This window comes from Vipera ursinii (assembly GCF_947247035.1).
Source record: "Vipera ursinii genome assembly, chromosome: 3".
Classification (NCBI taxonomy): Eukaryota; Metazoa; Chordata; class Lepidosauria; order Squamata; family Viperidae; genus Vipera; species Vipera ursinii.
Genome location: NC_139516.1, coordinates 4,485,217 through 4,719,008, shown reverse-complemented (window position 1 = coordinate 4,719,008; position 233,792 = coordinate 4,485,217). Strand labels below are relative to the sequence as shown.

Below are 233,792 nucleotides of genomic sequence, written 5' to 3'. Positions count from 1 at the left end.
GATAGATCGATAGATGATAGATAGGTAGATAGATAGAAAGAAATCGATAGATAGATAGAAAAAGATAGGTAGAAATATAGATAGAGACAGACAGACACAGACAGAAAGTGAGATAGATAGATAGAGATAGATAGATAGATAGATAGATAGATAGATAGATAGATAGATAGATAGATAGATAATAGAGGTAGATAAGAAATAGAATTATAGATAGATAGATAGATAGATAGATAGATAGATAGATAGATAGATAGATGATAGATAGATAGATAGATAGATAGATAGATAGATAGATAGTCACATAGATAGACAGAAAGAAATATAGATATAGATATAGATATAATAGATATACATAGATAGATAGATAGGATAGATAGATAGATAGATAGATAGATAGATAGATAGATAGATAGATAGATAGATAGACAGACAGACAGACAGACAGACAGACAGACAGATAAGGGGTCCTTGGTGTTCTCTGAGCTTCCTTGTTCTCTTGCAGACGGTTCATTGCTCAAGCCAGGTAACGTCAGCAGGGCTGGTAAGGAGTACTGGAATATGTTGTATAGATGCTCCGTGTGAGCAACTTTTGCGATTTTCTGACAAGCAATGGGGGAGCCAGATTCACTTAACAACCATGTTACTAACTTAACAACTACAGTGATTCACTTAACAACTGTGAGAAGAAAGGTCGCAACGTTCACTTAACAAAGGTCTCCCTTAGTGACAGAATTTTGTGCCCCATTGCGATCGTACATCGAGGCCCTTGACTTACAGCCATTCGTTTCGTGACCAAAGTTAAGTTAGCAACGCAGCCGTTAAGTGGATCTGGCTTATCCACTGACTGTGCTTGTCAGAAAGTCTCCTAAGGGGATCACATGACCCCAGGGACACTACAATCGCCATAAGTACATGCCAGTTGCCAAGCCTCTGAATTTTGATCACCTGACCGTGGGGATGCTGCACCGGTCAGGCGAAAACCAGTTTTATTTCCAGTGCCGTTGTAACTTTGAACAATCACGAAGCTAATGGACGTAAATGAAGGACTACCTGTACACAGGTGTCATGTCCCGTCCTCCTTCAGTGGCATCCTAGGAGCAGGAGGCAGGTGGCTTATTCAGCACCATGGAGAGTTCTGCCCGAAGCTTCCGATTCTCTGGTTGCCCCAAAATTCATCCTTTCCCAGCAAAGGTGTAGAGCCTTGAAGATCCAGGTGTCCAGCCAGGTATACCTGACCTCCTATTTATCCAGCATGGACATAACCTCTGCTTGCATTCACATCAGTATTCCTTAGAACAGAGGTCCCCAACCTTTGGGGCACCAGGGACCGCTTCCGTGGAGGGAGGTTTTTCCGCGGACCGGAGGTTGCGTGGTTTTGTGTGCTGTCTGCATCTCACAGATGGGGCTTTGCTTGTTTGTGTGGTCCAGTTGCTGGCGTGCCGCAGCCCGGTACCAGTCCACGGACCGGGGGGGTTGGGGACCCCTGCCTTAAAAGGTCTTCAAAACAGCTCATCCGATGGAAACTAACGAAGGAGAGAATCACCGTAGAATGAAAGCAAAGTTTCCTGACAGGGAGACCAATCTACCAGTGGAACAGCTTGCCTTTTAAGAAGAGATTGAATTGCCATTTGCCTGAAATGGTATAGTTTCTCCTGACTGAACCGGGGGTTGGACTAGAAGTCCTCCAGGGGCTCTTCCCAACTCTGTTACTCTGTTATTCTGATGTGTTTGCTGTTGCCAAGGTCAGGGGTCCCCAACCTGCGGCCAGGTAGTGGGCCATAGTCTTCTGCCCCCCCAGGCCAGGGGATAAGTTGGCCAGTGTGCACACATGTGCGTGCACATCCCCCCCATTTGTGCTAGCACCGTGGCCGCAGCTGCAGGGCACAAAAACAGGATGCCACTCAAAAATGAGGTGCAAAAATGGGCCACCACAGCATCTTGGGGTATAAAGATGACCCACTGCTAGGCCTTGGGGATGAAAATGGCATACCACCATGCCATGGGGTGTGAAAATGGGCCGTGCTGTGCCACGGGGTGTGTGTGTGAAAATGGAAGGCTGCTGCACCACAGGGCATGAAAATGGGGTGCCGCTGCACTGCAGGGCGCAAAAATGGACGCCGCCATATCACGGGGTGCAGAAATGGAGCACTGAGCCACGCAAAAACGGGGCAGGGCTAGCGAGTATCACGCAAGCACTAGCCCCACCCTGTTTGCGTATGTGCGTGCGTGCGTGTGAAATGCTTCCCCCTGCTTTTCGATCCGGTCCGCCAACTGAGAAAGTTTGGTGAGCTTTGGCCTAGGTCAGGGGTAGGCAACCTTGGCCCCTTCATGACTTGCGGACTTCAACTCCCAGAATTCCTGAGCCAGCATGGGGGAACTATGGCCCCCTCATGACTAGTGGACTTCAACTTCCAGAATTCCTGAGCCGGCATGGCTCAGCTTGGAAACCTCTCCCTTTCCCCTCAGCACGGCTGGCTGAGGAATTCTGGGAGTTGACGTCCGTGAGTCATAAAAGAGCCAAGGTTGCCTACCCCTGACCTATGTCATAGGTACAGATAGTTCTCAACTGAAGAACAGTTCATTTAGTGACAGTTCAAAGTTACAACGGCGGTGGAAATAAAAGTGACTTATGACTGGTCCTCGCACTTACGACCATCCTCCACCAGTCATGGGAACAAAATTCGGGCATTTGGCAACTGGCATGCATTACAATGTTTGTGGTATCCTGGGCTCATGCCATTTGTGACTTTTCCAGCCAGTTTCTGGCAAGCAAAGTCAGTGGGGGAAGTTGGATTCACTTAAGGACTGAGTGATTCACTTAACAACTGCCGGGGTTTGTTTAACAACCACGGGGAAAAAAAGGTTGTAAAACCAGGCATATCTCATTTATTAACCACCTTGCATCGCGATGGGGATTCTCGTCCCAACCGGGGTCGTAGCTCAAGTACTACCTGGAGTTGCAAATATATACAGATAGTCCTCGACTTACAACAGTTCATTTAGAGACAGTTTGAACTTACAACGGCACTGAAATAAGTGACTTAACAACAGTTTTTCACTCTTACAACAGCTGCGGCATCCCCCCCTTATGGTCACATGATCAAAATTCAGATGCTTGGCAACTGACTCGTATTTGTGACGGTCGCAGTGTCCCGAGGTCATGTGATTCCCTTTTGCGACCTTCTGACAAGCAAAGTCAATGGGGGAAGCCAGATTCACTTAACAACCGTGTTCCTAACTTAATAACTGCAGTGATTCCCTTAACGATAGTGGCAAGAAAGCTTGTAAAATGGGGCACTTAGCAAATGTCTCGCTTAGCAACGGAAATTTGGGGCTCAGTTGTAGTCATAAGTTGAGGACTACCTGGAATCCAGCACATCAAGCACCTAAGCAATGTAACCCAAGGTCAAAACCAAAGCAAAGTGTGCGCCTTGTCCAAAGACTTAAATCAGAATAGGGCTTGAAAGGGACCTTGAAGATCTTCTAGTCCAGCCCCCTGTTTAAGCAGGGGACCCAATGCCCTTTCAGGCAAGTGATTGTCCAGTCTTTTCTTAAAAACCGTCGAGTGATGAAGCACCCACAACTTCTGGAGGCAGGTGGTTCCACAGGTTAATTGTCCTCGCTGTTAGGAAGTTTCTCCTTAATTCCAGGTTGCTTCTCTCTTTGATTAGTTTCCATCCATTGTTTCTTGTCTTTGCCTTCAGGAGCTTTGGAGAATGGGTTGACCCCCTCTTCTTTGTGGCAGCCCCTCAAATACTGCAAGACTGCTATCATGTCCCCCCCCCTCCCCCAGTCCTTCTTTTCTCTAGACTGGCCATCCCCAAATCCTGCAGCCTTTCTTCCTATGTTTTAGTCTCCAGGCCTTGAATCCTCTTCGTTGCTCTTCTTTGAGCTTTTTATTTATTTATTTATTATGGGACTTATATGCCGCCCTACCTCCCAGAGGACTCAGGGCGGCTAACAACAATAAAAAACCAGCAATACAAAAGTTAAGAAAAATTTAAATAACAGCCCCAAATATTAAATTACACAGTTAAAATTAAAACTTTTAAAAACCCATCATCAATCCAGGTCACCCTGATGGAAAAAGAACGTCTTGAGGTCGCGGCGAAAGGAGCGCACTGGGCGATGGGAAGTCGTCCCCGGCAGCAGACGGTCCTGCAGATATCCCGGGCCTAGGCCACGTAGGGCTTTAAAGGTAAGTACCAGCACCTTAAATCTCGCCCGGAAGACAACTGGTAGCCAATGCAGCTCACACAGGAGGGGTGTAATATGGGAGTATCGGGGTGCTCCCATCACTACCCGCGCGGCCGCATTCTGCACCAGCTGGAGCCTCCGGGTGGTCTTCAAGGGCAGCCCCATGTAGAGAGCATTGCAGTAATCTATCCGAGAGGTAACGAGTGCATGAGTGACCGTACGTAGGGCATCTCGGTCCAGATAGGGGCGCAACTGGCGGACCAGGCTAAGCTGGGCAAATGCCCTCCTGGCCACGACTCCAATATGATCTTCAAAACTGAGTCGTGAATCCAGGAGGACGCCTAAGTTGCGCACCCTGTCAACGGGAGATAACACCTCTCCCCCCCATAACCAAAGATGGAACCTCTTGGACAAGATGTGGGGACTTTTCCCAAAGTCCCCACATCTTTTTTGTAAAGTGGTGACCAAAGCGGGGACGCAGCATTCCAGCCGTGGTCCCTGACCTGGTTCCACCCATTGTGTGAATGCCAGCCAGAGTTCCCACCCCCTCCTCCTGGGGAAAAAAAAAGCAGAGAGAAACTGCTCATTTTCCATGGGGGTGGGGTGGGGTGCAAGCTGAGGTCCCAGTTTCATTTCGGGTCTTAAAAGGATTTAAATAGCAAGGAGGAAATGAGATGGAATGCAGTTGACTCTGCCTTCCCCTTGTGCTCGGCTCTTGACCCCAGGACCCTGAGTCCCTCCCCACTGCTCTCAAGGTCAGGGAATGCCTTAGGAAAAATTGGGGTCTGCGAGTCTGCTGGCCCAAGAAAGGGATGGGACCAAAGGCTTGTTTTTATAACTCTGTGGGAGACTCCTTCATTCCTGTTAAATTTCAAGCTTCGGGCAGTTTTTAGCCTTTGCGGCTCTTTCCCTGCTGGGAACAATGGAATGAGCACCCCTCCACAGTTGTTGCTAATCCTGCTTGCGGACATTTAACTCTTTCGGGGGACTTCATCGGGAGCAAAAGATAACAGAAGAACAGAGTTGGAAGGGAGCTTGGAGGTCTTCTAGTCAACCCCACCCCACCCCTGCTCAAACTCTACCTTGTAGAGTGCAACGGATGGAAACTAGCCAAGGAGAGGAGCAACCTAGAACTAAGCAGAAACTTCCTGACAGTCGGAACAATTGACCAGTGGAACCACCTGCCTCCAGAAGCTGCGAATGCTCCAACACTGGAAGTTTTTAAGAAGAGACCGGACAGCCATTGGTCCGAAATGGTAGAGGGTTTCCTGCCTGAGCAGGGGGTTGGATTAGATGACCTCCAAGGTCCCTTCCAAATTTATTAATATTATTATTATTAAATGTCTCCCTTAGCAACAGAATTTTTGGAGTCAATTGTGGTCGTAGGTCGAGGACTACCTGTAACTCCAGCAAAACCCAAGTTTTAATACCCTTCCACCAGGCTATTATTATTATTATAAAACTTTTATTCATAAAACATGAAACTCAGTCAACTGAACACTCCAATCGACTTATTTATTTATTTATTTATTTATTTAATTTTATTTATTTAATTTTATTTATTTATTCATTTATTTATTTATTTGTTTGTTTGTTTATTTATGGGACTTACCGTATATGCCACCCTATCTCCCAAAGGACTCAGGGCGGCTCACAACAATAAAACAGCTATAAAAAAGACAGTAATACAAATATTAAAAAAGAATTAAATTACAAAGCCCCATAATTAATTACTAAAACCAATAAAATTAAAACAATATTAAAAAAAACCCATCCTCATGTCCAGGTCGGCCAGTTGGAAAAGATACATCTTTAGGTTGCGACGAAAGGACCAGAGATCTGGGGACATCCGAAGTTCTCAGGGGGAGCTGATTCCAAAGGGCAGGCGCCCCGAAAGAGAAGGCCCTCCCCCTGGGGGTCGCCAGCCGACACTGTCTAGCCGACGGCACCCTGAGGAGACCCTCTCTGTGTGAGCGCACAGGGCGGAGGGAAGTCATTCCTGGCAGCAGACGGTCCTGTAAGTATCCCGGATCTAAGCCATGCTGCCAGCATCCTAGTTATCAACCAGGTATCTCCTTAAAATGTAAGATGTTCCAAGTAGCACAGTTTTTTGTAGCTTTGCTACAATTGTCAATCGTGGTCATACGTCGAGGACTACCTGTAACTCCAGCAAAACCCGAGTTTTAATACCCTTCCACAAGGCTGCTGTTGTTGTTGTCATAGCTGTTGTTGTTGTTATTGTCAAAGGGGTTGCCCCAAAGAAGAGGGGGTCAATCTGTTCTCCAAGGCGCCCGAAGGCAGGACAAGAAGCAATGGATGGAAACTCATCAAGGAGAGAAACAACCTAGAACTAAGGAGAAATTCCCCGACATTGAGAACAATTGATCAGTGGAACCACACGCCTCCAGAACTTGTGGGTGCTCCATCACTGGAGATTTTTAAGAAGAGATTGGACAGTGTATTTGTCTGAAATGGTGCAGTAGGGTTTCCTGCCTGAGCAGGGGGTTGGACTAGAAGATCTCCAAGGTCCCTTCCAACTCTGTTATTCTGTTGAAGGGGAGCTGAAGTCCCCAGGCTGTGAAAGGGCCATAGCTGCTCACCCTGGATGTATACGGACATGAAAAGGATCCTTATGGCCAAGTTGGCAAAGGGTTTAAAAATGATTCAGCCTGGAATTCAAGATGAGTGTTGGGACTGCAGTGGGCGTAGAAGGGAGACGGATCCTTTGTCTCCCTTTTATGACGCTGGAAACAAAGGTCCCCTTCCATAATTGACTTTCTTCACCCCACAGGTGCCTGGGGGAATTTTCATTGAATGCTTATAGCAGCTGAGAGAACAATGATTTTCTTCAGGAATGGGAAATCAGAGATGGGAGAAATTCTCTCCCTCTTTCTCTCTTTTTCTTTCTCCCTTTATGTCTCTCTCTCTTTCTCTCTTTCTCTCTCTCTCTGTCTCTCTTTCTTTCTATTCTAGTCTGTATTTCTGTTCTGTTCTATTCTATTCTATTCTATTCTATTCTATTCTATTCTATTCTATTCTATTCTATTCTATTCTATTCTATTCTATTCTATTCTGTTCTATTTCTGTTCAACAATCCTATTCTGTTCTGTTCTACAATCTGTTTATTCTATTCTATTCTATTCTATTCTATTCTATTCTGTTCTGTTCTGTTCTGTTCTATTCTATTCTATTCTATTCTATTCTATTCTATTCTATTCTATTCTATTCTATTCTATTCTATTCTATTCTATTCTATTTCTGTTCAACAATCCTATTCTGTTCTGTTCTACAATCTGTTTATTCTATTCTATTCTATTCTATTCTATTCTATTCTATTCTATTCTATTCTATTCTATTCTATTCTATTCTATTCTATTCTATTCTATTCTATTCTATTCTATTCTATTCTGTACAATCTTACTAAAGCATTATAAAGTGGTGTTAACTCTTAGACCGCCTTCTCTTTTTCAGGATCCTGGATGAACTGGAAAAAATGCTGCTGCTGCTGCTGCTGCTACTGATGATGATGATGATGATGAGGAGGAGGAGGAGGAGGAGGAGGAGGATGTTTTGGGGACCAAGCCAGGCAACCTTCAAAACAGTTTTCTCAGTCTCAGAAATTTGCTGTTTGGGGAATTCTGGGACTTGAAGCCCACCCATCTTCAGGTTGCCAAGGTTGAGAAGCAGAGCTTTAAAGCAACTGCCTCTTTCCACAGGGTTGCAACACGGAAGCAATTTTCAAGCCCGCAGAGATGGGCTAGGTGTGCACGGCTTCCCAAGCCCCCCCCCCACCCATAATTTCCCTCTCATTAAACACCCCCCCTGTTCAAGCCTTAACCGGCCCCCAAACGCCCCTCTGCCAATGCGCCTCTCCCGTTCCCTGCGCCCACGGTTCCCTTTTATTTCCCCCCCCCGCTGCGCCTGTCCTCAGATTCCACCTGCAAGGCCAGTACCCCTTTTTCCAGAAGCGAAGGAAGTGCGTCGTTGTTGTGAGGACTACAACGGGGGACAGGCGGGGATTTTCCTGCTGTCTCTTTGATGGATGTGTGTTGGGGGGGTAAATCTCCTTGGCTCTGGCTAGGGTGCTGCGGTGGTGCGTGCACAAGCTTGAATTTCATCACAGATCCCGTGATGGGGATGTCCACAAAGGAAACAGATGCCCGATTCCCAAAGGCTGGCCGGCATCCGCCAGGTTTTTTCCATCTGGATGTCAGCCCTCCCCTTGCGATGCCCTTCCTTTCCCTCCCCTTTTCCCTTCTCCCACTCCTTACAGGAATCCCAAATGGGGGAGTCTAGATTTCCGGGGCAAAAGGGCCTGTGCCGCTACGCCCCCCCCTCCCACCCACCCCCACAGGACAAAGGAACAGGTCAGGAAAAGGGCTGGGGGTAGTTAGTTACCTCCAGCTGCAGAGGAAGTGAGTCAGAGGCGAGGTTTCACCTCCCACTGTAAGGACCGGGGATTATTTTTTGGGGTGGGGGTGTAGGGGGAGCCCGAAAAACTCTGCTTCCACTTTGGAAGACTGAAGCCCAACCTCTGGGGTTGAGCTGGTGAGAGGAGGCGAAGGAAAGGTCTCCTGGATGAGCACACGGGGCCCTGTTTCTCAAGCTTGGCAACTTGGAGAGCTGCGGCTTTCAACTCCCAGAATTTTAATAGCCAGCCAGCAAGTTGTTGAGATTGGGAAAGACGGCTTTGAAGGTTACCTGACTGCTGCGGCTCCTCTTCCTCCTCCTCCTCCTCCTCCTCCTCCTCCTCCTCCTCCTCCTCCTCCCCTGCAAACCCCGCTCTCTTTTAGCGCTGACGATGTTACCTAGTTGGGTCATGAAATGTCTGCAAGAAAACAAGCAAGTTCAGAGTGTAGAAGAACACAGTTCTCCAGCGGTGGCGAACCTATGGCACGGGTGACAGAGGCGGCACTCAGAGCCCTCTCTGTGGGCACGCGTGCCGTCGCCCTGGCCCCACCTCCCCCCGAGGCCCCCTCCTCACCAGTAGCCCCCCCGGAGGAGAGTTGTCTTTGGGCATGGCCCCCACGGAGCAGCGCAGCCAAGCACATGGCAGCTGGGCAGCGGGGACAACATTCCGCCCTCGCGCACCGTCATGAGGACCCAGATTGTTGGGGGCAATTAAGCTGACTTTGTAATAATGCCGCTTGGGGGGTGTGTGAAAGCCCTAATAAGCAGGCATATACATAGAATGAAGGCTACTGCTAAGCTTGTAAGCCGCCCTGAGTCTTCGGAGAAGGGCGGGATATAAATGGAATTAAAATAAAAAATATATAAATAAAAAATATGCAGATGATGCATTGGGGCATTGGGCGGAGAGCGTGGTCAACATGGCGCTGCAGGGCCACTTCGGTGAATTGGGGCGGGCTGTGGAGGTGGTGGGTGGTCCTGCGGGCGGGCGGGCGGAGCAGGGGATGGAGCAGGGGTGGGGCAGGGGACAGGACAGTTTTGGGGCACTTGGTCTCTAAAAGATTTGCCATCACTGTCTTTCTCCTCCTCCTCCTCCTCCTCCTCCTCCTCCTCCTCCTCCCCCTCCTCCTCCATCTTTTTCAGCTTATCCAGGCTCGGGGAAAAAAAGAAAAGGGGTTTTTGTGTAGACAGACCTCTTAAGTGACTAGGATCCTTACAAAAGTACATCTTTCATATGACCCACTTATTTATTTATTTGTTTACTTACTTATGTAATGTAAGGCATATTATACATGGACTTGCTATATGTGTGTGTGTGTGTGTTTGTGTGTGTGTCTCTGTGTGTGTGTGTGTGGCTGTGTGTGTGTCTGTGTGTGGCTTTGTGTGTGTGTGGCTGTGTGGCTGTGTGTCGCTGTGGCAGTGTGGCTGTGTGGCTGTGGCTGTGTGGCTGTGTGTGGCTGTGGCTCTGTGTGGCTGTGTGTGTGGCTGTGTGGCTGTGTGGCTGTGTATTAACATTTCACCTAGATTTTTTTTAAAAAGCACAATAAAATAGGAATGTTAAAAATATCCATATTCAGATACCTTGAGCCGTGGTGGAGCAGCAGTTAGAATGCAGCATTGCAGGCCGACTCTGCCCAAAGCCTAGAGTTCGATTCTCACCGGCTGAAGGCTGACTCAGCCTTCCATCCTTTCGAGATCGGTAAAATGAGGACCCGGGTTGTTGGGGGCAAGAGGCTGACACTGTGAACTGCTCGGAGAGGTCTGTCTGTCAGTGTGTCCAGAGATGGTTCCGACAGATGAAACTCTTCAAAAGAACTTCTAGGCATTGTTTACTAAGGATCTTTTATTTGACTAGCACAGGGGTAGGCAATCTTGGCTGTTTTATGACTCGTGGACTTCAACTCCCAGAATTCCTGAGCCAGCATGGGGGAACTATGCCCCCTTCACTTGTGGACTTCAACTCCCAGAATTCCTGAGCCAGCCACGCTGAGGGGAGAGGGAGAGGTTTCCAAGCTGAGCCATGCTGGCTCAGGAATTCTGGGAGTTGAAGTCCACGGGTCATTAAAGAGCCAAGGTTGCCTACCCCTGATCTAAACCAATGTCTAGGCCAGGGGTCTCCAACCTGGGTAACTTTAAGAGTTGTGGACTTCAACTCCCAGAATTCTGGGAGTTGAAGTCCACAAGTCTTAAACTTGCCAAGATTGGGGACCTCTCGTCTAGGCCGTCTAACCAGTGAAACGCAGCATCGTTTAGGTGAAAAAAAAATCAGATCCTGAAACCGTATAACCCTCATCTTACAGCCGGTCAGGATGTGATCTACAGTTTGACATGGGACTCCCCCCTCAGTCACACTGAGGGGAAGATACCCTGCCTCATTAATACAGTGAGTCCCGGCAGAAGCCATAGGAGGCATGAATTCTATTCCGGATTATCCATTGATGGTACAAAGCCTGGCAGCTTTTTTTTCTGGGGTCATTTACATGTCTTACCATATTTGGATGAGGCCCTTCACAAATGCATATTTGCCAATTCCTATTTGTTGAAGGAAAAGTCTTCATTAGGGTTCAGTCCAAGCCGGGAATAAACAACATGGCGACTGCTTTAAAAAGAAGGTTGCAGTGTATTGAAGAGGAGAGCCAGACAGGAAGATGGCTCTGGAAGAAATGAGAGCGAGCACATGTAGGGAGTGTGTTTTTATACCCTCTGGAGCCTTTTGTTTGGAGCTGTTCCTTTGGCATGAACTTTGACCTGCGTCTGAGAGTGACTTTCTGGTATTCTGATGGTGGTGGGTTAATCCTATTATGTCCCAAGGGTCATATCCTGCTTCCCTGAGGGTGTGGTTGATGACTGTTGGATTTTTGGTGTTGATTCTAGGGATCTTTCTTCCTAATCCCAGTTTCCTGACTCCAGTCTTTCCGACAAGATTATCACATCTGCATTTTGCAGACTTGGTTTCTGTTTGGGATAGAGAGATTTGGGGGCGGGGTTAGTTTCTGGTTTTAAAATCTTTTAGGGAAAGATATTCTGCCTTTTAAATATTTCCAAAAAATTTTCTTTCTGGGGGGGGGGGTGCTGACTTCTCACAAATGTCTTACCACGTCTGGATGAGGCCCTTCACAAGTGCATATTTGCCAATTCCTATTACATTGTATTGAAACTAAACATTAAGAAAACCAAGATCGTGGCATCCGGCCCTCTCAATTCCTGGCAAATAGCTGGGGAAGAAATGGAGGTAGTGACAGATTTTATTTTCCTGGGCTCCAAGATCACCGCAGACGGGGACTGCAGCCAAGAAATTAAAAGACGCTTGCTCCTGGGGAGGAAAGCCATGGCAAATCTAGACAGCACACTAAAAAGCAGAGACATCACCCTGACAACAAAAGTGCGTATAGTCAAGGCTATGGTCTTCCCAGTTGCAATGTATGGCTGTGAAAGTTGGACCATAAGAAAGGCTGAGCGCCAAAGAATGGAGGCCTTTGAACTGTGGTGCTGGAGAAGACTCCTGCGAGTCCCTTGGACTGCAAGGCGATCAAACCGGTCAGACCTAGAGGAGATCAACCCTGACTGCTCTTTAGAAGACCAGATCCTGAAGCTGAAACTCAAATACTTTGGCCACCTAATGAGAAGGAAGGACTCACTGGAGAAGAGCCTAACGCTGGGAAAGATGGAGGACAAGAGAAGAAGGGGACGACGGAGAACGAGGCGTCTGGATGGAGTCACTGAAGCAGTAGGCGTGAGCCTAAATGGACTCCAGAAGAGGGTAGAGGACAGGAAGGCCTGGAGGAACGTTGTCCATAGGGTCGCGATGGGTCGGACACGACTTTGCAACTAACAACAACAACAATTACATAGGAGATGGTCTGATGCCAGAGGTGACTGGGATCTACCCTTCAGTGCATTTGCAGCTGCCCGGGGTCGTGCATGCCTAAACCTGGGCCGCCCAAGCATAAAGCAGCCCAGCGGGTTGTCTGAATGCAGGAAAGTCCCCCCCCCTCCGAGAAGTCTAGACTTTTTAAATGTGCAGTTCTCCAATCAAGGCAATCAAGCTTCCTTTGCTGGACTCTTTGGCAAAGGAGGGTCCTGGATGGGCCTTTTCCCTGCCTGAGATCAGTTTGCGAGAGCACTTTGAAGTCTGGGCTGTTTTTGTGCCAAAAGAGGCAAAAAAAAGGGGGATGCCTTTGAAAATTCATAACCGTCATAAACATGAATCCAGTTGCCAAGTGTCTGAGTTTTGATCACGTGATCGTGAGGATGCTGCGAAGGTCATAACGGTGAAAAACAGTCCTAAGTCACATTTTTTTCACTGCCGCTTTGAACGGTCATTGAATGAACTGTTGTAAATCAAGGACTCCCTGTAAAGGCATGACTCCGTTTTATTCAATGGGGTGAAGATCCGATTGTACTTGCCATTGATAAGTGGATGGCCTACAGATGGAGAATTACATCTGAAGTAGGGGACCCATTGGCAGGAAGTCCTTGGCTTACGACTGTTTGTTTAGTGACTGAAGTTACCACGGCATTGGAAAAAGTGAGCTATGACTGGTCCTCGCACGTACGACTGTCACAGCACCCCCGATGTCATGTGATCCAGAAGCAACGGATGGAAACTAACCAAAGAGAGAAGCAACCTAGAACTGAGGAGAAACTTCCCGACAGTGAGAACAATTAACCAGTGGAACAACCTGCCTCCAGAAGCGGTGAATGCTCCAACACTGGAAGTCTTTAAGAAGAGACTGGGCAGAAGAGACCTGGTTGTTCCCCCATTGACTTTGCTTGTCAGAAGGTCGCAAAAGGAGGAATCACGTAACTCCGGGACGCTACAACCGTCATAAATATGAATCCGATTGCCAAGCCTTCTGAATTTTGATCCCGCGACCATGGGGGGGGATGCTGCAATGGTCGTCAGTGTAAAAGTGGTCATAAGTGGCTTTTTTTCCCAGTGGCGTCATTCTGAAGGGTCACTAAACAGGACTACCTGTGCTTAACCGCATGCAAGATGCTTGGCAGCTGCCTCTTTCGCTAAGATCTCCCCATCTTTATTATCCTTTTTTTTGCATCTGCCTTTTATTTAAAAAAAAAAGGGCCGCAGTGGCTCAGTGGGTTAGGACGCTGAGCTTGTCGATCAGAAGGTCGGCAGTTTGGCGGGTCGAATCCTGAGTCCCGCGTAACAGAGTGAGCGCCTGTTACTCGTCCCAGCTTCTGCCAACCTAGCAGTTCGAAAGCACGTAAAAATGCAAGTAGAAAAATATGGACCGCTCCGGTGGGAAGGTAACAGCGTTCCGTGCGCCTTTGGCGTCTAATCATGCCGGCCACATGACCACGGAGACGTCCTCGGACAAGCGCTAGCTCTTCAGCTTTGAAACGGAGATGAGCACCGGCCCCTAGAGTCGGAAACGACTAGCACGCATGTACGGGGGAACCTTTACCTTTACCTTTACCTTATTAAAAATACAAAACTAATTTCTAAAGGTTCCTGTTCTGTCTACAGCAAGGAGAGGAGCATATCTAGAGCATCAGAGAGGCCATGCAGTTCGTTCCCTGCCCTCCCACCCACCCATGTCTCCTCCTCCTACTTTTTGATTTATCAGGGTTAATTTAGAGAGAATTCCCCAGAGTGTTTTTTCCCCACAGCTCAGCAAATGCCTCCTTTCACATCGTGGGAAAAAAAGCAACAACCTGCAGTCAGCTTGTCGACTCCCACTATGCAAAGCATCCTGCTTCACCCACCCCACGCTGGGAGCCGGAAGGACAAGATCCCAGGGGCTGCTGCGGAGAGCTTGCTTTAAAAAGACTAAAAGGTAGTCCTCGAATTACGACCAACTCTCCATGCCTAAGCGAGACATCGGTTAAGTGAGTTTTTGCCCCGTTCGACAAACCCTTCTTACCACGGCTGTTAAGAGAATCGTTGCAATTCTTAAGTGAGCCACGCAGTTGTGAAGCGAATCTGGTTTTCCCATTGACTTTGCTCGTCAGAAGGTCGCAAAGCGAGATCGCGCGACTCCATCGTAAATACGAAACCAATTGCCAAGTGGTCGAATGTTGATCACGTGAGCTGCACGTAAGTGTGAAAAATGGTCACAAGTCACCGTTGTCACTTTGAACGGTGACTAAACGAACCGCTGTAAGTTCATATGCTCTGGGGACCTTATTGGTGCCCAACGTCCCTTCCATTTCAGACAACAGAACAGAAAAGAATAACAGAGTTGGAAGGGACCTCGGAGGTCTTCTAGTCCAACCCCCGGCTCAGGCAGGAAACCCAAGGATAGGCAACCTTGGGTCTTTTATGACTCGTGGACTTCAACTCCCAGAATTCCTGAGTCAGACAAATGGCTGATCAGGGTCACATGATCAAAATTCAGACGCTTGGCAACTGGTTCCTATTTACGATGGTCGCAGTGTCCATGGGTCATGTAATCCCCTTTTGTGATCTTGTGACATGCAGACTCCATGGGGAAGCCAGATTCCCTTAACAACTGTGTTATGAAACAACTGCAGGCGTTCACTTAAAAACTGTTGCAGGAAAGATTGCATAATGGGGCGAAACTCACTTAACAATTGTCTTGCTTAGCAATAGAAATATGGGGATTAAGTGTGGTCATAAATCGAGGACTACCTATATGGAGAGGACCTTTGGTTTTTCTGAGAAGGGCACCTGTGTCCTTTATTGTCAAGGTATTGATTTAAAACAGCTGACTAGCTTATATAATGTAAGATGTAAGATGTAATCTAATGATGGGAATGACTCAGCAGGGTCTGTGTCCCTTTAAGAGCCTTTGTATAAAGGGAAGGCTCTGCTGATGTGTTTCCTGCTGTAACTATGGTTTGTTGGATCCTGCTGTATTAGCACGTGTATGTATATTGTTCCTGGTATATGATACTGTAGATCAGACATGTCAAACCTGCGACATCACGTGATGTCACGCAACGTATCGGGACGGTTTTGCCATTGCCGGCAATGGGGTGGACGTGGGTTCTCGATGATGCGTTCGGCCCGCAGGCCGGCAGTTTGACAACCCTGCTGTAGATAGTGTAAGATAAACCACCATTTAATACAAACCACTGTTTACTGTGTTTACTCCTGGGTTATCTTAGTACATTAAGAGTGTGCAAGCTCTGACATTTATCCTTCTACATTTAGTCCCCGACCGATAAACATTCATTTAGTGACCATTTGAATTTACAATGGCACTGAAAAAGTGACTTCCGGTTGGTCCTTGCACTTACGACCGCCTCTGCGTCCCCACAGTCACATGATCAAAGTTTGGACACTTGGCAACCGGCACGTCCTCAACTTACCATTGTTCATTTACCGACCGTTCAAAGTTACAACAGCACTGAAAAAAGATGATTTATGACCGTTTTTCACCCTTACAACCATTGCAGCATCCCCAAGGTCAGGTGAACAAAATTCAGACACCCGGCAACAGACTCGCATTTACGACAGTTTCAGTGCCCTGAGGTCGAGTGATCCCCTTTGGCGACTTTCCGACGAGCAAAATCAAGGAGGAAAACAGAATCACTTCTTAACCAGCATGTCATTAATTTAACAGCTCCAGTGATTCACTTAACAACCGTGGCCAGAAAAGTCATAAAATGGGGTAAAACTCACCTAATGAATGTTTCCCTTAGCAGCAGAAATCTGGGGCTCAGCTGTGGTCGTAAGTCGAGGACTACCTGTATTGGTGAGATTTATAGGTCACTGGATTCCAAAAGGACTCTTGGGGGCTTTTCTGAAAATAGAAAATAACTTTTTAAAAAAGGAAATTCTGTTATCTCGGGATAACATAAAACACAGCTTCCAGGGGCTCCCCAAGCCCGCTTCCTCTCCAAGGTCTGGGAAAGCAGCCAAGATTTCCAGAATGCAGGTAGTCCTCGGCTTAAAACCATTCATTTAGTGACTATTCAAAGTTACAACGGCCCTGGAAAAAAAAGGACTTATGGCTGTTTTTCACATTTCTGAACCCTTGCAGCATCCCCACAGTCACACAATCAACATTCAGGCACTTGGCAACTGGCATGTATTTATGACAGTTGCACTGTCCCGGGATCATGTGATCGGCTGGGGGGGGCTGTCACATCATCAAATGGCCACAACACACTTAACGACGGTGTGGTCGTTAAGTTGAGGACTAAGTGTGCTTGGAGGTTGCTGAGGGCGTTTGACGAATCCTCCTTTAGAGCTGGTTTAGAAAAATGTTGGCCACATCATTCTGAGACCTCAGTCTAAGGCAGTGGGTGACAAACTGTGCCTTCTTTATGACCTGCGGACTTCAACTCCCAGAATTCTGGCTGGGTGGGAATCCCTGCTGGCTGAGGAATTCTGGGAGTTGAAGTCCACAAGTCATAAGAGGGCCAAGGTTGAAGACCCCTGGTCTAAGGCCTTGTTTCTCAAACTTAGCAACATTAAGGTGTCTTGGACCTGAACTTCCAGAATCCCCTCGTCAGCTTTCACTCCCAGAATCCCCCAGCCAATTCCGTGGAGAATTCTGGGAGTTGAAGTCCACACATCTTAAAGTTGAGTCAAGGTTGAAAGACGCTGGTTTTACAGAATAGAACACCAAGAATCCCTTTTTCTTTGCAAGTCAAATGGGATTTGAGGGAGGGATTGGAAACAGGCTGGACTGTTTTAAGGTCGCCCAACCCCTCCCCCTGTCCTCCCCCCTCCAATAATTTTTGACACAGGGGAACAAGCTTCCTCTCTTCCATTCAGAGAATGGGTGGGGTGCTCAGAGGACATCCTTCCTTTAGAGACCCCCCCTCCTGCAGCCAAGAATTGGATTCCAAGTGATAATCATTATATCCCTAAAGGTATTGTTTATTTTAAAATGCATGAATCATCTTTTTGTCTCAACAGCTCCCAAGGCAAAATGCAGGTGGAATAACTAAATAACACACACACACACACACACACACACACACACAGAGAGAGAGAGAGAGAGAGAGAGAGAGAGAGAGAGAGAGAGAGAGAGAGCGCTATGAATCTTGAAAACAGCCACATTAAATCACCGGGTCTTCCACTGGGGTTAATTTGGGCATCTCCTAGGAGTAATGGAGCAATTTGCAATTGCTTGTTTGTGAGTTTGAGGACCCAGGGTGCTCGTGTTAAAGCAACAGATTCTGTGTTATTTTTGTTTGGGGGTTATGCCATGTTGGTGTGAGGGTAACTACTTTATTGAAGAGCTGGAAGATTTTGTCAGACGGTTTACAAACCGCTGCAGGAAAGAGTAGAATCAGCTATAGAAGAGAGAAAAAAATCAAGAAGTAACAGTTGAATCCGTCAAATGTCACTTTTGCAGGCTCCCCTACAGCTAAGCAAAGATGGAGGTCAACCTGACCTTCTCAGCCTTATCTTGAGATGGGTCCTTGGTGCTCTCTGAGCTTGGTTGTTTTCTTGCAGACGTTTCATTACCAAACTCGGTAGCACCATCAGTGCTAGAAGGGGGTGGGGTTTGCTCTCTTCTTAATAGACAAGGAATTTGCCCTGTCAGTGCTGGTGGGGGTGTTGCGGTGACCCCCAGCTTCCAACTCCGCCTTTCCCTGTAGCTTCACCCATATGTGAAAGCTCATGGGGACAAAATCCAATCTCTCAGGGGCTGTCCCAAAGAAGAGGGAGTCAAGCTCTTCTCCAAAGCACCTGAAGGCAGGACAAGAAGCAATGGATGAAAACTCATCAAGGAGAGAAGCAACCTGGAACGAAGGAGCAATTTCCTGACAGCCAGGACAATTAACCAGTGGAACCACCTGCCTCCAGAAATGGTGAATGCTCCAACACTGGAAGTTTTTAAGAAGAGATCGGACAGCCATTTGTCTGAAATGGTATAGGGTTTCCTGATTGAGCAGGGGGTTGGACTAGATGACCTCCAAGGTCCCTTCCAACTGTATTATTATTATTATTATTATTATTATCATCATCATCATCATTATTATTATTATTATTATTATTATTATTATTATTATTATTATTATTATTATTAAAAGGGGTACAGCTGGGTTCCAACCTCGGGTGATGGAGCACCCACAACTTCTGGAACCAAATAGTTCCACTGACTGACTGTTCTCACGGCCAATGGGATTCACCAGGTATGTCAAGAAGCTCTCTCTTCTTTTGGCTGAACCCAAAGTGAGCAGGATCTGATCCAGTTCGTACTTGGGTGAGAGGCTATATGTGCAAACCCCAAAAGTTTTGTGTGAGATGGGACATCAAGCACATCCTAAAAAGAAGAAGTGAACCTAACCTAGAAGAAAAAGAGAAGACCATATCAGAAGATGCTTCCAGAAGAGAGGACCAACCTAGAACTAAGGAGAATTTCCCTGAGAGTGAGAACAATTAACCAGGGGAACAACCTGCCTCCAGAAGCGGTGAATGCTCCAACACTGGAAGCTTTTAAGAAGAGACCGTACAGCCATTTGTCTGAAATGGTATAGGGTTTCCTGCCTGAGCAGGGGGTTGGACTAGATGACCTCCAAGGTCCCTTCCAACATTTTTTTTAATCCCACTTATATCCCGCCCTTCTCCGAAGACTCAGGGCGGCTTACAATCTAAAGCACAAATCAATGTGCTTAGCAATAGCCTTCATTCTATGTATATGCCTGCTTATTAGGGCTTTCACCCCCCCCCAGCGGCATTATTACAAAGTCAGCTTATTGCCCCCCAAACAATCTGGGTCCTCATTTGACCTACCTTGGAAGGATGGAAGGCTGAGTCAACCTTGAGCCTGGTGGGACTCGAACCTGCACTAATTGCAGGCAGCTGGTGTTACTTAAGGAGGCATTAGCCCACTGCTCCACCAAGGCTCATTACTACTACTACTACTACTACTACTACTACTACTACTACTACTAGAGTTGTGGCCAGGGGGGCATTTGCCCAGGTTCGCCTGGTGCACCAGTTGCGCCCCTATCTGGACCGAGATGCCCTACGTACGGTCACTCATGCACTCGTTACCTCCCGTATAGATTACTGCAATGCTCTCTACATGGGGCTGCCCTTGAAGACCACCCGGAGGCTCCAGCTGGTGCAGAATGCGGCCGCGCGGGTAGTGATGGGAGCACCCCGATACTCCCATATTACACCCCTCCTGCGTGAGCTGCATTGGTTACCGGTTGTCTTCCGGGTGAGATTTAAGGTGCTGGTATTTACCTTTAAAGCCCTACATGGCTTAGGCCCGGGATATTCGCAGGACCATCTGCTGCCGGGAACGACCTCCCATCGCCCAGTACGCTCACACAGAGAGGGCCTCCTCAGGGTGCCGTCGGCCAGACAATGTCGGCTGGCAACCCCCAGGGGGAGGGCCTTCTCTGTGGGAGCGCCAGCCCTGTGGAACCAACTCCCCCTTGAGCTCCGGATGGCCCCGGATCTCCGGTCCTTTCGCCGCGGCCTTAAAACGTTCCTTTTTCATCAGGCTGACCTGGACTGACGACAGGGGTTTTTTTAATGTTTTTTTAAATTTTTAATTGTTTAGTTTAACTTATTTATTGGGGCTGTTTATTTAATTCCTTTTAACTTTTGCATTGTTGTTTTTATGGTTGTTAGCCGCCCTGAGTCCTTCGGGAGATAGGGCGGCATATAAGTCCCCAAAATAAATAAATAAATAAATAAATAAATAAATAAATAAATAATTTCATCATCATCATCATCAGTAGAACGGAAGCCCCCAGAAGTTGTGGGTGCTCCATCACTGGAAGTTTGGAACTATTCCATTTTTCTGTGTCAGGGATGGGCAACTCTGACCCCTTTCTGATCTGTGGACTTCAACTCCCAGAATTCCTGAGCCAGCGTGGCTGGCTCAGGAATTCTGGGACTTGAAGTTCACAGGTCGTAAAAGGGGCCGTGGTTGCCCATCCCCCCCCCCCCGCCGTTCTATGTGCTCTGAATGGTTTCTGTATCCCTTGCAAAGGAATTCTGCCAAGCTAATCCCATGGAATTTGGGGGCACTTAACATTTGCAAAGAACCAGCCCATCACGCCCAGCAGACGCTCAACTTGGTCATTGTTAACTGGGGTTAGTTTTAGCTGGATCATCCCAGGGTGCAGACCCAAACATGTTGACTTAACACAGCCTGGAATTGAGTCATTCTTCCTTTGCCAGAGTCTTCTTTCGGGAACACTCAGCAGACAGGAGACAGGAGCAAAGCCAGTGGGAGCTTTTGTTTGCACAGTTGTGCAAACACGGGGCGGCCGTTACTTCTGTCTTCTCCGCCGTCGCAAAGGAGGCGAAGGGGCTCCCACTTGGATCCTTGCTGAAGGAGTAACCCTGACTCTTTGCCAGACTGGGGTTGGGAGGAATAAGCAAGGGGCCAGAGAGGGGAGTTCCTAGAGAGGCCCTGTTTTCGGGGAAGGGGCTTCTGCAAGAGAATAGAATTAGAATTAGAACAGAATAGAGCTGGAAGGGACCTGGGAGGTCTTCTAGTCCAGCCCCCTGTGCAAGCAGGAGAACCTCTACCATCTCAGACAAGTGACTGTCTAGTCTCTTCTTAAAAACCTCCAATGATGGAGCGCCCACGATTTCTGGTGGCAAGCTGTTCCCCTGGTTGATTGCCCTCACTGTCAGAAAGTTTCTCCTTAATTCCAGGTTGCTTCTCTCTTTGATCAGCTTCCAACCATTGTTTCTCATCCTTCCCTCTGGTGCTTTGGTGAACAACCTGGCCCCCTCTGCCTTGTGGCAGCCCCTCAGATACTGGAACACTGCTATCATGTCTCCCCTATTTCTTTTCTTTAGACTAGCCAGATCCAGGTCCCGCCGCCGTCCTTCGACGTTTTAGTCTCCAGGCCTTGGATCATCTTAGTTGCTCTTCTCTGAATTTTTTTTTCCAAACTCTCAACGTCTTTTTTGTGATACGGTGACCAAAATTGGCTGCAGTATTTTCAGGTGTGGTCTTACTAGGGTTTTATAAAGCAGTACTAATATTTCACATGGTCTTGATTCTGTGCCTCTGTTTATACAACCCAGGATTGTATCAGCTGCTGCTGAACAAGGTTGGCTCACAGTCAAGTGTATTGTCCACTAGGACTCCACGAGAATCAATGGAGCCCCAGTAAGTTTGCACAGTACGGCGTGGAGTGCAACGTGTCTAGCTCCAAACAAAAACCAGCAGGGTTTCTCACAGGACATAATCAGAAAGTTGAGATATATTTATTTATTTAGGAAAATACTTTATTTATTTATTTATTTATTTATTTATTTATTTATTTATTTATTTATTTAATAAAATTTATAAGTAGTCCTCGACATGTGAACACCGTGGAGCCCAAAATTTCTGTGGCTAAGCGAGACAGTGGTCAGGTGAATTTTGCCCCACTTAACGACCTTTCTTGCCACCGTGGTGAAGTAAATCACTGCAGTTGTTAAGTCAGCAACACGGTTGTTTTAAGTAACATCTGGTTTCCCCATTGGCTTTGCCTGTCAGATGGTTGTGAAAAGATGATCACCTGATCCCGGGACACTGCGACTGTCATAAATATGAGCGTCAAGCAAGAACATCTAATGTTAGCAGCAGGGGGAGAGTGGGGGTGGTAATTACATTTTTGGCTTCGATTATATAAGTGCCGATATTATGCTAGTCCAGGGGTAGGCAACCTTGTCTCTTTTATGACTCATGGACTTCAACTCCCAGAATTCCTAAGCCAGCCACGCTGAGGGGAAAGGGAAAGGTTTCCAAGCTGAGCCCTGCTGGCTGAGGAATTCTGGGAGTTGAAGTCCATGAGTCATGAAGGGCCATAGTTCCCCCATGCTGGCTCAGGAATTCTGGGAGTCGAAGTCCACAAGTCATAAAAGAGCCAAGGTTGCCTACCCCTGTGCTAGTCAAATAAAAGATCCTTAGTAAACAACGCCTAGAAGTTCTTTTGAAGAGCTTCATCTGTCGGAACCATCTCTGGACACTGCAACCATCATAAATATAAGTCAGTTGCCAAGTGTCTGAATATTGTTAAAAATATCCATTTGATAATTCATAAGCTCTTTTGGGGCCCACAGAGGTTTTTAAGAAGGCAAAGGCATCCAGAGATGAGAAAACCTGGGTTAGAGAGTTCACACACTGTTCTGTACCAGCCTGCTACCGGCCCTGCAGAAAAGGCAGGGACAACCCCTTTTACAAGAAGGCAAGAGGCTGGAATTACGCCTGCCAAATTTATTGCTACAAAAACAAATAGAACAAGACACGAACCAAGAAACAGGAGCTTTTCAAGCGGTTGCCTTCAGCAAACCAGCCATCCCACGCATTCCCCCTTAAATACAGTTCAGGGCGTGGCTTCTCTCTGCCTCCTTCCGAGGAGCCCCATTGCCTTCCTCTGTTTACTCCTGATTGACTGCCTCCTGCGTCGGGCATCCTTGAACAGGGCCAGCTGTGGGTCATCTTCATCCACACTGTCAGGCTCACACAGCTGGGTCTGCGTCGTGACCAGATGAGAGGGGCCTGGCTGGGGGCTCTCATCAAGCTGTCCAACCTCCTCAGCAAGCTCTTCAACACCCCCCTCCTCCTCCTCCTCTGAGTCGTCCGACCCAACTGCCGAACCCACAGGCTGACCCTGAATCACAACACACATTCTGCATTCCTGGGACCTGGATGACTGTGTGTGTGTGAACAGGACCAAAAGACGCTGGCCCTAGCTTGCATTAACCACGCGGTCCGAAAAAAGCCATCTCTTGCATTCTGCTGAGAGGTTATGTTATTTGAGAAGCCCTGTTAAATCTGGGACCAAACGCAGATGCAAAATGCAGATACAGCATTCCTTTTTCCTGCCCGGCTGTTTGTGTGCATAACAATCTGCCAGAGTGAAAAACAGAGAACCTCAGAAAATGTCCAGAGGCGGCCGAAGTGAATTCCCTGGTTTTGAAGGCGGGGATTCTTACATTTTTGAATCCTCCTACCCCAGGAGATTCTGGCTGCCTTGGTCTGCCCTGCTCACTTGGGGGAACTGCAAGTCAGAAGCTGGGTTGCACCTGCTGTACCTGCCAAGGGATTGAATCCTGCTTGAAGCCCAGCTAAATAAATATAAATTTTTCTTCCAGCTGAAGGAGGAGGAGGAGGAGGAGGAGGAGGAGGAGGAGGAAATAATTTTGGAGGGTGGGAAGTACTGCATGCATGCCTGAAATCAAAGACCACTAAGGGCATTACAAGAATTCAGGAGGAGTATCAAAGACTATTTGGACTCATATGCAGTGTTTCTCAGGCTCAGCAACTTTAAGATATACGGGCTTCAACTCCCAGGATTCCTCCAGCTGGCCAGGCCTCTTGGCTAATTTAAAATGGGTGGACTTCAACTCCCAGAATTCCCACAGCCAGCTGGCTTTTCCTAATAACGTTGGCCATAAACCAACCAAACCATTGGGCTGGCGCATCTCCTAGCCTACAAAAGCAACCCCAGGTTACAAACTAACCAGATTTAGCATGCTGTATGAAGGCACTTAAAAGGGACGTGGTGGCTCAGTGGGTTAGGACGCTGAGCATGTCAATCAGAAGGTCGGGAGTTTGGCGGGTCGAATCCCGAGTGCCGCGTAACAGAGTTGAGCGCCTATTACTCGTCCCAGCTTCTGCCAACCTAGCAGTTCGAAAGCACGTAAAAATGCAAGTAGAAAAATAGGGACCACTCCGGTGGGAAGGTAACAGCGTTCTGTGCGCCTTTGGCGTCTAGTCATGCCGGTCACATGACCACAGAGACATTCTCGGACAAGCGCTGGCTCTTCGGCTTTGAAACGGAGATGAGCACCGGCCCCTAGAATCGGAAATGACTAGCACGCATGTGCGGGGGAACCTTTACCTTTACCTTTATGAAGGCACTTGCCAAAGTTGGTAATTTGGGTTTGCAACATCACCTCTGTAATGTCAACAGCTTTCTCTGAAGGAGCAAAGTTTCCCCCTCCTTTTGATTATTATGTTGTGATTCTAGAACACGGCTCTTCAAACTTGGCCCTGTTATGACGTGTGGACTTCAACTCCCAGAATTCCTCAGCCAGGCACACGTGCCTGGCTGAGGAATTCTGGGAGTTGAAGTCCGCACGTCATAAAAGGGTCAAGTTTGAAGAGCCCTGTTCTAGAAAGAGTGCAGAGTATCAGAAATGATTAGGGGACTGGGGGCTAAAACAAATGAGGAACGGTTGCAGGAATTGGGTATGTCCAGTTTAATGAAAAGAAGGCCAAGGAGTGACATAGTGGCTCTCTTCCAATATCTCAGGGGCTGCCCCCCAAAAAGAGGGAGTCAAGCTATTCTCCAAAGCATCAGAAGGCAGGAAAAGAAGCGACGGATGGAAACTAATCAAGGAGAGAAGCAACCTGGAACTAAGGAGACTTGGTTAGAACGACTTGCCTCCAGTAGTTGTGAATGCTCCCAACGCTGGAGGTTTTTCAGTTGAGATTGGACAACCACTTATCTGAAATGGTGTAGGGCTTCCTGCCTGAGCAGGGGGTTGGACTAGAAGACCTCCAAGGTCCCTTCCAACTCTGTTATTATTCTATTCTATTCTATTCTGTTCTATTCTGTTCTATTCTGTTCTGTTCTGTTAACTATAACTTAATGACCATTGCTGTGTCCCAAGGTCACGTGATCCCGTTTTGCAACCTTCTGACAAGTGAAGTCAATGAGGGAGCCAGACTCACTAACTTAACAACTGCAGTGATTCACTTAACAGCTGAGGCAAGAAAGGTCGCAAAATGGGGCAAAACTCACTTAACAAATGTCTCACTTAACAAGAGAAATTTTTGACTCAGTTGTGGTTGTAAGTCAAGGATGAGGACAATCGGGAACAACTCGCCTTCACAAATCGTGGGCGCTTCATCACTGGAGGCTTTTAAGAAGAGACTGGACAGTCACTTGTCTGAAATGGTATAGGTTCTCCTGCTTGAGCAGGGGGCTGGACTAGAAGACCTCCAAGGTCCCTTCTAGCTCTTCTCTTCTCTTCTCTTCTCTTTTAGTCCAGTCCAGTCCAGGCCATTTGTCTGAAATGATAGGGTCTCCTGTCTGAGCAGGGGGTTGGACTAGAAGACCTCCAAGGTCCCTTCTGACTCTGTCTTTCTCTTATTATCCAAGACCATCTTCTAATTAGTTGCTCTGACAAATGAGACCAAATAAGCAACTATAAGAGACCGAAAATGGTTTCTCACTGGTGCTGCAACACATCAACTACAGGCAGGCCCAGTAGGCATCATTTTATGTTCTAAATTATATACAGATAGTCCTCAACTTACAACCACAACTGAGCTAAAAAAAAAGATGTTGCTAAGTGAGACAATTGTTAAGTGGGTTAAGGCCCTTTTTATGACCTCTCTTGGCATGGTTGTTAAGTGTGTCACTGCAGTTGTTAAGTTAGTCGTTGGCTTTGCTTGTCGGAAGTCGCAACATGACTCTGGGACACTGCGATGGTCGTAAATGTGAGTCGGTTGCCAAACACTTGGATTTTGATCACATGACCCTGGGGATGCTGCAAAGGCTGTTGCTGTGAAAAACGGTCCTCAGTCCTTTTTCAGTGCCACTGTAACTTGGAACAGTCACTAAATGAACTGTTGTAAGCCGAGGACCACCTGTATACAGGACAGGTAGTCCTTCACTTAGAACTTTAACGGAGCCCAGGATTATTCTTGTAGATTATGCTGGTCATTAACGTGACTGACCTGTTTTTATGTGATTTTTTGTGGGAGCCGTCCAGCGAACGTGGCAGTCACACAAAGCAAGTGCCATGGCCGTTGAACAAGCACGGCAGTCATTATGTGAAACCCGCTGTTCATAACAGTTGCTTCTGTTAGAGAACCAGAAGCAACTACCAGGTTACAGTAACAAAAGTTGCAAATCATGACTAGGGGACACTGTGAATAGGTGTAAATGTTAAAACTGCCAGATCTGGAACCCCAAAGTACCAATGTTCTCATTTAGCCACCATTTGCAGTCATCTGGATTTTTGCAACCTGAATCTGGCAGCCCCAGGTTGTGTGCAATGTGGCTCTCCCACAATTTGAGAAACACAATGCACGAGGAGGACTGCTTTTTAATCGTTTTTTCATTGAGTCACTTACTCCTTCCCAGTAATAAAACAGTGCAAGCAACGCATGACTGCATGTCTTCCTAGCGGATCTCTGCTTGTGCCAATGCACTACTAGCACATTAACTAGACTTTACCAAATTAATCCAGTTAAGTAGCTCAAACATACACCGGAGCAACCCATGGGGCAACACAAGGTGCAGGAGAATCTATATACCATCTCAGACAAGTGACTGTCCAGTCTCTTCTTAAAAGCCTCCAGTGATGGAGCACCCAAGAATAATGGAATACAATAGATTATAGAATAGTGAATAAGAACAGAATATAGAATAGAATAGAATAGAAGAGAAGAGAAGAGAAGAGAAGAGAAGAGAAGAGAAGAGAAGAGAAGAGAAGAGAAAAGAGAAGAGAAGAGAAGAGAGGGGACCTTGGAGGTCTTCTAGTCCAGCCCCTTGCTTAAGCAGGAGAACCTCTACCATTTCAGATAAGTGACTGTCCAGTCTCTTCTTAAAAACCTCCAGTGATGGACTGCCCACGATTTGTGAAGGCGAGTTGTTCCCGATTGTCCTCATCCTCAACTTACAACCAGAATTGAGTCCAAAATTTCCCTTGTTAAGTGAGACATTTGTTAAGTGAGTTTTGCCCCATTTTGCGACCTTTCTTGCCTCAGTTGTTAAGTGAATCACTGCAGTTGTTAAGTTAGTGAGTCTGGCTCCCTCATTGACTTCGCTTGTCAGGTGGTTGCAAAACGGGGTCACGTGACCTTGGGACACAGCAACGGTCGTTAAGTATGTGAATTTTGATCACATGATCGTGGGGATGGCTGCAAAGGTCACAAGCGTGAAAAACGGTCCTTACGTGCCTTTTTCCAGTGCCGTTGTAACTTTGGTCACGAAACGAACTGTGGTTAGTGGAGGACTACCTGTATGTTTGCAAACACACCCTGAACCATCATTTGCCTAGCTTCCTATGGGCGCAGCCTGTTGTGTGAACCTAGCTCTATAGCCTGCCCTGTTGTTCTGGAAAGTACTGCATCCAAGGCTGCTAAAAAACATAACGTCTCCTTCAAGTCAACCTTACCTCTTGGTGACTTCAGTAACCACATTTTTTTTTCTCCAAAGCACCTGAAAGCAGGACAAGAAGCAACGGATGGAAACTAGTCAAGGAGAGAAGCAACCTGGAACTAAGGAGAAATTTCCTGACAATTAGAACAATTAACCAGTGGAAAAACCTGCCTCCAGAAGCGGTGAATGCTCCAACACTGGAAGTTTTTAAGAAGAGACTGGACAGCCGTTTGCATGAAATGGTGTAAGGTCTCTTCCTTAAGTAGGCGGCTGGATTAGAAGACCTGTGAGGGTCTTTCCAGCTATGTTATTCTGTTTATTCTGAAGTGATAGAGCTGCAAAAGAATCTAGACATCCGTCTGTATGTGGAGGCAAAGGGAGATCATCTAGAAGCGGTATAAGGTTTCCTGCCTGAACAGGGGGTTGGACTAGATGACCTCCAAGGTCCCTTCCAACTTTATATTATTATTATTATTATTATTATTATTATTATTATTATTATTATTATTATTATTATTATTATTATTATTATTATCATCATCATTATTATTAGCTGCTGTGCGGGTCTGCCTCCTTGGGGGTCCTGAGCGCCAGGAACGCCCGTGGGAACCTTCCTGCCTCTGGAATGCACCGGCTTCTGGGTTTTATTTCCCGAAAGGAGCAGCACCTTGGGGGCCGAAGGCAGCGCACCCGCGCGTGTGAACCTTCCCCGTCCGCGGAGCGCGGCTCCCTCCCGCCGCTGCCCCTTCCTTCCAGGGCAGGAAAGGCCCTGACCGTTGCCAGGACAACGGAAACCTCCGCTCGCCCTTGGCAACAATCCTGCCAAGGGCTGCTCTCTCTCCCTCTCTCTCTATCCCATCATGCACAGCGCCCTACAGGTCCGGCCGCTTGACAGTTGCGCTCCTACCTCGCGCTCTCCCTCTCTCTCTCTCTCCGGGGGAGGCGGGGGGAGAAAGAGACGCGCGAGGCTCCAAAGGGGGCGTGGCTTAAGGAGACAGGGGGGACCTCTCTACCCAATCGGGGACGACATCGCCTGCTCTTTTTTTAAAAAAAAAAAAAAGGCCCGGCCGGGCCCCGCCTCCTCCTTTTCCTTTCCTTTGCCGGCTCTCCCCGGGCTCGAGCGTGGCCCCGCCCCCCTCTCCGGCCAAGTTGGGTGAAGAGGGGGAGGCGGCGGCAGGAGAGCGCGCGCGCCCCTCCCCCCCTGTCCTGGGGGGGCGGGGGGGGGCAAGAGAGGCAAAAGAAAAGAAAAGAAAAAAAGAGAGAGAGGAGGAGGCGGGAACGCGCTCCGGCGGGTTTCCCCCCCCCGCCCTCAGCGCGGCTCCCCTTTCCCCAGCCGCGTGAGGGGAGCGCGGCGAGAGCGAGTGGCCGCTGCCCCCCTCAGGTAAGCTGAGGCCGAAAGCCGCTCGCAACTTGGCAACTTCCCTGGCGGGAGGGAGGGAGGGAGGGGGCTCTCTGAGCGTGAGGGGAAGGGGGCGCCCTGCGGGGGAGGAGAGAGGAGGGAGGGAGGGGGTCCCTGCCCGGAGAAGTCGCCCCTTCAGTGCCCGCCAAAGGAGGAGGGGGCCCCTTCCCCTCCTTTGTCGCTCCCCCCGGCGGGGCTCAAGGTGAATCCCCCCTGCTGCCCCTCCCCCCCCAGCGCCCCCTGAGGCTGAGGTGAGGGACAAGCCTCTCCTGAAGGGAGGGGGGAGGGGGAGATGAGAGAGAGAGACGAGCCGCCCGCCCCTCCAAGCGCCCCTCAAGCTGAGTGGGAAGGGGGGGAGAGGCCACCTTGAGGGCTGTTCTGAGGGGAGATGGGAGGTGGAAGAGAGAGAAGACCCCCCCCCGCCAGCGCCCCCTGAAACTGGGGGGGGGAGTCCACCTTGCGTGCTGTTCTGAATGGAGACTGTGTGTTTGTGTGTGTGTGTGAGAGAGAGAGAGAGAGAGAGAGCAGATGCCCCCCAAGGGTTTAAGAAGCCACCTTGAGGGCTGTTCTGAAGGGAGACACTGTGTGTGTGTGAGAAAGTGTGTGTTTGTGTGTGTGTGAGAGAGAGAGAGCGCGAGAGCAGATGCCCCCCAAGGGTTTAAGAAGCCACCTTGAGGGCTGTTCTGAAGGGAGACACTGTGTGTGTGTGAGAAAGAGTGTGTGTTTGTGTGTGTGTGTGTGAGAGAGAGAGCGAGAGAGAGAGAGCAGATGCCCCCCAAGGGTTTAAGAAGCCACCTTGAGGGCTGTTCTGAAGGGAGACACTGTGTGTGTGTGAGAAAGAGTGTGTGTTTGTGTGTGTGTGTGTGAGAGAGAGAGAGAGAGCAAGAGCAGATGCCCCCCAAGGGTTTAAGAAGCCACCTTGAGGGCTGTTCTGAAGGGAGACACTGTGTGTGTGTGTGAGAAAGAGTGTGTGTTTGTGTGTGTGTGTGTGTGAGAGAGAGAGAGAGAGAGAGAGCAGATGCCCCCCAAGGGTTTAAGAAGCCACCTTGAGGGCTCTTCTGAAGGGAGACACTGTGTGTGTGTGTGAGAAAGAGTGTGTGTTTGTGTGTGTGTGAGAGAGAGCGAGAGCAGATGCCCCCCAAGGGTTTAAGAAGCCACCTTGAGGGCTGTTCTGAAGGGAGACACTGTGTGTGTGTGAGAAAGAGTGTGTGTTTGTGTGTGTGTGTGAGAGAGAGAGAGCGCGAGAGCAGATGCCCCCCAAGGGTTTAAGAAGCCACCTTGAGGGCTCTTCTGAAGGGAGACACTTTGTGTGTGTGTGTGTGTGTGTGAGAGAGAGAGAGAGAGAGAGAGAGAGAGAGAGAGAGAGCAGATGCCCCCCAAGGGTTTAAGAAGCCACCTTGAGGGCTGTTCTGAAGGGAGACACTGTGTGTGTGTGAGAAAGTGTGTGTTTGTGTGTGTGTGAGAGAGAGAGAGCGAGAGCAGATGCCCCCCAAGGGTTTAAGAAGCCACCTTGAGGGCTGTTCTGAAGGGAGACACTGTGTGTGTGTGAGAAAGAGTGTGTGTGAGAGAGAGAGAGCGAGAGCAGATGCCCCCCAAGGGTTTAAGAAGCCACCTTGAGGGCTGTTCTGAAGGGAGACACTGTGTGTGTGTGAGAAAGAGTGTGTGTTTGTGTGTGTGTGTGTGTGTGAGAGAGAGAGAGAGCAAGAGCAGATGCCCCCCAAGGGTTTAAGAAGCCACCTTGAGGGCTGTTCTGAAGGGAGACACTGTGTGTGTGTGTGAGAAAGAGTGTGTGTTTGTGTGTGTGTGTGTGTGAGAGAGAGAGAGAGCGAGAGCAGATGCCCCCCAAGGGTTTAAGAAGCCACCTTGAGGGCTGTTATTGGAATATCCTGAAGGTTGGTTGGGGGGGGCGAAATGAGACAGAGACAGCAGGTTAAATAACCCCCCCCTCTAGCAAATGGGGCAGGGGGCGTCTCTGCTCTCCTTTCGCCCCGGGACGCGCTGCCTTATTTGGGGCTGGGGTGGGGGGAGAGGGCTGAGGGCCGGCGGAGGCTGACTGGCAGGGGGTTAACCCCCCCTCCTGCTGCTCCCCTCTCCCTCCCCCCACCTCCAAAAGGGGAATTTTCCAGCTGGTAATTTCTGCTGCGTCAACACCCAGCTGGAGGGAGTGGAGAGGAGGGAGACAAGGGGGCATTTTTCACAGCAGAGCCACTTCGCCAAAGAAGACCAACCACCCCCGGGCTGGGATGAAAGAAAGAAAGATCTAATTTTATTTATTTATTTTTTTTTAAAAAAAAACTTTTTAAAAATTAAGCATCTGTGCAAGTTGGACCAAGAGTTACTTAAGAGAGAGAGAGAGAGAGAGAGAGGAAGGGATAGAGTGACACACCAAACTGCTTGGGAGGAAAGGGGGGAAAAAAGGAATGAGGTAATAATGTTGTTGAAACGTGTATATTTTCCCACTTTTTGCTTTCTCTTTCTGACTCTTTAAAGCCATGCCGGTTCTGTTTGGGGTTATTGTCTCTTTACCTAAAGCCAGGCACCAATCGCCTGGTCTTTGCCTCCATTTTAATTGCAGACGGGGAAACATTGAAAGTCACCCCCATACCTTGAAACCCAGAATGTGGTTTCCCTATAGCTATGGGAGTTGTTCAGATTGTTTTCGACAACTTAAGGGACCGGTTTGAAAATATATGCAGGTAAGGACCTTTTAACGGAAGGGCTGTCCTTAGAGAATGATGATTAGTAGAGGAAAGAAGTCACAGGCTTCTGAAAAGAAAAAAGAAAAAGGCAGTAATGGGGTTGAAGAGTTTTCAAAGCTAGCATTTTCTTTTTGTATGTGTAAATAGATAGGTTTGTTCATAGATGTAATCTAAGTAGCCTTTTATAGCAAAATCCCTGATGACAAATAAAGCATAATAAAGATTTCTTGTGGTATAAAACTGCGGAAGGTGTGTTAACTGGAATAAATTGAGTAACTGAATACTTAAGCAAAGTGATATATATATATATATATATATATATATATATATATATATATATATATATATATATATATATATATATATATAATAAAATTTAGGACAAGAAATGGGTACGCAAGAACAGTTTCATTCTTAATTGAGTTTTCTCCCTATCTTCAGTTTCTTGAATTTGTTTGACATGGAGTACTGAGAGGATTATCAGCTTTGTTTCATGATAGTATAAAAAGGATATAGCAAGTGGTGCTGTTGAAAGTACCTTTATTGAGCTGAAATGACTGTATGCATCATAAAGCAGATATCCATCCATCTATTGTATATATGTGTGTATTGCTTCTATTACAAGAGGCTTTGTCCAAAGAGAACTTTTGGTTTAAAATCAACTCTCAGAAAAGTTTTTTTCCAGGCGTGAAGTGCATAATATTAGGCAATTCCATTTTATTGATTGGCTGATTTGGAATGATTTTATAGCAGTTGAATAAGCTACTATTAGTCAAGTTCATTCTTGAAATCTATGTGATACATATGTACCTGTCTGGACTTTACAGTTTCAATACAGTAGAAGAAAATATATGTAGCTCAGGGTTGAACACGAAAGACTCCTCATTTACAGTTTTAATTTATGTAATGAACAATTATTGCTTAACTATATCATATAACAGATTGCATTCTGTAAAATACTTGTCTTGATTTAGAACTGGTGCTACATTTACTGTATCAACCTCACCACTAATTGTGGCTGTCATTTTACTCTGATGAAATACTAATTTTGCTGTTGGTAAATTAGATCACTGATTGAAATTTTGTTCTGATAGAATGGGTTTACTTCAGGTTGTGATATATTCTAAAAACTGATCCAATTCATTTATCTGTTTTTTCCCCCAAAGGGTAGCATTTACTAATTAGACAAACATTTTAATGACTGATGGGGAATATACAGGTCAGATCTTAAAATATAAGGGAAAAAACGAAATGGGCCATATTATCCCCACGGCCTGTATTTTTAGGGTACCTAGTTTTATACTAGTAATTAGTTTTTTTCCAGGTGATGTATCTAAAAGAGAAGCTTGAGTAATTTTATAATACAACCTTGGCATACTTTTCTGAGGGGAAGCTAGGATAGTACCTTACTAACTAAAAAGAAGATAGCATTGTTATGTGACAGCTGTACTCCATGAGGAAATTTCATTTTGTACCTTATGCGAACTCTTCCAATAGTGCCTCACTTTCTTGTGATGTTCTTATTAATAAAAAATGTACACATTTACATATTTATCTCATTCTAGTTTATGTAAAAGTATTTTTGGCTATATTTTTTAATTGGTTAAAATCTTTGAAAACCTTCGTCTGTCTATCCCTTTATCTCCTATTAGCACTCCTTTCTATTCATAATTCCCTGAATTACTAATTTATATATAAAAAACTATAATAGAATTAATAGACTATTTGATATATTCTCAAATTCCTGTAGTCGTGTACCAGTTGCTTAAAGGTTAAGTAGAGTTATTCTCATAAAATCTGTTAGTTCAACTGTTTTAGCTTTTTTTTTCCAAATAGTAACAGTGCAAATTACCGGTAAAAATTTAAAGCTAAACTTTCAAACTTACGTTGCAGTAGTACTAAAAGCCAACATTTTTAAGGTGCCATATTAATTATTCCACATTTGTTTTAAAAACAGATTTGTAAGAACTCTGTATAGACAATTAATTTTTATTTTAATAAAAGGGATTAAAATAGTTTTGCTTCCTACAGAAGTAATTGTATGCATATTTTGGAAAACAGTACTGTATTCAGAGATCTAGTCCCATAATCTGTTTTATGTGAACTTAGTCTTTGTATCTGCTAACCATGTTCCATGTCTTACATTATAAAAAGCAAGACAATGGGATCATATTGTATAGTTAAACTATAGACAGTGCATAAAAATATATGCACTATAATAAAATCAGGACAGATGGCAAAGCCAGAATGGACAGATATTATCTTAGTTAAAGAAAATAAAATATAAATAATTTTCTTAGAATGAAAACCAGGATCATAAAATAATAGAAAACATAAAGTAAATTAGAAATGATGGGAAATTTAGCATCACAATAGTTAAAAATGGATGTGGGACGTAGATACATATCTTGAAAGCCATATAGAAAAAATGAGAGTTTATCACAAATGAAGACTAAATATGAATAGACAATAAGCCAATACAAAAAAGAAAAACTGATGTGATATATGGCACAATAAAGCAACCACAGTACAATGTGGTTGTATTTCCACATACAATGGGGAAATAATCATTCTACTTTATTCTGCACTTCATATTTCGTATCTGAAATACTGGATCAAGATCTTCTAGGCGATTGTATTTTAACAGGAGGGTAGAAAAATGAATTCAGAGGAAGGCAGTCAAAATAGAAGTATACAAAGAAAGATATACTTTAATGTTATGGAAGGTTAAAGAACTGGGGGTACCATTAGGCTTCCTTAATACGTGTATCCTCCAGATGTGTGGATTTCCATTTCCAGAATTCTCCAGCCAGCGTGAACATTGGATAAAATTCTAGGAGGTGCCCACATAATAGAATCCCAGAATTTTAAGGGCTATCAAGTCCGGTTCTTCGCTCAGTACAGGTTAAGAGTTCATTTGCAGGGTTCCCAGTTATTTAAAGCAGCAGGCAGAATGGAGAATGGGAGATAATGGCTGTTTTCAAATACTAATGATTGTCACAAGGAAGTTAGATTTATTCTTTTCTACCTAGATCTAATAGGCTTAAATGAAGAGAAAGTAAATTTCATTGTGAGATATTAGAAAACATATCTGAATAGAAGCAATGGAGAATACAGCCATTTACTTAAGACGCCACTAGGATTTCTTTTGCTGAAGTTCTTCAGGAAGAGGGTTATATTTTGGGATTTTGTAGTAGGATATACTATTTATTTATTTATTTATTTATTTATTTATTTATTTATTTATTTGATTTGTATACTATATTTGTATACTAACTAGTCATATATGCACATATATTATAAAGTAATTCTTCAGGTATATATTTTTGTACAGGTAGTATGTAATATGATCCCAACTGACTCCCAACATTTCTATTGCTAAGCAAAACAGTTGTGAGTTTTACCCCAATTTATGATCTTGCCACAGTTACTATGTGAATCACTACAACTGTTAAGTTAGTTGTGTATGTATGTGTAGGGGTGTAGGTCTATACATGTTGTATATAGTATGTATATGTTATATATAGTATGGTTTGGTTTATGGTTTATTAAATTTTTATACCGCCCTTCTCCCGAAGGACTCAGGGCGGTGAACAGGGCATATCATAAAACTACAAAAATACAAAAGTTAAAAAAGAATTAAATTATTGCCCACAGTAAAAACAATAGAAAATATATATAAATATTAAAACCCTAAATAACTCCCCATCAGGCCAGGCCAGCTTGTTCAAATAAATGGGTCTTTAACCCGCGCCGGAAGGAGCGAAGATCCGGTGCCATCCGGAGCTCAACCGGCAGCTGATTCCACAAAGCCGGAGCGCCCACAGAGAAGGCCCTCCCCCTGGGGGCCACCAGCCGACATTCTCTGACTGGAGGCACCCTGAGGAGGCCCTCTCTGTGGGAATGCACAGGGCGGAGGGGGAGTCGACGCCAGCAGCAGGTGGTCCCCGAGGTATTCCGGTATGTTTAGGTGTGTGCCATGTATGTGTTCACTTTGAGAGCTGGCAACTAAATTTCATTTTTGATATGTGTCATTGTGCCTGCAGTAAAAAACAACAATAAAGGTTATCTTATCTTAACATGGTTGTTAAGTGAACCTGGCTTCCCCATTGACTTTGCTTGTCAGAAGGTTGCCACATGACCCCAAAGACGCTGCAATCATCCTAAATATGAGTCAGTTGTCAAGCGTCCAAGTTTTGATTACGTGACCATGTGGATGCTGCAATGGGTCGTAAGTGTGAAAAATGGTCATAAGTCACTTCAGTGCTGCTGTAACTCCGAACAGTAACTAAACGCATGCTCGTGAGTCGAGGACTATCGGTAGAACCAAACTGGCAGCAGCCATGTACTGTACATGAGGGATGTATTAGCCCCTTCTGAATTCTGACTATTTTCAGAAATACAAATGAATTTTTAAAAATTGAAATAGGTTTTTAACCTGGGAAACCATGGAAAGATGGAAGAATCTTGGAAGAATCTTATTTATTCTATAATACAGTATTGGTAAAAGTCATACATTACAGTAACCCTTTGTTATTTTGTAAATCTATTCACCGTCATTTAGCATTATAGGTGATCCAGGATGCTATGGTATCTTCCTACATCAGAAATTTAAAGATTTCTTGTTTATTACAAAGTGTTAATTCCAGCCATTATTTCAGATTCCACTTGAATAATATACAGTCAAACTGAACTTAAAAGGTTACTTACCATTGTCCTTGCTCTCTTCTCTTGCATCTTTAGTAGGAAAACAAAAGGAATCATGCACATTAGCTTTATTTCCTTTCATTATCTCATGTCTTTAATTTCTTTGGCATATTTCTTACTACCGGTACTTGTCTCTGCTTTGTATAATTTTCCCTGTTCCAAATGGAAATAGCTGACAGGTTTATTTGTATATGTGTTTATGAATCAACTGTCTAGGCCCAAAATTCTGACCCAGATGAAGAAAACTTGACAGATATTTTCAGACAAGACGAATATATTAAATGCAAGAAAGACAGGCTTGGACCCAACCACTTTCGGAAGGATAAACGAGATCTGATAGTAAATCTTCACTCGTGTGGAAAAATGGAATGAAAGAAGATTCAAGATAGACAAAAGAACATCCTTTGCACTACATATAGTCAGCATATGGAATTCCTTTCCCTGACATGTAGCAATGGCTACCAAGCTGGACAGCTTTAAAAAAAGGATTAAACAAATTAATGGAGGATAATACAATTAATGATGCTTGTATGCTTCTTTCAGATCTGAGGTAGCCTGCCTCTGACTGCCAGTCATTGGGGAACAATAACAGAGAAACACTGTTGCTTTCATGGCCTGTTTACAGTATGTATTCCCACAGGAACTATAGACACAGGATGTGCATTAGGCAGCTTTTTAGTCTGACCCAGCACAGTTGCCTTTAATACTACATTAACGAAGTAATGTTCATCTAAATTGAACCATATGTTTAAAAGGAAGCTATCACAAAATTAAGAGTAACGTACTCCTCAGGATTATTATGTTAATCTTGATTTGTGGAGGAGATGCATTCATGGTTCCCTTTGTATGAACGTGTACAACATATTTAAGCAAAGGCAAGCCATATCAACCAGAATTTCTCTAGTTTTACTTATGCCTTCCTGAGAGATCTGCATATACGTTGTCAAAGCAGTCTCTTGTATACCAAAATCACTGCATGTTTGCTCTAGTCTAGTAGAGATGTGTGAGATGATTCTGAAAGCTAATCAGACTTGCATTAGAATTCCAAAACGCAAGAACTTTCAAACCTGAGTTTGTGTGTTCTCTTAGCTTTCACGCAAAAGTTCAAAGTCATATAATCTTAAGAGGTTTTTTTTTAAAAAAAATGGCCCAAAGCATTTCCAATATAGGTAAAAGGATCAGGTTATCTGGGTAGTCATAAGAAGGGATGAGTTTGAAGTTCTAAGTCTGTTACAGATATCGTTTTTAGGTTGAGGTCTCCAGCCCATCACAAATGGCACTGGTCAAGGCTGCAGATGCAGTCCAATGGTCTAATGCAGGGGTGTCAAACTGCCGGCCTGCAGGCCGGACGCGTCATCCGGAAGCCACACCCACCCTATTGCTGGCAACGGCAAAACCGTCCCGATACGTTGCGTGACGTCACGTGACCTCGCGAGTTTGACGTGTGGTCTAAGGTGTTAACTCAAAGCAGCCTGTCACTTTTCCATCTCTGTTCTGTTTGACTGTCAGTGTTGACTTGAAGACCATATTACTATGTCAAGATGAGTATCATGATGTACAAGTCAGAATGGAAAAAGCCAGGCCAATTGAACCTCAGAGCTTGAAGATATTAAGTTTGCTGGATTAGTTACCGTAGTTAACACTTTACTGTGTTTAGCTAGGGGAAACTAGCCTGGTTATTCTTGTATATTTGATCTAAATTTGAAATTAGCAGTAATACTATGTGCTTTTCTGTCCAGGAGTCTTGCATAGCTACCCTTTTCTTGTCCAAAGTATTTGGATTATTGTATCCTGCTGCATGTGAGGCTGCATTTTAAAGGACCATTCAGAAACTACTAGTAGTCGCCATCTTACTTGAGCCCAAAATTTCTGTTGCTAAGTGAAATGTTTGTTAAGTGAGTATTGCCCCATTTTACGATCTTTCTTGCCACAGTGGTTAAGTGAATCACTGCAGTTGTAAAATTAGTAACATGGTTGTTAAGTGAATCTGGCTTCCCCATGGACTTTGCTTGTCAGAAGGTCGCAGAAGCTGGTCACATGACCCAGGAAATTGCGACTGTCATGTGAGTCAGTTGCCAACCATCTAAATTTTGGTCACATGACTACAAGGATCCTGCAGTGGTCATAAGTGTGAAAAACAGTCATAAGACACTTTGTAATGCTGTTGTAGTTTTGAACGGTCACAATAAACTGTTGTAAGTCGAAGATTATCTGTACAGCTGGTTCAGTGTGGGTCAGCCTAGTTAGTTATGGACACGGTAAGGTTTATCCAATAACTCTTCTGAAGGCCCTGCATTGATTGCTGGTTAACTTTCACATGCAATTGAAGATGTTGGTTATGGCCTTAAAGCCATATATGGCCTAGGGCAGCGATGGCGAATCTTTTAGAGGCTGAGTGCCCAAACTGCAACCCAAAACCCACTCATGTATCCTCGGGTGCCAGGTGGGCGTGGCCCATTGGGTGGGCGTGGCTGCGGTGGTAACGGCAGACTGAGTGGGACTAAAAAGTTCTATCAATCAATTCCAACTTTGTGAGATTTTTTTTTCCCCGCGAGAAGTTGAAATTGATTGAACCTTTTTTTTTTTTTTTGCCCTCAGCAGCAGAGGCCTAGGACTGGGGCAATGGCACATGTGCCCACAGAGAGGGCTCTGCGTGCCACAGGTTCGCCACCACGGGCCTAGGGTCTTGGTATCTCTGAGACAGCCTTTTGTGAGTGGAATCTGTCTACAGCAGACATGTCAAACACAAGGCCCGGGGGCCAGATCGGGCCCGCAAAGTGGTTTCATGTGGCCCGCGAAGCCATCCTGGAAGCAGTGAGGGAACGGCCCCAACTGCCTTGGCTCTGGCCCAGAGACCCTCCTTCTGCCAGAGACCCTCAGATCTGTCCCACTCCTGCCCGGGCCCCCATAGGCACCCTTGATGCGAAGGATGCAGAGCTGGCCATGCCCACCCAGTAGGCCATACGCACTCCAGCCACGCCCACCCAGTAGGCCATGCCCACCCTGGCCACACCCACCCGGCCCCCTGAGGGCAACTGCAATGCTGATGTGCCCCTCAATGAAATTGAGTTTGACACCCCTGGTCTACAGCATTTGGCAAGACCAGGGAAAGAAAGAATGTTAAGAGACCTTTGCTGAGATAAAGCCCACTTCAAGGCCCTGACTTAGGTTTTCTTATTACTTTGGAAAACCTTTCCATTGGAACTAGAGATTTCTCCCTTCCCTTTTAAGCTTTTGACAACCCTTGAAGATCTGGCTTTTCTGGAGGTCATTTGGCATATGACTAGAATACTGAACTATGCCTTTTCTTTTTTATTGGAACAAAGTATCTTAAATGTTTCCTGATCCTTGCTTCTCGTTACAGGTAGTCCTCGACTTACTACAGTTTGTTTAGTGACCGTTTAAAGTTACAACGGCACTGGAAAAGTGACAAGACTGTTTTTCACACCTACGGCTGTTATAGCATCCCCAACGGCCACATGGTCAAAATTCAGATGTTTGGCAACTGACTCATTTATGATGGCTGCAGTGTCCTGAGGATCATGTGATCTCCTTCTGACACCTTCTGATAAGCATAGTCAATGGAGACGCCAGATTCCCTTAAACAATCGTGTTACTAACTTAACCTGCAGTGTTTCACTTAACAGCTTTGGCAAGAAAGATTGTAGAATGGGGCAAAACTGACTTGACAAATGTCTCAGTAACAGAAATTTGGGGCTCAGTTGTGGTCTTAAGTCGAGGACTACCTTTATATGTATTGTTTTAATGTATAACTGCAAGCCTCTCAGAGACTTTTTTTCTCCCATGGCTTTGCCTTTCTATCTTTCTTAGATTTTGTCTCTTTTTAATATTTTTCTGCATGTTAGACTGCATGTTTGAGTAAAGGTAATGGTTCCCCCGCACATGCGTGCTAGTCGTTTCCAACTCTAGGGGCCGGTGCTCATCTCCGTTTCCAAGCCGAAGAGCCAGCGCTTGTCCGAGGACGTCTCCGTGGTCATGTGGCCGGCATGACTAGACGCCAAAGGAGCACGGAATGCTGTTACCTTCCCACCTAAGTGGTCCCTATTTTTCTACTTGCATTTTTACGTGCTTTCGAACTGCTAGGTTGGCAGAAGCTGGGACGAATAACGGGCACTCACTGTTACACGGCACTTGGGATTCGACCCGCCAAACTGCCGACCTTCTGATCGACAAGCTCAGTGTCCTAACCCACTGAGCCACCGCGTCCCTGCATGTTTGAGTAGCATAAGCAATAGCACACATGCTCATTGCTTGAGGGACATTTTTATTTCCCATATTCCAAGTCACCTAAACATTAGAATGCTAACTATATTGTGTATTATATTAACTTTATCTAATCAATATTGCACAAATAGTATATTGAGGCAATAAATGTATTAGGATTTGTAACAATAAAAGGGAATAAGGCATGGGATAAGGCTTGCTTTAAAATTGCTGGTTATCATCAAGGATGGTTCACCTGTGATTCTCATCTTGAAGATGTAAGTAAACTGAGGTTGAAGTGAATTTTTGTATAGCTCTGTCAGTACAGAGTTTGCTGATGTAGTCTAAAGACAGCTGCTTCCTTGAGAATTACTGCTATCCCTCTGGAAAAACAGAATCGGCATTTGTACACAATTTCAGCAATAGCTTGATTGTGATCTTTGCACACTATAAATTTTTCTTTTTAGAAGTTAAAGCTAATCACTCCTAATTACATCTGAAAGATTCATAGGTACAGAATGCTCGAGTAATTAATTATTTGAATACCTTATAACTCAGCTTTTAAACAACAAGAAGTTGATGAATTACCTCTCAGAGTTGAATGGAACCCAGGGTAGATGCTCCTTTGAAATGATTTTGCTAATCTAGAATGCTGATCATTACAGGGATTTTAGCAGATACACTAGTAGTTTTAGCCTTCTCCTCCCACCAATGACCCCCTGTGATGTTTGGCATTGATGCTCCTGTCTGGATTGAGAGAAAAATGTCCATTGGTGCCAACAGTGTCAATGTCTCTCTTTCTTCCCCACAGAGTGTGCAAACGTGGGAGTGCAAATACTTCTAAATGAATAATCAGAAGGAAGACATGGAGATTGCCTCCCATTATCATCATCTGCTTCAGGAACTCAATGAACAAAGGCAGCATGGTATCCTCTGCGATGTTTGCATTATAGTGGAGGGAAAGATTTTCAAGGCTCATAAAAATATTTTACTTGGGAGTAGTCGTTACTTCAAGACTCTATATTGTCAGGTGCAGAAGACCTCCGACCAAGCCACAGTCACTCATTTGGATATCGTAACGGCACAGGGCTTTAAAGCAATCATTGACTTCATGTACTCAGCACACCTTGCGTTGACCAGCAGGAATGTCATTGAGGTGATGTCAGCGGCCAGCTACCTTCAAATGACTGATATTGTGCAAGCTTGTCACACTTTCATAAAGGCTGCTCTTGACATAAGCATAAAGTCTGATGCATCGGACGATCTGATCGATTATGAATTTGGGGCTGCCTCTAGCAACAGTACGGATGCTCTGATTTCTGCGGTTGTAGCCGGTAGGAGCATATCTCCTTGGCTGGCTCGAAGGACGAGTCCAGCAAACTCTTCTGGAGATTCGGCTATTGCTAGCTGTCACGAAGGAGGAAGTACCTGTGGAAAAGAGGATCAAGAGCCAAAATCAGATAGTCACGATGACATTTCATCCCAGTCACTTTGGTCTGCTGATTTGGGCTATGGGACTTTGCGTGTCAAAGAAGAACAGATCTCTCCACCTCATTATGGAGGAAATGAATTGCGGTCTGCCAAAGATAGTGCAATGCAAAATGCTTTCTCAGAACAAGGAACCGCAGATGGGTGGCAGCCTACAGGGCGTAGGAAGAATAGAAAAAATAAGGATACTGTGCGCCATATCACACAACAATTGGGAGGTGACAGCGGGACAACTTCACCAGTGCCTCCCTTTCTAACTGCCCCTGGATGGCCATACAGTCATCAAGAAGCAAGTAAGAATGTTTAATTCCATTTCCGTGCAATTATATAATACTCATGAATAACTGTCTGGAATATATTAATTAAAAAAAAAACTAGAAGTGTTTAAACACTGTGGTTTTTATTAAAATATGTTATGTGTTTAACAAGTACACTCAAAGAAAAAGATAAATGTGAAAGAGAAAAAGATAGATAAAAGAAAATAACAGAAAACGTGGAAAGAAATACAAAAAAGTGGCTTCTGATCTTCCTCTCACATATATCATCTCTAAGATTATATCATTATTCCCCTTTTCTATAATCGTTCTAATAAGTCATAAAATCATTTTCCTTTTTTTTTTACACAAAAAGTCCATAAGGGGTTTCTAATCATTGAGGAATATCAATAATGACCTTTCTCCAGTCAAGTCTTGTCAATTTTGTCATCGAATTCTGTCAGTTTCACCAACCCATTTCCTCCATGATGGGTCGTCCTGGATCTTTCCATCTTTGTGCATAGAATAATCTCGTGGTAATCCTATATTGAAAAACTCTTCCATGATTCTTTTTTAACTGTACGGTATATCCATCAATCCTGAAAGGAAATGTTCTGGCTTCACTTGAATGTTAATATTTATTCCATATTCTCAGTATGGCATATGTAATAAAGTGGTTTTTAAAATCCACATTTAACTTTATTGTGCCGTAAGCCTCCATGCCATTAAAAGCTCAGTTCTTAATCTTCTAAGTCTAAAAGTCTTTTGTTTCTCAGCAACACTCATTCCTTCATCCAAACCAAACAACAAGCGGCAATATAAGATTTCAAATTCGGTAGACCAATTCTCGTCTTTCCTTTATTTTACTTATTTGTTTCTATCCCGCTTTTATTATTTTTACAAATAATTCAAGGTGGCAAACCTACTCAACGTACTTTTTCCTCCTCCTACTTTTCCCATGGGTTGGACAGAAAGTGCTTGGCTCAATGTCGCACAACTGGCTCTCATGGCAAAGGCAGGACAGCCGTGCTTGTGCTTTTTAGCCTGGTGCCTTAACCACTAGACCAGGGGTCCCCAACCTTGGCGATCTTAAGACTTGTGGACTATAATACTTCATTTTTAACTTGTTTAACTTGCTATATAAATTTAGATATATCTTTTTGCCGTTGCTTGAAAATACACCAATTGTCAAAAGAGATGCTGTCTGAAACAAAAACATCATTCTGTTCATTTTTAATCACAGAAATTTTCTTCAATAGTGTCCATTTTAATTTCTCCCATCTTAACAAGTCCTTCATTTGATTTCATGTCTTAGCCTAATTATGTATGGCCTTGCTTTCTGTGCCGCGGCCCTTGCCTTTTGAAATATGCTCTTCCAAGATGTGAGATGGGCCCTCAGAAATGGCTAAAGACCTGGCTCTGCCCTCTGGCTTGGTACTCACAGGGGCCATGGGGCTGCTTAATACTCTGAAGGCCCACCCACCTTTTAATTAAATTTTAATGTTCTGTTTTAACTATCTTTGCCTCTGTATTAATATTTTACTTGTACACCGCCCAGAAGTATTCTGTAAGGAACTGAGTGGTTTCTAAATTTAATATCATACAATTTATATTTATTACATTAATGTATCTGTAGTAAAATTACCAACACCACATATCTCATTATTAATCTTAAACTCTGCTAGCTTACCAAAGTCCTTTATTTTTTCCATTGATGTTTTTACTCCCTCTAACAGATCCTCCAAAACTTAGGACTAGCTCATCAGCAAATGCCTTTAATTTACAGGTTTCTTTTTTAATCTTTACTCCCACAATTTTCTCATCTTGTCCTGTTCAGTATGTGAACAAGAGTGGAAACAGCAGTAATCTTGTCTTGTCCCCTTTTCAATCTTACAAGGTTTTGTTAATTCTCCGTTAAAAATTATTGTGGTTCTCTGAGGTATAAATCAATTTTGACCATTAAATAAAATCATCTCCTGCGTTCATAACTTCCAGAATTCTAAACAAGAAAATCCAGTTCAAATTGTCTGTACAGCTTGCTTTTCGTTGTGCTGCTCCAAATGCTCCAGAATATCCAACACATTTGAAAGAGCCATTTTTTCTTTTAAAAATTTAAGTCACTGGGTTGTGGTCTGATAGTCTTTAATAATATTTCCATTTTCTGAACATTAGTAGTCAGAGTCTTTGAGATGCAAATCATATCTATTCTTGAAAAAGATCTATCTCTAATACACATGTCTCAGTAGCAAAGCAAATCTTGTTTTAACTTTTTCATATAATAATTTTTTCCTTCCATTTTCCATGTTAAGCATTTATAACCCATAATTAAACCAAGAATTTTGAAAAATCATTATCTGTAGCACCCAGTAAGATAGCATCTTCAGTATCCTGTTGTAGTATGTGTTTAGCCACATCTGTCCTCGTCACTTCCATTTGCATTTAGGAGGAACTTTTAGAATTGAAACACAGAATAATGTCAATTTTGCATTCCTCTAGCTGGGACCCAACATCAAATTGTACATTGTCAGCCATGGAAGCCTTGCATGCCTTGTAGGTCTGAGGCGACATGCAAGCGAAGGAAGATTATAGGTACAAAAAGCAAGGCTTTCTTCCAGCCAATGAAAATACAGTAATTTACTTAAGGAGCTTACATATAATATCATGCTTCAGGCCCCCTGATTGCAAAGTGCAAGTAGATAGGAATGTATGGATAGATAAGATGTTTTGGTTAATGTGTATTATATAGTTTTCTGATTTGTAGCTATTTAACCATGAAAACTATAACCAGGCGAATGACTGCAATTATTAATGAAAAATTAAGAAAAATAGAGCTCAAATTCAAAAATTCTTGAAAAGAGCACAATTCATTTCTGAAATGTGAAGACGGCCGTTCCCAGATCCAGGATCCCTTCCTGTCATCTGGATCCCAAGGGAATGGATATGGACATAACCTTGGCCCACGTTAAGTTTCAGTATTGGGAAAGAAAAAAATACCGATAGACAATCAGTTGTTTTATTTTATTTCTGTGTGCAATTTATATACTACTGCCTCAGCTCAAGGCAGTTTACAGACATTTCAGATATTTGGAAGTGACCCCATTTCTTTCTCCACACTAAGGCAGGGGGAAGGGGTGTGGCTTGGATACAGTCTTAACCCATTAAAAGGAAAATCCTCTATTTCAGACATGTCAAACACAAGGCCCGGGGGCCGGATCCGGCCCGCGAAGTGGTTTCATGTGGCCCGCGAAGCCATCCTGGAAACAGTGAGGGAACGGCCCCCACTGCCGTGGCCCTGGCCCAGAGACCCTCCTTCTGCCAGAGACCCTCAGATCTGTCCCACTCCTGCCCAGGCCCCCATAGGCACCCTTGATGCCAACGATGTAGAGCTGGCCACGCCCACCCAGTAGGCCATATGCACTCTAGCCACGCCCACCCAGTAGGCCACGCCCACCCAGGCCATACCCACCCGGCCCCTTGAGGGCAACCGCAATGCTGATGCGGCCCTCAATGAAATTGAGTTTGACACCCCTGCTCTATTTCATATTCAAACTGCCAGCCAAAGTTTTTCAATTCACACTCCAAAACAGCAGTAATATTAAGATACTTTGGACATAGGAAATCACGTATATAAACTGAGGAGCACCTCTGAAAATATTGCACTCTTTCCCGAAGACTACTTTTTCACATTATTAACATACGGTACTCATATCAGTTTCTACAACTTTGATGCATTTGAGAAGTGTGTCGGTTAAATGTTATATTCATATAACATCAAGAATAGGCTTGAAATGCATGTGTTACCAATATCAGGATTATTTTTGGCCTTTCAGACCACTTACCGTAAGTCATTCTTTCAATCTGAAGTCGGAGCAGATGAATGCAGTCTTTTTGGTAGCCGTCCAAAGGTGCATGTTGGCAGTAATAAACAACTTAGGTTTTAAATGATGAATGAGCCAGCACTTCTGACATAATGAAAACAATATCCTGGGCATTCACCATCTTGTAGTAAAGCTTTAAGTATATGATTTCATTTTAATAGCCCCATTTGTTCCAAATTTATTATCTAATTATGATGGAAATGTCAGTCTTTCATTACAGACCATTTCCTAGAGGAGGCTCCTTCAAATTGTTTTGGATAGGATCTATGCATACTATCAGGGGAGAAATTCTAGTTTTATACTTGGCCAAAGGAAGAATCTTATCAATATGGTATTGTTTTAAAATAAAAGAATTAATTCTTTCCTGCCATCATAACAAAGAGGAATGTTATGTCTGTCTTTTTCCACACAATTTCACTTTTCGTTAAAAAGTGACTATTTGAAGGCTCAAATACAGTAGTAATTTATTGTTGCTTCATTTAGCCTAAGATGTGGGTAAAGGTAATGCAAGGAATGTTTTTTATCATTTCGTATGCTGCCCTGTCCCTCAAGAAGAAAGAAAGAAAAAAGAAAAGGAAGGAAGGAAAAAAGAAAGAAAGAAAGAAAGAAAGAAAGAAAGAAAGAAAGATCTGCAACACTCTAGTTTTTTGGTATACAAATGTGCACTATGTGTGGCCAATGTTAAAAAAAAAAAGTATTTGGAAATGTAATTAATACTGCCCTGGACTATTATCCAGAATACACACCCATGGAGCATATAATTCAGTTTTTATGTTATCTTTATAGCTCCCTGTAGAGTTCTTGGTGCTCTGAGCTTGGTTGTTTGCTTTCTTTCTTTACCCAAATAGGTAACATTATTATTTGCTGATCACTGATGGCAGAAGCACTTGTTGGGGTGCCTCTAGAGCACGGGTATCAAACTCGCCACGTCACGTGACGTGTCGCGACGTATCGCAACTCTCTTTGCATTGCCGGCAATGGGATGGGCGCGGCTTGGGTATGATGAAACCGGCCCGCAGGCCGGCACTTTGACACCCCTGTTCTAGTGGATTACTTCTTTGTACTATCAATGAAAACTTTTTTGCATATTTATTTTATTTTCCTCTCTTTAATACATTTAATGTACCGTATTTTCCGGCGTATAAGACGACTGGGCGTATAAGACGACCCCATACATTTCCTGTTAAATTATAGGGTTTGGGCTATTTTCAGCACCCGGTGTATAAGATGACCCCTGACTTTTGAGAAGATTTTTATGGGTTAAAAAGTAGTCTTATACGCCAGAAAATACAGTATTTTCTGTGATTAGAAAAAAAATATGGAAGAGGTACTAGGAAGCAGCAGTACGACCAATCAGAGGCACTTTGATTTCCTTCCACCCTGCTCTTTTGCCAGGTTCTGTGAATGAGACAGAGCAGAACTACTGCAGAATAAAATCTGATCTAGTCCCAAATGTTGCTTGGATTTTACAGTCCTGTTCAGTTGAAATCAAGGTATTCTAAGGATCATCTTTGGAGGCCCTTAATTCAAGCAGGATCTTGATGAGGAAACTTCTGTCTGAGAATGACCTTTTTGATTTCCATCTCCTGTGAAGAAAATTTGGAGAGCAAGAAATCTGTGCTACATTAGAGGACATTTGGGAGAAAAAAAAGCTGATTCTGGCCAAATTTCATTTCTATTTTATCATTGCTAGTGCAATAGTATTTTATTAAATCGTATTGTGTATCTTCTGTGAACACAAAGCAGTGCTAAAAATATTTGCAACGTTTTCTTTCCTGGTTTTTTTTTTATCTACTTAGCACAATGTCAGTCCTTCATCAGCTTCTGGGCCGTACTATTGTGAAATTTTGTGCATGCACTATTTTTCCTCTGCTATATATTCTGTTGCGTCCTGTTGTATTAAGTTTAAGAACCAAACGTTCAGTGGGTTCAATGTAATAAAAGCAATGGTCATGGAAATATATAATCAATCACTGGAGATAATTTTATGACAAGAAGATGAACTTTCTTGAATTAAATATGTCAGGTTACAACAGTAAAAATAATGCACATTAGACAAAAATATTCTCAATAGAATAATTATTTATTTTATTTTAATTCCATTTATATCCCGCCCTTCTCCGAAGACTCAGGGCGGCTTACAAGCTTAGCAGTATTGACTATCTTTTCAATGAACGTGGAATAGTAACTACTGTAAGTTCAGATTCTGGTTCTTAGTTAACTTCTTTCATTGCTGACCACTGATGAAAAATAGCACTGTGTCTTAAGGACATCTAAACAACAGAGAGTTAGCTTTTAGCATACTGTGCAGTCAGGTTTAAGTCAGCTCTTTATCATGACAAAAATGAAATTTCACAAAGCTCTACCATGCTGGCTCAGGAATTCTGGGAATTGAAGTCCACAAGTCATAAAAAGAGCCAAGGTTGCCTACCCCCCTGACCAATGGCAGTCTACCTGCATCTCCATAGAAGCAGAATTCTGGGAATGACAGTACTGAGAATCACAAAGTGAATGATAGAAGATTTGGACCATCAATTATAAATTGTACAAGAACTGCTTCTTCAAAGTGATTGAATCAGCTGCCCAGTTTATTTACAGTTGGGTTTCCAGCTGGCTAGTTTAATTCAGTTCAGGTGGTAACACAAAATACAAAAACATAAAATAACCACATAAATCAAAATGTCAAACATTTCATGTAATTTTGAGCCTGTTTAAGTTTTTGTCATAAATAAAGATACATTCAGAAGCCACTTCAGATTGTTATCTTTGGGGGAGCAATCAATTGGAGCCTTGGTGGAGCAGTGGGCTAATGCCTCCTTAAGTAACACCAGCTGCCTGCAATTAGTGCAGGTTCGAGTCCCACCAGGCTCAAGGTTGACTCAGCCTTCCATCCTTCCGAGGTAGGTAAAATGAGGACCCAGATTGTTGGGGGCAATAAGCTGACTTTGTAATAATGCCGCTTGGGGTGTGTGTGAAAGCCCTAACAAGCAGGCATATACATAGAATGAAGGCTATTGCTAAGCTTGTAAGCCGCCCTGAGTCTTCGGAGCAGGGCGGGATATAAATGGAATTAAAATAAATAAATAAATAAATAAATAAATTGTTCACAGAATGATGGATAAGTTTTCAGATACCTCAGAGAAACACATTAAGGAGAACAGTAGAATAAGAGAGAGAGAAAAAAAAATGAACCTGACAGAGTACAGGAAGTATGCGTTACACTTACTAACTGAACAATATTGTACATAAATCTGCTGCCGTAATTTCCCCAGTCCCTCCTAACATTCTGATTAACCAACTGACCCAGAATAGGGGGAAAAAGAGGAAGCAGTTCTCAGAGAATGCTTATCTGTTTCTTTTTACTTTGTTGTTAGTGTCCAGTTACAAATTTTCTTTAAAATTGTGTCTCTTAATTTCTAATTGGACATTGACTAATATTAGATTTTAAGATGATAATAAATGTATTTAAAACCATTTTAAACTAACTGCAGTACATCAGCAAAAAAGGGGGGAATGTGATGAGTAGAAAAAGAAATCAGGGAATCAAAAAACCTGGGCAAGATTATTTTACTTTATTAAAATTCTATGCTACCCTTTTGCTAGGTGATATATATCTAAAAACACGAAGAAATAAAACTTCCATTTCTTAAAAATCAACGTCTCTCCAAAAAGCATCCCACCTCTCCACCATTAAAAACAACATTACAACATAACCGGAAAAGGCCAGGCAGTCACCCTTGTACTTGTCTGCTCAAGAAGACGTTTCTTCATATTTATTTATTATTTATTTTATTAATTTAATTTGTATACCGCCCTTCTCCCGAAGGACTCAGGGCGGTGAACAGGGCAATACATAAAAACAAGATACAAAAATTTAAAATTATTAAAAAGTAATTAAACAGTGCCCGTAATAAATTAATACAGATTAACAGTTAAAATCCATTTATAAAATCCAACCCCGTCCCATCAGGCCAGGCCAGCTTGTTCAAAGAGATGGATTTTAAGATCGTGCCGGAAGGAGCGAAGGTCGGGCGCCATCCGGAGCTCGACCGGAAGATGGTTCCAAAGATCCGGCACACCCACAGAGAAGGCCCTCCCCCTGGGGGCCACCAGTCGGCATTCTTTGACCGGTGGCACCCTGAGGAGGCCCTCTCTGTGGGAGCGTACTGGGCGAAGGGAAGTTGACGCCGGCCGCAGGTGCTCCCCAAGGTATTCCGGACCCATGCCATGTAGGGCTTTGTAGGTCATTACTAACACCTTGAACCTCACCCGGAAGACAACTGGAAGAACAAAGGGAACAAACACATATAAAATCAGGGAAACCACAGAGAAAGCCAGCCTTCTACCTTACATCCTCCTCCACCTCTTTTGTTGGGGTAACCTGATCTAGGTGACTATGGGAACTGAAAGGGCCTGGCAGGGTAGGTTGAGTAAGGTACACTGACCTTCCACCGAGAGCAGGGTTGGAGAAGGCATGTGAGTTGTACGATGGATAATTTGATGGAGGTTGTGGAATTGTGCTACCAGGTGCAGCTGGAGGGGATTAGAAGAGGAATAGCTGAGAATAGGCAGCATGTACAAGAAATGTTGCCCAGAGCAGCCACTAACTTTCAGCAAAATAAATAGAGGTAGCCCTGAGTAATTGTACAGCAATAATTGGTGGACTATAATATTCGGGTTTCATGGAACAATTACAGGATAAGTAAAGCAATGAGGCTGTGGGAATAGCTCTATTTTAAGGCTTCATTATGAAAGGGTTAGGTCAAGTTATTTTTAAAAAGAAGCTAAGAGATTGCTTAGAGCTCAGACTTTTGTTTGACTACACCCTGGTTTTAAAAGGGCTCCACCCCAGCCCCACTTTTATCTATGTGTCTATTTCCCTTCCCCACCCTGTATTCCATTTTCCTCAAACTCAAAATCTTCTATTGCATCTACTCCTCCCCATAAGAGCAGTCTTTCCTGCAATAATGTATTTAACTCTCTATATTGGAGTTTACTTCCTTTCTATTTTTGAATGCTTTTCTTGTTCGCTTTAAAGATTTGCTTAATTAGAGACTACTATTCACTAATCTATTTATGCTGCCCTTTAAAATAAATTGCTACTATCCTTTCTAATTGTGGCAACCCAGCTGCTTTTCTTAACTATAGCTTGTCCTAATTATTGACTTTTATGTCAAATTTTGAAATTTCACGTTCGTCTCTATTCTCTTAGGTGTCTTCATACTTACAATGGCATATTGTTCACATTACTTTAAATTACTTGACCACACCTGTAGGCCTCATGCAGATATTAAATAGCTCTGGCGACAAAATAGTGCTTTATTGGTCTCCACAGTGCTCTTACCAGAAAGATAAAGAAATTGATATGAAACCGTATTGTAGTCATCTTTCTTTTCCAAGAGATCCTGCAATTATGCCATCACTGGTGTTTCAATCTTATCCAGAAAGGGATTCTACCAAGGGATTCAGGCAACAGTTTTCAAGAACCTGTGGATCCAGGAATATACTTTTTTCAGGAATAGCTCCACAGTTGATTTGATGCATTATCCCAGAGGTCCCCAACCTTTTGAGCATCAGTTACATGGAGAGATGTTTTTCCACCGACCGGATGGGGGTCGTTTTGTGTGCTGCCTGCATCCCGTGGATGGAGCTTTGCTTGCTTGTGCGGACCGGTTGCTGGTATGCTGCGGTCCGGTACCGGTCCACGGATTGGGGGGTTGGGGACCCCTGCATTATCCATTCCAGGGGCCCAGTTGGTCCATGCCTGTGGCTCGTTGTAATAAGCTATGATGTGCATTAGTAAAGAGATTCTAAGATGGGCTGCATTTCTGCAAGAGGTCCTGAGGTTGATTCCCTTAATCTCTGTAGCAGAACACTAATGTTGTGAAATCAAACTTTACCAGCAAATGATCTTATCTAATCATGTGATTTCAACCCTTCCAATCATCAAATCATGTGTCACACAATGGGGTATAAGATGAAGATCAAGAGGGTATAAGATGAAATCAACAGAATGTCTTACCCTGCGTGTGGCCACCGATGCAGTAAAAAGCCGGGTGGTTGCCATGGAATCCATAAAATCCCCAAATGGATTATTCAAGATAGCATAAATGTCCCCTTAGGAAATTGCCCTGAGGCATACAACTTCATTCTCAAAATTACTTCAGCCAGCTCACGTAGAAAGGACATTGGGTAATACAGTGGGAGGTGGACCAACTGGAATCCCCATCTGTTTCTCTCAGCAGTCTTCTAACTTGGCCCTTTTAGGACTTGTGGACTTCAACTCCCAGAATTCCTCAGCCAGGCATGTGTGCCTGGCTGAGGAATTCTGGGAGTTGAAGTCCACAAGTCCTAAAAGGGCTAAGTTTGAAGACCTCCCTGCACTACCCCAATGCCAAGCCTAGGATGGTTATGTACCATGAATCTTTATGTGCAAAACCAGATTAAAATAATTCCACTCATTTTACCCCTCCAGACCTTATTAATGTATCCCAGATTGAATTTCCTCATCAAATCAAGGGTTAATTTGGCCTTCTTATGAACTGAACTAGTACTGAACAATCATTCCAAGTGGACAGAGAGAACAGCAGTAGAGCAATCAGTTAAGTGGAAAATAGAAGGAAGGCAGGAAGAGGGATTAGTTGTAAATTTATATGTCTCTTAGCCTACTAGCACACCCTCGGTTACTATAGCAGTAGCACTTAGATCTATATACTGCTCCGTAGTGCTTTACAGCACACTCTGAACGATTAACAAATGTCAGCATATTGCCCCAAACAATCTGGGTCCTCATTTTACCAACCTTGGAAAGATGGAAGGGTTGAGTCAATCTTGAACCATCCATGATCGAACTCCTGGCTGTGGACAGAGTTAGCTTGCAATACTGCACTCTAACCACGGCTACTATGATAATGCCCGCTTCATATATTGACTACATCACAATTGCAGTAGTTATACATTCTGCTAAATAAAGCATTTGCAGGTCATACAGTAATTGATGATTTTACACAATTCCCTAAATTAATATTAAGGAAATTACATTATACTTCATGTGGTGTATAACTCCAGCCTCTGTGAGCTAAGTGGAACTAATTTCAAGTATTATAAATATGTGGCAAAAATAAATACCAAGTGGGGCAAGCCATGTACCATAGTTGTTTATGACACTGGTTACATGATATTTTTAAGTTAATAATTTTCATTGGAAAGGAAGGGACAATGGCATTGAAAAATAGCTATAATTTAAAATTATTTTGACTGTGTCCACTTCTGGGAGTGTGACCTTAGCAAGATTAGACTGAATATGGCTAAAACAGTTTGGTCTACTCCTCTTTTAAAGGGTTTATTAATCCTATAAATTGAGTTCTCTATCGTCAAGATACATCAAGACCAGTGTTTAAAATCTCATCACAATTTTTTTCTGTACATATATCAGAAATCTAGTTCTATCACTTTATTCAGTTTGTTTTTCAGATTGATAACGGTTAGCAGAAATCAGATTTTTTTTTAATAAAAGACCCATTAAAAAAACTGGAAGCTTTATTTAAAATTTAAAATCTGAGTTTCTATTTATGAACTGCTCCAACTCCTTTCCGTAACAGACAGAGGAGGTTTTTCAATTTGTATTCCTGCAATGTCTGATACAGCTCCCACAATTTAATTAAGTTTTTCATTTATCTGTGTCAACTTCTATCACCCATTGTATCATAGTTCATGGTCTTGCCCTTCTTCATATAACAGCAGTAAATTTAATCTTGGACAGTACAGCTCTTGGTTCATCAAGTTCCCCTGATGTGGGTGTGAAAATAGAATGCTGAAATAGGATAACAAAATCTTGAGATGATTTTGCTGGCCTTCTAGTGTAATTGGTTCCTATGCACTAAGAACTTGAAAATGGGTTTGTTCTCCTGCTTCCAAAGAAGGACAGCGAGGTAGTTCAACACTTATTTATAGATACTGATTACCCTGATTCATTTATTTTTTTAAATCTTGTTTCCAAGTTGCTTAATTGACTGCAGTGGTGTGATCTCAGCGGCAATATCTGGTAACTAGACAATGCAAGAATGGCTTTGACAGACCTCAGTGACTTTTATTGTTATTGGTAATAACATTTTTCTGGTCCTGATTTCTAAAAGAACATATTCAGGAGATGGTTCTGTCAACTTGCTAGATGTCCTTGTGACTTTTGGCTTGCCAGTGACAAATCTGCAATTCAGACTATTTAATAACTACATTAAATCATGCGCGGGGGGGGGGAATCATGCAAAGGCATCAATAGCAATAGCCCTTAGACTTATATACCGCTTCACAGAGAAGAGCAACAAAGATGAAAAAGGATCTGGAGGCTAAATCACATGATGAACGGTTGAGGGAGCTAGGTATGTCTGATTCTAGCCTATCAAAGGGAAGGATTAGGAGGGACATGATAACTGCCTTCTAGTCCAGGGCTTTTCGACCTTTTCACCCACTGGACCACTTTTAGGATATGGCAACATCCGAGTACCACCAGTCACCTAGCAAGGTGTCAAAAATTTGATGACCAAAAAAAAAAAAAAAAGGAAAAAAATGATGAAGTACAGGTAGTCCTCGACTTACAACAGTACTCTTAGTGACTGTTCGACGTTACAGTGGCACTGAAAAAAGTGCCCCCCCCCAAGCCACAGCTGAGCAAGACACCTGCCTGCCCGCCCGGTGGCACTCTTCCTCCTGTCTGAGGTTTTCATTGTTGTGAGCATTTCTGTGGAGGATTGGCAGCGGGGGTGGGGTGGGGGTGTTTGGTTTTTATTCCCCCCCATCAATCTGCTGGGTGGTTGCAGCAGGTTTTGGTCACTTCACATGAGCCTGGGACACTGTGACCGTCCTAAATATGAATCAGTTGCCAAGCATCTGAATGTAAATCACAAGACCCTGGAGATGCTGCAACATTCCAGCTGATCGGTGCTTCTTTTGGGCTTTGCAGATGTGCCAGGATCAGCGCTGAGCTCCAGCTGGAGCCTGGCGCTGATCCTGGCGCTTCTGCTGAGCCCTGAGAGCCCTGCAGCTCCAGCCGTCTCTCGCTCCAGCTTGTGCGATGCTGCCACCAGTTCAGCTCATTCCCCTGCCCCACTTCCACTTTTCTAGGATGGTCGTGTACCACCTGCCAGGTGCCAATGTACCACAGGTGGTACCCGTACCACTGGTTGAAAAGCCCTGTTCTAGTACGTGAGGGGCTGTCACAGAGAACAGGGGATTTGACTTATTCTCCAAAGCTCCAGAAGGCAAGACAAGAAGTAATAGGTGGAAGCTTGTTAAAGAGAGATCCAACATAGAAGTAAGAAGAAAATTTCTGGCAATGAGAACACACCAGAAATAGAGCTGAGATACTACTAGGATTAAGAACTAGGTATCCAGGCAATAAAATGAGACTCTCGATCAAAAATAATTCTGTTTGCTTTAGATTTGTTTGAAGCCATTCTACGAAGAATAAATAGCTCTTGTACAAGGGACTCTTGTACTATGAGAATTGATTAGATGCATTCTGAACAGATGGTTTTAGAGGTTGCAACACACTCAAACTAAGAGCCTAGAATTGTCTACTTAAAAAGTACCATTATGATTTGGCAATCTGGATGGGTCCTTGGCAGTCAGGTATTCAGACAGAACAATACGGTACAGTTACGATTCTTTAGCATTTATCATAAGCATTTTCTGTCATAACAATTTCTTAAGCTGGAGTTTTGGGACCTCTATCCAAATTTATCAGATAATACGGAATTAGTGAAAAATACTAGGTGAAATTAGGAAGGGAAGCATTTTTTTTAACTTAACAAAACCTCTGATTTCAATGGGCCATACATAGTAGATGCTGTTAAATACTAAAAATGTCATATCCTTCTTTTAAAATGACTTTTGGAGAATTTTTAGTATCTATTTTGCTGAGCTGATTAATTAAAAAACTTGGCAATTTGCATCCTATAATAACTTCCTGTCAGATCTATCATAATGTTCACATTCTGCTGCTTGATCTTTGAAAATTATTGTTAAAAAAATCAAGGTATATTGCTATGGGAGTAATAAATTTCATGAGAGACCTGCTTTTTAACATACCTTTTAAGTTAGGAAATAGTGTAAAATGTTATTTAACAGTGGCACACTCTTTGATTAAACTGTAGCAGAGTTAACAAAAGGAACAAAAAGCTAATCTGAAGTAATTTTACATAATGGGGTAATTAGTCTTCTGTACTACAGCAGCAAAGATACTACAAAGTGCCGTATATAGTGTATCTTGCAAAGTGTACACTCTGTGAATGTAATATCAGCAAAGGGATCATAACATTGAGAAGTGAAATATAACCTGGGGGGGGGGGAAAGCATATATTTTGAGCCTTTTAGCTCTGAATACTGGTGCTGACACTGTGAGCACAAATGTGAAGGACGAGTTTCACCAATTCGCTTCTTCTAAGTCTCCATGCTTAAATGTAAACTTACGTTTCTTTCTTTCTTTCTTTCTTTCTTTTTCATGCAGGTGTGGATCTGACAGGGGCAGAGCCCAACAATTCTGACAACAGAATAGAGAGAGCGGATCTTTATGCAAAAGTTGATGAAGCACTCCTAGGAGGCGAAGTGAGTTATCTCTCTCAGCCACTTACTCCAGAGAACGAGGATGCACTTCAGGCTGTAGCAGTTGCTAACTTGCGGGCAGCTCTTATGAGCAAGAATAGCTTATTGTCCTTGAAAGCTGACATGCTGGGAGAAGAGAGTTCTCTGCTCTTTGAATATTTACCCAAAGGCACACATTCACTGTCTTGTAAGTTGCTGTTTCTGTGTATACTACTAAAAGGTTCATTAGCATCCATAAAAGAGCTATTAAACCGAATTCAGGTCACTCTAAATTTGGGTCCCTGTATGGACACCACTTGAATTGTTCTCAGCCACCTTGAGAATATGTGTTCTGTGTCTGAAACATTTTGGGTCCCAGGTTTCACAAGTAGTGGCTAGGGCAGGGGTCTTCAAACTTGGCCCATTGATGACTTGTGGCTGAGGAATTCTGGGAGTTGAAGTCCACAAGTCATCAAAGGGCCAAGTTTGAAGACAATACATTTTTGTTTTGATTGTACCTTTCATAATCCATGAAAAATACCTCTACGTATAACACTTGCCTTCCTCTTGTGATGGTGTATTTTTAGATTTAAGATTATTTTTCCCAGTGGATTGTTTGAGAACATTCAATGATATGAGTCTGTGATACGTAGTATCTATACTATTTCATTTGTTGGTCAGATAGTATTATTTCTAATGTTGCAGCTAGCTTAACTCTTCTCCGTTTCGTTAAGGCTAATACAGGCAGACGGACAAACTTGGCTTTATTTGATTAATAATGTGTTTCTTGTGCTTACTGGGGTCAGTAAAATGCCTAACATTATATATGTCAGAGTTTGATTACATTTTTTTTTTCTTATGGAGCCACTAGACCAGACATGTCAAACACAAGGCCCGGGGGCCGGATCCGGCCTGTGAAGTGGTTTCATGCGGCCCGCGAAGCCACCCTGGAAACAGTGAGGGAACGGCCTCTCTTTAAAATAGCTGGAACCTTGTAGCTTTCAAAATGAACCTTGATATTAAATTTGCAGGTTTATTTTTTAAAAGCTCTGCATCCAAGTTTCATCCAAATTCTAAGCAGTAGTGGAATTTTGCTACAATGATGGACAAAGTTTGTAGCTTGGCATCAGTCTGGTAAATTATTGCTGTTCCCCTTTGAAGCGGGTATTCACGTTTTATCAGTAAATAAAGCTTGGAAAATGGGTATCTTTAGGACTGTCTACTTAAAACAGATCCGTCCAGCGAGACCCTTCTGGGATAAGTTGCTTGTTGTCCCCCATTTTCATGAGCTGAAGTTGGCTGGAGCCAGAAAAGGCAGTTGTTTCATCATGGTTCCCATACGCTTGAACAACTTTCCTTCAGAAGCTTAGATGTCCCTTTCGGTGTCCCTTTCAGACAGAAGCTTAGATGTCCCTTTCAGACATTCCAGAATGTAGTGAAAAAATATTCTTCTGGAAGGCTTTGAAGATTAAGTGTTATTGGAACCAAGTTTTGGCTTCTTTCTTACTTATTAATCTTGTGCTGTGGTATGAATGTGTCATATGATAATGTAATAGAACAGAACAGACATAGACTAGACTAGACTAGACTAGACTAGAATAGAATAGAATAGAATAGAATAGAATAGAATAGAATAAACAGATTGTAAAACAGAATAGAATAGAAATAGAGTAGAGCAGAGCAGAATGGAATGAAAGGTAATATAGAAAATGAAATTAGAATAGAATAGAATAGAATAGAATAGAATAGAATAGAATAGAATAGAGCTGGAAGGGACCTTGGAGGTCTTCTAGTCCAGCCCCCTGCTCAAGCAGGAAAACCTATACCATCTCAGACAGGTGATTGTCCAGTCTCTTCTTGCAAATTTCCAGTGATGGAGCCCCCACGATTTCTGGGGGCTAATAAATAATAACCTTGTGGTTTATTTGTTATAATTTGTTTTCTTCGACCTGCTGATGTAGTGATTTGGGTTTTATTTTATTGTAATCTGCCTAGGTTGGTGATGATTGAAGCATTTTATTTACTTAATTACTTTTAACTACACAGCAAAAAACATGGCCTTCCACTCTTTTCCATGTTTATTCCTTGATCAAAACCAATTCTCACAACAACAAAATAGTAAGCAACATATTCCAGCAAACTAACAAATGGCCAGACCAAGCTTTATTTTCCTGAAATAAAAAGTGAAATGCCCATTTTTGATAACCGCAGCAATTAATTACTATTTGAGACATAAAATCGTGCTTTTTGAGTCAGCCTATCAGAGAAAAAGGGACGCGGTGGCTCAGTGGGTTAGGATTCTGAGCTTGTCGATCAGAAGGTTGGCAGTTTGGCGGGTCGAATCCCGAGTGCCGCGTAACAGAGTGAGCGCCTGTTAATCGTCCCAGCTTTTCTGCCAACCTAGCAGTTCGAAAGCAGCTAAAAAATGCAAGTAGAAAAATAGGGACCACTGCGGTGGGAAGGTAACAGCATTCCGTGCGCCTTTGGCGTCTAGTCATGCCGGCCACATGACCACGGAGACGTCCTCAGACAAGCGCTGGCTCTTCGGCTTTGAAACGGAGATGAGCACTGGCCCCTAGAGTCGGAAACAGCTAGCACGCATGTGCGGGGGAACCTTTACCTTTACCTTTATCGGAGAAAAGGCTCAGCTGAGCAGCATCAGAATCCAGTCACGCTTGAAGCCTGTAACCTGGATCCCATGCCAGTTGTTCTTTTGCCCAGTGTATTGAATTGGAGATGGTGTTTTCGTCTGAGAGATGATCTGTGCTAGGAACTTCAGTAAGGGATGGAGTAGGGCAGAGTTTATTCCTATTACTTCCTTTGCAATTCTCAGTAAGTTTTAATACCACTGACAATGATCTCTTTTGGAAGCAACGGACAGAATTGAGCCTTAGAATATTTTCCCACAGGGACTTTAGCCGTTTCTGTTCTGATCAATTTAAAATGTCTTTTTTGTTTAACATGATGGAATCTGAGTTCAGGTTTTGGGTAGGGTTTCTACTTCATACCTAAATGGGACATTTAAGACAGCTAATTTAGAGGTTAGTGTTGAAGCACCATCGATGTTCTGATGTCCTCAAGCTCTGCTATATCTTCTCGTGTACTGTAATATTAATAATGGACTGGGTTATATTGATAATAGATGATGGTGTTGATCAATAGAAACTCTGTCTTAGAATTTGGGATTCAGCTCTTCTGGAAGGATTGTGTGTGCTCCCACTGAAAAAAATCAATTTCATAGCTTGAAGAGCTCTCTGATTATGTTCGGCCTTGAATTTCACATGTCATAGGCAGCAAGGAGAACTTTGCACAGCTGAAGTTTGTCTACTAGCTAAACTTAGCATACAAGCCTATACTTGGCAACGGTTAAGCCTGAGTTGACTGCATCATGTTGAGACCACAGTGAAGCACTTTACGTTGGGCAACTGTTGAAGAACACCTAGAACAGGGGTCACCAACTTGCAGCTCTTGGACCATATGCAACTTCTAGATAATTTTATGAATGACTACGGTACTTAATTAGCCAGCAAGAGTGTGTGTTGGGGGGGGGTTATCTAAGCGGTTCAATTTGGTTTGTTAATTTTGTTTAGAAATGCAGAGAATGAGAAAAGACTTTCATTTTCCCTCATCCTGGGTGTGTGGGGAGGGTGTGTGTGTGTGTGCGCACATGTGTGTGTGTGTGTGTGGTCCCTTGCCAATAAGACAACTAGTCAGATTTAGTTTTTCTTACTCTTGGAAACACAAGGTACATCTGTAATCTTGTGCACTCCTGCTCCTGTGGGGTCGTTGTGGAATATCTTAATTGTTTTATCATCCTTAGGGAGGTCTTGAAAAAGTGAACAGGATGTTTAAATGCACTCCAGGTCTTCAGATACGAGGGCAGCTAGAGCCAGAAAAGACCTATTGGTTCCTGGAATGCAGTTTTTTCTTTCTTTAAACTTTACATAAATAACCATCCCAGAAGAATTAGTTATTTTTCAGAAAGGACAGGTAATAATACTTTTGTAACTGTCAGTGTGTGTGGGGGGAAAAAACCCTATTTGGAAATGAGTGTTTTTCTCCCTGGGTGAAAAATAAAGTAATACCCTGGAAATATATTTCTCCTCTAACAAAAGACCTTCCTTAAAGTTTTGAGCATATGACCATGGGGATGCTGAAACAGTAATAAGTGGTTTCCCTTGCCTTTGATTATATGATACGCTTTGATATGGAGTGTGATGAATGAGTCTTATTATTTGTGATCAGTGTTTCAAATATTTCTATGTCTGCTTATCCAGAGTCAAGCCATTCACAGCTTTACATTTGCATTATTTGTTTCATTAGCCCATTATTTTAATGTAAAAATACACAGTAGGCAAATTTTCCACAATTAAATACTAAATATTTCTGTGCTTGCCTGTCTCTTTTGATATTTGAAACTTCTGAAATGCGGGGGACGAAGGAGATATACACTATAGCTTTAAAACCTATTAATCGTATCTCTGGTGTGTTTTTTTTACAAGAAGCTCGGCTGCCTAATTACGGTAACTTATATAACCTTATAATCTACTTTCAGTTCCTCCGATTGGCTTTCTTTTTAAAAACTGCTCTACATATGAGTTATGTTCTGATGTCCAAGTACATTTTTTATAGGAATAAGCATAGAGTTACGGTGATGTTACTTGTCTTGGAACATTTTTAATATAACTGTACACATTCAACAGCGTGACCATTTTAGTGGAAGAGATTGAAATCATTAGGTGTGGTTCCCCACAAATTTGAGATGCCTTTATATTCTCTATTTATTCTCTATATTACATAACTTAAACTGATAAGATCCGGGATAGTAAGATGAAAGTTTGCCCACTGCTCTTCATTTTTTGCTTTGGAAATTACCAAGTGTAGAACTGGTTTCTTCTTGGCATCCCTAATACTTGAACTACGACTTTGCATATTTGGTACACTTCATTTTTCTGTTTGTATCTTGCAATCAAGTCTTACATTTTCATCAGCCATATCATGCTGTGCTGGTTTTTCTTAATACGAAAATAACTATACTATAACAGGGGTCCCTAACCCCCGGGTCTGTGGACCGGTACTGGGCCGCGGCATGCCAGCAACCAGGCTGCACAAATAAGCAAAGCCCCATCCGCGGGATGCAGGCAGCACACAAAACCATGCGCCCTCGGGTCCGCGGAAAAACCTCTCTCCCCAGAACCGGTCCCTGGTGCCCAAAAGGTTGGGGACCTCTGTACTATATTGTTTTAACAGTATTTTACAATAGGGTGCTATATGGTCCATTTCTTTCAACACCGACACTTAAGCTAGCAAACCATATTAAATTTCAGCATGATATATGATTAGATTATAGCTTAACACAGGGGATTGAGAAATGATTTTCCTTTCATGCTATTTTATCTTGAATGCCTTTTGCTTGCATGGCTTTCTATAGAATAGGTTGTTTACTATTAAACTGGAAAGAATACTGTGATTCTAATGAGTACTTATGCTTGGTTTATCTACATAAAAAAGAGCTATACTCCGCTTTATCTCGATGCATGTTATTTTTTCCAGCAGTAGGAATATTTTATACACCTCAGCCCATATAACTTAGGGGACATAGATACCATAAAATTTAAATTCGTGTAACATTTCGTCCTTCTCTCTCTTTTTTTTTTTTGATGAAATGGAAATTTTTCCTCTGGTATTTTAAACAAATCTTCATTCTTATTTGTTGAGATTCATATATATTTTCCTATGAAGTTCTATTGCATCAGATATCAGCACATATCCAACTTTGGATGATACTGGAACAGCTAAGCAGGGTCAGTTCAGTTACCTGGAGGAGAGACCACCAGGAAATCCCCAGAGTTTCAGTTTAGGTCAGTGCTGGCGAACGTTTTAGAGACCGAGTGCCCAAACTGCAACCCAAAACCCACTTATGTATCGTCGGATGCCAGGTGGGCGTGGCCCGTTGGGTGGGCGTGGCTGCAGTGGTAACAGCAGACTGGGTGGGACTAAAAAGTTCAATCAATCAATTCCAACTTTGCGAGATCTTTTTTTCCCTGTGAGAAGTTGAAATTGATTGAACCATATATATTTTTTTTGCACATGGTGGTGGAGGCCTAAAGCGAAAAGGTTTTATGAAACCCAGCTGAAGGCCTAGGACTGGGGCGATGGCACGCGTGCTCACAGAGAGGGCTCTGTGTGCCACCTGTGGCACATGTGCCATAGGTTCGCCACCACAGGTTTAGGTTGAGATGTTTAAAAAAAAAACCTCTCCTACAGGCATGCAGATGGCTTCTGTATTGTTGCCGAAAAACCAATCTTGTAAGACATCAGGTGTCAAGCTCAACCTTCCAAAAAGCATGCTGCATCTGTTGTACTTTTCCCCTCACAATTAACTGATTTTTGTGGCAAGAAAAAAAAGGTAGGATCAAAGAATAGAAATGGACAGTTATGTTATACTTGAAGACAATGACATACAAATCTCTTTGTAAGATTAACGATTGAAGCAGTTTGATTTTATAGGAAAATCCGTTTCTGGAAGCATCTGGAAGTCAGTATTTGATTGAGAGTGACTTGAAAAATCGTTTTTATTTCAAAATGTTTTGAGAAACCTTTTGGAAAACCGATACAGGCTTGGAAAAATATTTTGAATGCTTAACGTAATGCTGAAGAGAAATGATGACTGAATAACGTGCCAATATCAAAGGGATATCTGGAATTTGCTCTGGTTGCCTTGTCTCCTGGTTCCCCCTTCACTTTTGGGTGGGGAGATTATTTAAAATGACTCTCTGTCCTGGACTGTTTTGTCTCCTTCCTGCCTCTACTGACAGAAGATTAAGCTGCAGCAGTTCATTTTCCGATGGCTCTTCTCAACATTACAGCTTCTGATAACGTATCTCCAGAAACTCTTTTAACGAGAGTGATATTTTCAACTCAGGTAAGATAACAATTTGACTATGGTTATGCATTGTAGGCCCAGGTGTTGTCAAATATTTGGGGGAGATTAGAATTAATTTTGAACCTGTGGCCTGATGTAGCATACTGTTCTTTGTTAGATGGGGTCACGTTTCAGGATTATTAAAATACATTATCTTCTATTGCCAATCCTATATCCCTGTTTTGCATCTTCTTGTAAAGGCTGACAAGAGTATCTTTGTAATGCATAGAGACATGGTGATTTAGACCTTCCGCTTGAAACAGTAGTGGATCTGCATTAAATATGTAGACCAGTTAGGCAGTTCAGTATTTACTTTTCTGGAAATAAGCCTAATTGAATTCAATGGATTCAGGACTTGTGATACTATAAGCATGAAAACACATGTTGTTTATTGCTTAGAAATACTCTTTAGATTTTTATTAGTCACATTTGGAAGCCAGCCTTATAGCAGAGATATCATAAAACACCACTAACCATTGTTTATCTAACAGATGATCAAAATCTACGAAACTATCAAAACACAAAGACATAAGACTACTTTCAGATACTGTAAACATGTAATTTAAAATTCTGTAAAATGTAGGTTAAAAGACTCACATTTATTTTTTAGCTAAAGGTTTCATAATGTTCTCAGTTTCCACTGTTCTGACTTTAATAATCTGCTGTTCCTATAGAGAACAATCTTTCATGTCAGATACACAGCATGAATAATTCATTCATTCATTCATTCTCATTCTTTTAAATGAGATTATTGTTAGTTAGAGCCTCCCCGAGAAAGTAATAAAATAGGTATAGCTTTTGTTTGGAAATATCAAAATTAATTATTCAAATCTGGGGGAATTTTTTTTCTGTCCAGGAACAGGACGTATAGTAATATTTTCATGTATTAGGTTGAATAAAGCAGTTTGGCAAGAAATTCACCGACACTCTCTGAAAGCAGCAAGCGAGAAGGCAGAGAAAGTTTCACTTTCCCTTCTCACGGTGTGAGTCTTCTATAAATAGAATCAATACATTGGAGAAAGTGTTCCAAATCTCTTCTCAGCTAGGGACCATCCTGGGAACTCTTGAGCATTTAATTGCACGGAGTCCTGTTGGTTGTTTGAAGCTGAGCACGTCTGTGTCCATGCAGACCTGGGATGTATAAGATTGTTCCTTCTATTGCAGTCAATCAATCAGTCGCCCTCAGAAGATGGTCTGTAAGTGGCCAACTCTATTCCTCCAGAGCAGATTTTTGAGGACATGGTGAGATTATAGTAGGGAAGAGAAAATTACATTGCATGACCAAGAACCTATGGGCTTTGTTTTAAATATCACCCTTTACCTCCCTAAACTAAGCTAGTTCACGGAATTAAAAGGTGAAAGCACTCACGGCCAGAGAACTAAGGTAGCATTTTGAACCCCCTTTGACAAATGACAGGATGTAAATGGGTATAAATCAATACATTTTCCAGTTAGCCAAAATGTATAATGAAGTAATTAAGACAACTGTTGCTCTGCTACTTTTTAAATAGGGAAATTTTAAGGTTGCTTTACTCATAGCCTCAAAAAGCGCATTGGTATGAATCTACAGTCTGTCTAAGCGTTAAATTATAATCGGTTTTAACTTTTAATATGTATTAATTTATTACGGGCATTGTAGTTTAATTACTTTTTAATTTTTGTATCCTGTTTTTTTATTATGTATTGCCCTGTTCACCGCCCTGAGTCCTTCGGGAGAAGGGCGGTATACAAATTAAATTATTAAATTAAATTAAATTAAATATAATATCGAATGGTCTGGTTTCTGAACTATTCACTTGGAACAAAGATAATTTTAAGAAGAATACAACTGATCAAAAATATGGTTGTTCAGTGACTTGTTCTTGGAATTTGGATGCCCAGGAAAAGGTTGCTTGGCTTTTTGGGATAAAAATAATATCGTGGAGAGGATTTATTAAATATTTATGAAGCTACAGCTACTGTAGATTCAGTACCAAATTATTTCTGAAATAGACATTATTTGTATCCTTGGTGCTGCAGGATGTGAAAGAATCAAAGCAAATACAAGTCCTTTCTGACTGTTCATGAATTTAATTGTGCTTTCCCATTTCAGATCACTTCGGATAGATTTCTAGGATTGTGGCCTTTTAGATGGCTTTCCCACAGGTAAATGAAAAGAGCCAAGTTTACTCATTTGTGATTCTAAGTATAAAGATTAAAATTTAATGTTGTATTTATTCCTGTTTTTAGATATGAATAACTGCACAATCTAAAGACATGGACTTGGACCGTGAAGATTTGTTTTTGAGTTTTTCAGGACCCAGGAGACTGTGCTGTACGTCCAGCAGGAAAAATTTAAAATGTTTGACAACACGAAAGGAACATTTCCGAGAGCATACTTTCTCTATTATTATCCCTCTTGATACGACTGACTATTCAAGGCTAAAGCTGGCTGATTCCTCTGAGCACATGTCTCCTTGTCACCTTGCCCACTTCCAGTGTTGCAAGCTTCACACTAAAGTCAAACTTGGATCGGCATGAAAAAAACAATCCACTTCAATTGGAAGAAGATGCAGTGCTCTCCCTGCCTCAAATTATTTCAAGACAAAACAGACTTAAATTGGTATCTTATGTCTGTACACTCCAGCTAACGTCTTTTTTTTTTTGTGGGAGGGGCTTTGGTACTCGGAAGACCCTGACTACTCATAAGAAGAGTTGCTATCTAATTTCCACACAGCCATCTGAAGAACCTCTACAGAACATTGATCAAAATCAGGGACATGATATTAAGCAAGAAAACTCTAGGGGTGGCATGGAATTCAGCTGTTCAGATCTTGAATACCTAACGCTTCAGCTGGTTCTCCATTTAAACAACCATTCATTGGCTCCCATTACAGTGAAGAAAGTTGACTTGCAAATGGTCCTCGCACTCGCAACTCTTGCAGCCACCCCACTGTCAAATGATCAAAATTTGGGCGCTTGGCGACTAACATGTATTTACAGTGGCTTCAGCATTCCGGGGTGATGTGATCCCCATTTGTGGCCTTCCCAACCAGCTTCTGACTAGCAAAGTTAGTGGGGGAAGCCAAATTCACTTAACAACCGCATGTTTTCACTGCTCTCATTCGCTTAACAACTGTGACAAAAAAGAGTCATAACCTTTTGTGTGCCTCAGTTAACTGCCTTGCTTAACAAAGAAAATTCTGCTTCCAATTTGGTCGTAGGTTGAGGACTTACCTCTATTCAGTTTGGCTGGTACTGTGATATAAGTGTTTCTAATATAAAGTAAATCCTGATTCACATCAGGTACAGAAAGGGATTGTGTACTTTTACCGTTTCTAAATTCTATGACCAAGGTGCATAAATATTCAGTTTGAAAGTTTTAATATTTTAAAGATTTGGTGTGCCTAATTTCTAGACAAAACTTTTAAAATATTTTTGCCTTTTTACAGTTGCTTTAAATTATCTATAATGCATTTCAACGCTATATGACAGGGGTGTCAAACTCAATTTCATTGAGGGCCGCATCAGCATTGCGGTTGCCCTCAGGGGGCCGGGTGGGTGTGGCCTGGGTGGGCGTGGCCTACTGGGTGGGCGTGGCTAGAGTGCGTATGGCCTACTGGGTGGGCGTGGCCAGCTCTACATCATTGGCATCAAGGGTGCCTATGGGGGCCTGGGCAGGAGTGGGACAGATCTGAGGGTCTCTGGCAGAAGGAGGGTCTCTGGGCCAGGGCCAAGGCAGTGGGGGCCGTTCCCTCACTGTTTCCAGGATGGCTTCGCGGGCCGCGTGAAACCACTTCGCGGGCGGGATCCGGGCCCCCGGGCCTTGTGTTTGACATGTCTGCTATATGATATCAGCACTTTACAATCGTAGTGTAATTCTGCCTTAATAGCAGTATATTAGTTAGAAATACATCGGCATTGATTCTTCAACAGAGTAAAAATACACTGACCATATTTTATCTTCGTTGGAACATTATATATTGGTACGTTTATTGTAAATATATTTTTCTCCTCCAGGCCTCGTATACGTTCTGTGTTGGTTGACGTAGGCCTACAAAATTCTGCTGGCCTTTTAAGAGAAGTTAGGAAGGAAACAGTCCATCCACCTATTTTTTTTCATATGTATCATTTCTACACATTGGTTCTATTACAAACACACAGTCTTATGTACTAAGTTCGACATAATTCAAGCCCATACAAGAACACAAAGGCAAACCCTGAATTGTGCTGCCCTTTATTCTTTTTGCAAAAAAAAAGTGAAGAACTTGTTGTATACGTAAAGCAAGGGGATACATACAAGGTAGCCGGATGGTATTTGTGAGAAAAGCAAATGCTGATTTCTGAAAAATAATTTGGTACCTCAGATCCTCACCTACATTGTGAAATACAGCTCCCTTCAAAACTGCCAACTCTTTTTTTTTTGTTTCTTATTTTTTTTATTTTTTTTATATATGAGCTAGAGTGCGATAGACTTAATAGCTTATTGTTGTTAGCATGTGGTTGTTTATGATTGTTTTTACTTTTATATCTTGTATTTAGCTCTGGGAAGTCGGGGACGGGGAGGGAGGAAGGGGAGGGGGGAGGGTTGGGAAGGGTTGGGTAGGGGGTGGGGGGGAGGGGTTGTTAAAGATAAAATGTATTGAAAAACTTTTCAATAATAATTTAAAAAAAACTGCCAACTCAATGCGCTCGCAAGCCCATCTGCAAAACCGTTGCCTGTAAGTGTGATTTGCAGAATGAAAGGCCTGGCTTCCAGGTCAAATTGAACTTCATCCGCTTCAAGGCAAGATCAATACTTTTAACGCTTAAGTCGAAGAGTTAAGCTCCCAACTGAAAAAAAAGAATGGAAAACACATTGTGAATGAGGCATTGTACTGGCCAAGGGTCACTAAAGAGGTTGCTTGGATAATTCTAGGCAGCTTTTTTTTAAAAAAAATGAATTCATTCACACAAAGGACATTTGGACAGTGGATTATCATGGTACACTGGGTGACTTCTCTGGTAGTAAATGGACTAGTGAAGAAATTGTGTTGTCTATGTCATCCAAACTGTTGGTGGGCTTTTCTTTTTCCCCCTTATATACTTGTAAGTTTGTTTGGGAAAGGACTTTTGTGCAAGAATGAATAGAATAGAATAGAATAGAAGATGGAAGGGACCTTGGAGGTCTTCTAGTCCAGCCCCCCGCTCAAGCAGGAGGACCTGTACCGTCTCAGACAGGTGAATGTCTAGTCTTTTCTTAAAAATCTCCAGGGATGGAGCGCCCATGATTTCTGGTGGCAAGCTGTTGCCCTGGTTGATTGTCCTCACTGTCAGGAAGTTTCTCCTTAATTCCAGGTTGCTTCTCTCTTTGATCAGCTTCTAACCATTGTTTCTCGTCCTTCCGTCTGGTGCTTTGGTGAACAACATGACCCCCCTCTTCTTTGTGGCAGCCCCTCAGATATTGGAACGCTGCTATCATGTCTCCCCTATTTCTTCTTTCCTTAGACTGGCCAAACCCTTGTTCTGCAGCCGTTGTTTGTACATTTTGTTCTCCAGGACTTTGATCATCTTCGTTGCTCTTCTCTGGATTTTTTCCAGACTCTCAGCCTCTTTTTTGTGATATGGTGACCAAAACTGGCTGCAGTATTCCAGGTGCGGTCTTCTGAGTGTCACTTGAAGTAATAATTCCTCTTTTTTTGTAGTATGTCATTTCATCCTGAGATAAGTGATTAGTAAACACAAGTAAATTTTGTAAAGCTTATAAAGAAATGAATCTGTGCAATTAATACACTAATGCTTTAGTCTAGACTTGGTGGTTTTATATCTCCATCCACTTGAGATGGTATCTTATGTCAGTTCACGTATGATAAGCTAGCTTTGCTGTGCTTCAGCGTGCTTGGACAGGAACTGTTTGGGACCTGTAGAAGCAGGACAGTCAGCATCTAGCCATCATTGGCTGAAAACCTAAAAGGCTAAACAAGGTCAGACCTGGTTATCCCTTGAAAGGGACACCATTAGCATATTCTAGAGGTAGGAAAACATTTTTTAAAAAAAATCCCTAGAAAGCAAGAAAATTACATAGATGTGTCCATGATGTTACCAAGAGTCAACACTTGAGTGGGAGACTTTATCAAGACACAGAACAAAGCAATTCTTGAGGCTTGGTATTCGTAACTATTTCCTTCCTATCAATCATTTGGGAGAAACAGAAGTGGGGGTCCACTCAGTGGAAATCAGTGGAACAACTTGCCTCCAGAAGCTGTGAATGCTCCAACACTGGAAGTTTTTAAGACTGGACAGCCATTAGTCTGAAATGGTATAGGGTTTCCTGCCTGAGCAGAGGGTTGGACTAGAAGACCTCCAAGGTCCCTTCCAACTATTATTATTATTAACTCCCTAAGACCTAGTCCCCTCATATTTTGCATGTTTTCTAGTCAGTTGTGGATAATCCAATCTCAGCAATTCCTTTTTGCATGTACATATACATACATAAAAGGGACGCGGTGGCTCAGTGGGTTAGGACGCTGAGCTTGTTGATCAGAAGGTCGGCAGTTTGGCGGGTCGAATCCCGAGTGCCGCGTAACAGAGTGAGCGCCTGTTACTCGTCCCAGCTTCGGCCAACCTAGCAGTTCGAAAGCACGTAAAAATGCAAGTAGAAAAATAGGGACCACTACGGTGGGAAGGTAACAGCGTTCCGTGCGCCTTTGGCGTCTAGTCATGCCGGCCACATGACCACGGAGACGTCCTCGGACAAGCGCTGGCTCTTCGGCTTTGAAACGGAGATGAGCACCGGCCTCTAGAGTCGGAAACGACTAGCACGCATGTGCGGGGGAACCTTTACCTTTTTATACATACATACATGCATACATATATATATACACATACATACATGCATACATATATATAAATAGTTTACAGATACAAAGATAAAGACTAATACAAACTTAAGAAAAAATATAAAAAGCAAAATTAAAAGTGTAAATAAGAAAATATAAAGAAGTTAATTTGCATTTTATACAGAAAATATAATTTCAATAACTGATCACCATCTCTAGTACTACAGTCCAACTTTCAAAATCTCTTATCATGTTTTTCCTCTAATCCAACATCTTCCCACTGGAAGGTTTCTTAGTTTTGTAGTTTATTCCAAAACAAAAATATTTTTTAAACTCCTTGCATAAAACCTTTTTCGGCAAGGATTGAAGGAAACTCACCTGGTGTGGTGAAACGTGCCTTTCTGAAAGTTGTTAATAACCCCCCCCCCAAAAGTTAACTAGTTATTTCCAGAACTGATTAAGAGAGGAAGTATGGAAACCCACTATCCATTTGAAGGCTCCAAACCATGGTTAGGGCAAAAGGGGGGTTCCCCTAGGCTCCTACATAAGTATAGAGTTACTTCTAAGCCAGTGATGGCGAACCTTTTAGAGACCGTGTGCCCGAACTGCAGCCCAAAACCCACTTATGTATCATCGGGTGCCGGGTGGGCATGGCCCATTGGGTGAGTATGGCCCATTGGGTGGGCATGAGTGCGGTGGTAATGTCAGACTGGATGGGACTAAAAAGTTCAATCAATTCCAACTTTACGAGATCTTTTTTTTCCCCCGCAAGAAGTTGAAATTGATTGATTGATTGATCCTTTTTTTTTTTGCACACGGCGGCGGAGGCCTAAAGCGAAAAGGTTTTATAAAACCCAGCTGAAGGCCTAGGACTGGGGCGACGGTGCACGTGCCCATAGAGAGGGCTCTGCGTGCCGCCTGTGGCACGCATGCCATAGCTTCGCCACCACGGTAATCTAAGCAGTTTCCTTTAATGTTCCTCACCTGTAGACAGCATCTTGCCAAACTAAAGCAAACTACTTGCATTGTTAAAGATATATCTGAGAAATTCTACGGAGAAGGTCACTCAACCCAGTTCCTCCCAACCAAACTATCTGCACTTAGCTGTCTCTTATTCCTCTGGATTATTTTTATTTATTTTTTTAATTTTAATTCCATTTATATCCCGCCCTTCTCCGAAGACTCAGGGCGGCTTACAAACTTAGCAGTAGCCTTCATTCTATGTATATGCCTGCTTATTAGGGCTTTCACACACACCCCAAGCGGCATTATTACAAAGTCAGCTTAATTGCCCCCAACAATCTGGGTCTTCATTTTACCTACCTCGGAAGGATGGAAGGCTGAGTCAACCTTGAGCCTGGTGGGACTCGAACCTGCACTAATTGCAGGCAGCTGGTGTTACTTAAGGAGGCATCAGCCCACTGCTCCACCAAGGCTGATGATTAGAATGCCTTCCTTCTCTCTTGGGAATCAGAACTACGTTCCCACCACATTACCACCCTTAAATCCTCTGGAGGTCACTACAGGTAATTGTTGACTTAACAACCGTTCGTTTAGTAACGGTTCAAAGATGACAGCAGCACTGAAAGAAGTGACTTATGACCACTTTCCACACGACCGTTGCAGCATCCCCAGGGTCACGTGATCGAAATTCAGACACTTGGCAACTGGCTCATCTTTGTGACGATTTCGGTGTCCCAGGGTCACGTGATCACCTTCTGCGACCTTCTGACGAGCAAAGTCAATGGAGAAGCCAGATTCACTTAAGCGACCTTGTTACTTGTGGTGAGGACGGCAGGAAAGATCATTGGCAGTTCCCTCCCCGCCGTCCAGGACATGGCACATAAGCGATGCTCGAGCTGGGTCCGCAAGATTGTCTGGGACACGACACACCCTCTTCACAACCTGTTTTCCTTGTTACCTTCTGGGAGGAGGGGGTTCCGTGGTATCCGAAGCAGAACATCCAGATTCAGTCACGGATTTGTCCCACACAATATCAGCCTTGTGAACTCTCCAGCTTCTCCTTTCCTCTATGTATTCAAGATGGACAGTGATTAACATTTACATGTATTCAGTGCTTTTTTTTGTCGTAGAACGCACCAGAACGGAGTTCCGGCACCTTTTTTCGACTTTTGAAAATTTGATGTTTGGTCCACGCGGCCTTGAATCGCCCTGTCAAGAGTAGCAGGTCGGCGTCAAAATCATTGAAACGGTGCATGCCGGCTGCTTGTGTGTCGAGTCCGATGCATGCGTGCTTCCTCCGCGCTGCTGGTTGCGATGGCGCTGCTGGGCTTGTGACTGGTCGTGTGATTGCGCGCTGAGTGCTTACAGCGGGCGGCGACCGTTATCTTTCATTACACGACTGACGTGTGTGGGGGGGTGTACGGTGATTGACTACGTGCGAAAGGTAAATCATTTTTTTTATTTTAAAAAATCGTTGGCGAATTGAAAATCTTTAAAAAAAAATTAGTGTAAAAGGGTGACCCCAAATTTAAACATGGAAAAAAAATTACTAATTAACTTCTCAACCACCGGTCCATGAATCATAAAAGAGCCAAGGTTGCCTACCCCTGTGCATGCGGTTGCTGGCTCTGATCGTCCCAGAGCCATCTTCACTTCAATTTCACTCCTCGGGAAACCTAATCTTAGAAGTTTCATAACACCAATCAAAAATTGGTCGGTTTCGCTTTTCCAAACATGCAGGCAGGCCTTGGTTAAGAAAAGCTCATTTAGTGACCCTTCAAAGTTACCATGGCGTTGAAAAAAAGTGACGGACGTTTTTCACTTAAAGACCATTGCAGCCTCCCCATGGTCGCATGATCAAAATTCAGACGCTTGGCAACTGACTCATATCGATGACAGTTTCGTTGGGCTGGAGTCAACGTGATTCCCCTTTTGCGACCTAACAGGCAGAGTCAAGGGGGGGGGGTGTAGCCAGATTCATTTAATAACCGTGTTACTAACTTAACAACTGCATTGATTCATTTAACAACTGGGGCAGGAAAGGTCGTAAAACGGGGCAAAATACACTTAACAAGTGTCTCGCTTAGCAACAGAAATCTTGGGGTCGGTTGTGGTCGTAAGTTGAGGACCGCCTGTACTTTCCTCTAACAGCATCTCTTAAACAAGCTATCTTGAAACACGTTTAACTTGGCTTTGTACGCAGGCAGAGGAGGCACAGGAGACACCAATCATAGAAACAGTTAAGGACGTTTCAGGGACCAAATATTAGTAGAATAATTTGGAACGTATCTTTTATATGTCTTGATTAAGATAGTTTTCCGATATATTGGCTACAGTATCCGGAAATTCTGTCCTGTTGTATTTTCATAAATACTCAAATCTGGGAATTCTTCACACAGCGGTTGATACGAGATATTTCAAATGATCTTTGACAGCCCGTTGTCTTCTTAAGTAGAGACTTGCAGATAAACTATTTTTTAATTATTATTTATACAGAGTATACTGAATTGAACTGCGGTTGGGGGGGGGGGAACCCAAGCCTTGGTGGAGCAGTGGGCTGATGCCTCCTTAAGTAACACCAGCTGCCTGCAATTAGTGCAGGTTCGAGTCCCACCAGGCTCAAGGTTGACTCAGCCTTCCATCCTTCCGAGGTAGGTAAAATGAGGACCCAGATTGTTGGGGGCAATTAAGCTGACTTTGTAATAATGCCGCTTGGGGGTGTGTGTGAAAGCCCTAATAAGCAGGCATTATTACATAGAATGAAGGCTACTGCTAAGCTTGTAAGCCGCCCTGAGTCTTCGGAGAAGGGCGGGATATAAATGGAATTAAAATAAAATTAAAAATAAAAATAAAATCCCCACCCCACCCCACCCCCCCCTGGCATCTTATGTGAAAACGGGTAGAAATTATTCTCAACCTTTGCCTTCCAAACAGCAAATCTTTAGTCGGTGGCTCTCTTTTATGGACTAGCGAAATGCTTGCCGTGAGCGTGCAAACAAATATATTGTTGGGTTTTTTTCCCCTCTCTCTCCTTCCAATTAACACAGCCAGCCTGCAATTTTACAGTCTGGCGACTGCTAAATAATTTATTGTGCTCTTTGACAATCGGTGGGTGGGGAAAGCAGAAAACACAGCAAGACCGGCAGAGATCAGCAGATTAGATTTGATACTCTGGGGAAACTCTTATTTTATTTTCTTTTTTTTAAAGCTGAGGAGAATACGGCAGATCGCTTGCTGAGGCCAGAAGCTAATGGCTCCCTGTGACACGCTCCCGTGCGTGTCCCATCGCTAAAGTCAAATCCCCCAAGGTTGGGCTTATGCAAAATGTTCCCAGCAGGTTGGTTCCACTTGGTTTCCACTTCAGTGGCAGCTGATTGTGCCAGCAAGGCTTGCTTCCAGGAGTGTGTAGCGTTGCAACTTTGTTCGTTGACAAGGTAATCGTTACGAGGCCGTGAGCCAATTCCAAGCACTTCCAGAGGTCACCTGGACAAAGAACAGCAGGAAGGGAGGTCTTCTAATCCAGGGGGTCCCCAACCTCTGGGCCGTCGGCTCACTACCGCCGGGCTGTGAGCTATTCAGAAATGCAGTCCCGTGAGTGGCTGGCTGGAACGCACACAGCTCAACTTGCAAAAGCCGTGGGCCGCGCGGGCCGTCATGTGTGTGCCGGCCCACCACTCATGCAAGTCAAGTGGCCCAGTTCCCCCCTCGCCCCTCTTCCCTCAGCCAGTTTGCCAAGCCATAAAGGTTGGGGACCACTGTTCTAATCCAACCTCATGGTCAGGCAGGAAACCCTATAGGACCTTTAAAGGTGAATAAATATGGGGCTATTGGTTCCCTCTAAGCCCGATCGCTTGCTAGCAGATGTAGATAACATCATTGGTATCAGTGAGTCTAGGGTTAGCTGCCTGCTTATATGCGGTAGATTGCGGTGCCAGTTTTGGTGGGGGTGTAGTTTCCTCCTTGGTGTAAGAATTGATCCAAGAATTGTTTTCTGCCCGATTGTTTGTCTGGCATTGATCCCTGCTTATCTGAATGTTGGCTTCTGTGGAGAGGATATGTTGTAGTCTTTTTGTTTCCTTCCTAGGTTTGCTACTGTCTCTTTTTAATGGTGTGTAAATGTGGTTTGTCTCTGTGTGTCTGTTGATGGCTGATTTGTCTGAAAGCCCAACCTCCAGGAATTCCCTAGTGTTTTTGGATTTGGTTTGATTCAAGATGCTAATAGTTTCCCAGTTGAAACCGTGTTGTCAGATTGTGTTTTCATCACGTCTTCGGACAAGAGTTTGGGCTGGTCTGCCAATCTTCTGCCTGTCAGTTCTACATAGTGACTGTTACAGTCCTTGCATTGTATGTTGTAGATGACCCCTGATTTTTTCTTCTTGGGCTACTTGGGTCTCTTGGTTTGCTTAACATGTATCAGAGGGCTTTTGTTGGTCAGTGTGCTATATATTTTTTATTTTATTTTAATTCCATTTATATCCCGCCCTTCTCCGAAGACTCAGGGCGGCTTACAAGCTTAGCAGTAGCCTTCATTCTATGTATATGCCTGCTTATTAGGGCTTTCACACACACCCCACCGGCATTATTACAAAGTCAGCTTAATTGCCCCCAACAATCTGGGTCCTCATTTTCCGAGTTGCTTTTGATGCATGGGACTGTTATTCTTTTCATTTTTTGTGCTGTAGGAGATCAGGTATTTGATGGGATTCAAATACCTGAACAACCGGTACTCTTATTGGATGGAGGCCTGGGCCTCCGAAGCCTAGAACAGACTTTCTAGAAGTGGCATCCATGCACTTCTGGTGGACTGTTCTAGGCCTAGAGCAGACTTCCGGAAGTGGCATACACTCACTTCCGGTGGGCCATTCTAGGCCTGAGAGGCTTCCTCCAGGCCTCCGAGGCCTAGACTGGACTTCTGGAAACAGTGTCCATTCAGCTGGTTCTCTGAACCCAGTAAAAATTTAGCTACCAATTCTGCCAACTGGTTGAATCCCACCACTGAGATCAGTCCTTAATTCTAGATGGTTCATCTGGTATTCTAGCTCAGGGCTTTTCAACCAGTGGTACGGGCACCTGTGGTGCATTGGCACCTGGTAGGTAGTAGGCGACCATCCTAGAAAAGTGGTAGTGGGGGAGGGGAATGAGCTGAACCGGTGGCAGCACCGCACAAGCCTGAGCGAGAGACGGCTGGAGCTGCAGGGCTGTCAGGGCTCAGCGGAAGCGCCAGGATCAGCACCAGGCTCCAGCTGGAGCTCGGCGCTGATCCTGGCACATCTGCTGAGCCCAGAAGAAGCGCCGATCAGCTGGAATGTTGCAGCATCTCCAGGGTCTTGTGATTTACATTCAGATGCTTGGCAACTGATTCATATTGATGACGGTCACCGTGTCCCAGAGTCATGTGAAGTGACCAAAACCCGCTGCAACCACCCAGCAGATGGGGGGGGGGAATAAAAACCAAACACACCCCACCCCCGCTGCCAATCCTCAACAGAAATGCTCACAACAATGAAAACCTCGGACAGGAGGAAGAGCGCCGCCGGGCGGGCAGGCAGGTGTCTTGCTCGGCTGTGGCTCGGGGGGCACTTTTTTCAATGCCCTTGTAACTTCGAACAGTCACTAAGAACTACCTGTACTTCATCACTTTTTCCCCCTTTTTTTTGGTCATCAAATTTTTGACACCTTTGCTAGGCGACTGGTGGTCCTCGGATGTTGCCGTATCCTAAAAGTGGCACAATGGGTGAAAAGGTTGAAAAGCCCTGTTCTATCCGTCTCACAGTTGTGAGGGTACTTTGGAATTCACGTAATTGCATTTCCTGTGCCAATTGTGGTCGTTCCTGTATCGGGGGGGAAAAAAACCTCACGCAGGGTCAGCATTCATGCTCTCGTGGGGTCTCAACTGGGCTGCCGCAATTTTATTCACCATCCCGGTAGCGATCTGCGTAATTGTGGAGAGACTGAAGTTTGCCCCTGTAATGCTGTTACTTGGGGAGCTGCGCTGGCTGTCACTTGCCTTCCAGCTACAATTCAAGCTTCTGATTATCGTCTTTAAAGCCTTTCATGGTTCTGCACCTGGATACCTATGAAACCACTGCCTGCCCAGTGAGATTAGGAAGACAGTTACTCTGTAGTAGGTGGTGGAAATGTCAGCGAACATAGGACAGAGGGATAAGCCTTCCCCGTGATGCCCCTCTTCCTGGGGAACGACCCTGCCTTGTCATCGTATTGGGCTTCCAGAGGGCTAAAAGGATCGATCATTTGGAAGGCTTTAAGGCGGGGGGGGGGGCTCTTCCAACTTGGCCCTTGGATGACTTGTGGACTTCAGCTTCCAGAATCCCTCAGCCAGGCCCGTCAATTCTGGGAGTTGAAGTCCACAAGTCATCCAAGGGCCAAGTTGGAAGAGCCCCCTGCTTTAAGGAAATGTGGAAATTGAGACTTCCTCCAAGCTATGGTCTTCCCAGTTACAATGTATGGCTGCGAAAGTTGGACCGTAAAAAAGGCCGAGCGCCAAAGAATGGAGGCCTTTGAACTACGGTGCTGGAGAAGACTCCTGCGAGTCCCTTGGACTGCAAGACGATCAAAACGGTCAGTCCTAGAGGAGATCAACCCTGACTGCTCTTTAGAAGGCCAGATCCTGAAGTTGAAACTCAAATCCTTTGGCCACCTAATGAGAAGGAAGGACTCACTGGAGAAGAGCCTCATGCTGGGAAAGATGGAGGGCAAGAGAAGAAGGAGATGACAGAGAATGAGGTGGCTGGATGGAGTCACTGAAGCAGGAGGCGTGAGCTTAAATGGACTCCAGAAGATGGTAGAGGACAGGAAGGCCTGGAGGAATGTTGTCCATGGCGTCGCGATGGGTTGGACACGACTTCGCAGCTAACAACAACCACCAGGCATAGCGGCCTCCTAATGTGCAACATTTTTCACCCTGTGTTTGGACGGCCACTTGGAATCCACAGGAAGTTGCGGCACAGTAAAGGCCTGAAAGAATATTTTCAGCAAGGAAGATTCGCTCGTTTTCCTTTTCACTTGGAAAAACCTGAAGGGTTTGAAATATTCTGTGGGTTCTTCAAACCATTCTGGAGGAGTGTGTGGGGATGGATTAGGGCAAAAAAAGCATTGGTCTATTCATGAAACACATTTAACTGGTTCATGATGATGATGATGATGATGATGATAATAATAATAATAATAATAATAATAATAATAATAATAATAATAATAATAATAATAATAAAAAGTTGGAAGGGACCTTGAAGGTCATCTAGCCCAACCCCACGCTCAGGCAGAAAACCCTATACCATTTCGGACAAATGGCTGTCCAGTCTCTTCTTAAAAACTTCCAGTGTTGGAGCATTCACCGCTTCTGGAGGCAGGTTGTTCCACTGGTTAATTGTTCGGTCACGAAGTTTCTCCTTAGTTCTAGGTTGCTTCTCTCCTTGATTAGTTTCCATCCGTTGCTTCTTGTCCCGCCTTCAGGCGTTTTGGAGAATAGCTTGACTCCCTCTTCTTTGGGGCAGCCCCCGAGATACTGGAAGGCTGCTATCCTGTCCCCCTTCGTCCTTCTCTTCATTAAACTAGGCAGAACCAATTACTTAAACCGTTCCTTCTGTGTTTTAGCCTCCAGTCCTCTGATCATCTTCGCTGCTCTTCTCTGCACTCTTTCCAGAGTCTCAGCATCTTTTTTATATCGTGGTGACCCAAACTGGATGCCGCATTTCAAGTGTGGCTTTATCAAAGCCTTGCAAAGGGGTATGAACACTTTACAAGTCAACGGAGAAGCCAAATTCATTTTCCAGCCGGCCGCATGACTAACTTAACAACTGCAGTGATTCACTTAGCAACTGTGGCAAACAAAGTCGTAAAATGGGGCAAAACTCGCGTAATGGCTGTCTTGCTTAGCCACAGAAATTTGAAGTCAGTTGTGGTCGTAAGTCGAGGATCGCATGTACAAGTGTGAACTGTGGGGACAATTAAAAGTTTTCCAGGGGTAGCTAGCGCTTAGCTCGATGGTCTTCCCTGGCAGTCCAGGTGCCTCTAACCCATAAATCATTCCTTAAGACAGAAATTTTTCTTGAGGCGTTTCAAGTTTCATGTTGCATTGCCAAATGGATCACTTTGTCAGGTTGGGTTTTTTTTTTTAAAAAAATCAATTTTATTGCTTAGCACTACTGTGCCTTGAAGGGCCATTCTAAATGTATTTTAAGATGTAAACCTCTGAGAGTCGTTCCACATTTTAAAACAGACAGAATAAATACGTTTCTTTTCGACATAACAGTACGCACTCTTTCCATTATCTTTTACCTGTTCATTTCCAGAAAATAATATAAGCACTTAGAAAATGTTTAGAAATAATGTAAGCACTTGAGGGGAAAAAAAACAAAACAATGAACCTTCAAAACGAAAAACAACAATAAATAAATCAGGCAGAGAACAATACTCTAATCCAGGAACCACCAAGGAGGAAATTACGCCCTTAGCAAATTGGCAGTAGAGTATAAGCTCTTTGCAGCTAACCACATACTCCTTGCCACTGATAAAATAACCTAGCTGGGTAATAAAACGTCTGCAGGCAAACAAACAAGTTCAGCATCAAGAACCCCACACAGCTAGGGATATTGTCTTTCATTGAAATAAGTAAATAACCTGCGTTTGAAAGACAGTGTGACTCCATTAAATGAATAAATGTTGATTTCAATTACCCATCTCCCACAATTAGCCGAACTTGCTCATTGAACACCTATGCCCACCAGCATATATATATATATATATATATATATATATATATATATATATATATATATGTATATGTATATGTATATATATATATATATATATATATATATATATATATATATATATATATATATATATATATATATATATATATAATATATATATATATATATATATATATATATATCTTTCATTCCTGTTTTGGCCCGGCTCAGGGCTTATCCACAGGAACTAGTCAACTTATGACAGCTCATTATTTGTGCAAATTATTCAAATTGCTAATAAAGAATTTGGGAGGCTAAGAGTTCGAAATGATCAACCCAAATGTGGTTGTTAAATTACATTATAATTTTAAAACTATAGAAATTAATGTACTTGTTTTTTTTTTATTGAAAAGTTTTAAAATACATTTTATCTTTAACAGTCCCCCCCTCCCCCTCCCCAACCTTATTGTACTTGTTAAAATGGTCTTTCATTAAAGGTTCTTATTTCATGCCTCGTTATACGTACAGTCGGTCATCTAGCACAGAATGCTCGAACGACGACGATTACATTTTATCAAACAGCATTAAATCAGATCTTGCTAGAGGGGATCCTGAAGAACGTAGGGGCTGTTGCCCCAAATCTGGGCCTCAAAGGGTCTTTTAAACTTTTTTTCTTTTCTTCCCCTTTCCCTGTAGAATAGAATATACTGTAGAGTAAAATATCTTTATTGTCACTGTTTTAACTCACAACGAAATTATGTAGGGGAAGGAATTAAGGTACTGGTCCAATTCCTTCCTTCTAAAATATAGTATGGTCACCACCACAAATAAAAACGTTGGAAGCTTACAAGATAACTGCTGCAATTTTTTTCTGAAGCCATATCCAGAGCGTTTGTGGGAAAATGCAGAAATAATCTGGAATGGAATGGAGTAGAGTAGAGGAGAGCAGAGCAGAGCAGAGCAGAATAGACAGATTGTAGAATAGAATAGAATAGAATAGAATAGAATAGAATAGAATAGAATAGAATAGAATAGAATAGAATGTAGAACAGAATAGAATAGAGCTGGAAGGCACTTTGGAGGTCTTCTAGTCCAGCCTCCTGCTCAAGCAGGAGGACCTAGACCAGGGGTAGGCAACCTTGGCTCTTTTATGACTCATGGACCTCAACTCCCAGAATTCCTGAGTCAGCTATGCTGACTCAGGAATTCTGGGAGTTGAAGTCCATGAGTCATAAAAGAGCCGAGGTTGCCTACCCCTGCCCTACACCATCTCAGACAAGTGACTGTCCAGTCTCTTCTTAAAAATCTCCAGTGATGGAGCGCCCACGATTTTTGGCGGCAAGCTGTTCCCCTGGTTGATTGTCTTTATGGCACTTGACGGTTTGTCTGTCTGTCTGTTTGTATCCCGCTTTCATTATTTTTACAAATCGTACCCCAAACCTCAGCAGGGAGCTGTAATCTGCATTGCCTTATTCTTTCTTTTCAGTAAACGAGTTCACGGTCATCAGGAAGAAGTTCAAGTGTCCTTACTGCAGTTTCTCAGCCATGCACCAGTGCATCCTGAAAAGGCACATGCGGTCCCACACAGGGGAGCGACCCTACCCGTGTGAAATTTGCGGGAAGAAATTCACCCGGCGAGAGCACATGAAACGGCACACCTTGGTAAGTTGGGATCTCGGGCGACTTTCCCGGAGGCACACGACGGACCGAAATGGGATGGAGGAGAACTGCATAAAAGGGAAAACGGCCGAGCCTATGGAGGTTTGGCCAGGAGTTTTTTTCAGCCTTCTTTCTATGAGCCTTGGTGGAGCAGTTGGCTAATGCCTCCTTAAGTAACACCAGCTGCCTGCAATTAGTGCAGGTTCGAGTCCCACCAGGCTCAAGGTTGACTCAGCCTTCCGTCCTTCCGAGGTAGGTAAAATGAGGACCCAGATTGTTTGGGGCAATTAAGCTGACTTTGTAATAATGCCACTTGGGGGGGCCCAAAAGCCCTAATAAGCAGGCATATACATAGAATGAAGGCTATTGCTAAGCACATTGGTTTGTGCTTAAATTGTAAGCCACCCTGAGTCTTCGGAGAAGGGCGGGATATACCAATGGGATTAAAATAAATAAAATAAATTCATTGGGCGGTGATTTTTGCCAACATTGCCTAGGCCAGGGGTAGGCAACCTCGGCTCTTTTATGACTCATGGACTTCCAACTCCCAGAATTCCTCAGTCAGCTATGGGCAGGAGGCTCATACTGTGGGGTGAGGCAGGGGGCAGGGTGGGGGTGCCATTGCCGCAAGGCAAGGCGAGGCCGGGGCGGCTGCTGTCTGACACCATCGGTCCCCACACAAAGAGGCCAGCAAGCGCATGGGGGCCAGCGGTGTCCGTCAGCAGCCATAGCTTGCCGGCCCCTCAACTGGCAGACTCTGGGGCTCCGCAGCCCACTGCCAATACCAGGCCAGCCTCCAGCAGCAGGCGGAGTAGGGGAGGGGGGAGGCACGTGATGCAGACCGCCAGACGCGCCTACTCCATCCCATCTGTAGGAGAGCTGGTCATCTCCTCAGCCCCCTGGCAGATCTTGCCCTTGGCCCACGCATGGAGTCTGTTCCCCTCACACACCCAACGCACCTTGGCCCCACCTCGGGCCACCGTGGTGGCCTAATGGACCTGCATGAGATGCTGGCGGCGGCAGCGCACGTGCCACAGAGAGGGCTCTTGAGTGCCGCCTCTGGCACGCATGCCATGGGTTCGTCACCACTGCGGCCTTGGAGGTTTAGGCTTAATCTTGGTTCTAGTTTTTGGCAGCATGGCATATTGTGCACATTCATCCCATTGGACTACTTTGTGATTCAGCGTACTGTTCAGTGTGGACTTAAAAGCAGGTTAAATTGGTTTTCTCTAGTTTAATGAAGAGAAAGACGAGGGGGGACAGGATAGCAGTCTTCCAGTATCTCAGGGGCTGCCCCAAAGAAGAGGGAGTCAAGCTCTTCTCCAAAGCGCTCAAAGGCAGGACAAGAAGCAACGGATGTAAACTCATCAAGGAGAGAAGCAACCTGGAACTAAGGAGAAACTTCCTGATAGTTAGAACAATTAACCAGTGGAACGACCTGCCTCCAGAAGCGGTGAATGCTCCAACACTGGAAGTTTTTAAGAAGAGACTGGACAACCATTTGTCTGAAATTGTATAGGATTTCCTGCCTGAGCAGGGGGTTGGGCTAGATGACCTTCAAGGTCCCTTCCAACATCATCATTATTACTATTATTACTATTACTATTATTACTATTATTACTATTACTATTATTATTATTATTATTATTATTATTATTATTATTATTATTATTATTACTACTACAAACCAGTTTAATGTGTTTTATGAATAGACCAATGTTTTTTTCCCCTAATCCATCCCCACACACACCTCCAGAATGGTTTGAAGAACCCACAGAATATTTCAAACCCTTCAGGTTTTTCAAAGTGGAAAGGTAAACGAGCCAATATTGAATCCAAGAGTTATTTTAGATGGAATAAGTCTCATTCCAAAGACTTTTGGAGCAAGACCCAAACAGAGGAAGTGCATCCGCGAAAGAAATCCTGTTTCCTCCCAGCTGTTTTCTCTGGATATCGGGCAGGATATTTTGCAGACAGCCTCCCCTTGCGCCCAGTTGCCTCCTGGAAATGGCTGTCTTCCTTTTCCACGAGGAAAAACCTTCCAACGGTCAGCCGATAAGCTACTGTCTGCTTACCGCAGGTGCAAGGTTGCATCTTGTCGTGCCAGATGGCGGCATTTTGTGAGATAAGATGGGCAGCTAGCTTGGATTGCTTCAATAGCAATGCTTAGGGGCCACTGCTCTCTGTTGCCATAGTACCCAGAACCCGCTGCCTTCTTCCTTCTCTCTACGAATCCTGGTCCATTCGGATGACTGCCCGGCCATCTGGACATGGGACCAATTGCTCCCCAGATGCCCCCTTGATTTGCTCCATTGGGGTAGCCTGAGATACTAACTCAGCTACAGACACAAATGCCTCGGAGCTCTTCTTTGTTCTTCGTTGAAATCAAACTCACCACAGTGGTAGAATTTCAGGTACATTTTTAAAAAAAATTTGGGGGGGGGGGGAAATTGCAAGGCATGTAACAAGGGGTACAAGCTATCATCAGCTGATAATGAAAAATAAAAGCTATTTGCACAAAAATGCAAAAAAGGAAAGGCTTGGTAGATTTATGTTCTTTCATGTGTATGTGTGTGTGTATATATGTGTGTGTGTGTGTGTATGTGTGTGTGTGTATACACACATATACATATATATATATACACACACACACATATATATACACACACATATATATACACACACACATATATATATACACACACATATATATATACACACACATATATATATATACATATACACACACACACACACTTTGTAATAATGCCGCTTGGGGGGTGTATGAAAGCCCTAATAAGCAGGCATATACATAGAATGAAGGCTACTGCTAAGCTTGTAAGCCGCCCTGAGTCTTCGGAGAAGGGCGGGATATAAATGGAATTTTTAAAAAAAATAGGAGCAGGAATGAGCATTATTAATAAAGGAGAATATTTGTAGCTCAGGGTTGATATGATGGGTCCTTAGTGCTTTCTAAGCTTGCTTGTTTTCTTACAGATGTTTAATTACCTAAACTAGGTAACAGCATCAGTGCTAGCAATAATAATAATAATAATAATAATAATAATAATAATAATAATAATAATAATAATAATAATAATAATAATAGACTAATGGCATTGACAAATTCGCCATTAGTCAATTACAAAAGGCGGCCTTACTAGGAACTGCTTCCATCCTGTGACGATATCTGTAATACCATCAAACATCCACATCTGCCTATCCCAGGTCCTTGGTATAACTGAAGCCCGTAAATACAAGCCAATTGCCAAACATCCATGCTACAACAGATGTAAGTGTGAAAAACGGCAGCAAGTCACTTTTTTTCAATAGTGTTGTAATTTTGGTTAATCATCATCATCATCATCCTGCGATGATATCTGTAACACCATCAAACATCCACATCTGCCTATCCCAGGTCCTTGGTAAGGACTCGATAGGTAGACAAAAATGCCAAATCCAGTCTGAACATCTGGCTGACTGTGCGATGATCAATGATGATGATGATGATGATGATGATGATGATGATGATGGAGTTGGAAGGGACCTTGGAGGTCTTCTAGTCCAACCCCCTGCTCAGTCAGGAAACCCTACCATTTCAGACAAATGGCTGTCCAGTCTCTTCTTAAAAACTTCCAGTGTTGGAGCATTCACAGCTTCTAGAGGCCGGTTGTTCCACTGGTTAATGGTTCTCACTGTCAGAAAATGATGATATTACCTAGTTTGGGTAATGAAACATCCGCAAGAAAACAAGCAAGCTCAGAGAGTACCAAGAACCCCCCAAGAAGTATGATGTACGTTCACCGCCTTGAGTTACTTATAAAATAATAAAGTTGAGATAAAATACTATTACGTAAAGGATATTTTATTTAATTTGGACTTTGCTTTTGTGGCTTAGGGCAGATAACAACCAAGGCCTTTTAAGGCAAAATACAACGCAATTAAATCAAAATAAACATTTGTTTATCTGTGGTCACTTCAAACAATATAGGTAGAAGTTTCCCCCCACCTTGGATTATATCTTGCAACAAAACCTCTGGGCAAGGAGAGAAAGATTGACCCAGAGTTTCTGCCTATCGAGATATATGGCTGTGTGTGTGGGGGGGGGGGGGACTTGAACAGTCTTGAGACCAATGCAATTTAATCTCTGCACTACTTAAAAGAACCTAGCCAGGGTTTGACGCAATGCAGGTAGTCCTCGACTTGCGACCACAATCGGGCCCAGAATTTATGTTGCTAAGTGAGTTTTGCCCATTTTATGATCTTTCTTGCCACATTTGCTAAGGGAATCGCTGCAGTTGATAAGTTAGTAACCTGGTTGTTGAGTGAATCCAGTGGACTTTGCTTGTCAGAAGGTCGCAAAAGGGGATCCCATGAACCCGGGACGTTGCAACCGTCATGAGTAGGAACCGGTTGTCAAGCGTCTGGATGTATATCACGTGACCGTGGGGACGCTGCAACGGTCGTAAGCAGTGGTGGGATTCAAACAGGTGAACAACCGGTTCTCTGTGTGGATGCCGCTTCCGGAAGTCCGTTCTGGGCCTGGGTAACAAAAAACATTAGCTACAGGTTCTGCCGAAGTGGTGCAAACTGGCTGAATCCTACCACAGGGAGGGAAGGAGGGAGAGAGGAAGGAAGGAGTGGTGGGATTCGAATATGTCAACAACCGGTTCTCTGTGTGGATGCCGCTTCCGCAAGTCCATTCTGGGCCTGGGCAACTAAAAAAATTAGCTACAGGTTCTGCTGAAGTGGTGCGAACTGGCTGAATCCTACCACAGGGAGGGAGGGAGGGAGGGAGGGAGGGAAGGAAGGAAGGGAGGAAGGGAGGGAGGAGTGGTGGGATTCAAATGTGTCAACAACCAGTTCTCTGTGTGGATGCCGCTTCCGCAAGTCCATTCTGGGCCTGGGCAACTAAAAAAATTAGCTACAGGTTCTGCTGAAGTGGTGCGAACCGGCTGAATCCCTGCACTGGTCGTAAGTGTGGAAAAAGGATCGCAAGTCACTTTTTTCCGGTGACGGCGTAACTTCAAACGGTCACTAGTGATAGAACAACAGAGTGTACGACCAATGAACTGTACAATCGACATTAGGCTTTTTCTCCTCCGCTAATTTTATCGGCTTTCATATTTTTTTGCCTTCCTCCCCAGGTTCACAGCAAAGACAAAAAATACGTCTGCAAAGTCTGCAGCCGGGTGTTCATGTCCGCCGCCAGCGTGGGCATCAAGCACGGCTCCCGGCGCCACGGCGTGTGCACCGACTGCTCCGGCCACGGCCTGGCCGGCCACTTAGAGGCCGGTGGCGGAGACGGGTCCCCGGAGGGCTTGTACGGCCCCTACCCCGAAGACCCCGAGGATCTCAAGGCGGAAGGAGACGAAGACGGGGAAGAAGAGGCCGAGATTTCCCAGGACGAGGCGATTCTGGAAAATGACAAAGACGGGACTGACTCTGCGCCAGAGCAGGAGAACCCTGAGGAGACCAACAAGGATTTCACTTGGATTTCTTAGGGATTTCTGGGGTGGTTTTTTTTTCCTGCCGGTTTGTGGAATCGCAGGGTGGGAAGAGCTGTATCAGGAAAACTCAAGGAGTCTGGCTATCGTCCCTGTGTATAAGAAACGTGTCACGTGTGAAGACTTTTCCTTTTTGCTTTTTTTTTTTCCAAAGAACACCTGATAAGTTCTCTATCGGACTTTTCTTTTAAATCCTCCCAATTGTTTGAAAAATAGGGGGAGGGGGTTTAAAAGAAACCCACTCCTCAATCTTTCAATCGGAACCGACCAGGTGATTATGCAGGCAGCGTGGCGTTTCCTCACTCAAATATATACGTTTCCCCACCCACTCCCACGGTCAAACTTAACCGACGGAGGACAATTTGCTTCTCCAACAATAATTTTATTTTAAAAAATTTTTTAAAATAACTACCCGTGGTAAACAAAACAGCGGGAGCATTTGAGAGCTCAGCCGGGGGAGAACAATGGGTTTTTCCAGTCTGCAGCGTTCCCTAGATTGCGGTCCTTTTTCCCTGAAGTGGGTCGATCCAAGGATTGATTTAGCCCACCGGCTCTTTGTAAACCTCAGGTTGCCTCCATTTATATCGCTTTTGCTTGCTAACGAAGGGAAGAGTGAGGCTTTCGTGCCACAAATAGGCTCCCTCGTGGCTAAGTCTCAAACATTCAATTTTTCTGCCCTTTTCCATAAGTTTCTTTTTCTCTCATTCGGGGAAAAGAAACGATGTTTGAACCCAGGCCTTGTAGCAGTCGGAGGAAAACGAGCGGTTTCCTTGGCCAAGCTCTCTTGAAAGAAATAGCCGCATGGCTTGTTACTAAGCCTTGGATGTATCAAGTCACTACAGGTAGTCCTCAATTTGCAAACCCCAACTGGGCCCAGAATTTCCATTGCTAAGTGAGACATTTGTTCCATGAGTTTTGCCTAGTGGTGGGATTCAGCCGGTTGGCTAAATTTACCTGAATTCGGAGAATTCGGCTTCCAGAAGTCCGTTCTAGGCCTCGGAGGCCTGGAGGAGTCCTCCCAGGCCTAGAACAGTCCACCCGAAGTACATGGATACCACTTCCGGAAGTCCTTTCTAAGCCTCGGAGGCCTTGGAGGAGGCATCGGAGGCCTGGAGGAGTCCTCCCAGGCCTAGAATGGCCCACCGGAAGTGTGTGGGTGCCACTTTTGGAAGTCTGTCCTAGGCATCGGAGGCCTGGAGGAGGCCTCCCAGGCATAGAACAGCCCACCGGAAGTGCATGATGCCACTTCCAGAAGTCCGTTCTAGGCATCGGAGGCCCAGGCCTGCATCACATAATAGAACCGGTTGTTCAAGTATTTGAATCCCACCACTGGTTTTGCCCCCATTTTATGACTTTTCTTGCCACAGTGCTTCAGTCAATCGTTTGTAGTTGCTAAGTTAGTCGCACGGTCGTTAAGTGAATCCGGCTCCCCTCATTAACTTTGCGACTTGTCAGAAGGTCGCAAAAGGGGATCGCATGACCCCAGGACATTGCAACTGTCAGAAGTACAAGTCATTTATGAGCTGTGGTGACTCAGGGGTTAGAATGCAGTACTGCAGGCTAATTCTGCTCACTGCCAACTGCCAGCAGTTCAATCCTGACCGGCTCAGAATTGACTCGGCCTTCCATCCTTCTGAGGTCAGTGAAATGAGGACCCGGATTGTTGCGGGCAACATGCTGACTCTGTAAACCGCTTGGCTGTGAAGCACTGTGAAGCGGTATATAAGTCTAGGTGCTATTGCTAAGTCCTAAGGAAGGAAGGAAGATGAAGGAAGGAAAAGGAAGGCAGGGACGAAGGAAGGAAGGGCCCTGGTGGCGCAGTGGTTAGAATGCAGCATTGCAGGCTGACTCTGCCCACTGCTAGGAGTTCGATCCAGACTGGCTCACGGTTGACTCAGCCTTCCATCCTTCCGAGGTCGGTAAAACGAGGACCCGGATTGTTGGAGGGCAAGAGGCTGACTCTGTAAACCGCTTAGAGAGGGCTGTAAAGCACTGTGAAGCGGTATATAAATCTAAGCGCTATTGTTATTTGCCAAGTGTCTGAATTTTGATCACATGACCACGGGGACGCTGCGATGGTCATAAGTGTAAATAAATGGTCATGGCATATTTTTCCCCAGTGCTGTTGTAACTTCAAATGGTCACTAAATGAACCGTTGTAAGTCAAGGACTACCTGCAACATCAATTGGGCCGATTTTGCTGTTTTTGTTGAGCGGGGAATCTATGTGGATCGCCTGTGGCACCTGAAAGAGTGCTAATCATCTCGTGGAACAGGTTACTATGTACATTTTCCCGTTTCAGCCCCATTTGAAGCAGTCCACAAGACCAGACCGATACAGCAAGCGTTTTGAGCAGGACCATTTATTTCCACTTGGTTTCCCAGCCTTGGGTCAGGAGATTGTTTTTGTCAACCCTACGAAAACCCCACATATTCTTCAAAAGGCCTTAGTACCTCTTTCTCTGGAGTTTTAGGATCTGCACATTTGGGGGAAGCAAATTTCTGTATTTAGAATAGAATAGAGCTGGAAGGGGCCTTGGAGGTCTTCTAGTCCAGCCCCACACACCCCGCTCAAGCAGGAGAACCTATACCAGGGGTAGGCAACCTCGGCTCTTTTATGACTCATGGACTTCAACTCCCAGAATTCCTGAGCCAGCTTGGCTGGCTCAGGAATTCTGGGAGTTGAAGTCCATGAGTCATAAAAGAGCCGAGGTTGCCTACCCCTGACCTATACCATCTCAGACCAGTGACTGCCCAGTCTCTAAATAAGATATTTTCTGACCTTTCTTCTCTTTAATGATTCAGTAGGATTTCGGGCTGGTTACCGCTACTTTTCCAGGGCAGCTTTAAAAGGCTCATTTTGCCAGTTTGTCCTTTTGTCTTTGCATCCCGCCTTGAGCCGGGAAACCTCCGTTCTTAGCTGCAGAGCTTGTAGTTTTATTCCGAATACTGTGAGGCTCAAAACTACTATCTTAAAACTGACCTTAAAAAAAACACCAAGTCTCAGAATCAGAGAAGTCAAATAGTGAAAGGTGCTGATTCCATGTGTATGTGTTTGTGTGTCTGTGTGTTGTCAGATGCGGTACCTGACAACAAAGGTAGCATATCATAATTTCTAAAGAGCAATGTATCCTTTCCTTCTCTGGCGCTGGTCCTAACCCAATTTTGGAATCTGGAGTGTTTTAATAATGTAACTCAGTGCTTTTTTTGTAAAAAAAAAAAAAAAGTGCCGGAACTCACACATGTCATACAACCCGCCTTGCCTACCCTACAAGGTTCCATCCAAAAAAGGTGCCGGAACTCCGTTCGGAGTGTTCTATGACAAAAAAAGCCCTGATGTAACTTAAGGAACCGGGAACATCCTAATTACAGAGCTTCCCCCCCCCTTTTCTGTATTAATTTTCAGTTGATTTCATAAGTCAACGGAGGAGGGAGAAATGTACAAGAATGAAAGACATCTGGCATTGTTAATTCTCCAGAACATTTCTAAGAGAGAGAGAAAGAGAAAGAAAGAGAGAGAAAGAAAGAAAAAGAAAGAGAAAAAGAAAGAAAGAGAGAAAAGCAGCATTTCTTAGTTAAAGAATTTCACATGCAGGTCTGTAGAGGACCACCCTTTGCTTAGCGTCCTAAACCCGGTTAGAAAATGGATGCAGAAGTGGTGCTGAATTGCAGAGGGTTCTCCTTAAACGTTTTATTCCTTTCTTTATTCAATTAAAATAAACAACTATCCTCCCAGCACTCTTCTCTCTGTCCACCTATTCTGGGCAGCTTGCATTGTTATAAGTAATTGCAGAAAAGAATTACAGAATTAAAACATTATCAGCTGTTCAAAGCTGAAACAGTCAAGGCAATATTCAAAAGAGAGAAAAAGCACCAAGGCACAGATGGGATGGAGGTGAGATCTTCCATTACTTTAGTAGCCACTTCCAAAATAGGATGCCCGCATCAGGGGCCCTACGTCAAGTGGCAGAGCCAGGGTTTTCAGGCTTTAAGCCGGCCTTATCCAGCCGGTGACCATGACAAGAGTATACATCCAAGCCTTATTTATTGCACAAGTGCAGTAATAACGTTGGTCTTGCACTTCGGGCTTAGGGTTAGGACTAGCCTTGAAACAGAGCCTGCTTCAACTGCAGCATATAGACGTGTAGTACTTAAAAGGTAAAGGTTCCCCCGCACATGTGTGCTAGTCGTTTCCGACTCTAGGGGCCGGTGCTCATCTCCGTTTCAAGGCCGAAGAGCCAGCGCTTGTCCAAGGACGTCTCCGTGGTCATGTGGCCGGCATGACTAGATGCCAAAGGCGCACGGAACACTGTTACCTTCCCACCGCAGTGGTCCCTATTTTTCTCCTTGCATTTTTTACGTGCTTTCGAACTGCTAGGTTGGCAGAAGCTGGGACGAGTAACAGGCGCTCACTCTGCTACGCGGCACTCGGGATTCGACCCCTAGAGTCGGAAACGACTAGCACGCATGTGCGGGGGAACCTTTACCTTTACCTTTTTGCACTAAGAAACGGCTTCCTCCAAACTCTTCACCTGCCAAGGCAATCTTTCACCTACCTTTGTTTCATTACGTATCACACAGCTTCACTGTTTCCTTCTTCGTTTACCGGGGTAAAACATTGCGCAGCAAAGTGGACCGAAAGGAGAATTTAAGAAATGCGCCGTTCTGTTCATGTCTTTTTTCCCCCCAACCTGTCAATTGTCAGCTTTTCCTCATCATAGCTGTCATTTTCCCCACCCTCCACATTGGCTGAAAGGCTGGGGTTTGGCGACTGTTTTCCTGAAGTCAAAGAGTGCATTTATCGCCTGTATTGACCCATAGTTATTGCACCCACTTGTTTTCTGAGTTTACGGAATAATTGAACCATAAATGAACCAGGGCTCAAACCATCTGCTAGGACACCAAAACCAAGGTTAAAAAGTAACCCAAGTGTAGCATCAACCCACGAGATGAGCAGCATATAAATTTGATAAATAAATGTATAAATGTATAAATGTTAAGTCTGACTCTGTCCTGCTTAAGTAGGTTGGAGAAATACAGCTCTTGCATGAATGTGGGATACTTGCTGATTGGAATATAGATCACGGACTTCTGTTGTTGCAAAGCAGTGTGTTTATTTAACCATTGGGGGGAAAAAACCTCTAACCAAATATTTTATTATCATTTTCAAATAAAAGAAGGGCGAAAGGGAGGGGAAGGAGTAGGTGTTTTGTTTTTTTACAGATCTTTGCAACTTCTTGCATTTTATATTGTATCTTAACCGGAGGCCGATATTTTTAAGATTTTTTATGCTTTTTTTAAAAGGGCTTGGAAAAATCAGCAATTATGCCCACCTCACTGGGTGCAGGATACAAAAATTTTCTTCAGCTTCTCTGCTGTCTTTGCCTTGACAACTTTCTCATTTATCCATGATGGTTCCAAAAGCATTGTTGAGATTCCGCGTTCCCGCTTGGTTCCATGTCAATGAGTAGCTTTAAAAAAAAATGTTGGGTACAAATTCAGATATTTGTGTGTGTGTGTGTGTGTGTGTGTGTGTTAATTTTCAGGTTTGGGAGACATTCAGTTTCCCTCCGACCCAGACTTGAGAATTGCATTTCCCACTCTGCTGTGTTATTCAAGTAGGTCTCTGGCACGCTAGCTTTTACTTCCAATTATACACATGAAATGCAGTCCTGCACAAAAAAGAGGGATTTTTTTTTGAGGGGGGAGCTTTTAATTTCTCCTGGATCTCTCCTTGTGCCTTCTCCTGCCTCTGCCCTCTGGCCCATGTTGGTTCCAAGTGGGCCTAATCTATAATGTTAGCATATAACTGAGTTTTGAATACAATCCACTAACCCTGGTCTCTCTAAGTAGCTGTCGAGTTCCCCTTTCCTTCCCTGTTCCATGTTGGTTAGTTAGGGTTTTATTTATTTTGGGAAAGATTATTTTTATTTTATTTTTGTTCTCTCTTTTCTCTCTCCTTTCTGCTTAAAATAGTGGGCTTTTTTTTTTGCTTTTGCAGCTGTTTGTCAACAAACGCAGAGGAGAAGCAACCCACCTTAAAGGTAAAGGTAAAGGTTCCCCCGCACATGCGTGCTAGTCGTTTCCGACTCTAGGGGCCGGTGCTCATCTCCGTTTCAAAGCCGAAGAGTCAGCGCTTGTCTGAGGACGTCTCCGTGGTCACGTGGCCGGCATGACTAGACGCCAAAGGCGCACGGAACGCTGTTACCTTCCCACCGGAGTGGTCCCTATTTTTCTACGTGCACTTTTACGTGCTTTCAAACTGCTAGGTTGGCAGAAGCTGGGACGAGTAACAGGTGCTCACTCTGTTACGCGGCACTCGGGATTCGACCCGCCAAACTGCCGACCTTCTGATCGACAAGCTCAGCGTCCTAACCCACTGAGCCACCGTGTCCCTCCTTAAACGTCCCACCTTAAAAGTCTGTAAAGTTAGCGCCGATGTCGGTTGCAATGCTCTTTGGGTCCGTGTGGCCACAAGGGATACGCTTCCAGATGTTTAGGCGCCAAATTCTGTGGAAAACGTGATTGATGTTGAGCCATTGGTTATGTGTTTTATATTCCATGAATAGGGAGCTGTTGGAAAGGCGGGTGACATCTTGGGCGTTTCCAAATAATGGAAACCTACGGGTCGTGCGGCATAAGCCGCGTTGTACAGCTTTTAAGAGCCGTGATGGCCCAGTGGTCAGAATCTAGCATTGCAGGCGAACTCACTGCTCACTGCCAGGCGTTCGATCCTGACCCACTCAAGGTTGAATCAGCCTTCCGTCTTTTACTGAGCTCAATAAAACGAGGACCCAGATTGTTGGGGCCAAGAGGCTGACATTGTAAACTGCTTAGAGAGAGGGCCGTAAAAGTAGTGCGAAGCGCTATTGCTGTTTAACCCACGGGGATTTTCTACCTGTTGTGAGTCGTTCTATCTGCAGTTGCTTTGCAAGCTGCTAGAATGAGGTTCTATCAATCTTGGTGCAGTCCCAATGCTCAACGGGCTGGTGGCCAACTGGATCGTGATGCTTGCTTTGTTCTGCAAACAAGCCAGGGACGTTCGCTGTTCTAGCTGTTGCGGTGATCTGTACCAAAAAAATAATAAATAAGGGGACAAAACACCAGAGGGAAATCAAAGGCCGGGCTGGCCTGTTGTACTAACTAGGCTTACATTTTGTGTAAAGCCAGCCCTTGGGAGTTTGTAAACATGGGATTTACGGCTGGATGTTGTTTTTGTATGCTGAGGCCTGGCTTTGGAAGCGTTTGGATTTTTAAAAAACTATGTTTGAGGTCTTACGCTTTACGTTTTGGGCCTTCCGTGCCTCGACATGCCAGGAAAACTTGCCAATTTCCAGCCGGTACGGATAGAGGACCAAATAGAAAAGGGTGCTGTATGCAGCCTGCCTATTTTGGGGGGAAATTATGGATTATTCAGTAGCACGGAAAATATATATATATACAGTGCTTTTTTTGTAAAAGAAAAAGGTGCCGGAACTCACACGTTATACAACCTGCCTTGCCTACCCTATAAGGTTCCATCGGAAAAAAGTTGGCAAGAGGCATTGATGGATGTTACAGTACTTGGGGCTGCTTTTAAGATGTCTGGACTTCATCTCCCAGAATTCCCCAGCCAGCATGGCTGGCTAGGGAATTCTGGGAGTTGAAGTCCAACATCTTACAAGTTACCAAGGTTGACAAACCCTCCATTAGAGGAAGGGTGGATGTGACCCACAAGGCTGGCCCTATCATTAGACTATCCAGGGGAGGAGGTGGGAGGAGAAAAGATTCAGGTGGCAAGCGCTAGAGTCTGCTGGCTTGTATGTGATATCATACACAACTCCTCGTGAAATCCGTGGACTGCTACCTCACCTGTGCTAAGGGAAACTCATCCCCAGTCCAACCATCTACTCATGATCTTAATAGAAATAATAGAAATTGAATTGAATTGAATTGGAAGGGACCTGGGAGGTCTTCTAGTCCAGCCCCCCGCTCAAGTAGGAGAACCTATACCATCTCAGACAGGTGATTGTCCAGTCTCTTCTTAAAAATCTCCAGCGATGGAGCACCCACGGTTTCTGGTGACAGGCTGTTCCACTGGTTAATTGTCCTCACTGTCAGGAAGTTTCTCCTTAATTCCAGGTTGCTTCTCTCTTTGATCAGCTTCCAACCATTGTTTCTCGTCCTTCCCTCGGGTGCTTTGGTGAACAACCTGCCCCCCTCTGCCTTGTGGCAGCTCCTCAGATACTGGAACGCTGCTATCGTGTCTCCCCTATTTCTTCTTTTCTTTAGACTAGCCAAACCCAAGTCCCGCAGCCGTTCTTCGTATGTTTTAGTCTCCAGGCCTTGGATCATCTTAGTTGCTCTTCTCTGAATTTTTTCCCCCAAACTCTCTAGTTTGGAAAAGGGCATTATGGTCTTTTTAGCTGAACATCTTGACTTTATCCCGGGGAGCCGTCAAGATGCTACGCTATGATACTCCCCGCTTTTGGTTGGGTCATGACACGCAAGCTGGGCCTTCAGGAAAACCCCTACCAAGGCACCGTGCCGATCCAACCAGTTTTACGGGTCCTCCACGCCCCTCAGCATTAAGACGCAACTTCACGAAGTGAAAGCGGTGGCTTCCCTTGTGTTTCAGCGCAACAAACAGCCGAGGGCATTTTGCAACCGACGATCTGAAGGATGAAAAGGAACGTCTAACCAGTTAATAACGGCGGTACCCCGTCGGGTTCATTTTGTGAACCAGCTTTTATTGGGGCGGACGTTCTCCCTTTTGACTCCATGCAGCTTTGAAGACCTGAAGCTATCGTACTCAATTAGCGAGACATCCTCTGAAGATATAATTGATCTTTCCAACTGGTAGCAGCTTTATTTTGGTTCTTTAGGACTTAGGCCTACAAAGTACCGTATATACTTGAGTATAAGCCGAATTTTTCAGCCCACTTTTTGGGCTGAAAAATTCCACTTCGGCTTATACTCCAGTCAACAAAAAAAACTTACCGAGGACTTGTGCGCGGCCGAGGCTTTGGTGCTTCCGGGATTGCGCGCACCTCTCCCAAGCAGCCGCCGTCCGGAGACCTGCCGAAGTTTGGGGAGGTTTGGGGAGGTGCGCGCGCAGCTCCCCAAACCTCCCCAAACGTCGGCAGGTCTCCGGATCTCCGTGCCTTGCCTGCCTGCTTCTTTCCGCTGCGGAAAGAAGCAGACAGGCAGGTCACGGAGATCCGGAGACCTGCTGACGTTTGGGGAGGTTTGGGCACCTCCCCAAACCTCCCCAAACGTCGGCAGGTCTCGGGATCTCCGTGCCTTGCCTGCCTGCTTCTTTCCGCTGCGGAACAAAGCAGCCTGAACGAAGCAGGCTGCTTCTTTCCGCTGCGGAAAGAAGCAGCCTTCTTTCCGCAGCGGAAAGAAGCAGCCTGCCTGCTTCTTTCCGCTGCGGAACGAAGCAGCCTGAACGAAGCAGGCTGCTTCTTTCCGCTGCGGAAAGAAGCAGCCTTCTTTCCGCAGCGGAAAGAAGCAGCCTGCCTGCTTCTTTCCGCTGCGGAACGAAGCAGCCTGCCTGCTTCTTTCCGCTGCGGAACGAAGCAGCCTGCCTGCTTCTTTCCGCTGCGGAACGAAGCAGCCTGAACGAAGCAGGCTGCTTCTTTCCACTGCGGAAAGAAGCAGCCTTCTTTCCGCAGCGGAAAGAAGCAGCCTGCCTGCTTCTTTCCGCTGCGGAACGAAGCAGCCTGAACGAAGCAGGCTGCTTCTTTCCGCTGCGGAAAGAAGCAGCCTTCTTTCCACAGCGGAAAGAAGCAGCCTGCTTGCTTCTTTCCGCTGCGGAACGAAGCAGCCTGCCTGCTTCTTTCCGCTGCGGAACGAAGCAGCCTGAACGAAGCAGGCTGCTTCTTTCCACTGCGGAAAGAAGCAGCCTTCTTTCCGCAGCGGAAAGAAGCAGCCTGCCTGCTTCTTTCCGCTGCGGAACGAAGCAGCCTGAACGAAGCAGGCTGCTTCTTTCCACTGCGGAAAGAAGCAGCCTTCTTTCCGCAGCGGAAAGAAGCAGCCTGCCTGCTTCTTTCCGCTGCGGAACGAAGCAGCCGGCGGCGGAGGCTTGCAGAACGGCGGATCGGCTTATACTCAAGTCACCAACTTTTTCCAGTTTTTGGGGGTGAAATTGGGGGTCTCGGCTTATACTCGAGTCGGCTTATACTCAAGTATATACGGTATCTTCTGGATAAATGAGCTGTGTCTATCCGCCTTCTAAAGCAGGCGTCCTCAACCTTGGTAACTTTTAAGACTTGTGGACTTCAATTCTGGGAGTTGAAGTCCACAAGTCTTAAAAGTTGCCAAGGTTGAGGACGCCTGTTCTAAAAGGGTGACAAGTTAGACTTTCAAAAAAGAAAAAGCTAACGCAATCAGGCATTTAATGTCTGTGTAAAAAAAATCAGTTAAGAATTTTTTTTTTCCTGTGTAAGCAAACCGGAGTCCGATCGATGGTATTAAAATATCTGCTCAAACTATCAGCATTTGAAAGAGGCCAGGATGGAAAAAAAAACATCCCGAGGGACTATATTTATATGCTTTCATAGGGTGAATTTCCTTCCAGATTCAAATAGAATTGGTTTTCTGCCCCAAGGCAGAGTGGGAATGGGGATCCTCTCCTCCTGGACTTTAAACCACAACCTTCCCTTTTTACAATGAAGCCTGACCCCTCCTGCACAAAATGGTGAAAAGGGAAGAGAGGCCACTTGGTGATTTTTTGGCTGCGCCCCTTTGTCGACAGATCTGTAAGAAACATTCGTACATGCATTGGTGCCAGAAACTTTGAAGCAATTGCTACCAAAAAATATATATATCAATAGATTAGACCAGGGGTCTTCAAACTTGGCCCTTTTATGATTTGTGGACATCAACTCCCAGCGTGCCTGGCTGAAGAATTCTGGGAGTCGAAGTCCACAAGTCATAAAAGGGCCAAGTTTGCAGACCCCTGCCTTAGGCTCATTCAGACAGCATGGGCGGGGGGGGGGAGTCATCAGGATGTCTAATGCGAGTACAATTTGGTGTTTTGCCTCTGAAGTTAGAGCTCGTGGGCTCGATCACAGCAGCCTTATGATTAAACATGGGCTGGCCTGCTATCAATGCTTTCAAGTTTGCACGGCTTCTTCCTTTGTTATAATGCCAGAGACTTAAAACTCCCGGTTTTGTTTTGTTTTTGTTTTTTAAAGCAAAAACTGGGGAGTGGGGGGCGGGTGTTATGTATTGAGCTTTTGGGAAGACCTTATCACGTGTACGCTGGAAAGCTAACGGTTCTCTAGCAACACAGGTGGGACTTTCATGCGCAACTGTTGATGAAAAAAAAAAGCCATACTCAGTGCTTTTTTTTTGTAAAAGAAAAAGGTGCCGGAACTCACAAGTCATACAACCTGCCTTGCCTACCCTACAGGGTTCCATCCAAAAAAGGTGCCGGAACTCCGTTCTGAGCGTTCTATGACAATGGTGTTCTTTTTAATTTTTTATGATTCGGATTTCTGCCTTTTGTAAAGGATTCCTTCAGAACAAGGGGTACTCTGCGCGTGCTTTCATATATATATATATGGGACGCGGTGGCTCAGTGGATTAGGACGCTGAGCTTGTCGATCAGAAGGTCGGAGGTTTGGTGGGCCGAATCCCGAGTGCCGCGTAACAGAGTTAGCACCTGTTACTCATCCTAGCTTCTGCCAACCTAGCAGTTCTAAAGCACGTAAAAATGCAAGTAGAAAAATAGGGACCACTACGGTGGGAAGGTAACAGCGTTCCGTGTGCCTTTGGCGTCTAGTCATGCCGGCCACATGACCACGGAGACGTCCTCGGACAAGCGCTGCCTCTTCGGCTTTGAAACGGAGATGAGCACCGGCCCCTAGAGTCGGAAACAACTAGCATGCATGTGCGGGGGAACCTTTACCTTATGTATGTATGTGTGTGTGTGTGTGCATGTATGTATGTATGTATGTATATATACACACACACACACACACATGCATACATATATATATGAATGAGACAGAGTTTGAGCACTGTTTTTCCCCCCCACTGACAATATTCTATATTATACTGACTTTATATATTATTATAAACTCATATTTGTATTGGCAATGTTTAATATTGGGGAGATGAGGGGACGAGACTTTAGTGCCCCTAGGTTTTGGGGATACATGCGTTCGTACTTTTTTCTCTGTAGTTCAGGTAACCGAGTTGGTTTTCTAAACCCTTTCAAACGTTCCTGTGTGTCTAGGTGCAGCGATTCTCAAGCTTGACAACTTTTAAAGAGATGTGGACTTCCAGCTCCCAGTTCCCCAGACAGCCAGTTGAGAAGATGATCAGGGGACTGGAGGCTAAAACATAAAAGGAACGGTTGCTGGAATTGGGTAGGTCTAGTCTAATGAAGAGAAGGACGAGGGGGGACATGATAGCAGTCTTCCAGTATCTCAGGGGCTGCCCCAAAGAAGAGGGAGTCAAGCTCTGCTCCAAAGCCCCCGAAGGCAGGACAAGAAGCAACAGATGGAAACTAACCAAGGAGAGAAGCAACCTAGAATTAAGGAGAAACTTCCTGACAATTAACCAGTGGAACTACCTGCCTCCAGAAGTGGTGAATGCTCCAGCACTGGAAGTGTTTAAGAAGAGACTGGACAGCCATTTGTCTGAAATGGTACAGGGTCTCCTGCCTGAGCAGGGGGTTGGACTAGATGACCTCCAAAGTACCTTCCAACTTTATTACTATTACGAGACCCACATCTCTTAAAATTTGTCAAGACTGAGAAACACCGCCCTAGGCAGTCCACCATCTGCCTGTCTGATTGTATTTTATCATGGGATTAACTTCAATGCATACAAAAAAAAAACAACCCCAAACCCAGTCTGTTTCAATAAATCAGGACGTTGCTGCTAAAATGTTGTCATTGCTTAGAATTTCACTGCATTTCTTTTAATTAATTCCACGAGTTTTTGCAATTTAGATGCGGGGTCCTTGGTGCTCTCCGAGTTTGGTTGTTCGCCTGCAGACGTTTTCATGGCCCATTGTGGATGGAAGCTAACCAAAGCAACCTAGAATTAAGAAAAAAACTTCCTGACCATTAGAATAATTAACCAGAGGAACAACCTGCCTCCAGAAGCTGTGAATTCTCTAACACTGGACGTTTTCTACAATAGACTGAGCAGCCATTTGTCTGAAATGGTATAGGGTTTCCTGCATGAGCAAGGGGTTGGACTAGATGACCTCCAAGGTCCCTTCCAACTTTATTATTAAGTAGGTAACCTCATCAGTGCTAGGAGTGGAGTGTGTGGGGAGGAAGAGGAGTGTGGGGTCCTGGATCCTCTCTGAGCTTGGTTGTTTGCCTGCAGACGTTTCATGACCCAAGTAGGTAACGTCATCATTGCTAGAAGGGAGTGGAGTGTGTGGGGAGGAAGAGGACTGTGGGGTCCTCGGCTTACGACCACAACAGAGCCCAAAATTTACGTTGCTAAGTGAAATGTTTGAGTTTTGCCCCGTTTTACGACTTTTCTTGTTAAGTGACTCATTGCATTTGTTCAGTTGGTAACATGGTTGTTAAGTGAAACTGGATTTCCCCGTTGATTTAGCTCATCAGAAGGCCGCAAAAGGGGATCACACGACCCCGGGACGCTGCGACCGTCATAAGCACGAACCACTTGCCGAGCCTCTGAATTTTGATCGTGAGACCCTAGAGTGAGGCTACAAGTTGTGTGAAAAACGGTCCCCAAGTCCCTTTTTTTCCAGTGCCGTTGTAACTTTGAACTAAACGAACTGCCGTAAGTCGAGGACTTACCTGTAGCGAGGCTGGTTCCCCGAGTTTGAAACCCAACCGGGATCAAAGGGTAAAGCCGACAAGACTCGTACAGTTAAAAATAATAATCTGTATTTTTTTTACCAGTTCAAAAGTACGTGTGTGCGCGCACATCTGGGATAAGTGTACATAGAAAGCTTCCTGAATTAACAGAAGTGAAACATTCGTTCACTCGTTACACATCCTTGAAATGCAGAGCGAGGCCAAGTTTCTCCCAGAACTATGTTCCCCTGCATTTGGTAGGACACACCGCTAATAGATTTGCAATAGGATGATGGCTAAGTCCTTGGGGGTGGGGGAGAGAAAGCCACTTTGGATGCAGGCAGACAGAATTGATTTATCTCCCAAATTAACAATGACGGATGAAAGGCTTTGTCCACTCTGATGCAGCCACTACACTGCAGAGCAAAGCTTTAAAAATGGGGGTGGGGGGTGTGGTAAGAGAAGAGAAGCACCAGTTGCTTGGCACAGCCATTCACAACTTGTTGGGTGTCCAGATGGGGTGGGGATACCCAGTGGGGGGGGGGGAAAACAATACCAATAAAGGAGAATATTTCTAACTCGGGGTGGAAGTGAGCGGGTCCTTGGTACTCTCTGAGCTTGGTTGTTTTCTTGTAGACGTTTCTTAAACCGAACTATAATAATAATAATAATAGAAATAAAGTTGAAAGGGACCTTGCAGGTCATCTAGTCCAACCCCTTGCTCAGGCAGGAGACCCTCTACCATTTTGGACCAATGGCTGTCCAGTCTCTTCTTAAAAACTTCCAGTGTTGGAGCATTCACAGCTTCTGGAGGCAGGTGGTTCCGCTGGTTAATTGTCCCCACCGTCAGGAAATTTCTCCTTAGTTCCAAGTTGCTTCTCTCCTTGATGAGTTTCCATCCGTTGTTGCTTTTTGTCCCGCCTTCAGGCGCTTTGGAGAAGAGCTTGACTCCCTCTTCTTTGGGGCAGCCCCTGAGAGATTGGAGGTAACATCATTTAGCCTTAGCACCGGTGACGTTCCTGGTCTGGGTGATGAAACGTCTGCAAGAAAACAACCAAGCTCAGAAGAGCACCAAGGACCCTCTCAAAAAGAAAAAAGAAAGCACAACCCAAGACTTTTAAAAAAGGGAAGTTTTAAAAAAAGTTTAATGCTTTCTCGGAAACTTGTCCTCTGCAGGACTTGAAGGGACACCGGGCTAGCGTGTTGGAAACACAAAAGGTAGTCTTTTTTTCTCTCTCTCTCTCTCTCCTCCCCCCTCCTCGCACTCACACCCAACACACACCCCCAAACCGAGATCTCTGAAAAGACGATGGTTAAAATACCAATCCGGCTAATATTGGATTTAGCGGGGCAGAATAGAAAATTGGGGAGGCAGGAAGTTTTTTTTAAAAAAAAAAACACAACAAAACAAAACCGTGCAGCTTGCAATAGTGGAAACAAGAGTAGAAATCCACGGGGGGGGGGGGAGGCCTTGTTTTTTTTTTTCCTCCACGCAAGTCTCATTTCTGGCGAGGGTGCACGCTGCCCAAGGCGATCCAACGCTTGCACAAATGCTCGAGAATCGTTGCGGCGGGAACCATTTTCCTGAGCCCTTTGGTTTTCGAGAGCCCCTCCTAGGTGGCAGGTCTTCAGAATGGGGATGTGCCCACGATATCCGCCCAAATCACAAAACAACACTTTTGTGGCGGCTGTTTGCAGAGAATTTTTTTTTAAAAAAACAAACCTCCAGTTGCCGCAAGAACCAGCAGGGCACAGGCGTACGGAAATAAGACGATGGAATTTGGTGGGAGAGCAGAATAGGCCGTACGACTCAGGTGTTCGGGTTCTTTTTAGAGACAAGCTAGCTTAAACAGGGATGGTAACGGGAGTTAGAAGAGAGACGGGGCTTTTAGATGTGCAAGACTTGTCCAAATTCCAGGCCTTGCTCCCTTACGAGCCCGCCCCATCCTCAAAAATATGAGGGTGGCTGGCTTGTGTAGAATTCAGTTTGTGCCAGGATTGAACGAGGCTGGGATATATCCCATTTAAAGCCAAATACTTTGGTTAGAGCAGGGGTAGGCAGCCTTGGCTCTTTTATGACTCGTGGACTTCAACTCCCAGAATTCCTGAGCCAGCATGGGGGGAACTATGGCCCCTTCATGACTCATGGACTTCAACTCCCAGAATTCCTGAGCCAGCATGGGGGAACTATGGCCCCCTCATGGCTTGCGGACTTCAACTCCCAGAATTCCACAGCCAGCATGGGGGAACTATGGCCCCCTCATGACTCATGGACTTCAACTCCCAGAATTCCTGAGCCAGCATGGGGAAACTATGGCCCCCTCATGAGTCATGGACTTCAACTCCCAGAATTCCTGAGATAGTATGGCTCAGCTTGGAAACCTCTCCCTTTCCCCGCTCAGCATGGCTGGCTCAGGAATTCTGGGAGTTGAAGTCCACGAGTCACAAAAGAGCCAAGTTTGCCTACCCCTGAGTTAGAGCAGTGTTTCTCAACTTTGGCAATTTCAAAGATGGGTGGACTTCAACTCCCAGAATTCCACAGCTAGCTCTGCTGGCTGTGGAATTCTGGGAGTTGAAGTCCACCCATCTTTGAAGTTGCCAAAGTTGAAAAAGCTGTGCAATTCTGGGAGTTGAAGTCCACCCATCTTTGAAGTTGCCAAAGTTGAAAAAGCTGTGGAATTCTGGGAGTTGAAGTCCCACCTATCTTTCAAGCGGCCAAAGCTGAAAAACATTTTGCTCAACAGATTTCTATAAATCTCATAGTGCCACCATCTGGTGACTTTTAAAAGCCAAACCAGCAGACTTATGGTGGATCCTGAAATTCCCGTCACTCCGAAAATTCCCAAATTACCAACACAGACAGGAGACACCAATCCACCAATCCAACGTGCCACGGACCAAGAGAAATGGGTTTAAAAAAAGCTGAAGCCCGCCTCTAAAGTTCAACATCGACCCAACTTTCTCCAAGACCGATTATTATTATTTTTTTTAAAAAAGAAAAAAAAAATCCTGATTCTAAATTGACTTTTGAGCTGGCCTTTTTTTTTTCTTTTTTCTTTTTAAGGGGATCGGAAGAGCAGAGTTGGGAAAATCTGATCGATCTTCTTTCTCTCTTTGCCATTTAGAGCAGGAAAAAGCTACGGCGGTGGGACAGAAGCACCACACTCGTGTCACCCCATTGTGTAAAATGTTTAGAAACGAAAACAAAAACTGGGATTGCACATCAAAGGAAATTGGCTTTTTTTTTTCTCTCCTCTCTGTTGCTGTCAAGAGTCGGCTTGGAAGCGTCTTCAGTCCAGATCATTTGTTCAGGCTACATTTTCAGCACATAGCTTATTCTTTGCAAACGACTTAAAATTTCCGTGCGTGCGACTGTAAGCCAGATGGCAGAGGGCAAAAAACCCCCAAACATTTCCCATCTCCGGCAGGCAACGTTGGGAAGGGAACAATTTCTTAGGAGAAATGGGGAGGGAATTTTAAAAAAATAAAAAATAAAATCAGATAACTCCCCGAGATCGGAAACAGAAAGCAAAAAAAAAAAATTAACTTTTTAAGGTTTTGCTGATGTTCAATAGGTTTGTTTCCACCCCCTGCCCCCCCCACACACACCGCCCCTTCAGTCCTATCCACCTTTTAGGCTGGGCTATTCGGCATCCAAACTGAATTTAAATCAAGGAGAGAGAAAGAGAGAGGGGGGTGTGTGTGAAGGAGTTTTGGGGAGAAACCTGCTTGCAGCCAGCAAACGAAAGTTAAAGGAAGCGAGGGTGAAAGGAAGCAAAAACTGTTTCCTTTCCTTCCTGACGCCCGTTTTATCTTTTGCCCCCAAAGTCCTCAACGCCAAAAAAAAAAAAAAAAAAAAAGCTTACGGAGAAAAGGAAAAAAAAAAGAAAAGAAAAAATACTGCAGGACAGGTATTTTAAAAAAAAAGCGTGTGGCCCACGAGTCTTGGCTCTCCCATCCTAGAGAACGAAAAAAGGTCCGAAGCTTCACATCTCGGCTCTAAAGAGCTTTTTTGGAACTCTCACTGTCTCAAAGCTCAACGAGGTTGGGCGACTCGAAGCAGAAAAACAGGGCGGACGAGAGAGACGTAGCTTATTTCAGAAGTAAAAGGTTGGGGGGAGGTGGGGGGGCAAAGGGAAACCACCATCCAAAGACAAAACAATGGCTTAAATTTTCACATGTGTGGATGCGGGTAAATTCCAACGGAGGCTGGATTGGCAGCTATCCCTGGATGAAGGAGCGGGCTGCCCCCCCGGATGACACTTCAACACGGCGAGGCGGTCTTGACTTCCCTTTCGCAAAGGGTCCAACGACTCCGTTCGTCCCAGAAACTCCGGTTTCCTGAGCCAAGGCACAGTGGGGAAGTCCCCCCACCCCTTCCCCTGCTTGGAGAAGGGGTGGGTGGGTGGGCAGGGCGGGGTGTGTGTGTGGAGGGGGAGGAGGCAGACAGTGCAAGGAGGCTGGAAGGCACCCGAGTGCAAATCGCGCAACACAGACGGAGGGCATAGGTGAGCGAGTCTCCCCGAACTCAATCCACGAACCGCTGGCAGGCTTTCTTCCAGCGGCAGGCCGTGCACCACATGTTGCGGTTCTCCATCCCGTAGACTTTGCGGCACTTCTTGGCTTCGCCGCGCGGCTTCCTGCAAGGAAGAAGAGAAGAAAGGCGGTTGAGAGGAAGGAGGAAGCCGGAGAAGGATGGAGGGAAGAAGACTCCTCAGTCAGCTGAGGCATTCTGGGAGTTGAAGTCCGCCAGTTCTTAAAAGTTGCCAAGGTTGAGGACCTCTGATCTAGAAGCTATTCCCAATGAATGGTGGAAACGGAAATGGAAAGAAGGGACCTTTTATGGTGGACACGGGATAAAGCAAAGAAATATCGGAGTAGGATTCACATCTTAATACAGCCACTTCTGAACGGGAAGATAAAGATGAAAGCAGAAACTTTTCTCTTGAGTTCAGTGGAAAAAGACTTGGGGGTGGGGGGAAGTGGAACTGTGATGCAGCAAGTCTTGTGTTGTGTGTTTTTTTTCTTTTTGAGGGGGTCCTTGGCGCTCTCTGAGCTTGGTTGTTTTCTTGCAGACGTTTCATGACCCTCTTCCAATATCTCAGGGGCTGCCCCAAAGAAGAGGGAGTCAAGCTCTTCTCCAAAGCGCCCGAAGGCAGGACAAGACGCAACGGATGCAAACTCGTCAAGGAGAGAAGCAACCTGGAACTAAGGAGAAACTTCCTGACAGTTAGAACATCAGGCAGAGATGACCTATCCATTTTCCTATCTTTAACATATCATTGTTGAGATATTAACATATCTCATCATATAAGAAACGGTTGCTGGAATTGGGTATGTCTAGAAGAGAAGGACGAGGGGGGACATGATAGCAGATATTGGAAATCTCAGGGGCTGCCCCAAAGAAGAGGGAGTCAAGCTATTCTCCAAAGCACCTGAAGGCAGGACAAGAAGCAACGGATGGAAACTAACCAAGGAGAGAAGCAACCTGGAACTAAGGAGAAACTCCTGACAGTGAGAACAATTAATCAGTGGAACCACCTGCCTCCAGCGGTGAATGCTCCAACACTGGAAGTTTTTAAGAAGAGGCTGGACAGCCATTTGTCTGAAATGGGATAGGGTTTCCTGCCTTAGCAGGGGGTTGGACTAGATGACCTCCAAGGTCCCTTCCAACTTTATTATTATTATTATTATTATTATTATTATTATTATTATTATTATTATTATTATTATTATTATTATTATTATATTACTTTATGCACAAAAACGGAAGGACGCTTCTATTCCCACCACGGACGAACGACTACGGAAGCAGATGGAAGTTGGCAGAGACGGCTAAATTGACGGCTTTGATGAAAGAAAACAATATTAATTACTTTTGTTTCTACTTGGGAGACCGCTTGTGGACTTTGTACTTAAGGTGGGGGGAAAAAAACCTGAAATTTTGATTTTTGGGGTTTAACTGATCAGATTGATTTGTTGTTATGGAAATGGCCAGTTTATAGCTATTATGGAAAAGTAAAAAGTTGAGGTTCGATGTTAATGCTTTTATTCCATTGCAACACAGTTGGGTGTCAATGCCTTTTCTTTACTTCGCACCCTCTCCTCCTCAATTTCTTCTCCCCTTTCCCCCCCACCCCCACTGTGTCCTATCATTTCCTTTGGTATTTCATTCTATAATCTAATAAAACGTTACAATAAAAATAAATTTAAAGTACATCTCGACTTACAACCATTTGTTTCGGAGTTACAACAGCGTTGGGAAAAAAAAGTGGGTTATGGCCAGTCCTCGCATGTACGACCGTCACAGGATTCCCCCCCCCCCACGGTCACGTGAGCAGAATTTGGTCACTTGGCTACTGGCATGTATTTCTCATGTGATTGCCACTTGCCACCATCCCAGCCGGCTTCCGACAAGTAGGCAGTGGGATAAGCTGGATTTGCTTAGGGCCTGCTGGATTCACTTCATAACTGCAGCGACTAGCTTACTTATATGTAAGGTCTATAGTCCAGGAATAGTCAATCCTGGCTCTTTTATGACTTGTGGACCAAGTCATGGCTGGTTCAGGAATTCTGGGTATTGAAGTCCACAAGTCATAAAAGAGCCAAGGTTGCCTACTCCTGGACTGTACATATGTCTTATATAGTATATTTAAATATGTGTTATGTATGTGTACGCTTTGACAGCAAGCAACTAAATTTCATATTTAATATGTGCCATTGTGCCTACAGTAAAAAAATGACAATAAAGGTTATCTATCTTACTATCTATCTCTATTATCTATCTCTCTGTCTGTCTATATCTACCTAGCTACCTCATCATTTATCTATCATCTATCTATCTATATATATCTATCAGTCATCTATCTTCTATCATCTATCTATCTATCTATCTATCTATCTATCTATCTATCTATCTATCTATCTATCATCTATATCTATCTATCTATATCTATCTACTATCTATCTATCTATCTATCTATCTATCTATCTATCTATCTATCTATCTATCTATCTATCTATCTATCTGCTAGCTAGCTATTAATCATGGTTAAAAAAAAGGTGTAAAATCAGACCTGACTCAACAACGATCTCGCTTATGAAAAACAAGTTCCAGTGACAATTGTGGTTGTATGTTGAGGATGACCTGTTTCAAAAAAAATGGGCAGATGGGCTTGAGGAGCAAGGAAAGTGAAGGATTGCTCTGTATTTAGGAGAGGGCTTCCCTTACAACTATTCATTTAGTGAAGTTTAAAGTTAAGAACGGCGCTGGAAAAAGTGACTCGTGAACCCTTTTTCACACTTAACAACCGTCACAGTGCCACCTTACAGGGCAATTATTCGAGAAAGGTACAGTTTTGCAGTTGGTCAAGCACTCTTTCTAAAGCAGGGCTCCCCAACTTTTCTGGGTTGGTGGCCCAGAAGGAAAGGGAGGGGCAAGGACTTTTATGCACACATGCACACAGACGCAAACGTGGCCATACGTGCGTGCGCACCAAGGGGGCTGTGAGCATGCGTGCTCTGCAAATGGGGTTGCCAGCGCCGGTGCGAGGATCGCGGCGAGGCTACCGCTGGCACAAGATTCACGGCTCGCAGTGAGGCTGGTGCCGCCGCAAGTGGGGGCAAGCGTGACGACACGTGTACGCGCGCTTTACAGCCACTCACACTGCCTGGTGGCCAAGAGGCCATGGCCAGGTAGTGCGCTGCAGCCCGTAGGTTGTGGACCTCTGTTCTAAAGTCTGGCCGGAGGGACTCAGCCAAACATGGAGAACGCCAGAGGCCATTAGGGTCACCCAGAGAATGGGCTGGAGGTACCAGACGTGGGGGGAGGGGAGGGAGGGAGGAGAAAAGATGTGATAGGAAGCCCGAAGCGTCCACTCACCTGGTGCCTGTTGCAGGCTTTGGCACAGAAGAGGGCAATAATGGTTGTCCTTTGGCAACTGATACAGGGGGGCCTTGCAGGTGTTTCTCTCCTGAATCGGCAGGTCGGATGGGAGTCAGGCAGCCCTGGTGGAAGAGGAGGAGGAGGAGGAGGAAGAAGAACAGAGATGGTCATTTTGGAAGGGGAGAGGGAGGAGATCTCAATGGTGCAGCTAAGAAGTCAACCGCGGGATCCTTGGTGCTCTCTGAGCTGGGTGGTTTTCTTGCAGACGTTTCATTACCCAGCCAGGAAACATTATCAGTGCCAGAAGAGAGTGGGGTTTGCAGAATGATGGAGGAGGAGGAGGAGGAGGACGATGATGACGACTGTGGGGCCCTTGGTGCTCTCTGAGCTTGGTGGTTTTCTTGCAGATGTTTCATTAGCATTGCACTGAAGTTCCCTAGTTCGGTAACAAAATCTCTGTAAGAAAACCACCAAGCTCAGAGTTCAACCCTGCGCTGCAAAGTTTCTCGTCTAAGGAGCCAACCCTTTGGCAGTTAGGGGGCAGCAGAATTAGAACACAGTCCACTAAAGCAGAAGGCTGGAACTTAACCCAGGGAGGAAAAGGATCACACACCCCCCTTGACCACTTATATCAGACATGTCAAACACAAGGCCCGGGGGCCAGATCCGGCCCGCGAAGTGGTTCCATGTGGCCCGCAAAGCCATCCTGGAAACAGTGAGGGAGCGGCCCCCACTGCCTTGGCCCTGGCCCAGAGACCCTCCTCCTGCCAGAGACCCTCAGATCTGTCCCACTCCTGCCCAGGCCCCCATAGGCACCCTTGATGCGAAGGATGTAGAGTTGGCCACGCCCACCCAGTAGGCCATACGCACTCTAGCCACGCCCACCCAGTAGGCCACGCCCACCCAGGCCACACCCACCCGGCCCCCTGAGGGCAACCGCAATGCTGATGCGGCCCTCAATGAAATTGAGTTTGACACCCCTGACTTATATCCTCTGAACATGATTGGGAAGTGCACTAACAGTCCCTTTCCTCTGCTGACTAAGGGGCTGCCCCCCCAAAAAAAAAAGGGGTGGTGGGGGTTCCGCTTATTCTCCAAAGCGCCCGAAGGCAGGACAAGAAGCAACGGATGGAAACTAGTCAAGGAGAGAAGCAACCTAGAACTAAGGAGAAACTTCCTGACAGTGGGAACAATTAACCAGCGGAACTACTTGCCTCCAGAAGTTGTGGTGAGATTCCCAAACCAGAACTACTGGAGACACCGGTATGTGGAGGCACACCAGTCTACAGATAGTCCTTGACTTGCAACAGTTCATTTAGCGACCGTTTGAAGTTACAGCGGCCCTGAGAAAAGCGACTTTATCACCATTTTCCACACTTAACGACCGTCGCAGCACTCCCCACGGTCATGTGATCAAAATTCGGACGCTTGGCAACTGACTCGTATTTATGACAGCTGCGGCATCCCGAAGTCACGTGACCCCCCCCCCCTTTTTGCGACCTTCTGACAAGCAAAGTCAACGCGGAAGCCAGGTCCACTGAACAACCCTGTTACTAACTTAACTACGGCCAGGAAGGTCGTAAAACAGGGCAAAACTCACTTTAACCGCTTCTCGCTAAGCCACAGAAATGTTAGGCTCAACTGCGATCGTTAAGTCGAGGACTACCTGTAGGGCGGTGAGTAAATGAAACGGAAGGCAACCGTCCGCGGGGCCAGGGGAAGTGTCATCCCCCATGGAGTTGATCTGAGGGGTCTGCATGTGGCCTACAAACTCCTAAACCAGGGGTAGGCCACCTCGGCTCTTTTATGACTCGTGGACTTCAACTCCCAGAATTCCTCAGCCAGCCATGCTGAGGTGAAAAGGAGAGGTTTCCATGCTGAGCTATGCTGGCTCAGGAATTCTGGGAGTTGAAGTCCACGAGTCCTAAAAGGGCCAAGTTTGAAGACCCCTAAGATATAGGGTCTCCTAAGTCAGAGGTCCCCAACCTTTTGGGCTCCAGGGACCGGTTCTGTGGAGAGAGGTTTTTCCGCGGATCGGAGGGTGTGTGGTTTTGTGTGCTGCCTACATCTCGCAGATGGGGCTTTGCTTCTTTGTGCAGACCGGTTGCTGGCATGGTGTGGCCTGGTACCGGTCCACAGACCGGGGGCTGGGGAACCCAGTCCTAAGCAACTAAGCAACTAGGATGATCCAAGGCCTGGAGACCAAAACATATGAAGCACGGCTGCAGGTCTTGGGTTTGGCTAGGCCAGAGGTAGGCCACCTTGGCTCTTTTATGACTTGTGGACTTCAACTCCCAGAATTCCTGAGCTAGCCATGCTGAGGGGAAAGGGAGAGGTTTCCATGCTGAGCCATGCTGGCTCAGGAATTCTGGGAGCTGAAGTCCACAAGTCATGAAGGGGCCATAGTTCCCCCATGCTGGCTCAGGAATTCTGGGAGTTGAAGTCCACGAGTCTGTCCTAACCTTTGCTCTGGAACCAACTCCTTTCTGACCAAGGGGAGGGGGGAAAAATCTGGTGTGGCCTTTTCGCTACTCACCGAGGGGCTCTTGAAGAGGACGGGGGGCAGAGTTGGTGGGAAAAGGGCTGGCTGCTGCCACGATATGCTGATTTCCATCCCAGCTGGGGGAGCCTTCAGATCTGCCAACACCCCAGTAGGACCCATTGCCTGAAACCAGAAAGGTACATCTCAAAGCGAAAGGGTGGAAAAGCTGAAGGTTGTGAAACTACCAGTCAGGGCAAGGAGGAGGGACCAAGCAGGGAACTAGCCTCGAGTCCAAGAGACTTAGGCTTGGACCCCCTCCCACCAAGCTCCATGGAGCTTTAATTTTAATTTTAATTTAATTTAATAATAATTTAATAATATTTATATACCGCCCTTCTCCCTGAGGACTCAGGGCGGTTCACAGGGCAGAATAAAATACTAAATACAAACGTTAAAACAAGATTAAATAATTGCCCATATTAAAACAATTGGAATCAAGTTCAAAACGCCAAGTTAAAATTAAAACACAAGAATAAAAAACCCCACCAATCCCCATCAGGCTAGGCCGGCTTGAACAAACAGAAACGTCTTGAGATCGCGACGAAAGGAGCGAAGATCGGGCGCCCACGGAGAAGGATCTCCCCCTGGGGACCGCCAATCGACATTCTCTGATCGGTGGCACCCTGAGGAGGCCCTCTCTGTGGGAACGCACAGGGCGCAGGGAGCTTGATGCCGGCAGCAGATGTTCCCCAAGGTACTCCGGCCCCATGCCATGAAGGGCTTTAAACACTGTTACCAGTACCTTGAATCTCACCCGGAAGACAACCGGCAACCAATGCAGCTCACGGAGCAGCGGTGTAACGTGGGAGTATCGGGAGACTCCCAACACAACTCTCGCGGCTGCATTCTGTACCAGTTGGAGCTTCCGGGTGGTCCTCAAGGGCAGCCCCATGTAGAGAGCGTTGCAGTAGTCTAGATGAGAGGACACGAGCGCATGAGTGACCGTGCACAAATCATCCCGGCTAAGATAGGGCCGCAACTGGCGCACCAGGCGAACCTGGGCGAAGGCCCCCCTAGTCACAGCTCCTATATGGTCTTCCAGGGTGAGCCGTGAATCTAGGAGGACTCCCAAGTTGCGAGCCCTATCTACGGGGGGTAATAGTTCACCCCCCATAGCCAAAGGTGGAATATCCGAATAAACCCGGGATGAAGGTATGCAAAGCCACTCAGTCTTGTCGGGGTTGAGCTGGAGTCTGTTCCTCCCCATCCAGACCCGAACCGCCTCCAGGCACCGGGACATCACGTTGAGGGCATCACTGGGGTGGTTTGGGGTCGAAAGGAAAAGTTGGGTATCATCAGCGTACTGATGATACCCAACTCCAAAGCCACGAATGATCTCACCCAGCGGTTTCATGTAGATGTTGAACAGGAGAGGCGAGAGGACCGACCCCTGAGGAACTCCACAAATGAGAGACCTCGCGGTCGACTTCTGTCCTCCTGCCAACACCGACTGCGAACGTCCCCGGAGATAGGAGGAGAACCACTGTAAAACTGTGCCACCCACTCCCAATCCCCTGAGACGCCGCAGCAAGATACCATGGTCGATGGTATCGAAAGCCGCCGAGAGGTCTAATAGGACTAGAACAGAGGAATATCCCCTGTCCCGAGCCCTCCAGAGATCATTCACCAGCGCGACCAATGCCGTCTCCGTGCTGTGCCCGGGCCTGAAACCCGATTGGTACGGGTCTAGATAATCCGCTTCATCCAGGACCAGAGGGAGCTGATGCGCCACCACACTCTCAACAACCTTCGCAAGAAAGCGAAGGTTGGAGACAGGACGAAAGTTGTTTAATACAGCTGGGTCCAAGGCAGGCTTCTTGAGGAGAGGCCTCACCACCACCTCTTTCAGGACGGCGGGGAAGCAACCCTCACTCAGAGAAGCCGATATAACTGCCTGGAACCAGCTGCGTGTCCTCTCCCGGGCTGCATAGACCAGCCAGGAAGGGCACGGGTCCAATAAACACGTGGTGGTGCTCAGCCTCCCCATGATCCTGTCCACTTCCTCAGGAGTCACAGAATCAAACTCCTCCCAGATGATATCGACAAGACCGCCAGTGTCCTGATCGTCAGACTCTGCCCAGTCGGAGTCCAGACCGGTCCGAATCCGAGCGATTTTGTCCGATAGATGTTGGTTAAACTCCTCGGCACGACCCTGCAAGGGATCCTCCCTCACCTCCTGATTTAGGAGGGAGCGAGTCACCCTAAACAGGGCGGCCGGGCGATTATCTGCGGACGCGATAAGGGTGGCGAAGTGGTTAGACCTCGCCTCCCTTATCGCAGCGAGATAAGACCTAATGTAGGCTCTTAGTCGCAATCGGTCGGATTCGGATCGGCTGGACCTCCAACCGCTCTCTAGGCCCCGTCTCCGACGCTTCATCTCCCGAAGCTCCGCAGAGAACCATGGAGCTCGACGGGATCTGCACCGGGTCAGGGGCCGCAGGGGTACAACTCGGTCAAGAGCCTCAGTGGCCGTCCTTTCCCAGGCTTCCACTAAGGCATCTGCCGAGCTGTGAGCAAGGGAGGCAGGTGGGGACCCCAGCGCTGCCTGGAACCTCTGGGGATCCATTAAGCGTCTGGGGCGGTACCATTTAATTGGTTCCGAACACCCACGGCGGGGGGTGGCAAAACGGAAGACCAGCCGCAGGAGATGATGATCGGTCCATGACAGGGGCATAATAATTGGAGAGCCCCCACCAAGATCATCTAACCACCGTCCAGATAAAAAAACTAGGTCAAGGGTGTGGCCTCCCTCATGAGTCGGTCCCGAAATTACTTGCGTCAGGTCCATGGCCGTCATGGAAGCCATGAACTCCCGAGCCAACTCAGATGATCCTCCCAGCGATGGTAGATTGAAGTCCCCCAAAACTATGAGTTTCGGGAACTCAACCACCAGCCCAGAGAGGACATCGAGCAGCTCAGGCAGGGCTGCTGCTGCGTGACTAGGCGAAAGGTACACCAGCAGCAAGCCCAACTGCGCACCAGGGCCGCATCTCAAAAAGAGAGACTCACACCCGACTATCTGAGGAACAGTGGCCTCCCGCGGACACAAGGTCTCCCTCATAACAACAGCCACACCCCCACCCCTACCCTGAGCCCGAGGCCGGTGCAGCACCCGGAAACCTGGTGGGCAAAGGTCAACCAGAGGAATCCCGCCCTCTGGGCCCAACCAAGTCTCCGTGATGCAAGCCAGGTCCGCCTGCTCACCCTCGACCAGATCACGAACGAGAGGAGCCTTATTAGAGACGGACCTGGCATTCAAATACACCAGCCGGAGCTCAGGGGGCTGCACACCCTCACTCCCGGGACCTTGGGGTAGAGCCAGAGGGTCGGAGTGCCTCACCGCTTGTAAGCAGCGGAGAGGCCTTCCCTGAGATCGATACGGCCCTCTGCTCCTACATCTGCTGCCATTCCCTGATGTCGTGGGAATAGGTAGCCCCACGACCAGCCCTGGAGCCCCGGAGGTGACCGACCCCCGCCCCTCCCCCCTGCGATCTCCATCGGCCCTAGCCAGAACAGCGGCAGTTGGATAGTCCCCCTTATCCAAACAACCAAAAGAACCCTCCCGCCTCCCTAACCCCCTAAAAAATTTTGAAAGAAAAATAATCAGGGGCCTCTTATTAGGTCTACGTCGAAGGCCCCTACCCGTGCCCAGCCAACTCTCAGGGTCCCAATAAATGGGCCCTTCCTCGAGGTTATAATCGGCTGGCAAGGCGGGTCGCACCCAGGAGGGGGGAGCACCCCTGAGGGCGCACAAGTCCGTGGAAGAATATTTAAAGGAAGGCATAAATAGCAGTCCGGGTCGCAGGCAGTCCATAGATAATAGTCCAAAGGAGGATCTATTCAGAGAGGGAGTCCCAGGCCTCCGTCCAGCCGCTGCCACTCAGCTGGATAAACCCCCCGGGCAGGCCTGCCACCGTCCTCTCACTACGGCCACAGAGCCAGTTCTCGGGGGGGATGGAAGTCTGGAGCAACCGCACCGGGTATGGCCTGCCCCATAGAGCTCTCACCTCTAGGGGCAGCAGATGTAAATTCGGCCATCCTCTCACAATGGCTAATACCCAGAGTTCTCTGTCCTTAGGGGTATAAGGGGCAATGCGCAATCGATTGTGAAAACAAAAACAAGCCATCATAGTCAATTCTGGTAAAAGCCAAGTCCCCCATTGTCCCGTCATTCCTAGAGGTTGTAACTGACCACCAGTCCATAGGCCCTCAGTTCCATAATTATTGGGGCCTTCCAGACTGTGGTCAACAAAGATTGGCTCCCCCAGGTCCATTAAATTCCCCACCGGTCTTCCAAAGTCCTTCACAATGGCCCAAGTCCACAAGGCTCCACTGGGCTCCACCGGAATCCACCGGCCAGCCCAGGAACCTTCAGGGCCATCAGAGGCAGTGGGGGTGCCAACCCATCTGGGATATGCAGAACCAACCGGGGGGCCGGCAAACCGGCCATAACGCCATCGCTGAATCATCGAAGCCGCTGCCGCTGGGCCGCTATGGACACCGCCACCGCCATCACCGTAGCCACCGTAGCCACCGGAACGCCACCAAGGCCGGAAACAATCCGGGGAAAGCCACCGCCTCCGCCGATGAAAAACGGGCCGAAAAGGCCCAGGGGGCAGCGGGACAAACGGTTCGGTGAAAGCAGGCCAGACCACAATAGTCGATGGTAAAGTGGCCCGCAAACGGCCCGGGAACAACGCCGTCGCCGCCGCCGCCGCCATTAGGATATCCCGAAGCGTCGTTGATGCAAGCAAAAAGCAGGCAGAAGGCAGAGGCAGACCGGTTAAAAGGAAAACGATAGAAAAGGCGGGCCAAGCAGCTCGCAAACAGCTCCGTCGCCGCCGCCGCCGCCGCCGCAGCACCGCCGCCGCCAGCCGCCGGGAACTCCAAACGCCGCCGAAGAAGCCAAGACCGCCCGACATAGCCGGAAACTCCCGACGACCAGCTGAGCAGCTAAGCAGCTGAGCAGATAACAAAACCGGCAGCCCTGCGAAACGCTGGTAAAAAACCTAGACAATTGCAAAGTTCATCGCTGCCACCCTTCCCCCAACCCAGGGCATAAAGGAAAAGCCCTGAGGGGCTCCTAAGACGCCTATCTTCTCGGACCTGCAGAGCTCAACCTCACACGGCCGCCCGCACGTCCGCCATTTTTTAGCTGGCTGTTCCCAAGAGAAGGCAAACAGTCCAGGAAGATTCTTGTATTCTAGGCAGAAAACAACCAAGTACAGGTAGTCCTCAACTTATGCTTGTTTAGGGACCATTCGAAGTTAGAACAGGACTGGAAAAAGTGACTTATGACCGTCTTCCACACTTATGCTGCAAACACCCCCCTCCCATGGTCATGTGGTCAAAATTCGGAAGCTTGGCAACCGGCATGTATTTTATGACGGTTGCAATGTCCCGGGGTCCTGTGATCTTGACCTTCCGACAAACAAAAATCAATAGGGAAGTCAGATTCACTTAATAGCCGTGTTCCTGCCATGTTCCCGACGAAAATAAGACCGGGTCTTATGTTAATTATTGCTCCAAAACAGGCATAAGGTTAGGGCCTTATTTTCAGGTTAGAGCTTCTATTTGGGGAAATACGGTACAAAATGCGTCCGTCTGGCTGACGATCTCAAGTGGGGCTTATTTTTGGGGTGGGGCTTCTATGACGAGCGTCCTGAAAAATCACGCTAAGGGCTTATGTTCCGGTTGGGTCTTATTTTGGTGGAGCAGTGGGCTACTGCTAAGCTTGTAAGCCGCCCTGAGTCTTCGGAGAAGGGCGGGATATAAATGTAATAAAAATAAAAAATAAATAAATAATAATGCCTCCTTAAGTAACACCAGCTGCCTGCAATTATTGCAGGTTCGCATCCCACCAGGCTCAAGGTTGACTCAGCCTTCCATCCTTCCGAGGTGGGTAAAATGAGGACCCAGATTGTTGGGGGCAATAAGCTAACTTTGTAATAATGCCGCTTGGCGGGGGCCGAAAGCTCTAATAAGCAGGCATATACATAGAATGAAGGCTATTGCTAAGCACATTGGTTTGTGCTTAAATTGTAAGCCACCCTGAGTCTTCGGAGAAGGGCGGGATATAAATGGGATTAAAATAAAAAATAAATAAATAAATTTTCGGGGGAAAACAGGGTATTTTAAGAGAAAACGGGAGATTTAAGATTCGGGACCTTAAGTGACATACGTGATCCTGCTGTATTTTGGCTCGTTTCTTCCTGCATTAAAGCTGCCTGAATTGAGAAGGAGAATTGCAGGCGATACAAATACGGTCTCAATATGGCCTTAGCATTTGTTCATTTGCTCATTCATTTTGTGGGCTTTTGAAAGTGCTTCTTTTATACTTGAGCCAAACAGGTAAACAGCGCTTATCTCAGCCAGGCTGGGCTCAAAAACTATAAAAGAGGGTTTGACCTGATTAGAATTTTCAGTTAGTCCTGGAAGGGAGACCACCAGGAGATCCAAAAAGGTCCGACAGCATGGGAAAATGAACACATTGGGGGGGGGGAAATATCTGAAGGAAGCAATAGCAATGTTCCCGTTGGGTCTTACTTTCGGGAAAACACGGTAATTTAACAACCGTAGTGGTCCACTTAACAAGTGTGTCCGGAAAGGTCGTAAAAACAGGGCAAAATTCGCTTCACAAATGTGTCTCGCTGAGCAGCAAACATTCGGGGCTCAATTATGGTCATAAGTCAAGGACTACCTGTAGCCCCTTCACAGGTGGATCTGGTTTGACACCTGATTTGGCCAGCTCTGGATGGCAGTGGAAACGCACCTGATAGGCATGGTCAGCTTGGATGTGCCCCAGACCGGTGGGTGCCGATTGGCTCAGGTGAGACGCCAGGGAAACCTTGGGGTTGAGTGGAATAGGCGGAGTTTTCTGGACCTCCTCCGGGACTGGAAAGGGAGGGGGCACCGGGGAGGTTGGGGAGACGGGGGTCAGGCTGGAGAGGCCGTCGGACAAGGAATCCACGTTGACGTCCAACTCGGTGTAGTAAAAATCTTCCTCTCCATCACTCTGATCCAAGTCAGCCTTTCTCCTGAGGAAAAGGGAGCAAAGGGGCCTTAGGATCTTCAACGAGGAAAGAGATGCACCCAAAGTAGAATCTTCTGCTAGGACTTCAACGGACGATCATCCTAGGCATGGCAGAAGTGCTTAAGGTATCACCTCAACATTCTCCCTTCTGGTATATCATCTCAACTTTCTCCTTTCTAGTGTCATCACAATCTCTTAGAATCAAGATCACGCAAAGTATTAGTACCCTTTTATAAAGCCCTGGTGGGACCACACCTGGAATACTGCAACCACTTCTGGTCACCATACTACAAAAAAGATGTTGAGACTTTGGGAAAAGTTCAGAGAAGAGCAATTAAGATGATCAAAGGCCTGGAGGCTAAAACATACGAAGAACGGCTCCGGGACTTGGGTTTGGCTAGTCTAAAGAAAAGAAGAAATAGGGGAGACATGATAGCAGCGTTCCAGTATCTGAGGGGCTGCCACAAAGAAGAGGGGGTTCAAGTTGTTCTCCAAAGCACCAGAGGTAGGACAAGAAACAATGGTTGGAAACTAATCAAGGAGAGAAGCAATCTGGAATTAAGGAGAAACTTCCTGACAGTGAGGACAATTAACCAGTGGAACAGCATGCCACCAGAAATCATGGGCGCTCCATCACTGGAGATTTTTAAGAAGAGGCTAACAGTCACTTGTCTGAGATGTATAGGTTCTCCTGCTTCCAGATTCTATTCTATTCTATTCTATTCTATTCTATTCTATTTTATTCTATTCTATTCTATTCTATTCTATTCTATTCTAATTCTATTCTATTCTATTCTATTCTATTCTATTCTATTCTATTCTATTCTATTCTATTCCATTCCATTCTATTCTACAATCTGTCTATTCTATTCTATTCTACAATCTGTCTATTCTATTCTATTCTATTCTATTATTATTCTATTCTACAATGTTTATTCTATTCTATTCTATTCTATTCTATTCTACAATCTGTTTATTCTATTCTATTCTATCCTATCCTATTCTACAATCTGTTTATTCTATCCTATCCTATCCTATCCTATCCTATCCTATCCTATCCTATCCTATCCTATCCTATCCTATCCTATCCTACAATCTGTTTATTCTATTCTATTCTACTCTACTCTACTCTACTCTACTCTACTCTGGTATCATCTCAGTGTTTCTCTAGCATCATCTCAACCGACAGTCCTTGGCCCATGCATAACTCCCACCTGAGTGAAGCTCCTGCCCAACCATTCAAAATCTTTGTGGCCTCTCCTTCAGACGTCCTCCTCAAAGGAAGCAAGGCAGGTGGCTGTAAATAATGGGGTGTCTTCAACCATGGCACCCCCTCTACATAAAGCCCTCCCAGGAACAAGCATCTGGTGGCTGACGGTTCTACTGGAACCCTATCGAGATGGCTTCAAAAGGGGAATCCATGAAGACTCGGTTGTCCCTGGCTGTGATTATTGAGGGCTTTGTATTCATCCTGAATCACAGTCAATCTACTTTAGTCTTGCTGCTAGCAGCAATGGTGGACAAGGCGGCTCAGTCTCCTTCTTTCCCCCACCCCAAACTTTGTGAGCTTCTGGAGGTCGTCCAGTAGCCGTCACAAGACGCAGCATGCAGAACTCAACAGGTCCACGACCTGATTTCACCATGACTTGGTGCAGAATAAAAACAAACCACATTAAGCCTTAGTCGATAATAGTAATGAAGTTGGAAGGGACCTTGGAGGTCATCTAGTCCAACCCCCTGCTCAGGCAGGAAACCCTATAGCATTTCAGACAAATGGCTGTCCAGTCTCTTCTTAAACATTTCCAGTGTTGGAGCATTCACTGCTTCTGGAGGCAGGTGGTTCCACTGGTTAATTGTTCTAACTGTCAGGAAGTTTCTCCTTAGTTCCAGGTTGCTTTTCTCCTTGATTAGTTTCCACCCGTTGCTTCTTGTCCTGCCTTCGGGCGCTTTGGAGAGTAGCTTGACTCCCTCTTCTTTGGGGCAGCCCCTGAGATACTTGAAGGCTGCTATCATGTCACCCCCTCGTCTTTCTCTTCATTAGACTAGACCAGGGGTAGGCAACCTCGGCTCTTTTATGACTCATGGACTTCAACTCCCAGAATTCCTGAGCCAGCTTGGCTGGCTCAGGAATTCTGAGAGTTGAAGTCCATGAGTCATAAAAGAGCCGAGGTTGCCTACCCCTGGACTAGACATACCCAATTCCTGGAACCATTTATCATGTTTTAGCCTCCTGTCCCACAATCATAGTTGTTGCTCTTCTCTGTACTCTTTTTAGAGTCTCGACATCTTTTTTACATCATGGTGACCAAAACTGGATGCAGGATTCCAAGTGTGGCCTTACTGAGGCGTTCTAAAGTGGTATTAACACTTCACGTGATCTTGATTCTATCCCTCCATTAATGCAGCCTAGCACTGTGTTGGCTTTTTTGGCAGCTGCAGCACACGGCTGGCTCCTATTTAAGGGATTGTCCACTAGGACTCCGAGATCCCTCTCACAGTTGCTGCTATTGAGCCAGGTACCACCTATACTACGCCTGTACATTTGGTTTTTCTTGCCTAAATGTAGAACTTTACTTTTTTCACACAGCTGTGTGAAGCCAGGTGGGAACTCCTTCTGTGAAGTCAACCTAGTCATGCTCGCCACCACACAGACGTGTCCTCCAAAGGGCCGAGAGGCTGACCTACCCCAAGTGAACGGCTCGGATGTGCTTCTGCATCCCTGAGGAACTGCTGAGAACTTTCCCACAGCTCTTCCACAAGCACTTGAACATCACCTTCGTGGAGTTCTGTAACATGAAAACATGCAGTTTAGGTCTGGCGGTGCCACCCAAATTGGACCACTCATCCCGTCTCAGGATTCCAAAGGCCCTCCTGGAGATTCAAGTTCTACCTTTGGTCAAACACCTGGCGAACCTGACTCTAGAGAGAAATGCATATTATATGCAGAATTCAATTTGTTTATTTATTTTGGTCACGTTTATGCAGTGTATATTGGAGATGGTTACCCTTTGAGAGCTGTATGCAATGAAATCTCATTTTAATGTATGCTGATTAGTATACATTCAAAGTGACAATAAAGTTATTATTTATTCTATTCTATTCTATTTTCTGTAATTTCTATTCCTATTCTATTCTATTCTGTTCTGTTCCGTTCCAATCTAATCTAATCTATTCTGTAATTCCTATTCTATTTTATTCTGTAATTCTATTTTGTAATTTCTATTCTATTCTATTTTCTGTAATTCCTATTCTATTCTATTCTGTAATTCCTATTCTATTTTCTGTAATTCCTATTCTATTTTATTCTGTAATTCCTATTCTATTCTATTCTATTCTATTCTATTCTATTCTATTCTATTCTATTCTATTCTATTCTATTCTATTCTGTAATAGAATAGAGGCAGAGGGGAGGGAGGGAGGTGTTGGGGAGGGTTGGGGAGAGGGGAGGGGGTTGGGAGGGGTTTTGTTTTGTTTTGTTAAAAATATAATGTACTGTAAAACTTTTCAGTAAAAAAAAAGATAGATCACTTTTATTGTCATTTTTTACTGTGGGCACAGTGGCACATGTTAAAAATGAAATTCTGCGGCCTGCTCTCAAAAGTGCACACACACACATAACACACCTATAAACACGCTATATAGCACACCTGTATATACCTCATTGACTATGCTAAAGCCTTTGACTGTGTGGATCATAACAAACTGTGGCAAGTCCTTAAAGAGATGGGCATACCAGACCATCTTATTTGTCTCTTGAGAAACCTATATGTGGGCCAAGAGGCAACAGTGAGAACTGGACACGGAACCACTGATTGGTTCAAAATTGGGAAAGGAGTCCGGCAAGGCTGTATACTGTTGCCTTGCCTATTTAACTTATATGCAGAGCACATCATGAGAAGGGCAGGGCTAGATGAATCAAAAGTTGGAATTAAGATTGCCGGAAGAAACATCAACAACCTAAGATATGCAGATGATACCACTCTAATGGCAGAAAGTGAAGAGGAACTAAAGAGCCTCTTGTTGTGGGTGAAGAAGGAGAGTGCAAAACTTGGGTTGAAACTAAACATTAAGAAAACCAAGATCATGGCATCTGGCCCTCTCAATTCCTGGCAAATAGATGGGGAAGAAATGGAGGTAGTGACAGATTTTATTTTCCTGGGTTCCAAGATCACTGCAGATGGGGACTGCAGCCAAGAAATTAAAAGACGCTTGCTCCTTGGGAGGAAAGCCATGGCAAATCTAGACAGCACACTAAAAAGCAGAGACATCACCCTGTCAACAAAAGTGCGTATAGTCAAGGCTATGGTCTTCCCAGTTGCAATGTATGGCTGTGAAAGTTGGGTCATAAGAAAGGCTGAGTGCCAAAGAATTGAAGCCTTTGAACTATGGTGCTGGAGAAGACTCCTGCGAGTTCCTTGGACTGCAAGGCGATCAAACCGGGCAGTCCTAGAGGAGATCAACCCTGACTGCTCTTTAGAAGGCCAGATCCTGAAGCTAAAACTCAAATACTTTGGCCACCTAATGAGAAGGGAGGACTCAATGGAGAAGAGCCTAATGCTGGGAAAGATTGAGGGCAATAGAAGAAGGGGACGACAGAGAATGAGGTGGCTGGATGGAGTCATTGAAGCAGTAGGCGTGAGCTTTGATGGACTCCAGAAGATGGTAGAGGACAGGAAGGCCTGGAGGAACATTGTCCATAGGGTCGCGATGGGTCGGACACGACTTCGCAACTAACAACAACAACAACATATACCTACACCCTTACATATACATACATCTAAATATTAATCACTGTCCATCTTGAATACATAACGGAAAGAGGAAGCTGGAGAATTCACAAGGTTGGTACTGTGTGGAGCGAAACTGTGGCTGAATCTGGATGTTCTGCTTCGGGTACCACGGAGCCCCCCCCCTCCCAGAAGGGAAGAAGGAAAACTGGTTGTGAAGAGTGTGTGTCGTGTCCCAGACAATCCTGCAGACCTTGCTCCAGCATTGCTTGTATGCCATGTCCTGGATGGGACTGAACTGCCAATAATCTTTTCAGCTGTCCTCACCACTTTCTGCAGCGCCTTCCTGACCGCAGTAGGGATGCTTCCAAACCAGGCTGTGATGCTGTATGACAGGATGCTCTCGATCGTCCCTCTGCAGAAAGTGGTGAGGACAGAGGAAGGAAGATGTGCTTTTCTCATGCGACGCAGAAAATTGCAGGCGCTGCCGTGCCTGCTTCACCAGGGTCTCGCTGTTCAGCGACCAAGCCAGGCTACTCGTTAGCTGCACACCAGGAATTTGATGCTGGTAACCGTCTCCAAATTTCTGGGATAATCAGGCAACCTTCACATGGGCTCAAACCTGGAGAAGCTTTCCTCACCACCCTCGCATCTCTTCTCACCTTCCTCTTCCTGGGGACGGGTTCCCCAAAGAGAAACTGTGTGGCTTCTGTTTCCTCCAGTTCAGACTGCAGGGAAGACAGGATGCTGGTCGTGATGTCGGCGGTCAGGGGTGGCGAAGGCGTGGAGGGGGTGGAAAGGTCGCTCGGGGGATCCCAGCTCCCGTCTCCGCTGTGGTTGCTGCTAGAGCAGCTGGAAGACCTAGCGGGAGCTTCTTTCCACGTGTCACAGTTCATTTCTGTCGCGGGGAGAAAAAAAACAGGTGGTGAGGGCAGAAGGCGTCCAGCGTGAACAATCAAGATGCCCGGGCATAAAGTTCAACAGGAAGTCCTCAATTTACAACCACAAACTCAGCCCCAAATTTCTGCTGCTAAGCAAGAGAGTGATTGAGTTATGCCCCGTTGTGCCACGTTTCTTGCCATCCCTGTTAAGTGAATCACTGCCGTTAAGTTGGTAACACGGTTGTTGTTGTTTTTTTATTGAAAAGTTTTAAAGTACAGTTTTCCTTTAAAAAGCCCCACATCTTTAATTCCCTGCATTGTTTTCTTCAATTTGGTTTCGTTCCTATTAATTTTATTTCACTGGGGCACTTCAAAATTGTTATGAGACACCAAAATCGTTTTGGAATTGGTGTTTTTTTGTTTTTTTACGGTAGGGGAACCTATAAATAACAAAAGCACACAAAACCAGCCAAGAGTCATAAACAACACATACTGCATGGCAGATGTTTATATTTAGAACTTTAATCTCTCTCGCTCTCTTTCCCCCCCACCCCCACCCTCGGGTGGAAAATATTCTCGCCGCCCCAAATCTTAGCTTGAGACTGTTATTCAAGAGTTGGGAATAGTAAGCGAGAAGGAGAAACAGACCCCAATTTTTAAGGCCGATACAGGCTTTGTATCACCCGTGCCAAAGAGCAAGGGTGGGCAACTAGAGCAATTGTATGACTTGTGGAGCCAGCACAGCTGGCTCAGGAATTCTGGGAGCTGAACTCCACAGGTCTTAAAGTTGCCACGGTTCCCTGCCTCCTGCCAGAAGTTTTAAGACCATAAGAGAATGCTGGGAGTTGCAGTCCACCCTGTTGTGATTCAGGGTCAGCCTGTGGTTCGGCAGTTGGGTCCGATGACTCAGAGGAGGAGGAGGAGGGGGTGTTGAAGACCTTGCTGAGGGGGTTGAACAGCTTGCTGAGAGCTCTCAGCCAGGCCCCTCTCATCTGGTCACGACGGAGACCCAGCTGTGTGAGCCTGACAGCGTGGATGAAGATGACCCACAGCTGGCCCTGTTCAAGGACGCCCGATGCAGGAGGCAGTCAATCAGGAGTAAACAGAGGAAGGCAATGGGGCTCCTGGGAAGGAGGCAGAGAGAAGCCACGCCCTGAACTGTATTTAAGGGGGAATGCGTGGGAGGGCTGGTTTGCTGAAGGCAACCGCTTGAAAAGCTCCTGTTTCTTGGTTCGTGTCTTGTTCTATTTGTTTTTGTAGCAATAAATTTGGCAGGCGTAATTCCAGCCTCTTGCCTTCTTGTAAAAGGGGTTGTCCCTGCCTTTTCTGCAGGCTGGTACAGAACACACCCAGCGTCAACTTGCCAAGGTTGACAAAACACTGCCTTAAGGGAAAGGGGGGGCTGTTCAACGACGACTTAGAACAGTGTCAAGAATGACACTTTGGCAGCTACATGCCTCTTCCTTTCGACTTGCCATTAGAGTTGGGGGTGGGGTGGGGAAGTGTTGCTTTAGAAGTGTTTAGCTGGAGAAATGAAACCCTGCTGAAGACGATGAGAGCCTGAACCACTTCCAAGGACACTGCAGCAGGTGTGGAAGAGAAGCGGACGGTTCCCATAACAAAGTGACGTTGTTTACAAGGACGACGTGAAAAGGCAAAGGGCTTGGCCGAAGAGAGTAGGGTTTAATTCTATCATCTGGTGGTCCCGGAACCTCAGAGTGAATTTCACTTCGGCAGTAGCCACGCCATGTCTTCAATAAACCATAAGATTTTCAGAAATGGAATAAAGCTGGTTATTTCTTCGGATCCTCCAGCTGGATGTTGGCAAACAGTTCGTTTAGTGACCATTTGAAGTTACGATGACGCTGAAAAAAAGTGACTTGTGGCATTTTCGACCCGCACGACATCCTCCTGGTCGAGTGATCGAAATTTAGACGCTTGACAACTGGCTCCTATTTATCACGGTTGCCGTTTCCTGGAGCCATTGTGATCTCCTTTTGTGAGCAGCTGACAAACAATGTCAAGGGGGAAGCCAGATCCGCTTAACAACCATGTTACTAACTTAACAACTGCAATGATTCACTTAACAACAGAGGGAAGAAAGGTTATAAAACGGGGCAAAAATAACATAACAAATGTCTCACTTAGCGACACAGACTCAACTGCGATCGTAAGTCGAGGGCTATCAGTATATCAGACCCCCATCGACCCTGATTGACCTCTTCCCCTCCCAGTTGAGGCATACCTGCACTGAAACCATTGGGGTGATGGCCCAGCACCACGGGGCTCGTGGATAGGCTGGTGAGGACTGCGGCAGCCATGACTTCGTCGATCCCTGCCTTCTCCGTCGGTTTTCTGTAGGGCAGAGGGAAAAAGAAGCGTCAGTCGGAGCCCCATTACATTCGACCCAACTCTGCCCAGGATCCGATGAACTGGTTCTCTGGGATCTGCACCTTTGGATGGCCACCTTGTTGTGGTGACCTTCTCACAAGTCTAGGCCAGCAGTCACTGAGAACCTGTATGGATGATGCCTACAAGAAGCAACAGATGGAAACTAAGAAGAGACTAGACATCCAGCTGTCTGAGACGGTATAGGTTCTCCTGCTTGAGCAAGGGGCTGGACTAGAAGACCTCCAAGGTCCCTTCCAGTTCTATCGTATCGTATCATATTGTATCGTATCGTATCGCATCGTATTCTATTCTATTCTATTCTATTCTAATCAGCTATTTCTATTCTATTCTATTCTATTCTGTCCTGTTCTGTTCTGTTCCGTTCTGTTCCATTCCATTCTATAATCTGTTTTGTTCTATTCTATTCTACTCTACTCTACCCTATTCTATTCCATTCTACAATTATTCTGTTCTGTTGTTCTGTTCCATTCCATTCCATGATTTATTCTATTCTGTTCTATTGTATTCTATTGTATTCTATTGTATTCTATTCTATTCTATTCTATTCTATTCTATTCTATTCTATTCTATTCTATTCTATTCTATTCAAATCAAAGTGAGATGCCTACAAGAAGCAACGGATGGAAACTAATCAAGGAGAGAAGCCACCTAGAACTAAGGAGAAATTTCCTGACAGTGAGAACAATTAGTCAGTGGAACTACTTGTCTCCAGACGTTGTGAATGCTCCAACACTGGAGGATTTTAAGAGACTGGACAGGTATTTGTCTGAAATGGTATATGGTTTCCTGCCTGAGCAGGGGGTTGGACTAGAAGACCTCCAAGGTCCCTCCCAATTCCTGTCATTTTGCATCCAGCGTCCTGGTATCTGGAGACCTCAGGCTTATTTTTCTTTTATTGGTTCCTAGGACAATTTATACAACCCATTTATACTCAAAATAGGGTTATCGTATCGTGCGCCAAAGAATTGAAGCCTTTGAACTATGGTGCTGGAGAAGACTCCTGCGAGTTCCTTGGACTGCAAGGCGATCAAACCGGTCAGTCCTAGAAGAGATCAACCCTGACTGCTCTTTAGAAGGCCAGATCCTGAAGCTAAAACTCAAATCCTTTGGCCACCTAATGAGAAGGAAGGACTCACTGGAGAAGAGCCTAATGCTGGGAAAGATGGAGGGCAAGAGAAGAAGGGGACGACAGAATGCGGTGGCTGGATGGAGTCACTGAAACAGTAAGTGTGAGCCTAAATGGACTCCAGAAGATGGTAGAGGACAGGAAGGCCTGGAGGAACGTTGTCCATGGGGTCGCAATGGGTCAGATACGACTTCGCAGCTAACAACAACATTGTGCAAAACTTCTTCTAGACGTACCCTCTCCTCTACAACATCATTTTTGAACTACCTTCTGATTAAGTAATCGGATTCGCTTAATGGCCACATGGATTCACTTAAGCCCTGCAGATTCGCTTAATGAAGGTGGCCCAAAAGGTCCTAATTGGGCGTGATTCACTTAACAACCGCCTTCCTTAGCAATGCAGATTCTGGCTCAAATTGTAGTCATCGGTCAAGGGCTAGCTCTCCTTTGCAGGCAGGGAACCAAACGACACCCCTGTGTGGTAGAAACGGCAGAATGCCCTTCTAGAGGTGAAATGGTGAACATCTTTACATAATCTGGATCAAGGTTTTTCAAAGTTGAACTGCCTTCTGTTTTAAGATATGTGGACTTCAACGCCCAGACTTCAATAACCAGCACGGGGAATTCTGGGAATTGAAGTCCGTAAGTCTTGAAGTTGCCAGTGTTGGACATCCCTGTTCTAATAAGGCAGACATGTCAAACACAAGGCCTGGGGGCCGGATCCGGCCCGCGAAGTGGTTTCATGTGGCCCGCGAAGCTATCCCGGAAACAGTGAGGGAACGGCCCCCACTGCCTTGGCCCTGGCCCAGAGACCCTCCTCCTGCCAGAGACCCTCAGATCTGTCCCACTCCTGCCCAGGCCCCCATAGGCACCCTTGATGCCAACGATGTAGAGCTGGCCACGCCCACCCAGTAGGCTATATGCACTCTGGCCACGCCCACCCAGTAGGCCATGCCCACCCAGGCCACACCCACCTGCCCCCCTGAGGGCAACCGCAATGCTGATGCGGCCCTCAATGAAATTGAGTTTGACACCCCTGGAATAAGGGATCTTGAATGCTGATGGCTCTACTCTTTCTCTGAATCTGTCTCTCTTCTCTCTGTTGCTCTCTAGCTCCTGTCTGTCTGTCTGTCTGTGTCAGAATCCATTTATATCACATTCATAAAAGTATGTTTAAAACATTATCCCCCCCCCCCATGGATTCTGCCATCTCCCGAGGAAGGAGGAGCGCATGTGGATTCAGCCTGCCTTAGGTTATTTCAAAGACCAAGGGAAACCTTTTGAACTGGGGGAACAAAAGGGAGGGTTAGGGAAGAGGGCATCTGGCCTGTGTCTCCATTTGAATCTGTAGAGGAAGAAGGCAATAACCGTAAAGATTCGAAGTTCCCTTTTTCCCACAAAAGGGATGACACGAAGTAAAATGATGGGGGGCTGACCAAATGGGGTTGAGGGAAGGGGGGTTGAACCGGGAACTCTTTATAAAGTTTCAATCTGTAAAACAATACCAAGTCCTGTCTTGTATTTCCACAACCAAGCATGTCCTAGTAAAAAATTCCTTTTGGACTAGAACTGACTCCAAGAGTTTTTTTGTTTTCCTAAGACGTGGATTGGGGTGGGTCCTGACAGTCTGTCTCTCTCTCTCTATCTGTCTGGCTTCACTGCCTTGCTTGCCGAGATGATTCTAGGCTGTGTCAACTTTGAACCAGTCAGGATCGAACTCCTGGTAGTGGGCAGAGTCAGCCTGCAACACTACATTCTTACCAATGCGCCATCACAGCGCCATCTGTTGATGGATTGAATGAAGGAATGGCAATATCAATAGCGCTTAGATGTATATACCGCTTCGCAGTGCTTTATAGCCCTCTCTAGCTGTTTACAGGGACAGCCTCTTGCCCCCAACAATCTGGCTCCTCATTTTACTGACCTTGGAAGGATGGAAAGCTGAGTCAACCCTGAGCAGGTCAGGATCGAACTCCAGACTGTGGGCAGAGTCAGCCTGCAATACTGCATTCTAACTACTGCACCACCATGGAAGAGATAGATAGACAGACAGACAGACAGACAGACAGACAGACAGACAGACAGACCTCTCTAAGTGGTTTACGGAGTCAACAATCTGGCTCCTCATTTTACTGACCTTGGAAAGATGGTAGGCTGAGTCAGCCTTCAGCCGGTGAGAATCGAACTGCTGAAATGCTGGCAGTTGGCAATCAGCAGAGGTAGCCTGCAGTACTGCATGCTAGCCACGGCATTATCACAGCTCTTATATTTACAATAAGACATACTTTAATGAACCTTGCCGGTGTTGTGATTCAGGGTCAGCCTGTGGGTTCGGCAGTTGGGTCGGACAACTCAGAGGAGGAGGAGGAGGGGGGGGGTGTTTGAAGAGCTTGCTGAGGGGGTTGGACAGCTTGCTGAGAGCCCTCAGCCAGGCCCCTCTCATCTGGTCACGATGCAGACCCAGCTGTGTGAGCCTGACAGTGTGGATGAAGATGACCCACAGCTGGCCCTGTTCAAGGACGCCCGACGCAGGAGGCAGTCAATCAGGAGTAAACAGAGGAAGGCAATGGGGCTTCTCGGAAGGAGGCAGAGAGAAGCCACGCCCTGAACTGTATTTAAGGGGGAATGTGTGGGAGGGCTGGTTTGCTGAAGGCAACCGCTTGAAAAGCTCCTGTTTCTTGGTTCGTGTCTTGTTCTATTTGTTTTTGTAGCATAAATTTGGCAGGCGTAATTCCAGCCTCTTGCCTTCTTGTAAAAGGGGTTGTGCCTGCCTTTTCTGCAGGGCCGGTAGCAGGCTGGTACAGAACAGCCGGCTGGGGAATTCTGGGAGCTGAAGTCCGCAGCTCCTAAAGCTGCCAAGGTTAAGAAAGACTATTTTAAATCCTTTTGAGGCTTATACCATCCCATTAACACTCTGGAACCTCTTGACGCAGGTTCCAGCTCTGCCCTGCTCTGGAATGAGGCTTCCAAGCACCCATTTGGCACAGCAGCCTCACGCAATGTGCCAACCGGCCCATGATGGCTTGTTTAGCCAACTGTGTTGCTTCGGCACAAGCCACAAAAGCAGCTCCAGAACCCTGGGATCGCAGAACAACGATCAGACCTATAAGCACGACACATAAAGAGGAGTCCAGATTGCAAGAAGCTTAGAGCGTATCATAATCCAGTCCCAGGCCCCCCCCATGAATAATTCTCCAGAGGTCTTCCTAAATAATAATAATAATAATAATAATAATAATAATAATAATAATAATAATAATAATAATAATAATTGGAAGGGATCTTGGAGATCATCTAGTCCAACCCCCTGCTCAGGCTGGAAACCCTATACCATTTCGGACAAATGGCTGTCCAGCCTCTTCTTAAAAACTTCCAGTATTGGAGCATTCACCGCTTCTGGAGGCAGGTAGTTCCACTGGTTAATTGTTTATTTATTTATTATTATATTTTTATACCGCCCTTCTCCCGAAGGACTCAGGGCGGTGTACAGGGCAATAAATATATACAAAAGCGGAATACAAAAGTTAAAAAAACGATTAAATATTCAGCCCAGTTTAAAACAGTATTAAAACATATTAAAACCCCTACCCTAACCCATCAGACCAGGTCAGACTGCTCGAATAGATATGTTTTTAAGTCGCGCCGGAAGGAGCGAAGGTCGGGGGCCGTCCGGAGCTCAACCGGCAAGCGGTTCCATAGGTCTGGTGCGCCCACAGAGAACGCTCTCCCCCTGGGGGCCACCAATCGGCATTCTTTGATCGGAGGCACCCTGAGGAGGCCCTCTCTGTGGGAGCGTACTGGACGGAGGGAAGTTGACGCCGGCCACAAGTGTTGCCATAGGTAATCCGGACCCATACCATGCAGGGCTTTGTAAGTCATTACTAACACCTTGAATCTCACCCGTAGGGCAACCAGTAGTCAATGCAGCTCGCGGAGCAAAGGTGTAGCATGGGAGTATCGGGAAACCCCCAGCACAACTCGCGCGGCTGCATTTTGCCCCAGTTGGAGCCGAGTGGACTTCAAGGGCAGCCCCATGTAGAGAGCATTACAGTAGTCTAGACGAGAGGTCACGAGCGCATGAGTGACTGTACGCAAGGCATCCCGGTCCAGATAGGGTCGCAACTGGCGCACCAGGCCAACCTGGGAAAAGGCCCCCCTAGTCACAGCTCCGATATGCTCTTCTAAAGAGAGCTGTGAATCTAGAAGGACCCCCAAGTTGCGCGCCCTATCTACGGGGGGCAATACCTCACCCCCCATGGCCAATTGTTCTCACTGTCAGGAAATTTCTCCTTAGTTCTAGGTTGCTAATTTGCCAATAGGCAAACTATCTTGCCATTCAGCATACGTGACTTCGTGCTCTGGCAATAAGAACATTGGATATTTTTTTTAAAGAATGTTATCTGCCAATAACTTTGGCAAAATTTAACAAGAGCCGTAATCCAGGTGGTCCTCGACTTACGACATTTAGTGACCGTTCAAAGTTGCAACCGCATTTTTTTTAAAAAGCGACTTATGGCTGTTTTTCACACTTAGCGACCACTGAAGCATCTCCGTGGTCACGGGATGAAAATTCAGACGCTTGGCAACTGACTCACATTTATAATGGATTACAATGTCCCGGGAACACGTCATCCCCCTTTGAGGCTTTCTGACAAGCAAAGTCGATGGGGGGGGGAACCAGATTCACTTAACAACCGGGTTACTAACTGAACCGCTGCAGTGATTTGCTTAACAACAGTGGCCAGGAAGGTCGTAAAATGGGGCAAAGCTCCCTTAACAAATTTCTCACGTAGCCAACAGAAATCTTGGGCTCAATTATGGTCGTAAGCCAAGGACTACCTGTATGGATCAACTAATCACATTAAACAGAAAGCCACCATTTTGACACGCCTTCCCTTTGCAAGAGAACAACTGGATGCATACAAGCATTTCAAAGTTCTGCTTCCACAGAAAGACGCAGCAAAGTTCAAGAGCTACTGAATATCCTATGCCCAGGCCAAATTCAACCTCTGGAAATTAGGGTGTGTTTTTTTTTCTTTTTAAGAAGCAAGTTGCTAGCCCTCATGGAACTGTCTTAAAGACGGAATATCTTAATCTAGTCTTCAGGGTTACCAAAATACGCAGGCTCTATTTTATACACACACACACACACACACACACACACATAAAAAATTTGGATTGCTTACAAAGAATTAAAGGGAGACTGATATAGCTATTTCAAGCTTCTTTGCTCTCATCAGTCAGCCCATATTTGGGTCGACGAGGTGCTCAAAACACACACACACACACACACACACACACACACATTCTTTGTTGGTAAATCTAAAATTTAACATAGATGTGTATGTGTATGTGTGTGTACTAGTCTCCCTTTAATTCTGTTGGTAAATCTAAAATTTAACATAGGTGTGTGTCTGTGTACATACACACACATACATACACACACACATACATACATATACACATACACACACATCTATGTTAAATTTTAGATTTACTGACAAAGAATTAAAGGGAGCCTAGTATAATATTTAAAGCTATTTAGCTCTTCTCGCTTTGTCAGATGTGTGTGTGTGTGTGTGTACTAGTCTCCCTTTAATTCTTTGTCGGTAAATCTAAAATTTAACATAGATGTGTGTGTGTGTGTGTATACATACACACACATCTATGTTAAATTTTAGATTTACTGACAAAGAATTAAAGGGAGACTACTATATTTCAAGCTATTTAGCTCTTCTCACTTTGTCAGATATGTGTGTGTGTGTGTATGTGTATGTGTGTGTATGTGTGTGTGTGTGTATGTACATAGCCACAGTTGTTAAGTGGAACATGCAGTTGTTAAGCAAAACCAGCCTTCCCCAAATGATCTTGCTTGTATAAACCAGCTGAGAAGACTTGCAAATGGCCATTACATGATCCCAGGATGCTGCAACCATCAAAAATAGGGGCAGTTCCCGACGTATGGCCACGATTGAGCCCAGAACTTGGGTTGCTAAGCAAGACATTTCTGAAGTGAATTTTGGCCCATTTTACGAACGGCTTGCCTCCAGAAGCGCTGAATGCTCCAACACTGGAGGTTTTTAAGAAGAGACTGGACAGCCCTTGGTCCGAAATGGCCTAGGGCAGGGGTCTGCAATCTTCACAACTTTAAGACTTGTGGAATTCTGGGAGCTGCTGCAACCACCCCAAGTGTGAAAAACGCTCCCACGTCACTTTTTTCAGTGCCGTCGTAACTCCGAACGGCAGCTAAACCAACGGTCGTTAAGTCGAGGACTGCCTGTGCGACAGCAGAGCCACCTTCAGGGCTTCCCCCTTTTAGACGGGACCTTTTAAGGGGGGGGGGTGTCAAACTGCAGAGCCACTCAACCTTCTGCTCCGTTTTGGTCTGACCGCTCCTCTAAAACAGAGAGGAGACCTCGCCTTGGTCGATGAGAACTAGAAGCTTGGATCGCCCCAACTCTTTAAGTTACAACTTAGGACCCCTCCCCGCTTCTGCAACAGCTCCCCAGCCAGAGAGACCGTAGCCAGTTCAACAGAGCCAGGCGAGGAGGAGGAGGAGGAGGAGGAGGAGGAGGAGGAGGAGGAGGAGAAGAAGAAGAAGAGGAGGAGGAGGAGGAGAAGAAGAGGAGGAGGAAGAGGAGGAGGAGGAGAAGAAGAGGAAGAGGAAAAGGAGGAGGAGGAGGAGGAGAAGGAGAAGGAGAAGAAGAAGAGGAGGAAGAGAAGGAGAAGGAGAAGAAGAGGAGGAGGAGGAGAAGGAGAAGGAGAAGGAGAAGGAGAAGAAGAAGAGGAGGAAGAGAAGGAGAAGGAGAAGAAGAAGAAGAAGAGGAGGAGGAGGAGAAGTAGAAGGAGAAGAAGAGGAGGAGGAGAAGGAGAAGGAGAAGAAGAGGAGGAGGAGAACGAGAACGAGAAGGAGGAGGAGAAGGAGAAGAGGAGGAGGAGGAGGAGAAGAAGAAGAGGAGGAGGAGAAGAGGAGGAAGAGGAGGAGGAGGAGGAGGAGGAGGAGAAGAAGGAGAAGAAGAAGAGGAGGAGGAGAAGGAGAAGAAGGAGAAGAAGAGGAGGAGGAGGAGGAGAAGGAGAAGGAGAAGAAGAGGAGGAGGAGGAGAAGGAGAAGAAGAAGAAGAGGAGGAGGAAAAGGAGAAGAAGAAGAAGAGGAGGAGGAGGAGAAGTAGGAGGAGAAGAAGAGGAGGAGGAGAAAGAAGGAGAAGGAGAAGAAGAAGAAGAGGAGGAGAAGAAGAAGAGGAGGAAGAGGAGGAAGAGGAGGAAGAGGAGGAGGAGAAGAAGAAGAAGAAGAAGAAGAAGAAGAAGAAGAAGAAGAAGAAGAAGAAGAAGAAGAAGAAGAAGAAGAAGAAGAATTGAGAGTGCATTTTGGAAAAAAGGGGGGGAAACCCGAAGCAAACTAAATTGCGCAATTACGCAGGCGGTTTTTCTGAGTGATTTATGCTGTTTACGCGGATCCTGCTCAGCTTGGCACCCAATCTGCAGGGTCTGTTGTACTTGTTTTTTTAGAACAATGTGGCATGCACATGCCTGCCAAAAAAACACATGCGTGCTACGCAGCAGGACACCTAAATATTGCCTGGCGTGCAAGGAGCCTGGAAGCGTTTAGGCCAAGGTTCCAGCAACTTGACCGAAAGATTTTTGGGGGGGGGGAAATATAAACTCTCCCCCCAAAAGGCAGGCGTGGTCAGCTTCTGCGTGGAAACACACAAGGCAGGAGGCCCATCCTGGCTCGAAGCCCACTGCGCCAGGACCGCAGAGCCAATGGCAAAGCCGTTGCCGGTGGGAGGGACGCCCTGGGGCTAAAATCCGTGGCAGATGTCGGCTAACTTCCTCTGGCTATTTCCCCCCCCCCCAAAAGAGAGAGAATTCCCAAATTATTTTTCCCTTCCTTCCAAGCTGGCGTTCCAAGGAGTTTTCCAGAGGAGAGCAAACAGGCTGCCAAGGTCAGTGTGCAGGTCGTTCTCGATTTACGACCACAACGGAGCCCCACAATTGACGCTGCTAAGTGAGAAATATCTGCTTAAGCGAGTTTTCTGATTTTTCTAGCCACCCTTGTTAAGGGACGCTCCGCAGTTCAGTTGGTCGTTAAGTGAATCTGGCGTTCCCCCGTTGACTCTGCTTGTCAGAAGGTCGCAAGAGAGGATGACACAATCCCCCCCCCGGGGACATTGCAACCGCCATAAATAGGAGTCAGTTGCCAAGCGTCTGAATTTTGAGCCTGGGGATGCTGCGACGGTCGTCAGTGTGAAAAACGGTCGTAAGTCACTTTTTCCCGGTGCCATTGCAAGTTTGAACGGTCGCTAAACAAACTGTTCTAAGTTGAGTTGTAATCAAATGGGGGAGGGGGCGAGAAACATAAATCACCATGCAGTTAAAACGACACTTGCCTTTTTGCTCAAGTAAATTGAAAGAGAATAGAATAGAATAGAATAGAATAGAATAGAATAGAATAGAATAGAATAGAATAGAATAGAATAGAATAGAATAGAATAGAATAGAATAGAATAGAATAGAATAGAATAGAAAATATGGAATGGAATAGAATAGAATAGAATAGAATAGAATAGAATAGAATAGAATAGAATAGAATAGAATAGAATAGAATAGAATAGAATAGAATAGAATAGAATGACGGTAGAACAGAAATGCAGAATAGAATAGAATAGAATAGAATAGAATAGAATAGAATAGAATAGAACAGAAATGCAGAATAGAATAGAATAGAATAGAATAGAATAGAATAGAATAGAATAGAACAGAACAGAAATGCAGAATAGAATAGAATAGAATAGAATAGAATAGAATAGAATAGAATAAACAAATTGTAGAATAGAATAGAATAGAATAGAATAGAATAGAATAGAAATGCAGAATAGAATAGAATAGAATAGAATAGAATAGAATAGAATAGAATAGAATTAACAGATTGTAGAATAGAATAGAATAGAATAGAATAGAATAGAATAGAATAGAATAGAATAGAATAGAATAGAATAGAATAGAATAGAATAGAATAGAATAGAATAGAATCTGGAAGTGACCTTGGAGGTCTTCTAGTCCAGCCCCCTGCTCAAGCAGGAGAACCTATACCGTCTCAGACAGGTGAATGTCCAGTCTCTTCTTGAAAATTTCCAGTGATGGAGCGCCCACGATTTCTGGGGTCAAGCTTTTTTGTGATGTGGTGACCAAAATTGGCTGCACCATTCCAGGTGTGGTCTTATTAGGGTTTTATAAAGTAGTACTAATACTTCACGTGATTTTCATTCTATGCCTCTGTTTATACAATCCAGGATTGTATTAGCTCACTGCAGTTGTTCAATTAGTAACATGGTTGTTAAGTGAATCTGGCTTCCCCATTGACTTTCCTTGTCAGAAGGTCGCAAAAGGGGATCACGTGACCCCGGGACACAGCAACCGTCATAAATACGAGTCAGTGGCCAAGCGTCTGAATTTTGAAGTGGGAAAAGTGGTTGTGTGTCACTTCTTTCAATGTCATCGTAACTCCAAACCAGGGGTCTTCAAAGATGGCCCTTGGATGACTTGTGGACTCCAACTCGGGGGCCTGGCTGAGGAATTCTGGGAGTTGAAGTCCACAAGCCATCCAAGGGCCATCTTTGAAGACCCCCTGTAAACCGCCCTGAGTCCTACGGGAATAGGGCGGTATATAAATATAAATAATAAATAAATAATAAACGGTCACTAAACAGACTGTCGTAAGTCGAGGACAACCTATACTCATGTCTTTTCATAAAATGGGTTGGTCAGAAAAGGTGCGATGGGATTCCTCCCGACCTTCCCCCCCCCTTTTTTTGTAACATACATTTCATTAGCAGCTCCAGACTTGCAGCACCCGATTTAATTTAATTTAATTTAATTTAATTTAATTAGATTTATATACCGCCCTTTCCCGAAGGACTCAGGGTGGTTTACAGGGTATTTAAAATCAGTAATACAAAATACAAAAGTTAAAAAACAATTAAAAAGATTAAATTATCCCTTAAAATAAAAACCCAGGTTAAAAAATTCTCAGCCTGGGCCGGAGAGCTCAAAGAGCCAGGTCTTCAGGTCCCGGCGGAATGAACGAAGGTCAGGGGAAGTCCTCAGCTCCCACACGAATCAAACCGGATGATGCGGAAATGGGTCTGAATTAGTTTGGCCACCCAGATCCGCCCGTACATGACGCCCCCCTTCCCAGGTAAAGCCCCCTTGCTTTGACCTCCCAAAATCCTAAGGCTCTTTTCACTTCTTCCTCAGAGTTGTTAAAAAAAAACCACATTTCCCGCCTTGTGCGGGAAGCAGACACAGCTATACAATAATAATAATAATAACAACAGCAGCAGCAGCAACGACTGTATAGTGGACGTGGCAGTGCCTGGAGACAGCAGAATAGACGAGAAAGAACTGGAGAAGATAACAAAATACGAAGACCTACAAATAGAAATAGAAAGACTGTGGCAAAGGCAAGCAAGGGTGGCACCAAGAGTAATAGGCGCCTTGGGTGCAATCCCAAAACAGCTGGAGCACCACTGGAACACCATCATCGGCATTGACAAATTCGCCATTAGTCAATTGCAAAAGGCGGCCTTGCTAGGAACTGCTTCCATCCTGCGACGAGATTTGTAATACCATCAAACATCCACATCTGCCTATCCCAGGTCCTTGGTAAGGACTCGATAGGCAGACAAAAATGCCAAATCCAGTCTGAACATCTGGCTGACCGTGTGATGATCAATAATAACAATGATGATGGTGATGATGATGATGGAGTTGGAAGGGACCTTGGAGGTTGTCCAGTCTCTTCCTAAAAATCTCCAGTGTTGGAGCATTCACAACTTCTGGAGGCAGGTAGTTCCACTGGTTAATTGTTCTAACTGTCAGAAAATGATGATATTACCTAGTTTGGGTAATGAAACATCCGCAAGAAAACAAGCAAGCTCAGTGAGTACCAAGAACGCCCCCAAGAAGAATGATGTACGTTCACCGCCTTGAGTTACTTATAAAATAATAATGTTGGGATAAAACACTATTACACTATTATAATGTTGGAAGGGATCTTGAAGGTCATCTAGTCCAACCCCCAGCTCAGGCAGGAAACCCTATAGTACCATTTCAGACAAATGGCTGTCCAGTCTCTTCTTAAAAACTTCCAGTGTTGGAGCATTCACCGCTTCTGGAGGCAGGTTGTTCCACTGGTTAATAGTTCCCACTGTCAGGAAATTTCTTCTTAGTTCCAGGTTGCTTCTCTCCTTGATGAGTTTCCATCCGTTGCTTCTTCTCCTGCCTTCAGGCGCTTTGGAGAATAGCTTGACTCCCTCTTCTTTGGGGCAGCCCCTGAGAGATTGGAAGACTGCTATCCTGTCCCCCCTCGTCCTTCTCTTCATTAAACTAGACATACCCAAATCTGTCTTTTAATCGTCACAAAATGCACGTCTTTCATTAAATTCTTGTCACCTGTCACTTGCATACGTAGAGTTTTCCTGGCCCACCCAGCACAAGTCCTAAGTTACTTACACACAGAGACACACACACAAAGAGCCGCTAAAATAGAAAGAGAGGGTGGGTGCTCGAAATCCACGCAACCTCAGAAAAAAGCTCAACAAATAAACACCCAAAGATCACTGTGCGGGTAATCTTCGACTTACAAAAATTTATTTAGTGATCATTGAAAGCTACAACAAAATGTGACCGATGACCGTGATTCACACTTATGACCGTTGCAGCATCCCCAGGGTCCCGTGATTAAAAATTTAGATGCTCGGCAACCGACTCGTATTTATGACGAGTTGCAGTCTGCCGCGGGGTCATGTGATCCTCTGTTGCAATCTTCTGATAAGCAAAATCCATGGGGAAGCCAGAGTCATTTCACAACCGTGTTACTTACTTAACAACTGCAGTGATTCACTTAACAACGGTGACAAGGAAGGTCGCCAAAGGGAGCAGAACTCACTTAAAACCTTTTCACTGAGCAACAGAAACTTTGGATTCGACTGCAGTCTTAAGTCGAGGACTACCTGTATATCCACCACCAAAGACACAGGCTTGGTGCATTAGAGGCGCCAATCCTAGACCGGCCTTCTCAACCGGAAGCTTCTCTAGGCAGGCTGGGCCTTCAACTCCCAGAATCCCCTCTGGTGACAGGGGGAATTCTGGGGATCTCCTATCCCCACATCAGGAAAAGAATAAACCACCTCAAAATAAACCTTTTATCTACCACACAGCAGCAAATAGTTTTTGCAAGCAAAGCTGACATTTTCTCGTCTTCCACGGCCCAGAAAGGGCAGGGAATCCTCTTCCCACTAGGCGGCACTGCCTTTGATCACTCTTCGGCTTCCTTTCTCCAGAGCAAAGGAAAATTTTTTTATTATTATTTTGTTTCCCCCCCCCCGTCACTTCACACCAGGCGGATCAGAGGGACTTTATGGCAGCGCCCTTCGCGCTTGTAATCTAAGAAGATTGAACCTGCATAATTGGCCTCTTGACTGATGGCTTATTTTTAGCCGGTAGGTTCCTGATGTGTGTGTAGCACATTCGCCTTGAGCAATGGAGAGAGAGCAATAGCACAAAAGGCACAACGCAACCAGCCAGCCCCAGGGGAATTGGGACGGACTTGCAGGTACAACCGTCCAAAATCTGAGACATTTGCACCCACATCTTTGCCTTGGCTACAAAGTTGTGGACTTCAACTCCCAGCATTCCTCTTTCCGTTGGCAACAAAGTTGTGGACTTCAACTCCCAGCATTCCTCTTTGCCTTGGCTACAAAGTTGTGGACTTCAACTCCCAGCATTCCTCTTTCCCTTGGCAACAAAGTTGTGGACTTCAACTCCCAGCATTCCTCTTTCCCTTGGCAACAAAGTTGTGGACTTCAACTCCCAGAATTCCTCTTTGCCTTGGTGACCATGGAGGATGCTACAATGGTCTTAGGTGTGACAAACGGTCATAAGTCACTTTTTTCAGTGTTGTTGTAACTTTGAACGGTCATTAAATGAACTGTTGTAAGTTGAGGACAGTCCGTATTCTCGATTTTTTTTTTTTGCTGGTCACCGTCCAGTATCATCTAGGATCAGACGACCTTATAATACTATGAAAAACATAATAATAATAATAATAATAATAATAATAATAATAATAATAATAATAAATTTATTGAATTTATATACTGCCCTTTCCCGAAGGACTCAGGGCGGTTTACAGGGTATAATTTTTAAAACATTAATACAAAATTAAGACCAATTTAAAAAAGATTAAACTAAGTCCCTGCAACATGTAAAACCCCAGTTAAAACCCAATTAAAATTAATAACAACAACAACAACGAGTTGGAAGGGATGTTGGAGGTCTAGACCAAAAACAACAACAACAACAATAATAATAGAGTTGAAAGGGACGTTGGAGGTCATCTAGTCCAACCCCAGTGCTCAGGCAGGAAACCCTATCCCATTTCAGACAAATGGCTGTCCAGTCTCTTCTTAAAAACCTCCAGTGTTGGAGCATTCACAACTTCTTGAGGCAAGTCGTTCCACTGGTTAATTCTTCTCACTGTCAGGAAGTTTCTCCTTAGTTCCAGGTTGCTTCTCTCCTTGATGAGTTTCCATCCGTTGCTTCTTGTCCTGCCTTCAGGTGCTTTGGAGACCAGCTTGACTCCCTCTTCTTTGGGGCAGCCCCTGAGAGATTGGAAGACTGCTCTCATGTCCCCCCTGGTCCTTCTCTTCATTAAATAAACAGCCACTCTGCACCACTTCAACCAGATGCCATCTCTCCCTCGTTAAAGCAGCCTCAGGAATTCTGCAGCAGAAAATTCTGCATCCTTGCAAGTTCAATCACCTTCTGCCGGCTTCGAAGTTTACTTCACCTGCCTCCTGGCTGCATTAATCTCAGGCCCCAGCGATAGCCGGGGCAAAGTTCAAAATGCAAGGCTGTCATATTTCGTACCTGTTCAAGATACGGGTCCATCCGATCTGCCGTCCACAGCAACGGCTGGGGAGATATTTCCACTCACGGCTCAAGCACCTTAGCAGAGCAAAGCCCACACAATCCTTATACGGGCAGTCCTCACCTTACAGCCAAATTTTCCCGTTGCTAAGCCAGAGGGTTGCTCACTCAGCTTTGCCCCATTTTAACCACCTTCTGTTCTGTACCAGCCTGCTACCGGCCCTGCAGAAAAGGCAGGGACAACCCCTTTTTCAAGAAGGCAAGAGGCTGGAATTACGCCTGCCAAATTTATTGCAACAAAAACAAACGGAACAAGACAAACCAAGAAACAGGAGCTTTAAGAAACATGAACTATCCGAGCGGTTGCCTTCAGCAAACCAGCCCTCCCCACACATTCCCCTTATATAGAGTTCAGGGCGTGGCTTCTCTCTGCCTCCTTCCGAGGAGCCCCATTGCCTTCCGCTGTTTACTCCTAATTGACTGCCTCCTGCGTCGGGCATCCTTGAACAGGGTCAGCTGTGGGTCATCTTCATCCACGCTGTCAGGCTCACACAGCTGGGTCTCCGTGGTGACCAGGTGGGAGGGGCCTGGCTGAGGGCTCTCATCAGCAAGATCTTCAACCCCCTCAGCAAGGTCTTCAACACCCCCCTCCTCCTCCTCTGAGTCATCCGACCCAACTGCCGAACCCACAGGCTGACCCTGAATCACAACACCTTCCTTGCCATGGGTGCAAAGCAAATCGATGCAGCTGTTTAAGGCAGCAACACGGTTGTTAAATGAATCCGGCTTCCCCCACTGACTTTGCTGGTCAGAAGGTTGCCAAAGGGGACTGCGTGACCCCGGGACGCTGCAACCGTCATAAGTACGGGCCAGTGGCCAAGCATCTGAGTTTTGATCACGTGATCACAGTGGGGATGCTGCCACGGTCTTAAGTGGGAAAAATGGTCGATGAGTTTCCATCCGTTGCTTCTTCTCCTGCCTTCAGGCGCTTTGGAGAATAGCTTGACTCCCTCTTCTTTGGGGCAGCCCCTGAGAGATTGGAAGACTGCTATCCTGTCCCCCCTCGTCCTTCTCTTCATTAAACTAGACATACCCAAATCTGTCTTTTAATCGTCACAAAATGCACGTCTTTCATTAAATTCTTGTCACCTGTCACTTGCATACGTAGAGTTTTCCTGGCCCACCCAGCACAAGTCCTAAGTTACTTACACACAGAGACACACACACAAAGAGCCGCTAAAATAGAAAGAGAGGGTGGGTGCTCGAAATCCACGCAACCTCAGAAAAAAGCTCAACAAATAAACACCCAAAGATCACTGTGCGGGTAATCTTCGACTTACAAAAATTTATTTAGTGATCATTGAAAGCTACAACAAAATGTGACCGATGACCGTGATTCACACTTATGACCGTTGCAGCATCCCCAGGGTCCCGTGATTAAAAATTTAGATGCTCGGCAACCGACTCGTATTTATGACGAGTTGCAGTCTGCCGCGGGGTCATGTGATCCTCTGTTGCAATCTTCTGATAAGCAAAATCCATGGGGAAGCCAGAGTCATTTCACAACCGTGTTACTTACTTAACAACTGCAGTGATTCACTTAACAACGGTGACAAGGAAGGTCGCCAAAGGGAGCAGAACTCACTTAAAACCTTTTCACTGAGCAACAGAAACTTTGGATTCGACTGCAGTCTTAAGTCGAGGACTACCTGTATATCCACCACCAAAGACACAGGCTTGGTGCATTAGAGGCGCCAATCCTAGACCGGCCTTCTCAACCGGAAGCTTCTCTAGGCAGGCTGGGCCTTCAACTCCCAGAATCCCCTCTGGTGACAGGGGGAATTCTGGGGATCTCCTATCCCCACATCAGGAAAAGAATAAACCACCTCAAAATAAACCTTTTATCTACCACACAGCAGCAAATAGTTTTTGCAAGCAAAGCTGACATTTTCTCGTCTTCCACGGCCCAGAAAGGGCAGGGAATCCTCTTCCCACTAGGCGGCACTGCCTTTGATCACTCTTCGGCTTCCTTTCTCCAGAGCAAAGGAAAATTTTTTTATTATTATTTTGTTTCCCCCCCCCCGTCACTTCACACCAGGCGGATCAGAGGGACTTTATGGCAGCGCCCTTCGCGCTTGTAATCTAAGAAGATTGAACCTGCATAATTGGCCTCTTGACTGATGGCTTATTTTTAGCCGGTAGGTTCCTGATGTGTGTGTAGCACATTCGCCTTGAGCAATGGAGAGAGAGCAATAGCACAAAAGGCACAACGCAACCAGCCAGCCCCAGGGGAATTGGGACGGACTTGCAGGTACAACCGTCCAAAATCTGAGACATTTGCACCCACATCTTTGCCTTGGCTACAAAGTTGTGGACTTCAACTCCCAGCATTCCTCTTTCCGTTGGCAACAAAGTTGTGGACTTCAACTCCCAGCATTCCTCTTTGCCTTGGCTACAAAGTTGTGGACTTCAACTCCCAGCATTCCTCTTTCCCTTGGCAACAAAGTTGTGGACTTCAACTCCCAGCATTCCTCTTTCCCTTGGCAACAAAGTTGTGGACTTCAACTCCCAGAATTCCTCTTTGCCTTGGTGACCATGGAGGATGCTACAATGGTCTTAGGTGTGACAAACGGTCATAAGTCACTTTTTTCAGTGTTGTTGTAACTTTGAACGGTCATTAAATGAACTGTTGTAAGTTGAGGACAGTCCGTATTCTCGATTTTTTTTTTTTGCTGGTCACCGTCCAGTATCATCTAGGATCAGACGACCTTATAATACTATGAAAAACATAATAATAATAATAATAATAATAATAATAATAATAATAATAATAATAATAAATTTATTGAATTTATATACTGCCCTTTCCCGAAGGACTCAGGGCGGTTTACAGGGTATAATTTTTAAAACATTAATACAAAATTAAGACCAATTTAAAAAAGATTAAACTAAGTCCCTGCAACATGTAAAACCCCAGTTAAAACCCAATTAAAATTAATAACAACAACAACAACGAGTTGGAAGGGATGTTGGAGGTCTAGACCAAAAACAACAACAACAACAATAATAATAGAGTTGAAAGGGACGTTGGAGGTCATCTAGTCCAACCCCAGTGCTCAGGCAGGAAACCCTATCCCATTTCAGACAAATGGCTGTCCAGTCTCTTCTTAAAAACCTCCAGTGTTGGAGCATTCACAACTTCTTGAGGCAAGTCGTTCCACTGGTTAATTCTTCTCACTGTCAGGAAGTTTCTCCTTAGTTCCAGGTTGCTTCTCTCCTTGATGAGTTTCCATCCGTTGCTTCTTGTCCTGCCTTCAGGTGCTTTGGAGACCAGCTTGACTCCCTCTTCTTTGGGGCAGCCCCTGAGAGATTGGAAGACTGCTCTCATGTCCCCCCTGGTCCTTCTCTTCATTAAATAAACAGCCACTCTGCACCACTTCAACCAGATGCCATCTCTCCCTCGTTAAAGCAGCCTCAGGAATTCTGCAGCAGAAAATTCTGCATCCTTGCAAGTTCAATCACCTTCTGCCGGCTTCGAAGTTTACTTCACCTGCCTCCTGGCTGCATTAATCTCAGGCCCCAGCGATAGCCGGGGCAAAGTTCAAAATGCAAGGCTGTCATATTTCGTACCTGTTCAAGATACGGGTCCATCCGATCTGCCGTCCACAGCAACGGCTGGGGAGATATTTCCACTCACGGCTCAAGCACCTTAGCAGAGCAAAGCCCACACAATCCTTATACGGGCAGTCCTCACCTTACAGCCAAATTTTCCCGTTGCTAAGCCAGAGGGTTGCTCACTCAGCTTTGCCCCATTTTAACCACCTTCTGTTCTGTACCAGCCTGCTACCGGCCCTGCAGAAAAGGCAGGGACAACCCCTTTTTCAAGAAGGCAAGAGGCTGGAATTACGCCTGCCAAATTTATTGCAACAAAAACAAACGGAACAAGACAAACCAAGAAACAGGAGCTTTAAGAAACATGAACTATCCGAGCGGTTGCCTTCAGCAAACCAGCCCTCCCCACACATTCCCCTTATATAGAGTTCAGGGCGTGGCTTCTCTCTGCCTCCTTCCGAGGAGCCCCATTGCCTTCCGCTGTTTACTCCTAATTGACTGCCTCCTGCGTCGGGCATCCTTGAACAGGGCCAGCTGTGGGTCATCTTCATCCACGCTGTCAGGCTCACACAGCTGGGTCTCCGTGGTGACCAGGTGGGAGGGGCCTGGCTGAGGGCTCTCATCAGCAAGATCTTCAACCCCCTCAGCAAGGTCTTCAACACCCCCCTCCTCCTCCTCTGAGTCATCCGACCCAACTGCCGAACCCACAGGCTGACCCTGAATCACAACACCTTCCTTGCCATGGGTGCAAAGCAAATCGATGCAGCTGTTTAAGGCAGCAACACGGTTGTTAAATGAATCCGGCTTCCCCCACTGACTTTGCTGGTCAGAAGGTTGCCAAAGGGGACTGCGTGACCCCGGGACGCTGCAACCGTCATAAGTACGGGCCAGTGGCCAAGCATCTGAGTTTTGATCACGTGATCACAGTGGGGATGCTGCCACGGTCTTAAGTGTCGGTCGTCGGTCCCTTTTTTCAGTGTTGTTGTAACTTTGAATGGTCACTAAACGAATGCATGTAAGTCGAGGTCTACCTGCATTCAAAGACAAACAGTGGGAGGAAATAGGAGGCATTCAACCCCCCACTCAAGCAGGAGAACCTACACCTTCTCAGACAGGTGAATGTCCAGCCTCTTCTTAAAAACCTCCCATGATGGAGTGCCCAAGAATAATGGAATAGAATATAGAATAGAAAATAATAATGGAATAGAATAGAATAGAATAGAATAGAATAGAATAGAATAGAATAGAATAGAATAGAATAGAATAGAATAGAATAGAATAAAGAGATTGTAGAATGGAATGGAATGGAATGGAACAGAACAGAACAGAACAGAATAGAACAGAATAGGAAGGGACCCTGGAGGTCATCTATCCAACCCCCTGCTCAAGCAGGAGACCATCTACCATTTCAGACAAGTGGCTGTCCAGTCTCTTCTTATAAACCTCCCGTGTTGGAGCACCCACAACTTCTGGGGCAAGATTAGTTGTTCCTTGTGCAAGGAAGCTATGCTTTCCTACAGCAAGTGAAGGCTAGCTGGGGAATTCTGGCATTTGAAATCCACACCTCTTAAAGCAGTCAAAGGTGAGAAGTACAGCTTTAAAGAAAAACCTCTTGCATTCATTAAGGCTTCCAACCAGCACAGACAACCGCTGTGTTATTTTCTCTCCAAGTGCATGAGGGGAAGGGAAGGGAAGGGAAGGGAAGGGAAGGGAAGGGAAGGGAAGGGAAGGAAAGGAAAGGAAAGGAAAGGAAAGGAAAGGAAAGGAAAGGAAAGGAAAGGAAAGGAAAGGAAAGGAAAGGAAAGGAAAGGAAAGAAGGAAAGGAAAGGAAAGGAAAGGAAAGGAAAGGAAAGGAAAGGAAAGGAAAGGAAAGGAAAGGAAAGGAAAGGAAAGGAAAGGAAAGGAAAGGAAGAAAAATAGGAGGAAATGAAAGAGAAAAGGAAGAGATTGAGACTGAGATTGTTTAAATTTATATGCCGCCCTTCTCCCCAAGGACTCAGGGCGGCTCACAACAATAAAAAATTAAAAAACATAAAGTACAAAATTTAAAAAAGAATTAAACAATGGATGTAATAAATAAATGACAATTTAACCCAATAAAAGCCAAATTTAAAACCATAGTCAGTCCAGGCCCACTTGTTGGAAGGAAAGAAGGAAGGAAGGAAGGAAGGAAGGAAGGAAGGAAGGAAGGAAGGAAGGAAGGAAGGAAGGAAGGAGACTGCCACCACGAGTGGTGGTCCCACTATCATACCTCTGCTGGGGCACTGGGATGTAGGCCGAGTGGTGCAAAGGGGTCTCATCCAGGAGTCGCAGAGCCCTGACTTCTTCCACCGGCTGTTTTAGCACTACAGGATTCGAGGTCAGCCTCGGGTGGCCATTTGCAGGCTCCGGCTCTGCTGGAAACGGTTTGCCATTACAATGATTGCAACCCTGCAAGAAAAGAGTTGAAGACGTCTGGGGTAACTGTTCAAGTCCAAGAGCATTTATAATTTGTTGCTTGCACGGATGGAGCCCCCCCCTTCCCCCCAATCTCAGCTCCATGACTAGGGGGGTGGGTTACAACAATTCATGACTCCCCAAAGAACAAAGCATAGTTTTAAAACCTATAAAACCATATTAACGTAATAACAAAAAAAAATCACAGCCGGCTTCTAACCAACAATCTGCACGCAGCACAAAATACGGCTCACAAAAGCCAACCCCCCTCCAAGACAAGACTCAATGAACAGCCACCCACCCACCCCTGGTGACCACAAACCACCCTTGGTAGGCGGGCTAGCCAAAGTCTTCAAGCTCTTTTGAAAGTGAATGCCAACCTTCTCATAGTCCTAGTGGACAAGCCCTTAAATAGGAGCCAGCCGTGTGCTGCAGCTGCCAAAAACGCCAACGCAGTGCTGGGCTGCGTTAACGGAGGGAGAGAATCAAGATCAGGTGAAGTATTAATACCGCTTTACAAGGCCTTGGTAAGGCCACACTTGGAATGCTGCATCCAGTTTGGGTCCGCACGATGTAAAAAAAGATGTTGAGACTCTGGAAAGAGGGCAGAGAAGAGCAACAAAGATGATCAGGGGGCTGGACGCTAAAACATACAAAGAACGGTTGCTGGAATTGGTTATGTCTAATTTAATAAAGAGAAGGACTAGAGGTGACATGATAGCAGTCTTCCAATATCTCAGGGGCTGCCCCAAAGAAGAGGGAGTCAAGCTATTCTCCAAAGGCCCTGAAGGCAGGACAAGAAGCAACGGATGGAAATTAATCAAGGAGAGAAGCAGCTTAAAACTAAGGAGAAACTTCCTGACAGAACAATTAAATCAGTGGAACTGCTTGCCTCCAGAAGTTGCTACAACACTGGAAGTTTTTAAGAAGAGACTGGCCAGCCATTTTTCTGAAATGGAATAGGGTTTCCTGCCTGAGCAGGGGGTTGGACTAGATGACCTCCAAGGTCCCTTCCAACTTTATATTATTACTATTATTATTATTACTATTATTATTACTATTACTATATTATTATTATTATTAATTATATTTAAACATGAACCTCAGTCAACTGAACATTCAAATTATTATTATTGTTGTTGTTGTTATAATGAAGAGAAAGACAAGGGGTGACATGATAGGAGTGTTCCACTATCTAACAGCCGTTGTGGTGCAGTGGTTAGAATGCAATATTGCAGGCTAATTCTGTTGAGTGCCAGCAGTTCGGCAGTTTGAGTCCCACCAGCTCAAGGTTGACCTGGCTTTCCATCGTTCTGAGGTCCGTAAAATGAGGACCCAGATTGTTGGGGGCAAGAGGCTGACTCTGTAAACGGCTTAGAGAGGGCTGCAAAGCACCGTGAAGCGGTATATAAGTCTAAGGGCCATTGCTATGGGGCTGCCACAAAGAAGGCGGGGTCACAACCTATTCTCCGAAGCACCTGAAGGCAGGGCAAGAAGCAACGGATGGAAACTCATCAAGGAGAGAAGCAACCTGGAACTAAGGAGAAATTTCCTAAGAATTAACCAGTGGAACCACCTGCCTCCAGAAGTTGTGAATGCTCCAACGCTGGAAGTTTTTAAGAAGAGTTTGGACAACCCTTTGTCTGAAATGGAATAGGGTTTCCTACCTGAGCAGGGGGTTAGACTAGAGGACCTCTGAGTCCCTTCCCACTCTTGTTATTCTCTTGTTCTATTCTCTTCTTTCTGCAAGGATGATGTTCCACAGGGAGGGAGTCTCCACAGAGAAGCCCCTTCTTCTTGGACCTCCTTAAGAAAGCACCAAGAGTTACCCCCCAACTTTAGCTGTGAAAATCATGGGGATTGCACAACGCTGACCTGCGTGTATGGGAGGGAAGAACCGCCTTCGCCCCCTAATCCAATAGAATACTTTTGTTTCCTAAGCTCCCTTATTTCCACTCACCCACCCACCCGGGAGAATTTATGGGGCTTGTAGTCCTGCAAATCTAGCCAACCCTGAACCTCTTCCCAAAGGCCGCAGAGTCCCTGCCTTTATCTTAGATAAACACAGCAGGGGTAGACTGAAGCAGTACGCACGCTCGCCACCATGCCAATTGAAATTCAGACTCCGGAAGGCTAGCGATAAGCGTGTTGGAACACGGAGCGTAATTCCTCAACCCCGGCATGGGAATCTGCTCCCCCTACACACACACACACACACACACACACACACACACACACACACCAGGCTGTGAAACAACACGCAGCCTGCAACAAGGTAGGGCTGGACAAACTCCCACTGAAGGTGGCTGCACCATGTGGGAATCTCGAGATCTTTTGCATGGCCTGTCCGGGCACGCCGCTGTGTAAAAAGCTGGAGTTGTCACTTTTTTCCTAGTCTGCCTTACAACTGTGCAGGAAAGATTGCCAGGGGTTTTTGCACGGCCCTGAATAAGCCAGGCCAGGACAAAAATTAAATCCCATTGACACCGAATCTTAAACTGAAATTAAGAATGCATCAATGAACACCGATATAATTTGCAAATATATATAGCTTGCTCTGGAGTGGAGCTCGCTTTTCTTGCCAATGATACAAAAGGGGGTTGCCGTCATGGGTTTACGACCCCTCGCTTTGAAATTTCCCATTGGATTCTTAATCAAGGACCAACTAAATATAAACCTGGTTAGACTTTCTAAAACAGGCTTAGGGTCACTCCCAGGAATAACTGTAAACTCCCAGTTTGGTGGAAAGGTGACGATGCTAGCCTAGGAACTAGGAGACTGTGAATTCTAGTTCTGCCTCAGGCATGAAAGCTGGCTGGGTGACTTTGGGCCAATCACCAGGAGACTGTGAGTTCTAGTTCTGTCTTAGGCATGAAAGCTGGCTGGGTGACTTTGGGCCAATCACCAGGAGACTGTGAGTTCTAGTTCTGTCTTAGGCATGAAAGCTGACTGGGTGACTTTGGGCCAATCATCAGGAGACGGTGAGTTCTAGTCCTGCCTTAGGCATGAAAGCTGGCTGAGTGACTTTGGGCCAATCACCAGGAGGCTGTGAGTTCTCATCCCGCCGTAAGCATGAAAGCTGGCTGGGTGACTTTGGGCCAATCACCAGGAGACTGAGAGTACTAGTCCCGCTTTAGATTGGGTGACTTTGGGCCAATCACCAGGGGACAGTGAGTTCTACTCCCGCCTTAGGCATGAAAGCCAGCTGGGTGATTTTGGCTGAATCAATCTCTCTCAGCCTTAACCCACCTCACAGGGTTGTTGTGGGGAAAAAGAGGAGCAGGAAGGAGCATTGTGCATGTTTGCCACCTTGAGTAATTTATAAAGTAATAGTAGTAATAGTAATAATAAGTTGGAAGGGACCTTGGAGGTCATCTAGTCCAACCCCCTGCTCAGGCAGGAAACCTTATAAAGGTGTGATTAAAAATGTAATAAATGAAAATAATAAAATAAATAACACCAACACGGAGTGGCTTTGGCCATAACAGGGGAGGCATTATGAAGGTCTTCCTCCAATACTGTTATTTGACTTCTCAAAGATTCTGTACTCTAGGTCTCTCCTCCAATTACTAACCAAGTCTGGCCCTGCTTAGCTTCCCAAGATTGACCATGTGCTGCCACCTAGCAGAGCTAATGTAATTAGCACCCACCAATTAAATGGTTTTATTGTCTTTCAGTTGCAGTTTTTAGGGTTAATTTTGGAGGATCCCTGGGGACACCCACATGGTCAGAAGGGGGCCCTGCAACCCTGGAATAGACTTTGCCATTCAGCCTTTCACAGCTAATATAGCTACAAATATCCATCGCCCAGAGCTGCTCCAAACATATATGGGCGGCATATAAATTTAATACATAATTGCAAAGAAATGAACTCATGCCAACTTGGAGAAATAAGGAGGATCAAGGGAAAAAGAGACAAGCACAATATAGGATAGCGTTTCGTGTCTATTTTAAGTCTGGGTTCGGAATGCTATTAAAACGCATAGGAATTAATCAAGTTAATCTCTGAATAAATGAGGCAAACAACATAAGGCAACATCAACATTCACACAAAGGGCATAATCCATATAGGGGGATAATCCAGTATAAAACGGCTTTCTTTTTAATCCAATTCATTTCACGTTGAGCCAGTTTGGTGTAACGGTTAAGGCACCAGGCTAGAAACGGGAAAACAGGAGTTCGAGTCCCGCCTTAGACAGTAAAGCCAACATGGTGACTTTGGGCCAATCACCAGGAGACAGTGAGTTCTAGTCCCGCCTTAGGCATGAAAGCCGGCTGGGTGACTTTGGGCCAATCACCAGGAGACAGTGAGTTCTAGTCCCGCCTTAGGCATGAAAGCCGGCTGGGTGACTTTGGGCCAATCACCAGGAGACAGTGAGTTCTAATCCCGCCTTAGGCATGAAAGCTGGCTGGGTTACTTTGGGCCAATCACCAGGAGACGGTGAGTTCTAGTCCCGCCTTAGACAGTAAAGCCAACATGGTGACTTTGGGCCAATCACCAGGAGACAGTGAGTTCTAGTCCTGCCTTAGGCATGAAAGCCAGCTGGGTGACTTTGGGCCAATCACCAGGAGACGGTGAGTTCTAGTGCCATCTTAGGCATAAATGGCTGGCTGTGTGACTTTGGACCAATCACCAGGAGACGGTGAATTCTAGTCCCGCCTTAGGCATGAAAGCCAGCTGGGTGACTCGGCCAATCACCAGGAGACGGTGAGTTCTAGTCCCGCCTTAGGCAAACCAGGAGACAGCGAGCTGTCTGGGTGACTCTGGGCCACTTCCTCCCTCTCCGCCCAGCCCACCTCTCAGGGTTGTTGTGAGGATACTAGGAAGAGGAGAAAGGTGTGCCGGATAGGTTTGCCAAGTTGTCTTTGGAGGGAAGATATCGTACAAACCCGGGAAAAAAGGATAATTCAGGAATTAAGTTAAACTTGTTCTGCAAAGTCAGCCCGAGTTGACCCTTTGCAGAAAAAAAGAGAGAGAAAGAAACAGCTCCAGGTAAGGCTGGATTTCGTCTGCGGTCACCTGCAGGGGGTGTAGCTCACCCGCTCCCTCCCCAAACAAACCCCTCTCTGTCTTGGATTCAAGTCATGACTCTTTCCGCCATCCACTTCTGAACTCTGGGACGACAATGGCGGTCACCATTTCTGGATGGCAGAAACCTCAACAGGCACATAGCCTCTGCCTTCAGAGCAGCAGAAATCCCACAGGTGTAGCTTCCTCTTTTGCAGCTACCGTTAGCCAGGAGGGTCACAGCCACAACCTTCCCCTCCCTTGCGAAACCATCATCCTGAACCCTTTGGTGAGAGAACCAGGCAGGCTTTCACAGGGACACACACACACACACACACACACACTTGCTTTCAATTGCTGTCCTTCCATCATTTTGGCAGTGGATATGGAAAAGCTGTCAATCAAACCTGAATGGTTTGATTCTCCATTTGTTTGAGCCTTTCTTTGGTTTTACCGAGATTTTTATTATTATTATTTTTTTTCAAATCAGAAGGCCGAGTCTAAAATCGCCTTCCTCCATTTGCCTCTCAACAGCCCCACATTTATTTGTATTTATTGCTTTTCCGGGCCGCCCATCTCTCCCGGGAGAACTTGCCGACCCCTCGCACCAACTACGAAAGCCGGCCGCGCAAGCAAGTTGCTAGTCCTCGTGACCCTCGCCCTATGCAAGCAAATCAGGATTTCCCCCGAGCGGCTAGGACGAGAGAAGCCATCGGCCACCCCACCCCATTAGCCGGGGGGAACCAACTTGCAAGAAGTGGGGTACCCCCCCCCGAACCGGGTGGGGCAAAAACTTTCCGGACACCCAGCCGGAGCGATTGCACCCCACCCCCCGCTTTGCACAGTAGGGAGAGGTGCTCCTTTGGGGGGGTCCACCCCCAGCAAAGCCCGCCCCCCCTGCCCGCGCTTGGGTGCCACCCGGTCGTGAGAACGGAGCAGACCCGGGTCCTGCCCCGCCCCACCCCATCCCGAGATCGCGTCGGGCGGGTCTCTTCGGCCCCAGGGCAGTAGGGTCGGTCGGATCGTCCGCCGGCTTCCGATCGCCTTCTTCCGCGCTCGGTCCCGCGTCCCCGACGCCCCGCCCGGAGCACGTGAGAACGCCCGAAACCCTCCCGAGCTGCGAGAGGGCGAGGCGGCAGAGCCTTCCAGCCCCGGGACCCACCTTCGGGGCCGGCCGGCTCGGCTTCCTGGCGGCCGCGGCGAGTGATTGATGGCCGAGCAGCGCAGCAAGCCGGGCGGCGCCGGGCGGAGCGAGAGGCGGCCCCGGCGGCGGCTGGCCAAGTCCCGGCCCCTTCGCAGTCCCCTCCCTTCGGTCAAACTTTTCCTCGCAGCCGCCGCCGCCGCCGTCGTAGCTGCAGCCGGGGAGGGCGCCATCTTTTCGCCCTAGGGCCGGTCGGCGCCCGCCCCGCCGAGGCTCGGAAAGCCGGACGGGGTTCCGGGACGGCGCCCTGCATCGCCAAGCGAGCGGCCCGCGGGCGCAGGGGAAATCCCGAGCCGTCCCGGGAACGGGGACAGGGGGTAGAAGGTCCAGCAAGGGGCCCGTTGGGCTCACTCGCTCCGGCTCCTGCACCGGAGCCGACGGACGCATCCCCGGGACAGCGCCAGGGAATCCCCGGGCCCGAGATCCCGGACGGACAAGGGGAAGCCGTCCGGCCGAGCCGCTGCAGCCCGTCCGTGCTGCCTGCAAGGAGGCCGGGGTGCAGCCCCCGTTTCTCCCCCCACCTCGGCTTTGCATAAGGCAGGGGTCTTCAAACTTGGCCCTTTGACGACTTGTGGACTTCAACTCCCAGAATTCCTCAGCCAGCTGAGGAATTCTGGGAGTTGAAGTCCACAAGTCATCAAAGGGCCAAGTTTGAAGACCCCTGGCATAAGGGAATGTGGGAACGGCGGGGAGGGGGAGAAGGAAAGCCCCTGCAATATGCACGACGGCCAGCCCCTCCGCCTCCCCTCCTCCCGCCCCCGCAAAGCGGGAGAGGAGACCGTCCCCGTCCCTGCCGACGCCCCCCACCCCCTCGCTCCGGCGCTCCCCGGCCCGACGCCCCCTCCCACGTGCCCTCCCGCCCGCTCCCTCGGGGGGCCAAAAAAAAAAAAAAGGAGCCGGCAGGTCGCAAGTCGGCGAGGCCGCCGCCTGTCAGCGTCGTAGGCCCGGACGGGGACACACCCACCCGCTGCTTCTCCCTCCGGCCCTTCGACAGCCAAGGCCGGACGGGGCGGGAGTTGCGCGCTCTTTACCTTTTGCAAAAGCTGGACTTTGCTTCGGGTGCAGCCGCCGCCGCCAAGCCCGACGGGTCTCCGGCCGGCGCCGTCCTCGCAGCTCCGGCGGCGGGCTCTCCTCCGGAGCGACGCCGGATCTTCCACCAGCACCGTGTAAACGGCGTTGCCCGGCGCAGCAGCCGCCGCAGCCACTGCAGCTGCCGGCGGCTGGGCGGGCGAGGCGGAGGCGAGCGGCTTGCAAGCGGAGGCGGCCACCCCGCAGCACAAGCCGGCGGCGGCGCTCGGGGGGCTGCTGTCAGGGCAGCAGGGGTCCGCTGACGTCAAGCCCGGCGGCGGGGAGCAAATCCGGCCGCCCGGGGAGGCGGCGCGTTTGAAAAGCCGCGGCTTGGGTTCCATGCTGCGGGGCCGGCCGGCTGAGCGGCGGGGCGCCGAGCCCCCTGGCCCGGAAAGGGGGCAGATCCGTGCAGGGTGAAGCCCCGCACGCCGCCGCCCGCCGCCGCGAGTTTCCCTCCAGCGAGCGGCGCACCCCCGCCGGGCCACGCCCCCTCGGCTGCCCCGCCCCCTCGGCGCTTCAGCGAGCGAGCCAGCGGCGGTGGCGGCGGCGGCTGTCGGCTTGCTACCAAAAAAAAAAAAAAAAGGGTGAAGAAAAATAATTATAAAAAAAAAAAATCCTCTCCGCTCCTCCTTCGCCGCACGCCCATTGGCCGGCGCGCTTGTGTCAACGTTCCAAAATGGAACGTCGCCCGGAGCCGGCTCGCGCGCCCATTGGCTAGGCGACGTTGGCCAATGGCAAGCGAGGGAAGAGAGGAGGCGAAGAGGGAGCGAGGCGCCGCGGTGACTTCCAGTTGCCGCCGCCGCTGCAGCCGCCGTCGCGGTGGTTTGTTTGCTTTGCCGGTCCGCGAGCTTTAAGCGGGTCGCCGTCCCGCTCCGGCTCGGCAGCAAAAAGGCTTCCGAAGCCGGTGAGGAAAGCTGACTTCGGCCTTCTTCGCCCGGTCTGTGCAGCCTCTCTGCCTCCAGCGGCCATGTCGGTGGGGCGGCCGCCGGGCGGAGGCTGCGAAGCACGGGGGAGGCGAGGCAGGATTCCAAGCGCGCTGAATGATCGGAAGGCGGGGCTGCTGGTTGGAAGGAACCCCAAACGGGCTGAGGGTGTTGGAAAGGCCCGACGCCGAGGACTCCAGTGCGACTTGTGCAATATTTTTTTTCCCGTGCCCGTTTTTCGTGAGCCCCGTGCAGACGATCGCAAATAAATCCGACCTGCCTCCTTCCGAGGTTTTAAGTTATTTTATTATTCCCCCCCCCCCCCAGAGGCCCTGCAGGTAGAAATCGAGTTCTTCAGGCTGGGCTTGATGAGTTCCTCTTTCTACGTGCAGGGCCGGGAAAAGTTCTTTCCCCCCCCCCCGATCGTTTTTCCTAAGGAGAACCTTGGTTCTCCCACGCTTTTTAAAAAAGTGTGAAGAAGTCGATAAGTGCAGCGTGAAGCTGTTAAAATTGTCCTGGCAACTTCAGGCGAAGGTTTTCTCTCTTTGATTTGTGTGTTTCTCCAGCTTGACGAGCTGAAGTTGGGGTGGACTTCAACTCCCAGAACACACTGCTCTGTGAAGATGGTGGAGCTGCTTCTGTGTTTTTCAACTTGGTGCAAACAAGAGTTCTCCCAGTTAGCATTCGTAAGTCGAGGACTTAGTCCAACCTTCTGCCCTGCAGGAAAGCCAATTGGCTGTCTAACCCAGGGATCTTCAAACTTGGCCCTTTTATGACTTGTGGACTTCAAATCCCAGAATTCCTCAGCCAGGCACGCTGGCTGAGGAATTCTGGGAGTTGAAGTCCACAAGTCATAAAAAGGCCAAGTTTGAAGACCCCTGGTCTAACCCTTTTTTCAAAACCTCCAGAGATAAAAAACCATCCCGGGCTCAATGCAAAGTTGGGATGTTTCCCTATAAAGCAGGCATGTCAAACTGCCGGCCCGCGGGCTGGATACGTCACGCCAAAACTGCGCCCACCCCATTGCCGGCAATGGGGGGAAAGTTGCGATAGGTCGCGACACATCGCGTGAGGTTGCGAGTTTGACGTGCCTGCTATAAAGCCTTCTATGGTTTTATCAAACAAGGACATCAGCCTGGCAAACAAATATAAGTTAGTCCAGAGCTTTTTTTCTCATTGAACGCTCAGAACGGAGTTCCGGCACCTTTTTTGGATGGAACCTTGTAGGGGTAGGCAAGGCGGGTTGTATAACGTGTGAGCAGTGCTTTTTTTTCTAAAAGAAAAAGGTGCCGGAACTCACACATGTCATACAACCCGCCTTGCCTAGCCTACAAGGTTCCATCCAAAAACGGTGCCGGAACTCCGTTCTGGGCGTTCTATGACAAAAAAAGCCCTGCGTGTGAGTTCTGGCACCTTTTTCTTTTACAAAAAAAGCACCGAGTTAGTCCACTCTACTGCTTCCCTGTAGCTATCTGGTTGTGAAAGTAGGGCCTTAAAAACCCAAGATGGGAACAAAATTGACTCGTTTGAGCTGTGCTGGAGAAGGCTCCTGTGTTCTCCTTAGACAACAAGGCTGGGTGTGGGGGGGGGGACCAACAAGCAAGTGCTGGAGCACAAAACACTAAACAGGTTTTTGGAAGGCAAAATCACAAAACTGCATTTCATTCATGTGGGGGAATTCGTTGGAGAAAGCAATTATGTTGGGAAGAATTAGCGCTTAAAGGAAACCAGGTTGTCAACACGGCGGCTGGACACCGTTAAGGAGACATCAGCTGGAGCATAAAACAACTCAAAGAAGTATGGGTAGTCCTTGACCTACGACAATTGAGCCCCAAAAATAAGTTGTTAAGTGAGTTTTGCCTCATTTTACGACCTTTCTTACCTTAGTCATTAAGTGGATCATTGCCGCTGTTAGTAACAGAATTGTTAAGTGAAACCGGTTTCCTCATTGACTTTTGTCAGAAGGTCGCAAAAGGAGATCACGTGACACAACCCCCCCCCCCCCCGGGATGCTGCAACCGTCATAAATATGAACCTGTTGCCAAACAGTAAGGTTCTACATTTAGGCAAGAAAAACCAAATGCACAGGTACAGTATAGGTGGTACCTTGCTCAATAGTAGTAACTGTGAGAGGGATCTCGGAGTCCTAGTGGACAATCACTTCAATATGAGCCAGCAGTGTGCTGCAGCTGCCAAAAAAGCCAACAGTGCTAGGCTGCATTAACAGAGGGATAGAATCAGGATCGCGTGAAGTACTAATACCACTTTACAATGCCTTGGTAAGGCCACACTTGGAATACTGCATCCAGTTTTGGTCACCATGATGTAAAAAAGATGTCGAGACTTTAGAAAGAGTACAGAGAAGAGCAACAAAGATGATTGGGGGACTGGAGGATAAAACATATAGGGAACGGTTGCTGGAATTGGGTATGTGTAGTTTAACGAAGCCATTTGATTTTCCTGAAAAGGAACCAGGATTTAGGTAATAAAATCTAGAAAACGTATTGTGTATGGCAGGTGAGTTGGGCAGTCATATAAATTTTCCTAATAAATACTATTTTTCTCTGTGAATTTTTTATTGAAACTGTTAAAAGAGAAGATTGAAAACCAACACAGACTTATGTAACGTAAGAAAAAGGAAGAAAAATGTGCCAAAAAATAAAAAAAGTTATGAAAGACCCACTCACACACCTGGTTCCAAAGTGCCAATAGCTAGGCATTTGTGACCAGTTGCAATGTCCTGCAGTCATCTGATTGTAATTTGCATTTGCCGATTTCCAAATTGTGGCAGAAAATGTTCATTGGGGAAAGCTGGATTGGCTTAAACAACCATGTTGATTTACTTAACAGCCACCATCATCATTATTGTAAAATGGGGCCTGACTCAACTTACGATCACGATAACAAAAAAAATCATTTTTGATGTGTGCCATTGTGCCCACAGTAGAAAATGACAATAAACATTATCAGATTATCATTATCACTTACACTGGAAATTCCAGCTCCAATTGTCCCAATTGCAGCCGTTAAGTCGAGGACTACCTATACAGCTTCCCAATCTCGAGGACTAGACCCTTGATTGAAAGATTAAGACTTGTATTCCTCCGTTCCTTTTGAAAAGTATGCTGGCTGGGGGATTCTGGGAGCTGCAGTCAAAGAATAGAATAGACGTGGAAGGGACCTTGGAGGTCTTCTAGTCCAGCCCCCTGCTCAAGATGGAGGACCTATACCATCTCAGACAGGTGAATGGCCAGTCTCTTCTTAAAAACCTCCAGCGTTGGAGTGCCCACAATTTCTGGTGGCAGGCTGTTCCACTGGTTAATTGTCCTCACTGTCAGGAAGTTTCTCCTTAATTCCAGGTTGCTTCTCTCTTTGATCGGTTTCTAACCATTGTTTCTCGTCCTTCCCTCTGGTGCTTTGGTAAACAACCTGGCCCCCTCATTCTTGTGGCAGACCCTCAGTTATTGGAGATCTTAAGGTGGCGAAGCTTGAGAAACACTGCCCTAGCCAGGGGTAGGCAACCTTGGCTCTTTTATGACTGGTGGACTTCAACTCCCAGAATTCCTGAGCCAGCCATGCTGAGGGAAAAGGGAGAGGTTTCCAAGCTGAGCCAAGCTGGCTCAGGAATTCTGGGAGTTGAAGTCCCCCAGTCATAAAAGAGCCAAGGTTGCCTACCCCTGCCCTAGATTCTAGAGACCATTCCATCAAGCGAATTTATTTTATTTCAGAAAATGACTTCTGCTTACAGGCCGTCCTCGACTTAAAACAGTTCATTTAGCGACCGTTCAAATAGTGCTGAAAAAAACGACTTGTGACCTTTTTTCCACACGACCGTTGTAGCATCTCCTGGTCCCAGGATCAAAATTCAGACTCTTGGCCGCTGACCCATGTTTATGATGGTTGCAGTGGTGTGTGTGTGTTTGTGTGTGTGAGAGAGAGAGAGAGAGAGAGAGAGAGGTGATCCCCTTTTGTGACTTTCTGACAAGCAAAGTCAGTGGGGGAAACTGGAGTCACTTAACAATTGTGATACACATTTAACACCTGCGGTGATTCATGTGAAAACTGTGGCAAGAAAGGTCAATAAAATGGGGGAGGGGAAACTCCCTTAAAGCAATGTCTCGCTTAGCCACAGAACTCTTGGGCTCAATTGCGGTCATACGTCGAGGACCTCCTGTAAGCCAAAGTGGGGGCCTGTCTTGCTTTTGTGCTCTTAAAAGGAGTGGGAAGCTCATCAAAATTGGGGAAGGGGCTTGAATTGGGAAAGGGGAGAAAGAAAGAACCAGCTGCTTCATTGTCTCTCTTTTCCAAGGCCAGAACAGTCCTGGCGAGAGCCGCAGGCCGCTGTTCCTCCACCGGCAAATCGGATTAATAATTAAAAATCGTTATCTAAGTATGGTAGACCCGTCCCTTTGCGGCGGCGAGCGCCAATTCCCCCGCCCCTTGTTTAAGCAACTCATTATCCTTCCTCTGCGCCGCCCGAGTTCCTTGGCTATTATAGCAGTCCTCAACCCCAGCGGAGCCCCAAAATTTCCGTCGTTAAGCGAAGCAGTTATTGAGCTCTGCCTCGTTTTACGACACCTTTCTGCCACCTTTCTGTTAAGCGAATCGCTGCAGTTGTAAAAATGAATCACGGGGTCGTTAAGGGAATCCAGCTTCTCCCGTGACTTGGCTTGTCAGACGCTCGCAAACGGGGACTGCCTGAGCACGGGGACGTTGCAACCGTCGTAAGTACAGGCCAGTTGCCAAGCCTCTGAATTTTGATCACGTGACCCTGGGGATGCTGCCATGGTCGTTAAGTGTGAAAACCGGTTGTTAAGTCAGTTTTTCAGCACCACTGTAACTTTTGAATGAATGGTTGTAAGTTGAGGACTATTTGGCCAGAAGTCAGAGAACACTCCCTACCCATGGTGCACATACCCCTTAAGTTCCCTTACCAACAAGATGGAAGGAGTCGCCATTGCTTTTGTCCCTAATTTCGCCTCCCTCCCCCCCTTTTTTTTTTTAGTTCCCAGGCTTTTTTCAACCCCTGGGTTTCCTGGTGGCCTCCAATCCACTTGCTAAGTCTGACCCTGTTTCTCTTTTCTGGCTCAGCTGAGGTCGTTAGAGGGCAACTTGTGGAACTCATGTACACAAGTACTTTTCTTCACTGGGTTCCCTTCAGGATGCGCCACATAAAGGGAGTCCTCGCCTTAACGACTGCAATTCAGCCCCAAATTTCCCTCGCTGAGTGAGACGTGGGTGAAGCGAGTTTTGCCGCGTTTTACGACCTTGCCTGCCATGGTTATTAAGTCAGTGGCTGCAATTGCGAAGTCAGGAAACACGGTTGTTAAGTGAATCCGGCTTCCTCCATTGACTTTGCTTGTCAGAAGGTCGCAAAAGGGGATCACGTGACCCCGGGACACTACGACCATCATAAATATGAGTCGGTTGCCAAGCGTCTGATTTTTGATCACAGGACCAAGGAGATGCTGCAATGGTCGTAAGTGTGAAAAACGGTCACAGGTCACTTTTTTTTTTAGTGCTGTTGCAACTTTGAACAGTCCCTGTGGTCATGTGATGAAAATTCAAGCGCTTAGCAACTGGCATGTATTTATAGGGGTCCCAGCATCCAGGGGTCCCCTGATCTCCATTTCTGATCTTCCCAGCTGTCTTCTGACGTGCAAAGTCAATTGGAGGGGGGAAGCTGGACTCATTTAACAACCATGTGATTCACTTAACAACTGCAGTGATTTTCTTAACAGCTGTGGCAAGGAAAATCAGATATAACTTATTTACCAAGACCTCTGCTTAATAACAGAAATTCTGGTTGGAAATTGTGGCCATTAGGCGAAGTCCTCAACTTAACAACGGTAATAATAATAATAATAATAATAATAATAATAATAATAATAATAATAATAATAATAATAATAATAATAATGCAGAATAGACAAGAAAGAACTGGAGAAGGTAACAAAATACAAAGACCTACAAATAGAAATAGAAAGACTGTGGCAAAGGCAAGCAAGGGTAGTAGTACCAATAGTAATAGGCGCCTTGGGTGCAATCTCAAAAGAACTGGAGCACCACTTGAACACCATCATCGGCATTGACAAATTCGCCATTAGTCAATTGCAAAAGGTAGCCTTGCTAGGAACTGCTTCCATCCTGCGACAAGATCTATAATACCATCAAACATCCACATCTGCCTATCCCGGGTCCTTGGTAAGGACTCGATAGGTAGACAAAAATACCAAATCCGGTCTGAACATCTGGCTGACTGTGCGATGATCAGTAGTAGTAGTAGTAGTAGTAGTAGCAGTAGTAGTAGTAAAGTTGGAAGGGACCTTGGAGGTCATCTAGTCCAACCCCCTGCTCTGGCAGGAAACCCTATACCATTTCAGACATATGGCTGTCCAGCCTCTTCTTAAAAACTTCCAGTGTTGGAGCATTCACCGCTTCTGGAGGCAGGTGGTTCCACTGGTTAATTGTTCTAAGTGTTAGGAAGTTTCTTCTTAATTCCAGGTTGCTTCTCTCCTTGATTAGTTTCCATCCGTTGCTTCTTCTCCTGCCTTCAAGCGCTTTGGAGAATAGCTTGACTCCCTCTTCTTTGGGGCAGCCCCTGAGAGATTGGAAGACTGCTATCCTGTCCCCCCTCGTCCTTCTCTTCATTAAACTAGACAGACCCAATTACTTCAACCGTTCCTTGTATGTTTTAGCCTCCAGTCCCCTGATCATCTTTGTTCCTTTGTTATAACTTTGAACGGTTCATTTAGTGCAGCGGCCCTGAAAAAAAATGATTTAGGATTGTCTTTCACACTTAACGACCGTTGCAGCATCCTCCATGGTCATGTGATCAAAAATCAGATGCTCGGCAACGGACTCCTACTTATGACGGTTGCAGCCTCCCCCGTGTCACGCGATCGCCTTTTGCGACCTTCTGACAAGCAAAGTCAATGGGGAAGCCAGATTCACTTAACAACCGGATGACTAACAACTACCGTGTTTCGCTTAATATGTTTGGCAAGAAGGTTGTAAAATGGGACAAAACTCACTTAACAGATATCTTGCTTAACAACAAAAACTTCGGGCTCAATCGTGAACGTAACCTGTGCTTTGTAACTTCCTTTTTTTGACTCGGTCATAACTGTGAACTGTCATTATGCATCTGGTTGCTAAGCAAGGACTTACCTCCATTTGCAGTTTGGGGTTACAGGAAATCTAATGCACATTTCTGACATATTTTACTCAGCTAAGGGGAGAGTAATTGATGTCCTTGCAAGGTTTCCTAAGGTTTCCAGGCACTGGTAGTTCAATCTTTTTTGCTTTTACTAGCTTCCTACTTAACAAATTCCGGCAAAAAAAAGTAAAGATGATTTATTAAATTTAAAGCTGCCCACGCTTCCTGTTAAAATGTCATTGCCACGTGTCGCTCTTTGCATCTCAAAAAAAGCTCTTTTTAAAAAGCAAGTCCTCGGATTGCTGTTTTTCCTGCCCCCCCTCGTCGTTAAATTACACTCATGTTTAATTTTAGTTAAGATATTCATTGCTATTTATTGTTTCTTGCAAGCTGTGGAAATAATTCGAGTTGTGGCTTAACTGCAAATCCCAACAGGCCTTGCCATTAGTGAGGGATTCTGGGAATTGTAGTACAATAAACAACTGGAAGGTTGCAAACTAAAGTCCAGAGCAGGGTTGGGAAATTTATGACCTGTGGACTTCAACTCCCAGAATTCCTGAGCCAGCCATGAGTATTTATTAGTAAACCAGTGACTATTATAAGCTTAATATAGATTTATTGTTTTCTTTTTCTGTCTGTTTCTCAGGTTTACAAATTGCTTGGTTATTTTGGGGGGTGGGTTGGGGCTTTTGTCGATATTTTGATATATTTTTTCTCCTTAAGTCTAAATAAATAAAACCCAACAGGGCTGTCATCTCAGACTAATTAAATTTCTGTCTTAGTTCTTTTTTCTGGGTACCTGTATCAGGTTGTTCTCCACGTTATTTGTTTATTCCTTTCTTTTATTAGATTTTTATCCTGCCTTTATTTCTTTGTAAGTAACTAACATATCTAACAATCCTTCCTGCTCCTATTTTCCCAACAACAACCTTGTGAGGTAGATGGGATTCAGAGAGAGAGGGACTGGCCAAAACGTACAGCTGGCTTTCATGCCTAAGACAGGACTAGAACTCAGCATCTCCCGGTGATTAGCCCAAAGTCACCCAGCCACTTTCATGCCTAAGGCAGGACTAGAACTCACCATCTCCCGGTGATCGGCCCAAAGTCACCTAGCCGTCTTTCATGCCTAAGACAGGACTAGAACTCACCATCTCCCGGTGATCGGCCCAAAGTCACCCAGCCACATTCATGCCTAAGGCAGGACTAAAATTCACCACCTCCTGGTGATCGGCCCAAAGTCACCCAGCCGTCTTTCATGCCTAAGACAGGACTAGAACTCACCATCTCCCGGTGATCGGCCCAAAGTCACCCAGCCACTTTCATGCCTAAGGCAGGACTAGAACTTACCATCTCCCGGTGATCGGCCCAAAGTCACCCAGCCGTCTTTCATGCCTAAGACAGGACTAGAACTCACCATCTCCCAGTGATCGGCCCAAAGTCACCCAGCCGTCTTTCATGCCTAAGACAGGACTAGAACTCACCATCTCCCGGTGATCGGCCCAAAGTCACCCAGCCACTTTCATGCCTAAGACAGGACTAGAACTCACCATCTCCCGGTGATTGGCCCAAAGTCACCCAGCCACTTTCATGCCTAAGACAGGACTAGAACTCACCATCTCCCGGTGATTGGCCCAAAGTCTAAGCTTGTAAAGCCGCCCTGAGTCTTCGGAGAAGGGCGGGATATAAATGGAATTAAAATAAATAAAAATAAATAAAGTCACCCAGCCGTCTTTCATGCCTAAGACAGGACTAGAACTCACCATCTCCCGGTGATTGGCCCAAAGTCACCCAGCCACTTTCATGCCTAAGGCAGGACTAGAACTCACCATCTCCCGGTGATTGGCCCAAAGTCTAAGCTTGTAAAGCCGCCCTGAGTCTTCGGAGAAGGGTGGGATATAAATGGAATTAAAATAAATAAAAATAAATAAAGTCACCCAGCCGTCTTTCATGCCTAAGACAGGACTAGAACTCACCATCTCCCGGTGATCAGCCCAAAGTCACCTTTCCACTTTCATGCCTAAGACAGGACTAGAACTCACCATCTCCTGGTGATCGGCCCAAAGTCACCCAGCCGTCTTTCATGCCTAAGACAGGACTAGAACTCACCATCTCCCGGTGATCGGCCCAAAGTCACCCAGCCACTTTCATGCCTAAGACAGGACTAGAACTCACCATCTCCCGGTGATTGGCCCAAAGTCTAAGCTTGTAAAGCCGCCCTGAGTCTTCGGAGAAGGGTGGGATATAAATGGAATTAAAATAAATAAAAATAAATAAAGTCACCCAGCCGTCTTTCATGCCTAAGACAGGACTAGAACTCACCATCTCCCGGTGATCAGCCCAAAGTCACCTTTCCACTTTCATGCCTAAGACAGGACTAGAACTCACCATCTCCTGGTAATCGGCCCAAAGTCACCCAGCCGTCTTTCATGCCTAAGGCAGGACTAGAACTCGCTGTCACCTGGTTTCTCGACCAGGATCTTAACCACTACAGCAAACTCTCTGTTATGGCAAAGGCGGAAATGATGGTGGAACGATGGTGTCTGTTGGAATGGAAATCCTGTTTTGTTTTGTTTTTTGGTGGGGAGGCTTTTTTAAACCAGATGCCAGGGCAGGTGTTCACCTGGTTTTTGCAGGTGTTCATCCCATGCAGACAGAGAAAGGGAGAGAGAGAGGGGGGGCAAGAGGGAGGGACACGCACACACACACACACACACATACACACACACAGAGAGACAGACACTTAGTGGGCATTTCTGAGACCACGGCGCTTCCTCTCACCCCAAGCCTTCTCCGAGCTTTTACAACAGTTTTATTTTTGGGACTTCAAGGTTGTATAAACATTTTCCTGTGCTTAATATTAGAAGGAAAGTCCGATCCCCAGCGAGGGAGGGAGGGAGGGAGGGGAAGAGAAGAGCGAACAAACAGAGCAATCAGCCAGCAAGGCAGGAATTCCTTGCCAAGAAAATTTTAAAAAGACATTATTATTTTTTTTCGGCACGGGCGGGGTGGGGGTGGGGGGAACAACGTCTTCTGTGGGTTTTCCTCGTTGATTTCCCCCCTTAAATTAGGAGCCCGCCTGCCCCCTTTTTTTTCCCTCTCTTGACTTTTCCTTCCTCGCCACTCTTGTTTAATCTCTGACATAAAAATGCTGATCAGGCTGGTTTTTTCTTTCTTTTTCTTTTTAAATTAAATATTACACAATAGCAAATACAGGAATTTCGCAAGAGCCTCCGAAGCAAAGGCCGGGAAAGCCCGTCCAGACTCGACGACGCACATTTTTCCAGCCTCTCCTTCCAACCTGGCTGTTTTCTCCACCCTCCGCTCAACCCCTCTCTTTCCTTCCCCTATCAGTTGTCCTCGACTTACAACAGCTCGCTTAGTGACGATTCGAAGTTACAACGGCACGGAAAAAAAGGGTCCTCTGACCGTTTTTCGCACAACCGTTGCAGCATTCCCCATAGTCAGGTGATCAAAACTGAGACGCTTGGCAACGGACTTGTACTCCTGGTGGTTGCGCTGTCCCCTTTTGCAAACTTCTGACCAGCAAAGTCAATGGGGAACCGTGTTATTAACTTAACAACTGTATTGATTCACTTAACAACTAGGCCAGGGGTAGGCAACCTTGGCTCTTTTATGACTCGTGGACTTCAACTCCCAGAATTCCTGAGCCAACATGGCTCAGCTGGGAAACCTCTCCCTTTTCCCTCAGCGTGGCTGGCTCAGGAATTCTGGGAGTTGAAATCTGCAAGTCATGAAGGGGCCATAGTTCCCCCATGCTGGCTCAGGAATTCTGGGAGTTGAAATCTGCAAGTCACGAAGGGGCCATAGTTCCCCCATGCTGGCTCAGGAATTCTGGGAGTTAGTCCGCAAGTCACGAAGGGGCCATAGTTTCCCTCATGCTGGCTCAGGAATCCTGGGAGTTGAAGTCCGCAAGTCATGTAGGGGCCATAGTTTCCCCATGCTGGCTAAGGAATCCTGGGAGTTGAAGTCCACGAGTCATGAGGGGGCCATAGTTCCCCCATGCTGGCTCAGGAATTCTGGGAGTTGAAGTCCGCAAGTCATGTAGGGGCCATAGTTTCCACATGCTGGCTCAGGAATCCTGGGAGTTGAAGTCCGCAAGTCATGTAGGGGCCATAGTTTCCCCATGCTGTCTCAGGAATCCTGGGAGTTGAAGTCCACAAGTCATGTAGGGGCCATAGTTTCCCCATGCTGGCTCAGGAATTCTGGGAGTTTGAAGTCCACAAGCCATGAAGGGGCCATAGTTCCCCCATGCTGGCTCAGGAATCCTGGGAGTTGAAGTCCGCAAGTCATGTAGGGGCCATAGTTTCCCCATGCTGTCTCAGGAATCCTGGGAGTTGAAGTCTGCAAGTCATGAAGGGGCCATAGTTTCCCCATGCTGGCTCAGGAATTCTGGGAGTTGAAGTCCACAAGTCATAAAAGAGGCAAGGTTGCCTGCCCCTGAACTAGGGCAAGAAAGGTTGTAAAGCGGGGCAAAAGTCAATAAATGTCTTGCTTAGCAACAGAAATTTCGAGTTCTGTTGAGGTTATAAGTCAAGGACAACCTGTAATGTGGACCACAGTTCTGGCTAGGGGGGAAAAATGAAGATTAAATAATATCTTTATTATTCTTTTCTCTTTTAAATCCTTTGTGGCTTCAGATCTTTGAGCCACACAGCCCTTGTGGATTTTTCATCCACTCCCTGGCACAGACATTGCTTCAAAAGCTGTTTCCTTCATTCATTCATTCCACAGAATTTGAAGGAATACTCCCCCAGAGGTCATCTAGTCCAACCCCCTGTTCAGTGCAGGATTGACTGCAGCACAAACAAAGGAGGGTCATTCTTCTGGCTTTGCAAGATGGTTTTTGGAGTCCAAAGTGCATAGCCCTTGCAAAGGCAAAGGAGTTTGAAAGACTTCTAGTGGGGGGGGGGGATTTCCAAAGCTGCCATGCCCGGAAGATTTAGACGGCCTGCCGATGTGGTTGAACTACATGGTAATTTCTGGTGTTTTTTTTTAATCTTTCATCTTTAAAAAAAATGAAAACATTCTAAAAAAAGGCAACTCCAAACAAACTGAAAATGACTTTGATTGATTGGTTCGTCGTAAGCCATGAGGGTAGTGAATTTTTACAACCTTGCTTTGCAATGATTGTTGAGGGGCCACCATGATTGTTAAGCAAACCTATTGTTTGTTATGGGTAAGTGCTGAAAAGATAAATGTATGGTTTGATTTCCTCAACAGCTTAAAGATCTAATTGCACCTGCCACCTATAAGCAGATTGCCTATAGATGCAGACTTTATAGGGACAAACATAATGAACTAGGGTGCACATTATTTATTCAGAACACAGTAAAGTTAAAAGAGAGAGTTGTATAAATGTATTAGAAATACATACGTACTGGAATAATATTTGCATTATGTATAAAATTGTAGCCTTTTATTTTCACAGGGAGTCCTCGACTTACAATCATTCGTTTAGTGACCTTTTGAAGTTAGAATGGCACTGGAAAAAAGTGACTTATGACCACTTTTCACACTTAACGACCGTCACAGCCTCCCTATGGTCCGTGAGGAGAATTCGGGTACTTGGCAACCGGCCTGCATTTATGATGGTTGTCGCACGATCCCCTTTTGCGACCTTCTGACAAGCATACTCAACGGGGAAGTCTGATTCACTTAGCAACCCGTGTTACTGACATCACAACGGTGGTGATTCATTTAACAGCCGTGCCAAGAAAGATGGTAAAATGGGGCAAAACTTCACTTAATAACTCTTTTGCTTAACGACAGAAATGTTGGGATTAATTGTGGTCGTACGTCAAGGATCTACAGTTTCTACCCACCCAGCCCTACATCACCCATTTTCTATCTTTTTTAGGGATAAGGTCAGAACGATTTAAATTACCCGGAATTCTTACAATTGCTTAAATCCTGCAGATTGCTGTTAGAAGGTGCGACATTTGTGGTGGGTACCGGTTAATTTTAATGTTTTAAGGTTTTCACATTCTTGTTTTTATCGTATTTATTGTAAACCACCAGGAGTCCCTTTGGATAGTGAGACAGGCGGCATATCAGTAGTGGCATTCAGCAGTAGTGGCATTCAGCCGGTTCGCACTGGTTTGGCAGAACCGGTAGCTTTTTGTTGACTTCGGCGAACTGGCTGAAGCCCTAGTCCCTTTTTGGCAAGGCCCAGAACGGACCGCCGGAAGTGCGCGGATGCAACTTCCGGAAGTCCATTCTGAGCCTCGGAGGCCTGGGGGAGCACTCCCAGGCCCAGAACGGCCCACCGGAAATACGTGGATGTCACTTCCAGAAGTCCATTCTGACCCAGGGAGGCCTGCCAGGCCCAGAACGGCCCACCGGAAGTGCATAAATGCCACTTCCGGAAGTCCATTCTGGGTCTCAGAGGCCTGGGGGAGCAGTCCCAGGCCCAGAACGGCCCACCAGAAATGCGTGGATGCCACTTCCGGAAGTCCATTCTGAGCCAGGGAGGCCTGCCAGGCCCAGGACGGCCCACCGGAAGTGCGTAGATGTCACTTCCAGAAGTCCATTCTGGGCCTCAGAGGTCTGGGGAGCACTCCCAGGCCCAGAACAGACCACCGGAAATGCGTGGATGCCATTTCCAGAAGTCCGTTCTGAGCCAGGGAGGCCTGCCAGGCCCAGAACGGCCCACTGGAAGTGCGTAGACACCACTTCTGGAAGTCCATTCTGGGCCTCAGAGGCCTGGGGAGCACTCCCAGGCCCAGAACGGCCCACCAGAAATGCATGGATGCTTCCGGAAGTCCATTCTGAGCCAGGGAGGCCTCCCAGGCCAGAACGGCCCATCGGAAGTGCGCAGACGCCATTTCTGGAAGTCCGTTCTAGGTCTTGGAGACCCAGGCCCAGAACAGACGTCTGGAAGTGGCATCCATGCAGAGAAATAGTTGTTAGGAAATAGGATTCAGGTATTTGAATCCCACCACTGAGGCATATAGATTGAATAATACGTTTAATAACAGCATTTTGTTTTGCTTCTGTTTTGTTCAACCACAAAACCCATCTCCAAAACATTCTTCTGTACTACAGAATATATTTAGCAGAATTAATTCAATTCCAAGTCTTCCTCACAAGAACACTTGCTTCTCATGTCTGTAACCTTTAACTGGACAAAATGGCATGTCGTAGGATAAAGCTTTTGTACCTCAAGGTACCTCAAATGGGCTAACTTACAGAATTGCATCCAAAATGCATTCTGGTTTGTGAATAAATGGCGATCAGAAACGGAGACCAAAACCATTTTAAGAAAATGTCTGTGGAGATTCTCGGTCATCCAGGTCCTGGTTATCCCAAAGGTGCTTTTTCAAAAGGCAACTGGGCTTCATTTTTCCTTGAAGATGTTTCGCTTCTCCTCCGAGAAGCTTTTTCAGTTCTGACTGAATGGAGGGAAGGATGGAACTGTAATGTATTGGGCTTGATTGTGACACCACGTGGTAAGCTGGAGCTAGCTAACGGCTCCCAGCAACTCAGACACCCCGTCTCCAGTGCTGCTATTGGCTGCCCCTAGGCGGCAATAGGTTGCTTTAAACCTATTGGCTGCCGCCTAGGGGCCAGGCTGTAAATTGCTGCAAGCTGCAGCCCAGTTCTCTAGTTCAGATCCTGCAAACAAATAAATATGATCATTGCTGATCTCACTCGCCTCGTCTTCATTCCTGCGCAACAAACTCACTACACAACACTGGCGACGAAGGTGGGATCCTGCTTCTCCGAAGGAGCTGGAAGTCACTAGGGGAGAGACAGCGCACATCTGGCAGGAAAAGCATTTCCCGCCCCCTATAGTCAGCTAGCCAGACACGCTAGTGACCATGTGCTCAGTGAATCCGTCCCTGGGCAACAGAGGAGCAGGATCAGAAGACGCAGGAACCAGCGGCGAAGACCAGAAGAATGCCCAAGGTCGGAAGGCTACAAGAGTTTGACAACAAGCGACCAGAAGGATGGCCCTCGTACCTGTCCCAGGTCGAAAACTACCTTCAGGCGAACCAGGTTGCAGAGGATGGACTGAAGGCTGCCACGCTGCTCTGTGTGTGCGGCCCAGCAACGTTCGATCTGGCTGAAAACCTGTTCGTGCCAACGCCGCTGGAGTCAGTCTCCTACACTGAGCTAAAGAAGAAGCTCGGAGAACACTTCCAACCGAAGATGTCGGTGATTGCATGGCACTACGCCTTCGAAAAATGAATACAGCAGCCGGGTGAGACTGCGTCGGAGTACATCGGGGCCTTGAGGCAGGCCGCACGCCTGTGTCGATTTTCAGATGTCAAAGAGCAACACACTGACTCTGGCATGGGCCAACCTGGAGAGGCCAGCCAGAGAGCACCGAATCATCCTGACTCAATTGTATTAAGAGACACGGGTCTGCCTGGCCCGGTGGGTAAGCTGGTAGACCAGAAAGTGACTGAATCCCTCAGACCAAGGGCACGCATACTTCCTGCTTATTTAGCAGATTATGTGACAAAATAAAAGAGCTATAATGTTGTTAAGTGTGTTATTGTACTGTTAATTGGAGCCTATTGTTAAATCTTGTAAACTATTACTGTAATCACTTTTGTTGTTGCTATGATGTTGTTCATTCTAAGAGGGGAGGGGTGTAATGTATTGGGCTTGATTGTGACACCACTTGGTAAGCTGGAGCTAGCTAATGGCTCCCAGCAACTCAGACACCCCGTCTCCAGTGCTGCTATTGGCTGCCCCTAGGCGGCAATAAGTTGCTTTAAAACCTATTGGCTGCCGCCTAGGGGCCAGGCTGTAAATCTCTAGTTCAGATCCTGCAAGCAAATAAATATGATCATAGCTGATCTCACTCGCCTCGTCTTCATTCCTGCGCAACGAACTCACTACACAACAGGAACGATTTACATTTGCAGTCATCTCGTTGTTAGTACTCTCTCTGAGAGCTGTTGAAGCCGCTTGGAGGTTTATCTGTGCCCTCAGGGTTTGGAATTTTAAGAAAATCAGCTAAGCGCTTTCTCTCAGCCCAATTCACATCACAGGGTTGTTATTCTCAATAAATGGAGGTTTATTTTAGGACAATTTTTCTCAACCTTGGTTGCTTGAAGATGTGTGGATTTCAACTCCCAGAATTCCCCAGCCAGCATGGCTGGCTGGGGAATTCTGGGAGTTGAAGTCCACACATCTTCAAGTGACTAAGGTTGAGAAACAGTTTTAGGTGTTTAATGCGCCCTCTGGTGGCAGGTAGCCTAAACTGCCTGCAGGATTTTCACTGTTGTTTTCTGGTTGATTTTTCCAGGTTTGGGATGCAGTCCCATAGCACCCCTGGATCAAATTAGAAGCCGTAAAATGGATTTAGAGTAGTGTGTCTCAACCTCAACCGCTTTAAGATGTGTGGTCTTCAGTTCCCAGAATCCCCCAGCCAGACATCGCTGGAAAATCCAGATCTTGATGCATAAAATCCTTTAAAGGGGACAATCAGTGTATTCAGCTGCACCTGGAAATAAATTTAGCCAGCAGTGCAGCTCTCAAAGCAGAGATAGTGTGTGGACAATCCCATTGTGGTCTTTAATTCAGATTGTTGGGGGCAATTAAGCTGACTTTGTAATAATGCCGCTTGGGGGTGTGTGTGTGAAAGCCCTAATAAGCAGGCATATACATAGAATGAAGGCTACTGCTAAGCTTGTAAGCCACCCTGAGTCATCGGAGAAGGGCGGGATATAAATGGAATTAAAATAAATAAATAAAATAAAATAAAACAAGCAATCTCTCTGGGTATATCAGGCTAACCACCACCAGGTGGCGCCAGACACCCTCAATTGATTAGCTTTGAATTTTGGGGGATTATAATTCAATAGGTTCTCAAGGACTGCCTGTATTTATTCACTGTTTTATTTTTATCTTTTTATCTTTATTTTTCTTTTATGCTGCCCCGAATTGCTTTGGGTGAGATGTGCAGCAATATTAATTAGATAAATTCAAGAAAGTCCTCGACTTACGACTTACGACTGTGGCAATTGAGCCACAAGCCTGTCCTTAAGTGAATTGTGCTCCATCTTACGACCTTCCTTACTGCAGTTAAGTGAATCACTTGGCTGGTAGTCACACGGTTGCTAAGCGAATCTGGCTTCCCCTTTGACTCTGCAACCGTCATAAATGTGAGTCAATTCCCAAGTGTTTGAATTTTAAATCACGTGATGCTGCAAAGGACATAAGTGTGGAAAATGGTCACAAGTCACTTTTTCCAGTGCTGTTGTAACTTCAGATGGTCACTAAATGAATTGTTGTAAGTCGAGGACTACCTGTAAAGTAAAATAAATCCTTTTCTCCTAAGTCTAGTTGGCTGCTTCTTCAGCTTTTGAACTCCTGGGTGTCCTTTTTGCGATAGTGGTGACTGCACAGTGTTGCTGGAAAAAACCCATGCCAAAAATAAAGCTGTGCAAGTTATCGCATCTCCGCCTGCAAACTTTCCAGCACTGAAATGATCATTTGGCACCCAAGTTTCACTCTGCGGTATTTGAGCTTAACATTCTCTTCCCCTTTTATCCCCCCCCCCAAAAAAAAATATTTTTCAGCTTTTCAGCTGTCTGCATCTCCCTGCCTTCTCCCTCCAACTCTCACTCAACTTTCCACCAGTCTGTAATTTAACATTTATTTGGGAAAACAACAATAGCACTTATATACCTCTTCACAATGATGGACAGTTCTCTCTAAGCGGTTTACAGAGTCAGCATCTTGCCCCCTCCCCCCCCAACAATCCGGGTCGTCATTTTTACTGACCTTTGGAAGGACAGAAGGCTGAGTCAACCTTGAGTCGGTCAGGATCGAACTCCTGGCAGTGAGCAGAGGTTAGCCTGCAACACTGCTTTCTAATCACTGCGACACCACGACAAACACACAGAATGGCGGGAAGTGCTGATTCTTTTTACTGATCAGAGCTGGCAAAGACAACAAGTTTGTCGAAGCAGGTTTTGGAGCAACCATTCTGAGCTACACACTGGACTACACAGCCCCATCCTCCCCAGCCACCAGAGACAAGGAGGGCGGGTTCAAGAAGGGATGATTGGCGGCCCAAATCACAGAGGCTAACAAAAACAGGGCGATATACGTGGGGACCGTTTATCAGACGCACACAATCAATTCTCAGGTCTAGTCACGTAGTGGTCAATGGTTATTGCATGTCCTGCCTTTGGGATTTGAATTTTGTTGACCTCAAATTTCCAAGCTTATGTGTTAAGATAATACACGGGTAGTCCTCGATTGATGGCCACAATTGGAAGCAAAAAATTTATGTTCCTAACTAAGCAAGCCGGTTAGTAAGTGAATTGCACCCAAGTCCTCGACTGACAACAGTTCATCTAGTGACCGCTCAAAGTTCTGCCTTGACCTTGGCCCTGAAAGGCCACTAGGTCGATGCTTTCGTAGAAATTTTCGATCGCCATATTCTTTTCTGACGACTTCGCTTTCTTCTTCTCCTTGTTCCAGTAAGTGTCCACAGACTCGTAAGCTGGCTCAGCCCTTGGCCGGCTTGCAACCTCGGTCCAGGACTCACAAGGCAGAGACTCATAGTAAGGCTCAGTAGTGGTGGGGAGCACTGAGGACTGGTAACTTGCAATGCCATTGGATTCCTGACTGACTGTTATCCCCCGGTGATGGCCTGAATTCACCTCTGCTTGGGGGTCTCTCTCTTGGCCGGCCCCTTCCGAGCACTCGTCTTTCTTCTTCTTTTTCTCTTTGCACACCACCGAGTACATTTCTTCTATCTGAAAAACAAAGAGCTGTGAATGGCCGTAGCATAGGTAGTCCTCGTTTAGGGACGGTTAGCTCTAGTCATTAAGTGAAACACCACCATTTTTGTTTCGCTTTATGAACCTGCTGGAAATCTACAGTACACATTGGGGTGTTTTGTTTTTAATTAAATTTATATGCCGCCCTTCTCCCTGAGGACTCGGGGTGGCTCACAACAATAAAAATTAAAAAACATAGAGTAAAATTTTTTAAAGAGAATTAAACAATAAATGCAAAAATTACGAGACAATTTAACCCGGTAAAAAGCCTAATTAAAAACCGTAGTCAGTCCAGGCCCGCTTGTTGGAACAACCAGGTCTTCAGGTCACGGCGGAAGGACCGAAGGTTACCTCAGCAAGGCTCTAGAGCAGGGGGTCTCCAGATTAAGACTTGTGGATTTTCAACTCCCAGAATTCCTCAGCCAGCCATGCTGACTTGGGAGTTCTGGGAATTGAAGTCCACAAGTTCAACTTCCGGAATTCTTCAGCCAGAAATTTCAGGCTCAGTGGCGGTCATAAATCGAGGACCAGCGGCACATTTAATAAATGAATAAATAAAGGGTGACTGGTCACTGAACGAAAGGCCGTAAGGGGAGGACTACTCCTACTCAAGAGGGTGCTCAGGAGAGGAGATCTAACCACCATTCTTGAACAGAACAAGAATGTGTCTCTTGAAGACCACTTAAAAACATCTCCTACCGCTTTCGTTGCTGGAGGAGGAGGCCACATTTCAGTGGGAAGAGATATCTCTTGACATTTCTCCATCTCCACCCAGGTTGGTTTGTCATCCTTCTCCTTCTTCTTCTTCTCCTTCTTCTCCTTCTTCTTCTTCTTCACAACGCATGCATAGCTGGGTCCAGCTGCTTGTGGCTGGTGGCCCGGGACGTTCTCCGCTATCTTATCCGCTGCTGGGTGACCGTTCTTGCTTTCTTCTCCCTCCACTTTCCTGGATTCACACAGGATCTCCTCGCCTCGTTTGGGAAAGTTCAGATTGGAGTAGGTCATCTCAGGAGAACACGGGACAGTGGGCAGGTCCCTCTGAGGAAGGATGAAGATGCTGCAGCCGCCCAACGGGCTGCCATCTTTGTTTGACAGGCGAGGGAGAGTCAGAGGGGCTGGTCTGATGTCTGCAGAGGGAAGCACACGGAGGGTTTAGGGCAGGGGTCGCCAAACTGGGCAACTTTGAAGACTGGTGGACTTCAACTCCCAGAATTCCACAGCCAGCCAACTTTTAAGACTTGTGGACTTCAACTCCCAGAATTCCACAGCTAATCTATGCTGGCGGGAGGGGGATTGTGGGAATTGAAGTCCGCAAGTCTTAAAGTTAGCTGGCTGGGGAATTGTGGGAACTGGTCCACGTCTTAAAGTTGGCTGGCTGAAGAATTCTGGGAGTTGAAGTCCACAAGTCTTAAAATTGGCTGGCTGAGGAATTCTGGGAGTTGAGGTCCACAAGTCTTAAAGCTGCCCAAGTTTGAAGACCCGTGATTTAGGACCAGCACATTTTGGGTTCCTAAACAAAGGGTCTTTGGCTGCCTCAAAAGAGCAACCTAAGACCTAATTTGAGGTTGAACAACCTGTTTATTTCTTTTTTCTGCAGCCCTGATCATAAAATGACTGGCTGTTGAGACAGGAAACCCACAACTATTAACAGAAACATGGCCGAGTTTTAAAAAAAGAAAAAACTCACACTCACACACACACACACACACACACGCCAAAGGAACAGGAAACCCGCAACAATTGTAATAGAAGCTTAACAAACGTTTTAAAACAAACCCACGTCTCTCACACCTGTCCCTTCCTGCCCCCCAGCACCAATAAAGATAGTCCACAATTTAACAACCATCCGTTTAGTGACTGTTCAAAGGTACAACAGCACTGAAAAAAGGTGACTTATGACCGGTCCTCGCATTTATGACGCTTGCTGCATCCCCGTGGTCATGTGAAGAAAATTCGGGCACTTGGCAACCGCAGGTATTTAGGACAGTTGCAGGGTCCTGAGTTCAAGTGTTGGCCCCTTTGTGATCTCCTCAGATGGCTTCCGATAACCAAAGGGAAGGCCGGACAGCCAGAGTCACTTAACGGCTGCATGATGCCCTCAACAACGGCAATGATTTTCTTAGCAACCCTGGCCAAAAAGCTTGTACAATTGGGCGTGATTCACTGAACAAGTGCCTTGCTTAGCGAGAGAAATTCTGATTTCAGCTGCGGCCATAAAGTGAGGACCATTTGTGGTGTGGGAGGTCAGCCCCCGCCTCCCAGAGAAAGAAATATTTTGGGAGATATTAAAAAGGCAGAATATATTTCCCTAAAGAATTTTAAAAGCAGGAACCAACCCCGCCCCCAAGTCTCTCTATCCCAAACAGAAACCAAGGCTGCAAAATGCAGATGTGATAATCTTGTCGGAAAGACTGGAGTCAGGAAACTGGGATTAGGAAGAAAGATCCCTAGAATCAACACCAAAAATCTAAGAGTCATCAGCCACACCCTCAGGGAAGCAGGATATGACCCTTGGGACATAATAGGATTAACCCACCACCATCAGAATACCAGAAAGGCACACCCAGACTCAGGCCAAAGTTCATGCCAAAGGAACAACTCCAAACAAAAGGCTCCAGAGGGTATAAAACCCCACTCCCTACATGTGCTCTCTCTCTTTTCTTCCAGAGCCATCTTCCTGTCTGGCTCTCCTCTTCAATAAACTGCAACTTTCTTTCTAAAGCTGTCACCATCTTGTTTATTCCCGGCTTGGACTGAACCCTGATGAAGACTTTTCCTTCAACAGTGGGAAACCTGTTTCACGGAGAAACAAACTCGGGGAGCTCCCGAAACGCTTTTCAAATTCCAATCTGCCTCTTGCCTTCTCCCCCTAACTACCTGCCCCCCCCCCGATTCTCAGCAGGAATCACCCAGCTACTTACTTGCAATGCCTGAATCGCTCCCACTGCCGGGCTGCAGGTTGGGAGCCGAACCTCCGAACGCCAAGGGTGCCGCCAGTCCTGGCACAGCCTGCAAAATGACCAGGAAAGCCAGTGATGCAAGGCTCAGAAACAGGAACCCCAAAGGGAGCCCTTCTGGGATCAGAATTCTCTGCGAACGTGTTTCTGGGGTGCTTCCCCCTCCTATCTTCTCCTCTACAACAACAACCCAGTGAGGTAGGCTGGCCAGAGAAAGAAAGTTGGCTGGCTCAAATTTCCCCTGGGTGAGCTTCAATGTCTATGGGAGGATCAGAAGCCAGATCTCTCTACTCCTAGTCTAGCATCTTCTTTAACTAAACCAGGCTCTATTTTGATCTGAGATGGAGTTAGATAGGAGAGAAAGAGAGAAGGGGGGGGAGAGAGAGAGAGGGAGGGAGAGAGAGAGGGGGAGAGAGAGAGAGGATATAAGTAGACAGTGTAGGTAAATAGATGATATAGATAGAAGATAGGTAGGTAAATGATAGATTGGTAGACAGATAATATAAGATAGATATTATAGAAGAGATTGATAGAAAATAGCTAGCTAGATAGCTGGATAGCTATCAAAATATCGAGAGAGAGAAAGAAACAATTAGAAAATAATAAGGTAAAGGTAAAGGTTCCCCCGCACATGCGTGCTAGTCGTTTCCGACTCTAGGGGCCGGTGCTCATCTCCGTTTCAAAGCCGAAGAGCCAGCGCTTGTCCGAGGACGTCTCCGTGGTCATGTGGCCGGCATGACTAGACACCAAGGGCGCACGGAACGCTGTTACCTTCCCACCGTAGTGGTCCCTATTTTCCTACTTGCATTTTTACGTACTTTCGAACTGCTAGGTTGGCAGAATCTGGGACGAGTAACAGGCGCTCACTCCGTTACGCGGCACTCGGGATTCGATCCGCCAAACTGTCGACCTTCTGATCGACAAGCTCAGCGTCCTAACCCACTGAGCCACCGCGTCCCTTTTTTAGAAAATAATAGAAGATAGATAATTAGATGGATGGATAGATAGATAGGACAGATAGATAGATGATAGATAGAGATAGATAAAGATACATAGATAGATGATATGGATAAAAGATATCTAGATAGATATAATAGAGAGATGAAGTAGACATAGATTGATGATAGATATATAGCTATCGAAATATCAAATTAGAAAATATAGATATGATAAATAATTCGATAAAGATATAGATAATAGATATCTAGCTAGATATAATATAGAGAGATATAGATAGATAATATAGATATGACAGATCGATGATTAGAGTGAGAGAGAGAGAAAGAGAGATAAACGAGAGAGATCAATAGAAGAGAATTGTGAAGAGAGACGATTTCTTCTGTCTCAGATTTTCTCCACTATGGCACTCTTTCTCAACCTTGGCTACTTGAAGGTGTCTGGACTCCAACTCCCAGAATTCCTCAGCCAGCCACACACCTACAAGCGGCCCAGGTTGAGAAAGATCACTAGTCTACTACGTCAACAACTGCGAGGTTGAGTGCAACAGCTGGAAAAACAAAATGGCCACCCAAGCAGCTGTGGCTTCAAGACGATAAAATCCCCTCTCTCTTTCTATTTTTAAAGCCTGCCCGTGAAGCCCACGTGGGGTCCGGAGGAATTCTGGTAAATAAAGTCCCTGTTAGAGACATACAGAATATAACACAGACATCACGGTCTTACAGAATAATCAGAGCTGAAAAGGACCTTGGAGGTCTTCTAGTCCAACCCCTGGCTCAGGCAAGAGACTCTATTTCAGGGGTAGGCCACCTTGGCTCTTTTATGACTCGTGGACTTCAACTCCCAGAATTCCTGAGCCAGCATGGGGGAAACTTTGGCCCCCCTCATGACTTGTGGACTTCAACTCCCAGAATTCCTCAGGAAACTTTGGCCCCCCTCATGACTTGTGGACTTCAACTCCCAGAATTCCTGAGCTAGCCTGGCTCAGCTTGGAAACCTCTCCCTTTTCCCTCAGCGTGGCTGGCTGAGGAATTCTGGGAGTTGAAGTCCACAAGTCCTGAGGGGGCCATAATTCCCCCATGCTGGCTTAGGAATTCTAGGAGTTGAAGTCCACGAGTCATAAAAGAGCCAAGGTGGCCTACCCCTGTTCTATATCATTCCAGACAAATGGTTGTCCAATCTCTTCTTAAAAACTTCCAGTGTTGGAACACCCACAACTTCTGGAGGCAAGTAGTTCCACTGGTTAATTGTTCTAACTGTCAGGAAGTTTCTCCTTAGTTCTAGGTTGCTCCTCTCCTTGATTAGTTTCCATCCGTTGCTTCTTGTCCTGCCTTCAGGTGCTTTGGAGAATAGCTTGACTCCCTCTTCTTTGGGGCAGCCCCTGAGAGATTGGAACACTGCTATCATGTCACCCTTCATCCTTCTCTTCATTAAACTAGACATACCCAATTCCAGCAACCGTTCCTTATATGTTTTAGCCTCCAGTCCTCTGATCATCTCTGTTGCTATTCTCTGCACTCTTTCTAGAGTCTCAACATCTTTTTTTACATCATGGTGACCAAAACTGGATGCAATATTCCAAGTGTGGCCTTACCAAGGCCTTGTAAAATGGTATTAATACTTCACGTGATCTTGATTCTATTCCTCTGTTGATGCAGCCTACCACTGTGTTGTCCTGTTTGGTAACTGCAGCACGTGGCTGGCTTATATTGCTGGGACAGTGCTTTGCAGCAGCTGCCCCCAATTTATTCTGTTTTTTATATTTTATCATTCCCAAGTTTGCTTATCTGTCACGCTTAAATCAGGACAGGGACAGAGAGGATTTTAATAAAGAGGATTCTAGCCCTCATGAACACCCAGAGAATGTAATAGAACAGGGGTCTTCAAACTTGGCCCTTTTATGATTTGTGGACTTCAACTCCCAGAATTCCTCAGCCAGGCACGACCCTGTAATAGAAGATGTGCACTTACAACATCATCAACCGACTCTTGTTCATCATCATCCTGGGAAGAAAGCTCACTCTTATCTTTCCTAAATAATACAAAAAGAGGTGGAATTAGTCTCTGGATAGTTTCATCATTTAAATTCTCTAAATTTTTGTTATCATAATCCAGAAAATCAGACTGGAATATCTACTCAATTCAAGTGGACATTGCAACAACACATCCGCAAGCCCCAACATAGTTTTTCCCCATTTGGGGCATTCTCCAGCCAACCTGACTTTTGCTAAGCCTTATGGGAAATGAAAGCCTCCAATTCTTGGTTTCCTTGTGGTCTCCCATTCAAGGATTAACCAAGCCCAGGTTGGTTGAGCTTCCGCGCCTGGACAAATTAGCCAGGCATTGCCCTTTGCTGAAACTAATTAACATGTGGACTCTTCACTTTATAAATCCTAGAGGATCCTAAGATTGCCGTGCCCAAATTAGTCACAACATTGCTTTGGGCAACACGAGATTCTAAGTTGTTTGTCTATCTAAAAATTAAGCTGTGGAAACCTTGGTGCTCTCTCAGCTTGGGTGTTCGTTAGTTGTTTGTTGTTGTTTTTGCAGACATTTCATGACCCAACTAGGTAACACCATCAGTGTCAGAAGGGAGTGGGATTTGCTTTCTGTTTATGCAAACCTGGCTTGCCTTGTCAGTGTAGGTGGCCATGTTCTTGGTGATTCCTTAATTGGGTATTATTTACTCTTTGTTTGTTTGTCTGAATTGATGGTTCCTGTCAGCGTCCCACCAACGCTGAGAGGGCAAAGCCATTTGCACATGAGGAGAGAGCAAACGGCACTCTCTCCTAGCACTGACGCTGTAACCTAGTTTGGTCATGAAAGCTCTGCAAGAAAAAAAAAGAAGCTCCAAGAGCATCAAGGACCCCACAGTTCAGTCCTCCTCCTCCTCCTCCCCTCCTCCTCCCCTTCCTCCTCCTCCCCCCTCTCTTCCTCCTCCTCCTCCTCCCCTCCTCTTCCCCCCCTCTCTTCCTCCTCCTCCCCCTTTCCCCTCCTCCTCTTCCTCCTCCTCCTCCTCCCCCTCCTCCCCTCCTTCTCCTCTTCCTCCTCCTCCCCCTTTCCCCTCCTCCTCTTCCTCCTCCTCCCCTCCTCCCCCTCCTCCCCTTCTCCTCTTTCTCCTCCTCTCCCTCCTCCTCCCCTCCTCCCCTCCTCCTTCTCCTTTCTCCTCCTCCCCCTTTCCCCTCCTCCTCCTTCCCTTCTCCTTCTCCTCTTCCTCCTCCTCCTCCTCCTCCTCCTCCTCCCCTCCTCCCCCTCCTCCCCTTCTCCTCTTTCTCCTCCTCTCCCTCCTCCTCCTCCCCTTTTCCCCTCCTCCTCCTCCTCCTCCTCCCCTCCTCCCCCTCCTCCCCTTCTCCTCTTTCTCCTCCTCTCCCTCCTCCTCCTCCCCTTTTCCCCTCCTCCTCCTCCTCCTCCCCTCCTCCCCCTCCTCCCCTTCTCCTCTTTCTCCTCCTCTACCTCCTCCTCCCCTCCTCCCCTCCTCCTTCTCCTTTCTCCTCCTCCCCCTTTCCCCTCCTCCTCCTTCCCTTCTCCTTCTCCTCTTCCTCCTCCTCCTCCTCCTCCTCCTCCTCCTCCCCTCCTCCCCCTCCTCCCCTTCTCCTCTTTCTCCTCCTCTCCCTCCTCCTCCTCCCCTTTTCCCCTCCTCCTCCTCCTCCTCCTCCCCTCCTCCCCCTCCTCCCCTTCTCCTCTTTCTCCTCCTCTCCCTCCTCCTCCTCCCCTTTTCCCCTCCTCCTCCTCCTCCTCCCCTCCTCCCCCTCCTCCCCTTCTCCTCTTTCTCCTCCTCTCCCTCCTCCTCCTCCCCTTTTCCCCTCCTCCTCCTCCTCCTCCCCTCCTCCCCCTCCTCCCCTTCTCCTCTTTCTCCTCCTCTCCCTCCTCCTCCCCTCCTCCCCTCCTCCTTCTCCTTTCTCCTCCTCCCCCTTTCCCCTCCTCCTCCTTCCCTTCTCCTTCTCCTCTTCCTCCTCCTCCTCCTCCTCCTCCTCCTCCTCCCCTCCTCCCCCTCCTCCCCTTCTCCTCTTTCTCCTCCTCTCCCTCCTCCTCCTCCCCTTTTCCCCTCCTCCTCCTCCTCCTCCTCCCCTCCTCCCCCTCCTCCCCTTCTCCTCTTTCTCCTCCTCTCCCTCCTCCTCCTCCCCTTTTCCCCTCCTCCTCCTCCTCCTCCCCTCCTCCCCCTCCTCCCCTTCTCCTCTTTCTCCTCCTCTCCCTCCTCCTTTCTCTTCCTCCTCCTCCTCCTCCTCCTCCCCCTTTCCCCTCCTCCTCCTCCTCCTCCTCCTCCCCTCCGCCTCCTCTTCCTCCTCCTCCCCCTCTTTCCCCTCCTCCTCTTTCTCCTCCCCTCTTCCTCCTTTTTCTCCTCCTCTTCCCCTCCTCCTCTTCTTCCTCCTCCCCCTCTTTCCCCCCCTCCTCTTTCTCCTCCTCCTCCCCCTCCTCCTGGCCACACATTCCACTCCTTTCTAGCACTGATGACATAACCTAGTTTGGTCATGAAAACTCTGCAGGAAAAAAGAAAAAAACGGAGAGCATCAAGGACCCCCCAGTTCAATCCTGAGCTAGGAAATATTCTCAAAAATTAGTGTGGTTCTCTCTGCAGGACCAAACGAGGAAGTAGGACTAGGTGGGCCTTGTCTGCAAAGGAAGATGCTCAGTGGATTTGGTACAACACACCTGTGCATTTTTACAATACAAGAAGTCCTCGACTTACAACCACAGCTGAGTCCGATATTTCTGCTGCTAAGCGAGACAGTTGTTAGGTGAATTTTGCTCCATTTTACGACCTTCCTTGTCACAGTTGTTAAGGGAATCACTGCGGTTGTTAATTGAGTAACACCGTTGCTAAGTGAATCAGGATTTCCCACTGACTTTGCTTGTCAGAAAGTCCCAAAAGGAGATCAAGGGACACCACGACTATCATAAATACTGTATAAGCCAGTTGCCGAGCATCTTAATGTTGATCACGTGACCCTGGGGATGCTGCAACGGTCGTAAGTGTGAAACATCATCATAAGTCACTTTTCTCAGGGCCGTTGTGACTTTGGACGGTCAGTAAACAAGAGATTGTAAGTCAAGGACTAGTTATGTGGTGCCGCCCACTGCTGTGCACAATTGAGAGATCCTGGCCAAATTTTGCTCCAGTGTTTACCTTCTGCAGGCTGCACAGAAAGCCACAAAACAGGCAGAGAGCAGAGACACCCCAGCGATGAAGAAAGGGAAGCCCCCCACCGGTCCTTCCTCAAAGGCAGACGCCATAAACGGGAGGCTGAAAAGCTGCTTGTCACAGGAAGCTGTGGACACAGAGAAAAAACACCAGGCAGGCACTGAAACACAGGAAGTCAAATAGAATAGAGCTGAAAGGGACCTTGGAGGTCTTCTAGTCCAGCCCCCTGCTCAAGCAGGAGAAGCTATATACCATTTTAGACAAGTGACTGTCTAGTCTCTTCTTGAAAATCTCCAGTGATGGAGCGCCCACTAGAATAGAATAGAATAGAATAGAATAGAATAGAATAGAATAGAATAGAATAGAATAGAATAGAATAGAATAGAATAGAATAGAATAGAAAATATGGAATGGAATGGAATGGAATAGAAGTAGAGTATAGAGTAGAGTAGAGTAGAGTAGAGTAGAGTAGAGTAGAATAGAATAGAATAGAATAGAATAGAATAGAATAGAATAGAATAGAATAGAATAGAATAGAATAGAATAGAATAGAATAGAATAGAATAGAACAGACATGTCAAACACAAGGCCCGGGGGCCAGATCCGGCCCGCGAAGTGGTTTCATGTGGCCTGCGAAGCTATCCTGGAAACAGTGAGGGAACGGCCTCCGCTGCCTTGGCCCTGGCCCAGAGACCCTCCTTCCACCAGAGACCCTCAGATCTGTCCCACTCCTGCCCAGGCCCCCATAGGCACCCTTGATGCGAATGATGTAGAGCTGGCCATGCTCACTCAGTAGGCCATACGCACTCTAGCCACGCCCACCCAGTAGGCCACGCCCACCCTGGCCATACCCACCCGGCCCCCTGCGGGCAACCGCAATGCTGATGCAGCCCTCAATGAAATTGAGTTTGACACCCCTGGAATAGAAAATATGGAATGGAATAGAATAGAATAGAATAGAATAATAGTAGAGTAGTGTAGTGTAGTGTAGAGTAGAGTAGAGTAGAGTAGAGTAGAGTAGAGTAGAGTAGAGTAGAATAGAACAGAATAGAATAGAAAATATGGAATGGAATGGAATGGAATAGAATAAGAGTAGAGTAGAGTCGAATAGAATAGAATAGAATCTGGAAGGGACCTTGGAGGTCTTCTAGTCCAGCTCCCTGCTCAAGCAGGAGACCGTATAGGGTTTCCTGCCTGATTAGGGGGTTGGACTAGATGGCCTCCAAAGTCCCTTCCGACATCATCATCTTTATTATTATTATTATTATTATTATTATTATTATTATTATTATTATTATTATTATTTTATTTATTTATTATTATTATTACAGTTGGACCCACAGAGAACTTCCACCCACTCAAAATGAGATAATCACCCAAAAAGAGAGGTAGCTTGGTCTAATGGTTAAAGCAAAAGTCAAGATGAAAATTTAGTTGTGTCCGACTCCTCAGTTAATCCAGATTCTTGAGTTGACGTTGCTTCTCACAAACCTGGTTGGGGAGGTGGCAGTTGGTGAAACCAGGACCCTAGGAGGTTGCTGCCATCATTAATATTCACCGGTTTTGAATTTTGATCACGTGACGTGGGGATGCTACCCAGGTTGTAGGCGTAAGGACTAGTCATAAGACATTTTTCCCCCAAAAAAATTTAACCTTGGGACAACCAAGGACTTGGATGGCTGAGAATCTCCATAGACTTTGAGCCATGCACTTTGAATGGTGCAGGAGTATGAACGGATTTTCAGAAACAAAATATTAAAAAATTGCAGGCTACAGGAACCATTTGTATCACTCAGGTGACCCCGAGGACACAGATAAGCCTCCAGGTGGCCTCAAGGACTCTCCAAGAGGATGCAAATGACCAGCTGTCTGCAAGGAGTATAAATCCTTCCGTTCCCCACCATCCAGTCCAGAGGCGAAGAAGCTTCTTGGGTGAGAAGCGAAACGTCTTCAAAGAAAAACAAGGAAGTCCGGTGGCCTCGTGAAAAAGCCCCTTTGGAACAAGCACGGCCTGGGTGACCGAAAGTATCTATAGACCTTGGGACATTCAGTAGTTCTCCCTCCTATGCCTAATAACAATATGCAAATTCCAATAAATAAGCATTTTAAAGGCCTCCAAAAACCCAGTTAGTCCAGGGTGCTTTGATCACATCCACATTTTTTCCCCCTGGAAAATCGGTATATTTTTTCCACAATATTTCGGACCCAGCCCAAAAGATGTTGAGACTCTAAAAAGAGTGCAGAGAAGAGCAACGAAGATGATCAGGGGACTGGAGGCTAAAACATACGAGGAACGGTTGCTGGAATTGAGTATGTCTAGTTCACGGGTAGCCAACCTCGGCTCTTTTATGACTCATGGACTTCAACTCCCAGAATTCCTGAGTCAGCTATGTCTAGTTTCATGAAGAGGGGGGACATGATAGCTGTCTTCCATTATTTGAGGGGCTGCCCCAAAGAACAGTGAGTCAGAAAACCCTACAGTATACTATTTCAGACAGGTGGCTGTCCAATCTGTTCTTAAAAGCTTCCGGTACTGGAGAACCGACAACTTCTGGAGGCAGGTGGTTCCACTGGCTAATTGTTCTAACTGTCAGGAAATTCCTCCTTAGTTCTAGGTTGCTTCTCTCCTTGATTCGTTCCCATCCGTTGCTTCTTGTCCTGCCTTCAGGCGCTTTGGAGAGTAGCTTGACTCCCTCTTGTTTGGGGCAGCCCCTGAGATATTGGAATGCTGCTATCATGTCGCCCCCCCCCCCAGTCCTTCTCTTCATTAGACTAGATCTACCCAATTCCTGCAACCGTTCTTCGTATGTTTTAGCCTCCAGTCTCCTAATCATCTCTGATGCTCTTCTTTGCACACTTTCTAGAGTCTGAACATCTTTTTTTTTCATATTGTGGTGACCAGAACTGGATGCAGCGTTCCAAGTGTGGTCCTACTGCGGCTTTGTAAAGCGACATTAGCACTTCACACGATCCCGATTTGATCCCTCTATTAACGCAGCCTAGGATGGCCTGGGTGTTTTGGGCAGCAGCAGCACACGGCTGGCTCACATTGAAGGGATTGTGTGCTAGGACTCCCAAGATCATGAAGCCAACCACGTTGGCTTGGAAATGGACCAACGGGACTTTCCCTGGAGAGAAGAGGACCCACAGCCATTCTTGTAGCGCTCAAAGAGACAACTTACTTCACCCGTTCAGGAGTAGCAAGGAGCCAAGGTCATGCTTACGATCTGTCCTACCAACGGATGGCGATCCCTCATAAATTTTCTCCCAGCTGCACCTTCTTTGGGGCCTCCTTCAAGCCACAACCCCGGCTTCTGCTTCCAGCTCCTCGGAGGCACCCGCAGCACCCTTTTCCTGAGGAGGTTATGAAGAGCACCCGCCAAAACAGCGTGCAAAGATAAGGCTTTGGTTTCCTGCCTACGCTACCCAATTGCAAAGCTGCAGTTGGTAAACCCAAAATGGAAAAGCAGCCAGATCAGGCAAGTCGGTGGGGAGTAAAAGATACGCACCTTGGAGAATGTCTGTGGACATTCTCAGCCATCCAGCTCAGGGTTGTCCCCGGGGCAATTGGACTCTCCTGTTTTCCTTTGAAAACCTTTCGCTTCTCATCCCAGAAGCTTCTTCAGGTTCTGACTGGATGGTGGGGGAATGGAAGGATTTATACTCCTTGCAGACAGCTGGTCATTTGCATTCTCTTAGAGAGCCGTTGAGGCCCCTTGGGAGGTTTACTTGTATCCTCAGGGTCACTTGAGTAACGCAAATGGGTCTGGAGCCTTCTCGGAGCTGTTGAAAGTGTTGTACTACAACACAGTTCTTTTTAAGGGAACCCCTGCAGTTGTTAATGTAGTAACACCGTTGCTAAGTGAATCCAGCTTCCCCATTGGCTTGGCTTATCCGAAGGTTGCAAAAGGGGGATTGCGTGACCCCACCCCCAGGACACCACCACCGTTGTAAATGCGAGTCCGTTGCCGAGTATCCGAACGTCGATCACATGACCCTTGGGGTGGCTGCTGCAACGGCCTTCAGGGTGAAAAACGGTCACAAGGCGTGTTTTTCCCCCCCCCAACGGTCACTTAAAACGAGCCGTTTTTAAAATTGAGGACCGGCCTGTGTTCCCAACCATTTTCATCCGCATCCGACTGTGGATGGGTTTTGTTCTTTCCATATGACCGATGTACATTAAAAAAAAGAAAATAAAAAGGTGGAAAGTGGAAAGGTGGAGCGGTTGCGTTTTATTCAAAATGAGAATCTTCCCAATTGGGGAATAATAATAATAATAATAATAATAATAATAATAATAATAATAATAATAATAATAATAATAATAATAATAATAATAATATAAAGTTGGAAGGGACCTTGGAGGTCATCTAGTCCAACCCCCTGCTCAGGCAGGAAACCCTATGCCATTTCAGGCAAATGGCTGTCCGGTCTCTTCTTAAAAACTTCCAGGGTTGGAGCATCCACAACTTCTGGAGGCAGGTGGTTCCACTGGTTAATTGTTCTAATTGTTAGGAAATTTCTCCTTAGTTCCAGGTTGCTTCTCTCCTTGATGAGTTTCCATCCGTTGCTTCTTGTCCTGCCTTCAGGCGCTTTGGAGAATAGCTTGACTTCCTCTTCTTTGGGGCAGCCCCTGAGATATTGGAACACTGCTATCATGTCACCCCTCACCCTTCTCTTCGTTAAACTACACATCCCCAATTCCAGCAACCGTTCCCTATATGTTTTAGTCTCCAGCCCCCTAATCATCTTTGTTGCTCTTCTCTGCACTATTTCTAGAGTCTCAACATCTTTTTTTACATCGTGGTGACCAAAACTGGATGCAGTATTCCAGGTGTGGCCTTACCAAAGCATTGTAAAGTGGTATTAGAACGGCGAAGGAAATTGTGGGGTGTTTTTTTCCCATCTCAAAAAAAAAAACCAACACAAAACAAAACAAAGTGAAAAAAGACAAAGAGGAGTTTTCGGCAGTTGCGACAGGAGCTTGAACTGCACAAACCGCTCGCCACGATAAAAAGGGGGCAGAGGGGAAACCACAGCGAGCTCATTTTTTTCCCCACTCGAGACGATGGTGGAAAAGGAAACGTGTGCAGGAAACGGCAGCGATAACGAGAGTTGCTGCGGCGCGCGACTTCGGCGCTTGCTCTTTGGCTGCCGCCGATGCCCTTGCAGAGATCTAGCAGCCGCTCAGTTTGCAACAGCAGACGTACAACAGCTCATCCAGCAGCCCTTTAAAGTTACGGCAGCACTGACAAAAACGGACTTCTGTCCATTTTTCACACTTACGACCATTGCAGCATTCCCCGGTGGTCATGTGATCAAAATTCAGACTTCTGGCATCTGGTTCATACGGTTGCCGTATCCTGGGGGGGGGGGGGTCATGTGACCCTTTTGCAACTTGCTGCCATGCGAAGCCAATGGGGAAGCCAGATTCGCTTAACGACCGACTTTACAACTGTCATGACTTATGACCATAAGGGGCAGGTTCTATTACGGTCGTACTTCGAGGACTACCAGTAGCTGGAATGAAGAGTTTCCAAGTGACCAGAAAGGACTGGTAAGAGCCAGTTTGGTCAAATGGTTCAGGCACCAGGCTAGAAAACAGGTGAGGTGGTGAGTTCTAGTCCTGCCTTATCCATGAAAGCCAGCTTGGGTGATTTGGGGCCAATCACCAGGAGACAGGGAGTTCTAGTCCCACTTTGGGCATGAAAGTCAGCTGAGTTACTTTGGGCCAATCTGTGGGAGACAGTGAGTTCTAGTCCCACCTTAGGCACAAAAGCAGGCAGGGTGATTTTAGGCCAATCACCGGGAGACGGTGAGTTCTAATCCCACCTTAGACATGAAAGCCAGCTGGGTGATTTTGGGCCAATCACCAGGAGACGGTGAGTTCTAGTCCTGCCTTAGGCACAATATCCGGCTGGGTGAGTTTTGGCCAATCACTGGGAGACAGTGAGTTTTAGTAGTCCCACTTTAAGAGATGAAAGCCAGCTGGGTGATTTTGGACCAATCACCAGGAGACGGTGAGTTCTAGTCCTGCCTTAGGCACAAAATCCGTCTGGGTGAGTTTTAGCCAATCACTGGGAGACAGTGAGTTTTAGTAGTCCCACTTTAAGAGATGAAAGCCGGCTGAGTGATTTTAGGCCAATCACCGGAAGACGGTGAGTTCTAGTCCCGCCTTAGGCACAAAATCCGGCTGGGTGATTTTAGGCCAATCACTGGGAGACTGTGAGTTCAAGTCCTGCCTTAGACATGAAAGCCAGCTGGGTGATTTTGGCCCAATCACCAGGAGACGGTGAGTTCTAGTCCCGCCTTAGGCACAAAAGCCGGCTGGGTGATTTTAGGCCAATCACTGGGAGACGGTGAGTTCTAGTTCCGCCTTAGGCACGAAAGCCGGCTGGGTGACTTTGGGCCGGTCCCTCTCTCTCTCTCAGCCCAACTCATCTCACAGGGTTGCTGTTGTGGGGAAAACTAGGAGGAGAAAGCTATGTTTGGGTACACTCGCCGCCTTGTGTCGTTTGTAAATAGTAAAGAAATTATCAAATAACTTGAAAAGAGCCATGGTCCCCGGGAAAGGGGAATGTGTGTTCTGCCAGCTTGAAATGTGGCGCAATCCAAGGACTGCTTTCCGCGAGAATGTCGTTGCGCCTCCTGCTGGTCACGTCGATTAATGCTAGTACAAAAAGCCCAGGGTTTTCTCTCATTTTATTTCTCTCTGTTCTCCATGCCGAGAGGGGAGGGAAAAAAGAAAAAAAAAAGAGAGGCCACCGAGAAGTCCCGGAGAAGTCAAAGAACCAAAAAAAAAAAAAAAAAAAAAGGGTACAACCCAGCAAAACCTTTAAACAGGGCCGGCTCAGGAATTCTGGGAATTGAAGTCCACAGCTCTTTTAACACGGCCACAATTGCTCAGACCTGTCGCGGCAGGAAAAAAACCCTTTCCCCAACCAAAACAGATCTGAATCTGCTGTGGATATTTTGGGAGGCTTTCTCTGAAGAGGGAAAAAAAAACGAAGCTGTCCACCTTCCGGGGCTACCAGTTCAAATCCAGCCTATTTGTCCAACCAGGAGAGGAGGAGATCCAGAAGGAAGGAACTAGTTTTCATGTAGCAGCTCCTCCGCAGCCATCCTGAACTGAAATATGCTTTTTTTTTCCCCCACCGGCACCTGATGGGCAAAAAAGCTAGAACTCGGTCATTTTTTTGTGCGTGTCGGCTTTCTTTTGCTCCTGCTGAAGGCTCGCCTCTAAAGCCCGCAGCTCCCCCAGTTTTTTGTGGGCCCCCGAGAGCTTCTCTTCCAGCTTCGCCGTGGCTACCGTGTGCCTAGGAATCAAGGACAGAGAGGATCAGGAGCGGAAGGGTAGTCCCCGACTTACGACCGCTCGCTTTGCGCCTATTCAAAATGAGGACCGACTTAAAAAAAAAACCAAAACAAGGAGGACTTTATGACCTGGATTCGGACTTCTGACCTCCCCCCCGCCCCCGCGTGGTCAACGTGAACCGAACTTCGGATGCATTTACGGCTGTTGGCTGCATTGACCGTGCTCACGGGATTACAATTTTTTTGGATCGTTTTGCCCCAAATTTATTGGAATTTACGGCTTTGGCAAAATTGTACCCATCGGGAACTCTTGGTTTGCTTAGCAACCATCGGAAAAACAAAACAAAACAACCCCCCCCCCCCGGTAGCAATAGCCCTTAGACTTACATACCGCTTCACAGTGGTTCACAGCCCTCTCTAAGCGGTTCACAGAGTTGGCCTCTTTGGCACCAACGATCTGGGTCCTCATTTTACGGACCTCAGAAGGATGGAAGGCTGAGTCAACCTTGAGCCGGTCTGGATCGAACTCCTGGCAGTGGGCAGAGTCAGCCTGCAATGCTGCATTCTAACCACTGCGCCACTAGGGCCCTTCCTTCCTTCCTTCCTTCATCCCTCCCTCCCTTTCCCATTCCTTCCCTCCATCTTTCCTTCCCTTTCTTCCCTCCATCTCCTTCCTTTCCATCCCATCCCATCCCTTCTTCCTTCCCTTCCATTTACTCCTTTCCTTTCCCTTCTCCTTCCTTCCTTCCTTCCATCTCGCTTTCCATCCCACCCCTTCCTCCTTCCCTTTCTCCCCTACTTCTTACTCCTTTCCTTCCCTCCCTCCTTTCCCTCCTTACTTCTTTCTCTTCTCCTTTCCTTTCCCTTCCCTTCCTTTCCTCTCCTTCCCCGTCCCCTCATTTCACACAACCTACTGACCAAATTAGCTTACATCCCAGGTTTGCACAATATACCAAATCACAAACCGGCCAAGCCACCAAAACCTCCATTCAGGCGAGCGACAAGCAAGAGTCTGCAGGTCGGGGCGAATCCGACCTCTGGGCCTGGATCCGACCTGGCTAAGGGGCCGTTTCTAAAGGCACGAGACGTTGAGTGGCAGGCGCCACCAGCCGCGCTACGGCTCTCCCGACCCACAAACCCGTGCACGGTTGCCTGGCCTAAGCGGGAAGACCCGGGAGACGGGTGTTAATTCACACACACACACCCTTCCAGGGTCAGCGGAGAACGTCAGCCGGACGAGCTCTCTCCCGCCGACGGAGAGGCTCCCCTTACCGCCCCACGTTGCGCGCCAAGGCCTCGCGGATCCCTCGAATGTCCCTCTGGGTCTGCTCGATTTCCTCCACCGTCTGGAAGAGGCGGACACTCAGCGCCTTCTTGGTGCTCTTGCTGGCGTGGTAGAGCTCTTTGCTGCTCCTCTCCGGCGGGGGAAGCTTCCCTGCCGGCAGCCCCTCCGAAGCTTCCCGGCCCTGAAGCTTCTCGTTCAGAAAATCAAAGACGTTACGCGGCTTGGGCTTGGGCTGCCGGAGCCGGGCCGCGCTCTTTCCTTTCGCCCTCCGTTTCCTGGATTTGGAGGGATCCACTTTCCCCTCCCTCTTCTTCTGCAGGATCTCCGCACACTGGTCCAGCGACTTCCCCTTAGGGAGCACGACGGCCAAGACCGGCTCAACTCTGCCCTCGGAATTTTTGCCCAGGCCTGCAAGGGAAAGAGGGAGGACACGGGGGCGGGTCTGCAAGAAGAAGGACAGCTGAGGCAGCCACTTGCGGGGAGAGCCTCCTTGCGGGTATACACCTCGTTTCTCTCTCTCTCTCACACACACACACACCCCGGACCCACGCTTACCTTTACCAAGCTCGCTTACCTTTACCAAGCTCGTAACCCATCTGAGCCATAAGTTTGGAGCCAATGCCACGGGTGTGGGCTTCCCAGCTGCCGAAGGACGAAAGGCCGGCGGAGGGCCCTTCCCCGTTCTCCGGGACGCTGCTTTCAAGGACTGGAGAGGAGGAGGGAGAGGGGTTAGAGGCAGAAAGCGGCATTCTGGGAGTTGAAGTCCGTCCATCTCAAAAGATGCTGGCTGAGGAATTGTGGGAGTTGATTTCCACCCAGCTTAAAGGATGCTGGCTGGGGAATTCTGGGTGTTGAAGTCCCTCCATCTCAAAAGATGCTGGCTAAGGAATTGTGGGTGTTGGTCCACCCATCTTAAAGAATGCTGGCTGGGGAATTCTGGGTGTTGCAAGTTCACCCATCTTAAAAGATGCTGGCTGGGGATTCTGGGAGTTGAAGTCCCTCCATCTCAAAAGATGCTGGCTGAGGAATTGTGGGAGTTGAAATCCACCCATCTTAAAGGATGCTGGCTGGGGAATTCTGGGAGCTGAAGTCCACCCATCAAGGATGCTGGCTGGGGAATTCTGGGAGTTGAAGTCCACCCATCTTAAAGCATGCTGGCTGGGGAATTCTGGGAATTGAAGTCCACCCATCTTAAAGGATGCTGGATGGGGGATTCTGGGAATTGGAAGTCCACCCATCTTACAGGATGCTGGCTAGGGAATTCTGGGAGTTGAAGTCCACCCATCAAGGATGCTGCCTGGGGAATTCTGGGAGTTGAAGTCCACCCATCTTAAAGCATGCTGGCTGGGAAATTCTGGGAGTTGACGTCATCACTGTGAGAAGCGAGTGAGGTTTGTGGAGAGGAGCAGGAGGAGGATTGTGGGGTCCTTAGTGCTCTCTGAGCTCGGGGATTTTCTTGCAGTCATTTCATTACCCAACTAGGTAACATCATCAGGGATAAAAGGGAGTGAGGTTTGCTCTCTGTTTATGCATAAGTGGCTTGCCCTGTCAATGTTGGTGGGAGTGCTCCTGGCGGTTCCTTGATCAGGCTGTTGCTTTGACGGTTTGACTGAGTGACCTGTTTAAAGAAATGGCCAGTTTGCAAGTTCTCTGTTTCAGACTAAGAAAAGCCCTCTGTGCATGACCAGAGAAGGCCAGCCTTTGGGCCCCACGTCCCAAGGGATCTGGTGCCTTTCCTCTGAAGACAAAACTCAAGCCACCTTTTTAGAGGCCCCATGGCAGCGTGTTTCGAATGCAGCACGGGCAGTCCTTGACTTATATAACAGCTTGTTTAGTGACCGTTCGAATTTACAACAGCACAGAAAAAAAAGTGACCTATGACCGTTTCCCCCACTTGTGACCGTTGCGGCATTCTCCTGCGGTCACGTGATCAAATTTCGGCTGCTTGGCCACCGATTCGCATTTATGACGGTCGCAGAGTCCCGGGATCAGGTGATCCCCTTTTGCCATCTTCTGACAAGCCAAGTCCATGGGGGAAGCCAGAGTCACTTTTATAGCCGTGTTGCTAACTTGACGACTGCAGGGATTCACTTAAGAAATGGGGCACAACTTAGTTAGCGACTGCCTTGCTTAGCAATGAAAATTTTGGGTTCAACTGTGGTCGTAAGTCGAGGACTCCTTGTATGGTGGCCAAAAGGGGGATTTGGAAGGTACAAGCAGCTGATTAGGAGCAAAATAAGCGCAGTAACTGCAGGGCCCTGGAAAAGTAAAAAAAAAAAAGAGGTGGAGTATCTTTTACCTTTAGCGTACCCAGCGCTATCCAATTCATCGCCATCGGATTCCGAGGAGGAAGAGGTCTCCTCACTACGCAGGGGAGGGACCACACCGTCCCCTTCCACCACCGCTTCCTTCAGGAGCAGCGAGTCAAATTTCACCGTGTAGTAACCGCTGTCAATGTCTGAGAAAGGAGAATGGAGATTGTTCATTTTATTTCCCTTCCGCTATGTTATTTCTATAAGTCACTCCAGGTGGTATACGCATACAGGGATACCTGGTTACTCAGTTCCTTGGAAACTTATTGAATTGGATACTTGGTGCATTTTGAGGCGAACATTTTGTCCCAGAAGTTGTTTGTTTGGTACTCGGCACGCAAACTAGAACTTGTCGGTCTTTGGCTGCCTTGTGACTCACCTACATTATTCCTTATGGGGGAAAAAATGTGTTTGGTATTCCTCGTTTTTGGTTTTCACCACGCCGCCTGGAATCAATTAACGATGAGTTGTGCGAAGTATTTAATACCGCTTTATAAAGTATGGCCACACCTGGAATACTGCAGCCAATTTTGGTCACCGTATCACAAAAAAAGATGTTGAGAGTTTGGAAAAAATTCAGAGGAGAGCAACTAAGATGATCCGAGGCCTGGAGGCTAAAACATAACGAAGAATGGCTGCGGGACTTGGGACTGGCTAGTCTAAAGAAAAGAAGAAATAGGGGAGACACGATAGCAGCGTTCCAGTATCTGAAGGGCTGCCACAAGGCAGAAGGGGTCATGTTATTCTCCAAAGCACCAGAGGGAAGGATGAGAAACAATGGTTGGAAACTCATCAAGGAGAGAAGCAACCCAGATCTAAGGAGAAACTTCCTGACAGTGAGGACAATCAACCAGTGGAACAGCTTCCCACCAGAAATTGTGGGCGCTCCATCACTGGAAGTTTTTAAGAGGAGACTGGCCAGTCACCTGTCTGAGACAGTATAGGTTCTCTTGCCTGAGCAGAGGGCTGGACTAGAAGACCTCCAAGGTCCCTTCCAGATTCTATTCTATTCTCTATTTTCTATTCTCTATTCTATTCTTATTTTCTATTCTACTATTCTTGGGCGCTCCATCACTGGAAGTTTTTAAGAGGAGACTGGCCAGTCACCTGTCTGAGACAGTATAGGTTCTCTTGCCTGAGCAGGGGGCTGGACTAGAAAACCTCCAAGGTCCCTTCCAGCTCTATTCTGATTAAAGAGTAGCCAAATCTGGGCCAGAGCACTACCTGTCCCAGGTGTGGCTACCAGGGTCCAAGGCTCTTCGTACAATGAAACCCATGTAGGGCATGCTGAAATCAACCTCACCTGTGATTTTAGCAGCGTACCAGATCCCATCCTGGTGTCTGGCCAGGCAGGCCGAACCCACAGCGAGACCGCTGAGGTCAGGCTCTTCAAACGGGTGCAGCTCCTCAATGGGTACCACCTGCCCGTGGGAAAACCTGCCAGGAAAAGAGAGAATCCCTCGGTTTCAAAACACTCGATCTTTACACGGGTAGTCCTCAACCGCAACGGAGCCCAACATTTCTGTTGCTAAGCAAGACGCTGGTTATGTTGAGTCTTGCCCCATTTTGCGGCCTTCCTCGCCCCGGTTCTTAAGTGAATTCCCTGCAGATGTTAAGTTGCCAGCACGGTTGTTAAGTGAATCCAGCTTGCCCCGCTGAGTTTGCCTGTCTGTCACCCCGGCACACGGCAACCGTTGTAAATAACAGTGTTTCCCCCCCCCCCCAGGTCTTATATGAATTTTTGCTGCAAAAGACGCACTAGGGCTTATTTTCTGGTTAGGCCTTATATTTGGGGAAATACGGTACTAAATGCGTTCGTCTGGCAGATGATCTCTTGTTGTTAGTTGCAAAGTCGTGTCTGACCCATTGCGACCCTATGGACAACGTTCCTCCAGGCCTTCCTGTCCTCGACCATCTTCTGGAGTCCCTTTAAGCTCATGCCTACTGCTTCAGTGACTCCATCCAGCCACCTCATTCTCTGTCGTCCCCTTCTTCTCTTGTCCTCCACCTTTCCCAGCATGAGGCTCTTCTCCAGTGAGTCCTTCCTTCTCGTTAGGTGGCCAAAGGATTTGAGTTTCAGCTTCAGGATCTGGGCTTCTAAAGAGCAGATGATCTCTTAAGCGGGGCTTATTTTGGGGGAAGCATTATTTTGGGGGCTTATTTTGCAAGTATCCTGAAAAATCATGCTAGGGTTTATTCTCCGATTGGGTCTTATTTTCAGGGAAACACGGTATGTGTTGGTTGCCAAATGTCTGAATTTTGATCACGTCGCCAAATTGAGGACAACCTGTACAGAGATGTCCCAAGCAGCAAAACAGTAGTCTCTTCATAGAGAGATCAGGGCTCTTCAAACTTGGCCCTTTTATGACTTGTGGACTTCAACTGACAGAATTCCTCAGCCAGCGTGCACGCTGGCTGAGGAATTCTGGGAGTTGAAGTCCACAAGTCATAAAAGGGCCAAGCTTGAAAGACCTCTGGTATAGATTGTCCCCACAGGACGTCGCCTGCATAGCGAGACAAGTGCCTCTTGCATATATCAGGAATCCCGCCCCTTACCAGTTGATCTACTTACCGGCAATTCTCTTGAAATCGACATTTGTCATCCAGGAAAAAGGGGCAGGGCTTCAAAGACTTGTGAGTTGGGTAGAGGTAGAGCACCCTAACTCCGGGCCCTCCATCTTCCAAGCACTCGCTACCTACGATCATAGCGTTGTGATACTCCAGGGTTCCCCAAGAACTGTAGTAAGGAGCTTTCACTTTCATTCCACTAGCTATTTCTTCTTCCTCCTCCTCCTCCTCCTCCTCTTCTTCTTCTTCCTCTTCATCACCCATTCCATCTCTGCCTTCCCGAGTTCTCGGTGGACCGTCCTCTCCGTCTATTTGTGCAATGGCTTCCTTAAAAGCAGCATATTCGTCGTCGGTGTTTGGACGGCCAGCTTCTCCAAGGCTCTGTTGAGGATGAGCAGACGAAGGCGTGGAAAACCCCTCCGGGTCCAAAGTTGAACAAAGCTTGCTTTTTTTCACAGACAGCAGGCTGGCTTCTGTCAGTTCTATCAGCTGCCTTAAGTCAGCCTGCAACTGGATTAGATCAGCCTGTTGTGTTGGATCCAGCCCAGCACCTAAAGCCAGCTCCACTTGCTGCAGCTGAGCACTGTAAGTCTGAATGGCCGTTTCCAAGCTCTCCTCATCCATGGCTCCTTCTTTGAAAATTCAGTTCATTTTCAGCTTAACAGGTAACCAAGAAATACAATATTTTATCCACCAATAAGGACTGCACACTTTAGTTCATGGTTGGTGCTGGGTTGTTTTTTTTTTTACGTCCAAGCTTATCTCACTGCAAGAAACACAGATAATTTTATTTTATTGAAAAGTTTTAAAATACATTTTTAGAACATATACCCCATCTCCCCCACCCCCCTTCCCTTCCCTCCCTTCCCAACACCCCCCCCCCACTTCCCAAAGCTGAATACAGGATATTACATCATACAATCTTACTCTAAAATATTCTAATTACTATAATTACTCTTTAAATCCTTTAAATCACAGATAATTTTATGTTTACGCTACTTTTCAATAAAAGCTTCAAACATTCTGTAGAATGGCATCTAAGACACTGAGTCGGTTACAAAGCAATATTACAGGTAGTTCTCAACTTACGGCCACAACTGAGCTCAAAATTTCCCTAAGTGAGTTGCGCCCCACTTTACCTCTTTCGTCACATTTCTTAAGTGAATCATGTAGTTGTAACCAAATCTGGCTTCCCCCACTGACTTTGCTTGTTCGGAAGCCAGCTGGGAAGGTTACAAATGATAATCACATAACCCCAAGACAGTGCAACTGTCATAAGTACATGCCAGTTTCCAAGCACCAAAATTTTGATCACCTGGCCATGAGAATGCTGCAAGGTAAAATGAGGACCCAGATTGTTGGGGGCAATAAGCTGACTTTGTAATAATGCCGCTTGGGGGGGGGGGCGAAAGCCCTAATAAGCAGGCATATACATAGAATGAAGGCTATTGCTAAGCACATTGGTTTGTGCTTAAATTGTAAGCCGCTCTGAGTCTTCGGAGAAGGGCGGGATATAAATGGGATTAAAATAAATAAATAAATAAATTAATTAATTAATTGTGAAACCTGCTCCCGAGTCATTTTTTTCAGTGCTGTTGTAAATCCAAGCGGTCACTAAACAAATAGCTGTAAGTCGAGGACTACCTGCATCGAAGAATTATGAAGACAACATCTGAAAAACAGCAAGATATTTATTCTGTCTTCTTAAAGAGGCAGAAAGTTTGCAGTAAAATGTGCCCGTGTTTATGAATCCTGTCATAAGGGGAACGAGAGACCTGAAATGCCTTTTCAGGAAAGAAGGATCAAAGTTTCAAAGGAAAACCAAGTTAGAAAATCCAGTAGCCTTTTTTTGTCAGAAATCAGGTTAAGAAAATCCAAATAGTGTCGATTAAAAACTGCAACCAAGGTACAATTTCCCCCTTCCTCCTTCTTCTTCTTCTACTGGTGCGCCTTTTAATGAACAGCCAGTGAAATAATTCCTGATATGAAGGGATTAAAAAGCAATTTTTAATTTCAGCAGCTGCTATTAATGGCAGAGGAAGCAAAGGCAGTCAAGAAAAAGGTGGCAACTCCAACTTGTCTCTGTGCACGGAGGAAAAAATATATATGATTTCTTTTTCTGGGCAGGGAGCTTGGGCCTCGTGAGTCAGGCAGAAATTCAACCGGAAAAGCTACACACACAAACACACACACCAAAAAAGGACTTGTCTCCGTGCACGGAGGAAAAAATATATATAATTTTTTTTCCTTTTATTGTTCTGGGCAGGGAGCTTGGGCCTCGTGAGTCAGGCAGAAATTCAACCGGAAAAGCTACACACACACACACACCAAAAAAAGGGGGGGGGAAGGATTTGCGAGCAGGTAGGAAGACGCCTCCTTCCAAGCTAGACCTTTCGTTTGCAGTTAACTCAGACCAGAAAGAGGGAAGTCTCAGCCCCACCGAAAGCACTGGACTCATCTCCCATCATCCACAGCCATATGGGTCCGCTGGGATGGAGGACAATTGGCCTTGTAGTCCCGGGCTTCTGGACGGGGACCGGCTGGAGACTTGCCAAGCGAGGGAAAGCGATTCACCAGCACGACCTCCCCGCCCGAACGACGGCCAGCCTTCCCCCTTTTAGCACCCGACGACCGCCATGATAATTCCCCACCCCCTCCCGTCCCTGAATCCGCCTCCGCTTCCGGTCTTCTATAGAGGCTTCCATGACCATAGAGAGAAGCCAACCGGAAATGGCTCCGCCTCCCGCTTCTTTCCTTCCTTCCCTGTCCATAGTGCCTACCCGACGAAGCCGACCGGAAATTGCGCCTCCTCTTTCTCTCCCCCCCCCCTCTTCCTTGTCTATGGTTCGTGTCCGACCGGAAATGGCTCCGCCTCCCTCTTCTTTCCTTCCCTGTCGATGGTTCCTGCCCGGCGACGCGGGAGAGGGCGCGGCGCGGCGGCGCAAAGGCTCATGGGGATCGTGGTCCTTTACAGGCAGCGGGAGGCCGTCGCCGCCGGGGACGGGACTCCATTTCCCAGGCTACCCTTGGGCACGAACAGGGCCGACCGAGGAAGAAGCCCGTAAAGAAGGCGAGCAGGAGACGTTTAAACGAATTCGCCCCCCCACCTCTTTGTAAAGTGCCCGGTAAGTCTCTTCCAGCGCCTCGGGGACAGCGAAGGGGAAGGCGGGACTACAGTCCCCATCGCGCCGGTGGGGAAGTCATCTGGGTGGGTTTGACCCAGAGGCGGTTTGTTGAGGTTCCTCGGGCAAAGGAACTCTGTGCATGCTCAGGGGCTCCTTTGACACTTCCCAGCAGAGGTTGGGCGCCCAGTGAATTACATAGTAGGATATATCCTGCTGGGATAATGTTTTGTTTTCCCCTTCTAGTGGGATCTCCTGGTGGTCTCCCATCCAAATATTTATGGAGGGAGGTGACCTTTCCCCCACCCACCCACCCACCTACCTCTCTATAGGTCAGGAGTCTTCAAGCCTGGCCCTTTTATGACTTGTGGACTTCAACTCCCAGAATTCCTCAGCCAGGCACGGGTGCCTGGCTGAGGAATTCTGGGTGTCGAAGTCCACAAGTCATAAAAGGGCCAAGTTTGAAGACCCCCTGCTTTAGGTGATCTCTTGGTTCTCCCACTATTGTGTAGCCACTTTGTTGAAATACAAATGTCGGAGGAGAGATTTCTATTCATGCTGCCTCAGAGATAGGATAGAAATGTAAAGTACTCTTCACATAAAGGTAGCACATAAATGTAAAATACTCTTCACGTGCTCAGGTGCTCTCTTTGTATTGGTATCGGGGCGCCTGGCTGGTACCCTAATCCGTGGAGCGATAAGCCCTTTTCTAAGGGAAGCTGGAAGGATTCAGGCTCCGAATTCAGCCTAGCCCGGCTTCCCAGCCACTGAAAGAAAGAAAAAAATCTCTTTTTTTCATTTTTGCAGGAGCTAAATTTCAGTAAGTCGGGCTTTCCCCCATGCACAGACACCAACCATTATTTGCTAGCCTCCTGAAAAACTGCAGCTAAAAAAAAGGAATAATGCATTAGCCAAACAAAATTAGCTTATTAAAGTCTTAAGCCAGTACAAGCAATGTGTCCCATGCATGCTTTGTAACACTTATAAATCCATCTTACAAAGCAGTAAAAGGTGGCTCCTTCCAGCTGTTATGACTGTGTAGACCAGCTTCTCAACTTTAAGCTATCTAGAGTTCAGCCTTCCAATGGATGGTTTAAAAAAGGCCTGTTTGTAGTGTTCTAGCATCGTGGGTTGGAAGCTGTTGATTCTGCCTTTCAGTCGTATTTTAATTGTATTAGTTTACCATTTTGTTTTAAAACCAACTCTGACCAGTGTACAATTGAAGTAGTACAAACCCTAGGAAAGCAGACAAAATACAGATAGTCCTCAGCTGTAATTCAGTCTGGAATTATAGTTGTAAGTTGTCACGGTCAATAAGCAGGTCGTTACACGTCCACGCCTAATTTTAATAACCCTTTTTTGGCAGCAGTCATTAAGGAAATGCAATAGTTGTTAAGCAAATGCCAGAAGCCATTTTAAAAAATGTCAAAAATGGCAGACACGTGACTGCAGGACGTTGTAAAGGTAGTCCTTGACTTACAACAGTTGAGACCTATGACCATTTTTTCCACACTGACAACCTTTGTAACAGCCCCATGATCATGTGATTGAAATACAGATGCTTGGCAACTGGCTCACACTTATGACCGTTGCTGTGCCCCAAGGTCACGGGATCCCCTTTTGCAAACGAGCAAAATCAATGGGGAAGCCAGATTCCCTTAACAACCATATTACTGACTGATCAACTGCAGTGATTCACTTAACAAGGGTGTCGAGAAAGGTCGTTAAATGGGGCAAAATGCACTTTTAACAAATGTCTCGCTTAACTGCAGAAATGTTGGGCTCAGTTGTGCTTGTAAGTCGAGGACTTAAATGGTCATAAAGCTAAACCAGTTGCCAAGAACCCGAAATGTGATCGTACAATTGTCGTGTGTGTGTGTGTGTGTGTGTGTGTAATTGGAACTTCTAAACTTTGGGGAGAGGCTCATAACTTCAGTCACTCAAGGACAGGTTGTAAATAGAAAAAAAATATATGGAGGAAAGGAAAACACATACTTTATTAAATTTCTATCCCACCTTCCTTCCAAGAATATTAAATGCCTTCTTGCACTAATCCTTGGCTAGGCTAAAAGAGTCAGGCTGATCCAAGGTTTTCCCCGGGAACTTCCCATGTTGCTGGTCCTCTTGGTTTTTAAATCTTTATTTAAAATTTAAATCGTTTTGTGTTGTCTTTTTATCACTCACTAAGCTGCCCAGAGACACAGCGAAAATGAGACAGGTGTCCTATAAATTTAACAAATAAACGAATTTGGACCTAAGCTTCCTTGATCCTAGTCTTAAATGTCGGTTAAGCTTAGCCACTTTTGTTGTTAGTTGCGAAGTCGTGTCCGACCCATTACAACTCCATGGACGACGTTCCTCCAGGCCTTCCTGTCCTCCACCATCTTCTGGAGTCCATTTAAGCTCACGCCTACTGCTTCAATGACTCCATCCAGCCACCTCATTCTCTGTCGTCCCCTTCTTCTATTGCCCTCAATCTTTCCCAGCATGAGGCTCTTCTCCAGTAAGTCCTTCCTTCTCATTAGGTGGCCAAAGTATCTGAGTTTCAACTTCAGGATCTGGCCTTCTAAAGAGCAGTCAGGGTTGATCTCCTCTAGGACTGACCGGTTTGATCGCCTTGCAGTCCAAGGGACTCGCAGGAGTCTTCTCCAGCACCAGAGTTCAAAGGTCTCAATTCTTTGGTGCTCAGCCTTTCTTACGGTCCAGCTTTCACTGCCATACATTGCAACTGGGAAGACCATAGCCTTGACTATACGCACTTTTGTTGGCAGTGTGACGTCTCTGCTTTTTAGTGTGCTGTCTAGATTTGCCATGGCTTTCCTCCTGAGGAGCAAGCGTCTTTTAATTTCTTGGCTGCAGTCCCCCTCTGCGGTGATCTTGGAGCCCAGGAAAATAAAATCTGTTACTACCTCCATTTCTTCCCCAGCTATTTGCCAGGAATTGAGAGGGCCGGATGCCACGATCTTGGTTTTCTTAATGTTGAGTTTCAACCCAACTTTTGCACTCTCCTTCTTCACCCGCAACAAGAGGCTCTTTAGTTCCTCTTCGCTTTCTGCCATTAGAGTGGTGTCATCTGCATTTCTAATCGTAGTAGAATCTGAAAGTCAACGAGCATCTGAGCAGTGACGAACCTGAACGAACGCCGGCAGCGTCTCGCTTTCCAGACACGGGAGGGGAAAAAAGACTTTGAAATAAATATAATCCCCCCCCCAAATCTCAACAAAACAACTTGGGCTGTGTTCAGACACCACATCTACAAAAGAAGCCACATCTCCTGGTTTAGAAAGCTGAATTATATTTTTCGTATACTGTGTGTAGGTGATGCCTGCTACACAATAGGAAAACCACACCACCTGCAATGGGACCGCTCCTTCCCCGTTAGGGTGCCGTTGTGGTTTTCCGCACCCTAAAGGGTGAGAAAGACGACGACGAACTGAGTGATTAGCTACGTGCTGAGGGATTAAAAGGGTAGGCTTGGTTGTAACCGAGAAGTATTTGCAATTTAGTGTAAAGACCCACTTCAATCAACGTCTTAAGAAAACAGAACTCTTGGAAGCGGTTTCTTCCAGCAGGGATTTTTATTAAGAGAAATTGGCTGAAGGCATGCTAGACAGGATATGGGGGATTCCCCCCCCATTCAATGTTTTAAAGTGTTCCCGAGCAGCCCCCCACCTCCACCCCGCAGTTCTTCCAGGCGATTCAAACCGGCAGATTTGTAGGTGTTACTTCAGGAAAGAGCGCCAAAGAGTTGAGGCCTTTGAACTATGGCGCTGGAGAAGACTCCTGCGAGTCCCTTGGACTGCAAGGCGATCCAACCGGTCAGTCCTAGAGGAGATCCACCCTGACTGCTCTTTAGAAGGCCAGATCCTGAAGCTAAAACTCAAATCCTTTGGCCACCTAATGAGAAGGAAGGACTCACTGGAGAAGAGCCTCATGCTGGGAAAGATTGAGGGCAATAGAAGAAGGGGACGACAGAGAAGGAGGTGGCTGGATGGAGTCCCTGAAGCAGGAGGCGTGAGCTTAAATGGACTCCAGAAGATGGTAGAGGACGGGAAGGCCTGGAGGAATGTCGTCCGTGGGGTCACGATGGGTCGGACACGACTTCGCAGCTAACAAACAACAACTTCAGGAAAGATAACATAAGTCTGGCTCCTTCGGCAAGATCCAAGATCGTTCAATCCTCTTATTGCCCAGATCCCAGGTGTTGCATCTTTCCCACCCACCCCTCGCTGTAGGTAAAGAGAAGAGCTTCAGAGAGGCATAGGATGAAAGGCAGGTGGCTACATTGTTATGTTTAGCAGCCTGGAAGTGAATCAACAAAAGATTACTTGGTATTGTATACAGGAAGTGAAAGTAGTAAAACCCCATGTGCACCCCCCTCCCTTTTTTTTAGTGTGACAGAATCCAGGAGATGGTAAGGATTGGGGTTTTTTAAAATCAGAGAGGTAAAAGGTAAAGGTTCCCCCGCACATGCGTGCTAGTCGTTTCCGACTCTAGGGGCCGGTGCTCATCTCCGTTTCAAAGCCGAAGAGCCAGCGCTTGTCCGAGGACGTCTCCGTGGTCACGTGGCCAGCATGACTAGACGCCAAAGGCGCACGGAACGCTGTTACCTTCCCACCGGAGCGGTCCCTATTTTTCTACTTGCATTTTTACGTGCTTTCGAACTGCTAGGTTGGCAGAAGCTGGGACGAGTAACAGGCGCTCACTCTGCTACGCGGCACTCGGGATTCGACCCGCCACACTGCCGACCTTCCGATCGACAAGCTCAGAGTCCTAACCCACTGAGCCACCGCCTCCCTTTAAAATCAGAGAAGATAGATAGAAATGAAATATAACTGGATTCTGACATCTAGCTCAACTCCTGCTAGATCCATTCCTGTGGTTTTCTGAGCAGTGAGGCAACAATTGTCTTATTTCGGCTAAGTCTGCTTTGCAAGGGAAATTCTAGCCTTGGGGTTGTTTTTTTTCTCACGGTTCCCTCCTGCTGATCTGGGCCAACAATTAAGTTTTTCGAGGCCAGTGGAGAACTGATAGCTGCTGCCACCTGTCGTGCATGCTTCGATCATGTGTACACTGCTCTGGGTTTATACACATAACCAATCCCCTCACGTTTTGCACTTCACGCTTAGCGGAGGTAGCCATGTAGTTTCCTTGACAGGAACGTAGAATTGGTTTTACTGCTCATTTTTCTAGGGTGAAAAAGGTAGGTCTCTAAAATGACAGAAGAGATTACAGGCAGTCCTCTGTTTGTGGCTGCAATTGAGCACGGAGTTTCCGATGCAGAGGAAGGCAGTTGTTAAGTGAGAGGCACCCAATTTTACTACCTTTGTAAGTTATGAGTTGTAAGTTAGAATACCTGTATAATCACTTTGGGCCTAGACCAGGGGTCGGCAACCTTGGCTCTTTTATGACTCGCGGACTTCAACTCCCAGAATTCCCGAGCCAGCATAGCTGGCTCGGGAATTCTGGGAGTTGAAGTCCGCGAGTCATAAAAGAGCCAAGGTTGCCGACCCCTGGCCTAGACCAAGAAAGGAGCCAGAAAGTGGGAGAATATGAGTTCTAGTCCCGCTATAGGCATGAAAACCGGCTGGGTGACTTTGGGCCAGTCACCAGGAGACGGTGAGTTCTAGTCCCACCTTAGGCACAAAAGCTGGCTGGGTGACTTTGGGCCAATCACCAGGAGACAGTGAGTTCTAGTCCCGTCTCAGACATGAAAGCCATCTGGGTGACTTTGGGCCAATCACCAGGAGACAGTGAGTTCTAGTCCCACCTTAGGCACAAAAGCTGGCTGGGTGATTTTGGGCCAAACACCAGGAGACAGTGAGTTCTAGTCCTGCCGTAGACATGAAAGCCAGTAGGGTGACCTTGGACCAATCACCAGGAGTTTGTGAGTTCTAGTTCTGCCTTAGACATGAAAGCCAGTAGGGTGACCTTGGGCCAATCACCAGGAGTTTGTGAGTTCTAGTCCCGTCTCAGACATGAAAGCCAGCTGGGTGACTTTGGGCCAAACACCAGGAGACAGTGAGTTCTAGTCCTGCCTTAGACATGAAAGCCAGTAGGGTGACCTTGGGCCAATCACCAGGAGTTTGTGAGTTCTAGTTCTGCCATAGACATGAAAGCCAGTAGGGTGACCTTGGGCCAATCACCAGGAGTTTGTGAGTTCTAGTTCTGCCTTAGACATGAAAGCCGACTGAATGACTTTGGGCCAGTCACCAGGAGACGGTGAATTCTAGTCCCACCTTAGGCAACTTAGATATGGTTGAAGGTGGCATACAAATAAATAAATAGAAAAGTAACACATTACTCTGCTTGCGCAGTTCCGTTATTTTAGAAAGTCTTGGGAAAATAACCATCGCCTCATCTGGTGAATCTTCAATAAGTCTCCGTTTCTTTTCATTTACGAGGGAAATTTCTGCCTAGGTTTGGAGCAGGAAGGAGTGTCGGGGGGGGGAAACGGGGGGACAAAAGATCTTTTGGCTTACCAAATTTTGCCTTCTTTTTTTTACAGGAGCACAATGTACACACTGCTTTCCGGGCTTTACAAGTATATGTTCCGGCGAGATGAATACTGCATCTTAATCCTGGGATTGGACAATGCTGGAAAAACGGTGTGTATCTAGGCTTGTTTGTAGAAACGGGAAAAAATTCCCTTCCTCCTCCTGCCCCCCCCTCTCCGTGCTTGTGTTGGTTTATTCCTAGTCATAACTCCTCCAGAAGTTGTCAATGCTCCAACACGGAAAGTTTTTGAGAAGAGACTGGACAGCCATTTGTCTGAAAGGGTACAGGGTTTCCTGCCTGAGCAGGGGGGTTGGACTAGATGACCTCCAAGACCCCTTCCGACTTTATTTTTATTACTAACAACCTGCCTCCAGAAGCTGTGAATGCTCCAACACTGGAATTCTTTAAGACGAGACCGGACAGCCATTTCTCTGAAAGGGTGCAGGGTTTCCTGCCTGAGCAGGGGGTTTTGTCTAGATGACCTCCAAGGTCCCTTCCGACTTTATTTTTGTTATTAACAACCTGCCTCCAGATGATGTGAATACTCCAACACTGGAAGTCTTTAAGAAGAGACTGGACAGCCATTTGTCTGAAATGGTATGATTTCCTGCCTGAGCAGGGGATTGGACTAGATGACCTCCAAGGTCCCTTCCAACTTTATTTTTATTATTAACAATCTGCCTCCAGAAGCTGTGAATGCTCCAACACTGGAATTCTGTAAGAAGAGACCGGACAGCCATATGCCTGAAATGATATAGGGTTTCCTGCCTGAGTAGGGGGTTGGACTAGATGACCTCCAAGGTCCCTTCCAACTTTATTATTATTTTTATTTTGTATTGTTGTTGTTGTTATTATTACATAGAAACTTCTAGCTACTGGATGAGATAAATTTCACCCATCTCTAATTTTATTAGGGGCGGGGTGTCCCCTGCAGGTAAAGGATGCTGTCGCACTTAGGGCCTCCTCCAATTAAAATTTTGCAACAGTTTAAAAAAAATGGTTAAATTGCCAAGTCTTCACAAGATTGACTGTGATGCATTCCAAGATTAAAAAATGGAATGTTCCGTTCTGCATCATAACATTTTCTGTTTCTTAATCTAGTCTTAAGGAAGCCACTGCTGTGATGTCTCCCATCTAGGACCCACTTCTGTTGTGTTATCCGTGCTTATCATTTGATAAGCTTCTGTGAATGATTGTTAAACTTTTAGGCTGCCCCAATCTGTATGGAAGCCTTACAGGGTTAAAAGGGTGCAGGGGCTCCTCGAATTAGGACTACGGTTGAGCCAAAAGTGTTTGCCGCTAAGCAAGTTAAGCAAATTTTGCCCCATTTTACCACCGTTCCTACCCCAGTTCTTAAGTGAATCACTGCAGTGGTTAAATTAGTAAAGTGGATCACTGCTGCAGTGGTTAACTTAGTAACACCGTTGTTACTCCCCCACTGACCTTGCTTGTCAGAAGGTCTCAAAAGGTGATCACGTGACTCTGGGACATTGCAACCGTCATAAGTATGAGCCAGTTGCCAAGCGTCCAAATTTTAATTACGTGACCGTGAGAATGCTGCAACGGTCATAAGTGTGAAAAACGTACGGTGTGACAGTTGTGTGAGGACCGGTCATAAGTCACTTTTTCCCATGCTGTTGTAACTTTGAACAGTCACTAAATCAGGGGTCTTCAAACTTGGCTCTTTTATGACTCGTGGACTTCAACTCCCAGAATTCCTGAGCCAGACATGCTGAGGGGAAAGGGAGAGTTTCCAAGCTGAGCCATGATGGCTCTGGAATTCTGGGAGTTGAAGTCCATGAGTCATGAGGGGGCCATAGTTCCCCCATGCTGGCTGAGGAGTCCCCAAGTCATAAAAGGGCCAAGTTTGAAGACCCCTGCACTAAATAAAGGGTTGTACGTCAAGGATTGCCTCTTAATAACAAAAAGATGCTGAACATGTAATTAAAAATAATGGCCTCAGAGAACCCAAGCCAATTAGATATCAAACATACTCTATACAGGCAGTCCTCAATTTATGACTGTTCACTCAGAAATGGTTCGAATTAAGAGTGGCCTCCGGAAAAAAAATCAGTTATAGAGAAAATTTAAACTTAAAACTTGAATTGTGGTTGCAGTTCAAGCACTGGGCAACTGCATCACATTTGTAGACAAATGATCACAATTTATTTATTTATTTTAATTCCATTTATATCCCACCCTTCTCCGAAGACTCAGGGCGGCTTACAAGCTTAGCAGTAATTTGTGACTCTTCTCCCCCCCCCCCACCCCGTTTCTAGCAAAAACTTCCATTGGTTCAGTGGGATTCCCATTTATGACAAGGTGGCTTGACTTACGACCGTCGTCAAATTGTGCCCAGTCACGTGATGATGACTCTACTTACGGCTGCAGTGACTTACAACTTAAATTCCTGTCCCATTTGTGATTGTAAGTCAAGAATTACCGCTCATTCTAAAGCAAATGTGGGGATAGGGCCCTGTTTGAAAGGCTTGCTTAAACAGATCCACCTCAAAGGCCAGCTACTTTTCCATTAGTTTCAGAACAAATTGTGAATAAATTGTTCTGAGATGGCAAGATCCCTTTTTTTTTTTTTTGCTTAATCTCAAGATCCTGAATTTGCCGTAATTTTTTTTTCTCGGTTCCCCAGCAGTCAACAAATACAAACAACTTTTGAGTTTCCCTTTTTTTCCATTTCCTTTCCTTCTGTCCCTTCGTCCTCCAGACCTTTCTCGAACAGACGAAAACCAGATTCAACAGGACCTACAAAGGGATGAGTTTATCCAAAATCACAACCACTGTCGGTTTGAACAGTAAGTCGATCCCGATTGCGGGCCGATGCGAGTGAACGACACCGAACATTTGTCATGGATTGGCATTAGACAAAGCTGGGGTGGAGACCCAACAGCCGAGGAGACAAAAATTTAACCCAGTCACTATGCATTCATATTGAGGGGGAATCAACTGTGGGGTCCTTGGTGCTCTCTGAGCTGGGTGGTTTTCTTGCAGACGTTTCATTACCAAGCTAGGTAACATCATCAGTGGGAGGAGGAGGAGGAGGAGGAATAATAGGACTGTGGCGGCCTTGGTGCGCTCTGAGCCGGGTTCTCTTCTTGCAGACGTTTCATGACCCAACTAGGTAACATCATCAGTGCTAGAAGGAAGGGGGTTTGTGGAGAGGAGGAGGAGGAGGAATAGGACTGCGAGGTCCTAAACAACTGGGTTGTTTTCTTGCAGACATTTCATTACCAAACTAGGGAACGTCATCAGGAGGAGGAGGAGGAATAATAGGACTGTGGGGTCCTTGGTGCTCTCTGAGCTGGGTGGTTTTCTTGCAGATGTTTCATGACCCAACTACGTAACGTCATCAGTGCTAGAAGGGAGGAGGAGGAGGAGGGGGACTGTGGGGTCGTTGGTGCTCTCTGAGCTGGGTGGTTTTCTTGCAGACGTTTCATGACCCAGCTAGGTAACATCATCAGTGCTAGAAGGAAGTGTGATTTGCAGAGAGGAGGAGGAAGAGGAGGAGGAGGAAGAGGAGGAGTGAAAAAGGAGGGGACAGGAGGAGAAGAGAAAGAGAACCACAGGGTCTTTGGTGCTCTCTGAGCTTGGCTGTTTTCTTGCAGACGTTTCATGACCCAACTAGAGAACATCATCAGTGCTGGAAGGGAGTGGGTTTCCTCTCTCTTTATATACACCAGTGGCATGCCCTGTCATTTTGTGCTTCCTTGACTAGACTATTGTTTACTGTTTGTTTGTCTGAATGGATAGTTCCTTGATTGTCCCCCCACCCCAAACACTGACAGGGCAAGCCACTTGTATACAGGCAGTCCTTGACTTACGACCACAATTGAGCCCATCAATTCTGTCGCTAACCCGGACAGTTGCTCAGTGAGTTTGGCTCCACTTTTATGACCTTTCTGGCCACGGTAGTTTAAGTTAGTAACACGGGTCGTTCAGCGAGTCTGCCTTCCCTGGTCAGAAAGTCACAAAAGGGGATGAGATTTCTAGGCGTCATCGGATAGTAAAGTCGAGTTTAAACAACCCGGTCAACCCGACAGAAATTTAAAAGTTAAATAAAAAATATAAATAAATAAATAAGAAAACGGAAAACAAAATTTCAGGCGGCGGAGATGACGGAACTTTAGGACTTTTTTCTGCTGCATGTTGTTTGGCTTTTTGTTGTTTTGTTGTTTTGTGTTTTTTGTGTTGCTTCTACGTTTCTAGCACAGGTTGTCCTCGACTTACAGCAGCTCATTTAGTGACCATTTTTCACACTTAAGGACTATTGGGACACCCCCCCCCCCGTGGTCAGGTGGTCCAAACCCACTGACTCATAATTATGATGGTTGTGGTGTCTTGAGGGGGGGGTGTCACGTGATCCCCTTTTGCGACCCGGTACTGGTCTACAGGTAGCGCTCAACTTATGTCCACCACGGAGCCCAAAATTTATGTTGCTGAGTGAGAAAAATTTCCGAAGTGCTTTCTGCTCCATTTTACGACTTTTCTTGCCACCGTTGCTAAGCGAATCGCTGCAGTGGTCAAGTTAGTAACGCGGCTGTTAAGTGGATCTGGCTTCCCCCGTGGACTTGGCTTGTCAGAAGGTCGTAAAAGCCTGATCACCTGACCCCAGGGGACACTGTGACCGTCATAAATATGAGTCAGTTGCAAAAGTATCTGAATGTTGATCCCGTGAGGGCGGGGAGGCTGCAACGGGCGTGTGAGAAACGCTCGTAACTCCCTTTTTTCAGCTGCAACTTCAAACGGTGACTAAACCGGACTGTCGTAAGTCGAGGACTACCTGTATATCCAGAGCTCTTCAGACTTCTGTTCCATGCCTCTGTTTTAGACTGAGGAAGTTAAATTACTCGTAATGCAGGAAACAAAAACCCATAACCGTGCACACCGAATTCTCTGCTTCTATCTCCTAGTTGGCACCATAGACATCGGGAAAGCTCGGCTGATGTTTTGGGACCTTGGAGGACAGGAAGAGCTCCAGTCTCTTTGGGACAAGGTAAGGTGGATAGATACGACTGCAGAATTCTGCGGTCCTTAAAGAAGTCAGGGGTGTGTTGTGGACGCCATTTTGAGGAAACCGGACGTAAATACCAGTTTTGGGTTAAAAACATCATAAACCACCACGTAAAAAAGATGTTGAGACTCCAGAAAGAGCGCAGAGAAGAGCAACAAAGATGATTAGAGGTCTGGAGGCTGAAACATATAGGGAACAGTTCCTGGAATTGGGGATGTCCAGTTTGATGAAGAGAAGGACGAGGGGGTGACAGGATAGCAGTCTTCCAATATCTCAGGGGCTGCCCCAAAGAAGAGGGAGTCAAGCTCTTCTCCAAAGCGCCCAAAGGCAGGACAAGAAGCAACAGATGGAAACTAACCAAGGAGAGAAGCAACCTGGAACTAAGGAGAAACTTCCTGACAGTTAGAACAATTAACCAGTAGAACAACTTTGCTTCCAGAAGTGGTGAATGCTCCAACGCTGGAAGTTTTTAAAAAGAGACTGGACAACCATTTGTCTGAAATGGTATAGGGTGTCCTGCCTGAGCAGGGGCTTGGACTAGATGACCTCCAAGGTCACTTCCACCACCATCATCATCATCATCATCATCATCATCATTATTATTATTATTATTATTATTATTATTACTATTACTATTACTATTACTATTACTATTACTATTACTATTACTATTACTAAACATTCTCATGTGACTGTTGGACGCTGTGAGGGGTGGTCAGTGTGATCCAGTTGGCTGCGCCGCTAGTGTTCAGTCACGTGACCACAATGGGAGGGGGGCAGAACCGTTGGAAGTTCGAATCCCAATCCGTTAGAAATTCAAACGGTCACTAAACAAGCGATTGTATGTTGAGCACCTGCCTGTATACAGTGTTGAAATATTGGCTCTTTCCAGTCCGTTAGCTATTGGGATATTCTCCAGATAGGTTGGCATAGCTTAGTTAGATATTAACCGTATTAATACATTAAAAAGTCTAACTGAGTTATTACTAGATGTTTGAAATGGTACAGGGTCTCCTTGCTCGAGCAGGGTGGTTGGACTGGAAGAGTTTGCAGGTCCCGTCCAGCTCTACTCTGATTATTTTTACCATTCCTTCTTTGGTTTCTTGACATATTCCAGTGGTTATTCCATATGGGTAATGAGTGGAGTGCTGATCTAACAATATTTTAGAGGTTTTTGTAAGTAGGGAATACCTTCGAAGGCAAGGAGGTCCAACCCTGGCAACTTTAAGACTTACTCACTTCAACTCCCAGAATTCCTCATGCTGGCTGGGGAATTCTGGGAGTTGAAGGCTGCAGGTCTTAAAAGTTGCGAAGATTGGACAGCCCTGTTCTAAGTTATCTTGAATGCTGATGGCTTTATTCTTTCTTTGGATCTCTCTCTCTCTCTCTCTCTCTCTCTCTCTCTCTCTCTTTCTCTCTCTCTCTCTCTCTCTCTCTCTCTCTGTCTCTCTGACTCTGTTTCTTTCTCTCTCTTTCTCTCTCTCTCTGTCTGTCTCTCTCTCTTTCTCTCTCTGTCTCTGTCTTTCTTTCTGTCTCTCTCTCTCTCTGTCTGTCTCTCTGACTCTCTGTCTCTTTCTTTCTCTCTCTTTCTCTCTCTCTGTGTCTCTGTCTCTGTCTCTCTTTCTCTCTCTCTCTCTTTCTCTCTCTCTGTCTCTGTCTCTCTCTCTTTCTCTCTTTCTCTCTCTCTCTCTCTGTCTCTCTCTCGTCTGTCTGACTATGCTGCACAGCTTGCTGAGCTTTATTCCAGGCAACTTACACTCTTACCATTAAAATGCCGCGTATAACATTAAAAGAATAAATAAGAACCCTACATTTGAAATTCAGCACACATTTTAATTTTCCACATTCAAAATGTTTTATTGTTGATGGTATTACTTTTGAGTTTTAATCACAAGATGTACTTTTAATGCAGATTTGCATTAAAGAACAGAACGTAATACGGAAGCGTTAGCAGGCAGCGCTGGAAAAATCCAGAAGGAACCTTAAGGACGTTTGCAACGTAACGCGCGAAAGCTTAAAGCTCCCTTAATCGACTGCAGTTTGTTTTGCTTTTTTTCTGTCGCCTCAGTATTATGCAGAGTCCCATGGAGTCATTTATATTATTGACTCCACCGATGAGGAGAGGCTGTCGGAATCCAAGCGAGCTTTTGGTAAGTGTGTGTGTGTGTGTGTGTGTGTGTGTGTGTGTGTGTGTGTAAGAGAGAGAGAGAGCATGGATGTGCCTTTGCTAGCAGAGGAAACACACCAAGCATTAAATCCAGACCTTTGAGGTTTGACATGTCTTCAGGAGTTACTGTTTTCCTCCTTGCAACGAGGGAATTCGATTGTAGAAATTGCCAACAGCCAGTTTAAGATGTTGACCTAGGTCCAAGGAGAAGGCGAGTTCTAGTCCTACCTTAGGCATGAAAGCCGGCTGGGTGACTTTGGGCCAATCACCAGGAGACGGTGAGTTCTAGTCCCGCCTCACATGAAGGCCAGCTGGGTGACTTTGGGCCAATCACCAGGAGACGGTGAGTTCTAGTCCCGCCTTAGGCATGAAAGCCAGCTGGGTGACTTTGAGCCAATCAGCAGGAGACCGTGAGTTCTAGTCCCGCCTTAGGCATGAAAGCCGGCTGGGTTACTTTGGGCCAATCACCAGGAGACAGTGATGTAGGAAACCTGTCATATTTCCACCTTAGGCTCACATAAAATGGCGCAGGTCTGGCTCAGGGCAGAGACAAGTTTCGTTTCTGTTCATAAGTTGCAGTTTACCAGAAATCAGATGACCTTGCTACGTGCAGACGGACAATCCCGTTGGAACACGTACAAGAAAGTAACACATACAAGAAACTTACAGGAACAAAGACATTCCATACAGGGCTATAGCTGAAATGTAACCATGAGATAGCTGCTTGTTGCTTGTGCGTTGCTTGTATGTCAATAAAAGAGAGCTTGGGACTTCGGTCTTGGCCCTCATCCCGAGAACGCTCAGAGAGACGTGTCCTCATTTATTGGCAAGTTCATGAGGAGCCCGCCGGGTGCGAAAAACCCGCACAGTGAGTTCTAGTCCCGCCTCACATGAAAGCCAGCTGGGTGACTCTGGGCCAATCACCAGGAGACAGTGAGTTCTAGTCCTGCCTTTGCCAACTGGGTGACTTTGAGCCAATCATGCCTTAGGCATGAAAGCCGGCTGCGTGACTTTAGGACAATCTCCAGGAGAACATGAGTGCTTTAGCTCTGAAAGTCAGCTTGGTCAGAAGTCCCCAACCTTTCGGGCACCAGGGACCAGTTCCGTGGAGAGAGGTTTTTCCACAGACCAGAGAGTGCGTGGTTTTGTGTGCTGCCTGCATCCGGCGGATGGGGCTTCGCTTGTTTGTGCAGACCCCTGAGCTAGGTGAGTTTGGCCCAGTCCCTCTTTGTCAGCTAAGCCCACCTTACAGGATTACTGTTGTGGGGAAAATAGGAGGCAGAAGAAGTACTATGTATGTCTGCTACCTTGACCTATTTATAAAGCTGGGATGAAAATCAAATAAATAAATAGGCATGCCATCTTGAAACCTTATTTTCAAAATATATTTTGACAAACCTAGCCTGGATTTTTGATATTTCTCTCTTCTTTACAGAAAAAATGATAACCAATGAAGTTCTGGAAGGTGTTCCTTTGCTGGTTCTCGCTAACAAACAAGATATAGAGGTGTGATTTTTTTTAAAAAAATATTGTTTTCTAAATTGTGGGACGTGGTGGCTCAGTGGTTAGGACACTGAGCTTGTCGATCAGAAGGACGGCAGTTTGGCGGGTCGAATCCCGAGTGCCGCGTAACAGAGTGAGTGCCTGTTACTCGTCTCCGCTCCTGCCAACCTAGCAGTTCGAAAGCACGTAAAAAATGCAAGGAGAAAAATAGGGACCCCTACGGTGGGAAGGTAACAGCGCTCCGTGCGCCTTTGGCATCTAGTCATGCCGGCCACATGACCACGGAGACGTCCTCGGACAAGCGCCGGCTCTTCGGCTTTGAAACGGAGATGAGCACCGGCCCCTAGAGTCGGAAACGACTAGCACGCATGTGCGGGGGAACCTTTACCTTTTAAAGTGTACCCATATTTGTTTTACTAGATCCAGGTTGCTTTTCTGTCCACAAAAAAGGAGAGTCATCATGGATGGATGGATGGATGGATGGATGATGTGTGTTGTGTATAATTAACACACCCACCTTTATTTTTTTATTGTATATGCCACCCTATAAAGTGACTAGGTGGCCATGTAAGCATTTTTGTTTTTTTTGTTTTTAAAAAGAAGTAAATATTACACAAGCGAAAAAGTGGAACGTGTCGAATAAAGCAGAAGCCAAATGGCTTCCCGTTGAATGAACTAAAGTAACCTTATTTTTTTTCCTGGCGTTTTTTTTTAAAAACGTTGCCACGTACATAATCTGTGGTTGGTTTAATGTAGAAATTGCTGGAGACGGTTCCCTGTTTTCCATTTCTTGTACCTTCTCTGACGGATTCTGTATTGCACCCAGTGATTGCTTCAATCAAATGTAAAAAGCAACAGGGTTGTTTGTTTGTTTGTTTTTTTTGACGTCTTGACAATCTTCAGGTATACAGGTAGCTTTTGATTTATGACCACGGTTTTAGGCTCGGAATCTTCGGTCGTTGATTGAGGCAGTCTTTCACAGAGATGCTCCATTCTTCAACGACCGCAATCCCGGACCTTCCGGTTGCAATCGTTATCTCTTGGGACGTGAAGCATATTATATAGAGCAAAAGAATTGCCTGCTGGAGGTGCTCAAAGAAGATTTTGGGACAGAATGTGTGCAGCCAGCCCTCTCAGCCGCAAAAAACCTGAAGCAGAATGGCTCAAAAGAGCACAGGTTTATGCCGTCCTATCTCTAAAGAAGAATCCGAACTACTAACGGTCAAGGCAAAATGGCGGTAGATAAGAATCGACGGAATTTTATCGTGTGAAGTGTTGGTTCCGCTTTATAATACCTTGGTAAGGCCACACTGGGAATCCTGCGTCCAGATTTGGTCGCCATGATGTAAAAAAAGATGTTGAGACTCTAGAAAGAGTGCAGAGAAGAGCGACAAAGATAATCAGGGGAAACAGTTGCTGGAATTGGGAATGTCCAGTCTAATGAAGACAAGGACGAGGGGGGACATGATAGCAGCCTTCCGATATCTCAGGGGCTGCCCCAGAGAAGAGGCAGTCAAGCTACTCTCCAAAGCGCCCAAAGGCAGAACAAGAAGCAACGGATGGAAATTCATCAAGGAGAGAAGCAACCTGGAACTAAGGAGAAATTCCCCGACAGTCAGAACAATTAGCCAGTGGAACTACTTGCTTCCAGAAGTTGTGGGTGCTCCAATACTGGAGGCTTTTAAGAAGAGACTGGACAACCATTTGTCTGAAATGGTAGACGGTCTCCTGCCTGAGCAAGGGGTTGGACTAGAAGACCTCCAGGGTCCCTTTCAATTCTGTAACCGTTCATTGAGAGACTGAACAACGGCACCGTTGCAGCCTCCCCACAATCCCGTGATCAAAATTCAGACGCCTGGCAACGGACTCGTATTTACGACGGTGGCAATGTGTCCTGCGGTCAGGTGATCCCCTTTTACGACCACCTGACATGCAGTCAATGGGGGAAGCTGGATTCTCTTCGCCACCCTGTCGCTAACCTAAGAACAGCGATTCCCTTAACTGTGGCAAGAAAAGGTCGTAAAACCGGGTTAAAAAAAACCCTCACTTAACAAAGGTCTCACTTAGCGACAGAAATTTGGGGCTCCATTGTGGTCATAACTCGAGGATTGCCTGTAGTGTCAATGGGTGGGGAGCCTTCTTGGAACAGCCGAAAGGACGGTGTCGGAAACAGGCTAGAGGGGGGTCGTGTCCCTCCCCCTCTGTCGTGAGAGGGCTGTTCAATTTTGACCTGAGAGTTGAAGTCCACAAGTCATGAGGGGGCCATAGTTCCCCCATGCTAGCTGAGGAATTATGGCAGTTGAAGTCCAAAATTCATGAGGGAGCCATAGTTCCCCCATGCCGACTGAGGAATTCTGGGAGTTGAAGTCCACAAGTCATGAAGGGGCCATAGTTCCCCCATGCTGGCTGAGGAATTATGGCAGTTGAAGTCCAAAATTCATGAGGGAGCCATAGTTCCCCCATGCCGACTGAGGAATTCTGGGAGTTGAAGTCCACAAGTCATGAAGGGGCCATAGTTCCCCCATGCTGGCTGAGGAATTCTGGGAGTTGAAGTCCACAAGTCATGAGGGGGCCATAGTTCCCCCATGCTGGCTGAGGAATTCTGGGAGTTGAAGTCCACAAGTCATGAGGGGGCCATCGTTCCCCCATGCTGGCTGAGGAATTCTGGGAGTTGAAGTCCACAAGTCATGAAGGGGCCATAGTTCCCCCATGCTAGCTGAGGAATTCTGGGAGTTGAAGTCCACAAGTCATGAAGGGGCCATACTTCCCCCATGCTGGCTGAGGAATTCTGGGAGTTGAAGTCCACAAGCCACGAAGGGGCCATAGATCCCCCATGCTGGCTGAGGAATTCTGGAAGTTGAAGTCCACAAGTCATGAAGGGGCCATAGTTCCCCCATGCTGGCTCAGGAATTCTGGGAGTTGAGGTCCACAAGTCATGAAGGGTCCATAGATACCCCATGCTGGCTGAGGAATTCTGGGAGTTGAAGTCCACAACTCATAAAAGGGCCAAGTTTGAAGACCCCTGCTTTAGTGAGATGTTGGTATGTTTGGATTTTATGCACTTTTTACAGTGAACTTAATAGCCTCAGTGGCAGGTGCTGTCCCCTAGGGGGCGCCAGTCCTTCATCAAAAATGCAAAATACCGTTCGGTGCCTGGAAGAACTAGTCGTCGGCGGTTTTGTGTACAGCTTCTTACATTCTTGCATCATGCCAGGCTCATCGAGTCCGTCTTTTGTGTACCACCAAACATATGTGAAGAAAGGAAGAAGAAGAGGCTTCTGTTTGCCAAACATTTAAACATCCAAACACATCGCTCTGATGTTTGAGTCAGTCACACTCGCTGACTCAGGACGAGGCATCAAGTCTGTTGGTTTGCACAATGCACCAGGCACGTAGCTCACCTTATGTCCTTATTTTGAAGACTGTGGCCTCTTCCAGGTATTTTAAGGAGAGAAATTGCCTCCACACAAACCGTGTTAACGTCCCTGAAATTTATCTGGAAAAGTCTGCGGGTACAGTATGTCTAGTTTAATGAAGAGAAGGACCAGGGGGAACATGATAGCAGCCTTCCAGTATCTCAGGGGCTGCCCCAAAGAAGAGGGAGTCAAGCTATTCTTCAAAGCGCCCAAAGGCAGGACAAGAAGCAACGGATGGAAACTCATCAAGGAGAGAAGCAACCTGGAACTAAGGAGAAACTTCCTGACAGTTAGAACAATTAACCAGTGGAACAACCTGCCTCCAGAAGCGGTGAATTCTCCAACACTGGAGGTTTTTAAGAAGAGACTGGACAGCCATTTGCCTGAAATGGTATAGGGTTTCCTGCCTGAGCAGGGGGTTGGACTAGATGTCCTCCAAGGTCCCTTCCAACTTCTTCTTCTTCTTCTTCTTCTTCTTCTTCTTCTTCTTCTTCTTCTTCTTCTTCTTCTTCTTCTTCTTCTTCTTCTTCTTCTTCTTCTTCTCCTCCTCCTCCTCCTCCTCCTCCTCATCATCATCATCATCATCCTCCTCCTCCTCCTCATCATCATCATCATCAAAACTACACAAGTAAAAAGTGTCAGGCTACTGCTGAACTGAGCATCCTGCAGTGAAATTGGACACACGCAAAACTGGATGCACAAAATGGGGTTCGAACTCAGCCCAAAAAGAAATATCCTCTTTTCTGTCTCCAGATCATACTAAGAGTGTGGATCCTTTCCCCATTTTTTCCTAACACCTGTCAGGAACCGACATTGAGAGAAAACCATATCTAATTTGACTACAGTTAGTCCTTGACTTATGACCACAGATGGCACCTGGAATTACAGTGCTAAGCATGTCAGTTGTTAAATGAGTTGTGCCCTGTATGGAAACAGAGCTCAACCCCGCTCCTCTCGGGCACTGATGACGTTACCAAGTTGGGACATGAAACGTCTGCAAGAAAACAACCAGATGACTGCCAGGAACGTAAGTCCTTCCATCCTCCACCATTCGGTCAGAACTGAAGAAGCTTTTTGGATGAGAAGCGAAACTACTTCAAGGGGAAAGAAAGAAAGTCCAGTTGCCTTTTGAGGGGCACCTTTGGGTCTTTTTAGCAAGGCTTGGATTCGAAACGCAACTCTGAGAGTTCTCGGACCTTCAGAGAAAAGATGGGCGTTTCCGCGTTCTGCCGGCGGATGAGTAAAACTGCTACCGTGTCTTCCCACATTGTCATGCTTTAAACATTTCTGGTCTTAACTCCGCACGAATGTTTTGGAAAGAGAAATTGGGTTGCTAAAGGATTTCAGAACAGCGTAAGATTGCTTAAAAAGACCGGTTGGGTGGTGTCTTTAAGAAACGCTGATGGCTTACAAGTTGAGTTGGTTGTGTAAACTAACGCGTCGTGAGTCACTTCTCCCTCATGATGACATTTTCATGTGTTTCTTCAATGCTATTTATTACTTAATCCTGCCCTTTTCCCTCGCATTGTAAGGTTTCAATCACAGGCAACACGTCAAGAGCGAACTAAGGTCCTTAGCAGTGGATTCAAAAGGCGACAGTGTACGGATAGTCCTTGACATACAAGCCATCATTTAGTGACCGAAAAGGCGCTGAAAAATGTGACTTATGCCTGTTTTTCACACTTAACTACCATTGCGGGTCATGTGATCAGACGCTTGGCAACTGGCTCACGTTTATGACGGTTGCCGTATCCCGGGGCCACGTGATCCCCTTTTGCGACCTTCTGGCAAGCAAAGTCAATGGGGGAAGCCAGATTCACTTAACAACCGTGCGGCTAACTGAACACCTGCAGTGGCAACAAAGCTGGCGAAATGGGGCAAAACTCACTTAACAGACGTCTCACTTAGCTACAGAAATGTTGGGCTCAGTTGTGCTCGTAGGTCGAGGACTGCCTGTTTACCGCCCCTTACTGCTTTACAGCCCTCTCTAAGCAGTTTACAGAATCAGCATTATTGTCCCCAACAATCTGGGTCCTCCTTTTACTGTCCTAGGAAGGAAGGAAGGCCGAGTCAACCTTGAGCCAGTCAGGATCAAACTCCAGACTGTGGGCAGAGTCAGCCTGCAATGCTGCATTCTAACCACAGCACCATCATGGAGATAAAGACAGACAGACCTCTCTAAGCAGTTTACAGAGTCAGCTTGTTGCGCCCCCGCCCCCCCCCGGCAACAATCCCGAGTCTTCATTTTACCAACCTTGAAAGAATAGAAGGCCGAGTCAACCTTGAGCCGGTCAGGATCGAACTCCAGACTGTGGGCAGAGTCAACCTGCAATGCTGCATTCTAACCACGGCGCCACCAGGGCTCATGAATGTCATGCCTGCAGGACATATTTACAGCAGGGACATTACAGCCAACATCTGGAAGGTTTTGGCACCTCGGACACTCCCTGAATGCCAGCCAAGGGACCTTGTAGAGTTGCGGCCACGCAATTAAGACTTAAAACAAGTCTGGGAAACTTTATCAGGGAAATGTGTTAATTCACCAGACGGGTTTTCTAGTGTTGACGTTGGGTTTGGCCACCCAACAGCCAATCACAAGACCACGACTTGCAGGAAGGTGGTATTTGGCCTCTTTTAAGCGATGGAAGAAGCTCAAACGTGGGCACATATTTCTGCTTGATCGGGTTTGCTTCTCGACTTCCTTCACCGGCGCCAGTCACATCGATTGCTTCCTCTCCTAGGCTCTTGGTCAACCAAGGAGTCATTCAAGGTCAACCCACAAAACCCTTTGGCAATCGCATCCTGGGCCAAGAGTGAACCAGGTGCTCCACAGATCCACCACCATATGAACAAGAGGTTCCTCAAGCTTCAGATTCACGAGGTGTCTAGGATGGACCACCAAATGGTTAGTCTACCGAGGTGGTAGCCCATTGAATCTGGATAGAAACTGTCCCACCCGGGCCTGAGGGGTGGTGGTTAGCCTTGGTGGCGCCGTGGTTAGAATGCAGCATTGCAGGTTGACCCTGCCCACAGTCTGGAGTTCAATCCTGACCAGCTCAAGGTTGACTCAGCCTTCCATTCTTTCGAGGTTGGTAAAATGAAGACTCGGGATTGTTGCGAAGGGGGGGGGCGCAACAGGCTGACTCTGTAAACTGCTTAGAGAGGTCTGTCTGTCTATATCTCCACGGTGGTCTTTCCGCTTAGGCCAGGCAACCGTGCACGGGTTTGTGGGTCGGGAGAGCCGTAGCACGGCTGGTGGCGCCTGCCACTCAACGTCTCGTGCCTTTAGAAACGGCCCCTTAGCCAGGTCGGATCCAGGCCCAGAGGTCGGATTCGCCCCGACCTGCAGACTCTTGCTTGTCGCTCGCCTGAATGGAGGTTTTGGTGGCTTGGCCGGTTTGTGATTTGGTATATTGTGCAAACCTGGGATGTAAGCTAATTTGGTCAGTAGGTTGTGTGAAATGAGGGGACGGGGAAGGAGAGGAAAGGAAGGGAAGGGAAAGGAAAGGAGAAGAGAAAGAAGTAAGGAGGGAAAGGAGGGAGGGAAGGAAAGGAGTAAGAAGTAGGGGAGAAAGGGAAGGAGGAAGGGGTGGGATGGAAAGCGAGATGGAAGGAAGGAAGGAAGGAAGGAAGGAAGGAAGGAAGGAAGGAGAAGGGAAAGGAAAGGAGTAAATGGAAGGGAAGGAAGAAGGAATGGGATGGGATGGAAAGGAAGGAGATGGAGGGAAGAAAGGGAAGGAAAGATGGAGGGAAGGAATGGGAAAGGGAGGGAGGGATGAAGGAAGGAAGGAAGGAAGGGCCCTAGTGGCGCAGTGGTTAGAATGCAGCATTGCAGGCTGACTCTGCCCACAGTCTGGAGTTCGATCCTGACCAGCTCAAGGTTGACTCAGCCTTCCATTCTTTCGAGGTTGGTAAAATGAAGACTCGGGATTGTTGCGAAGGGGGGGGGGCGCAACAGGCTGACTCTGTAAACTGCTTAGAGAGGTCTGTCTGTCTATATCTCCACGGTGGTGCTGTGGTTAGAATGCTTATACCCACCACATGGAGTTGACGACGATGTTCTGCTCTGCACAACATCAAGGGGCCAGAGTGGGCCCGAGATCCCCTGAGACAAGCCATGATAGCTATGAACTCCAGGCCACAACTTGGCCTGCCATCTGCAACCTGGAAGGGGGGTGGAATTCTGCACGTCTTAAATTGGCCACGTCTGGATACCCCTGGTCTAGGTGGGGTTTGCTTTCTTCCCGAGTACGGGCAGCCTCGACGTACGACCAGAATGCAGCCCAAAATTTTGCTTGTTAAGTGAGGCGCTTGTTAAGTTGAGTTTTTGCTCCATTTTACGACTTTCCTTGCCACAGTTGTTCAGCGAATCGTGGAAGGTCTTAAGTTAGCAACACGGTTGTTAAAGTCAATCTGGCTTCCCCCATTGACTTTGCTTGTCAGAAGGTCACAAAAGGGGATCAACCGGATCCCTGGGACGCAGCAAAGGTCATAAATATGAACCAGTTGCCAAGCATCAATTTTTTATAAGTAAATATGTTATTAATTGTCTATTTTTTACAATCAGATACTTAACAGACAACGTCTCGTCTGGGTTCCATTAGTAATTCAGTGGTATATTATCAACTTCTTCAATCTAGATCTAATATTGCACCATCAAATGTTTCCTCTCTTCTTCTGGTAGTACCTGTTTTCCCACGCTAGGCAAATACAATTCTTATTGTTATTAGTAAATATACAATTGAATATCAGCCTGGAATTAAGGAGAAACTTCCTGACAGTGAGGATAATTAACCAGTGGAACAGCTTGCCACCAGAAATCGCGGGTGCTCCATCACTGGAAGCTTTTAAAAAGAGACTGGACAGCCATTTGTCAGATGGTATAGGCTCTCCTTTTTGAGCAGGGGGCTGGACTAGAAGACCTCCAAGGTGCCTCCCAGCTCTTATTCTATTCTGTTCTATTCTATTCTATTCTACAATCTGTTTATTATTCTATTCTGTTCTATTCTATTCTATTCTATTCTATTCTATTCTATTCTATTCTATTCTATTCTATTCTACAATCTGTTTATTCTTCTATTCTATTCTATTCTATTCTACAATCTGTTTATTCTATTCTATTCTATTCTACAATCTGTTTATTCTATTCTATTCTATTCTACAGTCTATTTATTCTTCTATTCTATTTTACAATCTGTTTATTCTATTCTATTATCTGTTTATTCTATTCTATTATTCTATTCTATTCTATTCTATTCTATTCTATTCTCTATTCTATTCTACAATCTGTCTATTCTATTCTATTCTATTCTATTCTATTCTATTCTATTCTATTCTATTCTATAATCTTTCTATTCTATTCTATTCTACAATCTGTTTATTCTATTCTATTCTATTAAATTCTACAGTCTATTTATTCTATTCTATTTTACAATCTGTTTATTCTATTCTATTATTCTATTCTATTCTATTCTATTCTATTCTATTCTCTATTCTATTCTACAATCTGTCTATTCTATTCTATTCTATTCTATTCTATAATCTTTCTATTCTATTCTATTCTACAATCTGTTTATTCTATTATTCTATTCTATTAAATTCTACAGTCTATTTATTCTATTCTATTTTACAATCTGTTTATTCTATTCTATTATCTGTTTATTCTATTCTATTATTCTATTCTATTCTATTCTACAATCTGTTTATTCTATTCTATTCTACAGTCTATTTATTCTTCTATTCTATTTTACAATCTGTTTATTCTATTCTTCTATTATCTGTTTATTCTATTCTATTATTCTATTCTATTCTATTCATCTTTGTTACATTTTTCTCATCATATCAATAATGTCGGTTTTAGATGAGTTTTCTAACTAAAACATATCCCCCAGGTGGTGGATGCTGCCAAGGTCATCCCTATGAAACACGGTCCTAAGTCCCTTTTTTCCAGTGCCGTTGTAGCTTTGAGCCGTCGCTAAGTGAGGACCATCTCTCCTGGAAAGGCTTTGGTGCAAGAGTCAGTTCTCTCACTGGCTTCTTTCGGGACACTTTCGCTTTCTGTTGCCGTTTCTTAGAAGTCGGCCGGTTTCTAGGAAAGCATCCCCTGAGTTAGAACGGAAACTTTTCAGCCACCTCCTCCTCCTCCTCCTTTGTTCTCGCCATTCCTTGGCATCTCTGCTCTGCACCTGGGTGCCAGCCCGTGCCATTGATTTGCTTTCGCTTTCCCTATCTCTGTGCTCCGTGGCTCTGTGCCAGGCGGCGACGTGGCTTTCTAAAGCCCAAGTAGTTGCTTGAATGAAAGCCGGGAGCCACGGGGTGGAACGTTTCTGCATCATGGCCCTCAATGCTCGGAAATTATTTCTGGGGTTTCACACCCCCCCCAAAAGTGACCCAAAAAACTCCCCAGCTTCCAGCTTTAGAGGAACTGAAGCGGCGTGAAGATAAATGAACGGCCGCGTGTTGAGGAGAAACGTGTCGTTTTTACCCAGAAGGCACTGATCCTTGCAAAACGAGTGGGTGAGGAATCCTTGCTGCTCTCTCAGCCTGGCTGTCTTCTCGCAGACGTTTCCTTCCCAAGCTACGTAAGGTCGTCAGTGCACGGATGATGTTCCTGAGTTTATTTATTTATTTATTGAACTTATATACCGCCCTTCTCCCATAGGACCCAGGGCGGTTTGGTCATGAAACATCTGCAAGAAAACGGCCAAGTTCAGAGATCACCAAGGACCCCACAGTCATTATTCCTCCTCCTCACTCCCTTTTAGCACTGATGATGTTACTTAGTTGGGTCATGAAACGTCTGCAAGAAAACAACCATGTTCAGAGAGTACCAAGGACCCCACAGTCTTATTATTATTATTCTTCCTCCTCCTCCCATTGATGATGTTCCCTATTTTGGTAATGAAATGTCTGCAAGCAAACAAACCACCAAGGACCCCACGGTATCCTCCTCCTCCTCTCCACAAACCCCACTCCCCCTAGCACTGATGATGTTACCTAGTCTGGTCATGAAACGCCTGCAAGAAAACAGCCAAGCTCAGAGAGCACCAAGGACCCCACAGTCCTATTCTTCTTCCTCCTCCTATAATAATAATAATAATAATATATAAAGTTGGAAGGGACCTTGGAGGTCATCTAGTCCAACCCCCTGCTCAGGCAGGAAACCTTATACCATTTCAGGCAAATGGCTGGCCAGTCTCTTAAAAACTTCCAGTGTTGGAGCATTCACCACCTCTGGAGATTGCTACTGATGATGTTCCCTAGTTTGGTAATGAAACATATGCAAGAAAACAACCCAGTTGTTTAGGTCCTCGTGGTCCTATTCGTCCTCCTCCTCCTCCTTTTCCTCCTCTCCGCCAACTTTCTGGCACTGATGATATTCCCTAGTTTGGGTAATGAAACATCTGTAAGAAAACAGCCAAGCTCAGAGAGCAACAAGGACCCCACAGTTCTCCTCCTCCTCCTCCTCCCCCCAATGATGATATTCCCTAGTTGGGTAATGAAACGTCTGCAAGAAAACAACAAAGCTCAAGAGTGTCTCTGGAGATTCTCCGTCATCCAGGTCCTGGTTGTCCCAAAGGTGCTTTTTCAAGAGGCAGCTGGACTTCCTTGTTTTTCTTGGAAGGCGTTTCGCTTCTAATCCGAGGAGCTTCTTCAGCTCTGACGGAATGGCGGAGGATGGAAGGATTTGTATTCCTTGCAGTCCTCTGGTCGTTTGTAGTCTTTCTGAGAGTCGTCGAGGCCGCTTGGAGGTTTCAGCAGTTTTAAGAAGGCTCCACATCCTTTTTGCAGAGGGCAGAGGAAAATCACCAACTGAAGAAGCTTCTTGGATGACAAGCGGGCTTCGGGGGTGCGGCGTCATTAAGCAAGACTGCCTCACTTAACAGCCAACCCCAGTTGCGACCGTTTCAGATAGTCCTTGACTTACCAGCCACACATGAGCCCAGCATTTCTGTGGTTAAGTGAGACATTTGTCAAGGGAGCTTTTGAACCCACTTTACGACCTTCCATGCCGCAGTTGTTAAGGGAGTCACTGAAGTTGTTAAGTTAGTAACACAGCCGTTAAGTGAAACTGGCTTCCCCATTGACTTGGCTTGTCAGGGAAGATGATCATGTGACCCCAGGATACTTCAGCCGTCCTAAATACAAATCAGGTGCCAACAATTTGAATTTTGATCACTTGCCCCCGGGGGAGGCTGCCACGGCCGTCAGTATGAAAAACAGTCACAAATCACTTTTTTAAATCCTGTGGTAACCTCGAAAAGTCGCTAAGTGAACTGTTGTAAGTCGGGGACTACCTGTAATGGGTACTCTCCATTACAATTGTAGGTCGCGGACTGCATCTTTTCCAACATAATAATGAGGATGAGGATGATACCCATTGTCATCGGGGCACTGGGAACTATGTCCCCAAACTTTGCAAAATGCATCAAGAAACTGCAGCTTCCTGCAATCACTCCTGCAAAGCTACAAAAAAAATGCGCTACTCGGAACAGCTTACATTTTAAGGAGATACCTGGTTGATACCTAGGATGCTGGCAGCAACCCGTGTCAACCATTAGCGCCAGTCAATTTGAGTGTTCAGTTGAGTGTGGTTCATGTCTAATGAATAAAAATAATAGAGTTGGCGGTCATCTAGTCCAACCCCCTGCTCAGGCAGGAAACCCTATACCATCCTGGACAAATGGCTGTCTAGTCTCTTCTCAAATCTTCCACTGTTGGAGCATCCACAACTTCTGGAGGCAGGTTTGTTCCACTGGTTAATTGTCCTCACTGTCAGGAAGTTTCTCCTTAGTTCTAGGTTGCTTCTCTCCCTGGTGACTTTCCATCCATTGCTTCTTGTCCTGCCTTCGGGCGCTTTGGAGAACAGCTTGACTCCCTCTTCTTTGGGGCAACCCCTGAGAGATTGGAAGGCTGCTATCATGTCCCCCCTCGTCCTTCTGTTCATTAAACTAGACATACCTAATTCCAGCAACCATTCCTTGTATGTTTTAGCCTCCAGTCCCCTGATCATCTTTGTTGCTCTTCTCTGCCAGACGTCTTTCAAGCTACTCGTGCTGGGATCGTTGAGAGATGTTTGTTGAATACAGATTAGGCAAAATCTGGCTCAAAAACAGTAACTGTGAGACAATGGACAATCCCTTAAACATGAGCCAGCTGCGTGCAGCCGCCGCCAAAAAAACCTAACACTATCCTTGGTTGTACAAACAGAGGCATAGAATCAAAATCAGGTGAAGTATTTATATCGCTATATAAAGCCTTAATAAGGCCACACCTGGAATACTGCATCCAGTTTCGGTCACACAATATAAAAAAAAATGCAGAGAAGAGCAACTAAGATGATTAAAGGCCTGGAGTCTAAAACATATGAAGAACGGATGCAGGAATTCGGTATGTCTAGTTCAGGGGTTGGCCACCTTGGCTCTTTTATGACTCGTGGACTTCAACTCCCAGAATTCCTGAGCCAGCATGGCTCAGCTTGGAAACCTCTCCCTTTCCCCTCAGCTTGGCTGGCTCAGGAATTCTGGGAGTTGAAGTCCGCGAGTCATAAAGCGGCCTAGGCCTAGGCCAGGGGTAGGCAACCTTGGCTCTTTTATGACTCGTGGACTTCAACTCCCAGAATTCCTGAGCCAGCGTGGCTCAGCTTGGAAACCTCTCCCTTTCCCCTCAGCATGGCTGGCTCAGGAATTCTGGGAGTTGAAGTCCACCAGTCATAAAAGAGCCAAGGTGGCCTACCCCGTTCTAGTTTAGTGAAAAGATTATTTGAATATTTGAGAGACTGCCACAAAGAGGGGAGATCAACCTATCCTCCAAAGTGCCTGAAGGCAGGACAAGAAGCAACGGATGGAAACTCATCAAGGAGAGAAGCAACCTAGAACTAAGGAGAAGCTTCCTGACAGTGGGAACAATTAACCACTGGAACTACCTGCCTCCAGAAGCTGTGAATGCTCCAACACTGGAGGTTTTTAAGAAGAGAGTGGACAGCCATTTGTCTGAAATAGTATAGGGTCCCCTGCCTGAGCAGGGGGTTGGACTAGAAGACCTCCAGGGTCCCTTCCAGCTCTATTCTGATTCATTGATTGAATAGATTTGCCGGAACGTAACTCTTTAAATTTCTCTTCCTCCTCCAGAGCTGCATGTCGATCCCCGACATCAAGACGGCCTTCAGTGACTGCATCAACAAAATTGGGAAGAGGGACTGCTTGACGCAAGGATGTTCTGCCCTCACTGGGTAGGTGGGGAGATGCTGGAAAGGGCTGGTCAAGAGATGGCCCACTCACTCTTAGGACCCCTACTCAAATTGGCCTGGATTGGCCTGGATTCTAGAGGAACCTAGAATCCAAGAACGTAAGGGCTTGGAAGGGGCTTTGGAGGTCCTCTAGTCCAGCCCCACAGCAGGAATACACCCTTGCAGCACCCCGACAGATGACCATCCAGCGGCCATTAAGTAGAGGACGTAAGTCCGTTGCAGTCGTTCTTGACTTACAACAGTTCATTGAACGAACGTCGGAAGTTACAACAGCACTTGGAAAAAAGTGACTCCTGATCGTTTTCATGCTTAACGACCGTCGCATCCTCTCTCTCTCTCTCTCTCCGCCCCCCCCGGTCACGTGATCCAAATTCAGACGCTTGGCAACTGACTCGTATTTGTGACGGTCAGAGTCCCGGGAGGTCGCGTGATTCCCCTTTTGCGAAACCTCTGACAAGCAAAGTCATTGGGGGAAGCCAGATTCACTTAACTACCAGGTTACTAACTGCAGCGATTCAGTTAACAACAGTGGCAAGAAAGGTAGCAACATGGGGCAAAACTCACTTAGCAAATTTCTCACTTAGCAACAGGAACCTACCTGCCCTCCTTGCAGCAGTCTCTTCCCCTCCTCCTTTTGAAATTCTTCTGGTCTCCAGCTATAAAATCTGTTCCTTTGTACAGACGGTCCTCAACTTACGACCACCACAGAGCCCAAAATCTCTGTGGTCAAGCGAGAGAGTTGTTAAGTGAGTTTTGCCACACTCTACCCACCTTTCTTGCCACCGTTGTTAAGTGAATCACTGCAGTTGGTAAATTAGTAACGTGGTTGTTAAGTGAATCTGGCTTCCCCCTATTGGCTTGACTTGTCAGAAGGTCACAAAAGGTCCTGCGCGAGATAACCCAGTAGTAAACCCAGTAAACAGTGGTCTGTAGTAAATGGTGGTCTATCTTGCGCTATCTACAATATCATACACCAGGAACAATATACATACATGTGCTAATACAACAGGATCCAACATACCACAATTAAAGCAGGAAACAGAAGAGAGAGACCACATCAGCAGAACCTTCCCTTTTATACAAAGGCTCATAAAGAGACACAGACCCTGCTGAGTCATTTCCATCATTCCATCTTACATCTTACATTACATAAGCTGGTTAGCTGTTAAATCAGTACCTTGACAGGATCACTTGACCCCGGGACACAGCAGCAGTCATAAATACGTGTCAGTTGCCAAGCGCCCCACGTGATCTCTGGGGATGCTGCAATGGTCATAAGTGAGCAAAACGGTCATAAGTCGCTTTTCCCCATGACGTTGTAGCTTAGAACGGTCACTAAACGAACTGCTGTAACTTGAGGACCACCTGTAATTTAAAGGGAGCCTAGAGGAAGATGTTGAGTTACCATTTCCCACCGTTTTTTTAAAAAAATACATATAAAAAAGTAAAATACCTGGAACAGAACATGAGAAAAGTGCCCTGGCAAAAATTCCCAAACAAGAATTCCAATCTGGTCTTGTGGTGATCCGATTCATTTGCAACTGTGCCCGCTGCTCTCTTCCTTGGGCACGGAAAAGATCAGGCAGACGTTTCATGACCAAACTTGGTAACGCCATCAGGGCACTGGTGACGGTACCCAGTTCGCTAACGAAAGGTCTGCACCTCCAGATGTTGAACTGTAGGGCAATCCCAGTGCTGGAGAGTTGAATCCACCTGCCTGCTTGGAATATGCTTTTTATTTATCAAATTTAGGTCCCACCCACTATCTAAAGTAACTCTGGGCAGTTTGAATGTAGATATATGAAAACTGGACACTCCTGTTCAGGGAAGGCCAGATATCTAGAACAGGGGTCCCTAACCCCCGGTCCGTGACATGCCAGCAACCGGCCCGCACAAACAAGCAAAGCCACATCCGTGGGATGCAGGCAGCACACAAAACCACTCATTCTCCGGTCCGTGGAAAAACCTCTCTCCACAGAACCGGTTCCTGGTGCCCAAAAGGATGGGACCCCTGATCTAAAACCCCCTTAAAAGAGGGTTTTATAGAGAAGCCCTCTCTAAAGCAGGGGTCCCCAACCTATGGTCCACGGGCCATGGCCCACTGGACACCGGGCTGCAGGACAGGCTGTGTGTGTGTGTGCGCACGTACTCACCCCCACTCGCACTAGTGCCCGCAGACCTGTTTGTACATGCGTGGGGCTAGTAGCAGCAGTGGCTAGCTCCTGTGCGCATGTGCAAATGGAGCCGCTAGCACTTATGGGTTGCGCGGCCCGTTTGCGCATGCACACGGTGCTAGCTAGCAGAGGCGGTGACTAACCCCTGTGCTCATGCGCAGACGGGACTGCCAGCGCTGTTCGGGTGTGCGGGCGGCCCTGTTTGTGCCCTTGTGCGGGCGGGCACAAATTTCCCAGCTGCCAGCATGAAAAGGCTGGTGAGCTCTGCTCTAAAGCAGGGCTTTTCAACCAGTGGTACAGGTACCACCTGGGGTACATTGGCACCTGGCAGGTGGTACACGACCATCCTAGAAAAGTGGTAGCGGGGGAGGGGAATGAGCTGAACCGGTGGCAGCACTGCACAAGCCTGAGCGAGAGACGGCTGGAGCTGCAGGGCTGTCAGGGCTCAGCGGAAGCGCCAGGATCAGCGCCAGGATCCAGCTGGAGCTCGGCACTGATGCTGGCACATCTGCTGAGCCCAGAAGAAGCGCCGATCAGCTGGAATATTGCAGCATCTCCAGGGTCTTGTCATTTACATTCAGATGCTCGGCACCTGATTCATATTTATGACGGTCACCGTGTCCCAGGGTCATGTGAAGTGATCAAAACCTGCTGCAACCACCCAGCAGCTGGGGGGGGGGGAATAAAAACCAAACACACCCCACCCCACCCCTGCTGCCAATCCTCAACAGAAATGCTCACAACAATGAAAACCTCAGACAGGAGGAGGAGCACCACCGGGCGGGCAGGCAGGTGTCTTGCTCGGCTGTGGCTCGGGGGGCACTTTTTTCAGTGCCATTGTAACTTCGAACAGTCCCTAAGCGAACTGTGGTAAGTCGAGGACTACTTGTACTTCATCACTTTTTTCCTTTTTTTTTGGTCATCAAGTTTTTGACACCTTGCTAGGCGACTGGGGGTACTCGGATGTCGCCATATCCTAAAAGTGGTGCAGTGGGTGAAAAGGTGGAGAAGCCCTGCTCTAATGAGTAGGACCATCCCAGAGGTGGTTTGGAAGTCATGCCGGAGCCTTCTGTGTCTCTCCCTTTCTACAGAAAAGGCATCAACGAAGGGATCGAGTGGATGCTAAAGTGCGTGGTGAGGAACATTCATCGCCCGCCGAGGCAGAAGGACATCACCTAGGAGAACCACCCAGCAGTCGCCATGCCGGAGACTTTGCCTCCTTCCCTTCCCCCCTTGTTTCTCCTCCCCTCTCTCTGTCCCTGAAGGAGACTCCTGGGACCCCCGAATCGAAGACACGTTTGTCCCCGCTTGGGGTCTTGCAAGAGGCCTCGTCCATCGGGAAGAACTTCGTGCTCTTTCCCGCCCCCTGACCACGGAGTGGGATGGGGATGGTTGATGTTCCACACAACGCACAGGGACGCGGCTCAATTTATTTTTTATTTTTATTTTTTGGCAAAACTATCAACCCGTTCGGGGAGGGGGTTGAAGACTTTTGGGTCTACTTGATCAAACGGAGCCTCGGAACACGGGAAATCCCCTTTTCCGGTGATCTTCTGGGTTGTTCCCTAATCTGAGTTTGCACTTGTGTGGAAAAAGGACAATCGGCAGTGGGGGAACGGACTCTTATAGCAAATGTACAGAAATGTAGAGCTCACATGTGCTGCAGTTGGAGAGAGAGAGAGGGATCACTGCCGGAAGACTGTATCCGAGTTTTGTCCACTCGGTTCCCTAGATTTGTGCACAGGATTAAAACTGATTTCTTGTCTTTTCTGGTCTGCGGTTTTTCTCTACGGTGTGGTAGAAGAAATAAAGAGCCAAGGTGCTGGACTCATTTAGGAAATGTTTGGTCTCTGGGCGTGGAATGGGACAACTCGCCCAGGACAATTCAACCACTCAATTTAATTACTTAAAATAATTTTAAAAACGATTCTGATTTTTGTCATACTCATTTCATTTTTGCATCCTTTCTGTAATGATTCTGTTCCACTATTTCTTCGGTGTAACTCTTGTCCCACAGCGAGTTGTAACAAAATAATAATAATAATAATAATCGTAGCTGGCTGACCGGCCGTACTCAGCGTGGGGTCCTCAATGGAACCGCATCTACATGGAAGGAAGTGTTTAGTGGGGTGCCCCAGGGCTCCGTTCTGGGCCCAGTGCTCTTCAACATCTTCATCAACGATTTGGAT

The 233,792-nt window shown here is 46.2% G+C and overlaps 5 protein-coding genes across 12 annotated transcripts; 2 read left to right on the top strand and 3 right to left on the bottom strand.

The window, feature by feature from the left end:
* The first annotated feature begins 28,759 nt into the window (after positions 1-28,759).
* On the top strand, positions 28,760-88,216 carry ZBTB46 (zinc finger and BTB domain containing 46). Of its 3 annotated transcripts, none has more exons than XM_083360865.1 (6): positions 28,760-29,020; positions 31,614-31,734; positions 41,480-42,449; positions 56,793-57,074; positions 81,752-81,927; positions 87,072-88,216. In XM_083360865.1, the coding sequence occupies exons 3-6, from the start codon at positions 41,513-41,515 to the stop codon at positions 87,426-87,428; spliced, it is 1,752 nt and encodes a 583-aa protein (XP_083216991.1). In that variant the 5' UTR covers positions 28,760-29,020; positions 31,614-31,734; positions 41,480-41,512; the 3' UTR covers positions 87,429-88,216. The 3 variants fall into 3 exon arrangements, with proteins under 3 accessions (XP_083216991.1, XP_083216992.1, XP_083216990.1); XM_083360866.1 differs by lacking the exon at positions 31,614-31,734 and adding an exon at positions 31,350-31,463; XM_083360864.1 differs by lacking the exon at positions 31,614-31,734.
* Positions 88,217-99,303: 11,087 nt separating this feature from the next.
* Positions 99,304-156,267, bottom strand: SLC2A4RG (SLC2A4 regulator). Of its 4 annotated transcripts, XM_083360848.1 has the most exons (10): positions 155,029-156,267; positions 147,604-147,782; positions 126,519-126,628; positions 124,055-124,290; positions 121,351-121,451; positions 118,405-118,669; positions 111,627-111,755; positions 109,088-109,212; positions 105,747-105,845; positions 99,304-102,245 (listed from the first exon to the last, which is right to left on the bottom strand). In XM_083360848.1, exons 1-10 carry the CDS (start codon positions 155,404-155,406, stop codon positions 102,197-102,199), a joined length of 1,671 nt encoding a protein of 556 aa, XP_083216974.1. In that variant the 5' UTR covers positions 155,407-156,267; the 3' UTR covers positions 99,304-102,196. The 4 variants fall into 4 exon arrangements, with proteins under 4 accessions (XP_083216974.1, XP_083216976.1, XP_083216977.1 ...); XM_083360850.1 differs by lacking the exon at positions 105,747-105,845 and having other exon boundaries at positions 99,304-100,465; XM_083360851.1 differs by lacking the exon at positions 111,627-111,755.
* A 17,764-nt stretch (positions 156,268-174,031) lies between these two features.
* Positions 174,032-187,293, bottom strand: LOC310639320 (uncharacterized protein). Its single transcript, XM_083360950.1, has 6 exons — positions 187,152-187,293; positions 183,955-184,096; positions 180,801-180,861; positions 177,837-177,924; positions 175,615-176,042; positions 174,032-174,891 (listed from the first exon to the last, which is right to left on the bottom strand). The coding sequence occupies exons 2-6, from the start codon at positions 184,059-184,061 to the stop codon at positions 174,487-174,489; spliced, it is 1,089 nt and encodes a 362-aa protein (XP_083217076.1). The 5' UTR covers positions 184,062-184,096; positions 187,152-187,293; the 3' UTR covers positions 174,032-174,486.
* A 3,360-nt stretch (positions 187,294-190,653) lies between these two features.
* Positions 190,654-200,103, bottom strand: ZGPAT (zinc finger CCCH-type and G-patch domain containing). 3 transcript variants are annotated; one of them, XR_014492268.1, is made up of 7 exons: positions 199,889-200,103; positions 197,453-198,214; positions 196,184-196,317; positions 194,868-195,026; positions 193,143-193,274; positions 192,488-192,976; positions 190,654-191,285 (listed from the first exon to the last, which is right to left on the bottom strand). XR_014492268.1 is itself a non-coding variant. In XM_083360883.1 (7 exons), exons 2-7 carry the CDS (start codon positions 198,070-198,072, stop codon positions 191,147-191,149), a joined length of 1,605 nt encoding a protein of 534 aa, XP_083217009.1. In that variant the 5' UTR covers positions 198,073-198,214; positions 199,889-200,103; the 3' UTR covers positions 190,654-191,146. The 3 variants fall into 3 exon arrangements, 2 of the variants coding, with proteins under 2 accessions (XP_083217009.1, XP_083217010.1); XM_083360883.1 differs by having other exon boundaries at positions 192,556-192,976; XM_083360884.1 differs by having other exon boundaries at positions 192,556-192,976; positions 199,839-200,085.
* A 285-nt stretch (positions 200,104-200,388) lies between these two features.
* On the top strand, positions 200,389-233,368 carry ARFRP1 (ARF related protein 1). Its single transcript, XM_083361001.1, has 8 exons — positions 200,389-200,573; positions 207,079-207,178; positions 209,791-209,878; positions 211,994-212,076; positions 214,163-214,244; positions 215,697-215,767; positions 229,311-229,411; positions 232,695-233,368. The coding sequence occupies exons 2-8, from the start codon at positions 207,086-207,088 to the stop codon at positions 232,780-232,782; spliced, it is 606 nt and encodes a 201-aa protein (XP_083217127.1). The 5' UTR covers positions 200,389-200,573; positions 207,079-207,085; the 3' UTR covers positions 232,783-233,368.
* The last annotated feature ends 424 nt before the right edge of the window (positions 233,369-233,792 follow it).

Excerpts from the sequence above, each read along its gene's own strand:
- ARFRP1 (XM_083361001.1), top strand. The coding sequence starts at position 207,086 with ATGTACACACTGCTTTCCGGGCTTTACAAGTATATGTTCCGGCGAGAT. Across the intron at positions 207,179-209,790 it reads TGGACAATGCTGGAAAAACG|ACCTTTCTCGAACAGACGAA; the intron begins GTGTGTATCTAG and ends TTCGTCCTCCAG. Across the intron at positions 215,768-229,310 it reads CTAACAAACAAGATATAGAG|AGCTGCATGTCGATCCCCGA; the intron begins GTGTGATTTTTT and ends TTCCTCCTCCAG.
- SLC2A4RG (XM_083360848.1), bottom strand. The coding sequence starts at position 155,406 with ATGGAACCCAAGCCGCGGCTTTTCAAACGCGCCGCCTCCCCGGGCGGC. Across the intron at positions 124,291-126,518 it reads CCCCAATGGTTTCAGTGCAG|AAATGAACTGTGACACGTGG; the intron begins GTATGCCTCAAC and ends TCCCCGCGACAG. Across the intron at positions 102,246-105,746 it reads TGGAAGAAAGCCTGCCAGCG|ACGTTTCATCACCCAGACCA; the intron begins GTTCGTGGATTG and ends GTTTTCTTGCAG.
- ZBTB46 (XM_083360864.1), top strand. The coding sequence starts at position 41,513 with ATGAATAATCAGAAGGAAGACATGGAGATTGCCTCCCATTATCATCAT. Across the intron at positions 42,450-56,792 it reads ATACAGTCATCAAGAAGCAA|GTGTGGATCTGACAGGGGCA; the intron begins GTAAGAATGTTT and ends TTTTTCATGCAG. Across the intron at positions 57,075-81,751 it reads AGGCACACATTCACTGTCTT|TAAACGAGTTCACGGTCATC; the intron begins GTAAGTTGCTGT and ends CTTTCTTTTCAG.
- LOC310639320 (XM_083360950.1), bottom strand. The coding sequence starts at position 184,061 with ATGGCGTCTGCCTTTGAGGAAGGACCGGTGGGGGGCTTCCCTTTCTTC. Across the intron at positions 180,862-183,954 it reads TTCTGTGCAGCCTGCAGAAG|GAAAGATAAGAGTGAGCTTT; the intron begins GTAAACACTGGA and ends TGTATTATTTAG. Across the intron at positions 177,925-180,800 it reads AAGAGTCGGTTGATGATGTT|GCTGTGCCAGGACTGGCGGC; the intron begins GTAAGTGCACAT and ends GTCATTTTGCAG.
- ZGPAT (XM_083360883.1), bottom strand. The coding sequence starts at position 198,072 with ATGGATGAGGAGAGCTTGGAAACGGCCATTCAGACTTACAGTGCTCAG. Across the intron at positions 195,027-196,183 it reads GTACGCTGCTAAAATCACAG|ACATTGACAGCGGTTACTAC; the intron begins GTGAGGTTGATT and ends CTCCTTTCTCAG. Across the intron at positions 192,977-193,142 it reads GGGTTACGAGCTTGGTAAAG|GCCTGGGCAAAAATTCCGAG; the intron begins GTAAGCGAGCTT and ends TTTCCCTTGCAG.